The sequence below is a fragment of the Narcine bancroftii genome, chromosome 2, assembly GCF_036971445.1.
Source record: "Narcine bancroftii isolate sNarBan1 chromosome 2, sNarBan1.hap1, whole genome shotgun sequence".
Taxonomy (NCBI): domain Eukaryota; kingdom Metazoa; phylum Chordata; class Chondrichthyes; order Torpediniformes; family Narcinidae; genus Narcine; species Narcine bancroftii.
Window position 1 is genome coordinate 106,171,906 of NC_091470.1, and position 288,358 is coordinate 106,460,263.

Here is a 288,358-nt window from a genome sequence, read left to right on the forward strand (position 1 = left end):
AAAAAAACTTTTATAGAGGACTGAATGCACGAGAATTTAGTGTCATGTATATCTATAAGTACAACATTCAGATTCATTGTAATTCCTGTTTGCTACAATTACGTAGGAATGTAAAATACACTATCAGATTGATCAGACTACAAATATGACATCACATACAACCCTGAGATTCTTTTCCTGCGGGTGAGGAAATTCTTAGTGTAAAATAAACTGCGTAATGTATGCATGTAAACAAATAAAAAAATGTAAATAACGTAACAGTAAAGGTTCCATTATTGTCATGTAGATATTACATTTCATGGAACAAACTCTATGGGCCTAGTAGCCTGTTTCTGTTCCTTTATCTTATGATTTAGACTGTAACATACACAAAATTCTTTAACTTTGTCTACTGTAAGGAAAATCTTTTTGTCCCACGCCCCTCACAGGAATGAGGCCCCAGTGAGGAACAAACTTGTGACCCCTGGTGCTCTAACCACTGAGCTATCAGAGCCTCTGGCTGAGCAATACAGAGAGAGGGGGAGAGAGAGAGAGAAAGAAAATAATCAATAAAGTGCAAAAGTAAGAGTTAATGGGTCCCTGATTGAGTTTGTTGTTGAGGAGTCTGATGGTGGAGGGGGGTAGCAATAAGTATTGAGTAAATTACCATGTGACAAAAAAAATATATAATAAGTATAAATTGATGGATAAATAAGCATAGTTTGTGATGTTACAAGAATGCAGACAGCTCTTGGTGTTTATGGTTCGGGGTTGGATAGTTTGGGGAAGTTCAAAATCCTAATAGTTGTTGGAAAGAAACTGTTCTTGAACTCAGAGATTCAGGACTTCAGGCTTCTATACCTTCTGCCTGAAGGGAGCAGTAAGAAGAGGTTGTGATCAGGGTGATGGCATCAAGTTCAAGTTTATTATCATCTGACTGTACATATACAACCTGATGAAACAATAACTGTCTATCGACATTAGCAGAAAATAAATCAAAAGTGAATCACGTAAGCGTGGAATTTTAATATTCTTAACCATTCGGCACAACTTCCAATTCATTGGTCTGTGTAGAATATAAAATGACAGAGGTTATCTTTTGCTTTTATTGATGGTTGTGTTGCAATTTAAGAGATAATGGTTAAATGACTCAGACTATTGTAAATAGCAAGCTTATTTTAACCAGAGTTTCTTTTAATAATAGATAAAAATTAATACTGCTAGTTACATGAGTGACTGTTCACTGAAAAATTACAGACTATTGCTAAAAGTGGAATCTGCAGAAATAAATAAACTGCTGGAAGAACTCAGCAGTTCAAGCAGCATTTGTAGCGGCAAAAGGGGTAAGCTGATGTTTTGCCTCAAGACCCTATAACAGGAGTAGGTGGGAAGAGGAATAGTGGACATCCTATCCTGGATTCACAATACCTACTCATTAATCAGGAAGTAGCAGCATTGCCTACACTTTCTATGGAGAGTGAGGAAGACAAGGCAACCGGCCCCCATCTGGGCAACATTTTACAGGAGCATAATTGAGGGTGTCCTTTCTGGCTGGATCGTGGTGTGGGACGGCAGCGGCAAGGCATCAGCCGTAAGTATCGCTTCAGTGTACTGGGCTGAAGGTCATTTTCCCAAGTTGTAAGCTCTCTTCAAAGGTAGGATCTATTTGAAACAATTTAATGTTGCCTGATGTTACATTTGGCGCATTACAGTTCTCTAGAATGAGCAGGCACACCCATTTCTGCGGCTAATTAACTTGTTTCAGCTCTGTGTTTGAGGATATCGGTGTGGTGCATTTATTGTACGGGCCGACCCACCCCCTGAACCAGTGGCTCCTCCCTCCCGGAAATCTCTATAAAAGCTGTCACGCCCAAACTCCTCTCTCAGTACCTGCCTTGGAACCGGGCCAGCAACATGTGAGATCTCTTAAGGTGATTAAAGCCTATTAATCACAACTCTCTGTCTAATGTGGTTGATGGATAGCATTACAATTGGGTCATGTCGTTTGATACAGGTCAACACCTCCCACTTGCTTTTTTTGTATTTTTAGACGTACAGCCCATCTGGCCCATGAGGCCATGCCTCCAAAATACATCAATTAACCCCCAAATGTTTTAGAAGGGTTGAGTGGAAACATATACACTCCTTTCTCACCATCACATTCTGTGGATAAAGGTGAATTTAAAAAGCCTTCAAGGCAATTGGTTTCTCTAACAACTCAGAGAGGTAGAGTATTATAATTGTCCTATGCTAGAAGGATCATTTCCCACTTACCTTTGTGATCTTGCGAGATCGACTGACTAAAGTGTGTCAGTGAGTGGTAGCATCTTGAGGGAGCTGAAGAGATGGGATGAAGAGATTGTTGAATGAGGAAAAATCTCTCTTCCTTTCTGTCCTAAATGTTTTACCCTGAATTTTGATTCTGTACCATCTCCCTCTCCCTGACAAATCAGGGGAAAGAAGATTGTTCACAGTGTTGTTAGGGAAGGACTTTGTAGAGTCCTAGAGCCATGGAGAGATGCAGTATGGGTGGTGGTATGAGGTATTACACCACTGTAATAACTATGTACTGGTCTAGACCGCCCCTTTCTTCCCTCTGACAACTCCCAGGAGATTTCCTACTAAAAGTCCTGACCCAGGACCTTGACCCCAGATCACTTCCTGCTCAGATCCAGGCCAGATACTCTTTGAGCCCCAGCTAACATCTAAGCTAATAAAAGCCATTTGACTCCGATCTACCGCCTCGTGGAGTCACTTGATTTCCCATCAGTATGAAAACAGGCACTTTGGCATACATCAATCACCTTGTCTGCATCTAGCTCATAAAACCCCACCAGAATTCTAGAGGTCTGAACAAAATCCCATTCTCCAAACACAGAAAACAGTGAACCCACGGAATGCTGCACCAAGGAAAGCAGCAGAGGCCAACCGTTGAACATATTTCAGGCAAAGATAAATAGGTCATAAGTCATTAAGAAGATCTATTAAATTTAGGTTGGAACAAAAATATGGAGCAGAAGATCAGTCGAGCTGGTGGAATAGATTCAGAGGACTGAATGAATGCAGTTCACTTTGTCAAAAGATGTAATGGTGTAGTTACTGGAAATCTGGGGGAAAAAAAAACAGGAAATCTGACAACATTAAGCAAATTAGGCAGACTCTGAAAGAGGCAGTTTTAATCCTGCCCTGTGTGTTTACAATGTCCCTACGAATCATTAAGGTCGAGGAACACAGTTCCTTCCAAACTATCCAATGAAGATTTATATTGCCTTGTGTAGATATTTCATCAGGAAAGAAGATCAGCCTCTGCACGATTTTAACATGCTATAGGCCTTTTGGCTCACGATGTTGTGCTGACCACAGCAATCTAATTTTTTCCCTACCTCACACCCATAACCGTCTATCTTTCTTACATTTGTGTGCTATCTTTGAGTCTTGTGATGCCCCTATTGTACCAAGCAATGCATTCCAGGCACCCACTACTCTCTGAGTAAAAAAACGTACCTCTGACGTCTTCCCTAAATTCTCCTCCACTCACCTTAAATCAATGTCCTCTGGTATTTGTTAATATTTATTATTCCTTTGGCGGTATGAATGTGGGATGTTTCTGGTATTAAAATATATTTATCACAACACACTGAAAATGTTGGCTTGGGTTTTTATAAAGAGCAATTTTCTAGCTGATTTATCTTCTACTGCAACTTTATTCATCCCAGGGGTCCATTCCACAGAAGCTTGGGAGTCTTGAGCTGACATTGGTAAGCACTTTCTCAGCTGGAACACTGCACCCCTGGGTAGTTTTTTAAAAATTTAGGCATACAGCTTTGTTACAGGCTGAATGCCTTATGTGTCCGTGCTGTCCAATTTACACCCTATTAACCTACACTCTGGTATGTTTTTGAAGGGTGGGAGGAAACCAGAGCCCCTGGAGAAAACTAATGCAGATATGGTGAGAACGTACGAACTCCTTACAGACAGCGTGGGATTTTAACCCAGGTCCACTCCCAATTGCTGGCGCTGTAAAGGCGTTGTGCCAACCGTGATGTGTTCTCCACCCACCCAAATCATTATCCAGCTTTCCCAATTCAGTTTCTTTAGCACACAGAGTGGCATCGGAGAGTCTGGGCGCAGACTGGGAGACCACTTCGCTGAACACCTTCGCTTTATCCATTGGCCAACCATTTCAAATCTGTGCGCGACCCCCGTGCTGACATGTCTGTCCACGACACCGTTCTGTCAAACCAAGACCACCTATAAATTGGGAGAGCAACACTTAATTTTCCATTTGGGCACTCTCCAAGGGGAAGGCATTTACATCAACTTCTCCAGTTTCTGCTAGACCACTCCCAGTTCTCCCTTGATTCCCATTCCCTCTGTCTTCTTTCCTCCAGCCCTCCACCCCTTCCCTCTCCATGCACAGAGCCATCCCCCCCTCCCCCTTTTTGTTGGTGTCCCCTCCCTCCCTTATCCATCTATTACCTCCTGCCTTTTGGCTAGAGTTCCACCCCACCATTTTGTTCAGGTACCTGCCAGCATTTTGTTCACACCTTGATAAAGGGCTCAACCCCAAATCGTTAGGTTAAGTATCTTTACCTTTGCTATTTAAAGTACCCTGTACCCTGTTGGACCTGCTAAGTTTCTCCAGCATGGTGTTTTTAATTTATATCAGGGAACTGCTCTGACAAGTCAGCCCGGCTGCACTGAAGGAGGCTTACATTTTGAAAACCTGCATGATCAGTCGCATAGTGCACAAGGCACAAAATAAACACTCCCTGCATTCCACCTTCCTTTCAATGCCCACTTAGATGTCTATTTATCTGTACAACAGATTTTGGAAGTCGAGCCGCGGATATGACTGATGGGTTTTATTCTCGAGTGCGAGCAACGTAAATTAAGCAAGAGACCAGTCCAAACAATAGTGAGCATTCCTCAGAATGGTTTTAAATCAATATCTTTGATTGGGGCAGGTTAACTGCTCTGATAGAATAAGAATGAGGTCAGTGTTTGGGAAGATTAAAGTCGAGGCCATATTCTACTGCATATTTGCAAGCAACTTGATAAAGCAGCATGTTAGATTAGTTAGGTTCTCGTCATTTCTTCTATTTTCTACTTTATCTTTGAATTAATTGTGTTTCACAATACAATTTTTTTTTCTTATTATCTTGTTACAGCTGCATCATTGTTATGCATCAATTGCTTTTTTGTACATATGTTTATATAAAAACCTAATAAAAATATTGAAAGAGGTTCTCGTCACTAACAGAAGTGTGAGGGAGTGGAGAGGGGGCCCTTGGCTTTAACAACAATCTTTAATTAATGGATTGACAAGCAGAGTTGATGCAGCTAACCATGCAGGCCCAAGTTCAATTGTTGTCCAAGGGTCAGCTCAGTGAATATGTCACATGAAGAGTTTGTGGAAGTTTTAATAGAGCCAAGGTTTGCTGCCAGGGCAGTTATCACATTCTCTCGCTGGCAGGAAGCAGCTGTTTGCTGATGAATGAATAGCACCTCATTCTCCTTGGTTAACCCTATCCTGTACCAAACATTTCAGCGTGCTGTGTTGGAGGACTGTTCTCCCTCACCAGTGAGATGTGGGATGCACCCTCATCAGTGGGAGTTGGCACGCTCCCTCCCGAGTGGGATGCTCCATCATTAGTGGGATGCTCTGTCACCAGTGGGAGGTGGCATGCTCCCTTGCCACTGGGACGCTCCCTCAACAGTGCTGTGTCATTGGCATAGCGCACGATACTACTCCGCGTCGATTAAATACATTTTAAAAAATTTCCTTCCAAATGGCAATGTGTCAATATTCTGAATTGATCCAAGTTAGTATGGCTTGGTTGGCGTAGCAGTTAACGCGAAGCCTTTACAGCACCAGCGATCAGGACCGGACCGGGGTTCGAATACTGTGTTGTCTGTCAGGAGTTTGCAAGTCTGTGTGGGTTTTCTCCAGAGGCTCTGGTTTCCTCCCACTGTTCAAAATGTACAGGGTGTAATTGGGTGTAATTGGATGGCATGGACTTGTGGGCCAAAATGGCCCATTATCGTGCTGAAAAGTGTTGTGCTAACCGTGATGTGTTCTCCATCCACCCAAGTCATTATCCAGCCTTCCCAATTCAGTTTCTTCAGCACACAGAGTGGGATCGGAGAGATTGGGTGCAGACTTGGGGACCAATTCGCTGAACACATTTTTAAAAAAGTTAAACTTTCCTTGTATATCCACAGGACTTCTTTACTGCCTCGGGTGCTCCCTTTGAGGCTGGTTGCAGATTGGGAGATCGCTTTGTTGAGCACCTTCACTCCATCCGCAACAACGGTGACCTCCTAGTAGCCAACCATTTCAATTCTGAGTCACACTCCCACACTCACATGTCTGTCTGTCCATGGCCGTATGTAGTATCCCACCCTGACCGCCCGCAGATTGGAGGAACAACATCTTCTTTTCCATCTGGGCAGTCTCCAGCCAGATGGCATTAACATTGACTTCTATGCTTTCTCATAATGTGATCGCCTTCTTTCCCCTCCACCTTTCCAGTCTTCCCAGTTCTTCCCTCCCTTTCACCTCCACCCACCCAGCCATTCTGCCTACTCCTGATCGCTGCTGTCCCCTCCCTTCCTTCTCCGCCTATCATCTCCTTCTCCCCCACCCTTTGTTCGGACACCTGTCAGCATTTTATCATACCTTGATGAAGGGCTCAAGCCTGAATCGTCAGTTCTGTATCTTTACCTTTCCCTCATAAAGACCCTGTTTGACCTGCTGAGCTTCTCCAGCATTTTGTGTTTTTATTTCAACCCTCATGTCTGCAAATTTTCGTGATTTACTCTTGTCAGCTTCATTATGAGTTTAAATTGCTTAATTCAATAAAAGTTAATTTAATGTTTATCCAACTTCCTACGTGAGACAGCAACTCTGAAATTATCTTTGCGTTCAGAATGAAGTTGTCTATCATAATCCCCAATTTTATTTCAGGAAGCAAACCTTGTCCAGTGTAATTCATCTATTGCACAAAAGATCAGTTCCATGTATTTCCATTTTTCATTGCTTTATGATCTTGTAGAAAATTACAGCACAGAAACCGGCCTCTTTGGCCCTTCTACTCTGGGCTGAACCATTTTTTTTGCCTAATCCCACTGTCTTGCATCCAGTTCATCGCCCTCCATACCTCTCCCATCCATGTACCTGGTCAAATTCCTCTTATGGCAAAATTGAGCCAGCATTCACCACTTCGGCTGGAAGCTCATTCCACACTCCCACCATTCTCTGTGTGAACAAGTTCCCCCTTGTGTTCCCCCTAAACCTTTCCCCTTTCACGCCTTACCCATGCCATCAGGTTTGTATCTCACCTGCTCTCAGTGGAAAAAAGCCTTTTCCTCACATAATTTTAAATACCTCTATCAGATCTCCCCTCATTCTTCTACGCTCCAGGGAATCAAGTCCTAACCTATTTAACTTTCCCTTTAACTCAGTTCCTGGAGTCCGGGCAACATCCTAGTAAATCTTCTCTCCACTCTTACTATCTTATTGATATTTTTACTTCAGTTAGGTGATCAAAACTGAGCACATTTGGCCTCACCAATGTTTTATACAACTTAAACATAACATCTCATCTCCTGTACTCAATATTTTGATTTATGAAGGCCAATATGCCAAAAGCTCTCTTTACAACCCTATCCACCTGTGTCACCACTTTCACGGAATTATGTATCTGTATTCCCAGAGCCCTCTTCTGCCACACTTCTCAGTGCCCTAACACGTGCCTTTGAATCATGTGAATGGATGGGTGAAATCTCGGAGAGGATGATGGGGGGGGTGTGGGGGGGGGATGGACAGTGCGGTCATATGTAGTAAAGGCACTGGTCCCTCTCCTGAATTTTCCCTCCTTCCCATGGCAGCCTCGCTATAGTCACCATGGAGAATGTACCTCTGGGGTCTGTCACACCTCCCAAGATCCTTGGTGGTAATGACACAATAGCTGCAAAGTCTCTTTGGGAATTTGACATCAGCTGTAATGACTTTTTGTTTGAAAGGTACATTTTCAACAATATATTGATTCGTTTGCAGACTAAGGGATATGTAGCACATAACTCACGAAAAATGGATGAAATACAATTTCAATAGCTTTTTCAGTCATTTGTTATGGAGCTGCTTCAGTGGAAGTATAATTACCATATATGCCAGTGTATAAAATGACTCTGTAAGACTCTTGCATGTCTAGTTTTATGTTTGTGTGCTTTGCACCGAGGTCTGGAGAACTCTGTTTCTTCGGGTTGTACAATCAGGTGGCAGGAAACTTGGCTTAAGGTGATCTCCAGAATTTCCAATTACAATGGAGGTTTTGAGTTATACTCACTGTTTAAAACTATCCCACATCTGGCAACTTACCACTGACCATTGGAGTGATGCCGTCACAATATTTTAAAAGCAAATTACCCAGTAAAAGTTTACATTTTACCAGTATATTTAAAGAATAATCCACTATATGCACTGTTAACCGGCCGTTTAACGTCTGTACAGAGCTGATGGTAGACGGACTGGGCGGGTCAACCCCGTAGGGTATGCTGAGACTTTGCTCTCAAGATTCAGATTTTATACTTGGCGTGTAAGATAACTGTTGGTTTTGGGGTAATATTTTTAAGTTTCAAGTCTTGTCTTATACATCAGCATATATGGTAACTACATTGAGCAAAAATATTGACTGGATTTCAAATGTCTCAGGGGTAATGAATGAATGCATTGTTGACCTGCTGCATAACCATCCCTTTGTCCTTGAACCCTTGATGATGGTGAGCAATGATTGTCATTTGTATGTGAATGGAAATTCTTGCTTGTTGCAGCTCCACAGATATTTTAAATACACTAACAAGTAATGCATGCAAATTAAATTACCTCAGAAGACAAAGACAACACACAGCGAAAGGATAGCTAAATATCGCAAGGCCCAAAAGTACTGGAGAACTCAACATTAATGTAGCAGTCAGATCAATGCTGTTACAGCGCCAGCAAACTGGTTTCAAATCAAGGAGTTTGTACATTCTCTCCGTGTCTGCATAGGTCTCCTCCGGGTGCTCAGGTTTCCATCCACGACTCAAATAAAAAAGAATGCACAGGGGTTGTGGGTTAATTGGGTGTAATTGGGCAGTATGGGTTCATGGGCCGGAATGGCCTGTTACATTGTTGTATGTATGTTTAAATTGTAATGTAGCATTCATAGAAAGTAAAATATCAAAAGATGTCATCACATTTTGTTTACCTGTGATAAATATTCACAGTTGAAGTTCATGAACAAGTGGGATGTTACAGGCTCAGGCCTGGTCAGTACTTGGAGGGGAGACCACTGAGGTACTGTGAAGGGGGCTGGACAAAGTGGCGACTTTCTGTCTGCCATATGGTAGACAAAAGTTAAAGAACCATGTATGTTACATTCTAAACGTAGAATTATGTGACACTAATGGAACCTTTGCAATAGTGCAGACAGAGCCTTGGTTCAGGGAGCAGTGTTCTCATATGGGCAGGTACAGGAAGTTCAGGAGCCTGGTATCTGTCGGTAAAGAAAACTGCACTTGAACCAAGAGGCACCAGACTTTTTCCCGAAGGTAGCAGCAAGAAAAGGATGCGACCAGGGTGATGGAGATACTTTGTGACATTGGCTGCCTTCTTAAGGCAGTGCCTGGTGTGGACATTTTTGATGGACAGGAGGTCAGTGACCATGATGGGCTTGACTAGGGTTTGCCACTCTCGGCAGCCTTCTGCATTCCTGAGCTCTTGTGTTTTCAATTCTTTTTGACCAGATCAAACCAGGATTGTGATACACCTCTGATCGCAGGAACCATCAGCAGGTCTGATTGGCAGAGAACCTCCCTTCTTCCTGCTCATCAAGTCAAAGGAGGAGGTAGCTGAACTTGTAACAAGGCAGAACAACAATTGACATTGCAGAGAGTCCTAGGTATTAGCAAGGGCATGATCATCCATAGAAAGCAGGAGTAGGCCATTTGGCCCCTCACTTGGGTCTGCTGTTCAATTGGATCACATCCGATACCCTCATGATCACCCTCTGCTCCCGGTCCCCCCTCTGCCACCTGGTCCCCTCCACTCACCACCAGCCCCCTCCACCCAGCTCTCCACTGTCCCCTGGTCCCATTGAGTCATTGACTCAGTAATCGCTGGTAAGCCTCTGCTGCCCTTAGTGCTGTACCAGTCAGCTTGATGTGATAGAACGATAGCCGCTGTCCCGAGTGCAGGGTCCCGCATGACAGCCCATTCTCCTGGCTTCATAATAAGTATAATAAGTGAATAAATTGTTGTAGCCGAACTGTTAGCGCCAAGGAACAATTTTAATCAAGGCTTAATATTTATTACATTTCATGAAAATTATAATAAATTACATGCCATGTTCATTGTCAAATGCGAGAGCCGGCGCCAAAATGAGGGCACCAAAATGTCCAACGGGCTACAGAAGTCTTGTTTTTTTTCCACCAAAATACCCGATTCCAGCTTCTCGGAGAGTAGAGAATCCGGGGAATTCTCTGCTCAAGGAAAGAGTGGAGGCTGCAGCGTTAAATGTATTTAAGCTACAGTTGGATAGATTTTTACATTTTTAGGGGATCTAAGGGTGATGGGGAAGAGGGTGAGGGGGGTGGGGTGGGGTGGGGGTGCATGTGGAGCTGAATCCAGCTCTGATCTTTTTGAATGGTGAAGTAAACTTGATGGGCCAGGTGGCCGACTTCTGCTTCAAATGTTCCTGGACCCACCCCGCTTGTTTTTATGCTTGACATCTCCCTGCCTTAGACTGGAAAAAGGGTCGCCAACCTGTACTGTTGACTGACCCACTGAGTCCCTTTAGATTCTTCTCATTTACTCAAGGTTCCATTCTGGCTTATTGATCAAAAGCATCACGTAATAATGAATTTAATTAGTTTTTAATGAATGTGCATTAATTTAGTGTTGCTGGGTTGAAATGAAATAAGAAGTAAGAGCACGATGTCGCATAATAAGTTTTATCTCAGTCTGTGCCAATTTATCTCAACTGTTCTCCATCACACAGGATATTCCTGCATTTTTCATTTTTGGTTGTCTTTGTTTCCATTTCCATTGTCTAATATAGTGTTATTCATCTGTTCTAGAAAGTTTGGAGATCTTGGGGATTATCTGATGGCAGATGCAAAGAAAGTAATATTAATGGCCATGATAAGCAATGGAGTTTGATGTCAGGTACAGAATTTGTAGTGACCGATGTGTAACACTCAGAACCAAGGGCCTGGTGCAAAATTAAAGACCACAATTTAATGTTAGGAACAGGATTATTACCGATGTAGACAAGCAAAAGTAAGTTTGAATCAGGCAGTTATCTATGGATGGAAACGGATGGTTGATGCTTTGAATCGAGATCCTTCTTCAAGTCTGAATGTGAAGGGGGGAGATAGCCAGTGGAGAGGGGATTGGGTATCAGGATCCAGTAGGCAACAGATGGATGGAGGAGGGGTAGATGGGGGAAGGGGAGAGGGGTGGAGCTGGGAGATGGAGGCAGGTGAACAGTGGTAGACAGGAAAATGGAGGGAGACAAAAGGGGGCAGATACTGTCGGGGGTGGGGGGAAGAGGGTAACAAGAGGAAACTGAGTGGCTACCAGTGCTGGAATCCAACAAGTGAGGAAAGTGACAATGGGAATCATTAAGGGTGAGATGAAGGGCAGATAGAACAAATGAGGAAGTAGTTGGATGGAACTTGGTGGGGGGGGGGATATGAAAATGGGTGATGGAAGGCTGCAGAAAGATGTTAGGGGAAAGGGGACGGTAGTGGGGGGATGGGAGGTGGTGGGAAACAGAAAGGAAGAAAGGGAGAGGGAGGGAGGAAGGAATGGAGAGGGAGGAAGGAGGGAGGGGAAGAAGGGAGGGGGGTTGGAGAAAGAGTGGAAGGAAGGAATACATAGTGGATGTAAATTTCAGATCACCTTTGATACACTATTAATGACTTGCATCAGGTCACCTGGGACAACGGCCTGTGTCACCCCCCTCCCCTCCCCCAGGTCTGCGCATTTGCCACATTCATTGGCCATTTTGCAGGACGGTCCATGTCTCTGTGTGTGGGCCACTACAAGCTGACCATTTCTCTTGACGGATGCTGGCTGATCCTCTTCCAGCAGTTCCTTGTTCACGCAAGACCCCAACTTCTTCAGTTTGACCAGAGTTTAATGGTGAAGAAAGAGGATTGTATTTAAACAAATATGGAAGGGAGCCCAAGCTACAGACAGAGCAGCCAGTGCTCACAGGAAGTACAGCTGGCCTGTTATTAATTACTCCGCTCTGAGCTGGGACTACAGATTGTGTGTGCTTCCGATTATCCTTAAGTTCAGCAGTCTTTCTCACACAAACTATCCTCCACATCATAAAGGGCTCAAGCATCCTGCCAGCAAAGCTATCCCTGGGAGTTCAGCTAGTTTAAAACTTTTAGTATATTAAATTAAATGACAATCATCTGGCAAGAGCCAAATAAAGAAGTGTTCAAAGGTACAAAGCCGTAACATCAGGGCACAGGCAGTGTGGTCTTTCCTGGCATGCCTTATCTGCCTCCCAGAATCCAATGCGGAGCTGAGCATGTGAACAGGTCACTATCCTTCAGTGCACAAAACTCCGGAAGGCTTGCAAATGACTTGCCACTTGGAAGCATTTCAACTGAACGTCTGAACTATCAGGACACTGTCCAGACCCCTTTCATCAAGAACACATGCTGCTTACTGACTTTGCAATGAACTTCTCCTGCTTCTTAAAATACTCACTGAAGACAACTGCATAAATTAATCACATAAACAAATATGATGCTTATTTTCTTGGTCCATGTTCCTTCCCTCTTTTTAAAAAAAAAATTCAGGTTCCTTTGGTGTTCCTCCATTTTTCAGTATGCTATGGACTTCTTTTGCAGCTTTATCTCATTAACGAATTCTTCAAAGATGCTTCTGCATCAGGAAATGAGGAACATAGCAATCAAAAGATTTATCGCCAATTTGCATTTAGAAAGGGCTAAAGGGGTAGTAAGAGGTTTTACTGAGGCAGTTTCAATAAAAATGGAGAGCAAAAAAATATTGGAAGAGATGACCAATCGAATGGCCAGAATGTAGAGGGTGGTGACACAGTAGGATTCAGCTCGAATGCTGACCTCAGGTGCTATGGGTACAGTGCGTGAATGTTCCCTCTTTGGCTGTGTGGATTTCTCTGTCAGAGAATCAAACACCAGGGAAAAAGGACCTTTGGCCCATCTTGACCATGCAATCCAAAATGTCCCACCCACACTAATCCCATCTACCTGCCTTTGGGTCACTTGTTTAAAGTAAGAGCCACATACGATAAACTTCAGATGTTTGAGAGCCACAAGACATATAAAAATATTACATACATGTTTATACACTTACATGCATAGTTGGTTACAAAAAAATTATATAAACATTAAAAAATACATACATGTAATAATATTTATTAATGGATGCAGTTCTTAAACTGCTCATTTGTATTAGTTTCAATAATCAAAATGTACACAACATAATAGTTGAATTTTATGGACTAATTTTTAGAGTAAGACTTAGGGTGTCGATTATTAAACACAGACAACTTTTGACCATTCAAGTAATTTTCAATCATTCAAAGTGTAATGAGCACGGATGGGTGACCAATAAGAACAAGATGATAAGTCTGCATTCAAGATGATGGGAGCACCAATGGGTGGACGGGTGGCCAGGGCCGAGGCAAGAGTCTGCGGTTGGGGTGTTGTGAGCTTTGGTGTGTGGGCAGCTGGGGGATCAGGAGCTCGCATGGGCAGATGGCCGGGGTATCAGGAGATCTGGAGCGTGGGCGGCCAGGGCCAAGGCAAGAATCCGAGGTTGGGGCATTGAAAGATCAGATGTGTGTACAGCCGGGGCATTGAGAACTTCACAGGGTGGGCAGCGGGGGTGACAGGAGCTTGGATGGGCGGGCAGCTGGAATGTCAGGAGCTGTGGAGGATGAGCAGCTAGGGCCAAGTTGAGAGTCTGTGGCTGGAGCATTGGGAAATCATAGGTGGGCAGCCGTGGGATCAGGAACTCCAGAGGGTGGGCGGCGGGATCTCAGATGGGTGGGTGGCCAGGGCATCGGGAGCTCTGATGGGCGGGTGGTCAGGGTGTTGGGAGCTCAGATGGGAGAGTGGCCTGGATCACCCTTACACTCTGTGCCACATTCACATGATTGGAAGCCACACTCACTAACACTACACAACCAAAATACTTCAATGAGTTGCACATTCACGTCAATGCATGTGGCTCGCGAACCATAGTTTGGCCACCCCTGTTCTTAAGCCATCCAATCCATGGTTCTTAAACATTGCAATAGCAACTGCCTTAAACACCTCCGGTAGCGCGTTCCATACATTCACCAAACTTGCTAATCATTCCACCTAGGCTTTTATCTAAATCATTGATATCGATGACAGACAGCAATGGGCCCAGCACCTAGCCCTGTGGCACACCACTAGTCACAGCCCATCCCATCTCCCAAAGATATGCTTGTTTTTGAATGATCAGTACAAAAGCTGCCCACCCACCAGAGTTCCCTATGCCCCAACCATAGACCCTCCCCCGGCCGCCCACCCATCCGAGTTCCTGACACCTTGAACAACGCAGGTACGTATAATGGTCAAAAGTACGACATGTGTAAAATTTGACCCTCCTCCCCCCAAATTTGAGCTGATATATTGATCCAAAAAATTTGTTGATTAGCGTATTTATGGTACTCCTTTGGTATAGGTTAATGGGAAAAAGAACAAGGGGAGAGTTGAACATATGAGAGAGAGTAAGATGTCAGAGAAAAGGCAGGAGATATTGGGACTAATTGGATTCCTTCCTGGGGGTCTGGGATAGAACCAATGGGCCGAATGGTTTCCTTCAGTTGGAAGAAGGGGAACATTTTTCAGAGGAACATATTACTTAAAATTCTTGCTGGAAAACCCATCCACGTAAGTTTACTGTATGAATGAACTGGTGAAGTATGATGCGTCTGCTTGTTCATTGGCCACATGAAGAGAGTGTGAGAGGTCTGACGGTGTTTGCTTAGCTGTTGATGTGGTTTTAAACTAGTCGAATCGCACGATCCTGTTCAGGAAAACCTCCACGTGCTTCCCTGCACAGGAACACAAGCATTCCACAACCTAAAGTTTCCCTTGGGATGTTGTTTGGTCATGTGACCGGATAAGGTCTGTTTAAAGTGGCCAAGATCCAAATACTGCATTTTGTCAGTGAAGATTTCCACTGTGATGCAGTACACGTTCATTACAAATCCGGGGTTTGCAGTGAGTGCAGTGCTAAGGACAGTACATTGAAGTATAGAATCTTGCAAGCTGTTAAGTTCAAAGTTCAAAGTCATTATTTAATGTCATTCAATGCATTAAAATGCCACATGAAACTTATCTGGAATTTATTCAAGTAAAAATGCAATTCCAAGCTGCAGAAAGATATACCAATGTAATTTTTCTTCAACAAACAGTATGGTACAGGCCTTTTCAGCCCAAGAGCCCATGCCGCCCAATTACTCCCAATTCACCTGCAAACCCCGGTACATTTTGAACAATGGGAGGAAACCAGAGCACCCGGAGGAAACTCATGCAGACAAAGGGAGAACGCACAAATTCCTTACAGGCAGCGCGGCATTCAAACCCTGGTCCCGATCACTGATAAAATTGTGCTCACCGTTCTGCAACTATGTCACCTCCAAATGATGTGAAACACAAAAGTCTGCAGATGCTGTGATTGTAGCAAAAACACAGAAATGCTAGAGGAACTCAGCAGGTCTTGCAGCATCCATAGGAGGTAAAGATATATAACTGACATTTCAGGCCTGAGCCTGTGACCTGCTGAGTTCTTGCAGCATTTTTGTGTTTTGACTACAAACACAGTGCCTACAGACTTTTGTGTTGCACTCCATTTAGTTGCTCCACTGCAAACTCTCTTTAAAAGGCATTTTCAGGGGGCCAAAATGCCCCAATGTAAAGCCACATATTATACCCCTATGCGGCTGTCGGGAGGCCACCTGAAAGAGCAGGAGGCACCTCTGAGGAGCACTTTCTAACCCTCCTCCGAGAGGGATAATTGCTGGAGCACTGAAGTCCCCCTAAGCACCTGAATGCAGCCGCCTGGAAGTGGCTACTAAGGGGATGACAATCAGCTGGTGAGTGCCTGACAGCCCCCCTTCCCCCCCCCGGCGTGGGACGTCAGGGCAGGGGGCGAGGGATGTTAGCGCTGGAGTGGATGGCGCGTGATGTCAGCGCTGATGTCCCGAAGGGACAGGAGCCAGAGTGCGCTCCAAGGTCTGAATCTGCTTCTGCAGGCGCATTCTTGGTGGAGAATGCACCTGAAAACGGCTTTTGAGGGACTGAAGAAGGTCTCCTTCGAAGGAGAGTTCTGTGAAGAATCTCCCTCACTGTTCCTCCTCTGCATTCCCTGCTTCTCTCGAGCTCTATGACCATATACTCACCCAGCCTTGCTCCCACAGACACATGTCTTTCCTGGCTCAGGCCCTCCGATGGATGTTGTGAGACCAGCTGAGCTTCTCCAGCATTTTTGTGTACTTATCAGGAGAAATAATTTGGTAAAATAAATATTTGTAACTGAGAGGAGTGTGGTAAGGTATCGGGTGGTATGGTTGGTTTAGTGGTTAGCACAACACCTTTTTGATACAGAGGGCAGTGGAATGAATTGCCAGGGGTGATAGTAGAGGCAGGGACAATGTTTACTGAACATTTGGATTCAGATTCAGATTTATTGACAAGTAAACACTGAGATTCTTTTTCCTGCGGGCGAGACAAAATTACTATTTAATGGCAATGCAAAACTGATTCAATGTACAAATTTGAACAAATAAAGAAATGTAAATAAACTGATTGTGCAATACAGTGAATACAGCCAAAGTAAGCCTCCTCAAGTCCCTGTTTGTTGTTGGAGGGGTAGCAGCTGTTCCTTAACCAGCTGGTGCAAGTCTTGTCGTACCTTTATCTCTTTCCTGAGGGTAGCAGCGAGAATAGAGCGTCATGGACAGGAATCGTTTGAGAGATATGGGTCAAGTACAAGCAAATGGGGCAAGCTCAGGGAGACAACTTGGCTGACGTGGTCAAGTTGGGCCAAAGGGCCTGCTTCTGTGGTATAACTGAATTTAAGAATAGATGTAACAGATTCAGGAGAAGGCAGCCACAAAGGAGTAAATAGGCAGTCTCAGCTACCTGAATGATGAGCAAACAACTAGGTTCCCAATCTCTACTCCTACCTCCCCCAATTTTCTTACTTTAATTCACATAAATATCCCTCACCCAAAGGGGCTTTGATCACCATTTCTCTCTCTATCCAACCATCCTTGAAGGACCTTGGTTATGGACTATCACATTGTCATATGAATCTATAATTCAAATACGTGTAGTGTGCAAAAGCACAGTGAAGATCCATAACTGTAGTTAATGACAATGGGTTTATTGTCATGCACATGAGGACAAGGTGTAGTGAGGTGCTACTGCAGAGTGAGAAAAGAACGAGTCCCAAATGGATGTAAATCAAGACTGATTTATTGATCTCCCCAGCCCTGCTTCCCGCCACTGGGCCCGAATTTCCCGCCGCTGCGGGAGGATGTGACGTCACCGGCGAGCTGGCCTTTGATTGGCAGTGGTTCCTGCCGTGCAGGTTCCTGGCCGGTGAAGGCCATTAGTGTGTGCGGGCTTTCTGCGCTCACCATGTTGGTCCGCCATTTTGCCAGGTAGCGGGCCGCTACAAAGGTATATATGAACCAGAATTCTTAATTCCTGCCCAAAAAGTACCTTTGTGAAAAAAATTATGCACTAAATTACCCCGGCACAGAAAGAAATAATAAATTATAATGGATAGATCAATTATAAATATTCACAGTTACAGTTAATGCTCAAAAAAAAGTAGTGTTTAAATAGTGCTGATATGTCTTTTTGTGGTGCTGGAGTAGTTTATGGTTCTGGTAGTACAATTTAAGATTCTTTTACAATCAAGTAATAAAACTGAAAAGTAATATTACACAAAATTTACTTAGGCCAACCATAAGGCAGATACGGATTTGCCATCTGCAGAAATTGACCAGTGCCCCTTTCAGTCAAAGTGATGCAAAAGCAAATGGATTCACTTCCAGTGCTCCCTCAGCCTCTGCAGCTACACAGACTTCAGTCAACCCATAAGCAACCTGAGCTCCAGATCCAAACCTCACATCCTGGTTCCGATACCAGGTACCCCATCAGCCAGCCTCCAGCAGTCCCCATCCTGGTGCGAGCCCCTCGAACTCAGTCGCCAGCAGCCCGCAGCCTGCATGGGTTCGTCGCCTTGTATCACCAACAGCTCGCGGCCTGTATGTTCTTCAGCCTCAGAACTCCTCGCTGGTCCACCGCCATGGCCACCCGTCCCGTCGGGTCATCTCCTCTAGGGAAGTTCAAGAGCTGTTGGAAAGAAATTGTTCTTGAACTTAGAGGTGTTGATCTTCAGGGTTCTGTATATTCAGCTCGAAGGTAGTAGTGAAAATAGATTTGTGACCATGGTGGTGGGGATCCTTGAGGCAGTGTCTCACGTAGATATCTTCGACCCTCATCACATGAAGTTATACAGTACAAGTTTTAGGCCAATACGTGGTAAATAACTGACTCATTCTCACTGAGAAAAGGAGAGGAATGATAACTAGCTGTCACCCAGTGAAAGTTACTCACATATTTCACTTGCTAAAATAGTCCGACTGTGAAATTATAACCACTTAGATAATTATTTCTAATTAGCTTTAACAATGCAATTCAGTTTCCAGGAGCATCTCTTCCACCCACCACCATCATTCTGCCTCTATGTAACAGCTCCGTATAATTTGTAACTCAGCGACAGCCTTTTCTGTGAATGAAGGGTTGTTAAATTCTAGAACTTAATAGCGTTTATGCACTAGGGTGTTGGCAATGAATGCAATCTTCGTTGGCCATGGATTGAGACAAGATGAGTGAGTCAAATCAACACAGCAGCTTGGATTAGTTTTATGGTTACCTCTTCAGCTTGTTCTCATTGTCCATCCCTCCTTGAAATGGTTTCTTGATTGATTGTAGGAACAGTTCTCTATCATACTGGCAACAAATATATAAATTGCTTCCAACTCAACAGAATCCACCTGCAAGAATAATGATTCTTGGTATAAAAGGTCTACTGATGTGTGGTGGAAAGTCTGGCTGCATCATGGCCTGGTATGGGGACTCCAATATCCTCGAGAATAAAGCCCTGCAAAGGACAGTGGACATAGCCCAGGACATCACAGGCAAAACCCTCCCCACCACCTAGAACATCTACAGGGAACGCTACTGTCGGAGAGCAGCGGCAATCATCAAGCATCCCCACCACCCAGCACACGCTCTGTTCTCGCTGCTGCCATCAGGAGAGAGGTATGGGTGTCACAAGATTTGCACAAGGTTCAGGAACAGCTGCTACCCTTCCACCATCAGACACCTCAATGATAAACTCAATCAAAAACATTTAAGAACTCCAACTTTTGCACTTTATTGATTGTTTTCTCTCAGTTTATTTACATGTTTATATGTGTAAGTTGAGTACAGTTGTCTTTTACGACCAATAAGTGGTGATTCTGCCTCACCTGCAGGAAGAAGAATCTCAGGACTTTATGTGATGTCTTGTATGTATTATGACAATAAATCTGAAATCTGAAGGCCAGCAAGTTTGAACAATAAAGATGAGCTTCCATATAAATTGTGCAGTAACTTGAATGGAAAATCTCCAGGAGCAGTGGAGAAATAGCGTTCTCGTCGTCAAATCATTAACATCATTTCCTTGGAGTTTTTGTAGATTGTCAAAATTATGAAAACAATTGAGAAAACCTCTGGGGAAGTTCAACTTTAATATGATTGCGAGAGCCTATCTGTATTGACTTTTCCAAATGAAATGTAGTTCTACCCGCAAGGAATCAGATTAAGATATATGATTAGTCATTGCAAAAAGTATTGTTTTCACATATAAGGGAGATGAGTCCTTCTCCATGTGGTCTATCTCACGCAAAATCATCCTCAAGAGATCAGCCGCAATCTTGCATCTCTTTGCACTGGTTTCTGCTCTTTCCTCATCAATAAAAGAGCCTCGGATGTGAAATTTGACCAGGGGGTTTCATTTCCCTTTGCATCATATCCCTCCTCTTCCAACATCTCTTTCTGTTCTGCCTCCTCTAGTTAAAAGTTCAAAGTTACATTTATTATCAGTATACAAACATGATATCACAAACAACCCTGTGATTCTTTTTCTGCAGGCCAGGCTTAGCAAATTTATGTAACTGCAAAATGTGAACATCAGGAACTGTCAACTGTAAACACACTGCAAATGCTGTATATTCATATGAGCATAACTGTTCTTAAATTAGTCTCTATATGAGTATCATTAACCCCTATTGTTCAAGAGACTAAGAGTTGAGGGGTAGTAACTATTCCTGAACCCTGGATGTACAAACACTGAGGTACCTACACCGCTTTCCTGATGGCAGCAGCGAGAACAGAGCATGCTCTGGGTGGTCCGGACCCTTCATAATTGATGCTGTTCTCCAATGGCAATGTTTCATATAAATATGTTCAATGGCTGGGGGAGTTTTGCTTCTGATGTTTTGGATGGAGTCCACTACCTTTCACAGAATTTTCCACTCAAAAATATTGGTCCCTCCATACCAGGCATAATGCAGCTAGTTAGCGCACTTTCCACCATACATCTGCAGTGGTGGATTAACTACCACCCAGGCCCCAAGGCTGAGCTTTAATAAGGCTCCCCCTGACCTTGCCCCCTGCTCCACACTTAATTGATTAGAATAAAGTGATGTTGTTATGTTAAATAACACATTAAGGGTCTCCAAAGTGGTTGATATTGACCCCTGGGGGTCGATGGGACTTTCCAAGGGGGTGAAAAATGCCAGGGGGTTGAAAGGGGTTTGATAAATACCAGGGGGTTGATTTAACTTTTGGGGTCAAAATAATTGTAGAGTCCAAGGTCCTTGCTCCTGCCCAAGAGCCCAAGGTCCCCACTCCTCCTGGGAGCCCGACATCCCCGCTCCTGCTAGGCCCCCTGGCCTTCCAAGCCCCTAGGCTTAAGCCTACTCAACTAATGGTTAATCTGCCATTGCATGTCTGTAGAAGTTTGCCAAGGTTTTTGATGACATGTCGAATCTCCGCAGACTTCGGAGGAAGTAGTGGGCCTGTTATTCTTCCTTCACAATAAAATTTATATGATAGGTCTCTCGGACACTGCTGCTTGAAATGTTTCCTTGATGCCTGCTGTGAAGACTCTGCTGTCCCCATGTTGGCGTCATTGGTCACCTCCGAACCCAGGAAGAGGCCTGAATGAAGCTCGCCCTCAATCTCCACGGGCTGTCTGTGAAGAAAGCCCCTGCCTTTTGCAAAAACATAGCGTTGCCAGCGTTGACTTTTCCTAGACTGTCATCTTTGAAGTTTTTTAAGGCTCTATGCTTGTGGTTTCTTCATTTTTTGCATCAACGTGATTGCCGATTCCAAACATACTACTGCTGTCAAAATGTCCTGCTGTACACATGTGCAATATGCCCCATTTAATAATTTGAAAACAAACTTCGTCGTAAGCTCTGTTCAACATCCAAAGTATGTCTTTCTCTCATACTGAGGCAGACAATGCAAAGTGTTTGCAAACGGTTTCATTCCACCCAATGTTAGGTGCAAATTCTCCCATTCCAACAGTGCTGGAAATACTTTAAAAAAAAATTTATTGGACAAAATTTAAAATACAAATATAACATAAAATATGATGATAATACAAATTTTTCTCCCTATATATCCCCCTCCCATTCCCTCCCTCCCAACCTCCCCCTCTAATCTACCCCCCAAAAAATACAATAATAAAATGGAGCTAAAGTCCATACTTATCAGTAATTTAATGCCAAGAGTGGTGCCATTCCCATCTAACAAACATCATACTTCCAAACCTACATATTCCAAATAGATTCCACGTTTTAATAAAGAAATAATAATTATTATGCAGATTATAAGTGATCTTCTCCAAAGGTATACAAATTCCCAATTCAGTCTGCCACTTTTGAATATTTAATTCAATATCATTCTTCTACGTAATCGCTATACATTTCCTAGCAGCTACTAAAGTTAACCGAATAAAAGTCATTTGAAACTTGTCTAATTTTAAAGCCAAAGTCAACGTTGTGGAGTATCCTAATAAAAATAAAGACGGATCAAGAGTTGGCTCTTCCAAAAACTCCATAATTCTATACCAAAAAGGCTTTACCTTTTCACAAAGCCAAAATGAGGGCAAAATTGTACCTATTTCTTTTCCACATCTTAAACATAAATCAGAAGTGCGAAAACCATAGCTCTTTAACTTCTCAGGAGTTAAATACAGTTGATGTAAAAAACTGGAATGAACTAAAGAATATTTCACATTGATTAGACTTGTCATACTATCCACACACATAATCCTCCACTCCTCCTGAGATACTGGAATTGATAAATCATTTCCCCATTTAATTTTTGTTTTATACAAAAGGAAAACATTACCTTCTCAGTGGCCATTTCAAATGGGAGGTAAATATTAACCTTTCCATTGATGTCAAATCCTATCAATAAAGTAAAAGAAATTTATATTTCTGAACCCAAATCCTCTTAACCCCTTTCTTATTCCTCTTAAAGTAACTTGAAGAGGGGACATTTTTACATTAAAGGTATAAATATAAATATTTCTGCAGTTTAGTATTTTAATTTTGTTGTTCTTTGGAGATACAGCATGGTATCAGGCCCTTCTGACCCACGAGCCCATGCCACCCAAATACACCCATGTGTCCAATTAACCTACCAAGCCTGTACATTTTTTGTACCTTGGAGGAAGCTGGTGCGCCCAGAGGAAACCCACTCAGGACACAGGAAGAACATACAAACTTCATTCAGACTGCGGCGGATTCGAAATCGGGTCACTGGCACTGTGCCATCCATTTTGTCACTGTCCGTAACTCATTATTGGAACTGGGAGAGTGCTTGTGCCTACACTCTGAGATTGTAGAGTCATGCAATGAAGAACATGCCCTTCAGCCCACCTTGACCAGGTTATCCTTCTGGGCGAGTCCCATTGGCCTTTATTTGATCCATCGGTCTGTAGCCTTCCCCTATATACAACTGTCCAAATGTCTATCGGGCATTGTCATTGCACCTACTCCTACAGCCTCCTCTGGCAGCTCATTCTAGACACAGACCACCCACTAACTGAAATAAATTGCCCCTCATGTCCATTGTAAATCTCCCCTCACCTTAAACCTATCATCTATCCTGAGTAAAGGCCAGCAAGCATTCACTTCATCCATGCCCTTCATGATTTTCGAAACCTCTATAAGATCTCCCCTCAACCTCCTTTGCTCTAAGACACAGCCTATCCAACCTTTCCCTCCAGCTCAGCCTCTCCCTGCAGAGCTGGCAACATTCTGGTGAATCTCCTCTGCACCCTTTCCAATTTATTGTTGTCCTTCCTATAGCTTGGATGCCCTGAATGCTACACAGTGGTATAAGTGTGGACTCATCTGTGTACAGATGAACTAAGCAAGCAGCAGAGCCAACCAGGTCAAAATCCATTCTAACAACTGACTATTGAGGACTGAAATGCACCAAAGCTTTCTCAGTTTGACACCATTCCTCCAGCAATAACAACAAACGAAGGGTGTGTACCATGAAAGTCAGCTGATGCTGCGATTGTATTAAAAGCACAAAAATGCTCGAGGAACTCAGCAGGTCACGCAGCATCCAAAGGAGGTAAAGATAAATAAACCAATGTTTCGAGGCTGGCCCCTTCTTCGAGGTTCAAATGAAGGGTCTAGCCTGGAAAGGTTGGTTATCCTTTACTCCCTATGGATGCTGAGTCACCTGCTGAGTTTCTCCACTATGCTTGTTGCATTGCACTTGCTCACAGTGTCTGCTGACACTGGTGTTTACCTTCAGCAGGAGATGAGCAGACTCCTTTGGGAAACTGGGCAAGCAGTTGTTTCCTGGTGTGGAAAATGAGCAGAATCCCCATAGTGTGACATCAATAGGAGATAAGACTTAACAAGAGTGCTTGGAAAAAAATTTAAATGAACATTTAATGTAAACAATAGGAAGATGTCCTCTCGACTATTATAAACTTCCTTCTTCTGCATATTATTTTTAATTACAGTAAAATGTCTCAGTAATGAACAAAAATTCTTCTTCTTCATCTAAAGTTGCATAAAACTTATAATAGAACATAGAATAGGTTAGACATCAGCCCACATGTCTGCGTTGAACAGGATGTCCAAATTAAACTAAAACTGCAATTTGCACCTGACACATTCTTTCATCACGTATTAATTTTGAAATCTCTAAAACGTTACTATTAAACTGATTGTTTCAATTAAAGTAAATTGATTATATGTTTCATCCTTGCCTTTAAATCCTTTCAGCAATTCAAATGTTTTTCCAGTACTTGTGTAACCTCCTTTAGGTTAACCAGCAGTGATTCTCAACCTTTTTCTTTCCATTCACATATTGTTTTAAGTATTCCCTGTGCCATCCATCGGTGCTCTGTGATTAGTAAGGGATTACTTAAGGTGGGATGTGGGTGGAAAGAAAAAGTTTGAAAACCTCTGTTTTAATCGTACCTCATTGACTCGTTATGAGCAAGTTTTCATAACTCCAAAGGAAATGGTCCAATGACAATTTTTATCCAGTAAAATATTTCAGTAACAATTGGGTCTTGAGCAGTGATTCTCAACCTTTCCTTCCCACTCACATCCCACCTTAAGCAATCCCTTACTCATCACAGAGCACCGATGACCTAGTGATTACTTAAAGTGGGATGTGAGTGGAAAGATAAAGGCTGAGAACCACTGGGTTGACGTGAATCCTCAAGGGTAATGTGAACCATCCTTAACATAGAGTATTACAGCACAGTGCAGGCTGACTAAATTTACTCAACAATCTAAACCTTCCCCACCTCACACATAATTATCTATTTTTCTTGCATCCATGTGCCAGTCTTTTAAATGTCCCTGCTGTCCCAGCTTCCATCTTCATCCTTGGCAATGCATTCCAAGCACCCACTTCTCCACGCAAAAAAAAACCTATCACTGACTTCTCCCCTAAACTTTCCACCCACTCACCTTGTGCAGATGTCCTCTGGTATTTGTTACTGCTGCCCTGGAAGAAAGGTACTAGCTGTCCACCCTATTGATGCCTCTCATAACCTTGTAGACCTCTATTAAGTCACCTCTCATCCTTCTTTGCTCCAGAAAAAAGCGCCTAGTTATAAGAGTTGCCTTATAAGATACATTTTCCAATCAACATCCTCAAAGTTCAGATTCATTGACAGAATACATACAAGACATCACATACAACCCTGAATACATTTTCCCATGGGCCAGGCAGAATTTCCACTTATTAGTAGAGAAAAGAATGTACTCAAGAGAAATAAAAACAAAGACAGAAATGAAAACAAACCGAATGGGCAATGCAGAAGAAAACAAATATTTAGTCACAAATAATGAGCAAAGTGTGAGTCCTTAAATGAGTCCCTGGTTGAGTTTGTCGTTGAGGAGTCTGATGGTGGAGGGGGAGCAGCTGTTCCTGAACCTGGTGGGGCGAGTCTTGTGACACCTATACCTTTTTTCTGATGGCAGCAGCAAGAACAGAGCGTGTTCTGGGTGGTGTGTATCCTTGATGATTGCTGCTGCTCTCCGATAGCAGCAATCCATAAACATTTTCTTGATGGTGGGGCTGTGCCCACCACCTTTTACAGGACTTAGAAGTATTGCCCCCCCCCCCCCCATACCAGCCCATGAAGTAGCCAATTCGGCACCAGGATTAATGTGTCAATCTCTTTAAGATGAACATGTGACCACCTTAAAGTTAACATAAAACCTTCTCAAGAATAACTCTAATATCCTAATCCAATGTTCTTGTGTTTGATACTCTATGACCTTAGCCAACAAAATTTTGTTCCTCTCTTGCCCCCCAAAATAGGTGTTGTGCCCTCCATATGGTCACGGCCATCTCAGGCTGTCAGAGCCGCACCACCCCCCCCCCCTGCATCACTAACGCCTAGGTTGACACATGGTAGTGAGTCTTCACCCGCCCCCGTCCACTTCACTAGCATGAGTCAAGCATCAATAGCATCTAGTGACGGTTGACGCAATAGAAAAAAGTGCCCTTGTATCTCACGTCGGAGGGGCAGATGGTGTTACAGGTAGGTCATTCCCCACAGTCGACAGGTAGGTCCCAGCCAGCAACCACACTCGCTGAACCAGCCCCCTTCTAAGACGCTAATGCCCCCCTCTAACATATGTTCTGGCGCCGACTCCGAGCTCTGCTTTGAAAGTTTTGGATAACTTGGCACCCACTTTCTCGTGATGGGTGGATATTACTGATTTAATGGCTTAATCTACACTTCAATTTTCCTTCCTTGGTGTGGGATAAATGGCACATCATGAAATTTTAGAGAAATGGAATTTTGTGCTGGTCCACTCTTTGAGGAGGAAAACGGTCATTTTGTTTTCTAAGATGATTCTATATGAGAGGAACAACAGCGGCCCTTGATTTATGAAAACAATCCATTCCTGGAAAATATTAAATGAAGTGAAATCTAGTGAATGGCAGGGGCAGCGGATAATGTATGGCGGGCATTTTAGTGATGCTTTCCTGTGGGAGGTGACTCATTATCCCAATAGATAGATTTGTAAATTGAAGACACATGTCCCAAAGAATCAATGCTGTTGTAGTAGCAATCCACAAAATAATTATTTGTAAATTGTAAATGGTACAATTCTGAACATCATTTACCAACATGCTGTCAACTGCTACAAGCAATCAACAGAGCTCACTATTATTTCCTGCTGCAAACAATCAGTAGAGCTGACTGTATTATTTTGTGTGGTAGAAGCAATTTTTAAAAAAATTCTATGAAAACCATGGATAAAATGTAATGAAGCAACATTGGTTGATAGGTAATCTTATAGAGTTTTTCAAGGAGGATTCCAGGAAAGTTGTTGAAGGAAAGGCAATGGAAACTGCCAACATGGACCTTTGTAAGGTCCTGAATGGGAGATTGGTCAAGAAGCTTCAGTTACTTAGCATACAGGATGAGTTAGTACATTAAATTAGATATTGGCTGAATGTGAGAAGCCAGAAAGAGGTCAGAGAAGATTGCCTCTCTAACATTAGTTGTGTGCCTCTGGGATCAATGCTGGGTCCATTGCTGTTTATCATCTATGTCAATGATCTGGATGATAATATGGTAATTTGGATCAGCTTATTGGCAGATGACACAAAGATTGGGGGTCTAGTGGACAGATAAGAAGGCTTTCTAGACCAGCTGGAAAGTGACAGATGGAATTTATTGCAGACAAGTGTGAGGTGCTGCATTTTCATAAACCAGGGTAGGACTTACAAAGTAAATGGTAGGGCACTGAGTAGTGTAGTAGAACTGAAGGATCTGAGAATGCAAATATACAATTCCTTGAAAGAGGCATCACAGGTAGAGAAGGATTTAAAGAGATCCTTTGGCACATTGGCCTTTATAAATCAAAGTATTGAATACAGGAGTTGAGACGTCATGTTAAAAATTGCATAAACATTGGTGAGACCACATTTGGAGTATTATGTGCAGTTTTGGTCACCTATCTTTGGCTTGGCTTCGCGGACGAAGATTTATGGAGGGGGTAAAAAGTCCACGCCAGCTGCAGGCTCGTCTGTGGCTGACAAGTCCGATGCGGGACAGGCAGACACGGTTGCAGCGGCTGCAGGGGAAAATTGGTTGGTTGGGGTTGGGTGTTGGGTTTTTCCTCCTTTGCCTTTTGTCAGTGAGGTGGGCTCTGCGGTCTTCTTCAAAGGAGGTTGCTGCCCGCCAAACTGTGAGGTGCCAAGATGCACGGTTTGAGGCGTTATCAGCCCACTGGCGGTGGTCAATGTGGCAGGCACCAAGAGATTATGTGCAGTTTTGGTCACCTACCCCCAGGAAAAATGTCAGTAAGATTTAAAAAGTGCAGAGAAAATTTACAAGTATGTTGACAGGACTTGAGGAGCAGTTATAGGAAAGCTTGAATAGGTTAGGACTTTATTTCCTGTAGCGTTGGAGAATGAGGGGAATTTTACAGAGTATGCAACATTATGAGGGGTATAGATAGAGTAAATGCAAACAGGCTTTTCCAACTGAGATTGCGTGAGACAAGGACCAGAGAATGTGGGTTAAGGGTGAAAAGAGGAATGTTTAAGGGGGATATTAGAGGTAACCTCTTCATTTAGTGAGTGGTGAATACATGGAATGAGCCACCCACCAAATTGGTGGAATTAAACAAGAAAATCTGCAGACACTGTGATTGTACTTTACACAAAAATGTTGTGAGAAACTCAGCAGGTCATGCAGCGTTCTTTATGTTGCAAAGGTAAAGGCACGTAATCAATATTTCAGCCTTGAGCCCTTCATCAATCTATGAGTAAAAAGCATGCAGGTGCCTTAATAAAATGGTAGTGGATCTTTGGCTTGGCTTCGCGGACGAAGATTTATGGAGGGGGTAAAAGACCACGTCAGCTGCAGGCTTGTTTGTGGCTGACAAGTCCGATGCGGGACAGGCAGACACGGTTGCAGCGGCTGCAGGGGAAAAATGGTTGGTTGGGGTTGGGTGTTGGGTTTTTCCTCCTTTGCCTTTTGTCAGTGAGGTGGGCTCTGCGGTCTTCTTCAAAGGAGGTTGCTGCCCGCCAAATTGTGAGGCGCCAAGATGCATGGTTTGAGGCGATATCAGCCCACTGGCGGTGGTCAATGTGGCAGGCACCAAGAGATTTCTTTAGGCAGTCCTTGTACCTTTTCTTTGGTGCACCTCTGTCATGGTGGCCAGTGGAGAGCTCGCCATATAACACGATCTTGGGAAGGCGATGGTCCTCCATTCTGGAGACGTGACCCACCCACCGCAGCTGGATCTTCAGCAGCGTGGACTCGATGCTGTCGACCTCTGCCATCTCGAGTACTTCGACGTTAGGGATGAAAGCGCTCCAATGGATGTTGAGGATGGAGCGGAGACAACGCTGGTGGAAGCGTTCTAGGAGCCGTAGGTGATGCCGGTAGAGGACCCATGATTCGGAGCCGAACAGGAGTGTGGGTATGACAACGGCTCTGCATACGCTTATCTTTGTGAGGTTTTTCAATTGGTTGTTTTTCCAGACTCTTGTGGATCCAGTGGATGCAGCTTTGATTTTGACATTGAAGAGAAGGGTGAATGGGTACATGGATAGGAAGAGGGCTATGGTCTGGGTCTAGGTAGAATAAATAGTTTGGCATAATCAAGACAGGCCCAAGACCCTGCTCTGTGCTGTAGTGTTCTGTGGTTCTACTGGTCAAATAGTATCAGCACCAACTAATCACAAGTCATGAAATAAAATTGAGTGTTAAGTTGCATGAAGAGTCAGTAAGATAGGTGACTGATAAGTTGGTCCAGTTTTGCATAGGAATTAAAAAAGGAGTGAGGGTAGAGAGGAAATTATAGATCTGTAAATAGTAAACAGCAGGTCACAATTCCAGCAAAGGGATCAAGAATGCATGAAGGTGTAGTTCTGAGGTATTCAGAGATCTTGGAACTCATTAGGACTGGAGGAAAATCCAGTAATATGCATATCGGGATGTGAATGTCAAGATTAGTTGAGGTGATGACATTCATTGAAATGATGTTTGAAATGAGCTCGTTTACAGTTGACACGAGGTGAAAGGTGGAAGCTGCCATGATGATGCAGACAGAGTGGAGGCTGGTAGCAGCAAAGGACCACATGAGGGTTTTAGCTGACGCGGCCACAGAGGTAGAAACATATACCAGAAGGAATTGCCGACAGACAGGCCATGATCTTGGAAGCTCAGCTCTAGTTCCGATAGGTCACATCAGGTGACCATCAATTGTGATGGTGCCTGTGAAAAGGGAATGGAGATTCAAATAGATTTCTGTAAAAGAAGACAAGAAAATAGAACATAGATCATTACAGCACAATACAAGTCCTTCAGCCCATGATGGAAACCTGCTCCACAACAATCTAATCCTTCTCGACCTCAGATCCGTAACCCTCTATTTTTCTTACATCCATGTATCCATCTTAAGGGTCTTCTGAATGTCTGCATGGTTTCAGCATCCATCAACAACCCCAGCCATGCATTCCCCTCTCAGAGTGAAAAACGTACATCTGACATCTCCCTAAAACTTTCCTCCACTCACTTCAAACAGATGCCCTCTAGTGTTTGCTAATGACACCCCGGGGAAAAAAAGGTGCTGGTTGTCCACTTTTATCTAAACCTGTCATAATCCTGTATACCTCATCTTGGTAACTGCAAGCCACTCAGTCCATCTACCCTTCCCACGTTCAACATGATCATGGCTTATTCTCCTCTATGCCAGTTCTCTATAACCCCCAATTCCAAAATGGATTCAAACATTTATCTATCTTCTCCTTAAATATATCTACCAGTGTGGGTGCTGCACAATTGCTCATCAAAAGGTGTAAGGCGCTCTTTCCGTTCGACAGCCTACAGGTCACCCTTGGGCAAGGTGTCATATCCGTTTAGCCTCTCAATCAGGGTCATGTGAAGCCATGGATTGCAGATGGTGGATGGTTTTTTACAAGAAGACTTTACAAATTGGAATTTATAGTTGTAAAACTAAAAGCTTTGGGCAGATGAATCTGCTGATCAATGGCCAGGGTGACCCGTCCATTTAGTGGTGCAAATGAAGAAGGCAACAGGTAACCACTTCAGTATTTTTCCCTTGTAGAGTCATGAACTCAACATTGACTACGGTCTCAGCTCAAAGATAGAACCTGCACCAAAGAAGAACAGGGGAGGCAACAACTACAATTTGAAGGGTCAGAGATCGTGACAGATGAAGAGACGTGATCGTCAAAGCCGACGTCAGGCACCTTTATGATGAAATATATCCAATGATCAGCTTACACCACCTTCAAGAGCAAAGAATTCAAGATATTCACTACCTTCTGAGGGAATAACTTTCAACGGACTTCAGTTTTTAAATGACCACCTCTTTATTTAGTAGTTCTGTCTTCTTCCTTGTGACTCTCTCCAGTAGACACATCTCAACTGCAGCTTTAAACTTCAGATTGTTTCATTGCTAAAAAATTTCTGCTTGTCCAAGATCAGATGACAAGGAATAGTCTCTCTACTTTCTCCAGTATGTTTGATAGCACACCATATCTCTGCCTTGTGGATGGCAATAACTTTACTGAAAAGAATGAATAACATCTTGGCAAAGCCTCAGTCAGTACAGGCCTTCTCTCAAATGGAATATTATTTTAGTGGTGTTAAGCAAGGATATCTGCATATGCTGGGATCAAGCACAATACACAAATGTGCTCGAGAAACTCAGCAGATCACACATCATCTGCAGGAAGTAAATGGCTAACAACTATTTTGGCTCATATTGTTGATTGCTCTTTACTTCCTTTGGATACTGAGTTTCTCTGGCCCATATGTGTATTCCATTTTAATGGAATTAGCTGCTGAGTTTTTTAAATTATTAACATTATACACCTTTATTCTCTGAAAAGCAATTTGCTTTAATCTGTTATTAGCAATAAATTACAAATTACTTGTCCAAAATAAATCAAATTAATTCACATGATTACAGATTAAAATTGGGAAAAAGTTGTCTTAATGCAATGATATCACTTCCAAATACATGTGGACAAGCAATTAAAAGTATAGGTTCTCTCGACACACAACAGGTCCAGAATTCCAACTGATTGAGTAACCACTGCTTCTAGATTTCCACCACCTTTGGAGTGGTTAAAAAGTGTTTTTTGATGTCTGTGACCTCCCTCTAATTTGAAGATTTTGCTCTTTTATAATGAATTCTTCAACTGAATAAAGAGTTCCCAAAATCCGCACTTTTTATCCTTAAATGTGCAGAGTATTTTTTTTCATATTTATTTTGATATACATTGCCAAGAAGGCAACTTGCTCTTTTATTTGCTCAACAAACTTACCATCTAACCATCAAAATGTATTTATTATAGCTGAATACATCCTCCATATGCGTGTGTGCTTTGCACTGAGGACCAGAGAACACTGTTTCATCAGATTGTACAGATGACAATGAACTTTTTTCTGAATACTTTATTTTAATTTTGTGGATAAACGTATCAAGAATTAACCATTACCTAAATACATACATTGAAATGAAAAAAAGTCAATGATACAGGTTGTCCCTATTTCCAAATGGCCCCATGCCCCCTGCCCCCTACCCCCCAAACAAAACCCCGATATAGAAAAACAGAAGGAAAGAAAAAGAAAATAGATGAGATTTAAAAAAAAACAGGGAGGCAGAAAAAGAGGAAAGAAAGAGGAAGTGTTAGGATCCGGGATCCACTTCAGATAATCTAATTCCTTTACTTGCCTAGATCTCATATAGGGGAAAGAACCAGGACTTAGAACTCAGGAACAGAATAAGTATCCCTAAATATTCAACCCTGCATTCTTCAAGTATGCCTGCCATACATGCAAAAACATGTTGTACTTCTTCCTTAGATTTAATTTTTCCAGGGCAACACAACTATGCATTTCCACATACCATCAGAAGGGAATCAGACTTTCTGCCCATCACAATGGAATTTCAAGAAATTCTAATTGGTGCTTGGACAGCCTTATTTTGGGTCTTACTTCCACAGTATTTCCAAGGAGAAACAATTCTGGACTTTGTGGTAATTGTCTCCCAATAATCTGGTCTAATAAAATCCTTAAATTTTCCCAAAATTGTTTCACTTTAGAGCATGACCAGGTGGAATGTAAAAAGGTCCCTGTTTCTTCACTGCATCTAAAACATATATTTGATATATTAGAATTTAATTGATGTAATTTCTGTGAGGTAAGATATAGCTGATGCAAAAAATTAAATTGCATTAATTGCATCGGTCATGCTGTCCTGACATAAATCGGACCAGTTTTTAATCACCAAGTCTGATTCTCATTTCTGTTTTGATTTATATAACTCCCGCTTGGGAGTTCCTGACTGAAATAAAGAAATACATCGCAGATATAAACTTCCTGGTGTTCCCCTTTCAAATCAGAATCTCTATTTCACTGCACTCTGGTAACATCATGGCTGGTCCTAATTCATCTCTGGAAAAAAAGGTCTTAATTGAAAATAGCAGAAGATTGTGATGTTTAGAAAATTGTATCTATTTTTTAAACTGTTCAAATGACACAAGTTGCCCTTGCACATATCAATCTTCTCTATACCTGATCCCTTTCCAGGACCATATATGTAGAATATTATTATCCATTGTTAAAGGAATTAATCTATTTTGAGTCAAGGGCATTTTTGAAGATTTTTTCCTTTTGTTCCAATTATTCAATTTCTACCAAATATTCAAAATATGTTTTGTTAGAGGTGCTTCTTTTCTATCAGAAATAGAGTTGATATCCCATTTATATATAAGATCTTCTCTTACTCTCTCTCTGACTTTGTCCAGTTCAATTTCCAGCCATGAAAGGAAGTGACAAATTTCATCTGGGCAGCCCAATAGTAATATTTAAAATTTGGGAGTTGAACACCACCCCTCCACCCCATATGGTATTTCCAAATTAATTTTTCCATGGAGACTCTGGTTAACTGACCTTTCCAAAGAAACTTTCTCACTAATTCATTCAAATTTTTGAAAAATATCTTTTGTGGCAATGGTATTGGAAGAGTCTTGAAGACGTACTCTACATATGGGAATATATTAATTTTAACACAATCAACTCTTCCAATCAAAGTTATCGAAGAGTAGATGACAATAAACGACTTGATTTGACATACCTAACCTTTTAAACCACAGGATCATTTTGGTGAAACTTTGCAGCCACTTCTCTGAACCAATTACCATTGATGACATGTTATGTTCAAAACCTGAGTGCAACACAACAGACAGAATCAGATCAACTCATTACCTTTGCCTTCCAATGACTCTCGCAGGAAATCTCAACGTTTCATCAGCCAGATTTTATGGGATCTTATTCCGCCTCCTAATCAGACTGAGAAATGTGTCTGGAAGCATTTTATCTGGTGATCAGTGAGAAAGATGTGGACTTGTGGAAATTACTACTCTGCAAAAGTCCCTGATAGACGCAAAGTGACTTTATATGATCCCAGATGGGTTTATATTACAAAATTAGAATAACAAAAAGCAAGCGATTTTGTTCTGGATGATAGCATTTCACATGTGGCTGGTGCAGTGAAAAAACACTAGATTCATAGATGTGCAACATCCATAAGAACAAAAGAAGTAGCAGCAGGAGTAGGCCATCAGGCCTGTCAAACCTGCTCTGCCATTCAATGAGATCACGGCTGATCTGATGATAGGCTCATCTACACCTACATGCCTTTTTCCAATATCCCTTAATTCCCTTACTATGTAAAAATCTATCCAACTTTGTCTTACATATATTTACTGAGGTCGCCTCCACTGCTTCAATAGGCAGTGAATTACACAGATTCACCACTCTCTGGGAAAAGCAATTCCTCCTCATCTCCGTCCTAAGTCTACTTCCCCAAATTTTGAGGCTATGTCCATTAGTTCTGGTCTCACCCATCAATGGAAATAACTTACCTACCTCCACCTTATCCACCTTTCCAACCCCCACGCAAATGTGACACATTCCATCCACAGGATCCCAAGAAGAGTTAAGCAAGAATGTCTGCAGATGCTGGGATCAAGTTCAATGCACAAATGTACTGGAGAAAAGGGCAACCAACAATGAAACGTTCATTATCTTTTACTTCACACGGATGTTGCATGACCTCTAGTTTCTCCAGCACGTTTGTGTATTGCATCCCAAGATGATTACCACTAGGATACAACTCTAAGCTGAAAACACAGCTGTGGAATACAGCTAAACGGTGAAGAAAATTACATCTGGAATCATTTCATTGTCATGTGTTCAGAGAGAAAATGCTCGTCTATCAGAACTTAAATAATTTATTCCAAATGGTTATACAATGTTTTCTAAAAATACATTTTAGCTAGTGATCTGACAGGGTAGAGTGATACATTCCAAAGTTAAATAAAAAGCCCTCTGAATTATAACAGGTGTAATTATCCCAGTTTAAAATGCTGAACATAATGTTATTATGTTCTGATACAGCAATTTTCCAATTAAAAATGTGTGGAGATTATTTTCAGAAGTCATCTGCCTTTAATCAGTGGTGCTTTAAAGGGGAACAATGCGTAGAACAAGTCAGTGTTTACTGTATATGGTCAGTGTTTACTGTATATGGTCAGTGTTTACTGTATATGTCAGTGTTTACTGTATATGGTCCAGACTTAAAATAAAAGGCAGACATTGGTCAAAGTGTTGTTTTAATGAGAAAAGTTGATTTAACGTTTGGTCGTGGAATCACAGAGTAGGGAAACCAACCTCCAGTTGGTTTGTAGCGGTTAGCGCAATGCCACTCCAGCGCCATAAACCCGGGTTCAAATCCAGCGTTGTTTGCAAGGAGCTTGTATATTCTCCTTGTGACCCACGTGGGTTTTTTCCAGGTGCTCCAGTTCCCTCCTGCATTCCAAAGATATTATGAGTTTGGTAGGTTAATTGGTCACATGGATCTATTCCAGTGGCACGAGCTTATGGGCTGGAAAGACCTGTTACTGCGCTGTATCTTTAAATATAATAAAAATTGAAGCTGCTACAAAAAGGGAATAAAGATCGGAACTGGAGGAACTCCTGGAGGGGTTTGGAGAAGATAAAATGGTCGAAAACCCAATGGACAGAGCTGCACGAGAAGCAATAAATGAGAAACAGAGGACATTGAACAATTGCAGACGGGGACAAGCACTTCAGCCCATGCTATCTGTGCTGGACAAAATGCTCAAATTGCAAGATTATGGAATTGTGAACCATGCAGTGAAATTGTCCTCTCAGCATCCATCTACCAAATAGATTACATTCCAAACTTCTGCACCAAAATGACACCAAGCTGGACCTACTCAACTTTGGATGTCAGCCACTTCATCTCAGGGTCAAACTGGAGAATCAGCTCTGTACCATCTTCAATACATATTTAAATTATGGAGATCAAGATTTCCTGCAGAGCTCTTGGTGCAGTTTGCACAGTTGAATAAAATCTCCCTTATCTTTATATTCATTACCCCTTTCACTAAAGGCAGTTTTTCACTAAAGCTAATTTTTTTGGACATGTATACTCGAAACCATTGTTCCTGCTAAACTGCGCGCGTGTTTGTGCACGCACACACATTTTGCAACCAGCGCACAAAGGAAATTAACGTCTGCACAAAAAGTTAGTTACCTAAAATAATGTAGAAATTAATAGTTATACTCATTGAAAATAATATCTTAGCTAATGGTTTCTGTTAACTAGTCAGTTGATTAAACAAGTAGTTAATCATACTTGTATTATATTAAAACATGCCAATACAGTTTTATTATCCATGAGGAATAGGCTGTGCCAAAATTATCTTGAAACAATTGCAAGTTTACATTTGCACAAACATTCAGTACACACATACTTTTGTCACAGGAAAAGAATTTGCACAACATAAGCTTTTTGTGCACACTGACTACTATATTAGCCTGGCACAGACGAGATGGGCCAAAGGGTCTATTTCGGTCCTGTAGTGTTCTATGGTTCTAGATAATGATTTCCCTTTATCCATCCTCTCAAAGAAGTAGCAAATCTGTCTGCCTCCTGAACGTGGGAAAAATACACCAACTTTCTTGTCAAGTTGCTTGTATAGATAATTAAAAGAATAAGACTTTGTTACATTAAACCACTGTTCACAATAATTTCCATTGGATATTTATTCATTCTAATGCAAAGAGATACTTTGCTCCATGAAAAAAAATTCTGAGAGTGGGTGGAAGAGATGTTCTGCTGAAATCTAATATGAATAGTTATTTTTGCACTGGTTTAACTTCCCTGGCTACTTGAATTATGGAATGATTTTAAATCAAATGCTAATTGTCAGTTCGTGTTTTGTAAAGAGTTGTGAAGTGCATGCACCATCATTCTGAGATGGAAGTAAATCACATCAAAGATATTATTTGTTCTTTCCATATCTCCACAATTCCAATACTACCTCCAAGTCTATTGATGACTCCACAGTTGTTGGCTGAATTACAAACAGCAATGAGGAAGCATATTGGAGGGAGGTAGATCAGCTTGTTGAATGATGTAACGAAAACAACCTTGCACTCAGTGTCAGCAAGACCAAGGGGAAGTCAGGGGTACATGACCCAGTCCTCATTGAGGGCTCAGTAGTGGAGAGGGTCAAGAACTTCATATTCCTGGGTGTCAACATCTCCAAGGATCTGTCCAGGAGCCTCCTCATTGATACAATCACAAAGAAGGCTCGCAAGCTGCTATAGTTTGTGAGGTGTCTGAGGAGATTCAGTATGTCATTGAAGACTCTCGTAAAGTTCTACAAATGTACAGTGGAGAGCATTCTGGCTGGTTGCATGAGTGCCTGGAATGGAGGCACCAGCTTTCAGGACAAGAATATACTCCAGACGGTTGTTAACTCGACCTGCAACATCACTGGCACCAGACTTCACTCCATCGAGGACAACTACATGAGGCAGTGTCTTAAAAAAGCAGCCTCGATCATCAAGGCCCACCTCCCTGGCCACGCCCTCTTCACTCTGCTACCATCGGAAAAAATGTACAGGAACCTAAAGATGAGCACTCAACAGCACAAAGACAGCGTCATCCCTGCTACCATCAGATTCCTGAATAATCACTGATCCAAAGACACTTTTCGTGCAGTATTATTTTATAATGTTGCAAGATGGTTATAATATGAATATTTACACTGTGATGCTGCCATATAACACCAAATTTCATGACTTGTTAATGACAATAAGTTCTGATTCTTATCTCAAACGTGCATTGGGTTCTAAGCTTGTGGCACCCCAATTGTCAGACCATTGCTAAAAATATTCACAGCAGCCACAGTTTTTTAGGCATTGAGGATAAGGAGCTGATGTCAATTATAATCACTTTACGTCAGAATGAATTTTCCCTTCATAATTTGTTGGAGCAGTATTTTAGATAATAGTTCAAAATACATGGTCACTCAACCATCTGAAGCTTGTATATTTGTCAGAAAACAAATTTCAATGGATGAAAACATGTTCAATAAACATGCAACAATGAAATGGTTCCCAATGTAAGTGTCTGTTACCATGAAAACAACACATTTCTAGATTGCAAAGGTCCTTGCATCACTGAATATCTAACACAGAAGTTGACTTTTTTTTGTGGGCATTGTTCTTTTTTTTAGAAAAATGAGAATAGCAATCTTTGCACTCTCGAGAGTGCTAGGCTGATACAAAATTTTCATGAGACCTGATATTGAAACTTTGATGGCTTTTGGTCAAGAACCGTTTTGTTGAAATTCCTTGAAGTAGATAGTCCAATAACGTAGAGAAAGGCAACATGGTCAATGATGGATGAATGATGTACAATTACTCATTCAGAAACTGTGAATGAATCACAATGTTGACTGACTATTAATCACCAGGTTGGAGGTATTCAAGTCAGGAGACCTGGTCCTTTACAAAACATCCAAGAACAATCTTTAGAAGGTGATCAGGCAAACCAAGAGGCAATCCTGCACCAAGCTTGAGCCCAAGAGAATATCACGGACACTTGGGAGACTATGGCAGGGCATGCATACCACTGCAGAGTACAAATCAAATTCAGAATGGTTAGCATGCAAGAAAGCAACACTCTCCAACGAGCTTAATATGTTGTGCTTGATTCGAGCAGCGAGCCAGCTGGGAAGTGACACCCACAACAACTACTTCGGGCGCTGTTCCTGCTGTTGATGTAAGGACGACATTCTGAGAGGCTCAGACAGTCGCGGCACGTGTTCTGAGAGCCTGCACAGATCAACTCTCGGAGCATTTACAAACCTCTTTAAATTCTCCCTGCTACAGGTCATAGTTCCAAGTTGCTTCAAGAAGTCCGCCATCATACCAGTACCCAAGAACAGCACAATAACGAGTCTAAATGACTATCAACTGGCGGCTTTGACATCCTCCGTAACAAAGTACTTTGAGAGGCTGGTCAATGCTCACATTAACTCCAGCCAACCAGTCAGCTTCAACCCACTTCAATTTGAATATCATCCAAACTGATCCACAGTTGGCATCTCCTCATCTCTCCACTTGGACAGAGAACACCAGGATGCCAAGACACGCATGTTCATAGATAACTGCCCTGCCTTCAATATCACAGTGCCCTGCAAACACAATCCCAAACAGGGATCTAGGCCTCAGAGCCCCCTCTGTATCTGGATCCTTGACTTCAAACAGATAGACCACAGTGAAGATATTTCCTTGATCACACTCAGCACTGGCACTCCTCAAGAATGTACTCGGCTCCCTACAACCCTCCCTCTGCACCGACCACTGTACAGCTAAACACCATTCCCACTCCATTGTCAAATTTGTTGACAACATCATCAGATAACGATGAGAGAGAATACAGAAAAGAAGATGAAAGTTTAGTTGCCTAGTGCCAGCATCAATAAGAAGAAAGAGATGATCATCTACTTCAGGAGAGGGGTCAGAGTAAACACCTGTGTCCATGTTAATGGCCCTTAAAGTTCTTAGGACAAAATATCTCCAAAGACCTGAGATTAACACGACAGGCAACCAAGTGCATCAACTTTCTCAGAAGTCTAAAAAAGTTCTGCATGACGTTCTTGTCCTTCCACAACTTCTACAGATGCTGTCGAAAGAAGACTTGCTGGATGCAGAGTGTGGGACAGGAGGTGCTCTGCTCAAGATTGGGAAAAGCTGCAGGTGAAGAAAGGCAAACCTCCCTCCCCTCCGTGGATTCCACCTACATTTGCCACTGCCAAGGAAAGGGAGGCAACATACTGAAGGATCCATCGCACGATGGGCACATTCTTTTCTCCTGTCTCCCATCAGGGAACCTCCCATTAGGGAAAGGGCTTAAGAGTGTGAAAGTATGTACCAGTAGGCTTAAAGACCATTTCTTCCCACAGTCATCAGGTTCCTGAATGAACTTCACCACCTTGCTCTCATGGTGCAAACTAATACCTCTTTTAGTAATGGTGTTCTTGATCTTCCACTTTATATGGTTAAGAGCGAACTTATTAAGTTTCGTGCGGAAGAATCTCTCATAACGTGACAAATAAACTTAAAATTCTAAACTTAATTATGTTTGAGCAAGCAGATTCTGATCTTGTAATAACAGCACCATAAAGCAGGCTTGCTAAGGGAATCAATGGAGGAAGATGCCACTCAACAGGAGATGAAAAGATTAATAAACGTACAAATGCCTTTTGCAGAAGCTGGCAATGAGTGTCGGTAATACCCTGCTGTCCCTGAATGAAATCAAATGAGCAACATCTCTCCATGCATTCCCCGGAGTAATTCTGAGACCTACTTGAAAGTTGTGCAAAGTTACAAAAATTCTGAGGGTATATGAAATATTCACTGATGGAAACAATTACATCCAAACCAGATGATAAAGAATGTGGCGCACTATAGAAATATATATATGGGTTAATTTAATACCTGAACAGAGAACAAAGTGATGGTGAGATCCCACTTGGTGGAGATATTCTCCATGTTAGTGCTACTCTCACCTCCAGTGGATCTTAGTCTCTCAAGGGATTTGAGTATCGTTTACACTGACAGTCTGCAGTGCAATGGTGCGTGAAAGAGAGTGAATCTCCTGGAGCAAACAAGGTGTAGATACAAAATGGAAGGCATGATTGAGGAGCATAGATGTCCAGAGAGGGTATAAGGGTATGGATTGGGGGTGGGGGTGGGGGGTATGTTCAGTTTGGCAGATATTGGAAGGGCATTGAGTTTGAATGCCAGCACTGCAAAACTATGAAGGCAACCATGTTAAATGTTTTCCTCATTATTCTAGCCACGTGTGTTATCATTTAAAGTGAGCTATTTATTTGCATACCAACATCCCTGACTGCATTTAGAACCATAGAAACACAGAACACAACAGCACAGAATCAGGCTCTTTGGTTCATTTTGTCTGTGCCAAACTATTGTTCTACATCCCATTGTCCTGCACCCGGACCACAGCCCTTCATGACCCTCCCATCCACGTGTCTATCTAAACTTTTCTTAATGTCAAAATAGAGTCTGCATTCACCACTTCAGCTGGAAGATCGTTCCACACTCTCGCCCCTCTCTGTGTGTAGAAGCTTCTTCTAATAATCCCCTTAAACATTCCTCTTTTTACCTTTAACCCACATTCTCTGGTCCTTGTCTCACCCAACCACAGTGGAAAAAACATGCTTGCATTTACTTTATCTATCCTCTCATAATTGTGTATACCACTATCAAAACTCACCTCATTCTCTAACACTCCAGGGCTGTGAGTCGGAGGAGGTGGTGATTGGAGTTCAGACGACCATCTGGAGGAGGAGGCGCTTGAAGAGAGTGATGGGCAGGTAAGCTGTTAAATTCCAGGGCTTACTGGGTCTTGGGCCTACTTGGTTCGGGCTGTGAGTCGGAGGAGTTTGGGTGACTATCTGGAGGAGGAGGAGATTGGAGAGAGTGAGGGGGTTAATTGGTCAAGGGACCAATAAGAGGAGGGTAAGTATAGGGGAGTGGCCCAGTGAGTGAGTGGCACAGTGAAGGAGTGGGTCCTTGAGGCTTTGGCACAGTGTAGGAGTGGGTCCTTGAGGCTTTGGCTCGTGAGGCTTAGGCGAGCAGAGGCTGAGGACGAGCAGTTAATTTAATAAATGTCTGTTTATTTTTTTTACTTTGCAAGGTCTGAGGAGAAGAAGGAAGGATGAGAGTGAGGGCAATTTTCTGCTCTCAGTGTCACATGTGGGAAATCATGGAGTCTTTACGTCTCTCAGACATCCACGTGTGCACAAAGTGTGCTGAGCTGCAGCATCTAAGGGACTGAGTCAGGGAACTTGAGCTGCAGCTTGATGACGTCTCTCTGGTTAAGGAGAGTGAGGCCATCACGGACAAGGAGTGTCGCCTGAAGGACCGGGTCAAGGAACTTGAGCTGCAGTTCGATGACCTCACTCTGGTTAGGGAGAATGAGGCAATCGTAGACAAGAGATACAGGCAGGTGGTCGCACAGGGGCCACGGGAAGAGGGTCAGTGGGTTACCGTTAGGAGAAGGAAAGGGAGGGGTCAGGTACATGTGCAAGCATCCGAGTCTGTAATCTTCAGAAATCGGTACTCTACCTTGAGTACTGAGGAGGGGGATAGTCAGCCTATGGTGGGCAGGGATGTGGTGTCAACCTCTGGGACCCAGAAAGGTAGGGATAAAAGGAAAAGGGTGATAGTTATAGGGGATTCAATGGTTAGGAGGACAGACAGAGGAGGGGATACAAAAAACTGGATAGTTGTTTGCCTCCCTGATGCCAGGGTCCAGGATGTGACTATGCGCATTCAGAACATCCTAAAAGGGGAGGGTGAGGAGGCCGAGGTTGTAGTACATGTTGGTACAAATGATGTTGGAAGGAGGGAGGAAGTGGTCCTGCAAAATGAGTATAGGGAGATGGGTAGCGAGCTTAAAAGGATTACCATTAAGGAGGTCATCTTTGGATTGCTTCCTGTGCCACGTGACAGTGAGGGCAGAAATAGAATTAGGTGGAGGTTAAATGCGTGGCTAAAGGGATGGAGTAAGAGACAGGGTTTCAAGTTCTTGGACCACTGGGACCTTTTTTGGGGAAGATGGGACCTATAATGATGGGTAACATCTTAATCCCAGAGGGACCAGTCTCCTGGTGGGGGCATTTGCTAGGGCTGTCAGGGGGGTGGGTTTAAACTAGTATGGTTGGGGACAGGGTTTCAAGTTAGGCAGGACAGTAGGGTGAGGGATAGTAGGCTAAGGAAAGAAACAAGTTTGAATAATTTGAGGGAGGAAAAGCAGGAAGTAGTAAAAAGATGTTGTAGTGAAAATTGTGAGAATGGAAGAGAGGAGGATATGCAGAAGGTAGGATGTAGGAGATCCCCGAGTTGTATTTATTTTAATGCGAGGAGCGTAGTAAGGAAGTTGGATGAGCTGAAGGTGTGGATTGACATGTGGCATTATGATGTTGTGGCCATTAGCGAGACGTGGTTGAAGGAAGGTTGTGACTGGCTGTTGAATGTTTCAGGATTTCACTGCTTTAGATGTGACAGAGTAGGTGGATTAAGAGGGGGAGGTGTGGCATTACTTGTCAGGAAGGATATTACAGCAGGGCTGAGGCAAGGTAGACTGGAGGGCTCGTTGAGGGAGGCAGTGTGGGTAGAGCTGAAAAATAATAAGGGTGAGGTTACTATTATGGGGGTATATTATAGGCCTCCAAATGGGGAAAGGGAACTAGAAGAGCAAATGTGCAAGGAAATAGATGAGGTGTGCAGGAGAAATAGGGTGGTGTTGGTTGAGGATTTCAATTTTCCATAGATTGGGAAACGCAGTCAGTAAAAGAGCAGGATGGATTAGTATTTATGCATTGTGTTCAGGATTGCTTTCTGCAGCAATATGTTGAGGCGGCAACTAGAGGGGGAGCGGTGTTAGATCTTGTTTGGGAATGCGATGGGGCAGGTGACAGAGGTAAGCGTTGGAGAGAACTTTGGATCCAGTGATCATGTGTCCATTAGCTTTAGTTTAATGATGGAAAGGGATAGGTTGGGTCCGAGGATGAAGGTCTTCGAGTGGGGGAAGGCCAGATTTTGTGAAATGAGAAGGGAGTTGCAGAGAATTGTGTGGGCTAATATTTTTGCCGGAAAGAATGTAGAGGAAATTTGGGGGGCATTTAGGGGTGAGATTTTGAGAGTACAGGATCTTTATGTTCCAGTCAGGCTGAAGAGGAAGACTAAAGACTAAAGATTCGAGGGAGCTGTGGTTTTCTGGTTCAGGACAAGAGGGAGGCCTATACCAAATATAAAAAAACAAGGGATTGAGGAGATGTATGGTCATTACTTAGATTGCAGGAAGAACCTTAAGAGGGAAATTAGAAAGGCAAAAAGAAGGTATGAGGAATCCACAGCTAATAAGGTGAGTCCTAAGGGTTTTTACAGAAATGTGAACAGTAAAAGGAGGGTTAAGGACAGAATAGGTTCACTGGATGATGGGTCCGGTGAACTATGTTAGGAACTGTAGGAGATGGGAGAAATATTGAACAATTTTTTTCTCGTCTGTATCCACGAGGGAAAGGGACATTGGGCTATATGAGATGAGAGGGGCAAAGGGCTTAGTTATGGAAAGGATAGGGATTAGTAAAGCGAGTTTTGGAGCTTCCAGGGTCAATTAAGGTAGATAAGTCTCCTGGTCCTGATGGGATTTTCCCCAGGACTTTAAGGGAGGTCAGGGAACAAATAGCAGGGGCACTGACAGTGAGCTTTCAAAGATCACTGGAGGAGGGGGTGGTACCACAGGATTGGAGGGTTGCAAATGTTGTTCCATTGTTCAAAAAAGGCAGTAGGTGTAGGCCAAGTAATTATTGACCAGTAAGTTTGACTTCGGTGGTGGGGAAGGTTATGGAGGGTATTCTTCGAAATAGTATACATGCATATCTGAATGGGCAGGGATTGATTAGGGGCACCCAGTATGGGTTTGTAAAAGGAGTCATGTTTGACAAACCTTGTTGAGTTTCTTGAGGAAGTGACAAAAAAGGTGGATGAAGGTAGAGCAGTGGATGTGATCTATTTGAATTTTAGTAAGGCTTTTGATAAGGTTCCGTATGGAAGGTTAATAAGGAAGGTTCAGTCACTAGGAATTAGTAGAGAGATTGTGACATGGGTTCAGAAGTGGCTGGGAGATAGACAGCAGAGAGTCATGGTGGACAACTGTATGTCAGATTGGAAGGCTGTAACAAGCAGGGTGCCTCAGGGATCAGTGCTGGATCCCTTGTTGTTTATCATTTATATTAATGATTTAGAGGAGGGTGTGGTTAACAGGGTAAGCAAATATGTGGATGATACAAAAATAGGGGGAGTGGTGGATAGTGAGGTAGATTTTCTTGGATTACAGAAGGATTTAGTTTGTTTGGAAGAGTGGGCTGAAAGATGGCAGATGGAATTCAATGTAGACAAATGTGAGGTGTTGCATTTCGGTAAAAATAACCAGAATAGGACATATACAGTTAAGGGAGGGCATTGAGGCACGCAGAGGAGCAAAGGTGCGGACTCGAAAGGCTGACATGGCCTGTTTCCGCTCCGTAAGTGGTTATAAAGTCCTAAACTGTTTTACCTTTCCCTGTTATTCAGTTCTTCAAGACCTGGCAACATTCTTGCATTTACTCTTTGATGCTTGCTGCCATTTATTCCATACATCCTTTCAGAATTTGACTTGCCAAAGTGCATTAGCTCATGTTTATCTGAACCCCTCTCCCAGCTTGACGTGTCTATTCATAGTTTCATGTACTGTCTGTTGGGCACTACTAGTTGCCCCAATAATCACAGAGACAAAGACTGTTGGGAACGATAGGCTTTATTACACACAAGACTTACTGGCCTGGGTCCAAGCTAGGGAAGGAAGAGGTGACTCGACCTTTATAGCCTGGGTCACAGGGGAGGAGTCCAGGGAAGAGTCTTGGAGAGAATGTCATCAGGAGGGCGGGCCAGCCCATGCCTGTAGTGGCCAGTACATACAATACCATATCATTACACTATCAAACCAGTAACTTGAAGGAGCAACAATTAATTTTCCATCTGGGCACTCTCCAGCCAGTATCATTAACACCAACTTCTTCATTTTCTGCCAGACAACTTCCTGTTGTCCCTCCCTTCCCATTCACTCTGTCCCCTTTTCTCCACCTCCTTCCCTCTGTCCCCTTTTCTCCACCTCCTTCCCTCTGTCCCCTTTCCTCCAACTCCCCACCTCCTTCCCTCTCCATTCAGAGCTACCCCCCCTCCCCATGTTTGCTGATATGCCCTCCCTCCCATATCTGTTACCTCCTGCTGCTGGGACTGTGCTCCTCCATGCACCATTTTTTTCGGACACCTGCTGACATTCTTTCATACCTTAATGAAGGGCTGAAGCCCAAAACATTGGTTATTTATCTTTATCTTTGTTTTTAAAAGTACACTGTCGACCTGTTGAGTTTTTCCAGCATTGTGTTTTTTCTTCAATTACAGTGAATGCAGACTTTTGTGTTTTACTCACATTTTTCTGGATTGTTTAGGGTTGTGTGACCTGGGTGGACATTTCTCCAACTTGCAATGGAATCAACTCTCACCAATCTTCATTTCATCCATGTTACTTTCAGAAGAGGCATAGAGTCACACAGCGTGGACACAGGCCCTTCAGCCCACATGCCCATGCTGACCAAAATGCCTCACCCACACAAGGTCCACAGAGGCAAGTTCAATTGTAGCAATTCAATTCAGTGCTTTAAAAAATCCACAGTCAGTGATGGTGATGACCAAAGTTCTGGATTGTTACGAGAGCCTGACCTGTTCAATAACAGCTTCCTCAAAGCACAGTCTCTAGATCAAGTTACATCTGACTCCACAAATAGGGTTTGTAATGATGGAGTGCTAGTGGTGTTCCTGAGAGAGTTAGAGACAAGTTGGTTGCACCTCAGGGATTCAAGATGGATGCCTCCACATGATTATGAGTTCTATAGCTACTAATGTATAGTTGTTTTAAAATAACCCAAGTTTCTTTATTACAATAAAAGAAACTTCTCCTGGTATCATGTGATGTTTCTTTTGTTGTAATGAAGACATTTGGGTTCTTTTAAAACATCTATATTTTATTAGCTACAAAATTCATGATCGTGCTGGCATCCATCTCGAATCCAACGACTGGCAACAAACTAGTCTTCAACTCCCTCTAGGAGGATCACTAGGACTATCTTGAGTTCAAGGCAATTAGCAAAAGGCATTAAATGCAGGCCCTTTGTATGCAATTCCTCCATCATGCAAAAGAGTACAAATTTAAAAAACTTTGAACTTCAGGACAATAAACCACCTAATTATAAACAAAAAAGTTTGAGTTGGGGAATTTGTTAATGTAACAGCTTCCTGTTCATGATAATCCCAATAAGGTTCAATAATTTAATGTCATACTGCATGAATTTTTTGGCCCACTGGGACAGAAAGAGCAATTGCTGTGCAATTCAGGGTGTTTCGGAGCCAGGAGCAGCACCAGCACAGAGAAAGTTGCACCAAATCTGACAAGTAGTGTCCTCCACAATGTTTGGGACAAAGACGTTCCACAGTTTTAAATTTGTAATCAAGCAATTCACATGTGATTAACGTGCCCATTCCAGATTTTTGTCAAGGTTATTTTTGCACATTTTGTTTTGACCATGTCGAGAACCATACTTTTTACCCATCCCCCTGCCACTTCTCCCTCCCCACTGGTACCTACACCTAGGAACGCAGGAGAAGCTCTAATTGTGCCCACACCTCCTCCCTCACCAACATTTGGTGCCACAAGAAGTCCTTCCATGTGAAGCAGCCCCTCCCGTGAATCTTCAGGGGTTATCTACTACATCCCGTGCTCCCATTGTGGTCTCCTCTACATTGAAGAGACTGGGCGCAGACTGGGAGGTCCCCTTGTTGAGCACCCCAGCTCTGTCCACTGCAATAGCGTCGATCTCTCATTTCCCACCATTTCAGTTCCCCACCCCATTCCCTTGCCTGTCCATGGTCTCGTGCACTGCCAGACGGAAACTACCTGCAAATTTGTTCATCAGGACTGGGCACCCTCCAACTAGATGGCATTAATATTGACTAGTCTAGGTTTCCCCTCCCCCTCCCACTTCTTCCTAGTTCTGTCCCTTTCTCTCTTCCCCCCCCCCCCCCCCCCCATCCCTCACACAGAATCAATTCTCACCTCTTCCCTTATCATATCCAATTAACACATTTTGTTGGACTGGACCCCTCACCAAGCTCGCCAATTTCCTTTTTTTTTTCTCATTCTACTTAAGTTTTGCTTATTCCTTGCAGAGGGCTCAGGCCCGAAACTTTGGCAATATATCTTTGTTCCTATGGTCACAGAGACCAGCTTAGTTCCTTCAGAATTTTCAGTGTCTTTTAAAAGACCAATTGAGGTGTAAAGCCCAAGAGTCATTGCAACTAATTAGCACGTTTAAAATCACTTAATCAATAGATGCTCTGGGTTGAAAGGTAATTAGAATGTCACTGGATCAATAACCAATGACCGAACACATTTTGCATATTACAGAAGGCCCAATTAGTTTAACATAATAGACATTCAAGTTATAAAAATACACGGGCAAATACTCATTCATAAGACCGGAGGCAGTGCCATCAATCAATCAGATATTTTAAATGGTTTTGGGATTTTGGTGGACAGTCCGTCTGGACAAGGGATGGACCGTTTCCACTTGGCACAGTGGACTTTGAGGCAATTATGTGACCCGTAGTAAGGACAGGAAGTACCTGATGAAATGAATGGGCAGATATTTCGAGGGCTTCTTTCTAGGCCTGACACACATCCTTGAGGTTTAAGTACTGTTCTGTGTGCTACTTCTCAACTTGGGAGTGTCAAACAAACATGTGAATGAGAGGCAGGACCAACTGAGCAGTCACTCACACTGCTAATCTGTCTCTAACCTCACCCCACAGTAATCTTTCACTGCTTGCTTCTCAACCATCCATCTACCTGTACCTTATGCACTCTGATTCCACCGCCCTTTAAGGAGGAGTTCCAAAGGCTCAGAAAACCCATCATCTCGGTCTTAAGTGGATGACCCTTTATTTTTAATGTCATTTTTCTGAGTACCCTTGTCCACTTTTCTGGTTGATCTTGAATCTACCCTATCTATGCCTCTCATAATTTAACAAACTTCTATAAGGTCACTCTCAGCCCTCTACATTCCAATGAGAATAAACCCAGCCTGTCTCCAAATCCCTTATTTGACATTAAAGAAAAAAAATGGATTAGTAATTAAAAATGGAGGTGCATGGAGGTCTATGATCTGGGTGCAGGTGAATGGGATAAGGCAGAATAAATTTAGCATGGACTAAACTGGCAAAATGGACTGTTTGTGTTGTATGGCTCTAACGTTCCAAGCTACTCTTTTGCACGCTCTCTTGTGATCACATCTTTCCTAAGACCAAAAAACATAGGAGCAGAAATAGGCTATTCAGGCCATTTAATCCTGAGCTGATCCCTTTCCTCACTCAGCCCTCTGCCTGGCCTAGTGCTCATACTTCGATGCCCTGGCTAATCAAGAACCTTTCAATCTCAGCCTTAAATATGCCCAATGACCTGGCCTCCACAACCGCCTGTGGCAACACATTCCACAGACTTACCACCCCCTGGCTGAAGAAGTTCCTGCACATCTCAGTTTTAAGTGGATGCTCTTCAATCCTGAAGTTGTGCCTTCTTGCCCTAGACTTTCAAACCACAGGAAACAACCTTTTGACATCTATTCTGTCTATGCCTTTCAAATTCATGCAGAGTGGCAACTGGAAATGTAGACAAAAGCTTTAATTACAATCACCCCGCTTTTCAAGAGTTTACTTTATACCACTTTGCTTTTACCAAAGACTTGCGTTAGTACCCGCTTTTGCTAACCAAAAAAATTCCAAAGAGAATTTTCGCTTTTACAGAAAAAGAGCATTCAGCATTTGTTTTGCAGGAGCTGTCAGAAGCAGCAAGCACCTCGAGCAGCGAGTGGCGGCACCAAGCTCTTTCCCCGGGAACTACACTCAGCATCAGCCACTATAAGCCTTGAACACTGTGTAAGCACCTGCGCTTTATCTTCATTTATTTTGTGTCCCAAGGTATCAGAAAAACCTAAGAGAGCTCATAGGGGTGTTGCAATTAGCATAAATCTGACACAATTAAACATTTTGATCATGGTGAATCAAATAAAGACATTGCTCATGCGCTGAACTTTATTATTTCATAGGTTAGTTTTTGGGTCGGGGAACGCTCAAACATTTTTCACACAAAAATGAATGGTTATCACTTCTTTATGCCATTTCAGCTTACGAAACATTTCATAGGAACGTTCTACTTTCCGATAGCGGGGGAAACCTGTATTGTATTCAGTTTTGGTCACCATGTTGTCAAGTTGGAGATGATTCAGAGAGTTATGAAGATATTGTCAGGACCTGAGGGGTAGTGAGCTAGGTTGTGCAGGATAGGGCCTTAAGCCTTGGAGCACAGGAGAATGAGGGATGATCCCAAAGAGGTGTGCAAAATCATCACGGTCTGAGTGGAAAGCCCTGCAAAAGGTAGTGGGCACAGCCCAGAACATCATAGCAACACCCACTGCAGCCCCCCACCCCCCCCCCCCCCACAAGAACATCTACAGGGAACTCTGCCGTCAGAGAGCAGCAACAATCATCCACACCATCCAGCACACACTCTGTTCTCGCTGCTGCCATCTGGAAAGAGGTACGGGTGCCACAAGACTCACACCACCAGGTTCAGGAACAGCTGCCTCTCCCTCCACCATCAAACTCAACACCAAACTCAATCATGGACTCATTTAAGGACTCACACTTTGCTCATTACTAATTACTACTTTCTTTCATTTGTATACTTTCCTTTCTTATCAGTTTAATTACTGATCATTAGAATCTTTGCTTGATTTACAGGGTAAAGCTTCTCAGGGTTGCGTATTTGATGCCATGTGTGTACTCTGACAATAAATATGGATTTTGAACTTTTAGCCAGAGCAGGGGAATCAGTAACCAGAGGAGGCAGAGATTTAGCAGGAACTCGGTGGGTAACTTTTTAAAAAAGAGGGTGGTGGATGTATGGAACGTGGTGTCGGAAGAAGTGGTTGAGGAAGATACCATTGGGATGTTTAAGAAACATTTGGATGGATGGATAGGATGGATTTAGAAGGATGTGGGCCAAATACAGGTGGGACATTTTGGTCAGTGTGGGCAAGTTGGGCTGAAGAGCCCATTGCCATGCTGTGTGGCTCAATGACGATGCAGCACTACTGTATGTATGGATAAATGTATCAAGTCTGCCTTTCGTGTCATGCTCAGTCTGGAAGGTAGTGTATACATGCCCCAATATACTGCAGTCAGTTTTACCCACAATCGGCAGCATTTGCCGACTCCAGTGCAGGCATGCCACATTTCTAAAATGCCTATGTTGCTACGCTGAACCCTTCACGTGGAGCACAGTACCCCCAGACTAACATTTTGTTGGTACATCTAAAGCACACATGTCAAAATTTGGCCCGCGATATAATTATATTTGGCCCGCAAGATCATATCAAAAATGTATTAGAGGTGGCCCGCTGGCTGCCGCGCCAGTATAGCGCATGCACAGTAACCGCTGTGTCCCAGGGTGAGACAGAGAAAAATCCTGGTCCTTGAAAAGTAGTGGTGGGTGGTTTTATAAACACGCTGTCGTGTCCCCCCGCCCACCCCCCCACCACAGCGCGACCTGGCCAGTGTCAGGGGAAGCCAAGGCCGCTTCCCAGCGCCCGGAACCCCAGTGGCACAGCGATTTTTGGAGCTGCAGATGGAGTCGGGACGCCAGAGGGAAGATTGGGGCTCCCGCCGGGAGATGGGGGCGCCGGCCGCCGTGCACCTTCCCACCGGACCAGCGGCGGGTGCCTGGAGTACATGTAGAGAGCAAGGCTGGTCGGGCAGGTAGGGTGGAACCCCCCGCCAATCTCGGGAGTGGCGTGGACTGGATCGGGATTAGCTGCGCTCACCTGCTCCTCCACCGCTGACCGGGATCCCAGCACAGTCCTGAGCACGGAGACTGCCCTGGAAAGGTCCTGGGACACTGGCACGGAAAGAAAAGGGGGTCCGGGAGAAACTCAGCAGGTCAAGGGGGGTCCAGGAGAAACTCAGCAGGTCAAGGGGGGTCCGGGAGAAACTCAGCAGGTCAAGGGGGGTCCGGGAGAAACTCAGCAGGTCAAGGGGGGTCCGGGAGAAACTCAGCAGGTCAAGGGAGGTCCGGGAGAAACTCAGCAGGTCAAGGGGGGTCCAGGAGAAATTCAGCAGGTCAAGGGAGTCCGGGAGAAACTCAGCAGGTCAAGGGAGTCCGGGAGAAACTCAGCAGGTCAAGGGGAGTCCGGGAGAAACTCAGCAGGTCAAGGGGGATCCGGGAGAAACTCAGCAGGTCAAAGGGGGATCCGGGAGAAACTCAGCAGGTCAAGGGAGGTCCGGGAGAAACTCAGCAGGTCAAGGGGGGTCCGGCAGAAACTCGGGGGGGGCCTGACCTCGCCAGGTCCGTTGCCCACTCCCCCTCCCTGCCGCAGGCCGACCCACAACTCACAGTGACGGGGCCGCTGATCCGCCGAGATGCCGCCCTGCAGCGAGAGCCGATGCCCCCGCACTGTCGTTGTCCAACCCGATCGCCCGCAAACCCCACCCTCTCACACACAGGCCTGAGTAAGTATTATAAACTTTAATCTCAGGATAAAACGATCTTCCAATAGTTTCATGTCACAGTGATAAATATATTCCTGGTTAAAAATGGTCCTGCACCTGGATACAAGCTCATTAGGCATAAAACTTGATATCTGTACCAATGGAAAAAGGGCATAGCAAATAACCCTGCTAGAGTTCATGCCCACAATCAGTCACCCATTTGATTGTTTCAGGAATCATGTTATTCTCCCACATTCTCAATAGCCCTCAGATTTTACTATTCGACAGCACACTAGCAACATTTGACAAATCCTCTATAGAGAAATATTATTTATTGAATATTTTATTTCTCATTTGTTAATGCTTCTGGAAAGAGTTTATCCAAAACTATTATTAAACATTTATTTTAATAAGAAAAAGTTTAACATTACATATGTTGAAAGAAGAGAAAACATGCAGATGTTGTTGAAAATTTTCAATAAATATTTAGTTCGGCCCTCGACTTAGTCCAAGTTTTTAATTTTGGCCCTCTGTGAATTTGAGTTTGACACCCTTGATCTAAAGGATTGTGAGAGCAGCAGGCCTTCAGTCCTGAATCCCAAACACAGGACAACTGCGCATAATTTAGTGCTGCCAGTTATGAAGAACAATTCAAAAAACAAAACAAAAAAACATTCAAAAATATTAGCAATCATCATTTAGAGTTTATTTCTTAAGTGATCGAGGGTTCCTTGCTTTATCATAGCCTACAGTGGTAGTCGACTGAGCAAATTTCTCCTGCCACTTACACTTGAGAAATGTCATTCAAGCCATCCATCGCTAGCTTTGACCTGTGAGGTTTGTCTGTCGATCAGCTTGTCAAACTTCTCGGCTTGAGCTTTGAGAATAGGACTGGAAATTGGAAGGCCTTCTGAGCGAGCTTGATGAACCACTTGCCCAGGAGCCATCGAGACTGATATCTTTGGCTGTCTTCAGGCATTTGGCTTTTAGTCCTGCTTCTTTTTCCAACTTTACAAAGCAAGCATGCAACGTTTCTTCTTTGAGATTTCTTGCCATGAAGTGTCAATTCCAGTGTCCCAAGGTCTTGTGCAACCGGAGTTTGACTTTTAGTCTTGATCACATTAAGTGCGTGAAGCTTATCTTCCACAAAAAAAGATTTTTTTTTATATAGCAGTTTGTTCCATTTTGATCTAACTCACTGAAAAACTTTTCAGTTCTGGAAAGAAAGAAAGTTCTAATGACTCATCCCCTTGCATCTGAATTCGCATTAAATCGGAAAGGATAAAATCTGGGTTTCACCATCTTTGCTATATAAAGTACACAGTTTGACCTGCTGAGTTTCCTCCAGCCTTTTGTTTTCATTTTCAGTCATGGTGTCTCAAGTCCTCCTATGCTTGTTCCAAAGGGGAAAACAATGATGTACCCTCAAGAGCCTCCACAGCACCCAGTAACTCTGCTCCCCGAATCAGACGCTAGAATAACCTTTAAGAGTGTGGCCTCTCAGGAAGCGTGCAGCCCACACGGTATAACTGGCCTCTGACCACTTGGCTAGAGACTTTGTGGACATTTTCAACCTCTCGCTGCTGTGGTCTGAGGTACCCATCTGCTTCAAACAGGCATCCATTGAATAAGTACCCAAGAAGAGAATTGCTTCGAGGACGATCAGCCGATGGCACTGACGTCTAGCATGATGAAGTGCTTTGATAGGTTGGATATGGAGCTAAATAATTCCTGTCCCCAGGGCCTGGACCCACTTCAAATCACCCGTCGTCACATCAGGTCAACTTCAGATGCCATCTCCCTGGCCTTTCAATCTGCATTAGATCACCTGGGTACTGAGGTAAGGATGTTGTTCATTGACTACAACTCACCATTTAACACCAGCAAAACTCACAATCAAACTTGGGGTCCTGAGACTCCATTCATCCCTTTTCCAATTGGATCCTCGATTTCTTCATCGTCAGTCCCCAATCAGTGTGGATTGGTGACATCACCTTCTCATTGGCCATCAATACCAGGGAACCCCAAGGCTGCGTACTTAGCCATCTCCACCTGCCCTCCCCCACCCTATTCCTATTGCACTCACTTATGCTCCAATGCAATTCATACATTGGCTAAAATAAAAAAGATTTTCTTTCTGAAAAAATTGGGGATTATGATAGACAACTTTAAGCTAAACATAAATATAATTTCAGATTTGTTGTATAGGAAGTTGGAGAAATATTAACTTTTATTAAATTAATCATTAAGCGCATACTCGCCACATATGTAACAGAATGTATCGCAGCTGTTCAGATGTTGACGAGACATATTTGCTGCATTGAATCTTCCTGAAGACAATAAATCCTATTGTTAAGTCCTCTCACTATTGCCTGAAGAACATGTGCATCAACATATGTTTAATCGATATCAATATAATGCACAGCATCTGCTTTCTCACCTGTCTGCATCTATCCTGAGTAAGCCTGCCCAGGTCTAAGACAATATTTGCAGAGCACCTGCACTGAGTTCATGCCCAGGCAATGCTTGGTCTGACCAAAACAGCTTGCTCTGTGAGGAAGATACGAGTAGTCTTAAATATGACAGGAAATCACAAACAGCTCACATCTTGCATGATAAGAAATTTAAGGCTTCCTTGCAGGCTGGGAGATTGCTTCACTGAACACTTCTGCTCTATCTGCATCAATGATAGGAATCACCTAATCATATCAATTCTGCACCTCACTCCCATGCTGACATGTCTGTACATGGCTTCATATACTAGCCAAACCAAGGCCACCCATAAACTGGAGAAACAACACTTAATATCCCATCTGGGCACTCTCCCAACAGATGGCATTAACATAGACTTTTCCGGTTTCTTCTAGACCACTCCCCGTTCTCCCACTTTCCCATCCTTCTGACTTCTTTCCTCCAGCTCTCCACCCCTTTCCTTACCATTCACAGAGCCTTCCCCCTCCCCCTTTACCGGTGTGCCTTCCCTTATCCACCCATCACTTCCTGCCTGTAGACCTGTGTTCCTTCCCTGTCTCTCCCCCCCCCCCCCACCATTTTATTCAGGTGCCTGCCCACATTTTTTTCATACCTTGAAGGGCTCACACACCCAAAACATTGGCTATGTAATTTTATCTTTGCTACATAAATTACACTGTTTGACCTGCTGAGTATCTGCAACATTGTATTTTTACTTCAGCCAGGATGTCTGCAGACTTTCATGTTTTAATACCATCATCATGGACTGCTCTGATACCCCAAAAGGACAGTCTGCACTATTGCTGTCACTTTTACACAGTAGAGTAACTTTGAATATGCATTATCTATAATCTCTTTTTCATTCAAGAAACATGCTATTGTAGTTATTTTGTTTTAGAAAGCACCTCTCTGGCTTCTGCAAATGAAATTTGTTGTTTTGAGGCAGCATCACAGTCCAAAAATTCATATAAACCACCTTACCACAATAAATAAATATAGGCCATGAAAAGTAGAAGCAAGGGAGTATCTCACGGTTGGCATTACCGCGCCAGTGCTCGGGACAAGGGTTTGAATCCTGTACTGCCTGTAAGGAGTTGGAATGCTCTTCACAGGGGCTCCAGTTTCCTCCCACCATTAGAAATGTACTGCACGTTGAAGGTTAACTGAGTGAAATTGGATGGCATGAGCTCGTGAGCCGAAATAGCCTGTTACCATGCTGCAAGTCTAAAAAAGTAAGAATTTTGGTACATATGTGCATTGTATAATGTGCATGATATCAATTTGTTATTTAGCCTCCACACCTCTCTGGGCAAAAAATTCCAAATTCTCCACACTATGTATTGTTATCTACATCAAGTATTTCATTAAGAATCTATCATGGCCCTGAGAAGCAAATATTTATTCTGCTACAAGTCATGTCAAGCTCCACTTTACAACAGAGCTCTCATAGAATGTTATAGTACAAGGCATTCAACCCTTCTGGTCTGTCCCAACCAATAAAACTAGCTTGTCTCACTGACCTGCTCTCATTCCTTAGCCCTCGAGACCACTCCTATCCATTTATTTATCCAATTTATTTTTTACTTTGATTTAAAAAGGCTAAGATGCCAAAAGATTTCTTTACAGTCCCGTCCACATGCGACACCACCTTCAGGGAACACTGTATATCAATTCCCAGATCTCTTTGCTCCTCCGCACTCATCAATGGCCTACCATTTACTGTGTAAATTCTACCCTGATTCGTTCTTCCAAACTACAACATCTCACAGTGATCTGCATTAAACTCCATCAGCCATTTACTGGCCCAATTTCCCAGCTGGTCCAGATCCCTCTGCAAGTTTTGAAAATCTTCCTCACAGTCCATGATGCCTCCAATCTTTGCGTCATCAGCAAACTTGCTGATGCAATTCACTATCATCTAGATCATTTATATAGATAACAATAATGGTCCAAACAGATCCTTGAGGCACACCACTTGACGCAGACCTCCAATCCGAGAAGCAACCATCCACCATCACTGTTTTCTTCCACCAAGCCAATTTCAAATTCAGTTCGAAAACCCTATGCAAAGTTAGTGTCCTAACCTTTAGAATTAACCTCTCATTTGGACCTTGTCAAAGGCCTTAATAAAGTCCATATAGACAACTTCCACAGCCTTTCCCTCATCAACCTTCCTGGTAACTTCAAGAAACTCTACAAGATTTGTTAAACATGACCTACCATGCACAAATCCTTGCTGACTGTCCTTAATCAGCTGATGAAAAGCCCAAATAACTATATCCCATTTCTCAGAAATCCTTCAACTAATTTACATACCACACATTCACAGGCTCATAACTGCCTGGCTTACTCTTGGAGCCCTTCTTAAACAGCGGGACAACACGAGTCACCCTCCAATCCTCTGTGACCAAGGACATTTTGAATATATCCACCAGGGGGAATATCATATCTGGTCCAGAGGATTTGTCTACCTTTATTCATTGCAAGGCAGCAGGCACCTTCTCCTTTAACTCCATGTTTTCCATGACAGTTCTATTTGCTTCCTTTCCATCCTTATTCACTATGCCAGTTTCCTGTGTAAATACCGATGCGCAAAGAAAAAAAGTTGTTTAAGAACTCCCCCATTTCATGAGACTCCGCATATAGTTGACCATTGATTTTCTAGGGCTCCAATTTTATCACTTTTACTTTTAAAATACTTGTAGAAAACCTTTGGATTTTCCTTCACATTATCTGCCAAAGCACCTTCATGGTTTCTTTTTGTCTTCATAATTTACTTCTTAAGCATTCTCTTACATTTTCTATATTCTGCAAGTAGCTCATTTCTTCCTTGTTGCCTTCACCGCATATAAAGCACCCTCCTTTTCTTAACCAGCCCTCCAATATCCCTTGAAAACCAAGGTTCCCTATAAAGTGCAGAACATTTATTGTGCACATTAGGTAACATTACAATGAACTTCTGTTTCATTGAATGGGTTTGATAAAACATTGGAAGTATTGTGCCTGGTGTAAAATGTTTGCTTGCAGTGCGGTGTTTTCAGATTCAGATAGTTATGGTGAAAAAGTTTCATTACCAAACTATTTGGGTGGCTGTTGGGGTTTGGAAGAGGGAGAAGGGCCTTTGGGGATGATGGGTGCCACAATATGGAGGCTCCTGATACGTGCTTCTAAATAGATGAACGAGTGATAAAGTTGGACTAGTCAACCCAAGAGTTCATTCTGCTCACACAGCATTCCAGATGGATGTGCAGTGGCATGGTTGCAGTAGAAACTGGGAATCCAAAGATTAGTCTGAAATTGGTCCTTTGGTCTCCTTCACACCAAATGGACAAGCTTCCATAACTTGCAGTCTTTTGTCAAATCAGCTGAACCTGTGGTGATGGCAAAACTGATCCGACTCGATGCTCCCACTGATGTTGTTCGATCCTGGATTCCTCCCACTGATGTGGAGTTCCTCTGGCAGACTGTGTCACTCCAGTTACATGCACCTCCAGTCTCTCATGCGTCTCCCACTCTTTCAAGTGATACATTCTATAGATAATAATGAAATGCACAACAACTGATGCCACAGCTGAAAAAAATCTGTAAATAGAACAGATTTCTGTCAGATTGATCCCAGAGACTATGGAACTCAGTCCTACAGGAACATCGAACATTATGGCATAGTACAGGCCCTTCAGCGCATAATTTATTTAGTTGTTCAGTGCTGCAGCTTTTCCATGCTAACACGAGAAGTATTCAGAAATTAAACCATTGACCTAAATCCTGAAAACAAGTTACTAGTAGTTCCTTTGCTGTGAAGTGCAGATACGAATGAAATCCTGGAGTGAAGAATTATTCTATTACAGAACTGACTGTTATAACTGTTGTCCAACCTGAAGGATGTGGAGGCTTTGGAAAGGGTACAGAAGAGGATCACCAATATGCTGCCTGGTTTAGAGGCCATGAGCTAAAAGGAGAGGCTCAGAAGTGGTGTCAGTACAAATCTAATCGGGGGGGGGGGGGGGGCAGGGGGGTGGAGAAAGGGGCCACAAACTGTCATTCCAGAACTCATTCTATGATGTAAATGCTTGATAAGTTTGCCGTCAGTAACCAATATGCCAACTCAGTTCCTATTTAAAAACATGCTGCAAATTCTTTCACACATTGCACAAAATATAGCCTCCGTGCAAGCCACATCTTTCTCACACACACTGCACTGTGCGTGTCATTAAATCATATGAAATAGACTATATACTACACGCTTACCGAATCAATTTAGACAGACCCCAAAAAAAATCATTCAACATTTTGCATAATCATGAAATTAATTAATAAAACAAAGTTGGGTGTCAAAGGCTTGGCTTGTGGGTGGGTGGGGGGCCATGGCTGCGAATGTCCCCTCCATGACACCCTGGAGAGGCTGGAGAAACTGAGGTTATTTTCTCTCGAGTGTTGGAGGCTGAAAGGCAAAACTGGTAGAGGGACATTGATAAGCTGGACAGAATCTTTGTTCTCAGATAATAATTGTCAAACATTCGAGGACATGTTTAAAGTGAAAGAGGGGAAGTTTAAAGGAGATGTATGGGGAAGGATTATTCAGAGTGCTGGGTGTCTGAATTAGGCTGGCAGGAGTAGGGGTGGACGCAGACACAATTGAAAGAGTACAGAGAAGATTTATTAGATGTTCAGCAACCAAGTTTCAGGAAAAGGTTAAACAGGTTAGTACTTTATTCCCTGGAGAGTAGAAGAATGAGGGGAGATTTGATAGCAGCATTACAAATTACGAGAATAGACAGAATAAATGCAAGATGGCTTTTCTCACTGAGGGAATGTGACATACAAATCAGAGAACTTGGGTTAAGGGTGAAAGTGAAATGTTTTGGGGGAACGTTAGGGGAAACTTATTTACATAGAGAGCAGTGGGAGGGTTGAACAAGCTGCCAGCTGAAGGGTGAAAGCAGGCTTAATTTTAATATTTAAGAAAAATCCAGACATTGCGTGGATGGGAAGGAATGTGGAGGACAAGGTGCAGGTCACTGAGACTAAGCAGAACAATGGTATAGACCAGAAGGGCCTGTTTCTGTGCTGTATTGTTCTATGGTTCTAACAATAGGGTTTATGAGGTTTCGAGATAGACATAATATACAAGGAACAGATGGAAAGGGTTCATGTACCAAGAAGCAGAGTTTTAGTTTACTTTGGTCATTATGTTCAGCACTGACATCAAAGGCCTATTCTGTACTGTCCTGTGTTCTAATAAACAGCTGGATTCTTAATGTGGGATTCGGATTGCTTCAGTATTTGTTCTGCCTGCAGCAGCTTTTGTTGTAGATACACAGTCATACTGTATGTAAACAATCCGACTCCTTCCTGCCAAGTATGATGGTGATCTATGCCGGTCCCATTTGCTGCATTTGGCCTATACATCTCTAAACCATTCCTATCCACAAATCCATCCACAGTAACCCTACCCAACACTTCCTCTGACAACTTGTTGCACATGCCCAATACCCTGTGTGGAACACATGTCCCTCAGGACCCTTTAAAATTTGTTCCCACTCATCTTAAGATACTGTTCTCTAGATTTAGATTCCCTCATGCTGGGAATCTACCCCCTTTATAATTTTATAAATTTTCATAGGGTCTGCCCTCCTTCACTCCAGGAAAAACAGCTCCAAGCCTGTCTAGTAACTCAAAGTCAACAGTTCAAGCCACATTCCTAGGATTCTTTTCTGAATATTTTGAGCCTAAAGAGATATGAAAATAACTGCACCTAATACTCCAAGGGCAATCTCACCAAAGCCTTGTCCAATTGTCATATTAAGTCAAGTCATCAAAGTTTATTGTCATCTGATTGCACAAGTACAACCCAATGAAACTGGTCCTCTGTGCAAAACATGCAGACACACAACTAGACATTACACATATGCAACCAATACACATGCAGGACAAGCATTCATATATCCAAATAACTAAATATTGTTTCATGAATATCGGATGGGTAGCGTGAGTAGTTGTTTTGGTGGTTCACCATTCTCACTGCCCGTGGGAAGAAACTATTCCTCAGCCTGGTGGTGCTGGCTCTGATCCTCCTGTGTCTCTTCCTCGACGGGAGCAGCTGAAAGGATGCTGTGTGTGGGGTACTCAATGATCTTGCATGCCCTCTTTAGACAACGATCATGTTAGATCACATCAATCCTCTCTGCCACTCTTTATGGTTCAGCAGATTGACCTCAGATCCATCCATTTCTCTGCAATATCCGTACACACTGTGACAGTCGGCCAGGACACTCTCCCCCATCCTCCGGAGGAAGGTCAACATTATGGGGGCCAGTAGCCTTGCCCACTTCAAGTCTTCTCAGCAGGAGCCAAAATTGGCTTCTTAAACCTGAACAATGGCCCCACTCAATGAAGGCAATTGTGCCAGTTGCCTTCTTCACTGTCCTGCCCACCTGTGGCACCTTTTTCAGAGAACTATGTCAAAATTGGGTGTAATTGGGTCTGCTACCATGCTGTATGTCTTTAAAGAAAAAAAAAAGCAATATTATATCTTTACTCAAACCTTGTGATATTTTTACTAACAGTAGGAAGCCCAAGAATTGGCAGGGACCAGCAAAATGACTCCTGAAGATATTTCCACCTTCAATGACATCTGCTGCAATTTGAGCTAAAATGTTGGCATGAACATGTGGGCTGAACCTCATTCCACATCGCAGCTCATTGGATGGCAACATAATACACAACATACAACCTTACTGGAAAATCTCAGGTCACATGACACCCATTAGAAGAAAAAGATAACTAACATTTCGGGCCTGGGCACTTCTTAAGCAAAAACAGGCAGGTGCCTGAATAAAAAAGGCAGGGGGTGGGGTGGGGAGGAGAGGTGAAGAGAAGGGAGCAGGCGCACAGGCACAGAGGTCAACAGGCAGAGGTATAAAACTCCAGATGATTTTCTTCACCTTCAGTTGAAGATATCACATCCCAAGACTAGTTGGCACAGGCCATTACAAGAATTAATGATAGTGAACTGGTGTAATATCTCAATTTGGAGATGACAACTACAGCTTTCTCTTAACAAATGACATTGAAGAAAAGGAAACACTGAAAAGCATGGGGAGAGGTGTGGAGAAATTAAGAAACAAAAGTGATAGCTGGTATTCATAATTTTATAAATGAGGGAGCAAGTACAAGTACCTTAAAATCTTATTCCAGCAGTGGAAGGACACAGAAACAGAGGGATTAAGGACTATGCACTTGACTATATTAGTCTTCATTCCAAACCTTTGAAAAGTCACATATTTAACAGGCTCCCATCAGAGAAACTTTGCTGCAACAGTTACATGCACGAGACATTATTATAACAGGACAGGTTCATTGTAGTCTTGGCTGAAGATGGGAAAGAGCCAGCAATCAAGCATCAGCTCTTGAGTTACTTTTTTTGCAGTAATGATGTGGTTCATGAACATGACAGTTAAATGAATTAATTTTCTATGTGCCAGTGTCAAGCAAATAAAAAACTGTCAAAAAAATTTGATACAAGTTAAACAAATTGTTGCAGTGGTAAAGTTTATCTTTGTTGTAGGTAACTTCTCTTTAAACACATAACAATGTTGCATTTTATTCACACTTAATCTATTGTGTCATTTCTAATCTTCATTTACTTTAGATGTTCTCTGGAAAATGGTTGAGCTGTTAAAAGAATAAAAATCATTCCTCATGCTTCAGATTCTAAAAGACATTCGTGATAAAAACAATTCTGACAGGAAGAGCCACAAAGCCCGGAGGTAACAGCAAGATTAAGTTTGCTGAATGAGGCCAGAGATGGAGCAATAATTTGGAAAAAAGGTGTTGTGGGTAGATTTCTTGAAAAGGGGAGGGGATGACTGCATCCTTAATGGGAAATGGACAATACTCAGGGCAGGAAAGCAATTTACAACATTAACTATCATAGTAATCAGGTTCTTGGAGGATTGGGTGCCCAAAAAAGGTGAAAGGCTAACTTGTAGTTAGTGTGCACAGATGAACCTCAAGGATGAGTGCACTGCTCTACTTACTATACACCCATGACTGTGGCCAGGTACAATTTCAATGCTATCCACAAATTTGCCGATGACATCACGATTGTCTGCAGAATCACAAATGGCAAAGAGGAAGTGTAGAGGAGGGAGATAGATCAGTTCGCTGAATGGTGTCACACCAACAACCTTACACTCTAAGCAAAACCAAGATGATGACTGTGGACTTCAGGAGGAAGTTAGGAGAACACAACTCGGTCCTCTTCGAGGGCTCAGTAGAGGAGTGGGTCAAGAACTGCAAATCCCTGGGTATCAACATCTCAGAGGATCTGTCCTGGAGCCTCCATATCAATGCAATCATAAAAAAGGAAATACAGTAATGTCACCAAAGACTCTCGTAAACTTCTACAGGTGTACTGTGGAGAGCATTCTGGCTGGTTGGATCACTGCCTGGTATGGAGGTGCCAACTCTCAGGACGAGAATAAACTCTAGGGTTGTTAGCTCAGCCTACGACATCACGGGCACCAGACTTCACTCCATCAAGGACCTCCAACAGGCAGTTTCTCATCCTCAAGTACCCCACCATCACTCAGGGTATGTCCTCTTCACTCTGCTACCATCGAAAAAGGTACAGGAGACTGAAGACAAGCACTCAGTGGCACAAGGACAGCTTCTTCCCCTCCACCATCAGATTCCTGAATGATCAATGAACAAAGGACACTGCCTGACTGACTTTTTCTTGTACTATTTCTTAAATTTATTTTTTAACCTGTATATATAAATGTTTGAGCTGTGATGCTGCCACACACAAAAAAAAACAAATTTAATTACATGCTCATGACAATAAATTCTGATTTTAAATTTGGATGATGGACAGAGGAAGATCAAGAAGATGGCCTCATCACATCCCTGCTCTTATATCCTGTTCCTCTAGATACCAACGCCAACATTGCATTTGCCTTCATCGCCACCTGGAGGTTAACCTTTCTTGGCATCCTGCATGAGGACTCAAGAGTCAGTCCCTTTGCACCTCTGAATTTTCTCCCCATTGAAATAAGATTGCCCTTTTATTCTTCCTACCAAAGTGTATGACCATACATTTTTCAACAATGTATTTCATTTTCTACTTCTTTGCCCATTCTGCTCATCCATCTCTTTCTGCAACCTCTCCATTTCCTCATCACTACCTGTCCCTCATTCATCTACAAACTGAGCCGCAAAGCCATTTATTCCACAATCCTAATTACAAACAGCAGTAGCCCCCCCACCAGCCCCTGTGGAACACTACTGGCAACCAGTAGCCAACCAGAAGATGATCCATTTACTTCCCCATGGTTTCCTGCCAATCAGCCAGTGCTCCTCCCAGACTAGTATCTTTCCTGTAATTCCATGGGCTCTCATTCAAAGATACAACATCCATTGCATTTCTTTTGTTTAACCTGCATGTGGTTTATATACTAAAAAAAACAAGATTTTGTGTTTTTTTTTCTGGGCCATGCTGATTTTGGCCCATCTTGTCATGCGCCTCCACACACTGTAACCTCATCCTTGAAAATCGACTCCAACAACTTCCCAACCACTGACGTTAGGCTAACGGGTCTAATTTCCCTTCCGTCATCTCCCTCCCTTTTTAAATAGCAGAGTGACCATTGCAATTTTCCAGTCCTCTAGAACCTATTGATTTGTGGAAGATCATTACTGATGCCTCCACAATCTCTTTAGCTACTCTCTTAGAGAAGGAGGATGCATTTCCATCGAATCCAGGACACTTATCTACCATTAGACCATTTGTATAATGACCGATGCAAAATATTCAGTTCCTCTGCCACCACATCGGCTCCCATTACAATTTCTCCAGCTTCATTTTCTTCATGACTCTCAGCTCTCTTTTACACTTAATATACATAAAAGCTTTTAGAATCCTTTTTGATGTAATTTGCTAGCTTCCTTTCAAAGTTAATCTTTGCCTTCCCAATGACCTTTTGTAGGCTATTAAAAGCTTCCCAGTCTGTCTCTTCCCACAACCTTGTAGGCTCTCTCTTTAGCTTTTACTTTGGCTTTGACTTCTCTTGTCAGCCACACTTGCGTCACTTTTTCCATTCCAATATTAAAAAAATATATACCTGTCCTGCACCTTCCTTGTTTCTCGCAGAAATTCCAGCCATTGCTGCTTTGCCGTCCTCCCTGCTCGTGTGTCTTTCCAATCAACTTTAGCCAATTCCTCTCTCATACCTCTGTAGTTCCCTTTATTCTATTGGTACATACGGACACATTTGAATTCGTTTCTCTCTCTCACAAACTGCTGGGAGAATTCCATCATATCATGATCACATTCCTTCCCTACAGCTCCCTGATGAACTCTGGTTCATTATACAATACCCAATCCAGAATTGCCATTTCCTTGGTTGGCTCAGGCACAACCTGTTCCAAGAAACATTCGACAAATTCTCTCCTGGGATCCAGCACCATGTTTCCCAATCAACCTGCATATTGAAATTCCCCAAGACTATTGTAATTTTGCATTTCTTCTCTATCTTCCTCTGTAGCTTGCATACCATATCCCGAATATTGTTCGGAGGCCTATACACAACTCCCACCAGGATCTTTTTACCCTTATTAGTTTCTCAATTCTACCCATTCTATATCTTCTGATCCAATGCTCCACCCTCCAGATTTAATTCCATTATGAACCAGGAGAATCACCTCAGACCCCCTCTGCTAACCTTCCAATACACCATATAACCACAGGTATTTTGTCCCCTGCTGTGGTCTTCTTTCAGCTATGACCCAGTGATGACCACAATGTCATACCTGCCAGTTTCCAGCTGTGCTACTATATGACCAAACTTGTTTCTTATACTGTGGGCGTTTAAATACAGTACCTTCAGTGCTGTATTCATCAACCTTTTCAATTTTGTTTTCAAAGTACATTAAGTTAAATCCTTTATCTTACACAATTTTGCCCTATTGACTGGCTACCCTTCCTCACAATCCTGCTACAGTGTGTCAATTTGTGCATCTTCTATCCTACTCACCACCCTCTCATTCTGGTTCCTATCCCCCCTACCAAACTAGTTTAAACCATCCCAAAAGCTCCAGAAACCATCCGCCAGGATATTAATCCTCCTCCCATCTGGAGCAATCCATCCTTTTTGTACAGGTCACACCTTCCCAGAACAGATCCCAATGATCCAGAAACCTTAACCCCTGCCTCTGCACCAACTCTTCAGCCAAGGATTTATCTGCCATGACTTCCTATTCCTGCCCTCATCAGTGTGTGGCACAGGCAGCAATCAAGAGGTTACCATCCTGCTTTTTAGCTTGCTTCCCAACTCCCTATATTCCCTCATCAGAACCAGAGCCATTTTCCTATCGGTCATTGGTACCAATGTGCACTACAACACTGGGCTGTTTACCCTCCTGTTGGAGAATGTGGTAGGTTCTATCAGAGACATCCCTGACCTTGGATCCCGAGAGGCAACACACCGAGAAGTCTCGATCTTGTCCCGTCTTTTCCCATAACTATCTATACTTTCCAAGTTCTAATATTTCCAAATTTCAAAAACATGGCACCTTGAACCAAATATAAGCAATGATATTCTGAATCACTATTAATCCAATAAACTAATCTTTGTAGTTGCAGCTTTTAACTTTAATTCATTGATAAAACAGATAAAAATTTTGCACAACTTTGCATTGAGATTTTCATAATGATAAATAAACAAAGGACATACCGTATAATGGTAGAACGATATTCAACTTTAAACATATACAAAATTAAGACAAGATGAATTACGACAAATTCAAGGAAAAGTATCTCATGCTCACATCCCGTTAATAATTCTTTAGTTCTCGGTCCATTCAGATATTATGACATGACGCCATAGTTCACTATGGTAACGCTACAAAATAAATTTTCTTAAAGGGATAGGCACAAAATTAACTACGAATCAAGAACAAAAAGTTTTAACCTTCATACTATCAAATCTCCAATAGCTCTCCTTTTCCCTTCCCTTCTGAGCTGAAGAGCCACACTCGGTCCCAGTGGCTTGACCTCTACGACTTGTTCCTGGTGAATCATTCCCCACAATAGTATACTTACTGTGGAGATGAATGATCACAGGGGTGCTCTGTGCTGATTGCCTACTTCCCTTTCCTCTAACAGTCCCCCAGTTACCTGTCTCTGGCCTTGTAGCTTCTTATCACCCCCTCTGCCTCCTGAATTATCCAGTTCATCTAGCTCCCAGCTAGATGCACTTCTTACAAGTGTAGTCATAAGGGGGACCCTTGTCCTGTCCCAGATTTCCCGCATGCTGTAAATGGAGTATACCACTGGCCCGGCATTCCCATTATCTACTCTGGGCTATTACAAAATAAAATCTTACCTGAGCTTAACTGTAGGACATCCAAAGCCCTCTGACTCACAACTCACGTACTGGCCCCTCCATTTGTACTTGCTTTGCTTTCATTTGTTTCTGCAAATCGATCACTATTTGATTGGTCTGCTGAAGTGTGAGCTCCAGTAAAGTTCCTTTTTAAACACTTGTCCCCGCGGGGGTGTGTCGCGGGGGTGTGTCGCGGGGGTGTGTCGGTCCCCTGTGATTCAATTGGTCTGCTAAAGCTTGGCGTCAAATAAATCAGCGTTGCTCAATTTTCAGCATAAGATTCAGTGAAGATGATGAAAAGCAGACAATGGACCCGTGCGGCATTCTGTAAAAGCCAATGCCCTTGGAAGGTGAATAATGGAAGTCAGTAGGAGAGCACAAAAACAGAAGGTTGCAGAGCATCTTAAATGACACCAACAGCATCATAATGAACCTCATGCCGAATCTGCAGCCATGTTACAGATTGCATTTTAAATACATTTAAAAGAAAGGGATGTCAGCATTATCAGTGCAAAAATATTCAAATGTAATCGGTAAGTTAATTAGGTTCTTCAGCCAGCAATAGCTGATTGCATCCTCCAGATGTCATAGTAAATGATCACTGCATCCTACATTTGCACTTGAGATGTTCAAGGACTTTCATCAACAGGTCCCCCAGACTGCATGGGAAGACTGATTACAATAAATTAAATTACTATTTGCAATTGCATTCAAGTATTTTACTAAATTCAAATAATTCCCAAGGAAGTTGGCAGGTACCACAAGACGCAGGAGCAGAATTAGGCCATTTCACACAGTACAGGAGCAGAAGACCAATCAGCCGAATGAGTCTGCGCCACCATTCTAATTATGAACTGATCCATCCTCCCACTCAGCCCTATAACCCTTGATGCCCTGATTAATCAAATACCTGTTAACCTCCACTCTTTGGCCCATCAAGTCTGCTCTATTTAAATCATGACTGATGCATTTTTCTTCTCAACCACATTCTCCTGCCTTCTCCCCATAACCTTCAATATACTTACAAATCAAGAAGCTTTCAACTTTCGCTTTAAATATAGCCAATGAATTGGTCTCTACAGCCGTCCATTCCAACACACTCCACAGATTCGCCACCCTCATCTCTGTTCCTTTTATTCATGGTAACAGGCCCTTTTGGCCCACAAGCCCGTGCCGCCTAATTACACCCAATTGACCTACAACCCTCGGTAAGTTTTTCTGAACAGTGGGAGGAAACCAGAGCACCCAGAGGAAACCCACGTCGAGAGGTGGTAAAGGTACAAACTCATTAGACAGTGAGGGATTCAAACCTGGTCCTGATCACTGGCACTGCAACAGTGCTATGCTTAACTGTTACCCTAACCGTACCACCCTATTTAAACGTAGATATACAGCACGCTAACAGGCCCTTTCAAGCCAGGACCTGTGCTTCCCAATGAACCTACAACCTATGTTTTGAAGGGTGGGAGGTAAACCACTCAGAGATAAGAATGTACAAACTCCTAACAGTGCCGGATTTGAACCCTGGTTGCTGGCACTTTAAAAGCTTTGCACTAACCACTAGGTTAACCATGCTAATTCATCTGGTTGTGTATGTACAGTCAGATGATAATGAACTTGAACTTTTCAATCATATCCCCAAGTATCCTTTCCAACCATTTCTCTTCCATGAGGCCTAGTAGCCTACAACCTCCTAGATAATTTCTTCCTTCTTGAACAAAGGTACTTAACTCTACAGTCCTCTGAGATCTCTCCCGTTACTAGCGATGTTGCAAAAATCTTGTTAAGGCCCCAGCAATAATAGGGGATATATCCCATGTTACAAGGGACATCCACCTTAATCCTTCTCAAAAGACCAACATCAGTCCTTGATTGCAAAATACCCTAACACGAGTATTCTCCATATTATGCTCTCCACGTCTATGTACTTCTCCTTGGTCAATACCATTGCAAAGTAGTCATTACCTTGCCTACTTTCACCAAGCACAAAATTCCCTCCTTTGTCCTTAGGTGGTCCTATGCGCTCCCTAATCATCCTCTTGCTTTGAATGCAAGTATTGTATAATGCCCTTGGATTTATTTTAATGCTTTGGACTCCATGTCTCAGTTTACCAGGAGTACCAACAAGTCCAGGACTGGTTTTACATCCAAGTATTGTACATGATGAAAGGTTAAAAATGGATGAAGTCCAAAGGGTTAATCCTGTTCACCAAGGGTCCTTTTTGCCTTCTTAATGAGCTCTTTTCTGTAATCTTTATAAGGCTCCAGGGCCTTATCTGATTGTAGTTTCTGGAACTTTACAGATGCCTCATGAAGTTCATGACTTCCCCCAACATTCTCTTACCCTGCCATCCTTACCCTTCCTTCACACAAGAACATGCTGGTCCTGGACTCTAAATATAGTAAAACTCCTGGTATCCAGCACCTATGGAGATTGGTAGATAAGTGAATTTTCCAGTTGTTTGAGACTTACACTGACAATGCCCAACAAAAAACACCTGCATTAAGAATAAACAGTTTAAAAGACAAAAATACTATACTGTACTTGCACTGAACAAACTTCATTTGCAAGAATATAAACCTTAAAGCATATTACTTTATTTTCAATCACATTTTTCAAAAACATTTAATCATTGCTGCATCTGCAGCTTCTTCCCCCTCCCCAGTCACCCAAAACATGAACAATAACATTGTAGATAATTAATCCCCCCCCCCCTCCTCCAGATATACAGATAAAGACTTCAACTGGGGCAAGTTTTACTAAGCAGCGATAAGGAGTCACCCCAACAGTGAGCAGCATCAACCAGCTCTTCATCCTGGACAATGCCATTTTATTCAAACACAACTTTATTCAAACAGCTGCTAAGAGCAAAGTACAACCAAGGCACTCCTCTGTCTAAATATTTATTCCCATCTTCACCAAAGGTTCATTTGCAACTTCAGAGGACATTTACAATTTTAAACACATTTTTTTTTAAAAAAAACCTATTATTTTATTCTTGTTTATTTTAATATATTTTTAGTTCCTTGATTTTTTTTTTGCTGGTTGTTTAATTCTGGTTAACAGGGGTTTTACTGTAGTTCTTGAACAACTCCCACACATCAGTTGTGGACTTGCCCAATTAACTCTCCCAGCTCCTGTCTCATACATTTATCTCCACATTCAGAAAAGGAGGGGAATTCAGGGTTATTTTATCATTTAAAAAGTATCAAGATTCCATAAACTCTATACCTAATGGCAAGGTGGCAATAGATTGAAGGGAAAGCTCAACTCTTTTTGATTAATATACATAGTTTTTGGCCAAAAGTAATAATATAGTAAGATTGATGCTAACTATTTGCTAGTCTGAGCTGCAGAAGCTATTTAAAAGATTGTGGTACAAGGGAAAAACTGCAAAAGTATTTACTCTGAACAAGATCCTTTTTTTCCCTGTATCATTATATAGGATTTAAGCTATATTGCAGTTTTTCATCCACATGACACTGCAGAGAAGACACTAGCAATATCAAAAAATTAGATTCTGTAATGAAGTGCATTCTCAAGCAAACAAATTACAAATTCTGTGTTAAGCAAACAAAAGTAATAAATTGGACAATGGGAGCATTTCCAAAACTATGAATTTTAGTTCATCAATTGAATATTTTAAATAAAAGATTTCCCTCCATTAATAATTGTCATGAAGTTATAAACATAATAGGAAACAATCCTTACATTCAAAGAACTATGTGAAAAGGGGAAGCACTTATCAAACCAACTAAGATATTAGGATATAAAGTTAGTAAAACAGAAGGGAAAGGATTCCTCAGTGTGGGGTCAATGGTCATGGAATCAATAGCATAGGAAAGGCTGGAAGCCAAATGAAAGATATACAGCCCAGCACAGATATTAAGTGTTCCTTGTATATTAATGGGACGTGGGTAGCTATAGCAACACAGCATTTAAAACCTGCAAACTGAATGTGAACAGTTTAACTGAAACTACCAGGATTTAGGCACGTCAGTAAATGCATGTCAGTGCCTTTACTTCCTCAGGAGTTTGCAGAGGTTTGTTATGACACCAGAAATCCTGGCAAATTTCTACAGATGTGAGGTGGAAAGTGTGCTGAGTGGCTGCATCACAGTCTGGTATGGGGACACCAATAACCCTGAGCATAAAGCCTTCCAAAAGGTAGTGGACACAGCCCAGGATATCACAGGCAAAACCCTCCCACCATCGAGAACATCGACAGAGAACACTGCTCGGTTCTCAAGGCTATCATCAGGAAAGGGGTATAGGTGCCACAAATCCCACACCACTAGGTTCAGGAACAGCTGCTACCTTCCACCATTAGACTCAACAATAAACTCAATGAGGGACTTATTTAACAACTCTTACTTTTGTACTTCATTGATTTTTTAAAATTTCTGTATTCCAGTTTGTTTACATGGGTACTGTTATTTTTGCATTACCAATAAGTGGCAATTCTGTCTCGCCTGCAGAAAAAGAATCTCAGGGTTTTATGTGATGTCATGTATCCACTCTGACAATCAATCTGAAATTTGAATGATGGCAACATATTCCCAAGTCAGGGTTGGTCTGAAAAAGGAAGGGAATTTACACAGGATAGGATTTTCATGAACATGGAATTTTACTTTTCTTGGTTGAGAAAGCTTCCATTTTTGTTGTTGCCAAAAAAAAGCCTTGTTGAATTCTTGGTATGCATTTTAGATTATAGAAGTTAAAGAGGCTTAATGTTCAACATGGTCAACACAGGGCAAGGAAGTTTGTTTTGGACTAAATGGTGTCAATTTTAAAAAAAATAAAGTCAGCTATTGACATCCTACACCCGGAAAAGACTGTACCCTGTGAAACACAGAAGTCTGCAGATACCCTCAGTTCAACATGTTAAGGGAGGGCACAAGGTGGAACATGCAGACTTGAAGCTCATGTTTATTTCAATGCCAAGACAGTTCACAAGCTCCAGAATAAATATTAAGAACTCCAAGGTAAACTTTGTCTTTCATTATGCAGTCATTTATGTTGTGTCCAAATTTATCATTCAGATAAACAATTACCAGAACATTTCTGGACATGGGCTCAGGGGTATCTACTTCTGTGAATACTACTAAGGCAGGATGTATTGCATAATTTGTTTTTAGGGTAGCTAATTTGACTTTGCAGTGACAGTTTGGTCACCTATTCTATGGTGATCAGGTTTACTGACATTAAAATTGCTATTTCAACAGGATTAGTTTCTGATAATAGGTGGTGAGAAGAATGGAGACAGGTTTCAGGTGATGCTGACAGGTTAAGTGACTTGGAAAGATGGCAGATGGAGTGCAATAATAATAAAGTGAGGTCATCCACTTCAGTAGACAAATATACTTCTGTTAAAGAAAAATGGACAGATCGATGTTTGAATGGTCCTGATGTCCTCATGCACACAAAAATCATTTAACATTAAACAGACACAGCAAACAATTAGGAAAACAAAGCACACACCGGCCTTTATTGCACAAGTGATTGAGTACAAGAATAGAGAAATTTTGCTCCAATTAAGGTCCTGGCAAGACTAGATAAACTATTGCATACAGGCATGGTTTCCCATTAAAAAACCAATAGTATAATAGTAATGGAGAAAATGTTCTAATAGTTGATTGCTGGTACATGGGCTTGTCCAAATCTGAAATTAAGCTGATAAAACTTATTCTTAAATTTTAGAATGACAAATGTCACCCAAATATTTAAAATTTATCTAGGGATTGATAGGGTGCAAGTGGAGTTTGTTTTCCTTTACTAATGTTACTGGAAGCAGACAACGGTCTCAAAATAAAGGGATCAGTCATTAGGGACTGAGATGAGAAGAAGCATCTTCATCTAGGTCAGCCATTCATAATGGGGGCCATAGCACATTTGTGTGTGTGTAGGGGGGAGAAAAAATGGGGGACATGGACTGAAATCTTCAATTTAAAAGTATGGAAAAAAAAAAATGAATGTGCCTGCTTCACAGGGAAGGGAGCCCCCATAAACTAAGCAGTCCCTAGGGGCCTAGCTACAAAAGTAATTAAACATAGGATATGAATCCAATGTAGTTATTGAAACTAGTTGTAAAACTACAGTAGGACCTGCCAAACATATTTTGCTTTTGACTGTTACAACTCTGATCAGTTAAAAGATCTTTTGCCAATTTCCTACATCTGATCCACCCTTTTAAAATATTAAAATTGCACAAGACAAAAACAGAACACTGCATTCAGAAAAAACAGTAAATTTGATTATCCTGAGAAAAAAATTGGAGTACTAATTAATCTCCTGGTAGACATATAAAAGCTGCACTGATTGACCTACTGCAAAACTAATGATCAACTTCATTTCCTTCAGACCACTTCATTGGAGCTCCTGTGATTGTATTTTTCCAGATAACATTTGAATGCTGATTATAAAAATTATTTCAATGGACCAGACTCTTCAGAGATCAATTAGCTCAAAGGCGATGTAGGATATACTTTGCTGCTAGGGCAACCACTGGAGATCCAGTCGGTATCCCAGGAAAAGGACCAGAAGATCCAGCGATGTCAATGTGGGAATAGCGAAGGGGTTTTTCAGAATCTATTCCATGCTGAAACAAAAAATCTATTCAGTACAAATGGTTTTGCAGTAGACATAATAGCAAAGAATCTCCAGAACTTTGGAATACCACAAAATAAAAAAATTGCAGATGCAAAAAAATTTAAACAGAATAGCATCCTACCCAAGAAATGAACTTTCCTATCAACTAATTTTTGAAAATCATCTCAGTCAGATTATCCCTCAAACCGACAGAGAATCACAATCTACAGGACCATTAAGCTGTCAGACCTGTGAGATAGCCATAATGGTTCAGCTTTCATTTGTTTCAATTAGTAATTGAAGCTTAGAACAAGGTGGCAATATTCCAATGAAATCCATGTTGGATGTATGCATGTTTTTCATCTTAGACCCAAACCTCTGTCCCCTTTCCACTGATACCTTTCAGATATCTATTCAGCTTTGTTTAGAATGCTATAATTGAATGTACCTTCATTACCACCTTGGCAGTCCAATACAGATGTCAGCTACACACTATATTTAAAATCTTCGTGTCTTATTTGATTCTTTTACCAGTTTATTTGACATCTCCTAGCCCTTGAGCACTCTGTTAATGGAAACAGTATCTACTTTATCCATGCCCTTCATAAACTTTGCTACCCCTCCATCATATCAGATTGCAATCTTCTCCAAAGAAGATACCCAGCCTCTCCAATTAGACACAATTTAAAGCCTCTTATCTCTAGAATTATTTTGCTAAATAGCTCTCCACATCCTCAACGTGCCTAAAAATCACTGCACACCCAAAAGGTTCTGCTCAAAGGCCCATCAAAACCTCACTGTTCCTGCAGTCTTGTCTCTATTCATAAAGCCCAGAATCCCACATTTTTTTCCTTTTAAAATAAACGAGTGTGCTACTTCCAGTGAATTATGAATACATATTCACATTTCCCCCCCGCTCCAAAATCCCACCTACATCTGTTTTTGAACTTCCAATTGACTTTTCAGATTTTTCTAGCACTTCACATCACTACAATTCATTTGCTACCTTTCATCCCTTTCTATCAGCCTTTATTAAACCCTTTATGAAGTTTCTCATGGCTTCATAGCTCTCTAAATTTTGTGCCCAGTACAACTAAGGCCACATAATTAAAAAAAAAGCAACAGTCCTTGGTGAATATCACATACTTTCCCTGCAGTCTGAAGAACAACGGAGCCCTATTATTTCATGTGAGGCAGCCAATTTTCTACCAATGCTCCTAAAGGATTTATTGCCGAATGCATGGCAACAATTTAAAGATGGATGAAATCAGTTAGCATTCAATAAACTGGCTGCATTTCTACAACATGCATTTAGAATAGCAAGATAGAATCCTTGTAGATACACCACCTTATCTAGGCCAGAACCCATAATGAGGAAAGCTGCAGGAGACTGATGTCCACGGGATGTGCTACTGGATGGCAGGTTGTTACACTGCAGCACATCTTCATACTCAGATTTTCCTTTATGGAAATCATAATCATCACGTCGAATGGTGGAGATTTCAAAAGGGTCACCAACTTCCTCACCAGCTAACAGGAAAACACAATGGTAGAATGTTTACTTCATTTGAAAGGTAATCACATTGGAACACTTATGGTATATTTTATATATACATAAATATATATAAATATTAAAAAAATATATAAAAAATATATAAATAAATATAAATACACACACACACACATATATTTATATATTAATAAAATTAGTCAGGGTCACACCACAAAGAATAGACCCCTCAATCCAATAAGCCCACACCAACCATTTATACCCATCCTAAGCAAATCCTGTTTTATTCTCCCACATTCCCAACAACAGCACCAGATTCTACCATTTATCTACACACTGGGGAAATTTAGTGACCAATTAAACTCCGTATCTTTTGAGAGATGCAATTAAAAAAAAAACTGAACAGCTGCTGAAAACCCACAGTACAAGTAAATTTTGTCCTGATAGCAGTGCCGGTCAGAATCGAGTGTCACTGGAGGCGAGACAGTATTTCTCCTTGCTGCACCACTATGTCACCAACTTCAACAAATACATATTCCTCACCCTACCCCAGGAACATGATTCCAGGGCAATTACCTCCATCTTGAAAACAAATGCCACCCCAGGAAGCAAGAAATCTTTCCTCTTTCTTGGGTTATTTCAAACTAAAATAGATCAAAATATATACAAATGCCCAACCAGTACTTACAATTTGTCCTATCCAGTGGAACCAGTACAACACTATTAGCAAGATAGATTTCTACCACATTATGCATCTTGTGCACGAGGTAATGCAAATTTGCTATAACTAGCATGGAGGTGGAGAAACAAATTGTTCTTACCCACTTGTAGCTCCTGCGCAATTCTGGCCCAGTGTGCAGGTCCATTATCCATTATTATCTGCACCAAGAGAAGAGCAGTTTAATGCATGCAAGGAAAACACTCAAAATAACTAGGGTTGCGTTCCCCACATTTGAGGAAGCTGAATGTCAAGCAGCCAGCAAATAAAGACAGCAGATACTGCTAGCACCTTCCTGAATGGTAAATGGCTTCCCATGGTCAGTTACAATACCCTCTTAGTATTTGAGCTAGAGGATTTAGTGGACAATATTTTCTTTTGAACTTCAAGACTACATGGATCAAGTCCAAGTGCAGTCAATTTATAAAAGATGAAAACTGTAGTGATTTGTTCAGGTTTTCAAGGAATTTACAAATGTTTATAGTTTTATATTGTGCAGCTTCATGTCATCACAAAATAATGCTCAGCTGAATCAATGTATTCAATTTGTACACAGCAAATCCCATAAGAATAGAGTTAATCGGCATTTCAACTCTTTCTGCAGCACTTATTAGGGATAAAATATAGTCAGTATAGCAATGATAGATTAGGTATTCCAAGGAGGCATCAGACAGGCTGAGAGCTTGAAGTCTCAATAAAAACTCAATTTTTAGCACTCCATTCAGTACAGGAGTGCCTGATTCGATTATTCTCAAGACTTAGGAGTAATACATTTGCCAGCCTTTGACTGGTCCGAAACAATGAAAAGAGTTGAAAATTTTCCAACCTGAAATAAAACAATTGACAATTCCTACTGTGGTCATTTTCTAGAATGGATTAAGACCCAAAATGAGCAAATATCTGGTATATTGACAGACCTTTCACATCATAAAAGCAATAGACTGAACTCACAGAATAGTTGCAACCCACAGCTCGAATAGCATGACCAGTCAGTGTGGCAATCGTGAACAATTCAAAGTGGTTAGGTTCATAATCTTCAAGAGCCTATGAAATAGAAATATTAATATTTTTTAAAAAATGAACAGACACTTCACTATTCAGCCTTTCAGATATGCCAAATGAAAGCAAGACAAGATTCATGGAGAGAAATAGGGTTAGATATCTTTTATCAATTACCCTAATTTCAAACTGAAGGAAAATAATGGTAAATAAGATCAGAATCAGAATTTATTGTCATGAACAGGCCACAAAATTCATCGTTTTGCTGCAATATCACAGTGCAAAGATTTATATAAACCACCTTACAAAATAGATAAAAAGTAGTGCATGAAAAAGTCAAGCAAGTTCATTATTCATTTAGGAATCTGATGGCACAGAGGAAAAGGCTGTCCTTGTACTGCTGAGTGCTCAAATTCAGGCACCTGGACCTTTTTCCTGATGGTAGCAGAGCCAAGAAAACATGGGGGGGGGGAGTCTTTGAAGATGGAAGCTGCTTTCTTAAGACATTGTTAAACAATGGCCCTCATTCTATTATCTACCCACAAGAAGAAATCTTGATATCCAACCTGTCAAGAACCTTTCAGACTTTTAATGAATGTACAAACTTATCATACTCCTATTGAAACTGAGCTCTATGTATTTCATCTTACCTTACATATAGATAGCAAACATTCTTGCAAAGAAAGAAAAAAATTCTGGGGGATTGATTTTTTGTTAGCGCCGTGGACAGACCTCCTTACAGGATTTGGACCATTCGTAGGTATTTTTGACTGTGGGAAAGGCACGCACCTTTTCCTTCATGTAGCACAGCAGATCCACCATTGCCATCCGTCCCTCAGCATCTGTATTTCCAACGCGAATTCTTCTCTTTGCACGAGACGTAATAATCTCATCAGCCACATAACAATCTAGGGAAAAACAAGTTCAGATTGTAAAATTAAGTCTTCTATTTGAAGAATTTAACAGGAGCAGCTGCCTCAGAAAATACAAGAATCACCAACAATATTTTAGCAATTTTATAGAGCTATAGAAGAAAATTTTATATTCCTGACTCAGATTCAACTGTTGCTTAGTGTGAATTCCATCTAAACAATACCATCTGTGCCAAGTCACACAGAGTAGTGGGTATGCACAACTCCTAGGTTTGTTCACATACTTCCAGGTTCACATTACCTGAGCCAACACTGTTCCTGACCATTGCCATTGCACCGATTACTTTGATTCCTCTGGGCTTCAGGACAGAAAGTACCTGCATTTGGAGACAATTCAAATCAGTAAAACACGGAAAACTTCAGACCCAGGTGATCGGAATAGTGCAATATAAATAGCTTTGGAAGAAAGTAAATTGCCCCAGGAATTGAACTTCTGCTTAATCAACACTGTGCTTACCAATGAGTCGAAACTGGAGACAAAATACTTGCTCAACTAAATTCACATTTAAACTAGACTATTTGAGGTGGAATGCACAGTGTAAAAAATCTTCTGGAAGTAAAGCATGAAAGTCTGGTTGAAGTGAAAACACAATGCTGGAAAACTCACAAGGTCAAACAGTGTACTTTATGTAGCAAAGATAGCCACATAACCAATGTTTTGAACTTGAGCCCTTAATGAGGCAGCACTGTGTCTTTGCTCCCTGCTCTCCCCAGGTCTGTACAAGCTCTGGCAGCATCACTTTTTCTCCTCTCCAAATGTCTTAATGCACAATTCATAGACTCAATTGAAAGAACAGCTTATGGAATTGTTTGCAAGGCAAATTGAATACAAAAGCAGGGAGATTAAGCCTCAGTTGTGGAGAGTTTTGATGAGACCAGATTTGGAGTACAGCATGCAGGAGTTAAGGGGGTTATGAAGCAGATATACATACACATACACACGGTACCTGATGATGGAATGGACAGATGGCCCGTTTCTGTGACTACATTATAGGATAACAAGGACAACCAAATTACAAACTTGTGAAAACTAAATTATTCACGTGCTTGGCACTACAATTAATGTCTGAACCCTATAGCAGAACCATAAAATATGTAATTAATATCTTCAAAGTTTTGCTTTGAACATTCTAGTTTCCTTTAAAGGATGATTAGTGTGCTTTACAACAATACTCAAAATAAACTTGGGAGGCAGTACCAAGCTGCATCAGCTTGGATCTCTCTGCCATTCATTGTTCACACTAGTGGGAACAGGTGAGTTATGGACCAGTTCAATAATCAACTGGAGAAGATGGCTTGTACCTTGAAGAACCCAGCAATAGCAGCAGCTCCACATTTGTCTCTGTGCATTCCTGCCATAATACCTCCAGCTTTGATGTCTGCGCCACCAGTATCATACGTTACTCCCTGGAAGGCAAAAAAATGTTTACAGCAATTATACAACTGGTCAATCCAAATACAACAAAGCTTGTAAAACATTCTGGAAAAAATACAATAAATTTGCCTCATTTTTTGACAATGACAGTTCAGCCAATTTTTCTTAATCCAAAAGACATTGATGATGAATTAGCCATTCAGCCCATCAATAATGGCTGATGCATTTCTCCCTCAAACCTATTGTTCCCATAAGTTTTGTCACCTGCATTAATCAAGAATCCATCAACTTCTGTTTTAAGTGTACCCAATGTCTCAGCCTCCACAGCAGTTTGTAACAATAAATTCTATAGATTCACCAACCTCTAGCTTTTTTAAAATTTTTTTTATTTTTCACACCATAAACCACATTGACCAAGATACATACATTTTCCTTTTCAAATATATAGTGTCATTTTCTCTCCCCCCTCCCTCCTCCCATCCCACCCTCCCTACCTCCCCCCCCATTCATTTAAAGTACAAAATCTAAGATACATTAAACCAGTCAAACAATGTGGTCATTCAATAAAAATAAACAAGAAATTCCACTGAGTCAATTCGTTTCATTTCCTTCTCCTTTCGTTAATTGAGATGGTAAATGTCCACGGTAGGTTTTCTCTATTGTGTTTCATGTATGGCTCCCATATTTGTTCAAATATTTCAATATTATTTCTTAAACTACATGTTATTTTTTCTAACAGAATACATTTATTCATTTCTATATATCATTGTTGTATTCTCAAATTATCTTCCAATTTCCAGGTTGACATAATACATTTTTTTGCTACGGCTAGAGCTATCTTAACAAATCTTTTTTCGTGCACCATCCAAATCAAGTCAAAATTCTTTGTTTTTTATGTTACTTAGGAGGAAAATCTCTGGGTTTTTTGGTATATTGTTTTCTGTAATTTTATTTAACATCTGGTTTAGATCTTCCCAAAATTTTTCTACTTTCTCACATGTCCAGATTGCATGTTCCCATTTCTTTTTTACAACGAAAACATCTGTCAAATACTGTTGGGTCCCATTTATTTAACTTTTGAGGTGTAACGTATAGCCTATGTATCCAGTTATATTGTATCATATGTAACCTCGTATTTATTGTATTTCTCATTGTTCCAGAGCATAACTTCTCCCATGTTTCCTTTTTTATCTTTATATTTAAATCTTGTTCCCATTTTTGTTTAGTTTTACCATTTGTTTCCTCATTCTCCTTTTCTTGCAGTTTAATATACATATTTGTTATAAATCTTTTGATTATCATTATATCTGTAATCACGTATTCAAAGTTACTTCCCTCTGGTAACCTCAGACTGCTTCCTAATTTGTCCTTCAAGTAGGATCTCAATTAGTAATATGCCAACAATTTCCTAAAAAAACAATTTTCTATTCTTTTGATCCTTTTTTTTCTCCCATTCTCTAAAGGAAAGGTTATCTATTGTAAAAGGGAGTAACTGATTTTGCGTCATTATTAGTTTTTGTAATTGGTAATTTGTTTTATTCCTTTCTACATGAATCTTCTTCCAAATATTGAGCAGATGATGTAATACTGGAGAATTCCTACGTTGTACCAATTTTCCATCCCATTTATACAATATGTGTTCAGGTATCTTTTCCCCTATTTTATCTAGTTCTAATCTAGTCCAATCTGACTTTTCCCTTGTTTGGTAAAAATCTGATAGTTATCTTAATTGTGTGGCTCTATAATAATTTTTAAAGTTTGGCAGTTGTAAGCCTCCTTGTTTATACCATTCTGTTAATTTATCTAGCGCTATCCTCGGTTTCCCCCCTTTCCATAAGAATTTCCTTATTATTTTCTTTAACTCCTTGAAGAATTTCTCTGTCAAGTGTATTGGCAATGCCTGAAATAGGTATAATATCCTTGGGAAAATGTTCATTTTAATACAGTTTATCCTTCCTATTAGTGTTAATGGTAAATCTTTCCAATGCTCTAAATCGCCCTGTAATTTTTTCATTAGTGGATAATAATTGAGTTTATATAGATGGCCGAGATTTTTATTTATTTGTATACCTAGGTATCTTATTGCTTGCATTTGCCATCTGAACGGTGATTCCTTCTTAAATTTTGAGAAATCCGCATTATTCATTGGCATTGCTTCACTTTTATTTACGTTAATCTTGAAACCCGACACTTCTCCATATTCCTTCAATTTCTTATATAATTCTTTTATTGATAGTTTTGGTTCTGTTAAGTATACTATAACGTCATCCGCAAATAAACTGATTTTATATTCCTTGTCTTTTATTTTTATCCCTTTTATATTATTTTCTGTTCTTATCAATTCTGCCAGTGGTTCTATAGCTAACGCGAACAATAAGGGTGATAGTGGGCATCCCTGCCTTGTTGATCTGCTTAAGTTAAATTGCTTTGATATATATCCATTTACTGTCACGTTCGCCAATGGCCCCTTGTATAATGCTTTAATCCAATTAATATACTTCTCTGGTAAACTGAATTTTTGCAATACTTTGAATAAATAATTCCATTCTACTCTGTCAAAGGCCTTCTCTGCGTCTAAAGCAACTGCTACTGTTGGCGCTTTACTCCCTGCTATTGCATGAATTAAGTTAATAAATTTACAAATATTGTCTGTTGTGTGTCTTTTTTTAATAAATCCAGTTTGGTCTAGATTTACCATTTTAGGTACATAATCTGCTAATCTGTTTGCTAATGGTTTAGCTATTATCTTATAATCTGTATTAAGTAATGATATTGGTCTATATGACGCTGGTGCGAGTGGATCTTTCCCTTGCTTTGGTATTACTGTAATTATTGCTCTTTTACATGAATCTGGTAAGCTTTGTGTTTTGTCAATCTGGTTGATTACTTCCAGGAGGGGAGGAGTTAATAAATCTTTAAATGTTTTATAGAATTCTATTTGGAATCCATCCTCTCCTGGCGTTTTATTATTTGGTAGTTTTTTTATTATCTCTTGTATTTCTACTGTTTCAAATGGTTCTGTTAATTTATTTTGTTCCTCTATTTGTAATTTTGGTAGTTCAATTTTAGTTAAAAATTCATCTATTTTGCCTTCTTTCCCTTCGTTTTCAGTTTGGTATAATTGTTCATCGAATTCTCTAAAGTTTTCATTGATCTCCGTTGGATTATATGTGATTTGTTTGTCTTTTTTCCTTGATGCCAATACCATTTTCTTAGCTTGTTCTGTCTTAAGCTGCCATGCTAGAATTTTGTGCGTTTTTTCCCCTAGTTCATAATATTTCTGTTTCGTCTTCATTATGTTCTTCTCCACCTTATATGTTTGTAGTGTTTCATTTTTTATTTTTTTATCTGCCAATTCTCTTCTTTTAGTTGTATCTTCCTTCATTGCTAATTCTTTTTCTATATTTACTATTTCCCTTTCCAACTGCTCTGTTTCCTGATTATAGTCCTTCTTCATCTTGGTTACATAACTTATTATTTGCCCTCTAATGAATGCTTTCATTGCATCCCATAGTATAAACTTATCTTTCACTGATTCCATATTTATTTCAAAGTACATTTTAATATGTCTTTCAATTAATTCTCTAAAATTCTGCCTTTTAAGTAGCATGGAGTTTAATCTCCATCTATACATTCTTGGAGGGATGTCCTCTAACTCTATTGTCAATATCAAGGGTGAATGGTCCGATAATATTCTAGCTTTATATTCTGTTTTTCTTACTCTATCTTGCGTACGAGCTGATAACAGAAATAAGTCTATTCTTGAGTATGTTTTATGTCTACCCGAATAATATGAATATTCCTTTTCCTTTGGGTGTTGTTTCCTCCATATATCCAAAAGTTGCATTTCTTGCATCGATTTAATTATAAATTTGGTTACTTTGTTCTTTCTGTTAATTTTTTTCCCAGTTTTGTCCATATTTGAATCCAAATTAAGGTTGAAATCCCCTCCTATTAATATGTTCCCTTGCGTATCTGCTATCTTCAAAAAAATATCTTGCATAAACTTTTGATCTTCTTCGTTAGGTTAATATACATTGAGTAGATTCCAAAACTTCGAATATATCTGACATTTTATCATTACATATCTCCCTGCTGGATCTATTATTTCCTCTTCTATTTTAATTGGTACATTTTTACTGATTAATATAGCTACTCCTCTTGCTTTTGAATTATATGACGCTGCTGTTACATGTGCTACCCAATCTCTCTTTAATTTCTTGTGCTCCAATTCAGTTAAATGTGTTTCTTGCACAAATGCTATATCAATTTTTTTCTTTTTTCAGTAAATTTAGCATTCTTCCTTTTGATTTGGTTATGTATTCCGTTAATATTTAAAGTCATATAGTTCAACGTAGCCATTTCATACTTTGTTTATCTTCCCTTTCCATTTCTCCATCATCACCTTTCCTTCTTATTCATTTCTGCTTTCTTGTTTTGAACACTTTATAAGACATTTCTAAAACATCAAACATTTTCCTTATTCTCCTATTTAAAACTTCTTTAACCCCATTCTCCCCTCCCCCTCCTGAGTTGCCCTTTATCCCTTTCGGGCAACCACATCTCCCCTCTCCATTCGGATTTGTGAATTCACTCGCAAACGTCAACTGATTTTGCAGTGACCGTAACTCCTCCCCACCCAGCCCCCCCCGGAAAAGATTTCAATTTTCATATATAACAAAGGTCACTCTTTTAATTCCCTCCTTATTCCCTCTATTCCCTTTCATTCCCTTACTAATTCTTATCTATACTCTATATATTTTCCTCTAAATACAGATACATTCATGTATACACATATATACATACACACACACACACATATATATATATATATATATATACACATATACACACACATATATACACATACACACACACATATACACACACACACACACACATACACACATATACACACACACACACACATATACACACACACACATATACACATATACACACACACACATATACACATATACACACACACATATACACATATACACACACACATATACACATATACACACACACATACACACACACATACACACACACATATATACACACATATATACACACATATATACACACACACATATATATACACACACACACATATATATATACACACACACACACATATATATATACACACACATATACACACACACACACATATATGTATACACCCATATACACACATACATATAGTTCGTGGTCATTTTTACTCTCATTACATGTCTTCATCTCTCTGCTTGTTTTGTAGTTGTTCTGCAAATTTTCGTGCTTCCTCTGGATCCGAGAATAGTCTGTTTTGTTGCCCTGGAATAACTATTTTAAGTATCGCTGGGTACTTTAACATAAATTTATATCCTTTTTTCCATAAGATCGTTTTTGCTGTATTGAACTCCTTCCTCTTCTTCAGGAGTTCAAAACTTATGTCTGGATAGAAAAAATGTTTTTGACCTTTGTATTCCAGTGGCTTTTTGTCTTCTCTTATTTTCTTCATTGCTTTCTCCAATATATTTTCTCTTGTTGTATATCTTAAGAATTTTACTAAAATGGATCTTGGTTTTTGGTGCGGTTGTGGTTTTGGGGCTAATGTTCTATGTGCCCTCTCTATTTCCATTTCTTCCTGTAATTCTGGTCTTCCTAGGACCCTGGGGATCCAATCTTTTATAAATTCTCTCATATTCTTGCCTTCTTTATCTTCCTTAAGGCCCACTATCTTTATATTATTTCTTCTATTATAGTTTTCTATTATATCTATCTTCTGAGCTAACAGCTCATGTGCCTCTAACTTTTTTATTAGATTCTTATAATTTCTCTTTTAAGTCCTCTACTTCCATTTCTACGATTATTTCTCGTTCTTCCACATTATCCACTCTTTTTCCTATCTCTGATATGACCATTTCTATTTTATTCATTTTTCTTCTGCACTCTTAATTTTTCTTTTTATCTCATTAAATTCTTGTAATTGCCATTCTTTCACTGATTCCATATATTCTTTAAAAGATATATCCATTGTCTTGCCTTTCTCTTCTTCTTCCATTTCTTTCTGTTCTTCTTCTTCTTCCTCTGGGTTGACCATCTGTTGTTTCCTTGTTTTCTTTTTACCCTCTTCTTTCTTGTTGTCGTTATTTTCTCTGTTCTGCACCTGTTGCTGTGTTGCAGGTGTCTCTCTCAGCTGTGGAGATCGACTCCGCAGGTGTTCCCCCCTCCCGTCAGTGTGTTTTTTTTTCATGCGCGGTTGCGCACTTTTACTCAGCTCTGCGAGCCATTTTTGTAGTCCCGAGCTCGGGACTTCCACTGACCTGAGGGAGCGGGCCTCTCTCTCCGCGGCGGGCCTCCTCGGACAGGTAAGGCCTTCACCTTCTTCTGAAGTTCTTTCTTCTTCTCTTCTTCCCGTTGTTTTCGACTTTTCTCTCTTCGCTGCCATTTTCTTCTCACCTTTATTTTTACTTTGTTTTAATTTTTACGATTGTACCTTTGTGTTTTGTGCGTTTTTTTTTTGTTTTAAACTTTTCCGGAGAGGGCTGGAATTCCCTGACCGGCCACTACTCCATCACATGACTCCTCCTCCCAACCTCTGGCTGAAGAAATCCCTTCTTAAGTATGTTCTAAAGGGATGTCCTTTTATTCCGTGGCTGTGCCCTCTGGCCCTGACGTTCCCTCTACTAGAAACACACTCTCCATGTTTTCTGCCTCCAGTCCTTTCAATTTTTGGCAGGTTTCAATGAGATCATCCTTCCAAACTCTTGCGAGTGCAGATAATCAAATGATCCTTTTAAATTCACCCTCTCAACCCTGGGATAATTCTTCTAGACATCCGAATCCTCTCCAATATCCACATGTATTTCCTTTGACATGGTCCCTAAACTGCTCGCAATACTTCAATGTGGTCTGACCGACACCTTATAAAGCCTCAACATTATATCCTTGTTTTTATATTCTAGTTCTCTCAAAATGAATGCTAATATTGCATTTGCCTTCCTGACTACCGACTCAATCTGCAATAACCTTTAAAGAATTTTCTTCACTCAGATTCCAATCCCTTTGAACTTCTGCTTTCTGAATCCTCTCCGTTTAAAATATAGTCTCTGGCTTTATTCTTTCAACCAAAGTATATGACCATACACTTGCTGACACTATATGTCATCTACCACTTCTATGCCTATATAAAATCCTGCAGGATGCCAGCTACACTACACAATCTAAAGGTCTATTTGATATACTGATCACTTAAAATTCTTACATTAATGTAAATTTTAGCGTGGCTTACTTCAAAAATTTCCCTCTTCAGCCCAATCCATATAAACATCTTTAGGAAATGTTTCTTCAAAGAAAATAGGTTCATCTCATTCTTCACAATTTAGAACTGCTTAATATGGCTTCTAATACTTCCAAGGTAATATTTCAGACTGGAGGCCTCTGACTAGTGTTGTGACTCAGGGTACAGTGGTCCATTAATGTATGTCATCCAGATCAATGATTTAGATGAAAATATGCATGATATGACCAAGTTTGTGCCTGGTATCATAGAGTGTATTTTAGACAAATTGTAGACAATTGCCAAAGATTGGAGAAGGATCTTGATCGGTTGGGCAGAGGAATGTTTGATGGTTAATTCAGAGAAATGTGAGGTCTTGCAATTTGGGAAGTCTAATATGGGTAGGACCTACACAGTGAATGGTATGGATCTGGGGAGTGCAGCAGAGCAGAGGGATCTCGAAGCACAGGTGTATAATACCTTGAAAATAGGGTAGAGTGCGTGGTCAAAAAAAGGCTTTCATCACATTGGTGTTTGTTGGTCAAAGTACTGAGTATGCAATTTTGGAGGTCATATTGCAGTTGTGCAAGAGTGAGGGCCCTCGTGGAGTATTGTTCATTTGGGCAACGTGCCATTGGAAAATGATGTCAAGATGGAGGGTGCAGAGAAGATTTAAGAGGATGTTGCCAGGACTCATGGGCCTGAGCTATATGGAGAGGCTAAGCAGGATAGGGCTTTATTCCTTGGAGTGCAAGAGGATGAGGGATAAGAGATCATGATTATAGATCAGATGAACTCAGCCTTTTGCCCAGAGTCAGGGAATCGGTAACTGGGGGAAGGCATGTGTGTTAAAGAGATTTAACAGGAAAAGGAAATTTAAAAAACACTAAGGTGGGTGTACGGAACAATCTGCTGAAGGGTCTTGTTCCATATTATTATTGCAATGTATAAACAATTGGATGGATACATGGATAGGATAGGTTTAGATGGACATTTAGATGAAAGATTTAAAGGGATATGGACCAGTGTGCAAGTGGAACTTCAGTTGAAGGAACATTTTGGTCAGGATGGGCAAATTGGGCTAAAGGGCCTGTTTCCACATTGTACTACTCCAAGATTCTATAATTTAGAGATTTTAATTTAAAAGTAAATCAAAACTATCAGATGAAGTTCAAATTTAAAAAATCAGAAATACTAGGCAGATCAAGCAACATCTGTGGAAAGGAAAACAGTTAACCTTTCAAGTCAAAGGCCCTTCACAGATCTATTAAAAATCAATAGATATTTACAATTTCAGAGGGCTGAGATACAAGATTAATTGCAAAGATAAAGGATTATCACAACTACATTACCAGCAGCAAAGAGTCAATCTTGAGCTACTGCACAGTTTCATACCTTGCCTACAAGCAGGAGTGTTTTCTCTGTGGCACCTTCTCCAGTATATTCCAGCTCAATAACCCGTGCCTGATGACGTTTTACATCTGCAGGGATTTTGAGAGGGCAAAAGAAAACCACACATTTTTAAAAAGCATTTAGGTCGTTAAAAGACAACATATCACTAATTTGAGAATGTCAATCAAAAATAGATTGCTCAAAAATTCAATGTATGAGAATTGGCATTTTTATCATCTTGTGTTCATCAAACTGCCTCTAAAATGGTGCCCATTTCAACCACATCTACAGGCAATGCTTTCCAGGTTCCATATGTAAAATGTTTACCTCATTATTCTTCATACCTGTGGCTTCCAGTCCTCAACCCATTGTTGAGGACATCTATGCAAAGCACTGCCTCGATAAGGAAATCAACAACATACAAAACCCCCATCTCCCTGGACAATAGAACTTAGGATTGCACAACCTTTTGACCCACATGTCTGTGCCCAATACAATGTTCAAAAGCATCTTGCACCAATAGATACCCTTCCATGCCCTTCATATTCATCGACAGAAGCCACTCAAACACTGTGATTGTATGTGCTTCCACCAATTCTGGCAGCCCATTGCAGGCATCTACCACTCCCTGGAACAATGTTTGCCCAGCACATCTCCCTTAAACTTCCTCCCCCTCACCTTAAACACATGTCCTCTTGTGTTTGACACTATAATGCTTTTGTCCTGGGCAAAAAAAACAACTATCAATTGTACCAATGGCAATCAAGATTTTATACAGTTCCATCACAACCTCTTCCTGCTGCTGCCTTTGGGAAGAAGATACAATGGAGGTGAAAAACAGCAGTCCTGCTGGAGTTGCTGTAACAGCAACCCTGCCGCTGGTGCTGGTCCAGAGGAAATGATGAGTGGAGAGAGACAGCAGTCCCACGTGGGGTCCAATTGCACAATCCGAATGCTGTCAGCTCCTTACAGACTTTAAACAGCCTGTTAAAGGAGCTGATGGTGGTTTATTTATTTTAAATCCTGCAACTACAGGGTCTGGGCCAAAGATGGCAGTGCCCACATTCAGCAGCGGCCTCAAGGGCTTGCAGACTCCAGGGAAGCAGAGGACTGGCACAGGGGTCCAGAAAATGGGGAGACCACCTCCCAATTTGAGAAGTGGAGGAGACAACCTAAAGGACGGTAACCACAACAGTGGACCAGCAAGAGGCTCTGAGGCTGAAGGAGCCACAGGTGCTGGGCTATTGGTGACTTGAGGTGAGGAACTCATGCAGACTGCGGGTTGCTGGCTGTGTACTGCTCAAGAGTGGCAGGTATCAGAACCGAGATGCAAAAAAAGGTTCTGAGGGCATTGAGGGCCTCCAGATCATATCAGAGGTTTGGATCTGAAACTCAGGTTGTTGATGGTTTGAAGTAAGGCTATATGGCTGCAGAGGCTGTGGGAATGCTGGAGGTGAATCAGACAGTCAGTAAGCCTTTTCACATTGCTGAATCTAGGCCTGGCTCCAAGATTACACCCCACTTAGGTCTCGGAAACCAGTTGATGTTTGACTGGCCCTGCCTGGTCTGACCTTTTAACACCGCACAATTCCCAGGTAGATAACCAGGTAAAATGCCCGAATAACCCACTTGAACACAGCAGTGTGAAAAGGAGAGGACTCTCTTTTGCTTTTCTTTCTCCAATTGCAAGGGGAACCAGCATTTCTGCTGTTGACGAATCTTTGTCTTACAGTAGACTAAAGGAAATTTCATGTATTACATTTTCCATATTGTTCCATGACAATAAAAGAATCTTGAATACTAAAGTCTGAAGTCCAGCACCGAGTTCAAGGACAGTCTTTTCCCAATAGATCAGGTTCTTGAACCTACCCTCACTCCTCTAATCATCTGAACAGCATCCTATTGCTTCTCCTCATTCTTGCCAAAAAGCAGCACCTGGTTTCCCTTCACCAAACCTCAGCTGCCATGAAGGTGTCCATTTATTATTCACTTTGCAGTTTACATCAATGCCAAGTATTGTGCCACCAGCAAATTTGGAAATGGCACCTTCCATTTCCAAATCTACCTCATTATTATAGATGAAAAGCAATTCCCTTGGATAACACCACTTGGGTCTGCAAAAAAAAACTTCCACGAGGACTGTCTGTTTAGCCTGTTACTTATCTAATATCCTTGTTATCAATAACCCTTATGCCAATAAGCCCATTACACATCAATTTCAAAAGCTTTCTAGAGGTCCATTATACAACATCAGAACCATTAATCTCATTATCCCTGTTGCTTCAAAATTAATAAAACGTGATTTTACTCTTGACAAATCTGTGCTGCTTTGTCTTAATCCATTAGATAGACTGCAGATAGATTATGGTGTACACTTCTGATCACCACAGTGCTGGAGAGTGTGCGGAGGAGCTCCACCAGGGTGTTGGATGGGTTGAAGCATTTTAGTAATTTTAACTGAGGAGATTGCAGAGGCTAGGCCCATTTTCCATGGAGCACAGGGGGCTAAGGGGGATAATTGAAATGTACAAAATTATGAGTATTGGCAGGGAAGACTGCAGGAAACCTTTCCACAAAACAGGTGAGTAAAACTAAATACCAACAATTTAGGAAAAAAGGGAAAGATATTTAGAGGGGACCCAAGGGGTATATTTTTCCACTCAGAGTGGCAGAAATGTGGATTACTGGTACTGCCAGTGAACGTGAAGGAAGCAGAATTGTTGAAAATATTTACATAGAGTCTATATGAGCACTGGAATTACCTAGGCAGAGAAGACTATGGGCCAAATGTTGAACGATAGCATTAATATGGATGAGTGCCCACTGTTTAGCATGAGCCCCATGGCCTGTTTCTATGCTCTGTGACCATCTTAGTCTTCACAACTACTTTTGAAGCAACCTCTTCCTTGCCTAAAAGATGCAAAGTACTCAATTAGTACCTTAAGTTTGCCCTCTGCATCCACATGCAAGTTCTTATTTTTGCCTTTAATTGACCCACTCCACTTTTTACTGTTTATGTATCTATACAACACTTTTGGAATCTCATGGTAAAAACCATTTGTTTTGCACTCTTCTGTATTTGGGTTTTCACTTCCCATTTTTTTTTTTTACTTCGAAAGAAAAGGATAACTATCAACTTCTATTTCTACATTTCAGACTTCAGAATCACATGATCAGAATGAAAAACAAATATCAGGATTTGCCCACCCGACAGGACTAAATGTATTTTTTTCTCATCGCCTTCACAATTCTAGAGCATGATACAGATGTAACAGGTTAAAAAGGAAATGAAAATTTTATTTGTAATTTTGAGAAAGACATCACAACTTCATAGACGTAGCGCTATGTAAAAACAATGCAAAAACTGAATTAATTGAAAAGATATTTCCAGTTACATTCTATTCTAGTATATAGAGCATTCTTTTTAAAAAAAATTTCTTCAAAATCCAAAACACTGACTCACCTTTGGCACAACGATTGACTGCTGCCAAGCAAGGGAATCTCTCCTGTAGAACTGATAAATCACTAGTCACTGAAACCTGGCAATAAAGATCAATGATATACTGCTTTAATACTTAAAATTAAAAGCCAAAAAGACATAAATGTGTTTATTTATTTATATTTTCTATTACTCTTTCGTAGCTAGCAAGTTAACTTACAGTAGGATTACTTGACTTTACAGCATTCAAATGCCAGGTCACAATCCAGATAGAAATACAAACATGCCTTTCAGCCCATCTAGTCCATGCTGAAAGATTTGTTCCACCTAGTCCCAGCAACTGGAAACATACCCCACCAACCCCTGTACCTATCCAATCTTCTCTTAATGTCAAAATCTGGTCTCTTAGGATCCTCACTACTAATGCCAAGCTCACCAGCCCACAATTTCCTGGATTATTCTTAGATTTTTAAAAAAATATATAAATGGAACAACATTAGTTATTCTCCAATTCTCCAACACCTCACCCCAGCTAAGGACACTCTTACTCCTGAATAAATTCGCTGAAAAAAAAAATCAATTTAAAATATTGGCCCCGCATCTCTTCTGGCTCCATACGTAAAAGATTACTGTAATCTTCAAGAGGACACATTGGCCATGCTATCCTTTTGCTCTTATTATACCTACAGTCAAAGGAATCACACAAGGCTGTAAACTGCTGGAGATTGACTGAAGGGGCATCAGAATCATGGTGCCGAGAGCACTGAAGGCTTCCTGATCATGATGAAGGTTTGGATCTGCTGATGGTTTGGACTGAAGCCTGTGCAGCTGCAGAAGCTGTGAACGCTGGCGGCAAATCCATGGACACTCGGGGACGTGGCGGGGGGGGGGGGGGGAAGAGAGAGAGAAATACCATCTTGCTTCTTTCTTGGACTGTAAGGGGTGCCAGGTAATTTCTGCTGATGAAAAAACTTTGCAGGCTTTGACAAACTAAAGTCAATTTTGTGTAATATTAATCCTGTTTTATGACATGACAAAGGAATCTTGAATGTGTAGATTGTCCTCGTCACCTTGCCTACCAGAGCAACCTCCTGCTTTCTTTCGCCACTCCCGATTTCCTTCTCTTTTTCAATATTTTCATTGAAATTCCAATCGAAAAATCCAGATTTAATAAAAATACACATCTGATTTCCTTCTCAAGATATTCTGACAATATTGAATTCGCGCCCTTAATTCTCACACATGTCCCATCTGCATTCCAATACTCGAACCCACCGCATATGTGCCAAAGACTCATACATGCACACAGGAATCAAGTTGGTGCGCCAGCCTAAGAACCCCCGGGATGCCGATTAACAAAGTAAATACGTATACTTTGGCTCTTACATGCCTTGTACCCCTGTTATAGTTTGTCAAATACAACAAACAGCTTAAATTTTGTATTTTTTCTTCAAAAAAAATTTGGTCATATGTGCACATGGATGCAAGTCACATAGGTTGCAAGTTGGGGAGTACCTGTACAAGAAACCAGAAAAAATATTTTCTTTTGTTTCAGAACATGTATATTATATTGAAGTGAACACTTACAGAGACAACAGAATTTGAAAAAACACTCTGAACATAGTCAGCCACATTTGGAGCAGCCATTCGCTCTGGGTCAGATCCACCAATATCTCTGCATATGGATCTGAAAAGAGATCATCAACTCAAAAGTGACCAAGCATTGGATGCAGTCAACTCATTAATTTATGGACTTGCGGTTTCATGACTTCATTGGCCTTGTTTTTAAAATGGATTCCTTCAACATGACATCAGATGTGAACAAGTTACTTGAAGGGATTATAAGGAACAGAGCCTATCTTCATTTGGAAAGGTAAGAACTGGTTAGTCATGGCTTTGTGCATGGGAAATGATCTCTCACAAGCTTAAGTTTTAGGAGATGAGACCAAAAGGACAGTAGACATTGTCTCAAGTCCATGAAGACAAAGTGCCATATGGCTGGCTGGTCCGGGAGGTCAGACTGCATGGGATCCAGATTTAGCTGGTCAATTGGAAACAGAATTAGCTTGATAGTAGAATCAGAGAGTGGTAACGGAGGGTCGTTACTCTGATTGGAGATCTATGATAGTGGAGTGTCGCAGGGCTCAGTGCTGGGTCTCTTGCTGTTTGTCATTAATACCAATTACTTGGATGACATCACATTTAGCATGGTTAGCAAGTCTGCAAATGACTCAACATTGGTGGTTAGTGGACCCTGAAGGTGGTCATCGGAGACTACAACAAAATCAAGATGAAATGGGAAAGAAACAGCAAATGGAATTTAACTTAGGCAAGTGCGAAATGTTGCACTTCAGTGAGTTCAATCAGGACAGCACTGGCACATTGAATGGTGTGGCCCTAAGGAGAATTGTAGAACAAAGTTGGGGGTATAGGTACATTGTTTCTTTGTGATTATAAAAAAAAGTGAGGAGTATTAAGAAGTTAGCTAGTCATAACCTTACCCTTTCCCCCCCTCTTCCAACCATAGTAAGTGAATTTAAAACTTAAAGGCATAGATTTGAGGTGGGAGAGAAAAGATTTAAAAGGGATCTGAAGGGCACTTGTGTCACACAGAGGGAAGTGTGGAATGAGTTGCCAGAAGAAATAGTGTAGGCATAGACAATTGTAAAGTTTAAAAGGCATTTTGAAAAGTCTGTTGAAAGGAAAGGTTCAGAGGGATATGGGCTGACCAAGGCAGATGGGACGAGCTTGGTTGGCATAGACAAGTTGGACCAAAAGGCCCATTTCTATGTAGACTCTGTAGGACTACAAGATGGATTTCTCTCTGGACAACAGAAATAAATCAGAGAATCAATTCAACTGAAAATGATAGTGTTATTGAAATGTGTGCTGCTTGGAACACACAAGGTCTTGCTTCCTAATTAAGACAGTGATTGATTAATTTATAATCTATTTGCTAGTTAGGTTATGACAGTTGTTCCATTGTTGTATAATGTGTATGATCCTTCAAGCCATTCTTACCTGCCTTGCTCCAGTACTGATGAGAGTTGCACAAGTTTCTCCCCTTCCTCCTTACTGGAGGCCCACAGACCCAGACAATTGACTTTAGTAGCCTTTTCTTTGTGCGCTTCATAGATTTCTAATGGCTGCAACATTAAACACAGCAAGAGATTTAGTTAACATCATTAAAATAGTCAGTGAAAGGGAATCCTTTTCTGATTTCAAAACAGAACCTGCCAAGTTTTGGCTTCACAAATTTTTTTTTAAACTTTATTCATTCAAAAAACAAATAGTATATGACATATACAACAATTAACCATGATCGTTATTTTTTGTATATATAGGAAAAAAAAACCTGAAACTTATCTAATCCCAAGCCTTTCAGAGGTTGCAAACTACCCAATAAAAATACTGTTTGATCTAAAACTATTTTAATCTTATACAGATATTCTAAAAACAATTGAATTTTCTTCCAAAAAGATTGTATATGTATACATGACCAAATAGCATGAAAAAAAGTTCCAACTGTATCACCACATCTAAAACACAAATCTGATTCATTAAAACCATATTTTTTTAAATTTTTCAGGTGTTAAGTGTAATTGATGTAAAAAAGTTTGACATATCTACTATTGTTAGTAAATACCAATAATATCTTTATATGAAAACTCAAATCAACGTATATAGGCCCTCCTACAGGAAAAAAAAAAATCACAAATTAAAAACTAACTAAAATTTAAAAAAACCCCCCCCCCCAAAAAAAAACTACCAAAAGGAAGTAATCCCTAAATAAAAATTGGGTGTGGGTCACCCACCAATGGCTGATGACTAGTAAAGAACTTAGTGCAAATCTCTCCCTCCCCAGCCAAACAATGAATAACATCAAAACATCATAACAACAAAAAAAATAAGAGTAAGAAAAAAAAAATTCTTTTCATCCAAGAGATTCCAATTTCGAAGATCCCATTTCAGAAGAAGTTGGACTCTTTCCATTCCCGTTTTTCCCATTTCTGCCATTTCTTCCATTTCCAGACAACCAGATTTTTCTTTAGGAGACAATGGTGGACTACGTCTTTGTCCTCTTATATCTGGCAATGAATTAGCAAAAATAATTTCTTCACGATCATTCTCAAAAAAAAGAAATTGATAGTCTCCATAAAACACCTTCAACATTGCCGGGTAGTGAAAAATAGACTTGTAACCATTACGCCACAAAACTTCTTTAACTGGATTAAATTGACGTCGACGTTGAATGACCTCTCGATTCAAATCAGGATTAAATGGAGTTTGTCGTTGTCTCACATTTTGCACTGCTAGTCGAAGTACTGCTTCTCTGTCCAAATAATTGTTAGCGGTCTCGGTGGTTGACCAGGGCGTTCTTCTTAGAGCTCTGTGGGCTCCTTCCAGTACCAAGCCTGCAGAAAAAAATTCTTGCCCTAATACTTGTGGGATCCAGTCTTTAAAAAAACGAAGAGGATCTTGTCCTTCTATTCTTTTCTTTGGCTCGGCTTCGCGGACGAAGATTTATGGAGGGGGTTAAATGTCCACGTCAGCTGCAGGCTCGTTGGTGGCTGACAAGTCCGATGCGGGACAGGCAGACACGGTTGCAGGGGAAAATTGGTTGGTTGGGGTTGGGTGTTGGGTTTTTCCTCCTTTGCCTTTTGTCAGTGAGGTGGGCTCTGCGGTCTTCTTCAAAGGAGGTTGCTGCCCGCCAAACTGTGAGGTGCCAAGATGCACGGTTTGAGGCGATATCAGCCCACTGGCGGTGGTCAATGTGGCAGGCACCAAGAGATTTCTTTAGGCAGTCCTTTTACCTTTTCTTTGGTGCACCTCTGTCACGGTGGCCAGTGGAGAGCTCGCCATATAACACGATCTTGGGAAGGCGATGGTCCTCCATTCTGGAGACGTGACCCACCCAGTGCAGCTGGATCTTCAGCAGCGTGGACTCGATGCTGTCGAATTCTGCCATCTCGAGTACTTCGACGTTAGGGATGAAAGCACTCCAATGAATGTTGAGGATGGAGCGGAGACAACGCTGGTGGAAGCGTTCTAGGAGCGATTTTCACATTATTCCTTCTGCTTTGAATCTCCAAATAGCCTATTTTCCTCTCTAACTCCTTCTTGCGTTCTCCCAATTCTATAACTGATTTTTCAACCTTCAACACTTTTTCTATGTTAGAAGCCACTTGTTGTTTACAGTCCAAAAAAGCAGTCTGAAATTTTTAAAAATTCTTCATAAGATGCATCCACACGTGCTTTAACTATATTCAATTCTGAACTTATCATTTGAACCATCTCATTCATTAGAGGTTGAATGACTGCATTTAGTTGCTTACACTGTGGATCAGAAAAGCTCAGCCCTGGTTTCTCTGACGTAGTGGCAGAACCAGATAACTGCAGCTCCTGCTGCAACTCAACAGAAGGCATTTTAAAAGTTTTAGTGCGGGTCTGGACTCCCAGTGACGGCACCCTGACTTCCTCAGGGGGTCGCTGCTGGTCTCCCCCTGCATCTCGTTTTTTCACAAAATCAGGAAGGAAAGTGATATCTTCAGGCTGAAATGCTTCCTGATGCATTTCCAACAATGGAGTCGTCTTCCTGCGAGCTCCCTCCATTGAAATCGAAAGGCTTTCCAAATTGGGATCCACTTCTTGGGAACACGCACCTTCTTCCAGAGAATGGGTAATTCCAGTGCCATCCTTCACTTGGTGAGTAGTAGACATTTTTTTTTCAGCTTCCACAGGCAGTCTTTGTGGTTTAGATACTGAAGAGATTAAACCTGAAGCTGTATCAAGTCGTCTAGGTCCCAAATCTTCAACACTTGAAAATGTAACTTCTTCTGCACTTGAGGTTTAATCTTTTTACCATTAATGGCCATAATAGTTCCTTAATACTTTAAACTAAAATTTAAAAAGTTTAAACTTGAAAATAAAGGGTTAAAAAAAATGGGAACTTAAAAGTCTGGCCAGAGTGGTCGAGATTACACGTCTAGACTCTACACCATCTTGCCACGCCCCCCACAAATTATTAAAAAATTATTCCACTTACAACATACAAAGCATGTAGAGCTCCAAGCGCAGTCACCAAAGGAGCATCTTTGAACAATCCTTCTGGTGGACAAACCAAGATGGGGTTCTTTATGCCAGCTTTCAGAGCACTGAGGGAAACAAATTCAAGTGCTTAATGCAACAGTTTTCCTACCCTGGAATCATCAAGCAGGAACTAACATCTTTCTTATTTCATAGTACATGTATGGCAGGAGTAAATGCAATACACAATTTATTCTACAATATGCCAAAAAATTTTCAACAGAAGTCCAAAGTAAGTAAGAAGCTGAAATGACCTCGTATGCAAGTGTCCTTTAAACAGCAAATGCACCAACCCCCAATTGGAAAGTAATGCAGATTTCACCAATCTTATGTAAAGTTTTTCACTGGAGTTCATTGATTTCAAATAACTACAAACCCAATTTATCATAGGCACGGAGAAATAAAGAACATGGATCAAAGCTGGAGCTAAACAAGAAAGTCTCCAGAAACTGGGGTCAAGGGCAATGGATCAAAGCTAACTGTTCACACATCAGTTCACCTACCGCTTGATGCCATGGACAGCTGCATCACTAAATCTCCTCACATCGTCGTAATCTCTGTTGAGAGGTCCAGTTGGTGAAAAGATCTATAAAAGTTTGGATAGTTTACCATTACCACATTGGAGGGAGCTCATGGCCTAAATTTTATTCAGTAATATAAAAATTATAGAACGATTCACTGAAAGGCAGCACCCATTATACAAATGAATCAAATCTGCCTTTCACTCTTTATCTCTTTTCAATTTCATATCCTCGCTGGTGGCATTGACCTTCCTTTTTCAACATTTTTATTAATTTCATCATGTAAATATTACATAGGTACATGATAATTGAGTAGTAACAAATCAATAATAAAAATGGTGTTGCATTGCCCTTTCAAATCCCATGATATTTTTTCCTTTGAGACTGCATCAAAAACCATTTGAAAAATACAAATGCACACAATTAACAGCCAGCATTCAGGAAAGAGGTGTGGGTGCTACAGGGCTTGCACCACCAGGTTTAAGAATAGATTCTATCCCTCCACCATCAGAGTCCTCAATGACAAACTCAGACATTTGGAGACTCTTACTTGTGGAGTATTTATTTTCTTTTGTTCTCTCTGTATTGCAGACAGTTTGTTTACATTCATAGAAACATAGAAAATAGGTGCAGGACTAGGCCATTTGGCCCTTCAAGCCTATACTGCCATTCAATATGATCATGACTGATCAGTAGGTGGTTCCTGCCTTCTCCCCATACCCCCTGATTTCCTTAACCTCAAGGGCCAAATCTAACCTATTCTTAAATATTGACAAGCCTCAACTACTTCCTGTGGCAAAGAGTGGTAATTCTGCTGCCCACAGGAAAAAGGAATCTCAAGATTCCAGAGGTCACTTGCCTGAGGATGCACTACACAAAAAAAACCTGTGCAGATGCACAGATAAGTGGAGGGCTGCTACCCAAGCACACAAAAAGCTGCAGAGCACCGTAAACAGTTCAGATCAACACTCAAACCAAGCTCACCATACCTCCTGGTGTCTTGGGAAAACTGCCAGCATGTTAAAGAACCCATCCCACCTTACCCTAGACATTCTTTCTACCCTCCCACCAGGCAGAAGATGCACGTGCTTGAAAACACAAACCTCCAGATTTAATTGTACTTTTCTCTACAGCCTTCACTATTGTAACATTACTCCCTGCACTGTTTTATTATTTGATATTACTGCCATATGAATTGCCCTTCTTGAACAGCATGCAAAATAAAACTTTCAGCTGCATCTTGGTATATATGACAATAAAACAATTCATTAAATTATACTTTCTCCAGGAGGCAATAAATTTTTGCCTCAAATTGCCTCCTAAAATTTCCAACTGACCTTTGGCTGGCTGCACCCGATTCCCAACCAGATGTGAAACAATTTGATCCACCAGTTCCCCAGCAGCACCTCCACCTCCAAGGAGGACTGGATCAAGCCCTTTACAATAACTACCCATACTTCCTTCTGTAACCCAAGATGCAGCTCCTCCAGGTCAAACAACTTTTCTGCCTTGAATGCTGCTAAAGTATTGTTTAGTACCTGCTTGTAGAAGTTTAATACATAGAAATTGGTTGCCACATTTCCTCTGTTAATGCATTAAGTAAAATCCAAGGGTCCACAGCAATTTAGGATCATTCAAGGCCATAAAAGATCTTACCATGCATTTCCTTTTCACTTTTTAAAAATCAAATTCATCATCTGCATTTCCTCTCTTTGTATAAAGATGAGCTCAAGTTTTACATTTCCTGATATTACCTCCAATATTCTTAAGCAATGACCAATATTTTATTTTTTTCTGCAATGGCTTGGTTCTCTGCTAAACAGTATCATTTTCAAAAGCTTCCATTTTCTTCTCCATATCCTCATTCATCAAGAAAACTCGAGGTTTGATTTGCTTTCTACCATTCACCCAAGAATATGTTTAGTATATACCCAAATCATCTCAGTATTTTGACTACGAGTATACCTGAACCAGTCCTCCATGCACAACATCAGACTTAACCCTCTTTTTAGCAACAACTTCAACGTCAGCTTTTTCTTTGAACTTTTCCACAACCGAACACATTGTGATCAAAAACTGTACTGTCATTTAAATCCATTTCTGAAAATGTTGTTTTCAAAATTTACTGGAAACCTGGTAAACAGAATATTTTAGGAGTTACTCCCCACCTTTGCTTTCCTTTTTTAAATATGTTTCTAGTCACGTAGACTTTTCAAGATGTCATTATAATACTAGTGCTGTTCTCATTGAAGTTCCACATCACTTATGATCACAGCAACAATAATGAATGGAATTTATCCTCACATGAAGCATGGAAACATATTGGCACAAGCTGGTGATTAGCCTTCTTCAGGGATGAAAATTATGATCTTTTGGTGGAAGCTTTCATCCACAAACTTTGGTCAATGTTGCAACCAGTCACTTTTTATTTCGGATAGAATCCAGTAAAAACAATATTTGCACCTATCTACGCCTGTGAACGGGAAACCCACACTTCCGCAATGTTAATTGACTCACCACTCTAGCTCCTGGAAGAAGAGGAGCATGTATCAATACCACTTCCTGTTCCATTGAAGCATCAATCTGAAAGGCAGAATTTGGTCACAAACTTAACAAGCCATTGACAAAAAGAAACAACAGCAGCAGCTTGAATGTGTCTGAGTTTAATGGATAAATATTGGGAGAAATTTGGTAAAATTAGAGTAGGTTACAGACACATATTTTAAAACAGATCTTATTTGAAATACTGAAGAACTCATTCAGTAACATTGCAGGATGTATGGTGAATGTTATGTACATTTCACAAGTAAGTGCTAATTGAAATGACGTCATGAAATGAATAGCCATTGTTTTGGGAAGAAACTGGCTGCTTGCAAGTACCTATAGGGTTCTCACAGAAAGGTCACTCCTGGGTTTTATTTACCCAAGTCAACAGATGGAGCAGAAGGACAACTCCTGTTGTTTGCTGAAGATGGTGGGAGTTTTTGCAAGTGAGAGAGTCATGGGTTTCCGAGCGAGAGAGCGAGAGAGCGAGAGAGCGAGAGAGCGAGAGAGCGAGAGAGCGAGAGAGCGAGAGAGCGAGAGAGCGAGAGAGCGAGAGAGCGAGAGAGCGAGAGAGCGAGAGAGCGAGAGAGCGAGAGAGCGAGAGAGCGAGAGAGCGAGAGAGCGAGAGAGCGAGAGAGCGAGAGAGCGAGAGAGCGAGAGAGCGAGAGAGCGAGAGAGCGAGAGAGCGAGAGAGCGAGAGAGCGAGAGAGCGAGAGAGCGAGAGAGCGAGAGAGCGAGAGAGCGAGAGAGCGAGAGAGCGAGAGAGCGAGAGAGCGAGAGAGCGAGAGAGCGAGAGAGCGAGAGAGCGAGAGAGCGAGAGAGCGAGAGAGCGAGAGAGCGAGAGAGCGAGAGAGCGAGAGAGCGAGAGAGCGAGAGAGCGAGAGAGCGAGAGAGCGAGAGAGCGAGAGAGCGAGAGAGCGAGAGAGCGAGAGAGCGAGAGAGCGAGAGAGCGAGAGAGCGAGAGAGCGAGAGAGCGAGAGAGCGAGAGAGCGAGAGAGCGAGAGAGCGAGACCAATCTCAACAAGATCTCCCAGCCAGTGTGTGTGTGTGACACTGAAAGCAGCTGAACAGTGTAAGCCAGGAAGAGCTGGTTGGAAACAGAAAGTTCCAGAGCAGTGGATGGCTGGAAGTGCTATCTGTCTGATGTTTCTCTTGGAATAAGTAGAACAGAAAGGAACTCTGTGATAGCCTGAAAGAAAGAGGTTACCATCTGAAGACCATCAGTTAGACCATCAATGAGACATTGAGATGACTAATGGTGGTACCTCACTTGTGGAATTCCAGGAACAAATCTCTCTCTGCAAACCCTACAAGAACCTTCCTTAGCAGTAAACATTTACCTTTCGAGCACCAAAGCCTGGTGAACTTTATACATATTAAATTCTGTGCACAGTATAAGAATTGCTTGCATCCAGAGAACTTGGAAGGAGAAGTGAGATTGAACTGTAAACCAAATGCTGTTGCAGTTGTACTTTTCCAGGCAAGTATTCCATTGGACTCCTAGTTTCTCCCTTTAAATGATGCACAGGATATAGAGAGCATCACTGTGGTATGTGGTTAGTCTAGTTGAGTTTCTGGCTCATGGTGATCACCAGGATGTTGAGGTAATCCCAGTGAATGGTTAGGATGGGAGGTCAGGTTCTTTTGAAAGATGGTCATTGACTAGAATTGTGGCAAAAATATCATTTGACACTCCATCAATCCACGTCTGCATGTTGTCTAAGTCTTGCTTCATGCAGGCATGGAAAGCTCATTTCCTAAGGAACTGCAGAGGGGAATGAACATCAGCAAACACCCCCACTTCTTACATCTCTGACTCCAAGAGGCAAGCATTCAGGTAGCTCTTGTCAATGGCAAATAGCAAATTCCAGGTAATAATCCACTGTTTTTATTACATGACAATAAATCATCAGTCTGTACAAAATCCAGTGCAGGTCAAGCAGAAATTTATGCCAGCTAAAATACTTAAAGATAAATCATCTACTTCATCTAACTCCAAAGATTTAAATCTTCTATCTGAAACTTTAACGCTGTACTCGACTCAGCCAGCAACCACAACCATCATATCTGCTTCCATCTCTGTGACATTCAGTTGATCTAAAGCAATCTTATTGAAACAAACAAGTCTGGTTTCTATATATTGCAAGAACCATAGGACATCTGGAGAAACACGTAAATGAAGTAGGAATATGGATTAAATATGATCTTAGAGGTTATGAACAACTAGATTTCTCACATGCTATTTGATGTGCATGATTTTCCTGCTTAGCTCCTCCAATCAGTTTCCTGTTTATCATTTACTCCATGTTGTAATGTGTATTATTCTTTTCACCAACAGAGAGTCATGGCATCAGAGTAATTTACAGCATGGAAACTGGCTCTTTGACCCAACTTGTTCATGTCAGCCAAGGTGTCTACCCAAGATAGCTTCAACTGCTAGCATTTGGGTCATTTCCCTCTCAACCTTTCATATCCATGTACTTATCTAAATGTATTTTGAACATTGCAATTGCACCTCTTTTACAGATTTCTCCAAACCACCCGACAATGATGTATAAAGTAATCACATCATTCCTATGAATGGGTAACCACAATACTCTGTGTGGTATCATCAACGTGTCAAGACATCCCAATTCCTGTGCTCAATGAAGACAATTATGCCAAATACGTCTTTACACACCCTGCTATTTGTGTCACCACTTTATAGAAACAATATACTTATAACCCCAAGCCTCAGGTCTCCCATTTATTCTGCACCATGGTTTGACTTGCCAGAATAAATCACCCAATGCTTATTCAAGTTAAATTCAATCTACCCTTCCGACTCATTCTTCCCTGAAAATCTAGATCCTGTTGCAAGCATTTTTCCTCACTGTCCACAATACCTCTTATTCTGGTGTCACCCACAAGCTTACTAATTACATTAACCACTGACATCCAAATCATTAATGTGAGAAACAGTACAGCCAGCAAGATCCCTGTGGGCTTCCAATAAGAAAAACAACCCTCCACTGCCACCTTCTGACTGCATTCCAAATCTGAATGCAAATCCAGACACTTCATCAAATCATGAAAGCTTATGGCCAAAACATTGACAATTCTTTTTCTCCCTCTGATATTGCTCAACACACCAAGTCACTCCAACAGATTGTTTATTCTCTCCCTAGTTCCGTTGTTAGTCTGGCAAAACTTCATTTTTAATGGATTTGAAACTGAACATGATGACCCCAAACCTCCAGCTCAAAATCTTAAGTAATCTATATTCTTTCAATCTTTTGCTTCTTACTTCAAAGTCACCTGCCATTGGCAGTATTCAGTAGGTTTTTTGAAGGCTCAAAATGTACAGCCAAAATGATTTTCCATACTACACAAAAAAAATAGGCATTTAGATTTGGATTGACATGAAGTTTGGTCTGAGCTTGTTCATGAAGTTCAACACCAAAAGCAATGAATACATTAAGTCTGGCACAAATGAAAATTTCTTGTAATCTTTCTCCTGCAGTTTCTATTCTGTAGCAAGAACTTCACACACAAATTGCATCGTTGCACAAGGTCCAAATGTAAAGCCAAAAGTCCATTACAGAAGGTCTACCACTAGATTTTTACAAAAAATAGGAACAACATTTGGATACTTTTATTTATTTCCAGTCATGGAAACATAGAAGATAGGAGCAGGAGTAGGTCATTCGACCCTTCGAGCCTGCTCCGCCATTCAACGAGATCATGGCTGATCTTAAATTTCAGTACCCCGTCCCCGCCTTCTCTCCGTAACCTTTAATACCCTTATACTGAAGAAATTGATCTAATTCCCTCTTAAATAGATTTAATGAACCTGCCTCTACTGCCCTCTGTGGCAATGAATTCCACAGATTCACCACCCTCTGGGTCAAGAAATTCCTCCTCATCTCGGTCCTAAATGGTTTGCCCATTATCCTCAAACCATGGCCCTGGGTTCTGGATTTTCCCATCCTTGGAAACATCCCACCTGCATCCATTCTGTCCAGTCCTGCCAGAATTTTGTAGGTCTCTATCTTCTAAACTCCAGCGAGTCCAATCCCAATTTGCGCAATCTTTCCTCATAAGTCATTCCTGCCATTAACCAGCTCAGTGCCTTGTTATAAAAGCCAAAGTACAGATTGAAAATGATTTAAGGCATTTATTAGGCATACTTACAGATTTGTAATTGTTAAGTGGACCCTTCAGACATTGTAAATCCCCAGACAGCTTGTCAATGGTATTAGTTACAAGGACAACACCATCAAACTTCAGCCTGTCATAGAAAAAATATCTAAGGTCATGGGCAAGAAGTACATTAGCATAAATAATGATTTTACCTTGAAAACCTGCTTGACATTTCACAAACTATCTCTGCCTAGCATGCTATGAGGCTAGCATTAGTCAACTACTCTAATGAGTACCCATAGGTTAGAAGGGCAAACAAAGCCTACCAAACAATTTTTATAAAAAAACAATTCAACATTTTAGTTTAAAGGGTAAACACAGCCGTGCTCTACAATCGACCTCATCAATGAACCATAGTCTCTGCCTTACTTTTAAAGCACTATTATTTTAATTTTTTTATAGTAATGTCATAAGATGGTTATAATATGTACTACGATTCTGTCACAAAACACTGAATTTCATGACTTGTTCATGACGATAGATTCTGAAATCAAACCTATTTCTCCTATGACTGAATCATAGAATATTTATCCACCCCTTTCCTAACACTGGTGGAGACATTGCCGCGACTGGTCAAGTCACAGCAACTCGGGAGACCAAAAAATGGCTTGCGCTCTCACCAAGGCGACGCCTGCGACATCTCCAGACAAGGCGACAATCAATTCGCCCGGCAGTCGTGGAGACATCGTCCCAGTCACGGACAAAATTAGTCTCCGCAACTGATGAGAGACGTCACGGAGACCTGATGGAGACTGGAAAAAGTCTCAAAAAAAAAAAAAAAAAACACGTTTGAATATCCCACGACTCCCCGGAGACCCAGCTAGTCTCCAGGAGACATCTCCACAACTAGCAGAGACTCGAGTCGCCACCTTGTCTCCAGGCCAATGAGATAGGCCCTTTATTAACTGACTGTCTTGCGATAAATTAGGAGTTTCTCAAGTCAGCTTTGGTAATATCAGTCATCCTGCTCTTAGCAAAATGTAATTGGATAGTTCCACAATAAACCTCCAGCTCTGTCGGACAGCTTAATTAAAAGAGTCCAACAAATACCATCCATTTGACCAATACAAACTTTACAGATCACATTGCAGTGAATATGCAACACCACACTGCAGTAAATATGGAACACCACACAACGCTAAGAGCCTTTATAATAATTAATCTTTACAACAAATCTGCAGAAAGGCTAAAGATGCAATGTCTGTGCTTTCATAGAACATCTATATTTGGTCTTTTTAACAAAAATTCTGAAATATTTCAACCACAACTACAACAGCAGGTACAATTTGCAAAAATCTTTCACTCTTTGCAACAACAGACTCCATTTCAGCATCTTACTTCAGCATTGCTTCCCCTCTTAGGGAACATTTATAACCAACATTCAAAGAGTTGAAAGATTAACAAATCTACTGCAACAATTAAAAATAAACTACTTCACCAATTTGCAGGGAAAGCTCGGGCAAATAGACATTTTCCTTTTGCAGGAAGGTAGTAAATGCTAATTAAATAATTTAATAATTGTCACAACGCATGACGGCTACAGACTATTTGAACAAGTTCCAAATATAATTTAATCAAAAGTGCAACACTATTATACTCACGGGTGGCCTTGCAATTGAGTCGTGAAAATAATTTCTGGAACTCTGCAAGATATAATTTTAAATATTAGTATTGATTTCAAGGATCACACTATGTTTAACTGACCAATAAAATTTTCCAAGTTTCATCCTTCCAAATTCAGATAAATTATGTTTTTTAAAAAACATAACACAAAGGATAAACTGTGTAAGATAACAAAGGGACAGTCTTCCTACTATTCCCTTAATATTGTGGTAACAGAAGCATGCTCATTTGAAATCAAGGTATTACACCCAGGGCTGGTGCTAGAAATTGTGGGGCTCAATTAGAAAATTGATAGCAGGGCCTCTACTCTACAAAAGTCAAAACTGATGTTTTATATTTCGTGTAGTATGTCAGTCTTAGCCAAAAAGCATTAAATGTTTGATATACTAAATATTGAAAGACAATATGAAGGTTTTAATTTTTTAATACAAGACAAATACAGACATACTGTTTATCCACAGGTCTATTAGAAACAGATTTTTCTGGCTCTTTTATTTGCAAAACCTTTCAAAATAATTTCAAAGTCGAAAGTTTTAGTAATGTCATATAGATAGCATCGCCAAATTGTTTAGTCTCTCGTGAAATTGTTGACCACAAGCATGTTTTAATCAGTTTTAGTTTTGATAAACTTCTTTCGCCCGATGGGACTGTTACGGGCATTAAGTAAATCCTCATAGCAATAAAAACATTAAGAAATGCTGTGAATCAAGGAAATGCTGTGAATCAATTGTTTACCACCAGGTATTCAAACAGAGCTTGAGGTAAAACGACACTGAAGGGAAGAAAAGTTTTCAGAGCTTCAAGTTCTTCGGCCAACAGATAACCATCCACATCTTTACTTGTTTCAGTAACTACCCCTCCATCAGGGCTCTGTTTTAGTGTCAGTTAAAGCTGTTTCAAGGTCTGCTGTGTGTTTCCTTATTTCTGCCTTTTGTTATCTCAAAGTTTTTTAAAAATCCAAATAATTTTACACAACTTAAGCTTCTTAAATCTAGACTCTAAAGATTGAATAGCTTTGTCTAGCACCAAGCTGAAGCACTGAACTCTGCATGCATCTTTTGGATCATCTAAAGCTTGACCTTTTGCCTCACATGAAAATATTCTCTTCCTTCTACGTAGTTTTTTTTGTTGAAATTGTCTAAACTTCAATCGTAATTTAACAGCTTCAGCCAATTCATTTGCGCCTATTAGGACATCATTAAAACCACCCTCTCTATAAATTTGATAATAGTTTTTCAAATGACTCCATGCCTTCATCAGTGTCCTTTGTTTCACCTTGTAGTTCCTTGCTTACATAGTTAACTTTTAAAAGTACTTCACGCCAAAATAACAAATAAATAAAAAATTTGTAGTCTTTTAGCTGGGTTGCTAAGGATTCAGCTTCCGCTTTTACTTTGGCTCATCTGTTATCTCTGATATTTCCACAAGTGCATCATATACTTCTCCAACCTGATAATGAATAGCTTTAACGCCATCAATCCGACACTTCCACCTAGTGTTGCTCAAGGGTTCCACTGATAACCCGGGTACAAGTTTGTTAAAACTGCCCACCTCTTAGTTGATGCTGAGAACAATATGTAGATCCATTGCAAGATCCCAAAAAATGTTATAGCATCTGGACAACTCTTGGCTACATCTCCGAGTAAAAGGTTATAATTGTGACATGCACAGGGTGCAAAGAAAGCTCTTGAATTATCCTTCAACAGTCGTGCTTGTACTCCAGATGTCTGACCTTTGACATAGCCTTGGCCTCAAATATCTTTCACCTCTAAATTCCTTCCATGTGTTTAATAATGTTTTATATAAATCTTCTCCTGTGCTACTTTCAACCTGCATAAACTTTGAAATGTTCATAAACACCTGAAGGAGCCAAGTTATCATCAGACACATACCTGATCATACGAGACATTAGCTCTCGGTGACTTATATCAGGTGTGCAGTCTAAAATTATGGCGTAGTACTTAGCTGCTTTTACGCGTTTCAGTATCTCATTCAAAACAGCTGTAGCCATAATGTCTAGTAGTTCATTCTGAGTATCTTTTCCTAAATAGTGATTATGAATTTTGTGGGTTTTGACTTTTCGCAAATGTTCTTCAAGAACAGAGTCAAACTTACCAAACACCTCAAAAAGTCATAAAAGTTTCCATTGTGTACACTCTCATTACCAACTTTTTCCTCTGTTCCTCTAAATCACACATGTCAAACTCTGACCGGCGGGCCAAATTTGGCCTGCGATATAATTATATTTGGCCCGCAAGATCATATCAAAAATGTATTAGAAGTGGCCCGCTGGCCGCCGCGCCAGTATAGCGCATGCACAGTAACCGCTGTGTCCCAGGGTGAGAGAGAGAAAAAAATCCTGGTCCTTGAAAAGTAGTGGTGGGTGGTTTTATAAACACGCTGTCGTGTCCCCCCGCCCATCCCCCCCACCCCCCACCACCGCAGTGCAGCCTGGCCGGTGTCAGGGGAAGCCAAGGTCGCTTCCCAGTGCCGGAACCCCAGTGGCACAGCGTTTCTTGGAGCTGCAGATGGAATCGGGACGCTGGAGGGAAGATTGGAGCTCCCCGCCGGGCGATGGGGGTGCCGGCCGCCCTGCGCCTTCCCACCGGACCAGCGGCAGGTGCCTGGAGTACACGTGGAGAGTGAGGCTGGTCGGGCAGGTAGGGTGGAACCCCCCTGCCAATCTCGGGAGTGGCGTGGGTTGGATCGGGATTAGCCGCGCTCACCTGCTCCTCCACTGCTGACCTGGATCCCAGCGCGGTCCTGAGCACGGAGACTGCCCTGGAAAGGTCCTGGGACACCGGCACGGAAAGAAAAGGGGGATCCGGGGGAAAACTCAGCAGGTCAAAGGGGGATCCGGGGGGAAAACTCAGCAGGTCAAAGGGGGATCCGGGGGGAAAACTCAGCAGGTCAAAGGGGGATCCGGGGGGAAAACTCAGCAGGTCAAAGGGGGATCCGGGGGGAAAACTCAGCAGGTCAAAGGGGGATCCGGGGGGAAAACTCAGCAGGTCAAAGGGGGATCCGGGGGGAAAACTCAGCAGGTCAAAGGGGGATCCGGGGGGAAAACTCAGCAGGTCAAAGGGGGATCCGGGGGGAAAACTCAGCAGGTCAAAGGGGGATCCGGGGGGAAAACTCAGCAGGTCAAAGGGGGATCCGGGGGGAAAACTCAGCAGGTCAAAGGGGGATCCGGGGGGAAAACTCAGCAGGTCAAAGGGGGATCCGGGGGGAAAACTCAGCAGGTCAAAGGGGGATCCGGGGGGAAAACTCAGCAGGTCAAAGGGGGATCCGGGGGGAAAACTCAGCAGGTCAAAGGGGGATCCGGGGGGAAAACTCAGCAGGTCAAAGGGGGATCCGGGGGGAAAACTCAGCAGGTCAAAGGGGGATCCGGGGGGAAAACTCAGCAGGTCAAAGGGGGATCCGGGGGGAAAACTCAGCAGGTCAAAGGGGGATCCGGGGGGAAAACTCAGCAGGTCAAAGGGGGATCCGGGGGGAAAACTCAGCAGGTCAAAGGGGGATCCGGGGGGAAAACTCAGCAGGTCAAAGGGGGATCCGGGGGGAAAACTCAGCAGGTCAAAGGGGGATCCGGGGGGAAAACTCAGCAGGTCAAAGGGGGATCCGGGGGGAAAACTCAGCAGGTCAAAGGGGGATCCGGGGGGAAAACTCAGCAGGTCAAAGGGGGATCCGGGGGGAAAACTCAGCAGGTCAAAGGGGGATCCGGGGGGAAAACTCAGCAGGTCAAAGGGGGATCCGGGGGGAAAACTCAGCAGGTCAAAGGGGGATCCGGGGGGAAAACTCAGCAGGTCAAAGGGGGATCCGGGGGGAAAACTCAGCAGGTCAAAGGGGGATCCGGGGGAAAACTCAGCAGGTCAAAGGGGGATCCGGGGGGAAAACTCAGCAGGTCAAAGGGGGATCCGGGGGGAAAACTCAGCAGGTCAAAGGGGGATCCGGGGGGAAAACTCAGCAGGTCAAAGGGGGATCCGGGGGGAAAACTCAGCAGGTCAAAGGGGGATCCGGGGGGAAAACTCAGCAGGTCAAAGGGGGATCCGGGGGGAAAACTCAGCAGGTCAAAGGGGGATCCGGGGGGAAAACTCAGCAGGTCAAAGGGGGATCCGGGGGGAAAACTCAGCAGGTCAAAGGGGGATCCGGGGGGAAAACTCAGCAGGTCAAAGGGGGATCCGGGGGGAAAACTCAGCAGGTCAAAGGGGGATCCGGGGGGAAAACTCAGCAGGTCAAAGGGGGATCCGGGGGGAAAACTCAGCAGGTCAAAGGGGGATCCGGGGGGAAAACTCAGCAGGTCAAAGGGGGATCCGGGGGGAAAACTCAGCAGGTCAAAGGGGGATCCGGGGGGAAAACTCAGCAGGTCAAAGGGGGATCCGGGGGGAAAACTCAGCAGGTCAAAGGGGGATCCGGGGGGAAAACTCAGCAGGTCAAAGGGGGATCCGGGGGGAAAACTCAGCAGGTCAAAGGGGGATCCGGGGGGAAAACTCAGCAGGTCAAAGGGGGATCCGGGGGGAAAACTCAGCAGGTCAAAGGGGGATCCGGGGGGAAAACTCAGCAGGTCAAAGGGGGATCCGGGGGGAAAACTCAGCAGGTCAAAGGGGGATCCGGGGGGAAAACTCAGCAGGTCAAAGGGGGATCCGGGGGGAAAACTCAGCAGGTCAAAGGGGGATCCGGGGGGAAAACTCAGCAGGTCAAAGGGGGATCCGGGGGGAAAACTCAGCAGGTCAAAGGGGGATCCGGGGGGAAAACTCAGCAGGTCAAAGGGGGATCCGGGGGGAAAACTCAGCAGGTCAAAGGGGGATCCGGGGGGAAAACTCAGCAGGTCAAAGGGGGATCCGGGGGGAAAACTCAGCAGGTCAAAGGGGGATCCGGGGGGAAAACTCAGCAGGTCAAAGGGGGATCCGGGGGGAAAACTCAGCAGGTCAAAGGGGGATCCGGGGGGAAAACTCAGCAGGTCAAAGGGGGATCCGGGGGGAAAACTCAGCAGGTCAAAGGGGGATCCGGGGGGAAAACTCAGCAGGTCAAAGGGGGATCCGGGGGGAAAACTCAGCAGGTCAAAGGGGGATCCGGGGGGAAAACTCAGCAGGTCAAAGGGGGATCCGGGGGGAAAACTCAGCAGGTCAAAGGGGGATCCGGGGGGAAAACTCAGCAGGTCAAAGGGGGATCCGGGGGGAAAACTCAGCAGGTCAAAGGGGGATCCGGGGGGAAAACTCAGCAGGTCAAAGGGGGATCCGGGGGGAAAACTCAGCAGGTCAAAGGGGGATCCGGGGGGAAAACTCAGCAGGTCAAAGGGGGATCCGGGGGGAAAACTCAGCAGGTCAAAGGGGGATCCGGGGGGAAAACTCAGCAGGTCAAAGGGGGATCCGGGGGGAAAACTCAGCAGGTCAAAGGGGGATCCGGGGGGAAAACTCAGCAGGTCAAAGGGGGATCCGGGGGGAAAACTCAGCAGGTCAAAGGGGGATCCGGGGGGAAAACTCAGCAGGTCAAAGGGGGATCCGGGGGGAAAACTCAGCAGGTCAAAGGGGGATCCGGGGGGAAAACTCAGCAGGTCAAAGGGGGATCCGGGGGGAAAACTCAGCAGGTCAAAGGGGGATCCGGGGGGAAAACTCAGCAGGTCAAAGGGGGATCCGGGGGGAAAACTCAGCAGGTCAAAGGGGGATCCGGGGGGAAAACTCAGCAGGTCAAAGGGGGATCCGGGGGGAAAACTCAGCAGGTCAAAGGGGGATCCGGGGGGAAAACTCAGCAGGTCAAAGGGGGATCCGGGGGGAAAACTCAGCAGGTCAAAGGGGGATCCGGGGGGAAAACTCAGCAGGTCAAAGGGGGATCCGGGGGGAAAACTCAGCAGGTCAAAGGGGGATCCGGGGGGAAAACTCAGCAGGTCAAAGGGGGATCCGGGGGGAAAACTCAGCAGGTCAAAGGGGGATCCGGGGGGAAAACTCAGCAGGTCAAAGGGGGATCCGGGGGGAAAACTCAGCAGGTCAAAGGGGGATCCGGGGGGAAAACTCAGCAGGTCAAAGGGGGATCCGGGGGGGAAAACTCAGCAGGTCAAAGGGGGATCCGGGGGGAAAACTCAGCAGGTCAAAGGGGGATCCGGGGGGAAAACTCAGCAGGTCAAAGGGGGATCCGGGGGAAAACTCAGCAGGTCAAAGGGGGATCCGGGGGGAAAACTCAGCAGGTCAAAGGGGGATCCGGGGGGAAAAACTCAGCAGGTCAAAGGGGGATCCGGGGGGAAAACTCAGCAGGTCAAAGGGGGATCCGGGGGGAAAACTCAGCAGGTCAAAGGGGGATCCGGGGGGAAAACTCAGCAGGTCAAAGGGGGATCCGGGGGGAAAACTCAGCAGGTCAAAGGGGGATCCGGGGGGAAAACTCAGCAGGTCGAAGGGGGATCCGGGGAGAAAACTCGGCAGGTCGAAGGGGGACCCGGGGGCAAACTCGGCAGGTCGAAGGGGGACCCGGGGGCAAACTCGGCAGGTCGAAGGGGGACCCGGGGGCAAACTCGGCAGGTCGAAGGGGGACCCGGGGGAAACTCGGCAGGTCGAGGGGGACCCGGGGGAAACTCGGCAGGTCGAGGGGGGACCCGGGGGAAACTCGGCAGGTCGAGGGGGGACCCGGGGGAAACTCGGCAGGTCGAGGGGGGACCCGGGGGAAACTCGGCAGGTCGAGGGGGGACCCGGGGGAAACTCGGCAGGTCGAGGGGGGACCCGGGGGAAACTCGGCAGGTCGAGGGGGGACCCGGGGGGGGGAAACTCGGCAGGTCGAGGGGGGACCCGGGGGAAACTCGGCAGGTCGAGGGGGGACCCGGGGGAAACTCGGCAGGTCGAGGGGGGACCCGGGGGAAACTCGGCAGGTCGAGGGGGGACCCGGGGGAAACTCGGCAGGTCGAGGGGGGACCCGGGGGAAACTCGGCAGGTCGAGGGGGGACCCGGGGGAAACTCGGCAGGTCGAGGGGGGGACCCGGGGGAAACTCGGCAGGTCGAGGGGGGACCGGGAGAAACTCGGCAGGTCGAGGGGGGTCCGGGAGAAACTCGGCAGGTCGAGGGGGGTCCGGGAGAAACTCGGCAGGTCGAGGGGGGTCCGGGAGAAACTCGGCAGGTCGAGGGGGGGGTCCGGGAGAAACTCGGCAGGTCGAGGGGGGTCCGGGAGAAACTCGGCAGGTCGAGGGGGGTCCGGGAGAAACTCGGCAGGTCGAGGGGGGTCCGGGAGAAACTCGGCAGGTCGAGGGGGGTCCGGGAGAAACTCGGCAGGTCGAGGGGGGTCCGGGAGAAACTCGGCAGGTCGAGGGGGTCCGGGAGAAACTCGGCAGGTCGAGGGGGGTCCGGGAGAAACTCGGCAGGTCGAGGGGGGTCCGGGAGAAACTCGGCAGGTCGAGGGGGGTCCGGGGAGAAACTCGGCAGGTCGAGGGGGGTCCGGGAGAAACTCGGCAGGTCGAGGGGGGTCCGGGAGAAACTCGGCAGGTCGAGGGGGGTCCGGGAGAAACTCGGCAGGTCGAGGGGGGTCCGGGAGAAACTCGGCAGGTCGAGGGGGGTCCGGGAGAAACTCGGCAGGTCGAGGGGGGTCCGGGAGAAACTCGGCAGGTCGAGGGGGGGTCCGGGAGAAACTCGGCAGGTCGAGGGGGGTCCGGGAGAAACTCGGCAGGTCGAGGGGGGGTCCGGGAGAAACTCGGCAGGTCGAGGGGGGTCCGGGAGAAACTCGGCAGGTCGAGGGGGGTCCGGGAGAAACTCGGCAGGTCGAGGGGGGGTCCGGGAGAAACTCGGCAGGTCGAGGGGGGTCCGGGAGAAACTCGGCAGGTCGAGGGGGGTCCGGGAGAAACTCGGCAGGTCGAGGGGGGTCCGGGAGAAACTCGGCAGGTCGAGGGGGGTCCGGGAGAAACTCGGCAGGTCGAGGGGGGGTCCGGGAGAAACTCGGCAGGTCGAGGGGGGTCCGGGAGAAACTCGGCAGGTCGAGGGGGTCCGGGAGAAACTCGGCAGGTCGAGGGGGGTCCGGGAGAAACTCGGCAGGTCGAGGGGGGTCCGGGAGAAACTCGGCAGGTCGAGGGGGGTCCGGGAGAAACTCGGCAGGTCGAGGGGGGTCCGGGAGAAACTCGGCAGGTCGAGGGGGGTCCGGGAGAAACTCGGCAGGTCGAGGGGGTCCGGGAGAAACTCGGCAGGTCGAGGGGGGTCCGGGAGAAACTCGGCAGGTCGAGGGGGGTCCGGGAGAAACTCGGCAGGTCGAGGGGGGTCCGGGAGAAACTCGGCAGGTCGAGGGGGGTCCGGGAGAAACTCGGCAGGTCGAGGGGGGTCCGGGAGAAACTCGGCAGGTCGAGGGGGGGTCCGGGAGAAACTCGGCAGGTCGAGGGGGGTCCGGGAGAAACTCGGCAGGTCGAGGGGGGGTCCGGGAGAAACTCGGCAGGTCGAGGGGGGTCCGGGAGAAACTCGGCAGGTCGAGGGGGGTCCGGGAGAAACTCGGCAGGTCGAGGGGGGTCCGGGAGAAACTCGGCAGGTCGAGGGGGGTCCGGGAGAAACTCGGCAGGTCGAGGGGGGGTCCGGGAGAAACTCGGCAGGTCGAGGGGGGTCCGGGAGAAACTCGGCAGGTCGAGGGGGGTCCGGGAGAAACTCGGCAGGTCGAGGGGGGTCCGGGAGAAACTCGGCAGGTCGAGGGGGGTCCGGGAGAAACTCGGCAGGTCGAGGGGGGGGTCCGGGAGAAACTCGGCAGGTCGAGGGGGGTCCGGGAGAAACTCGGCAGGTCGAGGGGGGTCCGGGAGAAACTCGGCAGGTCGAGGGGGGTCCGGGAGAAACTCGGCAGGTCGAGGGGGGTCCGGGAGAAACTCGGCAGGTCGAGGGGGGTCCGGGAGAAACTCGGCAGGTCGAGGGGGGTCCGGGAGAAACTCGGCAGGTCGAGGGGGGTCCGGGAGAAACTCGGCAGGTCGAGGGGGTCCGGGAGAAACTCGGCAGGTCGAGGGGGGTCCGGGAGAAACTCGGCAGGTCGAGGGGGGTCCGGGAGAAACTCGGCAGGTCGAGGGGGGTCCGGGAGAAACTCGGCAGGTCGAGGGGGGTCCGGGAGAAACTCGGCAGGTCGAGGGGGGTCCGGGAGAAACTCGGCAGGTCGAGGGGGGTCCGGGAGAAACTCGGCAGGTCGAGGGGGGTCCGGGAGAAACTCGGCAGGTCGAGGGGGGTCCGGGAGAAACTCGGCAGGTCGAGGGGGGTCCGGGAGAAACTCGGCAGGTCGAGGGGGGTCCGGGAGAAACTCGGCAGGTCGAGGGGGGTCCGGGAGAAACTCGGCAGGTCGAGGGGGGTCCGGGAGAAACTCGGCAGGTCGAGGGGGGTCCGGGAGAAACTCGGCAGGTCGAGGGGGGTCCGGGAGAAACTCGGCAGGTCGAGGGGGGTCCGGGAGAAACTCGGCAGGTCGAGGGGGGTCCGGGAGAAACTCGGCAGGTCGAGGGGGGTCCGGGAGAAACTCGGCAGGTCGAGGGGGGTCCGGGAGAAACTCGGCAGGTCGAGGGGGGTCCGGGAGAAACTCGGCAGGTCGAGGGGGGTCCGGGAGAAACTCGGCAGGTCAAGGGGGGTCCGGGAGAAACTCGGCAGGTCAAGGGGGGTCCGGGAGAAACTCGGCAGGTTCAAGGGGGGTCCGGGAGAAACTCAGCAGGTCAAGGGGGGTCCGGGAGAAACTCAGCAGGTCAAGGGGGGTCCGGGAGAAACTCAGCAGGTCAAGGGGGTCCGGGAGAAACTCAGCAGGTCAAGGGGGGGTCCGGGAGAAACTCAGCAGGTCAAGGGGGGTCCGGGAGAAACTCAGCAGGTCAAGGGGGGTCCGGGAGAAACTCAGCAGGTCAAGGGGGGTCCGGGAGAAACTCAGCAGGTCAAGGGGGGTCCGGGAGAAACTCAGCAGGTCAAGGGGGGTCCGGGAGAAACTCAGCAGGTCAAGGGGGGTCCGGGAGAAACTCAGCAGGTCAAGGGGGGTCCGGGAGAAACTCAGCAGGTCAAGGGGGGTCCGGGAGAAACTCAGCAGGTCAAGGGGGGTCCGGGAGAAACTCAGCAGGTCAAGGGGGGTCCGGGAGAAACTCAGCAGGTCAAGGGGGGTCCGGGAGAAACTCAGCAGGTCAAGGGGGGTCCGGGAGAAACTCAGCAGGTCAAGGGGGGTCCGGGAGAAACTCAGCAGGTCAAGGGGGGTCCGGGAGAAACTCAGCAGGTCAAGGGGGGTCCGGGAGAAACTCAGCAGGTCAAGGGGGGTCCGGGAGAAACTCAGCAGGTCAAGGGGGGTCCGGGAGAAACTCAGCAGGTCAAGGGGGGTCCGGGAGAAACTCAGCAGGTCAAGGGGGGTCCGGGAGAAACTCAGCAGGTCAAGGGGGGTCCGGGAGAAACTCAGCAGGTCAAGGGGGGTCCGGGAGAAACTCAGCAGGTCAAGGGGGGTCCGGGAGAAACTCAGCAGGTCAAGGGGGGTCCGGGAGAAACTCAGCAGGTCAAGGGGGGTCCGGGAGAAACTCAGCAGGTCAAGGGGGGTCCGGGAGAAACTCAGCAGGTCAAGGGGGGTCCGGGAGAAACTCAGCAGGTCAAGGGGGGTCCGGGAGAAACTCAGCAGGTCAAGGGGGGTCCGGGAGAAACTCAGCAGGTCAAGGGGGGTCCGGGAGAAACTCAGCAGGTCAAGGGGGGTCCGGGAGAAACTCAGCAGGTCAAGGGGGGTCCGGGAGAAACTCAGCAGGTCAAGGGGGGTCCGGGAGAAACTCAGCAGGTCAAGGGGGGTCCGGGAGAAACTCAGCAGGTCAAGGGGGGTCCGGGAGAAACTCAGCAGGTCAAGGGGGGTCCGGGAGAAACTCAGCAGGTCAAGGGGGGTCCGGGAGAAACTCAGCAGGTCAAGGGGGGTCCGGGAGAAACTCAGCAGGTCAAGGGGGGTCCGGGAGAAACTCAGCAGGTCAAGGGGGGTCCGGGAGAAACTCAGCAGGTCAAGGGGGGTCCGGGAGAAACTCAGCAGGTCAAGGGGGGTCCGGGAGAAACTCAGCAGGTCAAGGGGGGTCCGGGAGAAACTCAGCAGGTCAAGGGGGGTCCGGGAGAAACTCAGCAGGTCAAGGGGGGTCCGGGAGAAACTCAGCAGGTCAAGGGGGGTCCGGGAGAAACTCAGAAGGTCAAGGGGGGTCCGGGAGAAACTCAGCAGGTCAAGGGGGGTCCGGGAGAAACTCAGCAGGTCAAGGGGGGTCCGGGAGAAAATCAGCAGGTCAAGGGGGGTCCGGGAGAAACTCAGCAGGTCAAGGGGGGTCCGGGAGAAACTCAGCATCTCAAGGGGGGTCCGGGAGAAACTCAGCAGGTCAAGGGGGGTCCGGGAGAAACTCAGCAGGTCAAGGGGGGTCCGGGAGAAACTCAGCAGGTCAAGGGGGGTCCGGGAGAAACTCAGCAGGTCAAGGGGGGTCCGGCAGAAACTCAGCAGGTCAAGGGGGGTCCGGCAGAAACTCAGCAGGTCAAGGGGGGTCCGGCAGAAACTCAGCAGGTCAAGGGGGGTCCGGCAGAAACTCAGGGGGGGCCTGACCTCACCAGGACCGTTGCCCACTCCCCCTCCCTGCCGCAGGCCGACCCGCGACTCACGGTGACGGGGCCGCTGATCCGCAGAGATGTCGCCCTGCAGCGAGAGCCGATGCCCCCGCACTGTCCTTGTCCAACCCGATCGCCTGCAAACCCACCCTCCCGCACACAGGCCTGAGTAAGGATTATGAACTTCAATCTCAGGATAAAACGATCTTCCAATAGTTTCATGTCACTGTGATAAATATATTCCTGGTTAAAAATGGTCCTGCACCTGGATACAAGCTCATTAGGCATAAAACTTGAAAAGTGTGTAAATCAAAGGATATCTGTACCAATGGAAAAAGGGCATGGCAAATAACCCTGCTAGAGTTCATGCCCACAATCAGTCACCCATTTGATTGTTTCAGGAATCATGTTATTCTCCCACATTCTCAATAGCCCTCAGATTTTACTATTCGACAGCACACTAGCAACATTTGACAAGTCGTCTAAAGAGAAATATTATTTGTTGAATATTTTATTTCTCATTTGTTAATGCTTCTGGAAAGAGTTTATCCAAAACTATTATTAAACATTTATTTTAATAAGAAAAAGTTTAACATTACATATGTTGAAAGAAGAGAAAACATGCAGATGTTGTTGAAAATTTTCAATAAATATTTAGTTCGGCCCTCGACTTAGTCCAAGTTTTTGATTTTGGCCCTCCGTGAATTTGAGTTTGACACCCCTGCTCTAGATGCTAGATTTCTCTCAGCAAGAAACTGTGCTATTCCTACTAGCCTTTTGAATACTTGCTGCCAGTGCTTTGCATGTTCATTGATGATTATTTCAAGTTCTTTGTCACTTGTCTGTCCACTACAAAGTCTTTGGTGTAACTCCTAGAAACTCCATGTGGCTTCCAAATGGTTTTAAGAAATTTCATGCTCACACAACCTTGTATGAAGATTAGACCAGTTGTTGAATCCACTTGTTGATAATGCACTGGTTGTGTTCTTACTACAAAGTTTACAATAAAAGCAATAAATTCTATCAGCAGACAGAGTATATCATCCAAAGTCTTTCAACACACTCGCCATTTGGAAGTTTCCTCTTACAGTGAAACTTTGAAAAACACAATCCCTTTTCATCTGGTGGAAAGTGGTTCACTGGAATAGGAGGACCTTTCATTGTTAAGTAATCTCTTACATTTTGATTTATATATGCTGGCCAGTTGGCTGGGTCATCATAAATGTTAATTACAACTGTACTCATGGATGATCCATCATTGCGTGATGTTTGGGCTTGGTCTTTTTCGAATACAAGTGGACTTTCCGCATTGACACTGTCTCGGGGTGTAGTGAGATCATCTTCAATTTGATTCACAGCTGTGTCATCCTTTTCTAACTTGTTATCAATTTCATCATTGTATTCATCAACTGTAATTGGACTCAAGGCTGTATTGTCATTTTCTGAATTGTTTTTGTTTTCTTCATCCTCGATACATGGGCACTTCAAAGATGGAGTGACAACGAATTTTGTGATAGCACCTCTATGTTTTTCATTTTCAGCTACCTTAGCGTTGGTCAGTGCTCATTTCTGGTTGCCGCTTAAATACTTACGCCCTTTATCTCTATCTCTGCTTGTGCTTGCCATGTAAAATGACATACAATTTTAAGCTGCTAATTCTCTGGGGTATATTTTTAAGGTAAAAAAGGTAAAAGAAGAATATTTTTAAATGTTTAGACTTAAAATTACACAAAAAACCTGACGTTAGCAATTTGTTATAAAATTGGACTCAACATCCCTGATAACATGTCTACGTTGTTCCAACAGTGGAACAATGTTGTCATCGTCATTGGTACAACGCAAGAAACCAACGTCAATCCCACGTCATTTTGCTCATTAGCTTTACGTTGTTACAACATCAGCTGCTGCCTTGAAACCACGCAGCCAATTCTCAACTTGAGAACGTCATTGAACAGCAAAACAAGCGACCAGTTATGGATTGACGGCAATTTCGAATCAGGTAAGAATTGCCTTTTTTTTTTTAAGTAATTGTTAGGTTAGTTAGTTAAGGTTACATTCCAGAACAGGGGGATGCACTTTAAATTTGCCATTTTTTTAAGCTGTATTTCTAGTCAAATGTCTAGCGCTAGTTTGTCGCTAGAAAATTGGAGGAAAAACTGATGAATGTAATGGATGAAATTCGCCCCCGAAGAAAACAATTTCAGCATGGTCAAGCTAAACTGCACCTGTTCCAAATCACCAAAAACATGAAATAGGCTATATTAAGGCCAGGCAGTGCAATAGCATAGTTATTAACAGTAGCCTAGTACTATTTTGATATTAAATCAAACCACTACAAAATTATGAAACAATGACAGAGGCAGCCTTGCTCAGAATATCTGGATCTTGTAAAGATGAATAACTCCGAGATGAACAGTACATGCCCCGATAGCTTAATAACCTTGTAAACCAGCTTGTCAAAGATGTAGGCTCCACAGTAACCTAGCCTAGTAAAGATCAACTTAAACTAACCTAACTTTGGAGTTATTCATGTTTACAAGACCTGAATATCCAAACAAATTCCATCTATGATTGCTAACATAGTCAGAAATTCTACGCTTAGGCCTAGGCTATTTACGTTCAGGCTAACTGCTTAAGCCTAGGCTATAGGCTAGCCCCTCGGCTAGCATGACGCTATCTCAATCTCGTATTAAAGTGCAAGTTCTCTTACTGATTAGCCTGTTTTGATCTTGATAATAATAAGAGATGCTTCATCAGCTCCAGAATACATCTATCTTACTGGGTCAAATGAATACGAAACATGAAATTTTTGGCTAGGGAGACAAAGTAGGCCTATAGCTAGTACTTTAATCAAAGACATATTTCCTAAAAATATTTCACTGAGATAATACGATCAATCAAGGGCAATAACTTCACGAGTTCACTGACAAATCCCTCAGTTTATAAGGCCTATAGTATTATTATATTCTTACCAGTTTAAACGAAGTCCATCACAGTGTTCTCTGCTCAAGGCCTGGGCTCAAACATGTACACGGGGCCCAATTTGATCAAATTGGCTTAAAATCAGCCCTGATTACACCAAATTAGATTCGACTTTTCACTCTCAACTTGTCTGTTTAAACAACAGTATTTTGAACTATTCAATGCCACAATACTATGCTGGTGGCCATAAGTTTACATAAAGAGGAAATCCTTCATATCTGCTGACACAGGAAGCAGCAGTAGTAGGCTATTTTGCACCTTGCACCTGCTCTGCCATTCAACCAAATCAGGAAAGATCTTGTACCACAGCATTTTTACCTCCACTTCACTTTAGGTTAAAACATATTCATGATAGATTTTTACGTAGCAACTGCCTTAATCATCCTCTTAAATGGAGAATTCCAAGGTTCATCATCCTTTGGTTTGAGAAGTTTCTTCTATACAGAATGGTCAACTCCTATTTTTAGACTTTGGCATTAATCACCTAGCCAAGGAAAATATACAAGCAAACTGGATAATTTTATACCTTTCAATATATTTAAAATAAAATGTATACAATTATGGCTGATCATCTGTCTTAACCATCTTCCTGCAGTATTATTATGTCCAAGAACCCTGAATATAATGAATATATTCAATGTCTTCAAGCAACAACATCCCTTGCAGTTTCCTACCTCCCAAACATCAAGAATTTACAGGATACAAATTGTCCCCATCAATCCTAAATACTTGATCTCCATCCCAAATCCAGTTCTAAATTCTCCAGTCCAAAGAATGATTTTCAAATCCATTGGAAGATTTGCACTTTTCCAAATTAAAAGTTCTAAACCCCAGCATCACACACTCTCCCTCTTAGTGTGGAAAACATCAGATGAAGTTGAGCTGCACTAGCATTTAAGATGTATATTCTTCTTTGGGATAAGATGGAAAGATTCAAGATGTGATGTAAAGTCCTATACAAGTAGGACAATTATTTTTTAATTACTTTAGAAACACCATACCAATTACTTTCCCATTTCCACATTACCTTTGTTTCTCATGTAATTAAGCCTCTTCAAAGTTGTTATAATGTCTCATAATTTGAACAATTTACTTTATGGAATTTAGTGATCAGATGTTAAAAATTACAATTTTATGGTAACTTACTGATATTATTGCAAACTTCCATTTTACTCAAATGGGATTGTCACTGTAAGGGAATGGAAGAGACAGGAGAGACTGAATGATCATAGTTAACATTAAACACAAGCACACAAGTCACAGCCCAGCAATAATTCAATACATTGGAAGAACTGAGGGAAGGCTCGTCAAAGTCTGTTGCAGAATTCGATACATTTGCAAAGACCCTGATTTTGCAAGGGAGAACCATTCTGACGGCTGATGAGAACAGTCTTTTAAAGCAGCTCATGGCCAGCCATTCTGTGGAATTCAGAGTAAACCATGCTGTGTGAATGACTGGGCCTTTTCGGTGGATTGACCTGTTCCAGGATGGTCTTTTTGGGAAACAAAGTGTTTCATTTTGATTGTGACTAACAGCGGTCACTTGGAGAGACTGCTTCATTTTAAGTGTGTCTAGCAGTGAAGTTACTTGGAGATACCAGTGCCAGGACCTTGAACACTTCGTGAAGGCCGCCCAGTTTGAGTCTTGCCTACAAAAGGACCAGGAGTGTTGCGACTACAGCTTGTGTGGTTGGACATTTCTTCAAATGTAACGCAAGAAGAATTCGTAAGTCTGTAGCAGTCACAACTCCAGTCTTCCCATCGTTAATTCTGGGCATCAAATTTCAAAGGCCTACTGAATTTAAAAGACTGAACTTTGAAGTGACTTACTAAATTTTGGCCTGGACTGTAATGGTTTGGGTACATATCACAGACATACACATACACTAGACACCCACACATAGTTGGGGATAGATTTAGTGTTAACGATCATTTATAAGACTATAGTTTAAGAGTTAGAAATAAAATTGGTGTCTGATTCATTGCCTATTGCTGTTCATTACGCATGGTTCATAACACCATCTTCAGATTTGTCATTCATCTGCTAGTTTTTCCTCATTTAACACAACTATGAAGCATCTGCATTCATCTTTTCCAACCAAGTTTTCCATTTATGAAAGTAATTTGAAGTAACATGATTAAATGGGCAGCTGAACGATCAAAGGAACTGTTTACACTTACCATCCGAGACTCTCATGTTCATGAAACAATATTTATTTGAATAGATGGAACAGTTCTCCTGCACATGTATTGTCTGTCTGTATGTGTGTTATATCTGTTTGTACGTCAGTGTGTTTTGCACTGATAACCAGAGAACGCTGTTTCGTTAGGTTGTACTTGTACAATCAGATGACAATATACTTGACTAAACTGTGCAGATACAAAAGATATTAATGTAAACAAGCACATTGCTTTTTTACAGTTAAGTCATTAAATTGTAAAATGTGTCATCCAATTGACTGAACTCAACTTTTCTGTGGAGGCGATATCAACTTATCCAAGCTCACAAAAGGATACAATTAAATCATCAAGCCAAGTGACAAAATTAATTGCACCATTCCTAGTCATCAGAAGACTGTAATTAAATCTTAGACACAACTTAATAGTCTTAAGGTAATAGCTTTAAACCCTGACATCAGCAAAATACAAGACCTCAAAGCATTGGAATCAAAAGCACAGTGCAGTGTGTTGTGGTAAACGTTATCTCATTATCCAATTAAGGATTGCTGTTTAAGGCAGAACCCAAAAGGCATGACTTACAAGTAGATGGGGGCTATTCTACTGATTAGAACATTGCTTCATAATTTTGAATGAATCATGAAAAAATCTATTTTCACTCCAACATGAAAGAAAGACTCAGGCCCAATTCTTTTTTCGGAAATGTTAACAATCAGCATTTCTTTGACGAATACAACATGCCAAGGACTAATTACACTTTAATTTGGTTATCAGTACTCAACATGGAAACTACCAAAGTCCAAGAAACAAACAAAATTTATAACAGCAATAAGTTGCAAAATGTTTAATAAAAACAAAGGACTTGTGGAAATAGATTACAGTACTTAAATTAATCCTCAACTAAATCTTACAAACTATGACATTCAGTAATCCTGACACCGCAGGGTTTAACATGTATTTTGCACAAGATTTCCGAGGAAGACAGCACAATTGCCCTAAAGTGCTTTGACCCAGGCAGGTGAAAAAAAGCTGCAATGAAGACAGAGCAGGCAGATGTACTTTCTACATAGAATAGCACAACACCAAAGGATCTGCAGCACACGTCCATGCCAACAATATTACCAATTTCAACTACCCCCATGGGCTCGATCCTTCCGTTTCCTGTCTGTTCACATACCTGACTACAAACTCCAAGTGTATCGCTATCATATCTGCTTCCAACACTTTTCCTGGCAGCACGTGCAAAAAAGTGTCATAAATCTCCTTTAAAAGTTCTCCTCTCACCTTAAAGCAATTCCCTCCAGTATTTGATATTTCTATTCTGGGGGGGAAAAAAATACAATCTACCAGATTTATGCCTCTTGTAATCTTGTGTACTTCTATTAGGTCACACCTCAGTCTCTGACACTGCAGAAGAAACAATTGAGGTTTGTGCAACCTTTTCATTACAGTTCAAACTATCAAATGCAGGCAACATCCTTATTGACCGCAGGAGAGATCAGTGGCACTGGAACCTGAAGCAAAACAATCTGCTGTAAGAAATCAAACTTTTCCACTGCTTGGACTCCATGGTCAACAGAGCCATCTCCTCCATTTCTCAGAGAGATGGTCTCAACCTAGCTCTCCTTTCCCCCACCTCCAACACCCATCCAAATAGAACAGGGATAAAGTTCCTCTCATCCTCACCTTTCATATCAGCCTTCACATTCAGTCATTTCTGCCAGCTGTAACTGAACCCTACTACCAGACACATCCAGCCCTCCCCACCCCTGTATCCCTTCTGCACGGATGACTCCCTTATCTGCTCAATTCTTCCCACCCACCTCTCCATGACTCCTGTTAATTTCCCTGCAACCACAGCAGATATAACACTTGCTCTTACACCTCTTCCTTCACCACTATTCAGGAACAAACAGTCCTTCCACGCAAGTCAAAGATTTACAATCAGCTCCTCCAATCTCATCTATGGTATTCAGTGCTTTCGATGTGACTTCCTCTACAATGGTTAGATCAAATGCTGACTGGGGGACAGCTTCACAGAGCATCCATAGTCTACCTGCAATGGCCATCCTGAGCTCCCGATAATAAGCCATTTCAACTCCGCTGCCCACACCAATCTATACACCCTAGCTAGGTCTTCTCCAACGTAACAAGAGGAATAACTCCTCATATTCTGCCTGGGCTCAATTATATGAACTTTGAATTTTTCCAACAAATGCAAAATCACGTGAAGCAATGTAGTTCAAGTTTTGAATTTTATCACCTAAAAATAAATGACTGTTAGCATTTTAATTGGGCAGATTTCAGTGAAAATAATTACAATTGATGGACAGAGCAATATCTCGAGCCATGATATGTAGAATTCTTCTATGGCCCAGACATCACCAGTTTTATAGCCACATGAGCATATCTGTTCAAGGCATCCTGAATGTAAAAAGCCCAACTAATAGTGAACTCAAAACCATGATATTTATAGCACGAAAAATAGGCCTAAATTATACAAACAGCTGAACTACTGGTACAGGTTCTTTTGAGCCAAGAGAAGAGTCACTTCTAACCAAATTATAAACTGCCAGGATACAATTGGACTATGCTTCATTATCCATTTACAGCAAAAGGAAAGAGTGCCACAACCTTTGGTCTAAACACTGCACAAGGATAGGGCATAGCCATGCTAGGTTCAGTACTCTACCAAGTTAAAAACACAAATTTTGCATTCTGCCCTTCCTGGATGGCAATCAGTAAAAATCTTTGTTTTTCCAACCTTCAGTAGTGCCCTTAATTATTTGTTCAATTACATGATTCCAAAGAACAACCAATGTTTTGGGCCTGAGCACTTTGTCAAAGTTCCTGTCAAAGGGCTCAAGCCCGAAGTGTTGGTTATACTTTACTTCCTTTGGATTAGGAGTTTCTCCAGCACTTTTGTGTATTACACTATAATCTCACCACTGATACTTGTTTAACTCCTTTGTTCTTTCACCCTTTTTCATATTTCTTCTGGAGACCATTTGATCCAGAGCCAACATTTGTTTTCAGATCAATCGCATTACTTCACTTCTTTCCCTGCAATCTATTCTCCCATTCTTGCTCATCAACTCCTCACTAGTCCCCTAAAAACCATCTACATGATGGGTGATTTAGCCAACTTGCAAACCAACACACCTTTGGGATATGGGGAGAGACTGTCACTAGAGCATGTCGTGAGATGATTGTCAGGTTCCAACCCCAGCTAGAGCTGCAAAGGTAGCAGAGGATCGCATGCTGGATGCAGAGGCTACTGGGGTAGTAAGTAAGGACAAAGGGAATCCTGTTGCATCTGGGGCTGTAGGGGAGATTAAGTTAAACTATTGTGTCAAAACTGAAATGCTATAATGGGAGAAAACCCCCCCCCCCAAGCTTTTCATGGTTTTTGATTCACTATTTAATCACTTTCATGCATATTATCTGCTCCTTTTATGAACCCCAACATAAGTATTTGAAAAATTATGCTTCTGTATATTTTGCAGACTGAATTCTGGTGGGTTTGGTTGAAATTTCATCCACGATGTCCTTCTCAAATCATGGCTTCAACTCAACCATCACCAGCATATCCTCCATCTCCTGCACATCTGCCCTGTTCCCTACAGCCCCAGATGCAACAGGATTCCCTTTGTCCTTACTTACTACCCCACTAGCCTCTGCATCCAACATGCGATCCTCTGCTATTTGTGCCACCAACAACGTGATCACACTACCAGACGCATCTTCCTCTCTCCTCCCATCTTCAGCAAGGGCCACTTTCTCCATGACTCCCTAGTTCACTCATCCCTTCCCTCCAATCACCCCCTTAGTACCTACACGTGACTGCAAGAAATGCTACACTTGTGTCTACACCTTCTCCTTCAACACTATCCTTGGCCCCAATTAGCCATTCCAAACTTCACTTGTGAATCTGCAGGGGTCATCTACTACATCTAGCTTTTCATCACATGGTGGCCTCCTCAATATTACTTAATTGAGCACCTTCACTCTGTTTGTTGTTGTTCCTTATCTCATGCCTCCTTACTTCCAGCTCCTTACCCCATCTCCCTTTCTCATTCCCTAGTCCACCGTCTCCTTTCCTCCAGCTCTGCCCTCTCCCAATTAATTCTCAGCTTTTTTCTCCTGCCCTCCTATTCATTTCCCTTACTTGATGGCCTCAATCCCTGCCTTTTCTTCCCTCAGCCTTTTTATTCAGGCACCTGCTTGCTTTTGACAAAGGACTCAGGCCCCAAAACATGGCCTCCTATGGACTCTGGGTGACCTGGTGAGTTTCACCAGCACCATTTACAGCATGGTCCATGCTGTATGACTTAATTTAGGCAAAGCCACCGCCAGATAGTTCACCCCAATTGCAGTAGCACACTTATTCATGAAGGCCTTCGGGAAATCAACCAACTGATTGATCCAAACGCCAGCATACAAACTAAACTGGCCTAAGAGCATGGGTCCAACAGATCAGGGGAAAGGGGAACCAGACCCAGTCAGTGACCTTTCTCTCCCACACCAGTAAAGTGGAGCCTAGCTTCGTGACTCAACCATCCACGAGTATCAGCCGGACAAGACCCCCCCCCCCCCCCCCCCCCCCTTCCCCTTCCCCCCTTCCCCTCCTTCCCCCCCCCTTCCCCTCCTTCCCCCTCCTTCCCCCCCCTTCCCCTCCCTTCCCCTCCTTCCCCCTCCTTCCCCCCCCTTCAGCCCGCTTACCTCCCCTCGACACGGACATCCACCATTTTCCCACTCCCGGGCAGCCCGACCTCTGCGCTTGGATTGGCCCGCTTCTTATTTATCGGCTTCATCGACGGTCCCGCCCACACTACATTATCATTGGCTAGACGCCAGCTCTAGGGTGATTGACGGCATGTGCTCGCCCTGATTTGCGGCCGAGGTGGACGGCGGCACCGTGATTGGCCAGCGTTTCGACCCTCTGCTGTCAATCTCAGTTCCCCCGGGGTTGGCGTTGAACAGGGGCGGCTGAAATCAGGGAGGTAAGGCGTGTTATTCAGGTTGAATTGTGTCACCACAATTAGAAACGGTGTCATATGTTTCTAATGGTGTGGAATGGAGAATATAAAGCAGATCGTTATACCAGGGGCCTCTGTGGAGGACGTTTCACACGAAGCAGCAACATCTGGCAGGACTCCTCGCTCATAATTGTTTGTGTCCCCCTATTGACCAATGTTCTGTTAACATTGGTTCCAAATACATTTTAATACATGGAGGCAGGTGTAGAAACTCGCAATTGTGCGTTGAGCTTAAAGCCCAATTAAACCACACTGGACAATTTTTTCCCCCAAAAGGTTTGCTTTCTATAAATCAGTGGTTTTCAAACTTTTTCTTTCTACTCACATAATCCCTATGCAATTGGTACTCTTTGTGATGCGCTGCTGCAGCAGGAAGCAGACACAAAACTCGAAAAAGACTGTACAACAGGTTTTATCAGTTAAAATTCTCTGCTACTGGTGACTCCTGAGTGACTGGCTCGAGAGGGGCCTGCTCAGGATTATATCCTGTTGATTGACAGCCGACTGGGTGGGTGTTAGGTCTATTCAGGTCGGCTGATTGACAGCTGGCCAGGTGTGGTCTGTCCTCTGGTGATCTACCTGCAGGTTCAGAGATTGCTCCCTGCAGTAGGATAGTGGTGTATCACTATACTCTGATTAGTAATTAATCCAAAAAATATTGAGTTCATAAATGAGTCCCTGATTGAGTTTGTGGTTGAGGAGTCTGATGGTGGAGGGGTAGCAGCTGTTCCTGAACCTGGTGGTGCAAGTCTTGTGGCACCTACACCTCTTTACTGATGGTAGCAGCCAGGACAGAGCGTGTGTTATGTAGTGTGGATGGTTGAATTGAGAGGAAAAGGGCAATGAGCAGTGTGAAGGACCTTTCAGTAAAGCTAACGACCTTTCAGTCTTGCCTCTGGGTTCAGGAACAATGGGCAAGCGTGGGGCAGCTGGGCAAGAAGTTCAGTGTGGACCCTTCCTATAGTGTACAACTCTGAGATGGAAGTTAATGCCTACATCTGTTGTTCCATACATAAAAAAATGAGGAGCCCAAATGGAAAATGACCCAATTTTGAATCCTTGTGCCAGTTATTGAGGAGAGTTATAAATGCATTATGCTTTGAAGGAAATGATGTGACAGGATAAATATTGATAGAGGTAGTGTAGGGATGTAGTTGGAAGTAAAATATCAGCTGTGATTTTATTGAATAGAGTTGCTGGTAACTTAACTTTTATGTTTTTATATGAAGGCATTGGAGAGAATGTAGACTAGATTCAACAGGAGATACTGGTATGAGTAGAGAAAAGACAGATTGTTCTCCTTCAACTACAGAGAGCTAGATTGTTAAATATCTTTCATGGAGTAAATGAGGAGAAATATTCCTGCTGCAACAAGATCAATAACTAAAGATGAAAGATAAAAGATACTGTAAATACTGGATAACCAATGATAAAATGATTAATCTGTTGAATTTGAAGTTTTCAATGTTTGTGCAGGGTATAATGAAGTATTATCCAATAAAATACCCAAATTATTTTAGCTGTCTAGCAATACATGTTCTGTATATGATCGAGACTGTCATTCACACTGAACATTATGGGTATTAAGAAAGTGAGGGGAAAGGAGTTACTAACCCTGTACAATTAATACATCACAACATGGTACAGTTGCTGTGGAGAAATGGATCGGAGGTCAATCCACAGGGCTATAAGGGTAGCAGAGTGGATCACTGGAGTCTCCTTCCCTCTCCATCAATGTGATCTACTGGGATTGTTGTCTGAAGAGGGCATGCAAAAATTATTGAGGACTCCTTCCACCCTGCATACAACATCTTTCAGCTGCTCCTGTTGGAAAAGAGATCCAGGAGTATCAGAGCCAGCACCACCCTGGCTGAGGAACAGCTTTTCCCCACAGGCAGTAAGAAGGCGGAACAACCAAAGAAACTGCTCACACTAACCATCCAAGACTCTCATTTATGAAACAATATTTATTTATTTGTATATATGGATATTTGTCCTGCATGTGTATTGTTTGTCTCAATGTGCGTTATGTCTAGTTGTGTGTCTGCATGTTTTGCACTGTTGACCAGAGAATGCTGTTTTATCAGGTTGTACTCATGCAGTAAACTTAACTTGACATGTGGACAATTACTTGGCATGATGCATTGAGGCCTCTTAGATGGGGACAAACAATCCTAGATAATATTTGCATTATCCCCTTTTGGAGGCAACTGCAGATATTTTAAATCATCATACAATTTTTCTCTTTTGGGAAATTAATGGCATTGAGTGTGAAAATCTTGCAGGTGATCTTTGGACATCCAAACGTTGTTCAATTGGCGACCACATGAGGGCAGATGTGGACCATCAGTGCAGAGTTTAAAAGGCTCACAGGAGATCTGGTAAATGATTTATCCTTGTTGAAGATAAATAGCATTAAATCATAACTTCCTGAAAGAAGCTGAAATTCCATACAAAACTGATTATTATGCAGAATAAATGCAGGGAATTATTTTGACCAACTGATTTTCTTACTCCACAGACAGGGCCTGTTTTAAGCCTATTTGACCAATTTGATTAAATTAGGCACCGCACACGTGCTTGAGCCCAGGCCTTGAGCAGAGAAGACTGTGATGGACTTCATTTAAACTGGTAAGAAAATAATAATACTATAGGCCTTATAAACTGAGGGATTTGTCAGTGAACTCGTGAAGTTATTGCCCTTAATTGATCGTATTATCTCAGTGAAATATTTTTAGGAAATATGTCTTTGATTAAACTACTGGCTATAGGCCTCCTTTGTCTCCCTAGCCAAAAATTTCATGTTTCGTATTCATTTGACCCAGTAAGATCGATGTATTCCGGAGCTGATGAAGCATCTCTTATTATTATCAAGATCAAAACAGGCTACAGGCTAATCAATAAGAGAACTTGTACTTTAATATGAAATTGAGATAGCGTTATGCTAGTCTAGGGCCTAGCCTATAGCCTGGCTTAAGCAGTTAGCCTGAACATAAATAGCCTAGGCCTAAGTGTAGAATTTCTGACTATGTTAGCAATCATAGATGGAATTTGTTTGGATATTCAGGTCTTGTAAAATGAATAACTCTGAAGTTAGGTTAGTTTAAGTTGATCTTTACTAGGCTAGGTCACTATGGGGGTTATAGCGTACATCTTTACAAGCTGGTTTACAAGGTTATTCAGCTATCGGGGCATGTACTGTACATTTTGGGGTTATTCATCTTTACAAGATCCAGATATTCTGAGCAAGGCTGCCTCTGTCATTGTTTCGTAATTTTGCAGTGGTTTGATTTAATATCAAAATAGTACTAGGCTACTGTTACTAACTATGCTGTTGCACACCCTGGGCTTAAAATAGCCTATTTCATGTTTTTGGTGATTTGGAACAGGTGCAGTTTAGCTTGACCATGCTGAAATTGTTTTCTTCTTTATAAAAACTGCCCTCCTCTTAGTTGATGCTGAGAACAATATGTAGATCTATTGCAAGATCCCAAAAAATATTATAGCATCTGGACAACTCTTCGCTACATCTCCGAGTAAAAGGTTATAATTGTGATATGCACAGGGTACAAAGAAAGCTCTTGAATTGTCCTTCAACAGTCGTGCTTGTACTCCAGATGTGTGACCTTTCATGTTGCTACCATTGTCATAGCCTTGGCCTCAAATATCTTTCACTTCTAAATTTAATTCCTTCAGTGTGTTTAATAATGTTTTATATAAATCTTCTCCTGTGCTACTTTCAACCTGCATAAACTTTGAAATGTTCATAAACACCTGAAGGAGCCAAGTTATCATCAGACACATACCTGATCGTTCGAGACATTTGCTCTTGGAGACTCATATCAGGTGTGCAGTCTAAAATTATGGCGTAGTACTTAGCTGCTTTTACGCGTTTCAGTATCTCATTCAAAACAGCTGTAGCCATAATGTCTAGTAGTTCATTCTGAGTATCTTTTCCTAAATAGTGATTATGAATTTTGTGGGTTTTGACTTTTCGCAAATGTTCTTCAAGAACAGGGTCAAACTTTCCAAACAGCTCAACAAGTCCTAAAAAGTTTCCATTGTGTACACTCTCATTACCAACTTTTTCCTCTGTTCCTCTAAATCACACATGTCAAACTCTGACCCACGGGATATAATTATATTTGGCCCGCAAGATCATTTCAAAAATGTATGAGAGGTGGCCCGCCGGCCGCGGCGGCAGTATAGCGCATGCACAGCTAATACTATAAATCCCAGAATGCATTGGCGTCAGCCCACTAATCGCCCCCACCTCCTCTGTTTACGTTGCAGGGTCTCACCGTGGACTCTGGTTTTGGGGCCTGGTAGGTGTTAGGGGAAGCCAAGGCCACTTCCCAGCGCCCGGAACCGGAGGCCTCGGGCCTGACCTCGCCAGGACCGTTGCCTACTCACCCTCCCTGCCGCAGGCCGACCCGCGACTCACGCAGAGATCCGCAGAGATGCCTCCCTGCAGCGAGAGCTGATGCCCCCGCACTGTCGTTGTTCAACCCGATCGCCTGCAATCCCCGCCCTCCCGCACACAGGCCTGAGTAAGGAATTTGAACTTTAATCTCAGGATAAAACGATCTTCCAATAGTTTCATGTCACTGTGATAAATATATTCCTGGTTAAAAATGGTCCTGCACCTGGATACAAGCTCATTAGGCATACAACTTGAAAAGTGTGTAAATCAAAGGATATCTGTACCAATGGAAAAAGGGCATGGCAAATAACCCTGCTAGACTTCATGCCCACAATCAGTCACCCATTTGATTGTTTCAGGAATCATGTTATTCTCCCACATTCTCAATAGCCCTCAGATTTTACTATTCGACAGCACACTAGCAACATTTGACAAATCCTCTATAGAGAAATATTATTTATTGAATATTTTATTTCTCATTTGTTAATGCTTCTGGAAAGAGTTTATCCAAAACTATTATTAAACATTTATTTTAATAAGAAAAAGTTTAACATTACATATGTTGAAAGAAGAGAAAACATGCAGATGTTGTTGAAAATTTTCAATAAATATTTAGTTCGGCCCTCGACTTAGTCCAAGTTTTTGATTTTGGCCTCCGTGAATTTGAGTTTGACACCCCTGCTCTAAATGCTAGATTTCTCTCAGCAAGAAACTGTGCTATTCCTACTAGCCTTTTGAATACTTGCTGCCAGTGCTTTGCATGTTCATTGATGATTATTTCAAGTTCTTTGTCACTTGTCTGTCCACTACAAAGTCTTTGGTGTAACTCCCAGAAACTCCATGTGGCTTCCAAATGGTTTTAAGAAATTTCATGCTCACACAACCTTGTATGAAGATTAGACCAGTTATTGAATCCACTTGTTGATAATGCACTGGTTGTGTTCTTACTACAAAGTTTACAATAAAAGCAATAAATTCTATCAGCAGACAGAGTATATCATCCAAAGTCTTTCAACACACTCGCCATTTGGAAGTTTCCTCTTACAGTGAAACTTTGAAAAACACAATCCCTTTTCATTTGGTGGAAAGTTATCATTAGATATGGGGATAGTGCCGGAGGATTGGCGCATTGCGCATGTGGTTCCGTTATTTAAAAAGGGTTTAAGGAGGAAGCCTGGCAACTATCGGCCTGTAAGTTTGACGTCTGTGGTAGGTAAATTAATGGAGAAAATTCTTAGAGATAGTACTTATAAACATCTGGATAGACAGGGTCTGATCAGGAGCACTCAACATGGATTTGTGGGAGGAAGGTCATGTTTGACCAATCTGATTGAATTTTTTGAAGAGGTGACTAGGAATGTGGATGAGGGTAGCGCAGTGGATGTTGTCTATATGGACTTCAGTAAGGCCCTCGATAAGGTACCACATGGAAGGTTAGTTAGGAAGGTGCAGTCTTTAGGTATAAATTTTGAGATAGTCAAATGGATTAAACATTGGCTGAAAGGGAGAGGCCAGAGAGTGGTAGTGGATAATTGTCTGTCAGGTTGGAAGCCGGTGACCAGTGGTGTGCCTCAAGGATCTGTATTGGGCCCATTGTTGTTCGTTATATACATTAATGATCTAGATGATGGGGTGGTGAATTGGATTAGTAAATATGCAGACGATACTAAGATAGGTGGAATAGTGGATAATGAAGAAGGTTTTCAAGGATTGTAGAGGGAGTTGGGCTGCTTAGAAAAGTGGGCTGAAAAATGGCAGATGGAATTTAATGCTGATAAGTGTGAGGAGCTTCATTTTGGTAAGAAGAATCAGAATAGGACATACGTAGTAAATGGGAGAGGATTGATGAATATAGAAGAGCAGAAAGATTTAGGAGTAACGGTACATCGTTCCCTGAAGGTAGAAACTCACGTGAATAGGGTGGTGAAGAAGGCTTTTAGTATGCTGGCCTTTATCAATCATTGCATGGAATATAGGAGTTGGGAGGTGATGTTGAGATTGTATAAGATGTTGGTGTGGCCTAATTTGGAGTTCTGTGTGCAGTTCTGGTCGCCTAATTATAGGAAGGATATAAACAGAGTGGAGAGAGTGCAGAGAAGGTTTACCAGAATGTTACCTGGGTTTAAGCATCTAGAGTATCGGGAGAGATTGGACAGATTAGGTCTTTATTCTTTGGAGCGTAGAAGGTTGAGAGGGGATTTGATAGAAGTATTTAAGATTATGAAAGGGATAGACAGAGTGGATGTGGATAGACTATTTCCGTTAAGAGGAGGAAAGATTAAAACAAGAGGACATGAGTTAAGAATTAAGGGGCAGAGGTTTAGAGGTAACATGAGGGGGAACTTCTTTACTCAGAGAGTGGTAGCCGTGTGGAATGAGCTTCCGGGAGAAATAGTGGCAGCGGAGTCAATTGTATTATTTAAGAAAAGGTTGGACACGTATATGGATGAGAAGAAGATGGAGGGTTATGGGCATTGTGCAGGGAGGTGGGACTAGAAAGGGGTGTTTGGTTCGGTACGGACTAGAAGGGCCTAATGGCCTGTTTCCGTGCTGTAATTGTTATGTTATGTTATGTTATAGAATAGGAGGACCTTTCATTGTTAAGTAATCTCTTACATTTTTATTTATATATGCTGGCCAGTTGGCTGGGTCATCATAAATGTTAATTACAACTGTACTCATGGATGATCCATCATTGCGTGATGTTTGGGCTTGGTCTTTTTCGACTATAAGTGGACTTTCCGCTTTGACACTGTCTTGGGGTGTAGTGAGATCATCTTCAATTTGATTCACAGCTGTGTCATCCTTTTCTAACTTGTTATCAATTTCATCATTGTATTCATCAACTGTAATTGGACTCAAGGCTGTATTGTCATTTTCTGAATTGTTTTTGTTTTCTTCATCCTCAATACATGGGCGCTTCAAAGATGGAGTGACAAGGAATTTTGTGATAGCACCTCTATATTTTTCATTATCAGCTACCTTAGCGTTGGTCAGTGCTCATTTCTGGTTGCCGCTTAAATACTTACGCCCTTTGTCTCTATCTCTGCTTGTGCTTGCCATGTAAAATGACATACAATTTTAAGCTGCTAATTCTCTGGGGTATATTTTTAAGGTAAAAAAGGTAAAAGAAGAATATTTTTAAATGTTTAGACTTAAAATTACACAAAAAACCTGACGTTAGCAATTTGTTATAAAATTGGACTCAACATCCCTGATAACATGTCTACGTTATTCCAACAGTGGAACAATGTTGTCATCGTCATTGGTACAACGCAAGAAACCAACGTCAATCCCACGTCATTTTGCTCATTAGCTTTACGTTGTTACAACATCAGCTGCTGTCTTGGAACCACGCAGCCAATTCTCAACTTGAGAACGTCATTGAACAGCAAAACAAGCGACCAGTTATGGATTGACGGCAATTTCGAATCAGGTAAGAATTGCCTTTTTTTAGTAATTGTTATGTTAGTTAGTTAAGGTTACATTCCAGAACAGGGGGACGCACTTTAAATTTGCCACTTTTTTAAGCTGTATTTCTAGTCAAATGTCTAGCGCTACTTTGTCGCTAGAAAATTGGAGGAAAAACTGATGAATGTAATGGATGAAATTCGCCCCCGAAGAAAACAATTTCAGCATGGTCAAGCTAAACTGCACCTGTTCCAAATCACCAAAAACATGAAATAGGCTATATTAAGGCCAGGCAGTGCAATAGCATAGTTAGTAACAGTAGCCTAGTACTATTTTGATATTAAATCAAACCACTACAAAATTAAGAAACAATGACAGAGGCAGCCTTGCTCAGAATATCTGGATCTTGTAAAGATGAATAACTCCGAGATGAACAGTACATGCCCCGATAGCTTAATAACCTTGTAAACCAGCTTGTCAAAGATGTAGGCTCCACAGTAACCTAGCCTAGTAAAGATCAACTTAAACTAACCTAACTTTGGAGTTATTCATGTTTACAAGACCTGAATATCCAAACAAATTCCATCTATGATTGCTAACATAGTCAGAAATTCTACGCTTAGGCCTAGGCTATTTACGTTCAGGCTAACTGCTTAAGCCTAGGCTATAGGCTAGCCCCTCGGCTAGCATGACGCTATCTCAATCTCGTATTAAAGTGCAAGTTCTCTTACTGATTAGCCTGTTTTGATCTTGATAATAATAAGAGATGCTTCATCAGCTCCAGAATACATCTATCTTACTGGGTCAAATGAATACAAAATATGAAATTTTTGACTAGGGAGACAAAGGAGGCCTGTAGCCAGTAGTTTAATCAAAGACATAATTCCTAACAATATTTCACTGAGATAATATGATCAATTAAGGGCAATAATTTCACGAGTTCACTGACAAATCCCTCAGTTTATAAGGCCTATAGTGTTATTGTTTTCTTACCAGTTTAAACGAAGCCCGTCAAGCCCGCTCAAGGCTTGGGTTCAAACACTTGCGGGGCCGAATTTGATCATATTGGTCAAATAGGCTTAAAACCTGCCCTGGGTGGTAGACCAATGAGGGATTCTGTGGCTGAAGAACACACACAGGTAGTGGGCTATTGGGGACTTGGGCGTAAAGAACACACACAGGCTTCCAGCTGCTGGAGACTGGCTCATGAGAAGCAAGTATTGAAAATGGAAATTGAGAAGGTGGTGAAGGGCACCCAAAGGGATGAGGCACAGAAGGCATCCTCATCGTGTCGGAGGTTTTGATCTGAGGTCGGGTTGTTGAAGGTTTGAACTGAACTGGAGAGTTGTGTGGACACAGAGGCTGCGAGAGTGTTGGGGGTGGACCTACAGACTCTCTTTTGCAGACAGTATTTCTGTCTGTACAGGGCTTGGGCAATGCTAGTGGTGAATGTTTGTCTGCCTTCTGGCAGACGTAATATTATATTTCTGTTTTATTACATGACAATGACAATTACATGTCTCTGATCTGATTAAATCTGAAATATGTCGCCACTTATCTGGTGCCCGTGGGAGTGGCAGATCAACTGGCTATTATTTAATTATAAATATATATATATATATATATATATATATATATATATATATGTTTAAAAAACAAATAATATATGATAAATGCAGCAATTAAACATAAACATGAACTTTTTTTATATAGAAAAAAAAAGAAAAGAACCCCCCCCTTCAGCCAACTCTCCTAAGGAGAGCCATAAAGAAAGAAAAAAGAAAGAATATTAAAGAAAAAGTTAAGGTACATTTTAAAATCTAATCAATATAAATTGAAATGTAAATATACAACCATTTATTAATAAAAAAATACAATTATAATGTGAAATATATGTAATTTTTTCCATTATTAAACAATATTTCATCTCATTATGCGCTCAATTAATATCAATCATATTTGTATCTTTCCACGTACTAGCAATATATTTTTTCGCTACTGATAAAGCTAAATATACAAAAGCAAGCTGAAACTTATCTAATCCCAAACCTTTCGGAGGTTGCAAACTACCCAATAAAAATACTGTTGGATCTAAAACTATTTTAATCTTACACAGATATTCTAAAAAAGATTGAATTTTCTTCCAAAAAGATTGTATATGTATACATGACCAAACAGCATGAAAAAAAGTTCCAACCGTATCACCACATCGAAAACACAAATCTGATTCATGAAAACCATATTTTTTAAATTTTTCCGGTGTCAAATATAATGGATGTAAAAATTTTTAATTAATTATTGCATAAAATGCATTTATCAATCTAGTTACACTATCATAACTCATCGTCTTCAGAAAAAATAAAACCAATATCTGCTTCCCATTTACATTTAGGTCTATCCCAACCCCTTTTATCCATACCATCCTGTAATATTTGATACGTAGATGAAATATAAACCTTCTCTGGTACCTTCATAAGAAAAGTCTCAAATTTAGTCATTTTAGGTAAAATCATCTCTCTACCAAACATACATTTTACCAAAGATCGAATTTGATAATAAATAAATAGAGTTCTTATCAATACCAAACCCTTCCCTCATCTGATTAAAAGATAAAAACTTACCCTCTGTAAAACAATTCCCAAATTTTTCATACCTCTAAATCTCCAATGCAATAAACTTTGATTATATATTGAAAAAGAAATAAGTTGATTATTATACAATGGAGTCAAAGCTAATAATTTACCCTCGAGCCTGTCATTTTATTGTTCTTTATCCATAACTTCATTAAATGTTTTAGTATCGGCACATTATATTGTTGTAACATATTTATATTCCATCTAAACAAAAATTGATGTATTTCAAATTCAGAAATACTTGACATCTCAATTTTAGCCCAACTAGGAGGCCGTACCAAATCCATCAATGAACTAATAAATTTAAGTTGGGCTGCTTCATAATAATTTTGAAAATGTGGTAAGTGTAGTCCCCCTAACTCATATTTCCAAGTTAATTTATTCAAAGCTACTCTCGAAAATTTATCCCTCCATAAAAACTCCCTAACCATTTTATTCAAATCTCAAAAAAAAAATTTTATCAAGTAAATACGGAATAGATTGAAACAAATATTGTATATGTGGAAAGATATTCATCTTAATTGTATTTATCCAACCCATTAAATTAATAGGTAAATCTTGCCATTTAATCAAATCAGTTTTAATTTTTTTCATTAACAGAGCAGAGCATAATTTAATTTATATAAAGATTGATAATCAACGTTCAAAATTATACCCAGATATTTAATTCGATCAATCCACTTCAAATTAATAATATTCTTATAAACTGAATAATCTCCTTCACTTACTGGTAATATTTCACTTTTTTCCCAATTAACTTTATATCCAGAAAGACATCCATATTGTATTAAACGTTCCTTCATGTGCAAAAGTGACTGAGTTGGGTTTATTAAATACACCAATACATCATCAGCAAATAAATTAATTTTATACTCCTCATCTAAAACTTTCATACCTTGTATCTGTGTATTTTGTCTTATCAGCTGTGCTAAAGGTTCAATCACTAACGCAAACAAAGCTGGTGATAAAGGACAACCTTGACGAGTTGATCGAGTTAACTTAAAGGATTCCGAAATGAAACCATTTGTCAATACTCTAGCTATTGGTTTACTATATAGAGCCATAATCCAACCAATAAAAAGACCAAACTTAAATTTCTCCAAAACTTTAAACAAAAAATTCCATTCAACTCTATCAAATGCTTTTTCTGCATCTAAGGATATCACCATCGGATGATCTGAGGATTGTCAAAATCTATTATCAAACTAATCATGTGCAAATTGTTATCTGAAGCATATCTATTCTTTATAAAACCTGTTTGATCAATATGAAACAACTTGGGTAAAAATTTAGCCAATCTATTCTCTAATTTAGCCATTATTTTATAATCTACATTTAACAATGAAATTGGTCTATATGAAGATACTTTCAAAGGATCTCAATCTTTTGTAGGAATTACTGTAATTAAAGCACTAGAAAAAGGCTCAGGTAATTCATAATGTTCTCCAACTTGACGCAATACATCGCCAAACACTGTAGATAAATCATCATTAAAAATTTTATAAAATTCAACTGAAAATCCATCATCACCAGGCGATTTACCGTTCGGCATTTCCAGCATAGCCATTTTAATTTCCGAATAAGTAAATGGTTCTTCTAACTCCTGTATATCTGCATCCTCTAATATCGGTAAATTCAACTGTGATAAAAAAAATCAATCGATCCAGTGTCTTGTTTTCCTTCAGATGTATATAACTTTTTATAAAATGAATAAAATTCATCATTAATCTCACGAAGTTTATAAGTAATAAGAGAATTCTGTCTAACAGCATTAATAGTCCTCAAAATCTGTTCTTTCTTTAATTGCCATGCCTTATAATAAATGAACGTGAAGCGTAAAGATGGTATGGATATTAATAAATTGCCATACCTTATGTGCTTTCTCTCCCCATTCGTAATACTGTTGTTTAGTCCTATTAATCACACATTCTAATTGATAAGATTTCAAAGTATTATATTCCAATTTCTATTTTCTGATCTTCTGTACCATCTTTCTGAAATTCCTTTTCTAACTCAGCAATCCGTTTCTCTAATTCAAGACACTGATTTAATCGATCCTTTTTCATTTTAGGAGTATAACTAATTTTTGTCATCTCAAATAAGCTTTCATAGCATCCCATAATACAAACTTACTTCGAACAGAATTAGAATTTTCTTTAAAAAAATTGATTTGTTATTTCACAAAATCAATAAATTCCATATTTTTTAACAACATTGCATTAAACCTCCAACAATAAGCCATTTGAATTTTCTCAGAAGTTGCATATGTAAAATATAACAAAGAGTGATCTGAAATCACTTTACTTTTATATTCCACTTGTTGTATTTTCCCTTGTAAATGTGCAGATACTAAAAATAAGTCAATCCTCAAAAACGATTCATGTCTAGATGAATAAAAAAGAGAAATCTTTCTCTGTCGGATTAAGACGTCTCCAAATATCTACTAAATTAAAATCTTTCATCAATGCTTGGACCTGCATTGCCATCTTGGATTTCTTAACTTTCTTCGGAGATTTATCTAATAAAGTTTCCAAAACACAATTAAAATTACCACCAACTAAAATATTATCATTAGCCTGACCCAAACATAAAAATGCATCTTAAATAAATATTTCACCATCTGCATTTGGGGCATAAATATTAAGTAAAGTCCAAAATGCACTAAAAATCTTACAATTCAATTTAAGAATACATCCTGCCTTTTCCTCCATTGATTGTAATTCAAATGATAAATTTTTATGTATCAAAATTGCTACACCTTTAGGTCTAGAATTAAATGAAGAGGAATATACATGCCCAACCCAGTCCCTCTTTAATTTCATACTTTCCTTCACATTCAAATGTGTTTCTTGTAAAAAAGCAATATTAATTTTCATTTTCTTAATATGCACCAAGACTCGCTTATGCTTAATCGGACTGTTTAATCCTCAAACATTAAAAGTAGCAAACCTCAACTTTGACATATCTACTATTATTACTAAATACCAATAGAAAAACTCAAATCAATATATATAGGCCCTCCAATAAAAAAATCACAAATTAATACCTAACTAAAATGAAAATTAAAAAATAATGAAAAAAATCCCCCCCCCCCAAAAAAAACCATGAAAAGGTAGTAATCCCTAAACAAAAATTGGGTGTGGGTCACCCACCAGTGGCTGATGACTAGTAAAGAACTTAGTGCAAATCTCTCCCTCCCTAGCCAAACAATCAATAACATCAAAATATCATAACAACAAAAAAAATAAGAGTAAGAAAAAGAAAATTCTTCTTTTCATCCAAGAGATTCCAATCTCAAAGATCCCATTTCAGAAGAAGTTGGACTCTTTCCATTCCTGTTTTTCCCTTTTCTGCCATTTCTTCCGTTTCCAGAACAACCAGATTTTTCTTCAGGAGACAATGGTGGACTACGTCTTTGTCCTCTTATATCTGGCAATGAATTAGCAAAAATCATTTCTTCACGATCATCTCAAAAAACCGAAATTGATAGTCTCCATAAAACACCTTCAACATTGCCGGGTAGTGAAAAATAGACTTATAACCTTTACGCCACAAAACTTCTTTGATTGGATTAAATCGACGTCGACGTTGAATAACCTCTTGACTCAAATCAGGATTTTAAAAAAATTGCTATTCTGAATCAATAATGGAGTTTGTTGTTGTCTCGCTTTTTGCACTGCTAGTCGAAGTATTGCTTCTCTGTCCAAATAAATCAAACATCAAATTATTAGCGGTCTCGGTGGTTGACCAGCTGAAGGTGTTCTTCTTAAAGCTCTATGGGCTCTTTCCAGTACCAGTCCCCCAGAGAAAAATTCTTGCCCTAATATTTGCGGGATCCAGTCTTTAAAAAAACGAAGAGGATCCTGTCCTTCTATACCTTCTGGCAAACCAACAATTTTCACATTATTCCTTTTCTGCTTTGATTCTCCAAGTAATCTATTTTTCTTTCTAGCTCCTTCTCACGTTCTCCTAGTTCTATGACTGATTTTTCCACATTCAACACCTTTTCTGTGTTAGAAGTCACTTGTTGTTTACAGTGCAAAAAGGAAGTCTGAAATTTTTAAAATTCTTCACAAGATGCATCCACATGTGCTTTAACCATATTTAATTCTGAACTTATACCAGCATTCATTTGAACCATCTCATTCATTAAAGATGTCAACATAGGTTGAATAACTGCATTTAATTGCATGCATTGTGAATCCATAAATCTCAACTCTGCTCTCTCTGACATGGTGGCAGAACAAGGTAACTGCAGCTCCTGCTGCAATTCAACAGAAGGCATTTAAAAAGATTTACTGCATGTCTGGACTCCCAGCGACGGCACTCCGACTTCCTCAGGGAGTCGCCGCTGGACTCCCCCCTTATCTCGTTGTTTTTCCATCAATTCACGAAGATAAGCAATTTCTTCAGATTGAAATGCTACCTGATGCATTTCCAACAATGGAGTCGTCTTCCTGCGCGCTCCCTCTGTTGAAATCGAAAGGCTTTCCAAATTGGGATCCACTTCTTGGGAACACGCACCTTCTTCCAGAGAATGGGTAATTCCAGCGCCATCCTTCACTTGGTGAGTAGTAGACATTTTTTGTTCAGCTCCCACAGGCAGTCTTTGAGGTTTAGACACTGAAGAGATTAAACCTGAAGCTGTATCAAGTCGTCTAGGCCCCAAATCTTCAGCACTTCGAAAATGTAACTTCTTCTGCACTTGAGGTTTAATATTTTTACCATTAGTAGCCATAATAATTCCTTAATACTTTCAACTAAAATTTAAAAAATTTAAACTTTAAAACAAAGAGTTAAAAAACAGGTACTTAAGTCTGGCTAGAGAGGTTGAGATTACACGTCTAGACTCTACTTCATCTTGCCATGCCCCCCCTATTATTTAATATATAAATTCCACTCTGATCCAAGAAAAAATTTTGATTTCATGAATTGATTCCCTTATGCAATATGTACACTATCCCATATTATTCTGTACTGTGAGTTTCATAGTTGCTGTCGCCTTAAAATGTTGTTGCTGCTTGTTTCCAGAGATCAATAACTAAGTATTACATTGTTGCAAAAGCAAGTATGGTCCTAGGAACAATAAATATATGAATGATATTCTTGTTGAGATGGGCCTATCGGTTTCAGAAGACATACTCCTGTTGTTTTATGGGATATTTACCATTAAGATACTCATAGAAGTGCTGAAATTCCAGGGCCACTGGAGGATATATTCAAAATGTCCTTAGTCACAGAGGAGGTGCCAGAGGATTGGACAGTAGCTCATGTTGTCCCGCTGTTTAAGAAGGGCTCCAAAAGCAAATCAGGCAATTTTATGCCAGTGAGACCAATGACAGTAGTATGTAAATTATTTAAAGGATTTCTGAGAGATTGGATATATAGTTATTTGGTCCATCATCAGCTGATTAAGGACAGTCAGCCTGGATTTGTGCATGGTATGTCATGTTTGACAAATCTTGTAGAGTCTTTTGAGGATGTTACCAGGAAGGTTGATGAGGGAAAGGCTGTGGATGTTGTTTATATGGATTTTAGTAAAGCTTTGACAAGGTCCAAATGAGAGGTTAGTTCTAAAGGGTAGGACATTAGTTATGCATAGAGAGGTTGCAAACTGGATTTGAAATTGGTTTGGTGGAAGAAAACAGAGAGGGGTGGTGGATGGTTGCTTCTCAGACTGGAGGTCTGTGTCGAGTGGAGTGCCTCAGGGATCTGTGTTGGAACCATTGTTTGTTATATATATAAATGACAGATGATAACGTGGTGAACTGGATCAGCAAGTTTGCTGATGACACTAATATAGGAGGTGCCGTGGACTGTGAGGTAGATTTTCAAAGCTTGCAGAGGGATCTGGACCAGCTGGGAAATTGGGCCAGTAAATGGCTGATGGAATTAATGCAGATAAGTGTGAGGTGTTGCACTTTGGAAGAGCAAATCAGGGTAGGACGCACACAGTAAATGGTAGGCCATTGAGGAGTGCAGAGGAGCAAAGAGATCCGGGAATACATATACATTGTTCCCTGAAGGTGGTGTCGCATGTGAACATGAAAGCTTTTGGCATCTTAGCCTTTATAAATTAAAGTATTGAGTACAGAACTTGAGATGTTATGCTGAAGTTATTGAAGTCTTTGGTGAGGCCACACTTAGAATATTGTGTACAGTTATAATTGCCCAGCATCAGGAAAGATATCAATAAGACTGAAAGAGAACAGAGAAGATTTACTAAGGTGTTGCCCATTCTTCATGAGTTGAGTTACTGGGAAAGATTAAACAGGTTAGGACTATCCTCCTTGGAACAAAGAAGAATAAGGGGAGATTTGATAGAGGTTTATAAGATTATGAGGGGTATAGACAGAGTAGATGTGAGTAGGATGTTTCCACTTGGATTGAGGGAGGTAAATATGAGAGGTCATAGCTTTAGGCTGAAAGGGGAGAGGTATAAGGGGTTTATTAGGGGCAAGTTTTTCACTCAGTGGTGAAAGTAGATTAAATCTTGAGTTTTAAAAATAAATCAGATAAATATGTGATGGGAGTGATCCAGAGGGCTAGAGGAAGAGAGTAAGTCATTGGGACTAGCTAATTTTATTGGTCAGCACAGACTAGAAGGGTTGAATGGCCTGTTTGTCTGTGCTGCAACATTCTATAATTCTAGGGACAGTAAATAAACATGCAATTCCTGTTTTGGGGCACTGAAGTGCTCATGGTTTATTCCTTAGACTTTGAGCAAAAACTGTGGATTTAAACGCAACATGTGGATAATGTGATCATTAAATGGGGGCTAAACCTTCCTACATCAGTAGAGCCATTGAGTATAAAAGTTGACAAGACATGTTGCAGCTGCAACTAACTGATGTATTGCAAGCATTTCTAGTTCACTCATTGGAACACGGATGTGCAGGCTGTGGAGAAGGCACATGAGAGGTTTAACAGTTATCTGTAAGGTGATGCTAGGCAAACATTTATTAAGCATCAGAGGTGAATTAATAGAAGTTGGAAGATTGTGAAAAGCATCTCATTTGGAGGATGCTATCTTTTAACGCATGCCATTCCTTCAGCACTGCACTGTAAAATCCTACATTGGCATTTTGAATTAAACATCAGGAGTAGTACTTGGCCCCTTATTTTCTGATTCAGAGTCCAGCATGCAATGTGAACATCAGTATTTCAGAGGAGAACATAAATAAAAGATAGGCATACCTCTTACCACAATGCCAGGTGTTTCCTGCCAGCTTAACTGCAAAACAAAATTTGCTGAGACTTTTAAAGTGCTCTCCATAATGTGTGGGAGAAAGACAGAGGTGCTGTTTCAGGGAGGTGGCCACCTACGATGGTCATGTAAACATGAGCTCAGTGACTATCTATATTAGCAAGTGTATTGAGGATGTCATTGAGATCAAATGGTTCACAACCAGAGCTAACCTGAAATCATAGTTCTGTCCCTTCTCAGAGCTCATGATGCTGCCTTCAGGACAGGATGTAGGATGGTACCAAAGTGAGAGTTTGCATAGAAGACCCACAGACAGCTGTGCGACATCTGTGACATGAGGCAAGAGATAATAAATCAACCTTGCATATTATGTAGAATGATGGCCCCCTTTTGGACAGACTTAGTAACTTCTATGCTCGGTTTGATGAGAAGAACAGAATGATACCAAGAAAGCTCTGCATCACCTGATGAATGGGCCCCTTGCCTAGCTGCAGCTGAGGTAAGGAGAACCCTATCCAAGGAGAACTCACACAAGGTGGCAGGACCAGACAAATACCTGGTTGGGTACTGAAGGACTGCACAGTCCAATTAATGAAGATCTTCTTGGGCATCTTTAACATCTCACTGCAGCAGTCCTTCATTCCTACAGGGTTCAAGACAGTCACCATCATCCTGGTACCCAAAAGGGTGACAAGAACAGGCCTCAATGACTTCTGCCCTGTGACGCTAACCTCTACCATTATAAAATGTTTTGAGCATCTGGCAATTGAATACAACAAAGCACACCTCACAGAAACGCTGGACCCAATTCAATTATCTTAAGAGTAGAAATCATTCCACAGGAGGTGCTATAGCCTTGTTACTTCACTCTGTCCTCTGCTACAAGGTCTCAATGTGGACAAGGCAAAGGAGATGATTGTGGACTTGAGAAGACTAGAAAAGACTACCCTCCACTGCACATCAACAATTTTGTAGTAGAGAGAGTGGAGAGCACCAAATTCTTTGGAGTTTACTTAAATAGTAACCTATCATGGACACTCTAACATTTCCTCATTTGTCAGGAAGGTGCAGTTCTTGAGGAGATTGAAGCACGCAGAGCTACTGGCCACCATTATGTCAACCTACTATAGGAGCATCCTGGCCAGCTGCATCACAGTGTGGTATGGTTACTGCAGAAAAATGAATCAGAGGTCAATCCAAAGGACTGTAAGAGTGGCAGAGAGGATCACCAGAGCCTCCCTCCCCCCCTCCTCCATCACGCTCTCATCGATAAAAGAGTATCAGAGCCAGCACCACCAGGCTGAGGAACAGTTTCTTCCCACAGGCAGTGAGAACGCTGATTGACCCAAGGAGCTGCTCGCACTGACCATGTGAGACCCTCATATGTTCAAAGCAATATTTATTTTCAATGAAATACTTGTTCTGCTTATGTCTTATTGTTTGTCTTTATGTGTGTTTATGCTTGGTTGTGTGTCTGAATGTTTTGCACTGAGGACCAGAGAACGCTGTTTCGTCGACTTGTACTTGTACACTCAGATGACAATCAACTTGACATGACTTGACAAACATTATTCCATTTATATTTAACTTCTTGATTCTGTCTTCTATTTCTAAATGTAACCACTGTACAAAGTTGAACATTTTCGTGCTTTCCCAAGGTGATTAGATTTATTGATTTCACCACTGAAGCTGTAAAATTAACTTTTGTTTCCTTATAAATATAAAGTGAGTCCTCAACTGATAATGATTACCTCACTCTTTGTAATTCTGACATTGAATTTTAATTCTTACATGAAATTAATAGAAAAATTCCATTTCAGCTTCAATTTATAATTGATGCAGTGGAAGTTGTGAATAGGGGAGGTGTGGCTTTACCTGAAATTTGTGTTGATAATTGCTGTGGGGAAGGCATCCAGTGATTTAATAGAGACTAATATCAACTGCTGTAGTTTGGAGTAAATTAAGAGGTTGCAGTTCTGAAATGTGGAAAGAATCTCACTGGAAAAAGAGAAGGCGAAGAGTAGTGACGCAGTTCTGCTGATTAAACTGTAAAATGTGTTTTATATCTGGAAGAGTTATCATTGATTATGACTTAGAAACAGCCTGAGACTTTTCCCAGAAATGTTTTGCAACTTATTGAATTCCCTTCTTGAAACATCATGACTTTTCCTTTCTTTCCAAATACCTTTGAGCTTCAGAACATGCCACATTCATTGACTTTTAATTTCCTCCTTCCTTGAGAAGCTATACTATTTGAAGGATATCAACATAATCTGCTGATCATTATCATTTCTCTTTCTGACGTGTTCTGTGATGCTACCTTGAATTCACAACTTTCAGGTTGTAAGCACACTTCCCATATTCAGAGAATTGTTCACATATTCATTCTATTGTGTATACAATCTGTTCTTCATTGAACATTCCTTACCTTCTGTTCACTGCTCCCTTTACCCTTTCCTTTACCTCAGAACTAGCTTGGAGGCCCTCACAGTGACAGCAAGTCAAAAGTCAAAGCAACAACGCTTCTTACAAGTCAAATACTCCCTGGCCTGCTGTGTGTTTCCACCATTCCAGTAGTACCTCGTATTGATTTGTTCTCTTTTTAAATTGGAATGATTTTCAGTTCAATTCCAACATCTCCCTTTTAATTTATTTTAAAAGCCCTAATTTATTGAAGAAAGTCATGGTCAAGGGAAAGAATTGTAAGTTATAGACTTAACCAGGCATGGGGAAATGGTGAAGATTCAGTCAGGAGGCCTATTCACCATGCTGTAGGTGAGGTATCACAGAAGGAAGTAATATTAGCAACATGGTGTAGGCCACTTGCCATGTCCAGAACACAAGGATGAAGGAATAGGAAATATAGATGGCATGAAAAAAGGAGTGGCAGCTGTCTGTGCCATGCACATTCAACCACTGCACTTTTTCAATCACAATGGAGACTCTTTGCATCCTGGCAGCCAGATATAGTTCCCAGCAATGCACAAAATTTTGAAACATTTGCTCAGTTATAGAGTGTCATGTACTCAGACAGCGGAAACAGGCCCATCAGCCCAACAACTATGCAGATCAATATGTCCCACCAGCTTGCATTTGGCAATATCCCTATCCATATCAGATGTATGACATTACACGAGAATTTTTCTGCTTGCTCAAAACAAGGAGGAAGAATGAGCAAAGTGAATCGAAGCAGGTGAAAAATTCCAACCCAGGATGACAATGAGAGAGTGAGCCAGAGAAATCTGAACAAGAAAATCTGCACGTTTTGGGGTCAAGTGCAGGAAAACTCAACGGGTCATGTAGCAACCCATCACCGATCTTGATCCAGGCTGGAATTGTTAGTTACAGTTTTGGTTCCTATGGATACTGTGTGACCTGCTGAGTTTCTCCAGCACATTTGTGTATTGAACCAGAGAGAACGCATTGAAGTAAATGCATTCCACAAGTTAGGAATAGTATTAGCAGTAAAAAAAGGAGGGAAGGAGAAATTCCACCATAGAGAGAAAAATATGCAGTATATATTATCAGAAATGGAAAGGATAATTGGTGCTCAAAAAATTAGAAACTTTACAAAAGTATTTGTATTTATCCTGAGAGTGTAACTACTTTTATTCACCATGCCTTCTGGTAAAGCCAGAAAGTTAATGGGTGTGAGTTCGAGATATTCAGATGGAGAAATGAAGAGGAGAGTTTTTTTTAATTGTTCTTTAAATGCCTTGAATCTGTGACATTGGCAACCAAAGGCAATGTATTAAATCGTCGTTCATCACTGTGAGATGTTGAAAAGAAGTTGTTGCGTCAGGAGATGGGCATCTTGAGCTATTGGTAGGGCGGTGAGAAATAAAGGGAAATGGGTTCACACAAAGCATTAAGAAGACTTGGAATGCATTATTTACAATTGACCGAATTGTCTTCTCTGACTCTAATCAGACTCACCCGGGTTATTTGCATCACAGGAGAAGGCGAGGGGAAAAAAAAAGATGGGCCAGATAACAACAGAATGGGCAGGTTGTTTCCTGTTGGTTCATTCAAGCAGACTGCAATCCACGCCTCATTTCAACCAAATGTTATTGGTTGTTTGAGGTAAGATATTAGATAGAGGAGAGGCAGTTGTCAAAGAATTAAGCCTCAGATCAACTGTAATGCCAGAAGTCTCGAAGAGACTGCTTCAGCGACCACTGTTCGAGGGGTCACTGTAACTGACCACCAGGAGAATGTCCCTCTTGATATTAATGAGATTGCTCATCTGGAACTGTGAGTTTATCAATATTGAAAGATCCGGTTTATATTTGCTATACTGATCATAATTAAAATTTAGCTTCGTATACTTTTATTGCTATATTATTGAACGTTGAGGAGCATAGAGAAGCAAACATTCTTTGTCTCTGAATGTTTTTGTTGTAATGAATGTAGATGATTAGACCGGTAAATAAATATATCCTCCAGCGGTGATTTGGCCACCCATTCTTCTGGGGCTTTGAGTTGTCTTTTATATTCACAGTTGTCCTGTGAATCCGAATGAATCAGAACGTTATGCTAATTCAAATTTCCTGACCCCGGGGACTGGCCATTGAAATATATCGCTTATTATGCAGTCCGAGTAATTACTTTTGTACGTTTGTAATCCGCGTGTTCCTTTCTGCCGGCAACAATATAAGTATTTGGATTACTTGACATTGACGAAGAGCATGACAATTTCTTGTCAATATTTCTGGTGAGCGTGAAATGCCCCCAAGCAACTTTAAACCACCTTCCCGAAATTCCGTTGTTTCCAATCACCTGAATTCCAACCCCGCGGCTCTTGTGAGGTGATATTCTAAAAAAGATAGTATTAACCTTAGTTTCTCAGATGTTGAGGGCAGTCATGGCTGGGAAAACGTACATTCAGAGGCTGGAGTGTGGAAGCTCAGCGTGTGAGAACAGAGCCGAACCTGCAGCTGCGGCTGACTGACTCGGTGAACACATTCCTGACGCCAAGCCAAAGAAGAACTGTTAGAAAGGCTTTACATTTAGACATGTTGCACGTAACAGACCATTTCGGCCCACGAGTCCGGACTGTCCAAAACACCCCATTAACCGACACCCCTGTACGTTTTGAATGGTGGAAGGAGACCGGAGCACCCGGAGAAAACCTATGCAGACACGGCGAGAACGAAATAACTCCTTTCCGACAGCGCGGGATTCCAACCCCGGTCCCGATCTCTTGTGCTGTAAAGGCGTTGCGCTAACCGCCACGGTACCAGGGGGATGGGGTTGTATATGGAGCAAATAAATTGGGCGGCACGGATTCGTGGGCTGAAATGGCTTGTTAGCGTGTTGCATGTTTCAATCTAATTTAAATTTCATCAAAAGTGGCCCTGGGAGAGAACTAACACTGAACACTACATTATTCTCAGGAGGATGGTGACACTGCTATTAGGTTTCCTCAAACGTGTGACATTTTCGCTCTTTAATGTGCCCGGAGAAAAGCGACAAACGTGACTCATTTCTTTCTTTCACCAGTCTTGACGAAGGGTCCCGACCCGAAACGTTGACTTACTGCTTCTACTGTTTTCTTCCAGCGTTTCTGTACTTTCATTTTATTTATTCCAGCATCTTTTCGTCAGTCACTGATGTTTTGAGCTTTGCTCCAAAAGGACTTTCCACGTGCTGCATCGCGGCGAAACCTTTGGTATAAATTTGTCCACAATGAGTCGTTGAATTATTGGTTTACTTTCATAAACTTCACCTGGAATGCAAAACTTCGGGTGAAGATATCTGCGGAATTCTCCTCAGGACAATGATATCTGAGGACGGGGAAACAGAGTGAATGTTAAAGAGCATTTGTGTGTAAATAAAAAGAGAGAAAAAAGATAAATTCGTCTCCCTTTCTCCAAATGCTGCTTTATCTGTCCGTCTTTAGATATTTTTTGAAGATTTCTATATAACACAGTATAAGGCACTTTAGCCAGTGTTGAGCTGTCCTGTAAATCTACTCTAACAATAGAATTTCCCTACTGCATAATCCTTCATTTTTCCATGGATAAATCTCATCGCCTCGTTAAAGATCCAATTCTACGTCCACCCCACCGTTGTCGAAAGCTCATTCAATGCACCCTCCTCTTACATCCCGCCTGCACTTATTCCTGTGGCCCAACCTGTTGGCCATTTCAGCCCTGCGACTACGTCTCTGGGAATCCACACGATCATCTTATCAATTGGTATCTAAAAAAGGCATAAATCAGACCTTGTTTCTTAATTTCAGTCGACCGTAAAACCGTGTTTTCATAACTATTTAATGAAAACGGCTTTGCAAATTTGGAAACAGTAACATAAACATTTCTCCGTGAACCATTTACAGAAATAAGGCCCAGACTCACACTTTCATGCAAACTGCAATTACATTTTACACTTACCATCATTTGAGTTAAATGTAGATCTAGTTTGTGCAATTTCCCATTATACAGTATCATGCGGCTCCTTAAATGACGGGTTTGTGATATTTTTCAATGAAAACATTGGTTACTACACCCTAGTGCAGGGGAATTAGGTGGAGAGTCATGGAGCTAAAGCGCGTGGAAAGAGGACCCGGCGAATCCGCTCCGAGCAGCAGTCGTGGGATTCACGATTAATCCCAATATCATTCAGGTCAACGATTCCACGACACATTCGCCCAGGAAGGATCATCTTCATCAGGGGTGTCAAACTCAAATTCACGGAGGGCCAAAATTAAAAACTTGGACTAAGTGGAGGGCTGAACTAAATATTTATTGAAAAATTTCAACAACATCTGCATGTTTTCTCTTCTTTCAACATATGTAATGTTAAACTTTTTCTTATTAAAATAAATGTTTAATAATAGTTTTGGATAAACTCTTTCCAGAAACATTAACAAATGAGAAATAAAATATTCAATAAATAATATTTCTCTATAGAGGATTTGTCAAATGTTGCTAGTGTGCTGTCGAATAGTAAAATCTGAGGGCTATTGAGAATGTGGGAGAATAACATGATTCCTGAAACAATCAAATGGGTGACTGATTGTGGGCATGAACTTTAGGAGGGTTATTTGCCATGCCCTTTTTCCATTGGTACAGATACCCTTTGATTTACACACTTTTCAAATTTTATGCCTAATGAGCTTGTATCCAGGTGCAGGACCATTTTTTAACCAGGAATATATTTATCACTGTGACATGAAACTATTGGAAGATCGTTTTATCCTGAGATTAAAATTCATAATCCTTACTCAGGCCTGTGTGCGGGAGGGCGGGGTTTGCGGGCCATCGGGTTGGACAACGACAGTGCGGGGGCATCGGCTCTCGCTGCAGGGCGGCATCTCGGCGGATCAGCGGCACCGTCACCGTGAGTCGCGGGTCGGCCTGCGGCAGGGAGGGGGAGTGGGCAACGGTCCTGGTGAGGTCAGGCCCCCCCTGAGTTTCTGCCGGACCCCCCTTGACCTGCTGAGTTTCTGCCGGACCCCCCTTGACCTGCTGAGTTTCTCCCGGACCCCCTTGACCTGCTGAGTTTCTCCCGGACCTCCCTTGACCTGCTGAGTTTCTCCCGGATCCCCCTTTGACCTGCTGAGTTTCTGCCGGACCCCCCTTGACCTCCTGAGTTTCTCCCGGACCCCCCTTGACCTGCTGAGTTTCTCCCGGACCCCCCTTGACCTGCTGAGTTTCTCCCGGACCTCCCTTGACCTGCTGAGTTTCTCCCGGATCCCCCTTTGACCTGCTGAGTTTCTGCCGGACCCCCCTTGACCTGCTGAGTTTCTCCCGGACCCCCCTTGACCTGCTGAGTTTCTCCCGGACCTCCCTTGACCTGCTGAGTTTCTCCCGGATCCCCCTTTGACCTGCTGAGTTTCTCCCGGACCCCCCTGACCTGCTGAGTTTCTCCCGGACCCCCCTGACCTGCTGAGTTTCTCCCGGACCTCCCTTGACCTGCTGAGTTTCTCCCGGACCTCCCTTGACCTGCTGAGTTTCTCCCGGACCCCCCTTAACCTGCTGAGTTTCTCCCGGACCCCCTTTTCTTTCCGTGCCGGTGTCCCAAGACTTTTCCAGGGCAGTCTCCGCGCTCAGGACCGCGCTGGGATCCGGGTCAGCGGTGGAGGAGCAGGTGAGCGCGGCTAATCCCGATCCAGCCCACGCCACTCCCGAGATTGGCGGGGGGTTCCACCCTACCTGCCCGACCAGCCTCGCTCTCCACGTGTACTCCGGGCACCCGCCGCTGGTCCGGTGGGAAGGCGCAGGGCGGCCCGCGTGGAGCCCCAATCTTCCCTCCCGCGTCCCGACTCCATCTGCAGCTCCAAGAAACGCGGTGCCACTGGGGTTCCGGGCGCTGGGAAGCGGCCTTGGCTTCCCCTGACACGGCCTGCGGTGGGGGTTGGGGGTGGGGGGGTGGGCGGGGGACACGACAGTGTGTTTATAAAACCACCCACCACTACTTTTCAAGGATCAGGATTTTTCTCTCTCTCTCTCACCCTGAGACACAGCGGTTATTGTGCATGCGCTATACTGGCGCGGCGGCCAGCGGGCCATCTCTAATACATTTTTGATATGATCTTGTGGGCCAAATATAATTGTATCGCGGGCCAAATTTGGCCCGCGGGCCAGAGTTTGACATGTGTGATCTACATTGACCAATTAACGTGCCATCACGCTCGTCCTGAGGATGTGAAACGAAACCAGCAGCAACTGACCACAGGATTACACTTAGGTGTCTGGCCCTGTGAGGTTGATGCTCTCCGAGACGAGGAAACCTCCAAAGAACCTTGGTTCTATTACATGTTATGTCCCGGGAAAGCTTTCGGGGAAAAAAATGTAATAATATTCAACCAATACTGGAGAAATTTAGCTGGTCACGCAGCAAGTGAAAGATAACCACTGTGTCGGGCCTGAACCCTCAGTTAAATTGTTGGGACCCTGGTCCAATGCTAACGTCCGGCGCTGTCTGCGCAAACTTCGAACGTTCTCCCTCTGTTCCCGTGGGGTTTCTCCGGGCACCGTGGATTCGTACCACTTCGCGTGGGGCGGCTCGAATAGGAGGTGGTGAGCACAACGCTGTTATATCGGGACCTGGGTTCGAATTCCGCTCTGTTTGCAAGGAGTTTGTACGTTCTCGCAGGGTCTGCGTGGATTTTTCCCAGGGGCTCTGGTTTTCTCCCACCGTTCGAAAGGTGCCAGGGGCTGTGGGTTAATTGGGTGTAATTGGACAGAATGGGCTCGCGGGCCAAAAGAGCCTGTATGTGTAAAAATGTTCAATAACTTTCTGGTCCGTAAATTAATTTACTTCCATAAATCACTAATATCTGGAATTACGGAAGAGATCAAAGGAGAGTTGATGGACATGCGTGAGGAATAGTTGGTTGAAGGAAAATAACGAGAAGCAAAACAAAACTAATGGAAATTCTCTCCAGTCTGGGTGTGGACCTAAAGGGGCTGATTGGCCTAATTTTAATCGTTATAAGCAAGACTTTCGGATAATATAAAGTTGAAATATCACAGTGGTGCTTTAACCTGCCCGAAATATTTGCAGAATCGTTGGGATCGCCTGATAAAAATAATTCTCCAATGCTGAGATGGGATTGACCTGTAAATATCATTTTGGAGGGAGATAGGTCTCTAAAATAATGAATGTGTCTGCAGTCAGTCTGTCATTTTATTATTTTGGAAAGCAACAGATGAATGAACTCTGAAGATTAGGTCAGGAGCCACAGTCTGTCTGAATGCAGTTTGCTGTTCTAAGAGGGTCATGTGGTTTTGCAAGCAGAAAGAGTCAAACAGGCTTTTCTCTGTCATTTCCTTGTTCACTTCCTCTGAACTATTGTAATCGGCAGACATGATAGGTGTCAAAAGGTGAACAATGTTCATCTATTATGACAAAGACATAAAATAAATAGTTTTTTCTCTCTCAATCGAATGAAAGCAAATTACAAATGAAAATACCTAAGCAGTCTGAAAAAGGACTCGGGTGTGCGAGAAAATGATGCCCTAGTGATGCCGGATGAACCAGGGCAGAAATAAACATGGAATTTCATGTGAAGACACAGCACGGTAACATGCCCTTCCGGCTCACGGGCCCACTCCACCCAAATGCACCCATTTAACAAAAGTCTTGAATACTATCCAAGGATTCTCCAGAAACAAATTTGAAAACACAACGTAACGTCACAGTTTCGTCATTGAGATAATCCGAAGTCGAAAAGTAATCAGGAGTTCATTATGTCGACGATACTGTTGAGCAAAGAAGTGTTCTTTGGAAAAAGTGACAAAGACGTTTCAGTGCAGGGCGGTGGACATTATATATATGGACTTTGACAAAGTCCTGCGTGGGAGTTTAATCTGGTAGGCTAAATCACGTGGGACAAGACGAGCTGGCCCTTTGGATTCAAGATTGGCTTAGTGGAAGAGCACTGAGCATCTCAGTTGGGATTGGCGTTTGGCTATGGTTCTGATGGGAGGGCCGTGACTAGAGGAGTTAGGCAGGCCTCGGTGTTGTGTCCGCCAACAAATGTGTCCATATGACTCAGCTGCACAAAGTGTTGGTGAGACTTGAGAATTCTGGCCGTTTATTTGCAGGAAGGACATCAATAATTTGGAAGTGGTGCATAGGATATTCGCCAGGAAGTTGGCGGGGCAAGAGACAGAGAGTGAGAGTTTCGATACGCTGTGTCTCTGTTCCACTGACAGAGGTGGCTGAGAGTGACATTGTAGATGTTTATATATTCACAAGGAGCACGAATAAAGTAAATGCTCACAGTTTTCCCCCCTTCGGAGATGAATCTAGAACTGGGGGCATAGGTTTGATGTGACCAGCGAGAGATTTAAAGGGGTCTCAAGGGGCAATTCTTTGCACACGGACAATGGTCCTTATCTGGAACGAGATGTCCGAAGATACTTTAGAATCGGGCAAAGTTTTCACGTGCAAAAAAAATTTGAACTAATATATAATTTCCAATTTGGACATGTTGAGCCGAACGAGCTATTCCGTGCTGTACGTCTCCATTACATAATCTTGCTCATCATCTCGGAGATTTCAACAGCAGGAAGCAGACGGAGTAAAATGTACGCGTGTGGCATATGGAACTTGGCTCGTGCAATTTATAATTAAAATCAGAATCGCAGCTCGAAACAGAGCGCCATAAACATGAACAGTGGAGGAGGTACAAAGGGGTTATTCTGCCTGGATGGCATCAGGCACTTTGCATTGGAATAAATAGATAGAAATTACACCAATTTTCCAGATAAATGGGGAAAGGCAAGTGAAGATACCCTCTTCTGGTCGGCCACTGGCTGAAAAGCCACAAATAAGGCAAATTGTCCCATTGCGGTGGCAGTAGCAGATTCATTATTGGCCGTACTACAGAAAACTAATCAGTCGTAACTTCCAACTCAGGGGGAAATATCCTACACTGATGTCAGCAGAGCTGAAAACCATTTTCGTCCATAATGAAGACATGATGCGATTTATTAGTTGCCCAGGCTTGATTAATTACATTACCAAAGAAAAACAGGTGTGAATCTAAACAAGGCGTGAGTCTGTAACAGATTCTCCGGTGACGTGTTCCTATAACTTGCTCCCAGTTTATTTGAGTGGGACTGTCACTTTAAGAGAAGAAATCAAGCTGCAAGCCCTGCAAACTTTGGCGATTGACTGTGGGTTGACAGGCTGGGGGTCAGTGTGTACTCAAATTTGCTACTTATGAAGAGAAAGGAAGTGTGCCAGTGGGACAGATTATGTATATTTTATATTATTAGTTTCAGCTCAATTGCAGGGTAGATTTATGCAAGCCGAGTATAAAAATAGAATTTTGTCTGACCATTGTTGTTGGCCTCTTGTTTAGGTGTTGAGAAAGTAGTAAATACTTAACGTTGGAGATTTAACTAGATGTTATTAAAAAGACCTGAGTTTTTTAAATATATAAGGGGAAAATTACTTTTTATTTACAAATGAACCGGGATTCAGTACAAAGTAAATTTGTTTTATGGGATGCTTAAAAAGCTTATTTGAGAGGCCAGATTATTAGTTATACAGCTAGAGTTAAAAACAATATTCGATTGAATGTCAAAATTTGGAATAATAAATTGGAAAGTTAGAAAAAGAATTTCAGAAGAATTCTGCTGAAGATAATAAGATTCATTTATCTAAATTAAAATTAAGATATAATATGTTGCAATCATGCAAATATGAAAAATAATTCAAAGATTGAAACAGCGATATTATGAGTTTGGTGAAAGGGCACATAAGGTTTTAGTTTGTCAATTAAAAATGGAACAAGCATCAAGAACAATTAATGCAATTAGGAAAAATTCAAAGATTACTTATAAACCTCATGAAATTAATGAGGAATTTTTTAGGCTTTACAACGAATTGTATACATCTGAAAGTAAACAAAATTCTGAGCAAATTAATTTGTTTTTGGCTAATTTAAATTTGCCATAATTGACTGGGAAGGATATTAATGATTTAGATTGTTCTTTTACGGAATTGGAATTAAAGGAAGGATTGCAATTAATGCCAAGAGGAAAGATGGGTTTACAGTAGAATTTTATAAAGAATTTAATGATTTTAATTTCTGGTTTATATGGAAGTTTTGAAGCAGGCAAATGTTTTCGAGGGTGTCGATTACTGTTATTCCAAGGAAAGATAAAGATCCATTAAAAGTGTCCTCTTATTGTCTGATTTCATTACTAAATGTAGATTATAAAATTGTTGTGAAAGTATTGGCTAATTATGTGCCAAAACTAGTACATGTTAATCAAGCTGATTTTATAAACGGCCGATACTCATAATAATATCACTAAATTGATTTCTATAATTAATGGTGCTAGAAATCAAACTAATCAACCAATGAAAGTAGCATAAGATGTAGAAAAGGCTTTTGATAGGGTAGAGTGGAAATTTTTATTTAAAGTTTTAGAAAAAATTAAATTTGGATCAGTTTTTACTACTTGGGTTAAAGTTTTATATACGAATCCTACAGCACAAAGTATGACAAATGGTTTTACATTATCTCGATCAACTAGGCAAGGTTGTCCTCTTTCACCAGCATTGTTTGCAATGGTAATAAAACCTTTAGCTCAAGCTGTTAGGCAAAATTTGGATATTAAAGATATTACAGTAAGTGAACAAGAATATAAGATTAATTTGTTTGCTGATGATGTTTTAATATATTTAACATATCCTAAAGAATCTTTGAGTTCGTTGCAAAATTTATTGCATATTTAATATGGTAAATTGTCAGGTTATATGGTTTATTGGGAGAAGAGTGAAATACTATGGATATTAAATGAAGATTATTTAGATTGTAGATAGATTATTAAATTTAAATGGTCTGACAAGATTAAATATTTAGGAGTTATAGTTAATAAAGATGATCATGATTTTTATATTTTAAACAAGATTAAAAATGATTTACAGAAATGGAAAGATCTGCCATTAACTTTAATTGGGAGAGTAAATTGCATAAAAATGAATATTTATCCTCGTATATCATATTGTTTTTCAATCTATTCCATGTGGGAGTCCAAAGAAATTGTTTAAAGAATTAAATAAAGCAATTCGAATATTTTTATAGAAGGGTAAATTATCTAGGTCTCTATGCATAAATTAACATGGTGGTATGAATGGGGAGGACTTAAGTTACCAAATTTTCAAAATTATTATGAGGCAGTTCTGTTGAAATTTATTAACAGGTTGTTTTATATTCAACAATCACCGGTTTGGGCTAAAGTTGAGTTGGATCAAATTCATGAAAAAGAAATGAGACAATTTATTTATAAATGGAATCCTTTGTTGATACAAAAATATAATTTACCAGTACAAAAACATATATTGGATATTTGTTATAAGCAGGATCAGGATAGTTTCTAAAGGAAACATTTTGATTAAATCTCCGTTGTACCAGAATAAATTATTCCCATTTTCTTGAAATAATCCTTATTTGAAAAATTGGCAATGGAAAGGAATTAGTATTATACAGGATTGTTTTGAAGCTTGAAAACTTTCTATATTTCATAGATTACAAGCAAAATTTTGTATTTCTACAAATTCTATTTTAGCCTATTATAAAGTTCGAGATTTTTTTTGTAAGGAATTAATTTTACTAAGTCTGTCCAAGTTTGAGATTATAATGGTCGGTAAGGATAGAAAATGATTTATATCGGGCATATATAGATTGTTGCAAGAAAAGATGGATAAAGTTGGGAAAGATAAAATAACCATATAACCATATAACCACTTACAGCACAGAACAGGCCAGTTCGGCCCTACTAGTCCTTGCCATAATAAATTACCACCCTCCTAGTCCCACTGACAAGCACCCGGTCCATACCCCTCCAGTCCTCTCCTCTCCATGTAACTATCCAGTCTATCCTTAAATGTACCAATGATCCCGCCTCAACTACGTCTGCCAGAAGTTCATTCCACATCCCTACCACCCTTTGCGTAAAGAAATTTCCCCTCATGTTCCCCTTATAATTTCCCCCTTCAATCTTAAACCATGGCCTCTAGTTTGAATCTCCCCCATTCTTCATTGAAAAAAGCCTATCCACATTTACTGTCTGTCCCTTTTAAAATCTTAAACACCTCTATCAAGACCCCCCTCAATGTTCTATGCTCCAGAGAAAAAAGCCCTAGTCTGCACAACCTTTGCCTGTAACTCAAACCTTGAAATCCTGTCAACATTCTTGTGAACCTTCTCTGTACTCTCTCTATTTTGTTTATATCTTTCCTATAATTTGGTGACCAAAACTGTACACAGTACTCCAAATTTGGCCTCACCAATGCCTTGTACAATTTTATCATAACCTTCCTACTCTTGAATTCAATACACCGATTTATGAAGGCCAACATTCCAAATGCCTTCTTCACCTCACCATCTACCTGAATATCAGCCTTGAGGGAACTATTTACCATCACTCCTAAATCCCTTTGTTGCTATGCACATCTGAATAGCCTACCATTAATGCATATGACCTATTTAGATTTGCCTTTCCAAAATGTAACACCTCACACTTATCTGTATTAAATTCCATCAGTCATTTCTCAGCCCACACTTCCAGCCTTCCTAACTCACCTTTTAATCTACGGTAATCTTCCTCACTGTCCACAACACCACCAATCTTTGTATCATCCGCAAACTTGCTTATCCAATTCTCCACCCCTACTTCCAGATCGTTAATATATATAACAAACAATAGTGGACCCAGGACCGATCCCTGAGGAACTCCACTAGTCACTGGCCTCCAATTGGACAAACAATTTTCTACCACGACAAAATGAAAGAGAAAGATTTAGATATTGAATTGTCTTGGGAGGAATGGTCAAATATGTGTATGGACAATGTTACAAAATTAATTAACGTGAGATATTGTATGGTTAATTATAATTTTATTCATAAATTATATTTGACTCCTGAAAAACTAAAGAAATATGGATTTAGACCAAAAGATTTGTGTTTTAGATGTGGAGAGAAGACAGGTACCTTTGTACATTGTGTATGGACATGTAAGAAAGTTAAATTATTTTTGGGAAAAGGTTATTAAATTTCTGAGAGATTTATTTACAATTGACTTGCAAATGGATTCAATGATGTGTCTATTCAGATATATAAACGGTGTTACTTTGGGATTGGTTGATGAGCCACAGTTGGCATTTTTGTGTTAGGGTTAGTGGTTGCAAGAAAATGTACAGCGATAACTTGGAAAAATGATGTGGAATTGAATATACAAAGGTGGCATAATGAAGTGCAATCATGTTTATATTTGGAAAAAAATAACATAATTTCCAAAATAATTATTACTTTTTTATCAAAATGTGGAGTTTATATTTGGATTGTATGAGCATTGATTTTAAGTAGAATTAAGTAATGAGTTGGCACATTGATTAATTAATATCAGATGTATATTTTTAAGGCTCCAAGGCGAGAGGGAGGGAGTTAGAATGAAGCAGTTAGTAGAGGGAGGGAGGGGGAGTGGGTCAATTTTATTATTATCACAATCAATATTATTGTATTTTTAATGTTTTATTATATCTCTATTTGTATTTGGTATTTTCCTTCGATTGTAACACTTTGTAAAATTCTTAAATAAAATTTAAAGAAAAACAACTTACATTTCTGAACCATTTATCTTGGTGAATTTCTATTGCTGCTGGGTTTTGGGGTCCTCTGGGCTCATGACCGCCATAAACACAGGTGCAGATACCATGTGACCAATATAATTAAAGAAACAGTATACTGTTTAATCAAGGGCCATTTTAAGGAAGAAACACAGGAGGAACAGCTCTTTGCTGAAGTGGTTTCCTGTGGCTAAAGAAAAGGTCATCTTAAAATCCCATGTCCAAAGGGGTCTTGCTTAATCCCATCGTAGCCAAAGGGGGCGTGTTGAATCCTATTGTGGCAAAGGAAAAGTCACTTCTGAAAGGAATTGTTGAATCCCCACCGTCCACAGTGGCTGAAAGAAAATGTCACTGGAACTGACCCGTATTTGGTGTCGGGAAGCAGAAGAAATATTGCATTTGGATCGAGACCATTGTGAAGATCACTTTGGACTCACCCACGAAATGGTCACTTCGTTTCCCCTACGTCAGGAAAAGGGAAATTTGACCACCACTCGTCTAAAAGGACATTTTGGTTGCAAGCACCAGGATATGGAATTTGTGAGTTTACAACTGTCTGTCACCCCGTCTCTCCCACCTACTTCGTGACAACCTCTTTACATCAATTTAAAGCCTGCTTGTCAACAATGGATTCCTGAGACTGAACTTTGAATTAACGTTCCAGACCACACACGCACACACACACACACACACACACACACACACACGTATATTCGTGCACAGTTTGGGGTTAAGTTTAGATACGTTTAGATAGGTTAGATAAGGTGTAATATTATTGATAATTAAAATTAAAAATGTTAAATATAACAGTCTTCTGCTCCTGTCTGAGTACATAATATTTCCAAACACACCCCACATTTGCTGTCATCCTTTTCCCCTGAAGTTTCATTAATTTGTAGTCTGCCTCCCCATGAAGCCCTCACTCCCCCATTCAAACCCCACAGGTCGCCCCAAGCCAAATCTAATTCTGAATTTCTCATTTCAGACCACCTCCTGAATTGTTTGGCTGATCGGTCAGGTAATGAAATTTAAATTTCACTGTGTTTAGAGTGGGGCTGTTGAGACTGGTTGTGAGTGAAGACTTGCTACAGAGTGGTGTCCGCTACCTTCACGCGGGTGCTAATCATTCAGCTTCCTGTACGATGCCGTACAGTGAACTAACCCCGTCGAACTTATTCCGGTGTTCAAACGAACTCGAACTCTTCAGCCCATCTTTGTCGCGCTGAAGGCTCATTCTAACGTTCCCAGATTGGGTTCACAGCACGGCAATGGAAACTGGCGACAACCGGCCTCCGCTCACCGTTGTGTGTAAACGGGCAGGTTCTTCTCGTCCTTGGAGCTTCCTTGTTCCCTGGAATAGCCGGGGAACTCTCTGTACTGGTGACGATTACCAGACTGGATGTATTCGCTACTTTCGCCAGTTTATTCAGGGTATAACACAGACCGGTCCTTCATTGAAGATGTGTGGACGTTGAATGGGTGAGTGGTGGTGAGCTGGCACCGCGGTGCGTCGAGACGCGGGCGAGCCTGGTGCTGAGGTTTCTGTTTTGTTTCAGAGAGTGAAGGGTTGCGGCTGGTGAATGGAGGCAGTCCGTGTGCTGGGAGAGTGGAGGTTTACTACCGAGGAGTCTGGGGAACTGTGGACGATCTTGGCTGGGACCTCAATGATGCGGCTGTGGTGTGTCGGGAGACGAACTGCGGAGCAGCGCTGCAAGCCCTGGGTTTTTCTCACTTTGGATCGGGAACCGGACCCATTGTGACGTGGAATGTAAACTGTAACGGGAATGAGACCGCTCTGCGGGACTGTACATCGGGACCATGGAATTTATATTTTTCTGCAAAAGACAACGATGCCGGCGTTATCTGTTCAGGTAATGATTCGCATTTTCTCACATCGGGTTGGAATCGTTCCGGGACGCCCGCGTGTAAAACCATCCGATTGACCGCGACTGATGTGAAATTATATCTAGCTTCTGACGGGATTATTTTTGTCACATTGCAATCTAAAAGTGTGTTACAGAACTCGAACTCGTGTTAATCGGCCATAACCGGTGGGAATAATATTCTGCACAGTTCAAGTACTGAGAAAACAACAAACAGATAGCTGGAAGATTCGAACAGCTTCTGCAAGGTGCAGGTTCGGGTCGGAAAGTTGACAATAACATTGCCCCTCCCTCTCACTGCATCCAGAAGATGCTGTTCGATCCGATGGATACCTCCACCAGTATTTACAGCGACTCGTGTCACTAATATGAAAAAAAAATCCACTTGAATTTCCACTGTTGGGTGGGGTTTCCTGAGAAATTTCCAGGATTTACGTAATGATGCTAAGAATCAAGGATATTTATGCATGTCAGGGTGATGTCACTTTGAGGGGTTCATTCTGCGAGAAAAAGACTTTTTAGCACCTGACAGAGTAGGTGCAATGCCATTAATGCAGGCTGCATAGTACAGGAAAATGTAGCGCGCATGGAGTAAACGACGGCATAGGACAAATGCAAATTGAAATTTATCCAACCCTAATCCCTTTAAAAGGAATCATATAACCCATTAAAAAATAGATGGATCTTGTGGTAACTTAATGTCATATAATTTTTCCAAAGTTAACCTAATTTATTGCCCAAATGGTTGTACATGAATACAAGACCAAACAGCATGTAAAAAAGAACCAGTGCATAATCCACATGTAAAACAAGAGTCCGAATTACTAAAACCATATTTTTTCAATTTCTCTGGAGTTAAATACATCTGATGTACGATTACGATTAACCATTCCATACCACACATTCATCAATTTAGTAACATTATCATGACATGTATCTGCCCGATAGTCTTCGGGAAAAACAAAGGCTAAATCATTTTCCAATTTAAGCTTAGACTTCTGCCATTCTGGTTTATCCATATTGTCTTGTAATACTTGGTACATAACAGAAGTATAACCCTATTTGGGTATAGAAGAAATCAAAGACTCTAATTCCGTCAATACAGGTAAAATCATCTCTCTACCATACATATCTTTCACCAAAGCTTTAGGTTGATAATAAACAAACAAAGAATTTTCAGGAATATCAAAACGTTCGTTCAATTGATTGAAAGAAAAGAAACTGTCTTTCTACAAAACAATCCTGTAACATCTTTATACCCTTAGAGTCCCAACTCTTTAAATGATTATTAAACATTGAAAAAGGAATAAACTGATTGTTATATAATGGGGTTAAAATTGACAATTTACCTTTTGATCCTAAAATCTTATTTTTTTTGTCCATACCTTTAATAGATGTTTTAATATCGGCATATTATATTCCCACAACAAATTTACATTCCATCAAAATATAAATTGGTACACATCAACTTCAGAAATACAAGCCATCTCAACTTTAGCCCAACCCAGGGGTTGATTCAAATCCATCAGTCTACTAATAAATTTCAACTGGGCTGCTTCATAATAATTTTGAAAATGGGGTAATTGAAGCCCACCTAATGCATACTTCCAAGTGAGTTTATATTATGCTACTTGCGGTAATTTGCCTTTCCGTAAAAATTCTTTCATAGATTTATTTAAATCCTGAAAAATCCCTTTGAAAGAGAACACGGTATTGATTGAAATAAATATTGAATTTGAGGAAAAATATTCATCTTAATACAATTAATTCGGTCAATTCAAGTTAACAGATCTTTCCACTTAATTAAATCTGCTTTAATCTTTGTAATAAAGGGACATAATTTAACTTGTATAAAGATTGATAATCAGCATTGACAATTATTCCTAAATATTTAATTTTATCAGACCATTTTTATTTAATAATATTTTTATATTCTGAATAATCTTTTCCAACTGGCAAAATTTCATTCTTATCTCAATTAATCTTGTATCCATATTGTAATAAACATTCCCACAAATGCGGCAATGATTCTGTCTTTCCAAAGACACTTCAAACAGGTCTCTATCTTTTTTCAGAATTATAGTAATTAAAGCACTAGAACAAGATTCTGGCAACTCATGCTCTTCAGTTACTTGTTGTAATAATATTTTATAAAATTCCACAGAAAGTCCATTGTCCCCTGGTGACTTCCCATTTTGCATCTCCAACATAGCTTCCTTAATCTCAAATTCTGTAAATGGAGCTTTCAATTCCATAACATCCTCCTCTTCCAATGCTGGTAATTTAGATAAATAAGATTCAGTAGAACCTCTATCCTGTTTCCCCTCAGAAGTATAAAATTTTTGGTAAAATTAATAAAATTGGTCATAAATTTCCTAATGTTTATAGGTAACTGTTGAATTCTTTATATCTGCATTAATAGTCCGTGAAACCTGTTCCATCTTTAACTGCCATGTTAGTTCCCTATGTGCCCTCTCACCCAATTCATAATAAAATTGCTTAGATCAATTAATTAAATGCTCAAATTGATAAGTTTGCAATATATTATAACATAATTTCAAATTAGCCAAAGCCACATTTTTTTTTAATCTTCTGTCACATCTTTCTGAAATTCCTTCTCCAATTCAGCAATTTGCTTCTCCAGTTCCAAACTCTCTAACATATACGGTTTCTTAACTTTAGTAGAATAACTAATAATCTGCCCTCTTAAATAAGCTTTTAATGCATCCCATAATACAAAATAACTATCTGCAGAATTAGTATTCTCAGTCAAAAACAAAGTAATCTATTCCTTAACAAAAGTAACAAATTCTGATTTTTTTCAACAACATTGTATTAAATCTCCATCTATAATATGAACGTACCACTTCTGAACTTACGCAAGAGAAAAATAATAAAGAATGTTTCGATATAACTCTACTTTATATTCCACCTGTAATACTCTTCCTTGTAAATGTGCCGATACTAAAAAAAAATCTATTCTGGAAAATGAATCATTTCAGGACGAATAAAAAAGGAAATCCTTCTCTGTCTGATTGACCCTTCTCCAAATATCCACCAAATTAAATTTTTCTTCAAGGCCCAAATTTGTGTCACCATCTTTGATTTCTTTATACTTTTTGGAGATCTATCCAATAAAGGATCCAAAACCCAATTAAAATCTACCCCAACTATGATATTTTTATTAGCTTGATTTAACAACAGAAAAATCATCAGAAATAAAATGCTCATCATCCACATTAGGTGCGTAAACATTCAGCAAAAACTTTACAATTCATCCTTAAGACCCGTCCAACATTTCCTTCCATATTTCGTAATTCAAAAGGCAAATTCTTATGAATTAAAATTGCTACACCTCTTGCCTTAGAATTAAATGAAGAAGAAAACACATGTCCAACCCAATCTCTCTTCAATTTCAAACGTTCCTTTTCAGTCAAGTGAGTTTCTTGTAAAAAGGCAATGTCAAATTTCATTTTTTTAATATAATTCAAAATTCGCTTTTGCTTAATCAGATTATTTAACCCCTGAACATTAGTAGTGGGAAATTTCAAATTAGACATCCTCACAAATTAACAATATAATCTCTCACTACAAAATATCACTCCCCTTATAATAACTTAAATCACTATCCCTCCTCCAGATATTTAAAGAGAATGTAAAAAAGAGGAATATTAATTATCCAAAAAAACTACCCAAAGGTAGTAATGCCCGAAAAAAATGTGTGTGGTAAACCCCACTAGTGGCGGATGACTATCAAGGATTTCAGTGCTATCCATCCCCCAGTCAGAAATACATTATTCTCACCAACACAATAAAATACTGTAAATATATTCAACCCAGTGACTCCATTCCCAATGACTGTTCCGGATCTTCAATGTCAATAAGACTTGTGTTAAAACTTCTTTCTTTCTATTCTTCCCATTTTCCCCATTCTTCCCATTTTCCCCATTCTTCCCATTCCCATTCCCATTTCCATTTCCATTTGCCTTCTTTTTAGGTGACGGCGGCGAAGATCGGTAGTGAATTAGCAAAAATTAATGCATCATGGTCATTTTCAAAAAAATTAGATTGAAAATTGCCATCTTAATCTTCTTAAATGTTATCAGAGACTAGTTGTTAATGAAATTTGCAGCTAAGAGGCGACCGCTCAGTTCACGCGGGTGACAATCAAACAGCTTCCTGAACGGCGTGGTGCACTGTGCTGACACTGTGTTGATGTTGTCCGGTGACCAAATGAATTTGCACTCTTCACCCCACCTTTGTTGTGTTGAAGACCCAGTCCGACGCTTTCTCCTTTGATACCCAGTTTCTGAAATGTGTTCACACCACTGCCACGTGTTTGGGTCCACAACATTGCTATGGGGACTGGCTCAACCAGCCTCACACCCGACTAGCCCATTAGCCGCTATCCGTAGTGTGTAAAAGGGAATGTTTTCTCGTCCCGGGAGCTGCCTTGTTCCCTGGAACCAGCGGGTAACTTCCTGAGAACGGGGACGTTTACTCTACTGAATGTATTCGCCACCTTCGACACTTTATTCGGGATATACCACAGATTGGCCCTTCAGGTGCAGATGTGTATATGTTGAATAGTTGAGAGATGGTGAGCTGGGAGGGCCGTGCGTCGAGCAATGGCTGAGCCCGGTGGTGATATCTCTGTTTTGTTTCAGAAAGCGTCGTGTTGAGGCTGGTGAATTGGAGCAGTCCGTGCACCGGGAGAGTCGAGGTTTACCACCAGGGAGTCTGGGGAACTGTGGATGATAAGGGCTGGGACCTGGACGAAGCGGCTGTGGTGTGTCGGGAGATCGGCTGCGGAACCGCATTGCAAGCCCCGGGCGATTCTTATTTTGGATCGGGAACTGGACCCATGGTGACATGGAGTGTAAACTGCACCGGGAACGAGACATCTCTGAGGAACTGCACATTGGAATCATTGAATTTATATAAATATTCACAAAACCATAATGCCGGCGTTATCTGCTCAGGTAATGATCCGTCTTTTCTCACCTTGGCTTGGAATGGTTCTGGGATGTCCGGGTGTAAAAACATTTGACTGACTGCTACTGATGTGAAATTATATCCAATTTCTGATGGAATTATTTCTATCATATTGGGATCACAATGTGTGTTGCAGAACTCACACTTGTGTTAATTAATGGGTCATAACCAGTGGTAATAATATTCAGCGCAGTGCAAGGACTGAGCAAAAAAAAAACAATAAGATGCTGGAAGATATCAGGGGATCGAGCAGCTTCTATCCTGATGCAGGCCAGGCTCTGAAAGTTGACAATAACCCCCCTCTCTCCCCGCATCCAGAAGATGCTGCTCGATCCGATGGGTCCGTTCAGCAGTTTGTGGTTTGTTTCAGATTCGAGCATCTCCAGTCTCTCGTCTCACCACCATGAAACAAAATCCTCTTGAATCTCCACTGTTGGGTGGAATTTACTGCGAGATTTCCAGGATTTATTCAGAATGATGATAAACTAACAAGGACATATCTGCATGTCAGGGATGCATATCTGCATGTCACTTTGAGGGCCGTCGGCCGATACCTTTGATTTAACCGGCTTGCGGTTCGTTCTACGAGAAAAGGACTGTTTTTGGTACAGAGTAGATACAATGTTAATAGTGCAGGCTGCCCTGTGCAGTCAAATTTAGCGGGCATGGAGTGAATGACGGAAGAGGACAGTGGAAGGAATAGAGGGAGGGTTGGAAACGAATCGTTGAAATTAGATACATCATCGTTGGATAACTCAGTGTTCTTGAATGTTATCAGAAAACTCTTGTAACTAAGATTAGTGGTTGAAAGGTGACTGCTACCTTCACGCGGGTGACAATCATTCAGCTTCCAGAACGGCGCTGTGCAGTGTACTGACCCCATTGACGTTGTTCTGGAATCCAAATGAACTCGCACTGTTCATCCCACCTTTGTCGCACTGAAGGCAACCTGACACTTTCTCCTTTGATGCCCATTTTCCAGAATGGGTTCACACCACCACCAAGTGTTGGTTTCACTATTCTGCAATCGGTCTGGCTACAAGCGGCCTCAAACAAACTAGCCCATTAGTTGATCTCCATTGTGTGTAAACGGACAGGTTCTTCTCGTCCTGGGAGCCTCCTTGTTCTGTGGAATCACCAAGTGACTTCCCGGGAAGTGTGACGCATACAAGACTGCATGTGTTTTCCACTTTCTCCGGTTTATTCGGGATATACCGCAGATTGGCTCTTCCGTTGAAAATGTCTATGTGTTAACTGGGTGCGCGGATGGAGTCGCGGAGGAGACCGGTGCTGACGTTTCTGTTTTGTTTCAGAGAGGGTCGTGTTGAGGCTGGCGAATGGGGGCAGCCCGTGCGCCGGGAGAGTGGAGGTTTATCATCAGGGTATCTGGGGAACTGTGGGCGCTTTCGGCTGGGACCTGGACGATGCGGCTGTGGTGTGTCGGGAGACGGGCTGCGGAACAGCACTGCGAACCTTTGTCTATTTTCACTTTCGACCGGGGACCGGACCCATGGTGACATGGAGTGTAATCTGCACCGGGAAAGAGACCGCTCTACGGGACTGTACATCGGTACCATGGGATTTACATAGATTTTCACACGGCTACGATGCCGGCGTTATCTGCTCAGGTAATGATCCGCCTTTTCTCACCTCGGGTCTGGGTGTAAAAATATCCGATTGCCCGTGACTAATGTGAAATTACTTGTAGTGTCTACCTGTGTTATTTTTGTCATTTTGGGATCATAATTTGTGTTATCGAACTCGAATTTGTGTTAATTCATTGGCCTTAACCGGTGGCAATAATATTCAGCACAGTACAAGTTCTGTGCAAAATGCAAACAAACTGCTGGAAGACATCATGGGATCTCGCAGCTTCTGTTCTGATGCAGAGCTTGGCTCGGACAGTTGACAATTCTCCCCTCACCCCACCTCCGCATCCAGAAGATGCTGCTCGATCCGATCCGTTCCTCCCGTAGTTTGTGATTTGCTACAAATTCCAGCATCTGCTCTCTCTCGTGTCACCATTATGAAAAAAAAATCCTCTGAATCTCCAATGTTGGGCGCGGTTTACTGAGAGATTTCAAGGATTTACGCAGAATGATGATTTAAAAAAGGCCATATCTACATGTCAGGTGATGTCACTTTGAGGAACATTGGCTGGTGCTTTTGAGCTAACCGGTTTGTAGTTCATTCTCTGAGAAAAGGAGTTTTGTTTTAAAAAGCTCCTGACAGAGTAGGTGCAAAGCCATAGTGCAGGCTGCACAGTGCAGTGAAATTTAGCGGCCATGAGCGAAGGCCGGTATAGGACAATGGAAGGAATAGATGGAGCGTTGGAGATGAATCGTTGAAATGAGTTATTTTGTCTTTAGAGATGTCATGTTAAGAGACTATATGGTATTGAAATGTGCAGCTGAGAAGTGATCGCTAACATCACGCTGGTGACAATCAAACAGCTTCCTCAGAGGTGCGGTGCAGGACACTGACCCCGTTGACGATATTTCAGTGTCCGAATGAATTCGCACTCTTCATCCTGCATTTGTCACACTGAAGACCCATCCGGCGCTTTCTCCTTCGATGCCCAATTCCTCGAATGGGTTCACACCACCGCCATCACGTGTTATGTCCATGACACTGCGATGTGGACTGGCAACAACTGGCCGCAGAACTAACCCGCTTATCAGCCGCTCTCAGTAGTGAGTAAGCTGGAACGTTCTCGTTCTGGTAGCCGCTTTATTCTCTGGAACCACCGAGTGATTTCCCGGGAATTGGGACGTTTACCAGACTGATGTTATTCACCACCTTCGCCACTTCCTTCGGAATATACCACAGAGTGGCCCTTCCGTTGAAGAAGTATGGCGTGGAAGGCATGAGCGGCAGTGAACTGGGTGCGCGGGGCGCCGAGAGGCGGGTCGAGCCGCGGGCAAGCCCGCTGCTGACATTTCTGTTTTGTTTCAGAGAGCGTCACGTTGAGGCTGGTGAATGGGAGTAGTCAGTGCGCAGGGAGAGTGGAGGTTTACCACCAGGGTTACTGGGGAACTGTGTCTGCTTACGGCTGGGACCTGGACAATGCGGCTGTGGTGTGTCGGCAAATGGGCTGCGGAGCCGCGCTGCGAGCCCCGGGTTATTCTTACTTTGGATCGGGGACCGAACACGTCGTGACGTGGAGTGTTAACTGCACCGGGAAAGAGACCGCTCTGCGGGACTGCACATCGGAACCATCGAATTTATATAAATTTTCGCACGATTACCATGCTGGAGTTATCTGCTCAGGTAATAATCCGCTTTTTCTTACTTCGGCTTGGAATCATTCCGGGATGCCCTATACAAACCTTCCGACTGACCACAACTGATGTGAATTAAATCCAGTTTATTTCTGAACATTTTATTTAAATTTCAAAATTTAGAAAATGACAGTCATAGATTTCAAATCAGTTAAACAGGACAATGAATCCCACCAACAAATCCCCTCCCCTCAAATAATATACCACAAAAAACATAAGTAGGAAAAAAGATACAAATAAGAATCCAGAAAAGTTAAGAAAAAAAGAAAAACAAACCTGGTTGGCAAAATATCATCACACAACTTTGCCTTCTCAATATCATCTTTTATTTGTTCCAAGGAGTTCGCAAAGTGTCATAAGTTTTGGAGAAATCTCTGGATAAATGAATACCTAGGGTATGTAAGTATGCGCGCCAATTATTTTTGAAGTATAATTTTATTCCTTTAAATATTTGTAATTTTCTCAAAGGGTATACAGCAACGTATTTCTACAAACCATCTTTCCATTCCTAAATTGAAATCTGATTTCCACGTCATTACTATAAATTTTCTTGGACTGCTAATGCAATTTTCACAAGTTCCTTTTAGAAAAAAAGCAATTTAAATGTTGCTCTTATCACCCGAATATTATCTATTAAGATAAGCATTAGGTCTTCTCAGCATTGGGTCTTGTGGAGATTTAACTCCCGTAAGACGTTTTAGAAATTTTCCTAATTCCATTTAAAATGTTCTCAATTTTGAACATGACCACGTAGCATGCAAAAAGGTACTTATCTCTTGACTACACCTAAAAATTGTATCTTATGAATTTGATTTAATCTACTTAATGTTTGTGGAGTATGATACAATTAATGTAAAAAATTATATTGAAACAATCTATATCTAACATTCATTGTGTTTGTCATGCTGTCATAACATAATTATTGCCATTTCCCCCCCCCCCATATGTATTTAAATTTGTTTCCCAACTCTGTCTAGATCAATGAATTCCCTGTTTAAAAGCTCCCTTTTGCAATGATATATACACAAGAGTCAGAAATATCTGAATAGATCTATTGCAATTACATCCAGTTTCTGACGGGATTATTTCTGACATTTTGGGATCACAATTTATGTCATAGAACTCACACTCGTGTACATTAATTGGGCATAACCTGTGGCAATAAAATTCTGCACAGTGCAATTATTGAACAAGCAATAAACAAACTGTTGGAAGCTATCAGGGGATCGAGCAGATTTTGTCCTGATGCAGAGTTCGGCTCGGAAAGTTGATAATTCATCTCCAGCCTCCCGCAACCACCCTCCCCCCACTCGCATCCAGAAGTTGCTGTTCGATCTGATAGATCCCTCGAGCATCTGCAGTCTCTCGTGTCACCAATATAAAAAAGGAATCCTCTTGGATCTCCACTGTTGGGTAGCATTTACTGGGCAATTTCCAGAATTTACGCAGTTATGATAAAGTTACACAGACATATCTGCATGTCAGGGTCATGTCACATTGAGGGCCATCGGCCAGTACCTTTGATCTAACCGGCTCGTGGTTCGTTCTGCGAGAAAAGGACTGCTTTTAGCAGCCGACAGGGTAGGTGCAATTTCATTAGTGCAGGCTGCACAGTGCAGTGAACTTTAGCAACCATGGAGTGAACGACGGTAGAGGACAGTGAAAGGAATAGATGGAGTGTTGGAAATTAATGGTTGAAATGAGCTACTTTGTCGTCAGAGATCTCAATCTTTTTGAAGGTTAGCAGAGACTAGTTGTTACTGAGACCGCTACCTTCATGCAGGTGACAATCAACCATCTTCTTCTATTGCTCAGTGCAATGTACTGACGCCGATGACGTTATTCCGGTGTTCAAACGAACTCACACTCTTGCCCATCTTTCCGCGAAGATGTGTGGACATTGAGTGGGTGAGCGGTGTGCCGAGAGGCGGAAGGAACCGCGGGCGAGACGTTCCTGCTGACGTTTCTGTTTTGTTTCAGAGAGGACCGTGTTGAGGCTGGTGAATGGGGGAAGTCCGTGCGCTGGGAGAGGGGAGGTTTACCACCGGGGTTTCTGGGGAACTGTTGGTGATTATGGCTGGGATCTGAACGATGCCGCGGTGGTGTGTCGGGAGACGGGCTGCGGAGCAGCGCTGCGAGCCCTGCGGTATTCTCACTTTGGACCGGGGACCGGACACATCGTGGCATGGAATGTTAACTGCACCGGGAATGAGACCGCTCTGCGGGACTGCCCATCGATACCATGGCAATTATATAGATATTCACACGACAATGATGCCAGCGTTATATGCTCAGGTAATGATCCGTTCTTTCTCACCTCCGATTGGAATAGTTCGGGGACGCCTGGGTGTGAAAACATCCGATTGACTGCGACTGATGTGAAATTATTTCCAGTGCCTAACTGTTAGTTTTGTCATGTTGGATCACAATTTGTGTCACAAAACTCACACTCCTGTTAATTAATCTGCCTTAACTTGTGTCAATTAATATTCTGTACAATGCAAGTACCGATCAAAATATAAACAAGATGCTGAAGCTACCAAAGGATCGAGCAGCTTCTATCCTGATACAGGGTCCAGCTCGGAAAGTTGACAAATCCCCCCACCAAGCCCCGCTCCTCCCATCACCCCGCAACCAGACGATGCTGTTCGATATGAGGGATTTTTCCAGTAGTTTGTAGTTTGCTCCATATTCCAGCATCTCCAGTGTCTTGTGTCACCCATATGGATAAAATCCTCTTTCTGGGTGGGTTTTGCTGAGAGAATTCTGGGATTCACGCAGAGTGATTATAAAGTGATAAGGATAATTTGTGCATATCAGGATGATATCCTTAGGGCCATCAGCTGGTGATTTTGATATAATTGGCGTGCGGATCTTTCTGCGAGAAAAGGACTGTTTTAGCACCCGACTGTATAGCGTAGTACAATCAAGTTTATCGGTGATGGAGCGAACGCCTGTACAGGACAAGTGGGAAGGAGAAGATGGAGCGTTGGAAATGAATCGTTGAAAGAAATTACTTTATCGTTGGATAATTCACTGTTCGTGTATGTTATCAGAGAACAGTTGTTACTAAAATCAGTAGCTGAGTGATGAACACACCTTCACGCGGCACTGACCGCGTTGACAAAGTTCTGGAGTTCGAATTAATTCGCACTGTGCACTCCACTTTTCTCGTGCTGAAGGGCCAATCCGACGGGTTCTCGTTTGATGGCCAGTTCCTGGAATTGGTCCACTACCCGGCGATGGGGACTGGATACAACTGACTTCAGAACAAACCAGGCCATCAGCCGCTCTTCGTAGCGTGTAAACAAGAACGTTCTTCTCGTTCTGGGAGCCTCCTTATTCCTTGGAATCACCGTGTGACTTCCCGGGAATTAGGACGTTTCCCAGACTGCATGTCTTCGCCACTTTATTTGGGATATACCACAGACTGGCTCTTCCGTTGAAAATGTGTGGGCGTTGAATGGGTGAGCGGCTGTTAGCTGCGAGCGCGATGCGCCGAGACGCGGGCGACCCCGGTGCTGACTTTTCTGTTTTGTTTCAGAGAGGGTCGAGTTGAGGCTGGTGAATGGAAGCAGCCCGTGCACCGGGAGAGTGGAGGTTTACCACCAGGGTGTCTGGGGTACTGTGTATGATGAGGGCTGGGACCTGGACGACGCCGCGGTGGTCTGTCGGCAGATTTCCTGCGGAGCAGCGCTGCGAGCCCTGGGCTATTCTCATTTTGGACCGGGGACCGGACCCATCGTGACACGGAGTGTAAACTGCACTGGGAATGAGACTGCTCTGCAGGATTGTACATCGGATCCATGGAATTTATATAAATATTCGCACAACCACGATGCTGGCGTTATCTGTTCAGGTAATGATCCGCCTTTTCTATCCTTGACTTGGGATCGTTCTGGGATGATGTGGAATTATATCCAATTTCTGTCTGTGTTATTTGTGTCATTTTGGGATCATAATTCTTGTAACAGAACTTGTACACCTGTTAATTAATCGGTCAAAATCGGTGGCAATAATATTTTTGTACCGTGCAAGTACTGTGTAAAAAAAGGTACAGACTGCTGAAAGATATTAGGGGATCAAGCAGTTCCGTCCCTATGCAGGGACCGGGTCGGAAAGTTGACAATACCACCTCACTCCCCCCCCCCCTCCAAACACGACCTCCCCGTGTCCAGCAGATGCTGCTCAATCTGAAGGGCTTCATCAGGAGTTTGTGGTTTGCTCCAGATTCCAGCGTCTGCAGTCTTTCGTGTCGCCAAGATGAAAAAAAACCTCTTGAATCTCCAAATGGGTGGGTGAGATTTCCAGGATTTACGCAGAGTGATACAAGGTAACAAGGACATATCTGCATGTCAGGGTGATGTGACCTTGAGGGGCATTGGCTGGTGCTTTTGATCTAAACGGAATGCGGTTCTTTTTGCGAGAAAAGGATTGTGTTTTAGCACTCGACGGAATAGATGCAATGCTACCATGCAGTCTGCACAGAGTAGTCAAATTTAGCGGCCATGGAGCGAAAAACGAAATAGGACCGTGGAAGGAATCGATGGAGCGTTGGAAATGAATCTTTGAAATGAGCTACTTTGTCGTAGAAGATTTCACTCTTCAGGGACTAGATGTCACTGATATTTTCAGCGGAGAGTCGACCGCTAACTTCAGGAGGGTGACAATGAAACACTGTTCTGAAGGGTGGGGTGACTCAGTGTGCTGACTCCCTTAAACTTTTTCCAGTGTCCAAACGAACTCGCACGGTTCACCCCACCTTTGTAGCGCTGAAGATTTAGTCCGACGGTTTGTCCTTTGATGCGCACTTCCTAGGATGGGTTCACATCACCACCACTACCCCGCGATGGGAACTCCTCAGATCTGTCAAGCCCATTCGAGCATCCCGTAGTGTGTAAATGGGCGTGTTCTCTCGTACCGAGATGCGCCGTGTTCTCTGGAACCACCGAGTGACTTCCCGGAATTTAGGACGTTGAACAGACTGCATGTATTCGCCACCTTCCCCACTTTATTCGGGATATATCACAAATTAGCATGTAGCACATCCGCTGAAGATATGAGGATGCTGAATAGGTGAACGGCGGTGAGCTGGGAGCGCGGTTACGCCAAGAGGGGGAAGGAGCCGCGGCCGAACCTGGTGCTGACGTTTCTGTTTTGTTTCAGAGAGCGTCACGTTGAGGCTGGTGAATGGGGGAAGTCCGTGCGCCGGGAGAGTGGAGGTTTCCCACCAGGGTGTCTGGGGAACTCTTGCTCATAATGGCTGGGGCCTGGACGATGCGGCTGTGGTGTGTCGGGAGATGGGCTGTGGAACAGCGCTGCTATCCCTGTCGTATTCTTTCTTTGGACCGGGGACCGGACACATCGTGGCATGGAATGTTAACTGCACCGGGAATGAGACCGCTCTGCGGGACTGCCCATCGATACCATGGAAATTATATAGATATTCACACGACAATGATGCCAGCGTTATATGCTCAGGTAATGATCCCTTCTTTCTCACCTCCGATTGGAATAGTTCGGGGACGCCCGGGTGTGAAAACATCCGATTGACCGCGACTATATGAAATTACATCCAGTGTCTAACTGTGTTATTTTTGTCATGTTGGGATCACAATTTGTGTTACAGAACTCACACTCCTGTTAATTAATCTGCCTTAACTTGTGTCAATTAATATTCTGTAAAATGCAAGTACTGATCAAAATGCAAACAAGCTGCTGGAAGCTCTCAGAGGATCGAACACTTTCTGTCCTGATGCAGGGTCCGGCTCGGACAATTGACAATTCCCGCCTCTCTCCCCGCATCCAGAAGATGCTGCATGATCCGATGAGTTCCTCTCGTAGTTTGTGGTTAGTTCCAAATTCGAGCATCTGCACTCTCGTGTCACTATTATGAAAAAAAATTATCTTGTATCTCCACTGTTGGGTGAGTTTTACTGATAGATTTCCAGGATTTACGCAGAGTGATGATAGGATATCTGCATGTCAGGATGATGTCTCTGTGGAGCATTGGGCGGTGCATTGATCTGAATGTCTTGCTGTTCATTATGCGAGAAAGGGACTGTTTTTAGCTCCCAACAGTGCACCCTGCCCATAACCCTCCAATACCCTCACATCCATGCACCTATCCAACTTTCTCTTAAATGATAAAATTGACCTTGCTGCAGCCACCTCTTCCAGAAGGTCATTCCACTCAGCCACCATTCTCTGAGTGAAGTCCCCTCTCATGGAACTTTTAATCTTTTGCCTCCAATCCTTAACTCATGACACCTCATTCCAATCTCACCTACCTTCAAGGGGAAGAGCCTATTCACATCTACTCTATCAATCCCCCTCTTAATTTTAAATACCTCTATCAAATCTCCATTCAACATTCTCTGCTCCAATGAATAAAGACCCAGTCTAATCAATCTTTCTTTGTATTCTCCATACTGCAATCCAGACAACATTTTAGTAAATCTTCTCTACCTTACGGATATTCTTCCTACAATTTTTGGGATCTGAACTGCACACAGTATTCCAAATTTGTCCCCACCAATGCCTTGAATAGTCTCAATATCACTTCCCAACTTCTATATTCTATGCTTTGATTTATAAAAGTCAGAATACCAAAAACCTTCTTCACCCCTCTATCCACATGATATTCCACTTTCAAACAACGATGAACCGTAATTCCAAGATCACTCTGTTCCTCTGCATTCCTCAATGCCCTCACCGTCACTGCATATGTCCTGGTTTGATTATTCTTCCCAAAATGAATCACTTTACATTTATTGGTATTAAACTCCATCTGCCATCTTTCAGCCCACTCTTCTAAGCATTTCAAATCCTTCTGAAGTCGCTAAAAACTATCTTCACTATCCACAACATCCCCTATTTTTGTATCGTCCGCATATTTACTAACCATATTTACCACTCCATCATCCAAATCATTAATGTAAATGATAAACAACAATGGATCCAACACCATCCCTGAGGCACAAAGCTCGCCACCAGCCTCTATCCTGACAGAAATGTATCCATCATGACTCTCTGGCATCTACCTTCTAGCCACCGTTAAACCCATCTAACTATCTCAATATTAATACCTAGCGCCTGAACCTTCCATGTGGAACGTTATCAAAGGGTAGAGCGTTGGAAATGAATCGCTGAAATGAGCTTCTTTGTCGTCAGACGTCCAAGTATACTCTTGCATTTTATTAGAGATTAGTTGTTACTGAGATTTATAGCTGAGAGGTGATCGCTACCTACACGCGAGTGACAAAAAAACAGCTCCCTGTATGGCGCGGAGCACTGCACCTGCCTCGTTGATACTGTTACGGTGTCCAAATGAACTCGCACTGTTCACCCCGCCTTTGTCTGGCTGTCGACTTCGTCGACCGCTTCTCCTTTGATGTCCAGTTCCTAGAATGGGTTCTCACTACCACCACGGTTTCGTCTACTACACGGCGATCGGGACTGGCTGCAGCCGGCGCCCGTCCTGATTAAAGCATCTACTTAGCGTGTACACGGGTAGGTTCTTCTCGTTCTGGGAACCGCTTTGTTCCCTGGAACCACTGGATGACCTACTGGGAATTGTGACGTTTATCACTTAATTCGGGGTATACCACAGACTGGCCCTTCCGTTACAGATGTGTGGACAGGAATGAGTGAGCGGTTATGACCTGGGACCTTGGTGCGCCAGGAGGCGGAATGATCCGCGGGCAAGCCCACTTCTGATGTTTCTGTTTTGTTTCAGAGAGCGTCGTGTGGAGGATGGTGAATGGAGGCAGTTCGTGCGCCGGGAGAGTTGAGGTTCACCTCCGGGGTTTCTGGTTTTCGGTGGTTTCTTTCGACTGGGACCTGGAGGATGCGTCTGTGGTGTGCAGTGAGGTGGGCTGCGGTGCCGCGTTGCAAGCCCCAGGCAATTCACACTTTGGACCGGGGACCGGACGCACCATGAAGTGGGATGTTGAGTGCATTGGCAATGAGACTGTTCTGCGTGACTGTAAATCGTCATCATGGAATATCAATGCAGCTGGAGTCTTCCCTGAAGCCGGTGTTATCTGCTCAGGTAATGATTCGGCTTTTTTCCCCACGGCTTGGAATCGTTCCGGGATGCCCGAATTTAAAAACGCATGATTTTCTTTTCAAACTTTATTTAAAAGATAATACAAACATAACATACAATCTAATAAAGGTCAAAAATTAATTTTACAGAAATATATAAAAAAAACAACAACCTAACAAAACAAAAAAAGAAACACCCACCCCATCAGCCAGCTCTCTTAAGGAGAGCCAAAAATATGAATTATAGTAAAAAATTATGTATTAACAACAATTCAGAGTTTATCTAAATGCATATATTCCAAATATGGAAACAATTTATCAACAAAGAAAGAATAATTATCATGTAGATTATAAGTAATTTTTCCATAACAATACAAGCTTTCATTCATTATGCCAGCAAACTATATTAATCTCTGTAATATCTTTTCAGGTACTAGCTACACATTTATGCGCTACTGATAACACTAAATGTACAAAAGCAATTTGAGTTTTATCCAGCCCCATTCCTCTCAGAGAAGCCATATCACCCAACAAAAAATCGTTGGATCTAATGGTAATTTAAAGTTATATAATTTTTCTAAAACTATCTTAATTCCTTGCCAAAATGGTTGAACTTTAACACAAGACCAAACAGAATGTATAAAAGTTCCATTACATAAACCAGATCTAAAACAAGAATCAAAATTACTAAACCCATATTTTTTTTCAATTTCACCGGGGTCAAATATAGTTGATGTAGAAAATTATAATTAACCATTCCATATTTTACATTAGTCAATTTAATTACATTATCCTGACACATATCTGCCCATTCATCTTCAGGGAAAGTAAATGCTAAGTCACTTTCCCATTTAAGTTTAGATTTTTCCCAATCGGTTTATCCATATTATCCTGTAACAAATGGTACATAATCAAAATATAACCCTTCCTTGGTACAGAGGAAATCAAAGATTCAAATCTCGTTGAAGTAGGTAAATTCATCTCTCTCCCATAATTATCTTTTACCAAGGCTCTGAGTTGATAATACACAAACAAAGAATTTACAGATATACCAAATCTTTCCCTTAATTGATTAAAAGAAAGAAATTGTCCCTCTTCAAAACAGTCCTGTATAGTCTTTATACCCTTTTAATCCCAACTCTTTAAATAATTATTAAACATTGAAAAAGGAATAAGCTGGCTATTATACAATGGAGTAAAGATTGATAATTTACCTTTTTATTCCAAAACCATATTTATTTAAATCCAAATCTTTAAGAAATGTTTCAATACTGGTATATTATGTTCCTGTAACAAATTCGAATTCCAATGAAATATAAATTGATGTACCTCAGCCTCAGAAATACATGCCATTTCCACCCTGGCCCAGCTAGGAGGATAATCTAAATCCATCAATCTACTAATAAATTTCAACTGGTCTGCTTCATAATAATTTTGAAAATGTGCTAACTGAAATCCACCCAACGTGTATTTCCATGTAAGTTTATGCAGTGCCACTCAAGCTAATTTACCCTTGCATAAAAACTCGTGCACTGCCTTATTCAAATCCTGAAAAAAGCCCTTTGAAAGTAGACAAGGTAATGACTGAAATAAATGTTGAATTCATCGGAAAATATTCATTTCAATACAATTGACCTGTCCAATCAAAGTTAATGGAAGATCTTTCCATTTAATCAAATCCACTTTAATTCCTTTTAATACAGGCACATAATTTAACTGATACAATGACTGATAGTTAGCATGTACAAGCACACCCAAATTTATACTTTTATTTGTCCACTTTAATTTTGTAATAATTTTAAATGCAGAATAATCTCCTATTCCAACTGGTAAATTTCACTCTTATCCTAATTAACTTTATATCCAGATAATTCTCCAAATTTAGACAAACATTCTTGTAACTGCATCAACGGCCGTTTCAGTTCTTTCAAATATATCAAAACATCATCTGCAAATAAATTACTTATATTCTTCATTCATAACGTTCATAGCTCTAATTTCATCGTTTTGCCTAATAGTCTGTGCCAATGGTTCAATAGTCAATGCAAATAAGGATCGTGACAATGGGCAGCCCTGCCATGTTGACCGAGTCAACTTAAATGGTAAAGAAACCTGACCATTTGACACCACACTGGCAATCAGATTTTTATATAAAGCTTTAACCCAACCAATAAAAAAGGGCCGAATTTAAACTTTTCTAACACCTTAAATAAAAAATCCCATTCAAACCTATCAAAAGTCTCTTCTGCATCTAGTTAGGTTTATTTCAGTATGCATTGACCAAAGTTATTAAATGAAGAAATTATCTGAGGCATTTCTATTTTTAATAAAACCTGTTTGATCAGTATGTATGAAGTTAGGTAAATACTTAGCAAGTCTGTTAGCTAATATTTTCGTTATAATTTTATAATCTACATTTAATAGGGAAATAGACCCATATGAAGACACTTTCAGTGGATCTCTATCTTTTTTTTGGGATAACAGTTATTAAAGCACTTGAACAAGATTCAGGTATTGTCTGATCCACAATAACGTGTTTTAACACATCTCCAAATCATCATAAATTTAAAAAAAAAATGCCACAGAAAATCCATCAACCCCTGGAGACTTTCCGTTCGGCATTTCCTGTATAGCTTCCTTAATTTCAAAATCTGTAAATGGAGATTCCAATTCCTGAACATCTTTCTCATACCCGTAATGTTAATTTAGATAAATAAGATTCAATATAATCATTATCCTGCTTCCCCTCAGAAGTATATAATTTTTGATAAAATCAATAAAACTATTTATTAATTTTCTGAGGCTTATAGGTAATCAATGAATTCTGTTTAACAGCATTACTAGTCTGAAATGCCTGTTCAGTTTTCAGTTGCAATGCAAGTATCTTATGAGCTTTCTCTCCCAACTCATAATAATGTTGTTTAGATTGGTTAATTAAGCGCTCAAACAGACAGGTTTGTAATGTATTATAACGTAATTTCAACATCGCTTAAGCAGCTCTTTTTTTCTTCTCACATCCTTCTGAAAATTTTTCTCTAACTCAGCAATCTGTTTTTCCAACCTTAAACGTTCTGCCGTATATTGTTTCTTAACTTTCATAGAATAACTAATGATGCGCCCTCTCAAATAAGATTACAAAGCGTCCCATAATACAAAATGACTATCCACAGAATCAACATTCTCAGTCAAAAATTAAGAGATATGTTCTTTTTTAAAACTTTATTTATTTGTTCAAAATACAGATAAGTAACATATATAACAATAAACTAAACATGAACAATATATTTTATATATATAAAAAAAAAGAATCTCCCTTTTCAGCCTACTCTCCTCAGGAGAGCCATAAAAAAAGAAAAAAAATAATAAGCATACATGTTAAGATCTAATCAATGTAAATCAAAATGTAAATATTCTGAATATAACAATCACTTATTAATAAAAAACTATAGTTATCATGCGAAACATGTAAATTTTCCATTATTAAACAATATTTCATCTCATTATGCCATCTATTAACATCAATCATATTTGTATCTTTTTTGTATCATATTTGTACATTTTTATACATTGTATCATATTTGTACATATTTGTACATTGTATCATATTTGTACATTTTTTGCTACAGATAATGCTAAATATACAAAAGATAATGCTAAATATACAAAAGATAAATATACAATGCTAAATATACAAAAGATAATGCTAAATAGACTCGCCAAGGCAAATAGCGCCTTTGGAAGACTACACAAGAGTCTGGAAAAACAACCAACTGAAAAACCTCACAAAGATAAGCGTATACAGAGCCGTTGTCATACCCACACTCCTGTTCGGCTCCGAATCATGGGTCCTCTACTGGCATCACCTACGGCTCCTAGAACGCTTCCACCAGCATTGTCTCCGCTCCATCCTCAACATCCATTGGAGCGCTTTCATCCCTAACGTCGAAGTACTCGAGATGGCAGAGGTCGACAGCATCGAGTCCACGCTGCTGAAGATCAAGCTGCGCTGGGTGGGTCACGTCTCCAGAATGGAGGACCATCGCCTTCCCAAGATCGTGTTATATGGCGAGCTCTCCACTGGCCACCGTGACAGAGGTGCACCAAAGAAAAGGTACAAGGACTGCCTAAAGAAATCTCTTGGTGCCTGCCACATTGACCACCGCCAGTGGGCTGATATCGCCTCAAACCGTGCATCTTGGCACCTCACAGTTTGGCGGGCAGCAACCTCCTTTGAAGAAGACCGCAGAGCCCACCTCACTGACAAAAGGCAAAGGAGGAAAAACCCAACACCCAACCCCAACCAACCAATTTTCCCCTGCAGCCGCTGCAACCGTGTCTGCCTGTCCCGCATCGGACTTGTCAGCCACAAATGAGCCTGCAGCTGACGTGGACTTTTACCCCCCTCCATAAATCTTCGTCCGCGAAGCCAAGCCAAAGAAAATGCTAAATATACAAAAGCAAGTTAAATTTTATCTAATCCCAGACCTTTCAAGTTGCAAAGTACCCAATAAAAATACTGTCGGATCTAAAGGTATCTTAATCTTATACAGGTATTCCAGAAACAATTGCACTTTCTTCCAAAAAAGATTGTATATATATTTATACACATGACTAAACCATGTGAAAAAAGTTCCAACAGCATTACCACATCTAAAACATAAATCTGATTCATGAAAACCATATTTTGTTTAGCTTTTCAGGTGTTAAGTACAATTGATGTAAAGAGTTATAATTAATATTTGCATAACGTGCATTTATCAGTCTAGTTACACTATCATAACAAATATGTGACCAATCATCCTCAGAAAAAATAAAACCAATATCTGTTTTCCATTTACTTTTAGATTTATCCCAACCCTTTTTATACATACCATCCTGTAATATTAGATACATAACTGAAATATATCCCTTCTCTGGTACCTTCATAAGAAAAGTCTCAAATTTAGTCATTTCAGGTAAAATCATATCTCTTCCAAACACATGCTTTACCAAAGATCGAATTTAATAATAAAGAAACAAAGAATTCTTATCAATACCATAACTATCCCTCATCTGATCAAAAGATAAAAATTTACCGTGTTTAAAACAATCTCCCAAATTTTCCATACCTTTTAATCTCCAGTGTAATAAACTCCGATTATGTATTGAAAAAGGCATAAGTTGATTGTTATACAACAGAGTCAATATCAACAATTCACCACTAGAACCTATCAATTTCTTTTTCTTCTTCCATAATTTCAATAAATGTTTTAATATAGGCACATTATATTGCTGTAACAAATTTAAATTCCTTCTAAAGAAAAATTGATGTATTTCAAATTCATAAATATTTGCCATCTCAATTTTGGCCCAACAAGGGCGCCATTACAAATCCATCAATGAACTAATAAATTTAAGTTGGGCTGCTTCATAATAATTTTGAAAATGTTGTAAATGTAGTCCCCCCCAGGTCATATTTCCAAGTTAATTTATTCAAGGCTACTCTTGAAAATTTACCTCCATAAAATCTCCCTAACCATTTTATTCAAATCTTGAAAAAATAAATTATCAAGTAAATATGGAATAGATTGAAATAAATATTGTATATGTGGAAAAATATTCATCTTAATTGTATTTATTCTATCCAATAAATTAATAGGCAAATCTTTCTATTTAATCAAATCAGTTTTAATTTTTTTTATTAACGGAACATAATTTAATTTATATAAAGATTGATAATTAACATCAAAAATTATACCCAAATACTTAATTAGATCCTTCCATTTCAAATTAAGAATATTTTTATAAGCTGAATAATCTCCTTCACTCAGCGGTAATATTTCACTTTTTTCCCAATTAACTTTATATCCAGAAAGACGTCCATATTGCATCAAACACTCCTTCAAATACAAAAGTGGTTGAGCTGGATTTGTTAAATACACCAATACATCATCGGGAAATAAATTAATTTTATATTCCTCATCTAAAACTTTCATACCCTGTATCTGTGTATTTTTTCTTATCAACTGTGCCAAAGGTTCGATCACTAACACAAACAAAGCTGGTGATAAAGGACAACCTTGACGAGTAGATCGGGTCAGTTTAAACGGTTCTGAAATTAAACCATTTGTCAATACTCTAGCTACCGGTTTACTATATAAAGCCTTGATCCAACCAATTAAGAAAGGACCAAACTTAAATTTCTCCAAAACTTTGAACAAAAAATTCCACTCAACTCTATCAAATGCTTTTTCGGCATCTAAAGATATCAAAATTGGATGGTCTGAAGATCGTCGAAATCTATTAATCAAACTAATCACACATAAAATATTATCCAAGGCATATCTATTCTTTATAAAACCTGTTTGATCCATATGAATCAGCTTAGGTAAAAACGTAACCAATCTAGTCGCTAAAATTTTAGCTATAATTTTATAATCTACATTAAAACGAAATCGGTTGATATGAAGATACTTTCAAAGGATCTCTTATCTTTCTTTGGAATTACTGTAATTAGAGCACGAGAACAAGACACAGGCAATTCATAATGTTCTCCAACCTGACGTAGTACATCTCCAAACACTGTAGAAAAATCATCGTAAAAAAATTGATAAAATTCAACTGAAAATCCATCATCACCAGGCGATTTAGCGTTCGGCATTTCCTTCATAGACATTTTAATTTCTGAGTCAGTAAATGGTGATTCGAACTCCTATATATCTACATCCTCTAACGTTGGTAAGTTCAACTGTGATTAAAAAAAATATATCAATCGATCTGTTTTCTTGTTTTCCATCAGATGTATATAACTTATAAAATGAACAAAATTCATCATTAATCTCACAAGGTATATACATAATAAACAAATTCCTTATAACAGCATTAATAGTTCTTGAAACCTGTTCCTTCTTTAATTACCATGCCAATACCTTATGTGCTTACTCTCCCCATTCATAATATTTTTGTTTAGTCCTGTTAATCATACACTCAAATTGATAAGATTGCAAAGTATTATATTCCAGTTTCAACCTAGACAATTCTATTTTCTGATCTTCTGTAGCCTCTCTTTGAAACTCCTTTTCCAACTCACTAATCCGTTTCTCTAACTCAAGACTCTGGTTTAATCGATTCTATTTTTTTAGAAGTATAACTAATTATTTGTCCCCTCAAATAAGCTTTCATAGCATCCCATACTACAAATTTACTATGAACAGAATTAGAATTTTCTTTCAAAAAGAAATTAATTTGTTCTCTCAAAAATCAATAAATTCTGTATTTTTAACAACATTATATTAAACCTCCAACAATAAGCCACTTGAGTTTTCTCAGAAGTTATATATGTAAAGTATAACAAAGAATGATCCAAAATCCAAAACATTCCACTTGTTGTAAATGTGCCGATACTAAAAAAAAAATCAATCCTTGAAAATGATTCATGTCTAGCTGAATAAAAGGTAAAATCCTTCTCTGTCGGAGATATGTTCATTAATTAAAGTAACAAACTCTGTTTTTTTCAGTAACATTGCATTAAACCTCCATCTGTACAACAAACATACTACTTCCGAAACTTCTCAAGAAAAAAAATAATAATGAATGGTCTGATATAACTACTTTTATATTCAACTTGCAATACTCTACCCTGTAGGTGTGCTGATACAAAATAAAAATCTATTTTATTAAACGAATCATGTCATGAAGAATAAAAGAAAAATCTTCCTCTGTTGGATTAATCTTTCTCCAAATATCTACCAAATTTAAATCTTTCACCCGCGCACCAATTTGTTTTGCCATCTTTGATTTCCTTATACTTTTTCAGATTCCTATCCAATAAAGGGTGCAAAACACAATTAAAATCTCCCCAACTAAAATATTTTTGTTAGCCCGAGTTAACAATAAAAAGCTTCTGAAATAAACCGCTCATCATCTATAGTAGGTGCATAGAGATTAAACATTGTCCACGATTCAGCAAAAACTTTACAATTCACTCGTAAAACTCTCCCAACATTTCTCTCTGACGATTCCAGTTCAAACACTGTAGAAAAATCATTTTAATGAATAAAAATCGATACCCTCTTGCTTAGAATTAAAAGAAGAAGAAAAAACACGTCCAACCCTGTCTCTTTTCAATTTCAGATGTTCTCTTTTAGTCAAATGTGTCTCTTGTTAAAAGGCAATATTAATTTTCATTTTTTAAATTTAAGCCAATACCCACTTTCCTTAATTGGATTATTTAATCCCTGAACATTAAAAGTTGCAAAATTAAAAGTAGACACTTTTCCTATCTACTAATATATTTACAGACTATAAAATAACGCCCCCTTATAAATAAATTTAAAAAACCCTTTAATAAACAGAAATAAGAGAGAGAAAGGAGAGAAAAAGTATTTTCCCCCCTCAAAAAATAAAATTAACCCAAAAATAAATAAAAAAAACACTCAAAGGTTGTAACACCCTAAAATTCTGGGTGTGTTAAACCCACTTGTGACAGATGACTATCAAAGCTGTCGGTGTCATCCATACTCCCAGCCAGATGCATACTCATTATTTAAGTAAGCACAATCAAATGTAATAGATACATTCAGCCCAATGATTCCAAACCCAGTGATTGTTCAAGGTCTTCAATGTCAAGAAGACTTCATGTCAGCTCTTCTTTCTTACCCTTCTTCCCATACCCATTCCCATTCCCAACTCTATTTACCCTCCTCTTAGGAGATGATGATGAAGACCGACCATTCCTTCACAATTCTGGGAATGAATTAGCAAAAACCAAACCATCATGAACATTCTCAAAAATTGGGATTGAAAATTTCCATAAAAAACTTTCAAAATCACAGGATAATGAAAGGCAAACTTATAACCCTTACGTCACAGTACATCTTTAGCCAAATTAAATTCCCGTCATCTAAAATCCTCCTGGCTCAAATCACTATAAAAATACTCTGTTATTTTGAGCCATCAATGAGATTGATTTTGCCATGCTTTCTGTACCACCATTCATAAGATCATCTCTCTATCTTGATTTTTCAAACAATGAACCAGAACTGCTCTCGGTGTTTGTCCTGGAATCCTTTCTTCCTCAATGCTCTATGAGCTCGATCCAATTCCAAACCTTCAGGGACAAACTCCTTGCCCAATACTTCAGGAACCCATTGCTTAAATTTTTTTATTGGATCAGAACCTTCAATATCCTCTGAAAGACCAACTATTCTTCTGATTTTCCAATGAATAAATCTTCTTAAATAAATCCCTTTTTTGAAACCCCCATCGACAAAAGAATCCTCCACCTTTTTTATTTTTACCTTATTATGCTCCATCCTGATTTTGACATTCAAAGAAAGCTGTTTCAATTTAAAAAAGAATAATCTCGTGCAGTATCAACAGATTTCATACATCTGTTAATATCATTTTTAACTACAGTCATTTCTTGTTTCATAGTAGTCATTTCATTACACAAAAGTATTCATTTTTGTTAACACCTCCGTAAATCCTTCAGCCATTTGAGTTGACATTTGTTTTGACATATTCTCCATTTGACAAGAAATCCTTTCCAAAACAGTGAACACTGAGTCCAGTCAAGGTTCCATAACCATCTTTTGAGGCCTACCTTCTCTAAATTCAGACTCCTCCTCCTGAGTAGATTCCAGCAAGGTAAGTTCCTCTTCCTCCTCAGGCAGAACAGGTCCTTTACCTGTGCAGCTGCAGGTTTGGATACCCGACGGCAGCACACTGACCCCATCGGGCCACCACCATTCGGTCTCCCCCACAGCCCACACCTTTTCCAAAGGTTCACGCACCCGGGAGAGACCCCACGTGCCAGAACTGCTGAATGTGCAGGTTCATCTTCCGATGCCTCACTGTGCATCCCCGGGCCACCAAGGAATATTGTGGGCTCACGGGATCCTCTGTCGGTCGGGCCGCCCGCGTGCACGGCATCACGTGCACGCGGGTTGGCAATGGCCGAGCTTACCAATGTGCCAGCGCCATCTTGCGACTGCAGGATCAGTGCTGGCATCAAACTCAAATGGGCAGGAGTTCTCTGTGTTTGGAGGCTCCCAATGATGACTCCATGGATTCAACTATGCAGGTAGGCCTCAATTCTTCTAAACTTTTATAAGGTAGTTTTTTCTGAAGTTGAGCTTTAGATTTCTTCACATTAGTAGCCATGTTAAATCACTCTTAAACAGAAAACTGTAAATATTATTTTTAACCTCTTTTGTAATTTTTAGAATCCGGTACTTAAGAATCTTGCTGTGGAATGGTGGAATTACACGTCTTTATGCTGCGCCATCTTGCCATGCCCTCTAAAAGCGCATGACTGACCGCCACTGATAGGAAATTATATCCAATTTCTGACAATTATTTCTGTCATATTGGGAATCACACATTGTGTTACTGAATTCACACGCGGGTTAATTAATCGGCAATAAGAGGTGGCAATAATATTCTGCGGAGTGCAAGCACTGAGGAAAATGCAAACTACTGGAAGATATCAGGGGATCAGGCTGCTTCTGTCCTGATACAGGGTTCAGCTCTCCTCTCTCCCGGCATCCAGCAGTTTGTGGTTTGCTCTAGATTCCAGTGCCTGCAGTCTCTTGTTTCACCGAGATGAAAAAAATCCTCATATATCTCAACTGTTGAGTTACCTTGATTTCAGTGATGGTTCTGATAAATTAACTAGGACATATGTGCATGCCTGGGTGAAGCCATTTTGTGGGGCATCGTTTTTATTTTAAATCTAAATGCCTTGCGGTTCGTTTTGCGAGGAAAATAAAGGCCTGTGTTCTCAGCATTCGATGGAGTAGGTGCAATGCCATCAGTGCAGGGTGCATAGAGCAGTCAAATTTAGCGGCCTTGGAGTGAACGATGGTATAGGTCCGTGTAAATAACAGATGGAGCATTGGAAATAAATCGTTGAAATAAGCTATTTTGTGGTTCGAGATCTCAATCTTCTTGAATGTTACCAGAGCTGTCCAATGTAAGGAAATTGGTGAGTTGATGCAAAGATGTTATGGAGCCATTATGTTCAATTTCAAATCGTGTTCATGTTTATTATCATATATTTATCAGATAAGAACCACGTATATTGACATCTGTGCATACACAAAGAAAAAGATCAAGTAAAACTTTATCAGGAGGAATCTTCTTGGCCGCAGCCAAGCATTGCCAATGAAGAGATCTTAATTCAACCCTTCCCACATTAGCAAATGCAAGCTGCCAGAACTCCATTCATATTGAGTTTAATAGTACATAGTGTTTAGCTGTGCGTGCTTCAGGTCACAAGGGAACTCGATGTCCCCTCTTCGCATTACAATAAACAAACAATCTGTGGAATTTGTAGATATGGATTATACACTAAATTAATTTTCTCATCTGTATTCAATGGAATAAAGAAGCTTGGAAAGACAGGGCTAATTAGAGTTAGTCATCAGGAATTCGTGTGGGTTGCATGTCTGGCTAATTTCAATTATTTCTTTTTAAAGATAAACACACTTAAAGTGACGTTCAACCTGAACTTTGACGGAAAATTCAGTTGATTGTGCTGTTGCATGCCTGCAGTCTAAAATACCTACTGATTCTGATGATAATTGTCTGTAGCTCCGCTTGCAATTCTTTTACAACGTGGGTTTGCACTGGTGAAGATGCAAAAGAGATCAATAATTGTTATGAGCCACGAGGACACCAAAACCCAGAAACAATGCATATTCACCAAGACAAATTGGTACTTAAACAAAAGTTGCTTTTAATGACCTTTAAACATAAAAACAGAATCACACTTTAACTTATCACTATTGACTTAACTAACCTAACTTAACCCCCTTCTAATTTTCAGCACATGTGTATGTAATGTGTGTGTAAGTTCAGAAAGGTTTTTTTGATTCACAGTCCAATCTCACTTTTCATTCCTCCAAGTTCACTGGTTGCAAGCAATTCTTATACTGTGCACAGAATTTAACATTTATAAAGTTCACCAGGCTTTGGTGCTTGAAAGGTAAATGGTTAATGCTCAGGATGGTTCTTGTCAGTTTTCAGAGAGAGTTTTTCCTGTTCCAGAACATCCACAACTAAGGTATTTCCATCAGTCATCTCAGTGTCTTGCTGACGAAACCTGCCTCTTCAGCGTTCTCCAGATGATAACCTCTTTCTTTCAGGTCACCACAGAGTTCCTTGCTGTTTCCCCTATTCCAAAGACTGCCAATCCACTCTTCTTGCATGAACCACAAGGGTTTCGACTAGGCTGAACTAAGCACTCACAAAGCATCTTTCAGAATTGGGTTTTCCTCAAGTTTTCCAGCTTGTCCTGTTCCAATTCCAGTGGCTGCTGCTGACTGTAAAACTGTAGAACTGATCTCTCTCTCACTGAGAGAAAACCTGTTTGACTATCTCTCTGCTTGCCAAACCACATGATCCGCCTAGAACAGTAAGTTCCACTCCAGACAAAATGCAGCTCTGACAAGTTCTGTCATCTGTTGCCCTTTTGTAAACAACAAAACATTACTGACGTTTCTTAGGCACTCTCCAAAGCTTCTGGAGCCGATATGTCCTGCACTATCTGAGGTCTAGTATTATAAATAAGATCTGTTTCAGTGTTTGTATGTGACCTACACTTGAAAACATTGCCTCAATTTATATCCCAAAAACATATCTATATTCTGTCACATATTCTGTTGGCTTGAGTGGACTTCATTTTTGAGGAGGTATAGGCTGAATCGAACTTCTTTCTCCTGAAGGCTAAGCGTGATCTGATTGGGGGATATCCAGTTATGAGAGGCGTTGGTAGGCTTGATGTTCAGCGTCTATACCATGCAAAGAATATCGAAATCAGTGGTTCTCAACATTTTCTTTCCACTCACATATCGCTTTAAGTATTCCCTATGCCATAAGTGCTCTGTGATTAGTAAGGGATTGCTTAAGGTGGTATGCGGGTGCAAAGAAAAAAAATTGAAAATCACTGTTTTAATCATCCGTAATTGACTCATTATGTGCACGGTTTCATAATCCACAGGAAATGGGCCAATGGCAATTTTTATCAAGCAAAATATTTCCATAACAATTGGGTCTATAACAGTGATTCTCAACCTTCCCTTCCAACTTACACACCACCTTAAGCAATCCCTTACTAATCACAGAGCCCTGATGGCACAGGGATTACTTAAGGTTGTATGTGAGTGGAAAGAAAAAGGTTGTGAACTATTGATCTAAATCAAGCTGATAAATATTTATGGTGAAAGTAATCGACGTTAAAGGGGATCTCTGGGGAAGGACTCAGACAGAGAAGGAATGATATCTGGAGGAGTAGAAGCTGGCGGGACATACAATCACCGCTTGTGTGTCACTTAGCAAAGAATTTTAATAAGCAAATGCATGGAAAGGTATGAACCTAATGTAGTATACGCTTAACATCGAAGAGCGGCGCTGCGTGATATCACCCGGCATTATTCCTTGGTGTTAATTGAGCAGTGAAAAGTTTTCCATACATTTTGAAAACATGCCTTTATCCATCCGTACATATAGGAAACACAACTTCCTCAGACTGTAGAAACTCAGCAGGTCACGTAGCATCTCCGTTTCTCCTGCACTTATGTGTATTTCACAACAATCAAACAGTATGCATATTTTCTTGTTTAACGTCCTTAAACCTATTCACTCGCCTTGTAGTCCAAAATATGAGTTAACAGACATTGTCAAGAAGGAAGAGAGATGATCAATCTGAAAAACAAAACAAAACTGAGAATTATTCTTATCAGGATGTTATCAGAGATCGTGTGTTTGTGTGGAACTGGACTGCAACGGAGGCTCATTCATAAAATTTGAATCTCTGTACCGAGAGCATGAAAAGGCTTCGTAAGGTCCATTATTCAGCGACAGTAAGAGCGTTAATTACAGAGAGTATGACAATTATTTGATTAGACCTTAATGAATGAGGAAAATAGATGATGCTTTCTGCTCAGCTTTTGATGAAAATGAATGAAGTAGGAAATGTGACAGAGGTTATTGGAATTTGACTCCAATATTATTTTATTGGGACTTTGCTGTATATTTATTTGGAATAAAATCTAGCCTTGAAACTGGAGCGGGCCAACATTGTCGTGTGATGTCAAAATAATTCCACCTGAAACTGAATATGATGGAGGAAGTAGATGAGAAATCTCATTAGTTGGAGTGGTGACTGGAACCCCACTGATTTCAGCCCAGCTACGTGCTGATCTCCACAGGAGATGACTGTGCTTCTTATCTTTCTCAGAACACAGAATACCAAGATTGGTATCCGGAGATGACACCTGCTCGGGAAGACTGGATGTCATGTTTGGTGATAAGTGGTACACCATGTGTAACAATCACTGGGATATACGTGATGCCAATGTGGTGTGCCGTCAACTTCAATGTGGAATCGCCGTGTCTGTGCGGAGCGGAGCTGATCTTGGAGAGAGAATTAAGCCTATCCGGAGCGATATCTTTGAATGTAAAGGCGACGAGTCAACCTTATGGGCATGTCCATTTTCTTCAGGAACTCGTCAATGTAACCATAAAACTGGGGTCGATGTGATCTGTTCTGGTGAGTAGCCAGTTTCTGAACAATACAAATATTTTACTTCAATTGTCCATGGAACTCAGGAATCGGTTATGGATATTTCCCTGTTATGAAGTGCTCATAAAATTCGTTAGCACAAATCATTGATATAGTATATAACGTTGATATCACATTGGACAGCATTTATATATTTAATAATTTAATCATTTTATTTTGGACAACATTGTTCGTTGAATTCAATGTGAAGATCAGAAGGAGGAAATGGGCATAAAGCGGATTCCAATCGATTAAACAGCAACCTACCACAAAATCAAAGATATGCTTCTTGCAAAGACATCACCAGGGTAAAGCAATACGAGGGGGCCAGGAACAGATTTCCTTCTGCTTTGAACCTGCTTTCTCTTTGAGGAAGGATATTTCTCTGCCAAATGGGCAACCCCACAGATGACCAAATAAATATATTTTTTAAAAACTTTATTTATTCATTCAAAAAACAAATAATACATAACACATATAACAATTAAACATGAAAGTTATTTTTTATATATAGAAAAAAAAAGAAAAAAAAAAGAAAATTATCCCCCCCCCCCCTTCAGCCAACTCTCCTAAGGAGAGCCATAAAGAAAAAAGAAAAAAATATTAAGGAAAAATTAAACATACATATTAAGATCTAATCAACATAAATTGAAATGTAAATATTCTGAGTATAAAAACCACTTATTAATAAAAAAACTATAGTTATCACGTGAAACATATGTAATCTTTTCCATTATTAAACAATATTTCATCTTGTTATGGCATCTATTAATATCAATCATATCTTTCCACATATTAGCAATACATTTTTTCGCTACAGATAAAGCTAAATATACAAAAGCAAGTTGAAAATTATCTAATCCCAAACCTTTCAAAGGTTGCAAACTACCCAGTAAAAATACTGTCGGATCTAAAGGTATTTTAATCTTATACAGATATTCTAAAAACAATTGAATTTTCTTCCAAAAAGATTGTATATATATATACATGACCAAACAGCATGAAAATATGTTCCAATAGAATTACCACATCTAAAACGGACAAATAAATAATTGAGAAGTATAAAAGTACTCCCGATTATCCCGAGAAGAGGTGAAATAGAGCACACTGAAAATGAATGTGATAAAAAAAATTAAGTTGCAAGAACACTTCATAAAAATAAAGGTGCAGTACTACCTTACCAGTGAATCTCAACCTTTACTTTCCACTCACACACCACTTTAAGTAATCCCTATGCTATCGGTGCTCTGATTAGTAAGGAATTGCTTCAAGAGGGATGTAGGTGAAAAGAAAACCACTTTTAATCGTAGGTAATTCACTCGTTATGTGCACAGTTTCATAACTCCAAAGGGCCAATGGCAATTTTTATCAAGCAAAAACAATTGGATTTGGAGCCAACCTTTCCTTCCCACTTGGATGCAACATGAAGCAATCGCTTATTAATCACAGAACACCAATGGCATAATGATTACTTAAAGTGGTATGAGAGTGGAAAGATAAAGGTTGAGAACCACTGCCTTAAGCTTTCATACTTTTGATGAGAAGGAGAATTCTGGAAAATGAAGTAATGCAGTCAAATAAGGAAATTGTGAAAAAGATGAAGGATAACTGCAGGTGAGTTCGACGAAATAACATCATGAACCCGTTGGACTCTGTGCCCCTGTTACCAGGGACTACCAAAAAGCGCAGATCCTCCGTGTGTCGGCTTTCAAGGATTGCCAACAAATGCAGACACACCGTGTCCCCGTTTCCTGGGACTGCTTTTATACCCAACCACCATTTGGTTCATACTGGTGTTCGTACTGCAGTTTACCCATGGACCCAGCCCGGAGAAAATGTTATGAAAAGTTAAAATGGCCGGAGTCCGAAGGATTAAATATCACAGCAAGAAAAATCAAGATTGATCGCCTTTTGAAAAGACATTTAAAAGCGTCGTGTTAAAAAGCGAAAAATAAAGTAATATTTTATTAATTTTCTACGCATTCCTATTTTAAGAGCATTTCAATGTGTGTATTTGTTAATCAGAGACTCATGGACCGCGACTGGTGGGTGGAAAGAACAGATGCTCTGGAATTGTTGAAGTGCCACACGCTGGCCAGTGGTGGACCCTTTGTGACGCCCACTTCAGCTTAGCGGATGCCAGCGTGATCTGTTATCAGCTACATTGCGGTGCAGTAATTGGAACTCCCGGAGGTGCTCAATTTGGCGAGGGGTCCAGTCCTATATGGAAGAAGAGCTACCGTTGCCGGGGGAATGAGTCCCGAATAGCCGACTGTCCATTTTCACTCTCGGACGAGGTTAGATGTTCATTTGGAAACATTTCAGGTGTCGTCTGCTCAGGTGAGTCGCCATAGTTTGTTGATCTGAAATAAGTGGACTGTTTCCAGGTCGAAGAAAACTTCAGCTACTTGTTAAAGAAACTCATTGATACTGCTGTTTTGAGACGTGTTTTTATTCCATATTACAAAGGGAGGTGAAACTGCGTAATTTTTTTGTCGAAGGTAAATAATTGCCTGGAATTCTGATTTGCAGGCAAAATGTGATTTTTGGGATGTGGTAGAGCAATGACGATTGGGACAACAGGACTTTAGTTGAAAGCTGCACATTGTTATTATCGTCAGAGGCAAGGAATTGACGAATCAAATCAGAAATTTTGGCACGAAGTACGCTCACGGGATATGTCAACTGAATTTTCGGAAATTTAACGAGTGAGAGAGAGGGAGAGAGGAACAGAGATAGATAGATAGATATAGATAGATAGATAGATAGATAGATAGAAAGAGCAAAGTTTATTGTTGATGTGGAATCGTCATGAAGTGTTGCACGAGAGTTGAACAAATATGAAGGCAGCGTTCGAAAAGATCCTCGCCTTTAAAATATATTTCTCGTCAATTGACAGTCTGCGCCTTGTTGCTGAATCGAGTTTCCAATATTATGCACAGAAAGTGCTTGTCATTGGTTTGAATTGAGCCAGAGCAAGATGACGGATTCAGCAGGTAGGCGAAACTGACGTGAGGCCAATTGGTGCAGAAACCAACCATCAGCTCGTCAGACAAAAGTTTAGAATAGATGTAAGAGTTTTGGCTTAATATTAAGCGGTTCACTCAACATACTTCGTTTTGCAGATGAAAGTTGGTCTCTCAGACTGACCAACGGAGGGAGCCGCTGCGACGGCCGAGTGGAGGTCTACCACAATGGCAGGTGGGGGAGAGTTCAGGATCACGTCTGGAGCATCAATGATTCCAACGTGGTCTGCACAGAGCTGGGTTGCGGCTCTGCTATATCAGCCTACAACTCCTCAATGTACGGAGAGAGTGACGGGCCGGTGTGGGTGAATGAAGTCTAGTGTGAAGGAATCGAATCGCAGCTCCGCAATTGCAGCACATTCACTTTGAATCGGTTTTTCAACGATAGTAGCGGCGTTGGGGTCCGGTGTTCAGGTGAGCAAATAATATCACCTGGGAGATGGCAAGCTGCCGGGAAGTTTGTTGTCGAGTTAGGAACATCGGAACCACAATAATAATAAAGTCGGGTGCCTTGCCGTTGCGGTACATTCGCTAAATTGCATAAAAGTACACAATTCCAGTTTTGGTTTGGCCACAACCCTCTGAAGATTCCACCAGCCCTGGGGACAATTACAGTGGCCAACTATTTTGTCCTATCGTCACATTCAATAAAATCAGGGATCGCAAATAATGAGTCATAAACGGGATAGTTGCTGTGCTTTAAAAAAATCTTCAGGAACTGGATGAAAGGTCGAGGAATTATCGGGAAAATGTCAAAGTTGGATATCTGCAGACACCGCAAGTTTTTTTTTACTACTAGGGTCGGTTAAAATGTCGGAGGAAGCGAATCCATGTCAAAACCGGTATACCTGGGAAGTTCGAATGCAGATTTCATGATGGTATATTTTAACATAATGTTTTGAAATTCAATGATTTCAATTTGACAATAAATTTAACATGAAAATAAATGTCAAATCCTGCTCTGTTGAGCATTTTATAATAGTCCAATTTTGTTCCGGAGCTCTTGGCTACCTGCATGAAGTGGGGATAGACGAATAAAAAGAACAAATATACAAAAAAGTACTATATTTAAAATTTAGACCTGCAAAAGGGCCGAGGAACCCTCTGTAGGGTCAACGGCCATCTTACAAACATGTACCATCTCTTGCATTGAAGCTTGTACAGGACGTTCTCTACAATAGAACTTCTCCCAGACATGGTGGACCTTGACAAGCCACTGGATCTTGGAGGGGATGTTGAGGGGGTGGGGGTGGGGGAGACTGGACCTGCGAAATCCCCTACCCACTTAAAATTCATTCACACACACACTATTCCTTTCTGAAGAGTGGGGAAACCTTGCAGTGCCAGTCATGGATCGGCCTGGTACTCCAGGATGCACATATCAAACCCTACAAACGGACCGAAAGGAATCATCATCATCCTATGAGGTGGAAAGACAGAATAAGAATAAAGATAAGAACATAAGAAATAGGAGCAGGAGTAGGCCAAGTGAGCCGTCTCATCTGCTATGCCATTCAATTAGATGATGGCTGATCTGCAGATGTCTTTTTTCACATATCCCTTAATGTCCTTACTATGTAAAATGTATCTATCATTGTCTTAATTATATTTAGTAAGGCAGCATCCACTGCTTCAATGAACATTGAATTCCACTGATTTACCACTATCTGTGAAAAGAGGTTCCTCATCATCTCCATTTGAAATCTACTACACTGAAATTTAAGGCTATGCCCCCTAGTTACAGTCTGCCTAACCAATGGAAATAAAACGTACATACCTCAATGTTAAATATGCCTTTCATAATTTTATGTTTTTATGTGATTCCCTTGTCATTCTTCTAATTTTCAGCGACTACGTCCCAAACGACACAATCTCTGCTCATAGACCAACCCCTCCTCTCTGGAATCAATCCAGTGAAGCTACTTTGTACTACCGCCAATACCAGTACATCCTTCCTCAAATAAGGAGACCAGAACCGTACGGAATGCTCCATAAGTGGTCACGTCAGTACCTTGCACTGTTTCAGCCTAGTCTCCCTGCTCCTAAATACAATCCCTATGATCTGCCGAGTATTTCCAGTACTTTTGTATATTGCACAAAATCCCAGCATCCGCCCATACCTTGTTTTACTCTGTGATGTGATCAATATGTAATGAAGTGTTTGATCTCCTGTTTTGTTGTTCAATAGATCACTTCCAAGTTCGACTGTCTGACGGTGGAGATATATGTGCTGGACGACTGGAGATTTATTACAATGGTACTTGGGGCACAGTCTGCGATGACTCCTGGGATGCGGTTGACGCGAATGTGGTCTGCGGGCAGCTAGGTTGCGGAACTGCTTTGGAGAAGAAACGTCCCCCTTACTGCAAACGAGGCTCTGGGCCAATCTGGTTGGATGAAGTGAGATGTTTGGGGAACGAATTTTACCTCTGGGAATGCCTGTCGGCGAGGTGGGGAGAGCACGACTGCACGCACAAAGAGGATGTAACAATCACATGCTCTGGTGAGGGCGCATTCAATCATTTCTCTTTCTGCTGCATCACAATTATAACGATTTGAAATCTAATTCCTCTTCTGCCATTGCACCTGTCTGAGATAGCAATGACTATTACAATGTGGCGACCCTCTTAGCAGCGAGCAAACTGGCTCCCAAAATGACAGGCGTGCTGTGGAAAATACGGGAAATTAAACTACCTCCAACACAGGTATTTATCTGGGATGATTACATCACTGATGACATCATTTCCTGTCCATGCGACAAAGCAGTGATGAATATGCCCAGCATGCAAGGCTGGATGTGTCAGTCTTGCTTTAGACGCAACCGCGGAAACATCAACTCAACAATGTGTACGATTCCATAACGTGTACACCAATGCCTATAGTAGTTCAGTATTCAAAACTTTGCGACATTAATGATTCTGATAGTCCAAATGATATTTGGACCCCAACATGGAAAATATTTCTTCCACGCGATCCGTGGCTCTGAAACTGCCAATGTTCTCGACTTCACAACCGTGTGCATTGTTTCACCAAGAAGAAGACAAATTCCATTTGAGGGAGATAACATCGGATTCGACGAAGTACTACTATGTAGTAAGCACCCTGGATCAAGAGACGCATGTCGAGTTTCCAATTTTCTACAGCAGCCTCTGGAGGAGGGCAAGTATATGGCGGTGAAGAATCCACTCATCTTATCCTCTCATAACGCGAGTGAGCGGCCCGTTTACTTCACTTAGTTGACTTGGGAGACAGGGTCACTTTTGCTCTCATGAATGAAATGCTGGCACTAGCGGAAAGGCATAGGCCCTGTCTTAAATTCGAACAGACCTTCTTGCAGCAGTTGCTAGTATATAACCACATGCTGCTGGCCAATGAGGATTTCAGTACCTACAGAGAATCGCCGCCCGTACTGACATTCTATGGCGGGTGAAGCAAGAAAGAATGACATCTGTAGGACAGGTCACCAGATCCCACCTGCAGCAGCTGGACCTTGGAACTCCAACATTAGACTGGCAGCAGAGTTGATCAAATCCGTTGTCAGACCACGAGATGGACAGGAGACAACAAGACGATATTAGCACCCAATTCGACAAACAATAACAGGAAGACCTTCATCTAAATTTCAGCCACTATAGATTCTGTTCGCCATTTTCCACTATTTATGCAGAAGATCCAACGAAGCACAGAAGTCTGCAGATGCTCAGATGTAGTAAAAATGCAAATATGCTGGTTGACTCACCAGGTCAAGCAGCGTCCATAGGAAGCAGAGCTATACTGTATACCCAATCTTTCGGGATTGAGCTCTTCTTCAACGTATGAGCAAAAAGCAGGCAACTATCCGAATAAAAGGTTGCGGGTGACGGTTAGAAATGACAGGGGGGTTAGAAAGGCCATTCAATTCAATTATGCTTGAAGCACGATCATTCTTTTAAAAGCTGATTTTCCCCTTTCCCCTATTTGATTTCGAGGTGCTTTACGAATGGTTGCCAATTAATGACCAAACAGTGCAAGAGCATATTTTGGAAAGAGCCTGATTCACCTTTCGGGTCCGAGCCACCTCCGGAAAGGTGGGAGGGGTTTGGAAGATGAATATTTCGGATAACTTTACACTAAACTCAGAGTTGGCGTAACTTTGCTGTTCAGATCACTTTTCCGTGTTTGTGTAACGTGTTGCTGAGGTCGATTCTAGCAGATGAAATTAACTGACATGATAAAAGACAGATATGGTAACCTGTAATTGGAACAAAATGTTATAGAATCCGGAATGGAGTGCCGTGTCCAGATGGAAGATATGTTGTTATTCCGCAAGGTTCCATCCAACACGGGACATCACAGATGGAAAAACGAATGGAAGTGGGAGAGTTATTTGAAATGGACGATGATCTCAGGACCACTTCTGCAGATTGAATGAAGGTACTCTGTAAAAGTATAATAAAAGTAAGAGTGCACAATTGTGTGGCACTGAATGCAAGTTAATTTTTGGAAGAGGTTCAAGTGCATCCTTCGTTCACCTGGAAGGACTATTTGAGTCCCCGGAGAATGTGAGAAAGCAATGATGTCGCATCTTTCGCAGTTGCAGCAGAATCTGCGATCAGATGGAACTGGTTGGTGCAGAGCAGCGGAACGACTCATGAAAGAGATAAACCTTTGGAAATACAGAACATAGGATCCGACTTTCTGAATGGAGATTCCCTGACCACAGCCACCACCGCATCACGGTCAAAATCAGAGAAATCATGCGGATTCCCGACACTCATCCCCACACTGTCCACATTCAGCCTAATCCCGTTACCGTCTTTTCAGCATTTTACTGTTCCGCCCACTGTTCCTGATGTGATTTCGCGATTTTATGTTGGTATTTCTTGTTTTTATTCAAGTCCAAACAGATCTTTCCTCGTAGCGGTAAAATGTACACAACCTCTTCCGTTGACAGAGCACAAAGAAATGCGCCTGAAGAACGGACGGCATCGATGTGAAGGAAGAGTGGAAGTGCTGTAGAATGGGACGTGGGGAACAGTTTGCCTCGACCGAATGAACTCGAAGGCTGTAGATGTGATCTGCAAACAACTAAAATGTGGACCCGGCAAATCACTTGAAGTTGATGCGGCGAAATATGGAGAAGGCTCTGGGCAAATATGGCTCGATGAGCTGGACTGTACATCGCACGAGTCGACCCTTTGGCAATGTCAATCATCCCCTTGGGGACACCACGACTGTCAGCACAAGGAGGATGCAGCCGTTGCTTGTGAAGGTAACATTAGGGTGGAATGAAACGCGGCTGACATTTTAAACAGAAGAGATGTACAAATCCGTCACCATCTTCCTCTTGTCAACAGAAGCCCAAGTGCTGGAGGAATCCGACTGGGGAAAGTTCTGCCTTAAAGAATCAGAATCGGAAATTGCAGGTAATTCAGTGCATGTAAAGTTGTGTGAAATGTATTCGCCTATTTGTCAATTTAAATTAATTTAATGATTTATTTTCTGTTCCTCTCAGATCTGTCCTTACGGCTGGTTGGCGGTAGCAACAGTTGCTCCGGGAGGTTGGAGATACTGTGGAATAATCGTTCGGGCACTGTGTGTGACGACTCCTGGGATCTAGCCGATGCAGATGTAGTCTGCAGACAGTTGCGCTGTGGCCCTGCTCGTTGGACCCCAGGAGCGGCGACCATTGACAACGGCCACGGTGACATCTTGTTGGATGAAGTGAAATGTACAGGAAGTGAATCCCTTCTCTCCAGCTGCCCCTCCTCACAACTCGGCCAACACGACTGTGACCATAAGGAAGACGTCATTGTCTTTTGCTCTGGTTGGTGTTTTGGCACAATTTCCACCTTCTCTTCAATCCAATCTTCATGTCGTAATGTCGTTTTCTCATTCTTATCTAAATGAACTCTTGAAATGTCGATTCATTAATATCCACAGATCCAATTTTGGCGGCTACTGGCTCTACCAATTCAGGTATTTATTACGAATATATAGTTGGTGACATCCATGTGGAACACGGAGCTGGGATCTGAGCTCTCCTGCGCAATGCCGCATAGCACCACAATTGGATCGTTTGTGTCCAGAACCACTGTATAGTGGTGATAGGGGGAAACCTACTAGTGATGCTGATGCCCTATTTTCTTCCATTAAAGCAAATCCCAGGCCAAGAACTTCGTAAATATAATTGTATTTTGGCCCTAGAATTGATAATTGGGAGCACCAAACCTGGTTACAGACCATCCCTCTTGTTGTGTTGATGGACATTTTCAAAATTTCAAAACCGTCAGTCCCAAAACTAAGGGCTTGAACTGGCATTAAAAAAAAACATATTAATTCAGGCATGTTTATTGTGGTGGCACTAGTTATCATGCGTCCTGGACACAATGTCAACCATCGTCCGTGATGCTGCAAAATAATGATGCTTGTTTGATAAACAGTTTCAGAATTGGCTTCGGCTTACTCATGCATCTGGATTAATGCAGAGAAAAGCTATTTTGAAAATGGTAAAACAAGAAATTCTGCGGATTCTGGGGTCGAATGCAATACACAAAGTTGCTGGGGAAACCCAAGCAAGTTACACCCGAAATATTGGTTAGCTATTACATCCTTTGAATGCTGCGTGACCTGCTGTGTTTCTCAGCACGTTTGTTCATAGACAGCATGCTTTAGATCAAGACATTCAATCAGTGCCTAACGATCGTAATGTTCCGCCGCAAACATGTACAGTCGCGTCAATTTTGAATCCTGTAAATCTGCGGTCTATTTCTTGTAAATCTTCTGGTTAGGTTTTAACAATTCCTCCATCATGGTTGCTGTCTGCATCACCCTTGGGGTCCTCCTAATCGCCGAGATTATTGCGCTGATGACAATAGTGCAGAGAAGGTCGGAGAGACGAGGTGAGCTTCAAAGTTTACGCTGCATTCTGATACCCTATAGTTCATAACTTATTCAAACTACTGTTTGCGGCACTTCCCTCAAGTTTACCTTCGTTACAGTGAATAGACGTCTCCCTCTCTTGAACAGTTGAGGTGATGCGTGGCAGAGGCTCACCCTTTGCCGTTTACCAAGCAACCTATGAAGAGATTGAGAATTTCAGACATCGACAGGATTCAGGTGTATATTTGCATTTGGCATCCACTCTTCAAGTGACAAATTCACCTCGTTCTTCTATAGTCCACGGGCTAGAACCACAGAACAATACAGCACAGAAAACAGGACATTCAGCCCTTCCAGCCTGTACTTAAACGTCATACCACTAACCATTCCATAACCCTCTAGACCTCTCCCATCCACGTATCTATTCAATTTATTTTTTAAACTTAAGAGTGAGTACGACTTTAGCACATCAGATGGCTGCTCATTCCACACTCGCATCACGCTCTGAGTGAAATGGTTCTCCCTAATGTTCCCTCTGAAGCCATGTCCTCTTGTATGTATCTTTCCTAATCTAAGTGGAAAGAGCCTACTCGCATTTACACTGTTTATATCTCTCGTAATTTTTAAAATCTTTATCAAATCTCCCCTCACTCTTCTCCACACCAAGGTATAAAGTCCTAACCTGTTTAATCTTTCCCTGTAAATCAACTCCTGAAGACCCAGCAACATCCTATTAAATATTTTCTGCACTCTTTCAAGCTTACTTATATTCTTCTTGTAGGTTGGTGATGAGAACTGCACACAATAATTCAGATTTGGCCCAACTAATGTCTTTGCAACCTTACCATAACATCCCAACTCTTGTACTCAATACTCTGATTTATGAAGAGCAAGCTGCCAGGAGTTTTTTTGACAGCCCTGTCTACCTGTGTCGTCATTTGGAGGGAATTATATATCTGAATTCCCAGATCCCTTTTTTAATCCGCACTCCTTGTACCCTATCATTAACTATACATGCCCTACATTGCTTTGTTTTTCCAAATGCAACATCTCACGCTTGTTTGTGTTAAATTCCCTCTGCAATCTTCTGGTCCATTTTCACAGTTGATCCATATCACTCTTTAAGCTTTGAACAACTTCCTTGCTGTCCACAGCGCCTCCAATCTTAGTGTCATCAGCAAACCTGCTGGTCCATTTTCTCATATTATCATCAGATCATTGGTATAGGCAACAAAGAACAACCGTCCCAGTACTGATCCCTGAGGCACACCACTATTAACAGGCCTCCGGTCTGAAAAATCATTCACTACCACTCTCTGTCTTCTCCCATTCACACAATTTTGAATCCAGTTTACAATTTCTCCATGGACACCTAGTGTCTGAACCTTCTGAACCAGCCTCCAATGTGTGAGGTAAAGTCTATGTAGGCAACATCCATTCCTCTATCTATGTTCTAGGCAACTACCTTGAAAAACTTTATAAGGTTTGTTAAACATTGCCTACCATGCAAAAGTCATGCTAATTATCCTTAATCAGCCCTTCGTTGTCCAAGTACTTCTATATTCAATTTCTCAGAAGACCGTCCAATAATTTACCTACTACTGACATTAAGCTCACCAGCCTGGTTTAATCTGGAGCCATTTTTTAAACAACAGGGCAACATAATCTACCCTCCAATCCTTTGCCACCTGACCCATGCTAAGTACATTTTAAATCTTTCTACCAGGACCCCTTCAATTTCTACACTAGTCTCACTCAAGGTCCAAGGAAATAGCATGTCAGGCCTGGGGATTTATCTACCTTTATTTTCTGTAAGGCAGCCAATACCTCCTCCTCTTTAATCTCTATATGTTCCATGCCACTACTGCTGGTTTCCCTGAATTCCTTATTCACTTTGCTAATTTCCTCAGTAAATACTGATGCAAAAAAAAAACAGTTTAAGATCTCCCCCATCTCATGTGGCTTCACACATAGTTGACCACTCCAAACCTCTCGGGGATCAAGTTTGTCCCTTACTATCCTTATACTCTCAACGTACTTGTAGAAACTCTTCGGGGTTACCTTCATATCATCTTCCAAAGCAACCTCATGTCTTCTTTTTTGCCTTCCTAATTTCCTTCTTAAACATTTTCTTACATTTTCTATACTCTTCTAGTACCTTATTTGCTCCTTGTGGCCTATACCTGCTACACACCTCTGTTTTTGAATATTTTATTTTTGATTTGCAAAGACTCATATAAATCTAAATAAACAATACATTTTTCCAAGAATAATCTATATCATACAAAGTCTATTTTATCCCCTACCCCTCTCCATTCCCTCCCATATCTAAAAACAACAAAAAATAATTAAATAATTACAAAGAGTAGAATATCATTAAAGTCAAAAGCCTTTAAGGCAACTGAAGAAGAACCCAAAGAAATCTAAAATAAAAGGAGAAAGAACAAGATGCAAGAGCTGTCTCCTGCACTATGACCCACTTCACTGATTTCAAGCATTCCACTACTCGCGGGGTTGTTGTCTTTATTTTATCTAAAAATGGTGTAATTGCATATGCATACAAATGTGATGCAGTTAGGGCTGCTACACACTAACGAATGTGCCATATTTCTTCCACAAATTGTGCGTGGTTTTCTCCAGGCGAATACAGCTCTTCATTTCCGTATTCCATTGTGTAATATTTAGTTGGGTGTCAGACTTCCCCGTGACTGCTATTCACATCCTGGCTATTAAAAAGGCGGCCATCACAAACTGAATTTGTGAGCTGGACAGTTTAAAACTCCTGTCCATAATGTTTCCCAGAAGGTACATTTGTGAATTCTCCTCTCTCTTCGTCTTAACCTGATCGCCAATATCTCTTGAAAACCAACGTTCTCTATGCCTGTTAACTTTTTATTTAATCCTGACAAGAACATGCAATCTCGGCACTCTCAAAATTTGCCTTTGAAGGCCTTCCACTTACTGAACATAATTGTTCATACCTGCCATAAAATAATTTTATCCCAATCCACTCTTCCTCGATCTCTTCTCATTTCCACAAATTTGGCCCTTCTCCAATTTAGAATCTTAACTTGAGGACCAGACCTATCCTTGTCGCAAATTAACTTGAAACTGGACCCAAAATATTTGCCTACACAAACTTATGTAACCTGACCTGTTTGTACCATCTCTCCTTGGTAACTCTATATATTGATTTAGAAAACTTTCCTGAACACATTTGACAAGTTCCACGCCATCCAGACATTTTACAGTATGGGGCCCCCAGCCAATGTATGGAAAATTAAAATCTCTTACTATTACAACTTTCAAGAAATACCTTTTGAAACCAAAGACTGTCGTAGCTGAAAACAATAGACAATAGGTGCTGGAGTAGGCCGTTCTGCGCATCGAGCCAGCACCGCCATTCATTTAGAACATTGATGATCTTCCACTATCAGTACCCTGTCCCTGCCTTCTCCCCATAAACTTTAATTCCCCGTCCACAAGAACCATATCTAACTCCTTCATGAACGTATCCAGAGAACCTGCTTTTACTACCCTCTGCGGCAAATCATTCCACAGAGGTCCGCTGGCGTTTTAAGAGAGAAAATATTTCACAGCCGAAAATTAATACGAACCCAGAATTGACGAATGAGTTCCCTGGTGGTGCCCGCTTCACAATTCACTCTCATTTTGCATCACCACTCTCTATTATCCCCATCCCATTTATTCACTTTTCCGCCTACTTCCCTTATTCCCTGAATCTTTAAACTGTCTTGACCACGAATTATTCATCCACTGATAGGAGAACTGAGAACTGCGGTGTTAACTCTGCTTTCTCATTACAAAGACAACCTGCACCGTTGACATTTCCACCAAGTTCCCGTATTATTTGCGTTGAAAATATCGAGTAGATGCGAAAATGACATCAGGAATAATCTTCCATAATTGTCTGAGGACACCATTGGCATTAACAATCGAATTGGCGCAGTTTATATTCACAATGGGTACGGCTGGCAGAGCGACCAGGGTTCAAATCCGTCGTTGTTTGAAGGGGTTTATACGATTTTCCCTAATTTTGTCGGCGTTTCCACCCTTGAAAACATTAGGTGTTTGTAGGTTGATAAGGTCTAATGGGTCTGAACAGATTTAAATGGACTGACAAACTTTCTACCTTAATATAAAATCACCCAGTTCATGAGCAAGCCGGCTTGTTGCATTGAATTGCATTCCGCAATGGTGTGGTGTGATATAACGTTGACGATGACGTCATTGTTATAATGAATCATTTGTGAATTCTGCCTGAATGTCCAATATAGTCTCGACAATAACTGTGAATTTCATTGACTTCTAGACGCCGATTACAGTGATTTCATCAATCAAATTGAATATTACACGAGCGACCCTTCAGATGGCGCTTTGCTGGAAACAGAATATCCTCAAGAAAACAGTTCTCGTGTTGATGGTTTGTCACCTTTCTTGGGGCTTTCCAATCTATCTTATATGATTTAATTAGCTTGTGATCAGAATCTATCCAGATTTTCCGTCGTGAAGTAACAACGAATATCACTCTTTTAAATTGGTTTGTACTATGAGCCCTGTGAACATGTTTGAACGTGAAATAATCCTCTCGAGTGCAGCCAATGTGTAAGGTACCGAAACAATGGCCATTAATTGTTTGACCTGAGTGGTTTGCAGGCATCGAAAAATGAAATAAGCGCGCAGTCTAAGTGTACTGTCGTTCATGTCCAGGTCGAATATCAAAAGGTTTCTTCCCTCAAAGGTATCACGTGAGAAACAATATATTGCGTTCTGCGAACGAAAGCTCGCAATTTAACAATTATTTACAGAAACGTAACTCTGACTTTCCACGGATAATCTTCGCTTCCTCCAAGCGATGCAACCTGTCGACTCCGACCGTGCTGGGAGCTGATTCCCAAGACTGTCATTTCCGGATGGACGGCAGTTTTGACGATCCCCTCATGCAGACAGTTGTCCTCGGTCAGACTGTGTGAGGACAGTCGCCGATAGACGTTCTTTAAATAGTTGCCTTTGAAACCAGAATGTTGTAGTATAAGTTATAGGTAATGGACAATAGAATGGATACTGCTTTTAGGAAGGAAGGAATCATAAGGCAGGTGCTGAAAATCGTTATTAAGTGAGTTATTTGATGTTTCTAGTTGATGAGAATAAATTTTCAAAATATACATCGAGAAGGAAAAAGGGATAAAATGGGGCTCGGGTCAGCAGACTTAATGAATGTTTGCAAAACCTTCTGATAAATATGTTAAAAATCAAAATGATAGCCAGATCCTCTTCGGGACCAAATGGAAGTGTGTTTGGTGAGGCAAGTGTGGTGTCTTGAATGACAACTTCGCGTCAGTATACACCATGTTCCGTGATCGGGAAATGGAAGTTCAATGAAGGAGTACGTTCCTGATCTGCAACATGTGTGTATCAGGAAATCGGGAGTTTTAGAGGCACTGACGTACAATCAGCTGGTAGCGTCCACGGGGGCTGGTGAAATCTGTCACATGGTGTGAATGGGGGGGGGGGGGGCTTTGACGGGCTGTCATTGTTATCAGATGGATGCAGGAGGCTGAGGAGTGTCTTTAAAGTGAATCATAACTTTATGGAGCAAATGAATATATTGGATAATCGCCCTTACTTTCTAAAGGCGGGAATTCAATTAAGACGACAACACTTTAAGGCCACTGATCCTATTTAAGGACGCCTATGTGGAAGATTTTCCACACAGAGTGTTGATGGCCTGTGGAATAACGTGCTCAGGGAGGTGGAAGAGGCAGGAACAATGAAAGCGATGTAGATGGTTGACTGGAATGGACAAGAATTCAAGAGTATGGTGAAATGATTCGCACTGATAGACATGATGGTCGGTATAGATGAATTGGACCAAACAAACTATTTTCGTGCTGCACAGTTCACATTGTGCTCACATTTCAGGGATAATGATTTTCAAGAAAAAAAAAGATCAGGGATGAAATGAAAGTTATTGGCAATTAAAAAAGAAATATTTACACTATCTTTACCTTTCTTTCACTGTCTTTTTTTGGTCCCATTTAATTACTCTGATATATTCGGAGACTTTATACCATGGTTTCGCAATTAATGATAAAATGTCTTGCAAGTGAATGTGCACAATACAGCAAGGAGGCACGCCATGCAAGTCTATCCTTTCCCAGGTTGAATGTTTTGTCCTTCCATTATTTTGCAGGTCAATAGAACATTAGGTTACAGATACACTTTTCTAACGCCAGTCATGGAGAAAAGGCCAACGTTTCATTGGATCCAACATCAGTTTCATCTTTCCATCAAGAGGAACATATAGTTCTTCAAGGTGTTAACGTCACTCGCCATATTATGGAAACCACAGCTACTAAATTGATTTGATTTACCACAACTTGACATTTATGGAACTTGCTGTATGTTTGCATTGCTCGGTTTATTCCTGAACTTGACGAACGATTAAAATCGAATTGTATGGATGAATAATTTATGAGAATTTATCCTTTCTGAAAACTTTTGATATCCCTCTGTAGATGCTTAAGACCCCTGCTGGGACCGTTGATAACTGTTGATTAAAGGGCGCCTTTCTTTCCAGCAATGTAATAAGTATTCGTGATGTTCAGTAACCGTTGAACAGTCACATTGTAAATATAAAAATCGAGGAACCGTCATTTACGTATCAGATAGAATTGTGTACGCTCACATTTTGCCCAAAATGTATTCAAATCCAAGATACACGAAAACAGCAACCATTGTTATTACGCGTAGTCTCAATGCGTGAATAATATATACTAGGACTAGAACTTTAATGAGCACAGCTATCCTTCTGAATGTTTAAAAAGAAGCAAAAACTAACTTTTCCATTCAGTAATAAAAATATAAAGTGTAAAATATGCCAGCTGGTGCAATGTGTTAAAACGATTACCTGATTAGTACCTGTCATTAAAAACTTCAAATAAAATGTAAATCCTAATTTCCAATAATGTCCCACTGAGCACGTTAATGTCTTCAGTAAACTCTGACCTCAATGAAACTCCTGGCCTGCCTTGTGATTTCTGTTCGTCAAAGTAAACTCCACTTACTTCACAAATTAACTTGTGGACCAGCACTGATGTTGCCACTACGATATGATAAGTTGCTGACGTTCATAACAGAAAAGAATTTATGATGAAAAACAGAACAAGTGTGATTCTGAGGAAGATGTCTCGTATATTTGTCATTCCAATTAATAAAGAGATTCAATTTAATTAATTGTGCCACTTAATGAAGTGCATTTAGTTTCGGGAACAAATATGTGCATACACGTAACTCTTAAACCTTATCTCCAAATCCACAAAAAAATTTATATAATCAAAGACCACATAGAACCTTCTGAAAGAAAACACAGCACCACATTCCCAAAGATAAATAGGTTTGAAGAATTAAAACTGATTTTACCACAATACCATATTGAGAAAGAATAAAGTAGTTTGAAAACTATTTCCCAAATTCTCTGTGAAATTCTCAGTTGTGCCTAATGATATTAGAAGAGCTTCTCCACGCTCAGTTACCTCCATCAAATATCTATGCCAATCTTCATTTTTTTTCCTTCTTCTTTGCATTTATTGGTGTTCATCTCAAATGTAATTTTACTGTTGGAACAAAGGACCAATAAACCGTTTATATATGTAAAATATTTGACCGTACGTTTCCATTAATAGTCTGCTTTGCAAATACAAAAGCGAATGGATACTACGATTCTGTTTCCATCGATATTTTTGAAAATAGCTCTTCATACTGGAAAGGAAAACATGAATTATTAGCATGGATTATCAACAGAATTAAATGCCCACGGTTACTCAGGAAAGGGAATAAATCAGGGAATGATAGGAGTCAAGAAAGGAGACTGTTATGCAAAGTGAATTCATTTTCAAATGTTGCAATGTCAATAACATATAAATTAAGAGGCTTTCTGCAATTTGCAACCAACGATAGCTTTTAAATATACTGTCGTCTTTGCGACATCTCTTTGGAAATATCGCTGAATCAAATTCAATGTAGAAAATTAAGGCTTATGAGCTGGAATTTGGCATGGAAAGAGGCTCTATGTCCCAACGAATATGCACAATCTGCAACTCCCAAACAAGAAATTCATCCTATTGTTATTTTTCCAACATTCACACTGATTCTGCACATATTCGGGAACTGAACCACATTTACACTGGTCAGTTAACCCACCATAACGCTCGTCTTTGGGATGTGGGGAGAAAGGTGGCATCTTGAGCCAAAACAAGGAGAGCATTAAGAAAGTTACTCTACTTTTGGCCAATTAAAAAAAAAATCTGCATCCTTTGTTCAATTATTTGGTGAAGAAAGTGAATTATTTAGCTCTAATAACTGTGTGAAAGGGTGTCTCGGGTGGATGTAAACACTCCCACTCAGTGTTTCTTTTGTCGTTTTGGTAGACTCAAGAAATATTTTAATCACTACCCTAGAGCTTCTTTGGGAAAATTGATGCTAATTAGCGTGATATGCCAACAGCTTGTCTTACCCGCGGTGAATCCCCGTACTTCATTGTTTGGCAAGTTTAGGGCAGATATGAACTTTCATCATAGAACGCAAGAGGGCGCTGTGAATGAGGTGCCTGAGAACAAGTTGATTTTGCTGAAGATAAGTAAACGATTACACTAAGTATAAACTGCAAAAACGTATGATCGTGCAAATAAATGATCAGGAAAATCCATAACATCTTATTGGCATTCTTGATCAATGACGCAGGGGCCTCGAGTTATCATGCCAAGTCATCGTGAAAATGTATTCATTGCTCATGGTTAGTCACTATTTTCCAGTCACATTTGAAGTCACTTGGAAAACGAGAGGCAGATGAAGTGTTTTCACTGCCTATGGAGCGTTTCCGTGGGTTGAAGATGCTTATCAAGTTCAAAGTCACTGATAAGTGCATTAACTCATAGAGCACAGAAATGATCACTATGACACATGTCGTGTTCCACCATCAAGTACCAATCTATACTGGTTCCGATCACTAGTACCTGCTTTGATGTTAATGTCCTCTATCAGCTTCGACAGAATATTGGGAATAATTGAAAGGTGCGTCACTTCATGAGCATATCGTAAAGAGAGTTTTTGTTGATTGGCCTTAATAAATTAAAGTATTGAGTACAGGTGTTGCTATGTTATATTGAAGTTAAATAATACATGTTTCAGACAAGATTTGGAATATTGTGGGCAATTTTTGTCACACAGGAAAGACATCAATGATTTTACAAGTTTATTTTCGAGATTTGGAGAGCAGAGTTTGAAGGAAAGATGAATAGGTTAAGACATTTGACCCTGGAGCTTTGGAGAATGAGTGAAGTTTGACAGGGTATGTTAAGCTATGCAGGTATCGATAGGGTAATTGCCAACAGGCTTTATTCATTGAGGATGGATCAGACAAATAAAAGAGCACAGAGGTTAACTGTGAAGGTGGTGAGAGAGAGGAACGAGCCTCCAGCGGAAGGTGGTGGATGTGGGTACCATTCATACTGAACATTACGGGAATTTAAAAAAGTGACTGGAAAGCAGTGATTAACCATGAGCAATTAATACATTTTCATAATGACTTGGCATGATAACTCGAGGCCTCTCAGTTGGGTGTAAACAAACCCACAGAACATTCCTTTCCCCCGCTTGGAGATCTAAAAATCATTACCCAATTTGGGACTTTTGGGAAACTAGTGACATTTAGTTGAGTTTAATATTCTATAATCCAGGTACCATATAATTGTTGACGAATATAGGACCCATGTTGGCCGACAGTGCCCAATTCACGACTTAAATTGTGCAGATGCTGTGGTTGTAGTGCAATGCCCCAAAGTGCTGCAGAAGCTAAGCAGGCCACACATAATTTATAGCAGTGGTTTTTAAACAGCATCCCCCTCTTCCCTCAACACATGCCATAGATGTTCTCTGATGAGTAAGCGATTACCTAAGGTAGTATGTGAGTCGAGACAAAAGGTTTGAAAACTACTGTTGTAAATATCCCGAATGGACTGGTTATGAACTCGGTTTCATAACTCCAAAGGAAATGGGGGGTAACAATTTTTCTCAAGCAAAATATTTCAGTAACAATTGGGTCTAGAGCAATGATTTTCAACTTTCCCTTCCAACACATACCACTTTAAGCAATCCCTTACTCCAACACAGAGCACCTCTGGCATAAGAGTTGCTTAAGGTGGAATGTAAATTTAGGGGGCAGTTTGAAAACCACTTGATCTATAGGAAATAAAGGTAACAAAATATTCGGACCGGAACTCTTCATTAAGGTAGGAAAAATAAAGCAGGTAGGTGCCTGAATTAAGATTACTGGAGAGTGGAGAATAGGAGGGAAGAAGCGGCAGGGAAGATGCACCATGAGGTTAGGAGAGATAGATGGAGTGGGTATCTCTGATTTGAGAGTGAAGTTGTGCGGAGCTGGAGGAAAGGAGACAGAGGACGAGAGAGAGAGAGAGATAGAGAGAGATATGGAGAGAGAGAGAAAGAGAGAGAGAGAGAGAGTCAGAGAGAGAGAGAGAGAGAGAGAGAGATCGAGAGAGAGACAGAGCGAGCGAGAGAGAGAGAGCGAGAGAGAGAGAGGGAGAGAGAGAGAGAGAGAGAGAGAGAGAGAGAGGGGAGATGGATCTAATGGAACATGGAAAAGTAAATATTAAAGGAATCTGATCGAAACAATCTCCTCATTGCGCCCAGTCGCTGTGATGAGGAAGAGTCCACAACCGTGGCACCGGATGCAGTTGGTGTCCCCGACCGACTCACCAGTGAAGTGTTATTTCACCCGGTTGGAAGGTTGTTGGTGTTGGTGACTGGCGTGTGGTAGGTGAGGAGCGGAGGAATCCCGTCCTTGTTGCATGGAAAAGGAGAGGGGGTCAGGGTAGATGTGAGGTATCGAGAATGATTTATTATTGTTGAAGATACATCGCATTAAATAATAACTTACTTGATTTAGATACAATTTTGAGAAAAACGGTATGCCCAATAAATGCAGATGAGGGATTTCCTTTGACTGACCGATTTCCTTATTCTGCAGAAAGCAACGAGCGTTTTCCTAATGGAGTGTTGTAATCTGTTCATGTGATCCCATTCAATCTGGAAAGTGGCTCCACTTTGTGCCTTCTCTGTTGTTTTTTACAGTCTATTGGCCAGTAGATTAAGTCGCAAACTTGGCTGGTCAAATTTCCCGCCAGGCCACACAAAGAGTGAGATGGTGCCTATATATATTCAGCAAACCCCACTCCAATAATAAAGCCTGACATGAACGCCAAAAGGACATTAAATTGGGACAAATGTGAATATCTGAACTGGAAAGAACCAATGGTCAGATAGCAAAATAAATTCAAAGTCACCAACAAAGGAATTTATTGAATAAGGGACTGTCTTAACCCAGAAACAATCCCTTTGCCCCTACACGTCAATGTCGACCATCAAGAACATGTCTTTAATTATCCCATTTACCAGCACTTGGTGCATTCCCGACCGTTCATTGGTAATTCCATCCTATATAAAGTGTTGTGGTGATGCAACCTTCTCCGTTCCCTCTGTCCAGGTCATTCCTTTCATGTTGCAATCTATTCCAGGTGATTCATATTGTCACGGTTCACTGACAGTTCTTAGGCACCTCTGCGACGGAGGAAAGGCCTGTTATGACAGAGGCTCTATGTCCCAATGAATATGCACAATCTGCAACACCCAAACAAGAAATTCATCCTATTGTTATTTTTCCAAAATTCACATCGATTCAGCACATATTCTGCAACTGAACCACACTTACAACGGTCAGTTAAGCCACCATAATGCTCGTCTTTGGGATGTGGGGAGAAAGCTGGCACCTAGAGCCAAAACACCTAGAGCAAAGAAAGTTACTCTACTTTTGACCAATTAAAAAACAAATCAGCATCTTTTGTTCAGTTATTTGGTGAAGAAAGTCAATTAATTAGCTCTAATAAGTGTGTGAAAGGATGTCTCGGGTGGATGTAAACACTCAGTATTTCTTTTATCGTTTTGGTAGCCTCAAGAAATATTTTAATCACTACCTAATTAGCTTCTTTGGGAAAACTGATGCTAATTAGCATTATATGCCAACAGCTGGTCTCACCCGCATGGAATCACGTACTTCATTGTTTGGCAAGTTTAGGACAGATGTGAACTTTAATCATGGAACGCAAGAGGGCGCTGTGAATGAGGTGTCTGAGAACAAGTTGACTTTGTTGAAGATAAGTAAACGATTACGCTAAGTAGAAACTGCAAAAATGTATGATCTTCATCAGGAAAATCCAGAACATCTTATTGGCATCCTTGATCAATGACGCAGGAGCCTCGAGTTATCATGCCAAGTCATCGTGAAAATGTATTAATTGCTCATGGTTAGTCACTATTTTCCAGTCACCTTTGAAGACACTTGGAAAGCGAGAGGCAGATGAATTCTTTTCACTGTCTATGGAGCGTTTCCGTGGGTTGAAGATGCTTATCAAGTTCAAAGTCACTGATAGAGCACAGAAGTGATCCCTGTGACACATGTCGTGTTCCACCATCAAGTGCCAATCTATACTGGTTCCCATCACCAGTACCTGCTCTGATGTTAATGTCCTCTATCAGCTTCGACAGAATATTGTGAATCATTGAAAGGTGCGTCACTTCATGAGCAGATCGTAAAGAGAGTTTTTGTTGATTGACCTTAATAAATTAAAGTATTGAGTACAGGTGTTGCTATGTTATATTGAAGTTATATAATACATTTTCAGACAAGATTTGGAATTTTGTAGGCAAATTTGGTCATACAGGAAAGACATCAATGAATTTACAAATTTGTTTTCGGGATTTGGAGAGCCGAGTTAGAAGGAAAGATGAATAGGTTAAGACATTACACCCTGGAGCTTTGGAGAATGAGTGAGTTTTGGCAGGGTATGTTAAGCTATGCAAGTATCGATAGGGTAATTGCCAACAGGCTTTATTCATTGAGGATGGATCAGACAAATAAAAGAGCACATAGGTTAACGGTGAGAGATGAGGGGAACTTCTTCACCCTGAAGGTGGTGAGAGAGAGGAACGAGCCTCCAGCGGAAGGTGGTGGATGTGGGTGCCATTCATACTGAACATTACGGGAATTAGAAAAGTGACTGGAAAGCAGTGATTAACCATGTGCAATGAATACATTTTCACAACAACTTGGCATGATAACTCAAGGCCTCACAGTTGGGTGTAAACAAACCCACACAACATTCCTTTTCCCCATTTGGTGATTTAAAAATCATTACCTAATTTGGGACTTTAGGGAAACTAGTGACATTTAGTTGAGTTTAATCTTCGATAATCCAGTTACAATATAATTGTTGATGAAAACAGGACACACGTCCGCCGACAGTGCCCAATTCATGACTTAAACGGGAAATTGTGCAGATGCTTGTAGTGCAATGCCCAAAGTGCTGCAGAAGCTGAACAGGCCACAAATAATTTATAGCAGTGGATTTTAAACAGCATCCCCCTCCTCCCTTAACTCATGCCATCGGTGCTCTCTGATGAGTTAGGGATTACCTAAGGTGGTATGTGAGTCGAGAGAAAAGGTTTGAAAAAGACTGTTGTAATCATCCCTAATGGACTGGTTATGAGCACGGTTTCATAACTCCAAAGGAAATGGAGTTGAGACAAAAGGTTTGAAAGGAAATTTGTAAATTTTCTAGAGCAAACTATTTCAGTAACAATTGGGTCTAGGGCAATGATTTTCAACCTTCCCTTCCCACACATACCACTTTGAGCAATCCCTTACTCATCAAAGAGCACCTATGGCATAAGATTTGCTTAAGGTGGAATGTAAGTTTAGGGGTCAGTTTGAAAACCACTTATCTATAGGAAATATAGGTAATAAAAGTTTCGGACCCGAACTCTTCATTAAGGTAGGAGAAATAAAGCAGGTAGGTGTCTGAATTGAGATGATGGGAGAGTGGAGAAGAGAAGGGAAGAAGCGGCAGTTGAGATGTACCGTGAGGTTAGGAAAGATAGATGGAGTGGGTATCTCTGATTCGAGAGTGAAGTTGTGCGGAGCTGGAGGAAAGGAGGCAGAGGGCTACAGAGAGAGAGAGAGAGAGAGAGAGAGAGAGAGAGAGAGAGAGTGTGTGTGTGTGTGTGTGTGTGTGTGTGTGTGTGTGTGTGTGTGAGTGAGAGAGAGAGAGAGAGGGAGAGAGAGGAGGGAGAGAGGGAGGGAGGGAGGGCGAGAGCGAGAGAGAGAGAGAGGAGGGAGAGAGGGAGGGAGGGCGAGAGAGAGAGAGAGAGGGAGAGAGAGAGAGAGAGAGAGAGGGAGAGAGAGAGAGAGAGAGAGAGACGGGAGAGGGACCTAATGGAACATGGAAAAGTAAATATTAAAGCAATCTGCTCGAAACAATCTCCTAATTGCGCCCAGTCTCTGTGATGAGGAAGAGTCCACAACGGAGGCACCAGATGCAGTTGGTGTTCCCTACCGACTCACTAGTGAAGTGTTATTTCACCCAATTGAAAGGTCTGTTTGTGGGCCGGAATGTTGGTGACGGATGAAGTGTGGACGCAAGTGTGCCATTTCCTCCGGGTATATGGGTAGGTACTTTGGTGTTTGCGATGAGTGAACGAATAAATCCAGGAGGGAGAGATCCGTGCGTGAGACGGAGAGGGGAAGAGAGGTCTGGAGAAAGGATCTAGTTGTAGCTGTCGGAGACTGGCGTGTGGGAGGTGAGGAATCCCGTCCTGGTTGCGTGGAAAGGGAGAGGGGGCCAAGGCAGATGTGAGGTTTCGAGAATTATTTATTATTTTTGATATATCGCATTAAGTAATAACTTACTTGATTTGTAGTTGAAAAAACTACATTTAGATACAATTTTGAGAAAAAGTTATGCCTAATAAATCCAGACGAGGGAACTCCTTTGACCGACCGATTGCCTTATTCCGCAGAAAGCAACAAGCGTTTTCCCAGTGGAGTGTTGTTATCTATTCATGTGATCCCATTCAATCTGGAAAGTGGCTCCACTTTGTGCCTTCTCTGTTCCTTTTTACAGTCTATTGGCCAGTAGATTAAGTCACAAACTTGGCTTGTCAAATCCCCCCCCCCACAGGCCACACAAAGAGTGAGATGGTGTCTATATATATTCATCACCCCTCCCCACCCAATAATAAAGTCTGATATGAACTCCAAAAGGACATTAAATAGGGACAAATGTGAACATCTGACCTGGAAACAACCAATGGGCAAATAGTGAAATAAATTCAAAGTCACCAACAAAGGAATTTATTGAATAAGGGACTGTCTCAACTCAGAAACAATCCCTATGCCCCCACACGTCAATGTCGACCATCAAGGACATGTCTCTAATTATCCCATTTACCAGCACTTGGCGCATTGCCGACCGTTCATTGGTAATTCACCCACTCCATCCGATATAAAGTGTTGTGGTGATGCAACCTTCCCCGTTCCCTCTGTACAGGCCATTCCTTTCATGTTGCAATCTATTTCAGGTGATTAATATTGTCACGGTTCACTGACAGTTCTTCGGCACCTCTGCGACGGAGAAAAAGCCTGTTATGACCCGTAACAAAGTAGAAACATATTGTTCCTGCCCAGCTCCTCTGCTCGAAGGATGAAAAAACCATTTTGCGCCCACTCTCCTCCTCACTGAAATAATCCTACCCATCTTACCTTCAGGCGTTTTTTATCTGCATGCTCTCCATTGTCATTACATTCTTTCTGTGGTTTGATGCCCAGAACTGTACGCATAATCACAGCTGCGACCTAACTAAAGATGAGTTGAATACCTCCTGAGGTATTGGTGTTTCAGTTGTTCACAGATTTCTTCAGGAAGTAACTTTGAAGGTATATAGCAGGGAATGTTTTTGTGAGGGAGTCTACAAACTATTGCAGCATTTACATGAGGCTGCAGAATTTAAAACATTCACAAGAGGCTGACATTGTAAAATGTTCACAATATCCTGTATGTCGAAGGCTCAGCAGATTTAATTTACAAGATAAATGTGTCATTTTGAAGACCAGTATTTGCTGTCCATATCTAACTGTCCTTAAATTGGTACTCTTCCCGTCTAGCTTCAGTCTCATGGTGCAGGAATGCTCAGTGGCTTGTAATATCGGGACTTACACAAAAATGTGGCTCAGTGCATCTGTTTGTCTGTTTACTTTGACAATTGGAGGAGAAAGCACAATACACTGCATCATTTTGGACTGTTTGCAGAATGTAGGAAAGTACATGGCAACTTCTGAACAAGACCAGGAAATTAAATCCTTGATCCTTAAATCCATGCTTACACCCAGATTAGGTCACATGTATCTCTGACAGTCCTATCCTCAGCTTTCGACCCTCATCCATAGAATCTGAATGGGATCACAATAAAGAAATCAACAGCCTCATTTGATCATTGCCATGTGGAAGCAGCAAACCAAGGTTAAAATATGCAAACAAAAAACACTGTGCCATGTGGAAGCAGAAAACTGAGGTTAAAAAAATGCAGATTAAAAACACTGTGCCATGTGGAAGCAGCAAACGGAGGTTAAAAATGCAGATTAAAACACTGTGCCATGTGGAAGCAGCAAACTGAGGTTAAAATTAAAAACACTGCAGATTTTATGCAGATTAATGAGAATATTGATGAAATTTATAGAAAGACAACGAACATGTGCATTTACACCGCTGTTCACCTTGCACCTTCTCTTCCATCCATCCTAACATAGATATTCCATTTTGTTGTTCTAATGACTATCGCTACACATGGCACTGCAATTGGTATAACTTATATGTCTCTACACGTATGTTACATGTCAGTTAGAGAATTTCTGGATTTACTGCTTGATCTCACATAGTATGTAGCCATGGGGAAAAATGCATTGGGTGTCAAGCCTTAATCTGGCGGAGAGTTCAACTGCCCTTTACTCGATTGGTACTCAGCCATTTGCAGTTATTGTGCTATGAAGATTTAGTTCACGGATATGGCATCCTGTGTTTTAGTTTCCATTCATTGTAACAGTTTAATAGACAAAGAAATAAAAAGTTTTTCATTCTAAATGCTTTAGTCTAATTACACTCCTCTTTTCCCTCACCTCAGTCGACTGGGATGCTCTTCAATATCTCAAAGCCATGAATATTTAACCTTTGGGTGCACAATATATTTGGCAGTCTGTTACCTGTTACACCACCAGTACTATGCCAAAAAATCAATGCTGCAATCTCTTCGTCCTTTTGTGTTGCCGTCATCTATACATCAAAGGGTTTCTTGAACACCATCTAAGAAACATTTTCTTTTTTTTTTACCTCGCAGCCTGATGAAGTAATGCTTCATTTAATTTTATTTTCAGCAACCCCGCTGGTGAATGGGAAAATGCAACATCTTTTAAAAAGTTGTTTCGGCACCACGGCCGCTGATGTGCATCCGGGAAGAGCAGGAAATGGGAACATAGCCCTCCACCGCAGGGTCCTACCGCCCAAACGGATTGACATGGCTTCTTACGGGCTGGTAAAGGAGCCGACGGTGTTTTATTGAAAATCGCGCCATCTCGATATGTGGGCCCAAGATGAGTGCCCCTGGGGGCGAAGAACCCACACTGGCTGCAGGCTGCTGGCGACGTGGTCAAAATATTCACAGCAACCTGCGGGCAGCTGGAGACTGGCTGATGAGAACCGAGTCTTGGAAGCAGGAGTCGAAAGGCCACTGTGGGCAAGAAGGCGTCCCGAAATCTTCCTCGCGATGTCGGAGATTTGGAAAACGGACCGTCTGAAGGAAACCAGAGTGTGGGGAGGCTGCAGAGGAGACGGGAGCATGGGGCGCGGATCCGAGGACACTAAGGGACTCTGGGTGGACTTTGATTTGCTTCTGTTTTCTGTCTGTACGGGCGCCGAGCAATGCTAATTGCGAATCTTTGCCTGCCTTTTGTCAGATGAAGAGCACTTTGGAGTAATATTACAATGCCCTCCATAATGTTTGGGACAAAGACACTCTACGCTTTTATTATCCCCTTTGATCCACAGTTTTAAAATTTCTAATCAAACAATTCACATGATTATGTGCACATTTCATGTTATATTAATGGTTATTTGTATACATTTTGGTTTGAACATATAGAAAATACAGCACCTTTTATACAGAGACCCCTTATTTCAGGGCACCATAACATTTGGGACATTTGGATTGACGGGTGTTTGATACTCAGGTTTGCTTAATTGCATCATTGATGCAGTAATAGGAGAGCTAGGCATGTTTCTAAACTTCTGATAACCTTTGGAGTCTGTAGTTGCCATTTTTGAACCTGCGGATCAGTTTGTGCCAATGAAAGTCAATGAGCCTGAAAATCAAGAACAAAACAGTACGAGACATCGCCAAAATCTTAGGATGAGCAGAATTTTCAACTGTTTGGAACATCATTAAGAGGAAAGAGCATAGTGGTTAGGTCAGCAGTCACAGCCTGACTGGTAGGCCAATGAATACTGATGATGACAGAAGCATTCTTATCGTAGGATAACTCCCCAAACGCCTGTCCAACACATTGGAAATACTCTTCAGGAAGTGGGTATGGATATGTCAATAGCTATTTTCGCCAGAAATACAAAGGCAACATTGCAATATCGAAACCATTAATTGGCCACAGAAATTGGATGCCCACATTACAATTGGTTAAGTATTTAAACGACCGTGCAGAATTCTGGAAACAGTTCTTGTGGGCAGATAAGTCCAGTATTAACCACTATCAGAGTGATGGCACGAGCAAAGTGTGGAAGCATGACGGAACAGCCAAGATCCAAAGCACGCAGCCTCATCTGTGAAACTTGGCGGTGAGGGTGTGTATTGGGAGGGGTTGTGGTTGTCATATGAAAGGACTGCCCCTACCTAGCAATCAATCAAGGTTTTGTTCCGCCCATGTTGCTGGCACCATGTAAGTTACCTGGACTAGACTCTCCAGTCTGTCTGTACTTGGGCTTGGGACATTAGCTATTTATAATTGTATTAACTCTTCCTGGTACTGAGCCATTAACCCTGATAACGACCTGGGCTTGTCCCTCCAGCACTATAAAGTTGCCACGTGTTCTTTGTTCTCTCCTTTTGTCAGTTTGGGATCACCCTGCTTCATCCCAAACATAGAAATGTGGAAGGGCACTGGAGAAACCTGGTAACGTGTGCACTGTTAAAAGGGTTGGAAGCATATGATTAGTGTTCCTTGTAGCATGGAGCTGTGTCTGTACTGCGTCAAGGTGTGGTGCCTCATCAGAGTGATTTTGTTCCTTGATCATTATATGTACCAATTCATTGTGTGTGTGCGTGGTTATTTTGTTCCCAAGTTATTTCCCCCACGTTCATTATTAATTGTCCGCTATTTCGTTCCCACTGCTGCTTTAAACTGTATGAGTTTTTGTGACCTGTTTCCTCACTCACAACAAGGTGTCATGGCCTGGGCAGATATGGCTGCCACAGGTACCGACGCACTTATCTTCATTGATGGTGCAACTGCTGATTGTAGTAGCAAAATTAATTCTGAGGTTGGCACAAATGCCTCCAAACCCATTGGACGGTGTTTCATCCAACAACAAGACAATGATCCCAAACATGCTGCTGAAGCCACAAAGGTGATTTTCAAAACTAAAAACTGGAAACCTCTTGAATGGCCAAGTCAGCCACCGATGTAAACATAATGAGCATGTCTTCCTCATGCTGAAGAGAAACCGTGAGTGGAAAAGCCCCAGAATCAAGCGGTAGCTGAAGACCTGGCAGAACATCAGTGGAGAAGATAACCAGCATCTGGTGATGTCTCTGAATCACAGACTACAAGCTGTCATTGGGGCAATTTGCTTTGTCACAAATGTTGTGATGCAAGGAAATGAGGAGACTACACATAAAAAAGTGCTGTCATTTATAAATAGTCAAACCAAAATCTATACAAAATACCCTTTAATAAAATCAGGAATGTGCACTTTACTCACATGTGAATTGTTTGATTACAATTTTTAAAATGTGGAGCATTGGTCAATTGAAATAAAATATTGTCTTTGTCCCTATCATTATGGAGGGCACTGTGCATTTCTGTTGTATTACATGATAATAAATAGTCCCTGTTCTGATTACATCTGAATTTTGACTCACCTAATTATTGCTGTGTGAGTGACATATCAACTGGCCATTGTACTAAGCTATATTCCTCTCTGATCAGAGCAAAATTTAGATTTCATATATATGCACTCAATCCCACATTTTGCTGTTCTATTCGATTCAAAGTTACTTTCACTACAAAATATTTGTTGCTGTTTGTTGGCAGACATTAATAACTAAACAGACGAAAAAGCAGGACCAGTTCTAGACACAAAAATTATCCTGTTTTTAAGTACATGTGCAACCTCGTCTGTTAAGCAAGGACAATCGGTTTAAGAAAGCATCCTCCTTTTGTTCTGTAAGAGATTTACCATTAATGCACTCGTGAGGATAGTACATGAACACTAATGCTTCCTCTATTTGGTCTGCAATACTTCATATTTTATTCCTTAGACTTTGAGTGGCAAGTGTGGTTTTAAAGTCAACACGTGTGGCTAAAGTGGTCGTAAAACGGGACCCAAACCTTCCTGCATCAGCGGAGCCATTGAGTATAAAAGTTGTAACAAAATGTGGTTCACCCACTTAGCGAGTATTGCAAGCATTTCTAGTTCACTCATTGTAACGATGATATGCAGATTGCGAGGTTCAGCAGGAAGTTATCTATATTATACATTATTAGCTGTGAGGAGATATTGGAAATACATTTTTGATTCTTTCTGGTGTATTAGAGACAAAGAAATCGAAGTAACTAAGACTGTGAAAAGCCACTTATTTAAAGGATACTGTCGTTTAGCTCATACCATTCCTTCAGCAATACACTGGAGAATCCTACAGTGGGATTTTGGATTAAATGTCAGGAGTAGAACTTGGACCTCAAACCTTCTGATTCAGAGACCCGCATGCGAAGAGAACATATATCTGCATATCGCTGTTTCAGGGGAGAACATAAATAAAAGAGAAGTACATCTCATACCACAATGTCAGGTGTTTCCTGCCAGCTCAACTGCAAAACAAATTTTGCTGAGACTTTTAAAGTGCACTCCATAATGTTTGGGAGAAAGACACAATTTTGTTTGTTTGTTTTCCCCTCTGTTCCCCAGTTCTAAAATTTTAATCAAACAATTCACAAGTGATTAAAGTGCACATTCCTGATTTTATTTGTATACATTTTGCTTTGACGATGTCGAAATTACAGCACTTTTTACACATAGACTCCTCATTTCAGGGCACGATAACATTTGGAACATAGCAATATTATGTATGCCTATGTTGTCATATTTAATACCTTGATTCACATCTGCACTGTTTGAAGTCTGTGATCCAGAGACATCACCAGGTGCACTGTGTCTACTCTGTTGATGCTCTGCCGGCCCTCTACTGTAGCTATCTTCAGGGGGCTTGAGTGGAGGTATTTTGTCTTCAGCATCGGGAAGGCATACTCAATTGTGTTTAGATTAGTGACTGACCTTGCCATGTAAGAATATCCTGTTCTTGGCTTTGAAAAACTCCCCTCTTGCTTTAGCAATATGTTTGGGATCATTGCGTTGTTGTAGAACCGTTCAATGAGTTTGGAGGCATTTGCTGAATCCTGAGCAGATAAGAAGCTTGAAACACCTCAGAATTGATTTTGCTATTGCAATCAGAAGTTACATCATCAATGAAGGTAAGTGAGCCAGTATTTGTGGAAGCCATACATGTCCAGTCCATAACACCCCTTCAGTATTTTTCACAGATGAGGTGATTTGGTTTGGATCTTGGGCAGTTCCCTTATGTCTACTCAGTTTCCATTTGCCATCACCCTGAAACGGTTACTCCTCCGTCCAGAAGACCTTTATACAGAATTCTACTGGCTCATTTATATTCCTTTTGTCAAGATGTAATCTGGCCATCCTGTTTCTGTAACTAATTAGTGACTGGTATCTTGCAGTTTAGCCTCTGTATTTCTGTTCATGACACCTTCTGTGGACAGTAGTCATTTATACATGCCTCCCGAAGTGTGCTTCTGATCTGTTGGACTGGTGTTAGGAAATATTTCATTATTTCTATGAGAATTCTTCTATCATCAGCAGTGGAGGTATTCCTTGTCCACCCTATCCCTTTTTCATAACTAAGTGGCCAAGACACTCTTTCTTTTTAATGATGTTCTAACAGATGTCTTGGGTATTCTTAATCCCTGGACGATGTTCCTTGCTGTTTTATAATTATTTTCAGTCTCATTGTGGCTTATTTGACTATTATTTGCATAACTCTGGTCCTCATATTGAAAATCGGAACTACAAACTCCAAAGGTGATCGCAAGTTTAGAAGCAAGCCTGGCTCTCTTATACCTGGACCAATGAAGCAACTAAAAATATCTGAGTACCTACAAACCCTTGTGAAGCCAAATGTCCCAAACATTAACTATGTCAATGGGGAACTATGACTAAAAAGTGCTACAAATTTCTAGATGGTCAAACATAATATATTCTAATAACCTTTCATAAAATCTGGAATCCACAATAGCGGAAAAATACAGAATGTCCACAACAGTGAGAGCAGAATAAACACATGTATACTGTTACATCTGACAATGGACATATAGTTCAGACTAAATAGGTAAATCCAGCAAGAATATCCTAAATGAAATAGCATCTGAAAGCAGTATCTGTGTCGTCCCACTAACACAGCTTGTGGAACGACGAGGAGTTAATGAAATAAAACACTCCCCATCAAAAGATTTCTTGGTGAATATAAATGAGGTCGTTATGAATAATTATTTAAAAATCAATCTCTGAGTCAGGCTCGAGGACAGATTCACTAATGTCTGTATGGCTACAACATGCGTACCATATTATAAACCTTAACTGTTCTATCTCAATCTTCTATAAAGTGTAATTCAGAAAATGCAAATGATGAATCACGTGTATCATTCCATTTACATTTAAAAATATCTTCATGACTGTGTTCTCTTTCTAAATTTATCCACCGTGCAAGGATTGAACATTATCCTGCCTTCCCAAGGTCATTAGATTTATTGAATTCACCACTGACGCTATAAATCGAAGTTTGATTCGTTACATGCTAAACTAATTACAATGTGCTATCTCCTCGTAATGCTGACATTGAATTATAGTTTTAATTTTTTAATGAAATTAATACAACAATTCTGTTTCCATTAAAGTATCGTTGATGCAGTAGAAGTTGAGATTTGAAGAGGTCTTTTGTGTCTATAATTCTTCGGGGAAAAGCACCCAGAGATCTGATTGACGCTACTAGCGCAGTGGGGAGTAAACAAAACCTTTGCTATTCAGAAAGTTGGAATAGAAGCACTGGAAAGAGGAAGGTAAAAAGTGGGGCTGATTGAACTGAAGAAACAGATATTAAATTTGGAAGAGTTACCGTTGACTATGGCTTAGAAACTGGCTGAGATATTTCACAGCATTATCGGTACCTACTTACTTTTCTTTCTCAAATCTTCATGTCTTCTTTTCTTTCCAAATATTGTTCAGCTATAGAATATACCTTTTCCATTCTCATGCCATTCCCTGAAAGGCTGTCCTGTTTCCAGAAAATCAAAATAATCTGGGAATAATTCTTATTTAATTATCGACGGCTGATCACATGATTTGTGATTCAACAGTGAATTCATAACTTTCAGGTTCTAAACACTGCTCCCATATTCAGAGAATGGTCCGTCTATTCATTCTATAGTGTACACATGAATATTCCTTAACTTCTGCCTCTGCTCCCATTACCCTTTAATTTACCTCAGCTCTAGCTCGTATCCATTCACTGTGATGATTATCTGGCGGAAGTGGAAAATCAAAGGCAAGGCCTTGACATTTTTCACTCATCAAGCAGTTCCTGGCCTGCTGTATGTTTCTACCCTTGCAGATATACATCATGGTAATTTGTTCTCTTTGTTCATTGGGGTGACTTTCAATTAAGTTCAAGACATATCCCTTTGAAATTATTTTAAACAATTATCCTCTTCGAGCGTGGAGTTGCCACAATGACATGGCAGTGTAAGGCGTGAATTTACTTGCAGAAAATGATGAAATAATTGCATTTTCCAAGCATGGGGAAATAGGGCAGGTACAGTCGGGTAGCCCGTTAATCAAGGTGGAGAGGAAAGTAAAAAGAAAGAGAAAGGAAGTGTGTGCAATGTGCGGTGAACAGAACGCAAAGATGGAGAAAGAGGATATAGTGACGACCTGAAAAATGGAGCAGAAACTTTATGTGCAATGCATGTTCAAACATTGAACTTATTCATACACACTGGAGATATTCTGTATCCTGACAGTTGGATACAGGTCCCAGTAATGCAAGAAATGTTGCAAAATTTTCTCACAGTCAAAGAGAGTCAGTCTGTGAAAACAGGCCCAACTTGAGTATTCCTACCAAAATGTACCTCCGGACCGCGCTTGACCAGTACCCCGATCCATATCGTATGTATGAATCTGACACAAGAATTTCACAACTTACTCAAAAGGAGGAAGAAGGATGAAGAAGAAATGAATTTGAGCACATGGAAAATTCTACCCCGGGATGATAGCGAGGAGGAGAGCCTGAAAGAATTAAAGAAAAATAATATATGCAGAACCTGGAATCAAGTGCAAGACCCAAATGTGCAGTAGAATTTCAGCTGGTCACACAGCATCTGAGGCGCTCCTTTATTGATCCAGGGAGAATGTCCATGAAGTAAATTCATTGCACTGGTTAGGGATAGCAATACCGGTAAAAGAAAAAGTTGGGGGGGGGGGGGTGGGGGTGAGAAAGTGAAATACCTGGAAATAATATTTTTTTAGCAGAAATGTGAAGGTTTACTTGGGCTGGAGTTTATCCGTCCACCTCGAAAGAATGAGCAACGTGACTAAAGTAGTTGTGTTTATACTGGGACTTTATATCTATTTTTATTCACCGCGCTGTATGGTAAAGTCAGTCGGTAATTGATATTTCATTGAGATATTCAGATGGATAAGCATGGACCAGAGACCTTTGCTGTTTTGTCTTTAAACCCCTTGAATCTGTAACAAAGAGCGTCGTTCAGCCCTGTCAGATGTTGGAAGAGGCTGCTGAGATTAGGGAGATAGGGATTCTGATTTATTAAGTGCGGTAGATAAGGGCGGGATGTAAAACGGGGAAATGGGGGTCGCAGAAAGACCTTGAATGCACTTTTTGCAATAGAGTACGCTTCGTTGACTGTGTGCTCATTGGATGCAAGTTTTCAGTCATGTCTCTGCTCAGACTCTCTCTCTCTCTCTCTCTCTCTCTCTCTCTCTCTCTCGGCATTTGTTTCTCAGGAGAAGCGGAACCAAAAAGATGACCTGTTATTACCATGAATGGTAATAAAGCAAGGTGGTTTCCCATTGGTTCATTCATGCAGACTGCAGTTCACGCCTTATTTTAGTCGAAGGATATTGGTTATTGGTTGTAGTATAACATGAAATAGAGGTAAGGCAGTTATCAAATAATTCTCGGTGAAATGTAATATCAGAAATCTTGGAGAAACTGCTTCAGGGATCATGTTCTAGCCGTCACTGTAACTGAGCACCGGAAGAATGCTGCGCCCTTTCTTGATACTGATGAGATTGATCATCTGGAACTGTGAGTTTATTATGAATATTGATGGAATCCGGTTTTTATTGGCAACGTTTTCATAATTAACAATGCGCTTCGCTTAAATTGATTGGTAACTTATAGGACATCGAGGAACAGAGGAAGCAACATTTCCTTTTGTCTCTGAATGTTTTCATTGTAGTGAAATATCTTTTCCACGGTAAATATGTCCTTGAGCGGTGAATCTTTCACCCATCTAATTGGTGATTTGCCTTATCTTTTATATTAAGAGCACAAGAACAGAAAGAATCAGAAAGTTAAGCCAATTTAATTCCTGACCCCGAGAATAGACAGTGAAATGATTTGCCTCCTTTCCAGGCCATGAAAACTCTTACTGATTTGCTTGTTATTATACGCTTGTTCATTTCGGCCGGCGACTTTAGAAATATTTGGATTTCTTGACATTGATGGTGATATTATAAATTCCCATCAATATTTCTGGCAAGGGTGGAATTCCGCAGAGGTGACGTCATTTCAAATCGCCACCACATGATCCCCGCGGCTCTTGTGAGATCATCTTCGAATAAGATGGTTCATATGAGGTAGAGGGAGAATCATTGTTGGGTCACAGTGAATTTCGAGGCCGGAGTGTGTAAACTCAGCGTGTGAGAAGAGAGCCGAACCTGAAGCTGCAGCTGACTGAATCGGCGAACACATTCCTCACACTAATGGTTATCGGTCAGATCTCTTTCTTCCCACCATGAGATGCAGGGAATGACGAAGTTCAACTAATGTATTTACAATCATATTATTGGGAAGGGTTTACATTTTGCATTATTAAATGTGACCCTGATTGAGAATCAACACATCATTCACATTATTTCGACATTAATCTTAAACGCACATTTGGGAGGATGGTGGCACTGACATTTCTAAAGAGTGGAGGAGTTTAACTTGTTATCGGTTTTCCTCAAACGAATGATATTGTACTTCAATTTAAATGTCCAGTTTGCCCTTTAATGCGCTCGGAGAAAAGCGACAAATGTTTGGTTTTAATCTTCCCGAGTTAATGCAGAAAATAACCTTAACTGTTAACTGGAGCTTTGCTCCAAATGTCTTTCCACGAATTGCATTCAGGTGAAAGGGTTTTGGTGACAAATGGTGACTGGATTCTTCTGTCTTTCAAAAACTGAAGCACAAATCGTTGGATAGACATTTGAGTGTCATCCCCTTCAGGAGAGCGGGATCTGATGTCAGAGAAACAGAGAATATTAAACAAAATGGGCAGCATAACAGACCGAAAGATAACTCAAGGTTACTTTCCGTCATGTGATAACATCGTGCAATGTTACATGCAATTTGCTTAGCTCTACTTCGTAAAGTCAGAGAACGAGAGGCAAAGGTGAGTTTCCACAGAGACTCCGAGTGTCCGTGGAGCTTTCTACAGCGTTCTTGCAGCTACACAGAGTCCAGTCCAAACCATCCGCAGCCGGAGCTCCAGCTCAGAACTTCCGACACTGTCAGAAAACATCCAGCGCCCTCTCCACCCTCTCGCATCCTGGATCTATTACCAGGTGCCCCTTCATCCAGACTCGAGCCGGTCTTCAACAGTCCGCAGCCTGATGTGAATCCTTCGACCGAAGTCACCAGCAGTCCCCATCCTGCACAGATTCTTGGCCCTGAATCATCAACAGATGATTCTTCAAACTCTGAGCTTCTCACTGTTCCGCCGCCCTGGTCACTGTTCTGTGGGTTTTCACCTCTGCTTCAGCTTCCGTAACGGAGAGGAGCTGGGGCGTGGGGGAGGGTGGGGGGTGGTGAGGAGGGGGGTTGTCTCCCGTTTTCTGGTGTGCGCTTCGCTGGAGTCTGCAACCCCTCGGGGCTACTGCCGATCACAGGCGCCGTTATCTTGGGCCAGACATCGCCGGCGCCAGATTTTCAAATAAACCCACCGTCGTCTGCAGCGGACTAGTCAGACTGGGAGGTTGGACCCAAGGGGAACGCTGTATCTCCGCTCCACGCTCTCCATGGCTCCGTACCGGCGGCAGTGCGGCCGTAATAGCAGCTCTGGCAGAGCCATCAATTCTTTCGAGCGTCTCTTCCTTTAATAGCTGCCTTGTCTGTTGTGTTTTTCGTTGTTGTTTTTCTCTTTTTTGAAGATTTCTTTCACAGAACAGAATGTTACAGCACAGAACAAACATTTCAGCTCTTTACTCCAGCAACTGCCGGGAGATTCTCTACTGCATCACCCTCCATTTTTTCTCAGTTCACGGCCCCATCTAATAGTCTAAACTATTTCATTTCACGTCCCTCCCTCAACCCTTGCGGATAGAGCATTCAATGCACTTCCCAGATTCTACGTGACGAAACTCACCTCGTCCATGCCACTTGTAATTATCCCAAGGAACAAAAAGCTGCGTCCCCTATTATTGGCCATTTCAGCCCTGGGACTGTGTTTCTGGCCATCCACACGGCAAATATCTCTCACCATCCTTTCACGTGGGAGCCTAAATTTAGACAGACATGAACCCTTGCTTCTAGATCTCCGTCCCCTTCCATGACAGGAATATTGAGTGCGCTTCTCGGTCGGTGGCTTACTTTCTCAAATTGGAGAGTTCATGTTTAATTTTGTGTTCATCACCATCAACACCAAATTCTCGCTGTCTAAAAGGGAAGGTTTAGGGCATTTCCTGCTCCATGATCGTTTGTCTGAACGCGATTTGTCGTTTCCCAACTTTTACCCTAACATGACTTAACAGGAATGTGATCACTGTTTTCCCATTTACACTATACTTTGTGTTTACCAATAATGTCCATTCTCAGCAGTTCTCCGCCTTGTATTTTTCTTTCATTCCGATCGCAAAGATTTTGCTGTTAAGATGACGTGTCATTTCGATGCCTAAAGTCCCTAACTCTCTTTGTGTCCTTTAATATATCTTGCTATAGATGCTAAAAACGGATAGATCGTAGAAACGCGTTTTCTTAGCTAATTAATGAAAATCGCTTTGGAGATGCGAAAACTGTAACACAAAGATTTCTCTATGAACCATGTAGGAAAATGAGTCCTAGAGTAACACTCAAGCAAACTGAAATTTTAAAAGTTTACATCATTTGTATTGAAAGTTGACATTGTTTGGTCAATGTTTCATTATATCATGATGTTCCTTAACTGACGGATTTACTCCATGATATTTCTAAATATCTAAAACCGACTGCAGGGAAATGCCGTGGTGCGTGGTGGAGCTAAGGCGCACGGAAAGAGGTCCGAGGTCTCACCGAATCCGCTAGGAGCAGCAGTCACGCATATTCACGATTAATATCAATAACATTCGGGTCAACTGTTTCTACCAGAGGAAGGACAATTTACATTGCCCAATTCATCTCTCTTCATGCTCATCCTTGTTGCGTAAGGGGGATCCAGCGCTGTCAAAGGGAGCACGTGCAACCTCCAGACATCAATTGACCACAGCATTACAACTGGGTCAGGCTGCAGCTCTCCGTAACGAACAGACCTCTTACATTTAAATTCTTTTCAATTTTATTAATGTTGATCCGGGAAAGCGTTGTCACGTGAAATGTAATACGCAACACTGCTGGAGAAACCCAACAGGTTATGCAGCATCCATGGCCAGCGACGGCTAACCACATTGTCGGACCTGAGCCCTCAGTCATGTTGTCGCGATCCTGATCCAATGTTAACCTCCGGCGCTGTGTACTGTGCGCGATCGTCCGAGGTTCTCCCGCTGTTCTCGCAGGTGTCTCCGGGTACCGTGGCTTCCACCCACAGGCAATAGGTTGCGAGTCGGTAGGCTAATTGGTTGCCATCAATGACTGTTTATTGGAAGCGCGAAAAAGAACAAAGGAGAGTTGATGGGCATACGTGGGGAGTGTTTGGATGAAGGGATATAACGAGCGGCTAAATAAAACAAACGTGATTACTCTTGCTTCTGTCTGGACGCAAACGGCTGGTCGGTCTAATTTTAATCGTTACAAGTAAATAAATAGAATCTTATAATGTTAAAAAATCAAAGAGATGGAATAATATTGATTAAATTTGCTTGAAATATTTAAAGAATCGTGAGGCACACCTGACAAAATATATTCTCCAATGTGGGGATGGGCCTGACATGTACATATCATTCTGGAGTGAGATATGTCTCTAAAATAAAGTGTCTGAATTTTAGCAGTCAGTCACTCATTGTTCAGTCGATCTGAGCCAATATATTCAGTATATATGTTAGAATGGAAAAAGTGAACAAAGGCTTTGATGTTGTAAAATAAAACCAGTATTTCCCACATGACCAAAAGAAAATGACATGTCAAGAGTAAGCGCTTATTACCTGAGCAAAGTCAGAAAGAGCGCTCAAGCCTGCGTGCAAATTGTGCCTATCTGTTTCCAGATAATTTGGGACAGAAAAAAAGATGTTGGAATATTAATTTTGAGATAACAACCCGATAACAGGCCCTTCCAATCCAAGAGCCCGAGCTGCACAAATACATCTATTTTATCAAATCCTTGTAATATTATTCACGAAGTTTCTGCAAGCAAATCTGAAAATACAACATAACCTCAGTTTCCACATTGCAATAACCGGACATAGAAAAATAATCATTCTGTAGATGATAATGTTGAGGAAAGAAGATATATTTGGAAAAGGTGGCGAAGACGTTTAAGCGCTGTGCAGTGGATGTTGTATATTGTGGCTTTGACAAAATCCTTTGTGGCAGCTTCGTCTGGAATGCTAGATCTCGGGAACAGAGGAGTTGTCTGGTTGGAATCAAGATTGGTTTTGGAGGAATGGGACAGTCTTGCTTGGTGTTTGGGTGTAAATTGGAGGAGTGCTTGGTGTTTGGGTATAAATTGGAGGAGTGCGAATGGAGAAGTCAGGCAGGCATGGGTGCAGTGTCCGTCCAAAGTCGAGTCGACATAATCTAGTTGTACAAGATGTGAGTGAGAGAAGAATTCTGGTTGTTTATTTGCAGGAAGGACAAGAAATCCTTCGTGCAAGGAGATTCATGAAGAAGTTGCATGAACAAGAGGGCAAAAGACAGAGTAATAGGTTAGATGCGCTGTGCCTTTGTTCCCACGAGCAAAGGAGGCTTGGAGGCGACCTGACATTTACGAGGAGCATTTGTAAAGTGAATGCTCTCAGTCCTTTTATCACTGAAGAGACGAATCTACAACTGGAGGGCAGGGGTTCAGGCTGAGGTTTAAAGGGAACCTGAGGGGCAACTCTGCACTCGGACGACCGTCCCTGTCTGGAACGGCGCTTAATGAGACTGGAGAATCCGCATTTTGTTTACGTGCAAAAGACATTTGGACAGGAACATGCACGGTAACGGCTTATGAATTGCCAGCAAAAGGCACCAAACACGATTGCCAACTTGATCCGCCTGAATGTGTTGAGCCGAGCGAGTTATTCCGTGCTGAACATCTCCGTGAAATTAACTTGCACATCAACCCTTAGATTTCAACAACAGGAAGCAGAACCCTTAAAATTATCGTGTGCCATACGGAACTTGGCTTGTTCTATTTCTAATTAAAATGAGAATCGCAGCTCGTGAGAGAATGAGAGCCAGAAACATCAAAAGTGAAGGAGGGAAAGAGGGGTTCTTCTCCATCAGGCAATTTCCACTAGAATAAATAGAAAGGCATTACAACAACTTTCCAGATAAACGGGCAAAGGCGAATGTCGATGTCCTCAACTGATCGATCACAAATCTAGCTGATATCTCGTCGGGCCGAAATCCCACTAATGCAGCAAATTGTCCCATGACGGTGGCAGCAGCAGATTCATTACCAGCCGCACTGTAGAAAACTAATCCACTCACGGGAGAAATACCTTCCTGGTGTCAGCAGATCTGAAATCTATTTTCGTTTTATATTAAGGGAGGATGTGAATTATTAGTTACCGAGGGTTGATTATAGTTACATAAACAAAGAAAAAACAGGTGCGAATCTGAAACCATTTTCTGCAAAATGGTTCCAAAGAGACTCTTCATTTGCCGTCGGTTCTATTTCCGTTCAGTTTCATTAAATTGTTGACTGCCGCCCTATGAAGCCCCCACTCCCACCTCCTAAACCCACAGGTCGCTCCAATTTAAATCTGAATTTCTCATTGCAGATCGCCTCAGGAATTGTTTGGGAGACCGGTCAGGTAATGTCTTTTAATCTTTACTGTGTTTAGTTTAGGGCTGTTGAGACTGGTTCTTACTGGGGATTTGTAGCTGAGACCTTCACATGGGTGACATTCTTAAACGGCTCGGTGCACTGCCCGGACCCTATTGCCCCGCTGACCAAATGAACTCGCACAGTTCACCCCACCTTGGTCCTTTTGAATACTCGGCAGACGCTTTGATGCCCAATTCCCATAATCAGATCACGCAACCACCACTACAGGTCGATCGGATCTGGCTACAACCGAAACGTTTCCATCGTGTGCAAACGGGCGCGCTCTTTTTGTCCTGGGGGCCGGAACAACCGGTTCTCAGGACGTTCACCAGACTGCCTGTTCTCGACACTTTAGGCAGTTTTTTCGGGCTATACCACAGACTGGCACTGCCGTGGAAGATGTGAGAACGTTGAGTGTGTGAGCGGGTGTGAGCTGGGAGCGCGGGGCGCCGAGAGGGGGGATGAGCCGCGGGCGAGCCGGGTCCTAACGTTTCTGTTTTGTTTCAGAGAGCGACGTGTTGAGGCTGGTGAATGGGGGAAGTCCGTGCGCCGGGAGAGTGGAGGTTTCCCACCAGGGTGTCTGGGGAACTGTGGATGATGACGGCTGGGACATGAACGATGCGGCTGTGGTGTGTCGGCAGACGGGCTGCGGGTCGGCGCTGCAAGCCCTGGGCGATGCTCACTTTGGACCGGGCACCGGACCAGTCGTGACGTATTATGTTCGGTGCACCGGGAGAGAGACCGCTCTGCAGAAATGTCCATCAGAACAATGGGGTTTATATGGATTACCACACTTCCTCGATGCCGGCGTTATCTGCTCAGGTAAAGATCCGCCTTTACTCACTTCTGTCCCACCGCTTGAATATTTCCGGGACAGCGGGGAAAAACCACCGACTGATCGCGACTGATGTGAATTTACACCCAGTCTCTGACGGGAATTATTAGTGTTATATTGGGATCACAATGTGTGTTAGAGAACTCGCACCCGTTTTAATTCGTCGCCGTGAACCGGTAAATAATCGGCGCCATGTTCGTACGGACCAAAACACAAACAAACACCCACCCCACCCTCCCCTCCAACCCCCCCATTTCCTCCTCTCCCTTCCCCCACCCCCAACCCAACCCCAACCCTCCCACCGTCCGCCTGAATCCTTGACAGTTGGAGTTAGTTCTGTAATTTGTGGTGTTTTTCAGATTCCAGCATCTGCTGTCTCGCGGGTCCCCAAAATGAACAGAAATCCCCACCCCCCCATCTCCACTTCCCGTGGGTTTTTACTGAGTATTTTCTCTGATTTATACAGAGAGATGACACAGTAACAAGAACAGATCTGCATGTCAGGGTCACGTGACGGAGGGCCTCCGCTGGTCCCTTTAATCTAGTCCGTTTGCGGTCCTTCCTGTGAGAGGTCGGACTGTGCACCGGCTGCTTCACACACAGAAACACCTCAGGACACGTGGAGGTTTCAGATCAACGGTTTATTTGAATTTCGCGCGCGCCCCTTTAAGGCCAACGGGAGTTCGGCCCCACTTGGCGGTGACGTCATCACGTTCCTCGGGGCGCGAGCAAGGGCATCATCCACCAGGTAATCAGTAAGCCCCGACAGCGCCATCTGCCTGGAGTTCCCCGCCTGCGCGGTATTACAAGCGGAGAGGGTTCGCCGCAGGAGACTTTCGCCGCCACACAACCCCCTCTCCCAGAACCGGCTTATGCTGCTTGTGCGTCAGACCTCTCCCTTTGGGTTGAACCCTCCTCTCTGGTTGTTCCAGATACACGTGAGCTAGTTTTAGTCTATCTATTGCAAATAATTCCGCCCTCCTTGCAATGTCCAAAGTAAAAGTCTTTCCTGAACGCTGCAGGACTTTAAACGACCCTCATGCGGGCGCTTCAGGGCGGACGAATGTGGTCCACGCTGGAAGAAGATGAAATCCGATGAGGCCAGCTCTTTGGGGATGTTCGTCGGGTGTCTGCTGTGGTGGCTTGGTAGAGGGGGTGCCAGCGAGTCGACTCTGTCCATAAAGAGGGTTGGGTGGGTCAAAGATGATGTGTGCTGGATAGAAATTATTTCTCGAATCCATTGAGCCCTATTATGGCAGTGATCCCAGTAAAGTCATGAATCGATGGAAGATCGACCCCAGTGAACTTATCGACCATTGTGTTGAACCTTGTATTATGACACAATGGATAAATGAAAAATATGCTTATAAAAGGGATTAGAAGTTGGTTAGCTGTTTGGTTGCATGCAGTTCACAGACAAAACAAAGTCTTGGAAAGTTCCAAGGGCAGGTGGAAACAGATGTTTCTTCACTTTACCAATATGTTCAAGCACATCCCGGAAACAGAATAATTTCCAGAGAGTTGAGTCCATGTGTATTTTGAAAAGCCTGGAAACTGCAACATTTGCAAACTGAAACAAAAGGACGGTGCCTGGAACCTCAGGGAGGGAAGGGGCAGAGAACGAGAGAGGGGGCTGTTAGCAGAGGGGATTATAAAATGCTGCACAGAAGATTAGCCTGCTGAAAGACTCCTGAGCAGGGTTCTCATATGATAGTCTGAGTTTACTCTCTGTGGAAACCAGGAGTGGTGGCTAGACTTCCCGGTGTGGCAAAGAGGAGGAGAACTCTGTAAGAAGAACCCAGAAAGAAGACGTTTGTTCTGGTAGACACTCCTATTTGGGGTATCTACGAGCAACAACAATCTCTCTGTAACCCACCACAGCCTTTCTGCCTGGTAATTCTAAGTAAAGCACTGACGTTTCCCTGAATGTAATGACAGTGGACGATTGGCCATCAAAAAGGACTTTCTCAAAAACACATTACACACATTTGTGCTTAATGTAGGTTGGTGGGGGCGGGAGAAGGGATTTTATTATAAGGTAAGTGTTGATCATGTTCTATACTCCGAGAATAAAACTAATTCTGCTGAAGGATCCATTGCTTCGGTGTATTCCTATTGCTGCTGGTATAAGGAGTTCATTAAACTTGTAAAAGTATTGATTTTGTTTTGATGTCTCTGGACAAGATCAGTTTGTGGTAATTTATGACACCAAACAGCAATACAGAAGCCTTCAATGTTCAGATAGACGTGTGTTATGAGCTCAGAGGACCCCAAAACTAAGCACCAATAGAAATCCACCAAGACAAATGGTTATTTGAAGTTACTTTTAATTATCTTTAATCTTACTTATTATTAACCTATCTTAACCTAACTTAACCCCCTTCTAATTCAAATTCTAAGTGCAAATGTATGTCAGGTAAGTTCAAAAAAATGTTTTTTGATTCACCGTCCAATCTCACTTCTGACTCCTCCAAATTCATTGGTATCAGGCAATTCTTATACTGTGCACAGTATTTAACATTTATAAATTTCAACAGGCTTTGGTGCTTGACAGGTAAATGGGTACCACTCAGGAAGGTTCCTGTCACTTTACAGAGAAAGGTATATTTATTTTGCTCATTGGACACCCACAACTGATTTGTTCTGATCATCCACTTCATTATCTTTCCAAAGAAACTTGCTTCATGAGGCTTTTCCAGGTGAGAACTTCTTTCTTTCAGGTCACCTCAGAGTTCCATTTTGTTTCCCTTATTTCAATTAAAATTTTAGGCACCCAGTCCTCACCTCTTGAATGGACCACAACATCTTTGATCTGCTGAGAACAGCCAATTGCACTTTGATTGCGACTCTGGACGTAATCGTTTTGAGTTCATTCATCTGATCTTTTCCAAAACAATAATCCTTTAATCCACAGCATGTCCCATGAAACACCTACTTGTGAAATCCTAATAGGCCTTCATCAATGTTTGTGCAAAAGCACTTGAACTGTCTGGCTCGAGAAAAGCTATGGCATTTTAAGTGAGACCTTTTTTGAAGTGTTTGTATTATGTGACCTACACTGAAAGCCTATCACAATTTATCTCCTTTTAAAACATATGTATATACAATATGAAATATAACATAATCCGTCACACATGTAATGTCATAGCAACGAGGCCCTTGATGAAGTTAAATAGAAAAGGCACTTACAACCTTTGGCTCTTTCCTTATCTCACTGTGGAAAGCTCTTCTCCAGACATTTCAAAGAAGTTGCAAATAACATATGCTCCTCACTGGTTCCTACAAACCACTGCCCCTGCTGCATAACTTTACTCCGACCTTAGATTTCCACCAACGCTCTGGCAGCATTTGATTGAACCCACCCATCTCTCACCCACAATGTTGCCATTAAAAGGCCCATATATTTTCATGTGTTTTGGATCTGTGGATGAATCTTCGAACTGAAACCTTAATACTGGTTCCCTTTCCACATTTGCTGTCGAGATTTCCCAGCACATTCACTGTGCCACTATCTGCAGAATTTGCTTTAAGTTTCAAGTCTTGTCAAATATTCCTTTGAATTTAACCGAATATCATTTGAAGTTGAAAGAATTTAGAATTAAGTGAAACGTGTGTCTGTTTCATGGAACATTAGAAGGCTTTGAAATATTATTTGGAAAATTTGAAGACCGATGTAATTGCAGCTGCTGGGATCCAGATCACGAAGAGAGTGGTGAGAGATAGGTGTGAGGTGCCAGATGAAGTAGTGATTGAGGACTCAATTTCAACATTGAAATAAAAATTGATAGGTGCATGAATGGGATGTGTATGATCAGCTTAGATGAGCCGCAGGGCCTGTGTCAGATTCAATCCATTAATCTATGGTTTTAAAATCAGATGTCCCATCGTACAAACAGCAGTAGCGGAAGTAAAAGTTTTGAGTTTGCTTTCTGCATAGAGAGTTTGCATCAGGACGTCCTGAGCAGGCACGAGTCAGACAGGGACAGGTAGGGGGGAAATTGATTGAGAGAGCTCTTTGACTTGTATATGGCTTCTCAGTCATTGAGATACTACGCACATACTGCACAAGTGGCACCAGCGTTAATGTCGATAGGTGCTGAAGATTAAAAGAATTTTGGGAGAAGTTATTGGGAGGATCCCACTAGGTTATGCCAGGCTTTAAGGGGCCGGAGGACCCGAAGACCCAGCCGCATTAGAAAGGCACCGTCAAATTATACCTTTCATTGCCTTAAACATAAAAACAGGATCGAACCATAACTTATTACTATGAACTTAACTGGACCTAACTTAAAAACCTTCTAATTCTAAACACGTGTAAATTCAGGAAAATTCTGTGATTCATAGTTTAATCTCACTTCTCACTCCTCCGGGTTCACCGGTTTCAGGCAATTCTTGCACAGATATAACATTTACGATTCTTCACCAGGGTTTGGTGTTTGAAATGTAAATGGTTACCGCTTGGTTTTCAGAGAAAATTGTTATTCGTTGGACACTTACAAATTTATTCCTTATGATCAGCCTCTTCAGTGTCTTGCCGAAGTAACATGCCCCATCAGGACTTTCTTAATGATAACTTCTCTCTTTCTGGTCTCCACAGACTTCCTTTCTGTTTCCGGTATCGCAGGGGATTCATTATACAGCCAGCCATCTTCTCTTATACGGAAAACGAGGGGTTTTTAACAGGCCGAAACCATAAAACCACATGGCCTTCCTAAAACTTTGCTGTCTCCTAAAATCTATTCATGAGAGATCTTATCAATTTCCTGAGATGAATCCTTTCATTGGCACTTCCTCTTAAAAATCTCCAGCACAGGAATCCATAGCCTTTGCGAAAAGAGTCAGAACCGAAGTGTCTGGTTTGATCTAAGCTCCTGCATTTTAAATATAATCTGTTTTGAAGTGTTTGCAACCTTTTTATAACCCTACAATTATCTTCCGGAAATATATGTATGTATCCATAATATGATCCGTCACACAAGCGGTCCGACCTCAATTCAAGCTTTCCCACAGTAACAAGTCGGGATTCCTGAGTGCGAGCTGCCAGTCACGATTCTTATTCAGTTTAGTAGGGCAAGGGGTTCACTTGTGATTCCTACAGATCACAAGTAGCCTCGCTGTTCCTTTTTTGCATTAGGTACCCATAGATGAGGCAGGCCCGACCAGATTGTCGAAATTTCAAACGCGATGAAGGATCAAATTAATGATGACTGACTTAACAGACCAATGTGGATGAACATGAAGGCAGTAGATAGAGAGGAGAACATAGTCGGATGGCCCGACGATAGAAAGGGATGATCACTAAACTAGGATTTGAACAGAGCCCTCTCAATCTGCGAAATTAGAAAATAAATAAATCAACAATCAAATGACTGGCAGATTTTCGGGCAATATTGTTATCGAGATGAGTGCTTTACCTTTCCCAGTATTTAGAGGGATTGTCCTATTGAAAGAGAAATAGGGGGCATAGAATTAAGGTTGGGCCAATTTCTATCATCCCCAGACGGACACCTGGAGGGGAAAGACAGCAGGTCACGCAACATCTTTTTCACCATCATTTTTGTGTATTGCACGTCAATCACACCTCCTTCAGACTTTACTTTTTAACTTCCTCAGACATAGTCTTTTTCGAAAGTATTTCCATTACATTTTCGTAAGAAGTGTCAACATTCATATTTATTCAAAGTTTTTCTGCAGGGTCTTTAAATCGATTACTTCACATCAGCTGATCGCTGGAGTTCAATGGATGCTTACTTTGTACAGAAAACACTATTAGGCCCCCTGATATGATAACGTTCCTCCTGTGTTACCTGGAGACAAACCCGAAAACATTCTTGTAGGCAGCCTCTCACTAGATACTCTCTGAGCCACGAATAAACCCATATGTGGTCAGTAGGCCCATTACTGTAGGGGATGGGTGGAATCAAGAGAGATGTCACCCGAAATGTGAGTTGGTGGATAGGAGAAGGAAGAAAGTGAGGTAAGGAATTTGGGAGGAAAATGACTCTGAGGGAACGACTGTTCCCAGCATATTATCGGATAAGGTGTGATTGTATGGGACTGGATTGCAGTGGAGGCCCGTTCAGGAAAATTTAATCTCTGCGGCCAGAGTTTACCCCAACGTAAAGTTCATTCTTTCAGCGTCTGCAGAGGGTTTATAATAGAGGTGATGACTAGAAATCATGGGAAGAATTCGACAACATCATTCGTTCAGACTTCAATGAATTAGGAAGAGAGGGGAGTTATTGTACAGCTCTGATAACCTAATGGAAATGGATGAAGTGGGAGAGGTTTCCCTGTGGCAGAGGGTGTTAGAATGGGATTATGGTATCCATTATTGAAAATTTGATATGTATTGTCTTTTACTATAATCTCTGTTTGGAATAAAGGAGGGGAAACTCTGCGGTGGGGTGTCAAAAATATTCCATCCTCTTAAATTAATGTAATGTAAGAATAAGGTCAAGAAATCTCATCGGTAGCACTTCAGCCTGGAATCCCACTGATTTCAGCACAGCTATGTACTGATCTCGATGGGAATCGTCTGTAAGTCGCCTTTAATATTTTAATACTCATGTCTGAGTTTCATATCTTTCTAAGATCACAGAGCTCCAAGGTTGGTTTCCCTAGATGAACCCTGCTCGGGAAATCTTGAGGTAATGTTTGGTGATATCTGGTATAGCGTGTGTGACCATCACTGGAATTTGGATGATGCCGACGTGGTGTGCCGTCAGCTTCAATGTGGAATCGCTGTATGGAGCGGAGCTGATTTTGGAGAGAGAACTACGCCTAACCGGAGTGATATCTTTGAATGTAAGGGCGATGAATCAACCTTATGGGCATGTCCACATTCTTCAGGAACTCATCAATGCAACTATGAAACTGGAGTCGATATGATCTGTTCTGGTGAGTAGCCAGTACTTGACTTCAAATGTCCGTAGAACACAGGAATCAGATATATATCTATTTCCCTATTATAAAGTGCTCATAAAATTGGCCGGTATTATTCATTGCTAAATAACGTTGATTTCATATTGGAAGGATTTGAGAGATGTTAATCAAGAATATCGACATAAAACGATTTCCAATTGACCAAATAACAATATTGAAGCAAAGATCAAAGTTCAACCTGCTAAGATATGACCAATGTAATGCAATATTAGTGCTTTACGAACAGAAGTATTCTGCTTTATTCTGCTCTTTCATTATTTGCTAGAAAAATGTCTTGATTTTCCCCCCAAAACTAATTAATGCACAGAAATATAAGGAAATTGAGAAGAAGATGGTCGATAACATTTCATTGGGAAATATAGTTGAGTACAAGAAATATATTCTGAACAATCTCAGTGAACACGATCAATTTGGCGACAGAGACTGTCAAACTTAACAGATACACAGGGAAAATCGTCGAATAGAAAGAGAAAAATCAACAAAGACTTTTCTGATTTCTTATCAAATCCTATTTTAAGGGCTATATTCTTGGAACATTCCTTACACAAACAGGGAATCATGGACCTCGACTCGTAGGCGGAAAGAACAGATGTTCAGGCAGGGTGGAAATTCTCCACGGAGACCAGTGGTGGACACTTTGTGAGGCGCACTTCAGTTTAGAAGTTGCGAGTGTGATTTGTGAACAGCTGCAGTGCGGTGCAGTCATTGGAACTCCATCAGGTGACCAATTTGGTGAGGAAACCGGACCAATGTGGAAGGAGGGCTATCGCTGCCAGGGGAACGAGTCCCGAATTGCCGACTGCCCGTTTTCATCCTTGGATAATGTTAAATGTTTACATGGAAACATTTCTGGACTCATCTGCTCAGGTGAGTCGCCATAGTTAGTAGATCTAAAATAATCAGGCTGTTTTCCAGCCGAAGGAACATTCGAGCTACTTCTTTAAAACAATTATTTGTTAGCCCTGTTGCGTTACGTAATTGTGTTTTGCATTACAATGAAAGGTGAAAGGTTGTACTTTGTTGAAGTATGTTGACTGCCTGGAATTCTGATTTGTTATCTGCAGCCAACATGTTAATTCGGGAATTAAGCCATATCCCGAAAGGTATAGGGAAATTGCGATTGGGTCAACTGGATATTGTTTGCACGCTACACAATGTTATTATGAACAGAGGCAAGGCAATGACTATTGCTGCAGGAAGAGTTAGCACTGAAAGGTTGCGACGAAGTGTGCATTGGGGCGATGTGAAAACATGTTCCAACATTTAAATGGCGAGTGGAACAGAATGGGACACGGTTGGTTTCCAAATATCTCTAAGTGTTGCGGGATATTTGAAGAACAAATATGTTTGAAAACTTCGAGAAGATTTTAAAATCAGTTTATCTTCGATTGAGGTTTTTGCCCTTGTTAAAACAATTATCCTAGATCGGGCAGAGAAACTGATCGACATTGCTTTGAATTTGTCACTGAAGAAGTAGGTCCGCCTAAATGACTTGCGGCCCAGTGGTGCAGAAAAAAAATCGGCAGACAAAAGTTTACAATTGATGGGATACTTTGGCTTCACTTTAACCGGTTCACCCATCATATTTCGTTTTGCAGATGAAAGTTGGTCTCTCAGACTGACCAATGGAGGAAGCCGATGCGACGGCCGAGTGGAGGTGTACCACAATGGCAGCTGGGGGAGAGTGCAGGATTACGCCTGGAGCATCAATGATTCCAACGTAGTGTGCAGAGAACTGTGTTGCGGTTCTGCTATATCAGCCTACAACTCCTCAATATACGGAGAGAGTGAACGGCCGGTGTGGGTGAATGAAGTCCAGTGTGAAGGAACCGAATCGCAGCTCCGCAATTGCAACACATTCGCGTTAAATCAATTTTCAAACAATAGCACAGACGTTGGGGTCTTGTGTTCAGGTGAGGAATTAATGCCATTGCTATAAAATGTCACCTGGGAATTGGCAAGCCACTGGGAAGGTTGATGATGATTTAAGAACATCCGAACCACATAATAATAAAATATCGTGTCTTCCCGTTCTGGTACATTCATTAAATTGCCTAAAACGTATACAAAACAAGTTTTGATCTGGACACAACACTCCACAACACCACCACCCCAGGGGACAATTACAGTGGTCAAATAGTTTGTCCTCTGGTCACATTCAATAAAATCAAGGGACCCAAGTACAGAGTCACAATCGAAAAAAAAACCACAACTATTAATATAGTCGGTGAGCTTTATAAAAACATAATGAACAGAGTTTCTAACATGTGTTGAAGACATTTCTATAAAAACTAAACAAAAAATTGTGAATAACAAAATGAAAAATCAAAACAGTGAGATGTGTGGATGGAAGGTGGGGAAATTATGGCGAAATCGTCAACGTTGGATAACTAGACACCGCAACATTTATTTCCTATTCGGGGCTGTTAAAATGATGGATGAAGCAAATCCATCTCGAAGATGGTACACCCGGGAAGTACGAAACAGATTTCCTCATGATTTTTTTTAATGTAGAGGAATGTGTTTAAATGCATTCATTTCAGAATTTATATATTAGGTTAATCAAAGTTTGGATTCCATGACATGGTGATGTGAAACCATCAATTTTCACATGAAAACAAATGTCAAATTGCAAAACCGTTGCTGCATTTACCATTTTAAAGTGAAGTCCAATTTCGAGCCAGCAACTTTGGCCCCCTATATGAAGTGGTGGTCGAGGAAGAAAAAGTACAAATGTTAAAAAAAAATTAATGTGATTATAATTAAAAAAACCGAACTGTTGTAGGGTTCCCCAAAATCCGTCAGGATAGCTTTGTAAATGCTAAACACAATATGATCAAACTCAATGCTGACGAATGGGATGCAATTGGCACATCCCGACCAGACCAAGGCGTCATTGCTGCTTGTCCAATGAAACATCTGTCATTCCTTTTAGAAATGACGGCATGACACATCTCAAGCTTTACTATTTCGGGGAAGGAGATGGGAAAGAGCAGAAATTACGTTTCAAGTACTATTTCATATTTGTCTTTCGCTTTTTTTTTTGCATGTTATATCTCGGTGAGTCACAATTAGAGCAGAAACTTCATTATCCAATCGAAAGAAGTTTGAGCTTGGATAGAAGTGAACACACCGAAACAATGCAGTCGAAAACAGCCCTAAGCATCACTTTACCTGTGTATGTACAAGGGGCATGTATTGCATTTGGTGCTGCCGATTCGGCCCACTCTGCATCCTGGAGAGTGGACCAAGACCGGGAGATCATTTCCTTGAGACCTTGCACTGTCCCGTGCCATTTCAATTCCACACCCGATTAAAATTCTTACGTGTTTACTACGGTCACGTGTGCTGCCAGGTTCAGCCACGAGGAAATTGGAGGAACAGTGCCTTACATTACGTCTCCACAGACTCCGACGACAGGGAATAAATATAGACATTCTACTTATTGGTAACTCCTGTTGCCCATCTCCTAGTTTCCCTTATCGCTCTGACCCCCTTCTCCAGATATCCAGCCCTTCCTTCCATCAGAGAACACATTTTTGCCCTCTGCCCACATCCCAAAACAACTTCCTCCTGCATTCTCTCCCGCGCACCTGTGTATATCTCTCACCCAACCCTGTTACATGCGCCTCTGCTAGAATTTCGTCTTTCCTGCAGAAGTGGAGTGTCTTTTACATTCCATGAATACGGAATGAGAACATATGAATAGGAAGAGGATTAGCCCACCACGGCCGTTGCGCTTGCTTTGCCTTTGAATCAGGTCATGGCTTATCTGCTGATAGACTCATTTCCACCTACATGCCTTTTCGCCATATCTCTTAATTCACCTACTATGTAAAATATATCCATACTTGTCTTAAATATATTTACCGAGGCATCCTCCACTATTTCAATGGCAGCGACTTCCAAAGAATCACCATCCTCGGGGAAAAGAAGTTGCTCATCATCTCCGTCCTAAATCTACTCCTCTGAATGTTGTGGCTGCGTCACCATTTGTACTACTCTGGCCAACCAATTGAACAAAAACGTACATACATCGATGCTAAACATGTCTTTCATAATTTTTATACATTTCTTTATGATCCCCTGTCATTTATCTAAATTCCAGCGAAATCCGTCCCAGACGACTCCATTTCTGCACAAAGGCTAACTCCCCATCTCGGGAATCAACCTAGTGAAACTCATTGCACCTCATCCAATGCCATTACATCCACCCTCAAGTAATGAGACCAGAAGTGTTCAATGCTCCAGATATGGCCTTGACCAATTGCAGCATAACCTCCCTTCTCCTAAATTCAATCGTTATCATCTGCTGTGTATATCCTGCATTGATGTGTACTGCACTTTACCACTGCATCCGCCAATGTCCTGTTTATCTCTGTGATGTGATCAAGACGTAATGAAGCGAATGCCCTTCTGATTTGTTGTTCAACAGACCACTTGCAACTACGGCTGTCTGATGGGAGTGATTTATGCGCAGGACGACTGGAGATTTATTACAGTGGTACTTGGGGCACAGTCTGCGATGACTCCTGGGATATGGTTGACTCTAACGTGGTCTGCAGGCATCTAGGTTGCGGAACTGCTTTGGAGAAGAACTGTCCCCGTTACCGCGGACGAAACTCTGGGCCTGTTTGGTTGGATGAAGTGAGATGTTCGGGGAACGAATCATATCTCTGGGAATGCTTGTCGGCGAGGTGGGGTGAACACGATTGCACGCATAAAGAGGATGTGACAATAACATGTTCAGGTGAGAGTGCATTATCTGTGTCCTTTTCTGCCGCCTCACAGTTATCATAGTTATGTGATGTTTAATTCCTTTCCGTCATTGCACAAACCATGTCTAACCCTTACATTTCCTTTCCTTGGGTCTACGATTTAACGATATTTTCTCAGTGTTCTGATTATGATTAATTCCAGTCCCATTTCTACGAACTGTAACACAGACAGACCTTCATCTCAGTTCAGCCACTGTAGATTCTGGTCGCCATTTAGCACCAATTATGAAGGAAATGCATTGAAATACGAAAGTATGATTGCCATCTAATTCTGTCGAAGCACAAATAACTTGGTTGACTCAGCCTGTCTCACAGTGCCCATAGGAAGCAAAGATTTATAACCAATATTTCGGACATGAGCTAATTTCAATGTATGATCAAAAGGCTGGCCACCACATGAACATTGGTTTGGGGCTGAAGGTTAGAAAGATCACAGGGAAGGGGAGACAGGCCATTCAATTCAATTGACGGTGAAGCATGACCGTGCTTTTTAAAGCTGATATACCCCTTGCTTTTTCCGAGTTAAATTTTGCGGAGTGCATTCAGGATTGCTGTCAATTAAATAACATATAGTGCAATAAATTTTGGAAAGAGGCTGATTTCATGTTTTGCGTCCGAGCCACTTCGGGAAAGTCGCCGACATGTTGTTTGTGATACAGGAAAATCGAAAGTGGGTTTGAAAGAGTGAAATGAATATTTCGGATATTCTGCCAAATGAACTGACATTTGGGTAACGTTGCGGTTCAGATTATTTTTCTGTTTTTGTGTGATATGTTGCTACGTGTGATCCCGACAGGTTACATTAAGGGAGCAAAAAACTGAATCGACACGATAAAAGGTAGATATGATAAATTGGAATTGGAATAAAATTTGATTTACTTAACAAAATTGCGAATGTAATGGAAACTCGAAACGTGTACGACTCCAGATAAAAGATATGGCGTTGTTCCGCAATTTTGCGTTTAAATTTCATACAACAACACGGGGCCTCACAGATTGAAAACTTCGAGATGAAGTGGGAGAGTTATTTGAAGCGGACGATAGGCTCAGGGCCACTCTTGCCGACAGAATGACGTTGCTCCGCCAACACATGATAGAGGGGATAATTGTGTGACATAGAATGCAATTTAATAATTGGAAGAAGTTCCATCCACATTTTACCTGCAGGGACTTTTTGCGTCCCCGGAGAATGTTCGAAATCAATGGTGTCACATCTTCCTCACTTGTACCCCAACAGACGAAGCGGAGCGATTCATGAAGGAGCCAACCCCTTGTAAATGCTGCACAGTGGAACCTTCTTTCTGAACAGCGAATCCCTAAAAGCATGCCTCACTGGAGCTGTTCTCACCACCGCATCGCGGTGAAAGATAGAGCAATCATGCACATTCCCGACATTCAACAAAACACCCTCCTCTTTCAGCCGATTGCGCTCCTGCTTTTATAATATTTTAATGCTCCGCCCGATCTGCCTTTTTCTGCGGCGTTTTAAAGATTTTCTCTTTGTATTTCTCGTTTATCTGTAAGTCAAATTTTTTTTTTTTCAGTTGTCGGTATGAAAACCTTGCTGTCAATTATCCATAACCTCTTCCGTTGACAGAGCACAAAGAAATACGCCTGAAGAACGGACGGCATCGATGTGAAGGAAGAGTGGAAGTGCTGTACAATGGTACGTGGGGAACAGTGTGCTCCGACCGAATGAACGAGAAGGCTGTAGATGTGATCTGCAAACAACTAAAATGTGGACCCGGCAAATCACTTGAAATTGATGCGGCGAAATATGGAGAAGGCTCTGGGCAAATATGGCTCGATGACCTAGACTGTACATCACACGAGTCGACTCTCTGGCAATGTCCATCAGCCCCTTGGGGACAACACAACTGTCAGCACAAGGAGGATGCAGCCGTTGTTTGTGAAGGTAACATTAGGGTGGAATGAAACGCGGCTGACATTTTAAACAGATGAGATTTATAAATCCGTCACCATCTTCCTCTTGTCAACAGAAGCCCAAGTGCCTGAGGGATCCGACAGGGGAAAGTTCTGCCTTAAAGAATCAGAATCGGAAATTGCAGGTGATTCAGTGCATGTAAAGTTGTGTGAAATGTATTCGCCTATTTGTCAATTTAAATTAATTTAATGATTTATTTTCTGTTCCTCTCAGAACTGTCCTTACGGCTGGTTGGCGGTAGCAACAGTTGCTCCGGGAGGTTGGAGATACTGTGGAATAATCGTTCGGGCACTGTGTGTGACGACTCCTGGGATGTAGCCGATGCAGATGTTGTTTGCAGACAGTTGCGCTGCGGCTCTGCTCGTTGGACCCCAGGAGCGGCGACCATTGACAAGGGCCACGGTGACATCTTGTTGGATGAAGTGAAATGCACAGGAAGTGAATCCCTTCTCTCCAGCTGCCCCTTCTCTCAGCTCGGCCAACACGACTGTGACCATAAGGAAGACGTCATTGTCTTTTGTTCTGGTATGTGTCTTGGCACAATTCTAACCTTCCCTTTAATCGCTACCTTCATGTCGTAATTTCGTTTTCACAATCCTCACTGAATGAAGTCTCTGAAAGTGCGATTCTATATTATCCACAGATCCATTTTTGTCGCCGACAGGTTCCAACGATACAGGTATTTACAATGTTATAATATATATTTAAGCCTTGAAGCAAAATTAATAGTTGGTATTTTTAATTAATAATCTGATAATCACTACTTTGTTGTTCGCTGATATGAACATTGATAAGAACAAAGTAATAAGAACAAAGTAATAAGGACATTCAGTATTAAATAATAAAATGGCACTGGAATTTGAAGGGTGCTTTTAGCTTTTTTGCTCGCCCCTTAAACCAGAACATATTACAATTGCTGAAGCCAGGATCTCCGAACTGCGGCCAAATATCTCTCTGGATGAGGAGGTAATCGCCGGTAACCGCAGCGGGAGAGACCTGCTTCAACACTCCCGAGGAACGTTTGAACATCAGCCTTAATTAATGGCGAGTGTCTTGTTTGGGTGGGGCTCTCCGATCAGGGAAAAAAGAACAGACTTTTGCGATCTGAATCAATTCGGACGAGTTCATATCAATCAATTCAGAAAATGGTCTTGTTATTTGGATTATTCAATTCACCAAGCCATCATGAGCAGGTATAATGCCTTGTTAAACCTTTAAAATCGATGAGAAATTATTGACTATTGAGGGGAAGTAAGAATTAATTCACTGATAGGTTATTCGTGGGAAGGGTGGCATGTGCCTGTTGTGTGAAGTGCACTTAACGGCATATTTACAGGTGTTGGACACACACTGGGTGATATCCGTGTGAAATGTGGAGCTGGGATCTCTGCAATCCTTCGCGACACCGCATAGCACTGCAGGGCAGATCGGTTGTCTCATCAACTACATTTCCGTGCAGATTGTTGGGGAACCTATGTTAATGTTGATGCCTCAGTTTCTTCCTTTAAAACAAATTACAGGCACAGATTTACGTGAATATAATCCAATTCCGTTGCTCCATAGATGATTAAGAATTCTTAGGCTGGTGGTAGACTATGGCTCTGGCTGGAGTCGTGGATATTTCAAAAGCTATGTGATATGCTAAAGTCCCAAAAATAGGGATTTCAGTCGCTTTCAGGAACAAATTAATTAAGACATGTTCATCCTGGTGGCACAAGTCATCATGCGTCCTGGACAATGTGCTTTGACCAATCCAAGGTATGTTTATGGACAATGATGCCTGTCTCGAAAACAACCTCAGCATTGATATCGGCTCAGTCATTGATCTGGGGAAATGCGGACCAATGGTATTTGGAAAGTGTATTGAAAGGAATTCTGCAAATGCCTAGTGGAGTGCAGTGGTGAGACATGCTGAATAACTAACCTGGACATACCTGACAAAGGGCCCATGCCCGAAACATTCGTTGCCTATTATTTCCTTAGGATCCTACGTGACCTGCTGAGTTTTTCTATCATTTTTATTTGTTGGAAACATGGCGAAGGATCAAGATGTAAAATTAGTGCTTCACCATCAAAATCATTCAGTAGAAATGTGTAAAAACAGCGTCAATTGCAAATGCATCTGTACACCTATATTCTATTTCATGTCAATGTTCTGGCTAGGAGACAAGACCCCCTCAATCATAGTTGCCGTATGCATCACCCTTGGGGTCCTCCTCCTCGCTGAGCTAATCGCGCTGATGACAATAGTACAGAGAAGGTCGGGGAGACGAGGTGAGTTTTATTGTTCAGTTTGCATTCTCATAGCCAAAAGTTCATAAGTAATTTCAACTGCTGCTTGTGGCGCGTTCCTCAAATATTTATCAGCATTACAGTGAATAAACCTCTCCCTCACTTTAACAGCTGCAGTAATGCGTGGCAGAGGCTCAGCTATTGCCTTTTATGAAACAATTTATGAAGACATTGACAACACGCTGACCGACAAGAATTTCAGTGATCTGCAGGGTACAGGTGTGTAATTGTAGATGATATCCACTCTTCAACTGAGAATAGCGCTCACATTTCTATAGTATACCAACTGTAAGAAAGAAAATATTGAAATCAAAGATTTGGTTCCTGACGTGTTGATCGCGTTAATTTAAATGTCAAAAATTTTGACAATTCGTCACCACCTTAGTAATTGGATTCTTATATAATGCTTTAACACAACCAGTAAAAAGAGGGCCGAAGTTAAATTTCTCCAACACCTTCAATTAAAAAATTCCACTCAACCCGATCAAATGGTTTTTACACACGAAGATCAAGTTGGGATGCTGTCTCGAATATTTAATCAACATTATCAATCTAAGTATATTATCAAATGCAATTCTGTTCTTAATAAAACCTTCTTGATCAACATGCACTAACTGAGGTAAATATTTAGCAAATAAATTTTCCATTACCTTAGTTATTATTTTATAGTCCACATTTAATAAAGAAATTTGTCTATACGAAGCTGCATTCAATGGATCTCTATCTTTCTTAGCAATGACTGTAATTATCGCACTCGAATAAGATTCTGGTAATGACTGTCCATCTGTTATTTGCTGAAGCATATCAATAAATATATGAGACGAATTTTCATAAAACACCTTATAAAATTCTCCTGAAACTCCATCATCTCCCAACGACTTTCCATTTGGTATCTCCTGCATAGCTTTATAAATCTCAAAATCTGTAAACGCAGATTCCAGTTCCTTCACTTCTTCCTCTCCTAAAACTTGTAAATGCAACTTAGATAAAAAGGATTCAATCAAACCATTATCCTGAGTTCCCTCAGAAATCTATAATTTCTGGTAAAATGAATAAAATTGGTCATTAATTTCCTGAGGTTTATAAGTAACCATTGTATTCTTTTCAACAGCATTAATAGTTCGCGACACCTGTTCCGTTTTTAATTGACAGGCTAATACCTGATGAGCCCATTCAACAAACTCATAATAACGTTGCTTAGATCTTTGAATTAGACGCTCATACTGATACATTTGTAAAGTATTATCACATTTCAACTTAGCTAATGCTGCTTTCTTATCTTCTCTCACCTTCTTCTAAAATTCTTTTTCCAACACAGTTATTTATTCTTTAAAAACTAAACTTTCCACCAAATACTGCTGTTTTTAAACTTTTATAGAATACCTAATAATTTGACCTCGTACAAATGTTTCAATGCATCCCATAAGATAAAATAATGACGTACTGAATTAATATTTTCAGTCCAAAACAAAGCAATATTTTCCTTAACAAAAGTAATAAACTCCTGCTTCTTCAATATCATTACACGAAATATCCACCGATAAATGAACAGCTTAGAGTGATCTGATATAATCCTACTCTTCTATTCAGGCTGCACAACTCTAGCTTGAAGATCTGCCAAAATCAAAAACAAATCTATTCTCGAAAATAGATCACGCCTGGATGAATAAAAAGAAAAGGTTTTGTTTTCTGTCGGATTTATCCTCCTCCAAATTTCAACTAAATTCAAATCCTTCATCAAAGATCCCATTTTTGCCACCATCTTTGGTTTCCTTATACTTTTTGGAGATTTATCCAGTCACCCAAAACACAATTAAAATCCCCTCCAATCAGCCTGAGCTAATGGTAGTAAAGCCTCAGACATAAATCACTCATTATCCAAATTTATCTTTGAAGTATTTACATGAATGTTTAGTTCAATTTGGTGCCCTATCTGCGTACAAGGTAAACTTGGATAATAGTGAAATATTCCCAGTTTTGGAATGGAATTATGAAGCATGAAAAGACATTATAAAATTAAGATGGTCTGATAAAATTAAATATTTAGGAGGAATTCTGGATGCGGATTATAAATCTTTATATAAATTAAATTATGTACCGTTATTGAAAAAGATTAAAATGGATGTGAGTAAATGGAAGGATCTTCTATTAACATTAATAGGTCGAGTAAATTGTATTAAAATAAATATTTTCTCTGTATTCAGTATTTACTTCAGTCAATTCGATATTTATTTCCAAAGAGCGTTTTTCAATTTTTGAATATAGTGGTGGGGAAATATTTATGGAAGGACAAATCAGCATGAGTAGCTTTACAGAATTTGACGTGAAAGTATGCATTAGGAGGTCTTCAGTTTCCTCATTTTCAAAATTATTATGAAGTTTGTTAGTAGAATGGTGGATACTAAGGAGTCCCCAAGTTGGGCTAAGGTGGAATTAGCTTTTAGTTTTGAACCTGATGTTCATTAGTTTAAATGTAAATGGAAATGGCCTTTATTGCAGGATTAAAATATGACGGTATTAAAGCTATTGCTAAAGATATAGATTATTAAAAATTCTGTTATAGGAACGAAGGGTAAATTATCAATTCAAACTCCATTCTATCAACATCAGCTCATTTCATTTGCTATTTTGTAAGGCATGGCATGCTTAAGGTATAAAAGTGATTCAGGATTGCTGTGAAGAGGAAGAGTTCCTTTATTTTTATTGATGGAGGGAAACATTTGGAATACGAGTAAATTCCTTGTTTGTGTATTATCAACTTAGAGCTTTGATAAGGAATACATTTGGAAGGAATATGAGATTACCTGAGTCTTCTTGATCCCCAGAAGGGGTCTTGTTTCAGATATGTTTAGGCTGCTACAAGAGAGTGCAGATCAACCAAATTTGTAGAAATCTAGAAATAAATGACAAATGGATTTAACGTATGATATACCCCAGGAAGACTGTGAAGTTATGTGTCATTCAATTATTTAAAATTAAATCACAATTATACCCAGAGTTTTTTCTTTGTTGGGCTACATGTTTTACTTTGACTGGTTGGGGGCTGGATAGGTTTTAGGTAGCTTTTTTTTATCATTTGCCGTTATCAGTGGCATGGAAAAGAATAGCGATTTGTTGTTAAAAATTTAGAGATAAATATAGTTCATTGGCATAATGAAATGAGATCTTGTATTTCTATGTGAAAATGACATATAGTTTGCATGATAATGATTCTACTTTTGTTAAAATGTGGTCGCCGTTTTTGGAATGTATGGGTTTAGAAATATTTTAAAATTTTGTATTCTGTTTACATTTGTAACTATTTGAAGTATGTTTTTTTTACTCCCCTTGCGGGGCTGGATAGGGGGAGAGAGGGAGGGAGGGTTGATGTAAAATTCTTGGCGAAGGTTTTGGCTTGTAGATTGGATAATCCTTTACCATCTGTCATTTTTGAAGATCAGACTGGATTTATATATAAAAAAAACCGTTACTCTTATTTTAATAATTATTGCTTATTTTGAAAAATGATTGCGGACTCTGGAAACAGGACGTCCTCAAGCGATTGAAGAGATATCAAATATTTCACATTCAAGTGATTGAAAGGAACCTGGAATTGACGCATGTTTTCCCGCATGGTGCCCGCCCGCTACCTTGAAAATTCATTCAAAGTTTGATTCATCTCGATCTGTAGCTTTTCATCCAATTAAAAACACTCTTTATTTATTGCCCACACATGTCCTTTTTCCCCGAAATTTTAAATTGCTTTAAGTTTGAATTATACAGCTTGTGGTGGGAGAAGATAAAACTGCGGTTTTAATTCGCCTTCCTCTTCACAAACGCAACCTGAACCGGTGACAATTCGTGCAATTTCCCGTATTCTTTGCGATAGAAATATGACATAATCTCAAGATGACAAGATATATGAGCAGTAATTGGACTATTCGCCCATCGAATCATGCACTAATCCATCCGCCCACAAAGTCCCACTTCCTGGCTTTCTCCGCTTTACCTGAAATACCGACACACCACAATATAGCCTCACGTTCTCATATTTCAAAGTGAATCCAATCACATTTTGATCAATCCATCAAAAGGATCCCTTTATGTTTAGCTCTCCAATCACCTCTGGTTCATTACCCTGCTCTCAATTTCGACAGCCTATCCCCTGGTGGGCTCATTAACAAGCTACTTCAAAAGCCATAACATAGACATTTCACAAACTCTCGCTCTTAACATCTCGCACAGACCTAACTTTCCAATCTGCTTTCATGTTAGAGTTCTCCATCATTATCTTAACCCTGTACATCTGAAATGTCTCTTCTCTTTCCGGTTGTACTTTATAATAGAAATCCGGGCTACTGTTTAAAGGCCTGTATATTACTGCCATTTCGTGCATTTAATCCTTTACGATTCCTTCATTCAATTCAAAGGAATCACCTCTCCTGATACTATGTCCATTCTTTCCAAATATTTATTATTGTTGCTTACCAGCAGAGCCATTGGTCCATTTCCATCTATGTTCATTTCCTTGCAATGCTCAATGGATCCTTGGATGTTCAGCTCCCAATGGCATCCTCCCTCTGATCACGAATTGGTAATGGTCACAACATCGTACCCTCCAGTCTGCATCTATACATCAAGATCATCCACTTGTTTCAAATGCTTCGTGCATTTCAGTACAATGCTTACAGACCAGTGTTTGAATGTCTTGAGTATGTGTCATCCCTCTGGACATTATTTTGTCTCGTCGACTGCCTGTCATCTTTGCTGCTCACTTTCTTCGCTCTTCTGCTGTTTCCCCCATAATCAGCCGAAGCATGCTTGTTCTTACCCCGTGCCCATTTAGTTTAAACTCTGTATAACTGCCCTATTAATCCTGGCCGCCGGGATTTTGGAACCCTTTTGGTACAAGTGTCATCCATTCTTTTCGAATAGGTCATACACTCCCCAAAAGAGATCCAAATTATTCAATAATTTGTAGCCCAGTTGCTTGCACCAATTTCTAAGCCAAAACGTAGGGGCTGACGCCATAAATGGATAGACAAGGCCGGAAAGAACTTCTTCCCGAACACGAAATCACCATCTCAATGATTCAATTTTATTGTATGGTTTTCTGCAATGACGTCTTGTGCCATACGATGATACCGTCATTGTCATAATAAACAATTATGAATACTGCCTCAATATCCAAAATAATCTCTATAATAACTGTAATTGTATTGCCCTCTAGCCTCTGGATCGAACGATTTCATCAATGAAATAGACTATTACACGAGCGATCCTTCAGATGCTGCACTTCTGGAGCCGGAACCTCCTCATGGAAACAATTCCCGTGTTTATGGTCTGACACATTTTGGGGTTTTACTTTATCTAATATTATTTAATCAGTTTGTGATCAAAATCTCTCTGGATATGTCTGTCGCTAAATAACAGGGAATATAACTATTTTAATGTGATTATGTTAAAAAAAGCCAGTGAACGTGTTTGAATTTGAAACATCTCACTCGAGCGCAGCCAACAGTGGAATGGAACGAAGTAATGACCATTATTTGTTTGATCAGACTGCCTTGTCGGCACTGATGTATGAAATGAGCTCAAATTGTTTGCGCCTAGTATTAAAATCCAGGACAAGGATCACGATATTTCATGTGTGGAACTGCGAATCACGCGAGTGGGAATTTCGCTCTGTCTTTCCATCGTTAATTTTTATTTCTACCCAGATATGGGCCCGGCCGATTACAAACGTGATGAGAGCAAAAGCATTGATTCCCAAGACTGTCGGTTGAGGGCGGGCAGTGCTGCGAATGATCCGCTCATGCTCACTGTTGTCCACGGTGATCCCAACACCATTGGTGAGTTATGTCTCCGTTACACCCACATTATATCGTTGTCTTTGAAACAAAGCATTTCAATAAACTATGTTTAAAGCCAAGTTTCATAAAAACAATATATAAGTGCGAAAATGGCGATTCTGATGGTTCAATATGATCCAAGATCCATTTGCACACGAACGTCAATGGACACCATAAATCTGTCTTGCTGCCGGCTCCCTTAAAAAGAACCTTTCGAGGAACTGGTAATGGTTGAGATCCCCTTCTTAGTAAGAATTTGGATTATCCTCGCTCCTTAATTATGTCAAATATCTATTGATAATTATCGCCATAATGCGAAGAAGATCCTGGTGTCCCCCATTCATACCCTTAATGCTCTGCCAATATATACAACTATCATTGCTGATTATGTAACTTCATTACCCAATTTCTGCTTCCTTTCCCTAACCCTCTATGACTTTGGCCCTGGTCACAACATTCAACTTCATTTACAATCTATTTATGAATGGTCTCTCATAGATCCCAATTTTCTGGTTGTCTGCTCTTCAGACATTCGTGATAACCGTCACAATGAGACGTTCACACCACCAGTGCCGACATGAGAGGACGGTCCGGTTCCATAATTCACAGCTTCCCTTGGAGGACGGTAAGCAAAATGCTTCCATTGCTTGTTTCAATTCCCTATAGGCTAGCGCTAAGTGAGTGATTACATATATGTCAGTTCTGGAAGAAACACAAAACAAAGAGCATGTAAAAGGATGGCAAGTTTCACGGAGAAATTAAATCAAGTCCTGTTTTCAGGAAAGGAAGCACAGAAGTTGTCATAAAATGAATAATTTGAAGATTATAATGGATGAGAAGTGGGCATAAGGGAGCCTGGGTCAGCACAATTAATAAATGATTCCAAAAAATTCTGCTAAACATGTGTCAGGCAAATGGATAGCCAGGTCCCCTTCGGGACGAAAGTGGAAGTCTGTGAACTAAGTAGGTGCGGTGTCCTGAATGACAACTTCGCGCCAGTATACACCATGGGGCGCGATCTGCAATGTGTATATCAGGAAAGTGTGTATCAGAGATAATGATTTACAATCAACTGGAAACCTCCACGGGGCCGGATGAAATCTGTAACGTGCGACTTTGGTCGGCTGCCGCTGTTGTGAGTGGGGTTCAGGAGGCTAAGGGGTGACTTTGAAGTTGATCATAAATTTATGGATGTATTAGAAATGTTAGATAATCACACTTAAATTTCAAAGGTTATGGGGTCTAATTAAGTAGACGCCGTTTTTAAGTGAACACCTGACATTTTAAAGTGAAGCCTGAGTGGGAATGTTTTCCACTCAGAGGGTTTATAACTTGTGGAACAAAGTGCTCGGGGAAGTGGAAGAGGCAGGAAAATAAAAGAGATGAAGATGGGTGCCCGGAATGCAAAGGAATTCAAGCAGAATGGGAAAACGATGTGCATTGATTGGTCAGAGTACATGAATTCGTCCGATCAAACTATTTCCATGGTGTACACTCGACATGGTGTTCACATTTAACGATAATGAATTGCAATGTAACATTATTAGGGTGGAAATGCAAGTTTACATTTATTTCAATATCGTGCCTTATTTGTCGCATTTAATTGCTCTAATGTGTTCGGATAGACTACACCATGTTTTCACAATTAAATATAAAGCGAATTGCAGGTGAATGTTGTCAACAAAGTAAGGATGTATGTCAAGCTAAATGTCTTGTTTTGTTTGTATTGAATTTCAGGTAAACACAGCATTAATATCTGGATATATTCTTGTAAAGCCGTTCTAAGGGCTAGAACATGATTTGCAGATTTCCATGCAGATGAACATACAATTCTTCAAATTTACAAATCAACTTATTGTAAACAAATCTAATAATGTTCCATTCTGCACGTTAATGGCTTCAAAAAACTGTCTGACCTTTATCACGCCTATTCTGCCTTATGATTTGAGCTATCATCACTCGTAATCTTATGGAAAATGCAGTTACTAAAATCTCTTCATAGTTTTCCCCATAACTTGAACGTTACGAATTTTAAACCCGTGAACTGGACGAATGATTAAAATCGAATTGTAAGGATTCACAATTTAATCGATTTTTTTAATCCTTTGCACATAATTCATATCCATATTTATATAATTTGGCACCAGATGGGATCAAGGTATTCGTTTTTTGATTATATGAGGCCTTTATTTACAGCCATGCATTAAGTTTGCGTAATGTTCAGTAACTGTTGAATACTGATATTGTAAATGTATTAATAGAGGCAACATCATTTATATTTCATGTAGAAATTTAGATATTGATATGCTCATAGTTTTGCGAAAATGCTTTCAAATCCAAGATATACAAACAGAGCATCCTAATGCATTACTCGTTCTCTCAATGTGTGAGGAATAAATACAGACTGGAATACGACTTTCCTTCTGAACTTTGAAATGGAAGAAAAAAATAATTTTGCACTTCAGGGTAATGAATAGATAGACTGTTAAATACGCCAGCTGGTGCAAGGCTTTAAAATTATGAGTGTCCGTTACTGAAACCTTCAAATAAAAATAAACAAATTAACTAATTGCTAAAAACCGTTTCCAATTATGATCCACTCAGCACATTAACATCTTCAATAAAATGTCTGACCTCAGTTTTATGCCCGTCCTGACATATGATTTGTGTTCGCCATCATAAGCGCCTCTGCAATGTGTAAGAGGAATTGGCATTTAGAAAAGAAATGACGGAAGATCTCTAATTTCAAGGATACCATGTTGAAATAATTTTAAAAATCTGTTAAACTTGTGGACTCAATCTCTGAAATTGCCTCTGCGATATAATAAGATGTTGAAGAACAGAAAATAACGTTGGATAGTCAGCAGAACCGAAATGGTGTCGAGGTTGACATCTCGCTTATTTCACACTCAGATAAAGAAGTTTCAATCCCATTAATTCTGGTCCTTTATAAAATAAAGTCCATTTAGTTCCAGAAAGAAATACATTCATTCACGTAACTTCTAACTCCTTTCTCAAAATATTATTCTATTAAAGACTTCATGCACATTTCGGAAAGGAAATTCAGCGCCATATACTCAATGATCAATGGGTGCGATAACTAAATTACGATTTTAACACACTACCATGTTCAGAACGAATGACATATTTGGAAATCTATTTCCCAAAGATTCTCGGAAATTGTCTGCAGTTGAATGATGTAGGAAGAGTCCATTGACTACGTCTCCACTTGCTGCTTATCCTGCGTCAAATATTTTCAATTTTTCAGTTTTTTCTTCATGTATTGGTGTAAATTTCAAAAGTTGTTGTTTACCAAATGACACATAAAAATTTAAATGATTAAAAGATTCGACCACACGTTTCCGTAATACTCTTCTGTGCAATTGCAAAAGCCAGTGGATACCACAATTCGGTTTCTAACTATATTTTTGAAATTAGTTCTTCAAACCGGAAAGTAAAACATGAATTATTAATGTGGATTTACAACAGAATTAAATACTTGTAGTGAAGCAGGAAATGAATCAAACTACATTTGTTTTCACACTTTTCAATTGTCAACAGCATATGAATTGGGAGCTTTCATCATTTTTCAATAAACGGTCCCATTTCAATTTTGTGGTGCCTGCCTGAAGGTCTCTAAACAAGAGGACGTTAGTCGGATGACACATCATTGGAAATATTGCTGACTCAAAGTCAATGCAGTAAAAGAAGACTTTGGAGGCATATAGAATTAGGCGATCAATCCCAATGAAAATGCACAAACCAGCAACACCCAATTATGGAATTCATTGTTATTTTTTCCATCATTCTCATCGGCATATATTTTTCAACTCAACCACATATAACAGACAATTGACAATGGTCAGTTAAGCCACCAAAACGTTGGTCTTTGGCATGTATGGAGAAAGCTGGGCACCAAGAGCATAAACACGGAAAGTGTGCAAAATCCACTCAGATAATAGGTGAGGGCAAGACTGAAGCCTGGTTTCTTGGAGATGCAAAAAGCTACTCTACTTGTTGACTCAAATTTTTAACAGCGTCCTTTGTTCACTAAAGGAATGAAAGTGATAATTGCCTCATATCAAAGTGCATAACATCTGTGAAAAGGAATCCCGGGTGGGTGCATATACTCCCTCGCAATATCCCCTTCACAGTTTTGGTAGCCACAGGAAATATTTTTAACTTTACCCATTTGGACTTCACAAGAGAAATAGATGCTATTTAAAAAAAAACATTATTTATTCGTTCAAAGATACAGATAATAAGTAACATATATTACACTAAATAAAGCATTAACGTTATATTTGATATATAGTTTAAAAACAGAAAGAAAAAAAGGAAAGAAAACTCCCCCCTTCCTTCAGCCAACTTTCCTAAGAAGAGCCATAAAGGGAAAAAAGAAAAAAACAAAGAAAAGTAAAGCTTACATATTAAAATCTAGTCAATATAAATCAAAATGTAAATATTCTGAATATAACAAGCACCTATTAATAAAAAAAACTATAGTTATCCACGAAACTTATGTAATTTTTGCCATTATTAAACAATATTTCATCTCATTATGCCAAATGTCTCAAATTTAATCATTTCAGGTAAAATCATATCTCTACCAAACACATGTTTTACCAAAGATCAAACTTGATAACAATACACTTACACCTAATCAGACTTTTTAAACCCCGAACATTAAAAGTAGCAAACTTCAACTTTGACATTTCCACTAACATTACTAAAAACCTAATATCAATATATAAAGACTCAGATCAACGTAAATAGGCCCTCAAATAGGAGAAAAAGGAACCACAAATTAAAGTCTAAATAAAATGAAAATAAAAAAAAGATAAAAAGAACCCCCCCCCAAAAAAAATCTATCAAAATGTAGTAATCCCTAAACAAAAGTTGGGTGTGGATCACCCACCAGTGGCTGATGACTAGTATAACATAGAGCAAATTTCTTCCTCCCCAGCCAAACAAAGAATAACAACAAGACATCATAATGACATAAAAATAAAATAAAAATAAAAAAGTTCTTCTATTCATCTAAGAAATTCTAGTCTCGGCGACACCATTTCAAGGAAACGGACTCTTTCCATTCCCATTTCTCCCATTTCTGCCGTTTCTTCCATTTCCAGAACAACCAGATTTTTCTTCAGGAGACAATTGTGGGCTACGTCTTTATCCTCTTACATCTGGCAACGAGTCAGCAAAACTCATTGCTTCACACTCATTCTCAAAATAACCGAGATTGAAAGTCTCCACAAAACACCTTCAACACTGCCGGAAAGCGAAAAGTAGACTTATAACCTTTATGCCATGAAGCTTCTTTAACTGGATTAAATTGATGCCAATGCTGAATAACCTCTTGACTCAAATCAGGATAGAAAAAAATCTCTACTATTCTGAATCATTAACGGAGCTTGTCATTGTCTTGCATTTTGCACTGCTAAACAAAGTATCGTTTCTCTATCCAAATAATTCAAACATCGAATTATCACGGGTCTTGGTGGTTGACCAGGCAGAGGTCTTCTTCTTAAGGCTCTATGAGATCTTTCCAATACCAGACCTCCACAGAAAAAATTCTGCCCCAGTATTTGTGGAATCCATTCGGTAAAAAAAAATGAAGAGGATCTTGTTCTTCCATACCTTCTGGCAAACCAACAATCTTCACATCATTCCTTCTACTTTGATTCTCCAAATAATCTACTTTCCTATCTAACTCCCTCTCACGTTCTCGCAATTCTTTAATGGATTTTTCCTCCTCCAACACTTTTTCTGCGTTAGGAGCCATTTGTTGTTGACATTTCAAAAAAGCAGCCTGAAATTGTTTAAAATCCTCACAAGATGCTTCCACACGTATTTTAACTGTATCCAGTTCCAAACTGAGCCTCTGAGACATTTCATTCAGCATAAGGCTCAGTTGTTTACATTGTAATTCAGAAAAGATCAGCCCTGCTTTCTACTGCGTAGTGGCAGAACTAGGCAACTGCAGCTCCTGCTGCATCTCAACAACAGGCAGTTTAACAGTTTTACTGCGGGTCTGGACTCCCAGGGACGGCACCCCGACTTCCTCATGAGGCCGACACTGTTCTCCCCCCACAACCCGTTGTTGCTTCAAAAACACAAAAAAGACGAAAATATTCAGATTTGGAGTATATCCTGGGGTGTTGCAAGCAACGGAGTCGTCTTCTTGCGTGCCCCCTGCGTTAAAGTCGGCAGGCTGCCAGAAATAGATGCTAATGAGCATGAAGTCCCGCCTGAAATCCACTTTCTGCTCAGTTGTTGGCAACTTAAAAGGAGGTGTTAATTTTTAGAACAAAAGGCAAGAGGGTGCTATGAATTAAGTCTCTGTGAGCGAGTTCTATTTGTTGAAGGCAAATAAACTTGAATAGTAAGCCATCACGTTGTGTTTGAAAGGATCAGAAAATAAGCAAAAATTATTAATTAATGCTAATGAGGGAAGTCAGTCACGATAGTTTCCTCAGTCTACAAAATGCAACAGGAACATTTCAGGAAGAGTGCATTCCTGTTATGTATGTGCGTGATTCAATTCAATCCAAAGCGAGATAGGGGCTTCTGATTTTATTCACATCCTGCCATATTAGTTTATGTGTTGTTATTAATCTTCCTTGCCGCAGTAGATTTAAATACCCGAAAGCTATGTTTAGCTCTACATTCTGGAAGCACATGGGGTGTGATGCTACACAGAGATGGCCAGGGAATCACCGAACATCGTATTAACCTTATGATCAATATTTATACCTTGAAGCAAAACTAAGAGTTTGCATTGTTAATTAATAAGCTGATAATCATTACTTAGGTGTTCGGTGATATGAACATTGATAAGAACAGAGTAATAAGGACCACTGATATTCACTATTAAATAAGAACAAGGCACTGGAATTTGAAGGGTGCTTTTAGCTTTCATTGTTCGCCACTTAAACCAGAAAATAGTGAAATTGCTGAAGCCAGGATCTCCAAATTCCGGCAAAATATCTCTCTGGATGAGGAGTTAATCATCGATCACCGCAGCAGGATAGACGGTCTTCAACGCTCCCAAGTAACGTTTGAACATCAGCCTTAATTCATGGCGCATGTCTTTCGAGGAGCAAAAACTGGGTGGTTCTTTTGGTGGGGATATCTGAATAGGGAGTAAACAGACTTTTGAGATCCGAGCATATCTTGCATTCAAGTCAAATAGTAACTTACAGATTTAGTAGGGTGTAATGTACTCCCGTGCCGTGTTCAGATTAATCAATTCATAAAATGTTCTTGTTTTTTTTTGATTATTCAATTCACTTAGCCTTCATGCATAGGTATAATGCCTTTTTAAATCTGTATAATCGATTAGAAATTATTGACTAATGAGGGGATGCACGATTTAATTCACTGATAGGATATTCTTGGCAAGAAAGGCGTGTGCGTATTGTGTGAAGTTCACTTAGCGGCAAATTTACAGGTGTTTGACACATACTGGATGATGTCCATGCAGGACGTGGAGCTTGGATCTATGCAATTATTCACTACACCGCATAGCACTGCAGGGCGGGTCGCTTGTCTCATCAACCACTGTTCTGTGCTGATTAGTGAGGACCCAAGTTTGATGATGATGCCTCAGATTCTTTCATTTAAACAAATTCCAGACACTGTCTTATGTGAATATAATCCAATCCCGTCGTTCCATTGATCATTGGTTATTCCTTGTTTGATGGTAGACCATGCCTCTGGCTGGTGTCATGGATATTTCGAAAGTTAAGTGAAATCGTACAGTCCCAAATATAGGAATTTCAGTAGCTTTCAGGAACAAGTTAATTCGGAAATGTTTATCCTGGTGTCACAAGTTATCATGCGTTCTGGACAATGTGCTTTGTACATTCCAAGGGATGTTTATCGACAATGATGCGTGCTTGGTAAACAACCTCAGAATTGATATCGGCTCATGGATCTGGCGAAATGTGAACCAATGATATTTGGAAGGTGTATTGAAAGGAATTCTGCGAATGCTTGGTTGGAGTGCAGTGGACAGACGTGTCGAAGAACTCAGCCAGACATATCTGACAATGGGCCCATGTCCCACACGTCGCTAACCTATTACTACATTTAGATCCTACGTGACCTGCTGAATTTTCCCAGAATTGTATTTGTTGGAAACCTGGCGAAGGATCAAGATGCACAATCAATACTTGACCATTAAAATCATTCACTACAAATGTGTAAAAAGAACATCAATTTGAAATCTATCTGTTAATCTATGGTCTATTCTATGTCAATGTTATGGCTAGGAAACAAGGCACCCTCAATCATGGTTGCGTATACATCACCCTTGGGGTCCTCCTCCTCGCTGAGCTAATCGCGCTGATGACAATAGTACAGAGAAGGCCGAGGAGACGAGGTGAATTTCATAGTTCACTCTGCATTCTCATAGCCAATAGTTCTTAAGTAATTCCAATTTTTAGTTATGGCGTGTTCCTGAAAATGTTATCAGCGTAACCGTGAATAAACTTCTCCCTCACCTGAACAGCTGCATTGATGCGCGGCGGAGGCTCACCCGTTTACTTTTATGAAACAATTTATGAAGTCATTGACAACATGCTGCCTGACAATTTCAGTCATCTGCAGAGTTCAGGTATGTATTTGCACTCTTCAGCTGAGAAATATTTGTCTCGCATAGCAATTGTAAGAAATAACATTGAAATCAATGACTGTGCTTGCTGGAAACAGGAGGTCTTCAAGCGTTTGAAGAGAGATTAAATATTGCACATTCAGATGTTTAACAGGAATCCGAAATGTCGCATATTTTCCTGCGTTGTGCCCGCCCGCTTCCTTCACAATTCCTTCTCAGTTTGTATCACCTCGATCTCTTGCTTTTCACCCAATTAAAAACAGCCTTTAATTACTTATCCACACGTGTCCTTGTTCCCCAAATTTTAAACTGCATTAAGGTTGAATTATTCCGCTTCTAGTGGGGAATAATTTCTCTTTTGTTGTCTTCACAAAAACACCCGGAACGTTTCCTGCAAGTTCCCTTATTCTTTATGATGAAAATATGACAAAGTCACAAGATGTCAGATACAGCAGCAGTCATTGGCCCACTCGCCCATCGAATCATGAACGGATCCATCCTCCCACTCAGTCCAACTCTTCGGCATTCTCCGCTTAACCTTTCATTCCTCGAAATCGGGACACGCCATAATCTAGCCTCACATTTTCAAATTTCAAAGTAAATGGAATCATATTTTCAACCAATTGGGTCTCGTGATCATAATTCTGTTAGTTTTAGGGTAGTTTTAAGGAAGAGCAAGGAGAGGCCTAAAGTTGAGGTTCTGGATTGGAAAAGAGCAAATTTCGTAGGAATAAGAAGGGATTTGGGGAGTATTGAGTGAGACAGGATATTTTCAGGTAAGGATGTCAATGAAAAATGGAGGATATTCAAAAAATAAATTTTGAGGGTACAGAGTAGTTATGTCCCAGTCTGCATCAAAGGAAAGGCTGGAAGTCATAGGGAGGCTTGGTTGTCGAGGAATATTGGAAATTTTGTTAGGAGAAAAATGGAGGTGTACAAGAGGTATAAAGAACAGGGAGCTGAGAAGTTGAAGGAGGTCTACAAGGAGTGTAGAAGGAATCTTAAGAAAGAAATTAGAAAGGCCAAAAAAAGGCATGAAGAGGCTTTGGCTGACAGAGTAGAAATAAATCTAAAGGGTTTGTATAAGTACATTAAAAGTAAAAGATTAGTGAGAGATAAAATTGGACCCCTTGTAGATAGCGAGGGTAGGCTGAGTGAGAAGTCTGAGGAAATGGGGGAAATTTTGAATGATTTCTTTGCCTCGGTATTCACTAGGGAAAAAATGTTGAACCAGTTGAAGTAAAGAAAAATAGTGGGGAGGTCATGAAGCATATAAGGATAATCGAGGAGGTAGTGATGGCTGTGTTAAAAAAGATAAAGGTGGATAAATCTCCCGGACTGGACAATATATTCCCTAGGACACTCAAGGAGGCTAGTGGACAGTTAGTGGGGCCATTAACAGAGATATTTAGGATGTCACTGGCCACGGGGGTGGTACCAAAGGATTGGAGGGTGGCGCATGTGGTTCCTCTGTTTAAGAATTGGTCGAAATGCAAACCTGGGAATTATAGGCCTGTAAGTCTGTTGTCTGTGGTAGGCAAGTTGATGGAAAGTGTTCTGAGGGATGCTATTTACAAATTTTTGGAGGTACAAGGATTGATAGGGAGTAATCAGCATGGTTTTGTCAGGGGTAGATCATGCTTGACAAACCTGATTGAGTTCTTCGAGGGGGTTATGAAAAATGTTGATGAAGGGAAAGCTGTGGATGTTGTCTATTTGGACTTTAGTAAAGCTTTTGACAAAGTTCCCCACAGGAGGTTAGGAAAAAAGGTGGAGGCATTAGGTATAAATAAGGAAGTAGTGAAATGGATTCAGCAGTGGTTGGATGGAAGGTGTCAGAGAGTAGTGGTAGAAAATTGTTTGTTCAATTGGAGGCCGGTGACTAGTGGAGTTCCTCAGGGTTCGGTCCTGGGTCCACTATTATTTGTTATATATATTAACCATCTGGATGTAGGGGTAGAGAATTGGATAAGCAAGTTTGCGGATGACACAAAGATTGGTGGTGTTGTGGACAGTGAGATAGATTACCGTAGATTAAAAGGAAGGCTGGAGGTGTGGGCTGAGAAATGACTGATGGAATTTAATACAGATAAATGTGAGGTGCTACATTTTGGAAAAGCAAATTTAAATAGGTCATATACATTGAATGGTAGACAATTGAGGAGTGCAGAGCAACAAAGAGATTTAGGAGTTATGGTAAATGGTACCCTCAAGGCTGATACAGGTAGATGGTGTGGTGAAGAAGGCATTTGGAATGTTGGCCTTCACAAATCGGAGTATTGAATGCAAGAGTAGGGAGATTATGATAAAATTTTACAAGGCATTGGTGAGGCCAAATTTGGAGTACTGTGTACAGTTTTGGTCACCAAATTATAGGAAAGATATAAACAAAATAGAGAGAGTGCAGAGAAGGTTCACGAGAATGTTGACAGGATTTCAGGGTCTGAGTTACAGGGAAAGGTTGTGCAGACTGGGGTTTTTTCTCTGGAGCGTAGAAGATTGAGAGGGGACTTGATAGAGGTGTTTAAGATTTTAAAAGGGAGAGACAGAGTAAATGTCGATAGGCTTTTTCAATTAAGAAAGGGGGAGATTCAAAATAGAGATCATGGTTTAAGATTGAAGGGGGAAAATTATAAGGGGAACATGAGGGGAAATTTCTTTACGCAGAGGGTGGTGGGGATGTGGAATGAGCTTCCAGCAGACGTGGTCGAGGTGGGATCATTGGTTACATTTAAGGAAAGACTGGATCGTTACTTGGATAGGAGGGGACTAGAGGGGTATGGACCAGGTGCTGGTCAGTGGGACTAGGAGGGTGGGGATTTGCTACGGCATGGACTAGTAGGGCTGAACTGGCCTGTTCTGTGCTGTAAGTGGTTATATGGTTATATGGTTATATGGTTGTAGTGCCTCAGAAGGATCCCTTTACATTTATCTCTCTAATCACATCTGGTTCATTACCCAGCTCGCAGCTTCGTCCTATCCCCTGGTGGGCTCATTAACAAGCTCCTTCGAAAAGCCATCGCGTTGGCATTAAACAAGCCCTCGCTCTGAAGATTCCGCAAAGACATAACTTTCCAATCTGATTTCATGTAAGAATTCTCCATGATTATCTTAGCACTGTCCTTCCGACATGCCTCATCTATTTCCGGTTGTTCTTTATATTATTTTGTCTGATCGACTGGCTGTCATCTTTGCTGCACACTCTCTTCGCTCTTCTGCTGATTCCCCCATTATCAGCCCAAGAACATTGGTTCCAACCTCGTGGCAATTTAGTTTGAACTCTCCATAACAACCGGGATACAGGACACCTTTCGGTTCAAGTGCCATCCATTCTTTTTGAATAGGTCATACATTCCCTAAAAGTGATCCACATGGTACAAAAAAAAAAATGTAGCCCTGATGCTTGCATTAGTTTATAAGCCACAACGTACGGGGTTGATACGCTAAACGAATGTACATGACCGGAACGATTTTTGCCCGAAAACAAAATCACCATCTTCGTGATCCCGCTGTCTTGTTGTATGGTTTTCTGCAATGATGTCTTTGTGCCATACCACGATACCGTCATTGTCATAATAAACAATTGTGAATACTGCTTCAATATCCAAAATAATCTCTTCAATAACTGTAATTGCATTGACCTCTAGCCTCTGGATCGGTGGATTTCATCAATCAAATAGAATATTAGACGAGCGACTCTTTGGATGCTGCACGTCTGGAGCCAGAACCAACTCATGGAAACAATTCCCTTGTTTATGGTTTGACACATTTTGGGGTTTTCCACTTTATTATTTAATCAGTTTGTGATCAAAATCTATCCGGATATGTCTGTTGCAGAATAACATCGAATATAACTATTTTATTGAAAATATGTTAAAATAAGCCGGTTAACATGTTTGAATTTGAAACATCTCACTCGATTGAACCTAACTGTGGAAGGGAACCAAGTAATGACCAATATTTGTCTGATCAGACTGCTTTGCCGGCACTGATGTATGAAGTGCGCGCGAAGTATTTGTACGTAGTATTAACATCCAGGACGAGGATCAAAGTATTTCATCGGTAAAACAGCTCATTACGCCAGTAGTTCGTTCTGTCTTTCCATTGTCAATCTTTATTCCCCCCAGATATGGGCCCTTCCGTTTATAACCGCGATGACAGCAAATGCATTGATGCCCAAGATTGCCGTTTCAGGGCGGGCAGTGCTACGAAGGATTCGCTCATTCTCACGGTTGTCCACAGTGATCCCAACACCTTTGGTGAGGTATGTCTGGGTTACACACACATTATATAGTTCTCTTTGAAGGAAAGCATCGAAAAAAAATCTACGTTTAATGACGTTTTATAGAAAGTATTTGGTGATTCTATTTTTCTCATCTTTATCGGGCCATAGTTCAATATAATCCACGTGTCCGCGTTCTCCTCATGGGCTGTCAAACTATAAGTTCCACTTGCACACGGACGGCAGTGGGGACCATAAACCCAGTTGCCGCCGGCTCCCTACACAAGGCCCTTTCGCGGAATTGAGAGTCCATACCGGTGATGGTTCAAATCCCCTTCTAAGCAAAAATTTGGATTATCTCCGCTCTTTAATTATGTCAGGTCTGCACAGATAACCATCATAACCATATAAAGAAGCTTATGGCATCGCCAATTCATCCCCTTAATCCTCTGCCAACAGACACAACTATCATTGCTGATTTTATAACTTCAGTACCAAATTTCTGCCTTCTCTCCCTAACCCTCTATGCGTTTGGCCCTGATGGCAATATGCGACTTCCTTTACAATCTATTTCAGAACGGTCTCTCATAGATCCCAATTTTCTGGTTGTCTGCTTTTCATTTTGTGATAATGTTACAATGAGACGTTCACGCAATCAACGACCACATGAGGGGAAAGTCCGGTTCTATAATTCACATCTTCCCTCCTAGGACGAGAAGCAAAACTCTTTCATTGCTTGAGTTCATTCCCTACGAGCTAGGGCTAAGTGAGTGACTGCGTATATGCCAGTCCTGGAAGAAGTAAAAAGCAAAGAGCATGTAAAAGGAAGAAGCAAGGATGGCAAGCTTCATGGAAAAATTCTCTTTTTCAGGAAAGGAAGATTTCGTAATACAGTCTCAGAAAGTTGTCATCAAATGAATTATCCGAAGATTATAGTGGATGAGAAGACATTTTCTGAACGAACATGGAAAAGCGAGAAGAGGGCATGAGGTCCTGGGTCAGCAGAATTAATAAATTATTTCAAAACTTCTGAAAGCTATGTTTAAGGCTAATGGATAGCCATGTTCTCTTCAGGACAAAAGTGGAAGTCAGTGAGCTGAGTCAGTGTGGTGTCCTGAATAACAATTACGTGGCAGTATACACCATGGAGCGCCATGGGCCAATGGAGGTTCAATGAATCTGTCCGATCGCGATCTGCAATGGGTGCATGAGGAAAGTGTTTTTGAGCATCAACTGGAAGCTTCCACGGGGCCGGATGAAATCTGCCACATGGTGAGAATTGTGGGACTTTAATAGATTGCCACTGTTGTCAGTGGGGCACAGGAGCCTGAGGGATGATTTTAAAGTGGTTCATAAGTTTATGGACCCATTGGATATGTAAGCTAACCAAACTTATTTTGCAAGGGTTATGGTCTAATTAAGAGGCCACCGTTTTATGCCACAGGACATGTTTAAGTGAAGCCTGAGTGGAAATGTTTTTAGCTTGTGTTCGGGGAGGTTGAAGATGCAAGAACAATGAAAGCGTTGAAGATGGGTGCCCGGAATTGGAAAAATGATTTGCATTGATCGATATGAATTCATGAATTCGACCGCTCAAACTATTTCCATGGTGTGCACTCGACATGGTGTCAGTTTTAACAATAATGAATTGCAATTAAACATCATCAGGGAGAAATCGCAAGTTACTGGGAATTGAAAGGAAACGTCCTTTTACATTTAGTTTACTTTTCTTTCAATGTCCTTCCTTATTTGTCCCTTTTAATTGCTCTGAAATATTCAGATAGACTACACCATGGTTTCGTAATTAATTATGAAGTGAATTGCAAGTGAATTTTGTCAACACTTTAAGGAGGTATGTCATGCAAACCTCCATTTTTCCTGTCTTGAATATTTTGTCTTTGAATTATATTTAAGGTAAATCCAGGATTAATATCCGGATACATCTTTCTAAAGCCGTTGTAAGGGCGCTGGAAAATTACTTTCAGTTTTCCATGCAGATGATCATGCAGTTCTTCAAATTTACAAATCAACTTTTTGTAAAAACATTTCCAATCATGCGCCACTCAGCACATTAATGTCTTCAATAAACTGTCTAATCTCAGTGTCACAACTGTCCTGTCTGATGATTTGTGTTATCTTCACTCGCAATATTATGGAAAATACAGTTGGTGAATTTTCTTTCATAGTTTTCCCCTTAAATTGAATGCAACTATCTTTATCCTGGTTGGTTCACACGTGAATTGGACGAATGTTTAAAATCGAATTATGTGGATTCACAATTTATTAGATTTTTAACCCTTTGCATATGTTTTATAACCACATGTATGTTCTTAGGCACCCGATGGGAACAAGTTAATTATTTGTTGATTATGACTTCAACGCTCGTGTCGGCAAAGACTCAGAAACCTGGCCAGGAATCCTGGGCAAGCATGGCGTCGGCAAGTGCAACGACAATGGGCGCCTCCTGTTGGAGCTCTGCGCAGAACAGCGGCTTGTCATTACAAACACCCTTTTTCAGCAGAGGGACAGCCTTAAGACCACCTGGATGCATCCCCGATCCAAACACTGGCACCTCCTGGACTACATCCTGGTGCGAGAAAGTGACAAACGAGATGTGCTCCACACCAGGGTCATGCCTAGCGCGGAATGCCACACTGACCACCGGCTGGTTCGTTGCAAGCTCAACCTTCACTTCAAACCAAAGCCCAGGAACAATAAATCCCCCAGAAAGAGGTTCAATGTTGGAAACCTGCAGTCAGACGAAGCGAGAGGAAACTTCCAGGCAAACCTCAAAGCAAAGCTCGACGATGCAACCCGCCTCACGGACCCGTCCCCTGAAACCCTCTGGGATCAGTTGAAGACTACCATACTGCAATCCACTGAAGAGGTACTGGGCTTCTCCTCCAGGAAAAACAAGGACTGGTTTGACGAAAACAGCCAGGAAATCCAGGAGCTGCTGGCAAAGAAGCGAGCTGCCCACCAGGCTCACCTTACAAAGCCGTCCTGTCCAGAGAAGAAACAAGCCTTCCGTCGCGCATGCAGCCATCTTCAGCGCAAACTCCGGGAGATCCAAAATGAGTGGTGGACTAGCCTCGCCAAACGAACCCAGCTCAGCGCGGACATTGGCGACTTCAGGGGTTTCTACGAGGCTCTAAAGGCTGTGTACGGCCCCTCACCCCAAGTCCAAAGCCCGCTGCGCAGCTCAGATGGCAAAGTCCTCCTCAGCGACAAGATCTCCATCCTCAACCGATGGTCAGAACACTTCCAATCTCTTTTCAGTGCCAACCGCTCAGTCCAAGATTCCGCCCTGCTCCAGCTCCCTCAACAGCCCCTAAGGCTAGAGCTGGATGAGGTTCCCACCCTGGATGAGACATATAAGGCAATCGAACAACTGAAAAGTGGCAAAGCAGCAGGTATGGATGGAATCCCCCCAGAAGTCTGGAAGGCTGGCGGCAAAACTCTGCATGCCAAACTGCATGAGTTTTTCAAGCTTTGTTGGGACCAAGGTAAACTGCCTCAGGATCTTCGTGATGCCACCATCATCACCCTGTACAAAAACAAAGGCGAGAAATCAGACTGCTCAAACTACAGGGGAATCACGTTGCTCTCCATTGCAGGCAAAATCTTCGCTAGGATTCTACTAAATAGAATAATACCTAGTGTCGCCGAGAATATTCTCCCAGAATCACAGTGCGGCTTTCGCGCAAACAGAGGAACTACTGACATGGTCTTTGCCCTCAGACAGCTCCAAGAAAAATGCAGAGAACAAAACAAAGGACTCTACATCACCTTTGTTGACCTCACCAAAGCCTTCGACACCGTGAGCAGGAAAGGGCTTTGGCAAATACTATAGCGCATCGGATGTCCCCCAAAGTTCCTCAACATGATTATCCAACTGCACGAAAACCAACAAGGTCGGGTCAGATACAGCAATGAGCTCTCTGAACCCTTCTCCATTAACAATGGCGTGAAGCAAGGCTGTGTTCTGGCACCAACCCTCTTTTCAAGCTTCTTCAGCATGATGCTGAACCAAGCCATGAAAGACCCCAACAATGAAGACGCTGTTTACATCCGGTACCGCACGGATGGCAGTCTCTTCAATCTGAGGCGCCTGCAAGCTCACACCAAAACACAAGAGAAACTTGTCCGTGAACTACTCTTTGCAGACGATGCCGCTTTAGTTGCCCATTCAGAGCCAGCTCTTCAGCGCTTGACGTCCTGTTTTGCGGAAACTGCCAAAATGTTTGGCCTGGAAGTCAGCCTGAAGAAAACTGAGGTCCTCCATCAGCCAGCTCCCCACCATGATTACCAGCCCCCCCACATCTCCATCGGGCACACAAAACTCAAAACGGTCAACCAGTTTACCTATCTCGGCTGCACCATTTCATCAGATGCAAGGATCGACAATGAGATAGACAACAGACTCGCCAAGGCAAATAGCGCCTTTGGAAGACTACACAAAAGAGTCTGGAAAAACAACCAACTGAAAAACCTCACAAAGATAAGCGTATACAGAGCCGTTGTCATACCCACACTCCTGTTCGGCTCCGAATCATGGGTCCTCTACCGGCACCACCTACGGCTCCTAGAACGCTTCCACCAGCGTTGTCTCCGCTCCATCCTCAACATCCATTGGAGCGCTTACATCCCTAACGTCGAAGTACTCGAGATGGCAGAGGTCGACAGCATCGAGTCCACGCTGCTGAAGATCCAGCTGCGCTGGATGGGTCACGTCTCCAGAATGGAGGACCATCGCCTTCCCAAGATCGTGTTATATGGCGAGCTCTCCACTGGCCACCGTGACAGAGGTGCACCAAAGAAAAGGTACAAGGACTGCCTAAAGAAATCTCTTGGTGCCTGCCACATTGACCACCACCAGTGGGCTGATATCGCCTCAAACCGTGCATCTTGGCGCCTCACAGTTTGGCGGGCAGCAACCTCCTTTGAAGAAGACCGCAGAGCCTACCTCACTGACAAAAGGCAAAGGAGGAAAAACCCAACACCCATCCCCAACCAACCAATTTTCCCCTGCAACCGCTGCAATCGTGTCTGCCTGTCCCGCATCGGACTTGTCAGCCACAAACGAGTCTGCAGCTGACGTGGACTTTTTACCCCCTCCATAAATCTTCGTCCGCGAAGCCAAGCCAAAGATATGACGCCTTTATTTACAGCCGTACATACCGTTGAACGTTGTCATTATACATGCATTAATCTAGCAAACGCCATTTATGTTTCATATAGAATTCTAAGTATTAATAGAGTCATAGTTTGGCCAAGATGCATTCAAATCCAAGATACACCAAAAAGACCGACCATTTGGTCACTGGGTGAGCAATAGAGACAAAATGGAAATTTAATGAGCTCGGCTATCATTCTGAACTTTGAAAAGGAAGCAAATAAAAACATTTCTATTCAGGGTAATGAATCTATAGACTGTACAATACACCAGCAGGTGCAAGGTTTTAAAATGATGAGTGTCTGTTACAGAAACCTTCATATAAAATAAACATATCAACTTATTGTTTTAAAAAAACCCGTTTCCAATAAGGATGCATTCAGCACATTAATGTCTTCAATACACTCTCTGACCTCAGTGTCCTGCCTTACGTAGGTTATATTTAGGTTGCCAACGTAAGCGCCACTGCAACGTGTAAGAGGAATTGTTAATTATCCCAAGTACAGAGAGTCACCCTGTTATTCCAGGGAACAAAGAGGCTCCCGCGTCGAGAAGAGTCTGCCCGTTTACACATAACGGAGAGCGGAGGCCGGTTGCAACCAGTTCCCATTGCCGAGTAATGAACCCAACATTTGGTGCTGTGAGCATATTCTGGGAACGTCGGAATGGGCTTTCAGCGCAGCAAAGATTGGTTGAATGTGCGAATTTTGAACTTAGTTAAAATTGGCATTAATGACTCCCATAGACACCATCTTCTGAAGATTCAACAGCCTTTGCTGAGCTGGGGGGTGGCGGTGGGAGGAATCTATTCGTATCCAGAATGGATTGAAATACATACGATACAAGCTCCGCAATGTTGTTTCTTGTTAAATGAGGACACTCTCTTCCTCGAATCAAATCAGCTGTTCAATAAGTTAATCGCTGATTTGTCAAAGGCACCAACTCTTCTGTGTATATTCACATTGATGCTAAATTTCTTTTCTTTTAAATATTCGTGTACTGCCTCTGGAATAAAACAATAATCTGCCTTCTCCAATACATTGGGGGCATAATCAAATGTCTTTATATTTCACTTTCCGAATTCCTTGAATTCAAATCTTCGCACATTTTCCAACGTTTGTCCGCACTCAGTCAGGATCCCAATACCTTCATAGGGAAATGCCCTCCTCCGCTTTGGTTGCCCGGTGAACTTAGATGCTTCACGCTCTGTCCTATGATTTAGAGCATTAAACAATGGGAGGGGGATGGTTAGCGCAATGTTATTACAGCCCCAGCGACTCGATTTGTGCATGGGTTTCCCCTGGATGCATCGGTTTCATACCACCTTCCAAAACCGTACAGGATTGGGAGGTTAACTGGTATTATTTGGGCGACACAGGCTCGTGGGCCGGAAAGGCCTGTGACCATACTATATGTCCAAATTTAAATATAAAAAAAATGGTTCCGCGTGCGACACTCTATTGATTATACTCTTCGAGCCTGTTAAAGAACAGCTAATGGTGACTTTCTGTCTTATGCACAATGATCTACCTTCTGCCAACGCCAAAGAAACGCGTTCTTTTCTTTGATCGTATTGGTTATGTCACCTTGTGTAATTTATATTTTTGGACATACATCACGGTTGCAGGCCCTTTCCACTCACGGGCTCGTGTCTCCCATTTACACACAATTAATCTACAACCCCAGTAGTTTTTGAACTGTGTGGGGAAACGGGAGCCACCTGTCTTTATTTTTTATTGTTATAAAACATTGACACATATATCATTCAGATATATCAAATATATGGGTATACGTATTATTATAAGTTTCTTTGCAATGCAAAAAAAGCGAGTGGGTTCTATAATTCGTTTCCATTAATGTTGTAAAAGATAGTCCTTCAATTCAGACAGTAACATGAACTAATAAGATAGACTATTAACAGAATTAAACGCTAGTAGTGAAACATGGAAGTAGAAATATTTTAATTCAAACTTAATTGTTTTCATACTTTGCCATTGTCAACTAGATATAAATTGAAAGACGTTCTGCGATTCAGCGCAAAACAAATCATACACAAATGAGTCATGGAGAATGGAAATAGATTGTTGGCTTGTAACCTGCGCCTACAATCAAACATTAATTTACACTGATCTCACACTGATTATTCTCCTAAAGTTCATACCCCCAGATTAGACCACTCACTGACAACTTACAGGGGCCATTTACTAGACTGATAAGTATTTTTCACGTGGGAGGAAACTGGAGAAGTGGGAAGAGACGGGATGGTCTTGAGAACCACTGTAAAAATGACAATTGGTAACTCTTGCGTGCATGGCTCTTTTCAGGCAGTTGGCGATCGGATGCTGTGACATTTGAATTGATAGTGGGTGAATTTCCACTAATTCCATCATTTACAGAGTTTGACGATTAGCTTCAAAGGGTGTTTTAAAAGTTCTATGAATTGTTTCCTAAATTTATTTGGCGTCACGGCATAAATACATGTGTTTGTGCAGCAAGACAGAAGTTGCAACATGAACCCCATTTCCCGAACAAAAAAAGGTAAATTTGCAGACATATAACCTAAATAACGCATTCGTCGGCATATCGAGTACAACATAAATATCGCCCATAATATTATAAAATTCCCCGAGATAACAAATAATAAAGCGGTTGCGTTTTTTCGGTTATCCATCTCTGTCTCCTTGGTGTTTCCTGTGCCTTGATTTCCTAATCTCCTTCGGGCTTTGCTGGCCGATAAAATGTGGTTGATGGTCACTGCATTGAGTAGCAGAATGAGAATAAATGGGAGCCCAGGTGTCAGGACAAAATGAAGGAATTCAATCGCTCCCCATGTCCGTGAACTCAGAATGCCATCTCTTACAACACAAAACCAAGGATCACTTATAAGCCAATACATTCCTGTATACACAAAATACCAAACAGTGTTTTTAAAAAGGGATAGAACAGCAACTGTTGCTAAAATCATGACAGCTGCCTTTTCGGTACAATATTTAACTTTCAGTTTCTGATTACAAACGGCTACCAATCGATCATTGGTGAACATTACCGTGAACCAGACAGAACAATCTGTGACGGCATAAAGTAAAACAGCCTGAATATTGCACAGAGGGATGTAACTGACAAATTGAAGCTGATAAACAATTGGAATATTTCTCAATACTAGGTCGAAGATAATGATGAGTAGATCTGAGTTTGCCATAGCTACCAGGTAGAAAGTGACACATTTGGAAAGACCACACTTTTCCCGTGACAAGATCAAAATAGTCACCAAGTTACCTGTTAAGAGAGAGAGGAGAGAGTGATTAGAGCTCAAGCAGTTAAAGGCAAAACTTCGATGCTGAGTGATTTGCAGCTTTGACTTCGTACCCTAAGTAAAGTCATTGTTCTTCTACATGGCACTACATTTTCTACAGGAGACTGGAATTTAAATGTAACTACGAACAAATAGCATATATCTATAGTTATCTATAGTCACCTCTGGAATAGACTAATCACGACATATTCAGTAATAAATTGACTAATGCAGAACTAGCAACACAAGCAAACCACTTGTCACCAAGGTTTATAAGAGTGGGTCCATGAAAGTGAATTCTAGTCTTATTCAATTCACAAATGACTACCTGTGAAGCAAGTACTTAAACATAATCAAGACCCCCTCATGTTGTGTTCCCCACAGTATTCGTGTTTGAGCATATCTACAAGCCTCTACATTGCCAATGCAGCTTGCATGGTAATCGGTATCTTTGGCATACTTCTAATTCAATAACAATGCAATATACTGCGCTTATTAGAGCGGACCCAGATTTTAAATTGACTGATATTCCAGAACTAAATTCTAACAATTGATTGAAATTTAAACATTATTTGTATATTCATAACTGATAAAAATATCTTAGCAGGAATACCAACAACTGCAAGGAAAGGATAGTAAACGTGCTCTATATCCCAAAGTGTCAACAATATCTGAATGACTATTGGAATTGGATGACTACGGTCTTTTGTGAAACTAGACATCACCATCTTTCTATTGCAACGAGGTTTGCTTCCCTTTCGTAGTTGCCGATCACTTGCGCCAATTATGCATTGAACAAAATCCTCTATATAACGTGTTGAAGTCCCAAGGAATGGGATTAATCACGGTTAATGAAGAAACAAGTAGAATTAACACTTTCACCATATTATCGATATCATAGATCTGTTTTAACTATTTTTGACAATGCCAAGTTTGCTACAGATCCCAAAGTCAGGTCACCAATGTTTGGGGGAAAATAAAATCTTTGACGAAGCACAAATAGTTCTGGAATATTTAATAAATCCATCATAAATTTGCAGCAAGTCAAGAAATATAAACATATGTGGAACCTGAACCACCCAACTGTTTTATATTTCTGCATTTCCTGTAAATAAAATCGAAGTGTAAAACTATTGCCTGAAGATACTTATATTTGCTCAGAATGATGTTCTTAACGCCTAATATAAAAAGTAAGTGTTTGAGGAGCCGAAACCTAGACTGTCAATTGATCACTGAAAGGAACACAACCAGTGCAAATGAACACAAGCAAGGAACAACAGTCGATCAGAATTTGGACACAATCATAGTTCCCTATTTTGTTTGGTGAAAATTATGTATAATTCAGTCGCATCATGAATGGCCCAGTGGTGCACTACATATTTTCATCATTCGAATTCCTCAAACTACCAGAAAACCATGTTAAATCCTGACATTCGTTGACTTCCCGTGAACAGTTTATACCTTCCCTTTGTGTCGTGTGAGATATTCCTTGGGACATGTAAGGTATTTTTTCACGTGTACATTCATTACCGTTTTTCACCAACCATGCAACGTCAATAGGAGAAGTTGTAGTCGTCATTTAATCTTCACAAAACCCATGACCGTCAGACTATGATGGATGAATGATTCTCCACACATCTTATCCTACTTCACTGCAGTAATTTAATCCTGAAAGCTAAAACCTGGTGAAATAGAAGCTTGTAGAACCTTCCCAGCAGTCTTACAGGGAATCAACTCCCTGAACCTGCACCAGTTTGGTCAAACCTATTCTTTTGACGAGCAGATATTTGACCACCAAATAAAAAGATTAAGACTTAAGATTAGTTGGTTATGTTAATTTTGTGATTTGTGATTCTATTTCTTTTCTAAATCTTTTTAAATAAGTCTTTTGTAAATTGATTTATTTATTTTGGTAGTTTGTTTATTTTGTGCGAGAACTAGTGTGTGGTGGGGTAACAAAAGATGTTCTGATTGTTTCTTGCTTTCCCATTGAAATTTTGACATGCAATTGTAAAATATTCCTGCTCAATATCAGTCCCTTGTTTCCCATCTCGCTTCACTCCCTCTCATATTCCTCTGAAATCTGTGCATGCAGTAGGTATGAGTTACAATATGAGATATTGTGAATAAACGTAGATGCCACATAAATTAATAGTGGCTCTAATAATGAGGAGGGTGATCTTTGACCACAGAACTGAATTATACAGCTCATAAATTGGGCAGGAAAATTGGGTAGATGCGAGTTAAGCCCAACAAGTGTGCAGGATACATGATGAAATCTAAAATATATATTATGAACGGCAAGGACATCGAGAGTACTGATGGGGGATAAAAGAATCTTTGGGTGTAAAAGCCCAAACATCCTGAAGATAGTAGCACAGGTAAATAGAGTGGTGACGAAAGCACGGAAAATCGCTTGCATTTATTGGTAAGGACATAGATGAGAAGAAAAGTGAGATGAACTTTATAAAGCATCTCCTGGGCAACATTTAGAATGTGGTTGACACGTACAGTTGGCACACAATGGAAAGAAAGCGATTCCACTGCAGAGAGTGCAAATAAGGTTTACCATCATGGTACCTCGAGATGGAATTTCTTAATTATCAGCAAAGGCTGGATAGGCTTGATCTGTTTCCTTGGAGCATATGAGGAAATGTGGGGACATGATGGAGCTGCACAAAATGATGTTAGACACAGAGGAGCGAGAGAGCAACAAAATGTCCCAATGCCAGAGGTATCACAGACCAGACGGAATAGGATTGAAATAAAGTGGATGAAGTTTGGTAGCGATAGGATGGAGATACGTTTTTCATCTGGAGTGTAATTGCAACCTAGAACACAGTTGGATAAGTGCAGGGGTTCAGGATGCAAGCACTGTTATAGCCTTTAAGAAGCAATTGATGGAGTATATTGACTCAAGACCAATTGCTGGTGATGGAAATTAGTATAGATTGGTACTTCATGGTCAAATTAGCATGTGTCGCACCAAGGCAATGTTCTTGTGCTGCATGAATTAATGTCGCGGTGGACGTATCAGTGAGTTTCAACTTAGATCAACATCTTCAACACATTAAAAACAGCCTTTATTAGGCTTCGATGTTTTTGCAACTATTCTAATTTAGTCTTTCTGCATTATTGATTATAAATGTTAATGGAATATTCTGCATTTCACTGGCCATAAATGTGCAGAATCAAGCCCTGTGTTTTTCCAGAGTTGAGAGCTGACCAAAGCTTTCTAGTCTTTAAAGCTACTGAAAGAAACTAATATGGCAGGTTCTGAACAAGCGTCAGAAAGCCCGATTTCCTGCGGACTATACACAGTCACATGAACAGGGATAGTCTTTGCGTGCTGGGAATGTTCATGATGCTTTCTGTTGAGTGTGAAAATTGGCATGTCAGATAATCTTCATCGGAATTTTTATACAATAATTCTATTTTGCATACTGTAATGGTTTACCACTCAATCAATAAAACATCTTCCAGAAGGATAACTCGTTCTCTGAAATTTCATTCACAGCACCATCTTGCGTTCCATGCTGTATATTCACGCGTGGCCACAACCTGCCAACATTGGAGCAGTGCGTGGATTTCTGACGGATGAGTCCAGCTGTTGAGTTTTCAGGCAAATTACCAACTGTTTCCCCAAAGAACCCAATCTGGTAATGATTAACATATTTCCAGATGCTGCTAAAACAGCAAAGGGATTATTGAGTAAGAGTGCTTATATCCACCCGAGAAGCCTCAATTTTTTCCAGAAAGCAGTTGTGCAGATTTATGAATCTGCCTCACGACATGGCAGATGTTTTATTGCATCATAAAATAACTGAAAAAAGGATGAACATAATAATTTTGTTCAACAATTCGTGTCGCTTCTTCCGTGTCCCAGAGGCCAGATGGACAGTCGTGCCCAAAGAGGAGTGTTATAACAGGTTAACTGACCACTTGAACTTTTCTGTCTTATGTAGTTGTGTGGCTGAATCTGCAGAGAGTCGCTGAGAATGAAGGAAAAATAAAAAAAGGATTAATTTTATAATCAAGTGGTTATTGATCCCGGCATATTCGCTGGGCCGAATGGACTCACCACTTGCCCTATGTCTCATAAACCTATTTCCTTACCCTGAACATAGTTAGCAAGTATCACGGACTAAAATGTCTTCATTTAGAAAGCTGAGAATGGCAATATATTTAATTTTAAAAGTTTATTGCAAATTTTAGAAAATCTATGAATAAATGCAAATAAACAGAGAGAAACTAAAGTTCGGCAGGGCGTTTGTCACAGGATACGGGAAAAGTGGAATCTTATTGGACAGAGTCTTGTTATGCCATTAAACACTGCAGAATATTTTATAGAAAACACTGGTAAATGGTATTCGAACAAACATATCCTTCATGAATATGGTAGTGTTGGCAAGAACAGTTTTTTTAAATTCATCGAAATTATTAGCCTTGAGAATATGGTTGTGAATTTTATTTCTGAACGTTCTTCACGACCTTTAAAGAATTGATATTTTGTGTGGATTTAGATAAAAGAACGAGGAGTTAAAAGCATGAAATGCTTTGCGCAAATATATTTTATAAAGCAGAAATTTCATTGAATTTGCCCTATTCATCTGAGAGTTGAACATACAAAACATCTTCTTCTGAAGTAAACCTGAACTATTTTCCATCCAGATTTCTTTTCTGAATTTCAGGAACTTGTGATAACGCGGAGGCAATCTCAGAGTGCTGGTCCACAGGTTAATTTGAAATCTTCCATTGTTTCAATTCAGTTTCCGTGAAAGAAGAGATGTCCCGTCATTTGATCACATCCTAAAAAACTCTGTTCTTCCTGATGAAAACCTGAAAGCTGTTCTGTCCTGTATAACACTTCCCATTCATTTACACCTGGCATTAGAAGAATTTATATCGACTTTATGTTGAATTTATCTGCAAAAACAGGCAAAGACAACACATTCAGCCGTGGAAAATGTAGACTTGCTTGTCGATCCTGCTGTATTGAGAATATTTTCCCTGCAATTTCCCTTCAAATTTAATGGCAACTCTGGTGTAGTCTGACTGAATATATCACAGAAATTATGCAAATAACCTTCGTCATTCAAAGAAAAGTAAAGGTAATTTCTTTCAATAGCAAATACGTTGGATTTCAACCTGATGATGTTCAATTGAAATTCATTATCTATGAAATATGAAAATAATGTGAATCGTGCAGCATGGAAATAGTGCCTTTGTTTCAATTCACCGATGCCGATGGAAATGCCCATCAATGAAAATAATGTCACCCTTACCCTTCTATTCTTTTCTTATCCATGCAACTACGAAGGGTGCTTTATCGCACTAAATGTGCCTGACTTTCCACCTCACCTGTTAATTTGATCTGCATGAGAACAACCTTCTGCGTGGAAAAACCTTATTCGCCCATCTCTTTTAAACACATTCTGTATAACCTCTTCTAAATTAGTCTTCCCTCCCCTTGGAAAATGAGTGACAGTTTTACATGTCCAGTTGCCTCCTAAATATATGATCCTGTTGAAGGATCAGCCATTTGGAGTCCTGACAACAATGACAGCTCCAGTCAGAGCCCCATCAATCTCACAATGTAATGGATTTCTTCTGGCTAGCTGGAAGCTTCCAACTGATTGCTCCAACACTTCCATTTTCATGCCACACACACGTCCCAGATTACGATCGTACACTTTCATTGACCCTCAAGCTCCCCGGTACCCCTGCTGGTGCAAACCGGAGTGAAGGGCACCACACCAGATACACTTCACATTCAGGACGCCACACCAATTTCCGAAAGGGATCTGGCTAGCCTTTTGCGTGTTGTTGCATTTATCAGAAGATATTGGTATCATTCATTAATTCTGCTGATTTGGGCACGATTAAGCTCCCTTTATGCATTCAGAAAATACCACAATAAGGATTAAAGTGTGGAATACAAAAGTGTGCAGATGTGGTGATTGCAGTAAAAACACAAGAATGCGGTAGGAGCTCAGCATGTCCATGGGAGGTACGAATATATCATTAATATTTTGGGCCTGAGCCCTTCAAAGGATGCGCAAAAAACAGCCTGAATTAAAAAAAGTTAGGAAAGAAAGGTGGAAATTGGCAAGGGAAGGAACAGGCCAACATACAAAAAGGGATGATTGCACATGGATAGGAGGACAAGAGTGGAGACAGTGAGAGGAGTTCAGGGAAGAGCTTGGTGAATGAAGATCCAGAAGAGGAGAGAGTGAGAGTGAGAGAGAGAGAGAGAGAGAGAGAGAGAGAGAGAGAGAGAGAGAGAGAGAGAGAGAGAGAGAGAGGAGAGAGAGAGAGAGAGAGAGAGAGAGAGAGAGAGAGAGAGAGAGAGAGAGAGAGAGAGAGAGAGAGAGAGAGAGAGAGAGAGAGAGAGAGCGAAAGGCATAGAGAGAAGGAGTGAATGAAGGGGTGAAAGAGGATTGAGAACAGGAGAGACTGGGAGGGCTTAGGGAAACCGAAGGTCGATGGTAATGCCATCCATTGGGAGGGTGCCCAGCAAAAAATGTGAGTTGTTGTTACTCAGATTTGTTCGTGGTCTCAGTCGGGCAATTCATGTGACCATGCGCAAACGTTTCAGCATGAATGGGACGGTTATCACTGGGAGATTGCGGTGGACAGAACAAATGTGCTGAACGAAGGGATCTCCAAGACTGCCTCCAGTTTCTTCGATGCAGAAGAGGTCCGTAGGCATCCGGAGCTTATGGTCTCGTCTCACCTACATCGGAGAGTTTGGAGGCAGACTGGGCACCGTGGATTGCAGAGGTTTCTCAATGGCTTCATGTTTAAATTCCAGCTCCATTTCCCATGCTATGTCTGTCTGTGATCTTATGCATTGCTAGACTGAGGTCCGTCGCAAACTGGAGGAATATCAATTCATATTCCGTCTGGGAAACCTTCATCCAGATATCATTAACATGGACTTCCCGCTTTCTGTTAACATTCTCTCTCTCTTTCTCTCTCTCTCTCCCTCTCTCTCTGTCCCCCCTCTCTCTCTCTCTCCCTCTCTCTGTCCCTCTCTCTCTCTTTCTCTCTCTCGTCCCCCTTCTAATACCAAGAAGAGCAGCCACCCAATTATATAATTAATTCAATGATTTTTTTCTCACACTCTCGTCAATTCGCATAGATTTTAATCATTCATCCACACATGATGGACAATTTACCTCCTATAGAGTAGTGGGTGTGGAAAAACGCCATAGTTCCTGGAGCGAATCCAAACCATGATGAAGTTAACGTGGAACCTCCACACGATCCTTCGTCTGCAATTCTCCCTCACTGATCCGGGAAAGATGGAAAACTCCTGACAAAACTTTCACCTTTTATTTTTCTGTTCTTCTCTCATTGCTGTCTTATTTCTATTTTCTCTTTTTCTAATCTAGTTTTCCCTTCTGTTCTTTTATTTTGTGAGGGTTGGGGGAGGGGAAAATTGGTTGTAATCAATATGCAATTGATTGACTCATATGAATCTTTGATGATTACTGTATAATTTCCTTTTGTTTATCATCTTTGACTTTAGAAATTATAAATAAAATATTTTTTTTTTAAAAAGAATGTGGTCAAACCTTTCCCGCTCCTCAGCTCCACCTATATCGCCTTAGTAGTAGACCCCACTGGTCTGTCTTGACTGTGCAGAGCTATGATTTTTTTTTTCCTGACGAACAATGCCACTGTTCCCCTTTCCTCTGTCCCACTCTATCGTGTCTGATTTTGCCTTTGGAAATCTTTTTGATAGCAATATGTAGATGTTTAAGACACGAGAGTTTCTAGTTAATTGTCTGTCGATAAAGTGACGCCTTACTTTAGAGGCATGCAATAAGTATGCTGATAATCAGTAACCATTGAACACTCACATTTTATAGGTAACAACAAAAAAACTCCATTTATGTTTCCGATAGAATTGTGCATTTCATTTGGTCACATTTTGTCCTAAGTATATACAAACCCACGATAAACAATAATAGCAACCCTTTTGATTACTCGGGAGCTCAATGCGAGAACAATAGGTTATGGACGAGAACTTTCCTGAGCACTGATGGTTTTAAAAAGATAATTAAGTAATTCTCGACATTCATGGTAATGAATGTATAATTTGTAGCACATGCCAGCGGATGAAAGGTTTTAAAATACTGATCCCATTCATGTCTGCCATTGTAATCTT

At 41.4% G+C, this 288,358-nt stretch overlaps 4 protein-coding genes and 2 long non-coding RNA genes across 14 annotated transcripts; 5 read left to right on the forward strand and 1 right to left on the reverse strand.

The window, feature by feature from the left end:
• Window positions 1–1,235: 1,235 nt before the first annotated feature.
• On the forward strand, window positions 1,236–62,276 carry LOC138752430 (uncharacterized). Of its 2 annotated transcripts, XR_011350632.1 has the most exons (4): window positions 1,236–1,570; window positions 41,402–41,481; window positions 49,600–49,702; window positions 61,351–62,276. It is a non-coding gene; the product is annotated as an uncharacterized lncRNA (long non-coding RNA). The 2 variants fall into 2 exon arrangements; XR_011350633.1 differs by lacking the exons at window positions 49,600–49,702; window positions 61,351–62,276 and adding an exon at window positions 46,165–46,553 and having other exon boundaries at window positions 1,237–1,570.
• Window positions 62,277–72,631: 10,355 nt separating this feature from the next.
• Window positions 72,632–127,826, reverse strand: LOC138754089 (putative aminopeptidase W07G4.4). 2 transcript variants are annotated; one of them, XM_069917905.1, is made up of 18 exons: window positions 127,729–127,788; window positions 121,975–122,017; window positions 106,333–106,374; window positions 104,723–104,819; window positions 100,523–100,588; window positions 97,988–98,070; window positions 97,444–97,552; window positions 94,419–94,543; window positions 92,985–93,084; window positions 91,422–91,497; window positions 87,962–88,047; window positions 79,221–79,325; window positions 78,160–78,235; window positions 77,776–77,894; window positions 76,939–77,031; window positions 76,091–76,148; window positions 75,108–75,289; window positions 72,632–73,769 (listed from the first exon to the last, which is right to left on the reverse strand). In XM_069917905.1, exons 5-18 carry the CDS (start codon window positions 100,574–100,576, stop codon window positions 73,635–73,637), a joined length of 1,401 nt encoding a protein of 466 aa, XP_069774006.1. In that variant the 5' UTR covers window positions 100,577–100,588; window positions 104,723–104,819; window positions 106,333–106,374; window positions 121,975–122,017; window positions 127,729–127,788; the 3' UTR covers window positions 72,632–73,634. The 2 variants fall into 2 exon arrangements, with proteins under 2 accessions (XP_069774006.1, XP_069774005.1); XM_069917904.1 differs by lacking the exon at window positions 121,975–122,017 and having other exon boundaries at window positions 127,729–127,826.
• A 129-nt stretch (window positions 127,827–127,955) lies between these two features.
• Window positions 127,956–137,725, forward strand: LOC138752431 (uncharacterized). Of its 2 annotated transcripts, XR_011350634.1 has the most exons (5): window positions 127,956–128,009; window positions 130,331–130,426; window positions 130,567–130,676; window positions 135,712–135,904; window positions 137,593–137,725. It is a non-coding gene; the product is annotated as an uncharacterized lncRNA (long non-coding RNA). The 2 variants fall into 2 exon arrangements; XR_011350635.1 differs by lacking the exons at window positions 135,712–135,904; window positions 137,593–137,725 and adding an exon at window positions 132,339–132,589.
• A 12,120-nt stretch (window positions 137,726–149,845) lies between these two features.
• LOC138754094 (scavenger receptor cysteine-rich domain-containing protein DMBT1-like) lies at window positions 149,846–198,004 on the forward strand. Of its 3 annotated transcripts, XR_011351561.1 has the most exons (12): window positions 149,846–149,973; window positions 162,803–162,835; window positions 163,374–163,688; window positions 168,368–168,682; window positions 170,009–170,323; window positions 175,521–175,835; window positions 177,143–177,457; window positions 179,715–180,029; window positions 194,247–194,558; window positions 194,787–194,878; window positions 196,596–196,910; window positions 197,696–198,004. XR_011351561.1 is itself a non-coding variant. In XM_069917915.1 (11 exons), exons 1-11 carry the CDS (start codon window positions 149,934–149,936, stop codon window positions 196,701–196,703), a joined length of 2,475 nt encoding a protein of 824 aa, XP_069774016.1. In that variant the 5' UTR covers window positions 149,846–149,933; the 3' UTR covers window positions 196,704–197,688. The 3 variants fall into 3 exon arrangements, 1 of the variants encoding a protein (XP_069774016.1); XR_011351562.1 differs by lacking the exon at window positions 197,696–198,004 and having other exon boundaries at window positions 194,782–194,878; window positions 196,596–196,672; XM_069917915.1 differs by lacking the exon at window positions 197,696–198,004 and having other exon boundaries at window positions 196,596–197,688.
• Window positions 198,005–200,016: 2,012 nt separating this feature from the next.
• LOC138754095 (scavenger receptor cysteine-rich domain-containing protein DMBT1-like) lies at window positions 200,017–212,114 on the forward strand. The gene is made up of 8 exons (XM_069917917.1): window positions 200,017–200,099; window positions 202,530–202,847; window positions 202,933–203,001; window positions 203,091–203,402; window positions 203,519–203,554; window positions 204,367–204,477; window positions 208,791–208,901; window positions 210,672–212,114. The coding sequence occupies exons 2-8, from the start codon at window positions 202,628–202,630 to the stop codon at window positions 210,677–210,679; spliced, it is 867 nt and encodes a 288-aa protein (XP_069774018.1). The 5' UTR covers window positions 200,017–200,099; window positions 202,530–202,627; the 3' UTR covers window positions 210,680–212,114.
• A 17,828-nt stretch (window positions 212,115–229,942) lies between these two features.
• LOC138754090 (scavenger receptor cysteine-rich type 1 protein M130-like) lies at window positions 229,943–262,224 on the forward strand. 4 transcript variants are annotated; one of them, XM_069917906.1, is made up of 17 exons: window positions 229,943–230,122; window positions 236,200–236,232; window positions 236,754–237,068; window positions 243,676–243,981; window positions 244,579–244,893; window positions 245,625–245,939; window positions 248,462–248,776; window positions 250,402–250,719; window positions 250,805–250,873; window positions 250,963–251,274; window positions 251,393–251,428; window positions 252,913–253,023; window positions 253,153–253,260; window positions 258,251–258,361; window positions 258,741–258,872; window positions 259,371–259,497; window positions 260,610–262,224. In XM_069917906.1, exons 1-16 carry the CDS (start codon window positions 230,077–230,079, stop codon window positions 259,451–259,453), a joined length of 2,925 nt encoding a protein of 974 aa, XP_069774007.1. In that variant the 5' UTR covers window positions 229,943–230,076; the 3' UTR covers window positions 259,454–259,497; window positions 260,610–262,224. The 4 variants fall into 4 exon arrangements, with proteins under 4 accessions (XP_069774007.1, XP_069774008.1, XP_069774010.1 ...); XM_069917907.1 differs by lacking the exon at window positions 244,579–244,893; XM_069917908.1 differs by lacking the exons at window positions 229,943–230,122; window positions 236,200–236,232 and adding an exon at window positions 237,548–237,829 and having other exon boundaries at window positions 236,984–237,068.
• The last annotated feature ends 26,134 nt before the right edge of the window (window positions 262,225–288,358 follow it).

Excerpts from the sequence above, each read along its gene's own strand:
- LOC138754095 (XM_069917917.1), top strand. The coding sequence starts at position 202,628 with ATGAACTCGAAGGCTGTAGATGTGATCTGCAAACAACTAAAATGTGGA. Across the intron at positions 203,002-203,090 it reads ATCAGAATCGGAAATTGCAG|ATCTGTCCTTACGGCTGGTT; the intron begins GTAATTCAGTGC and ends TGTTCCTCTCAG. Across the intron at positions 203,555-204,366 it reads TACTGGCTCTACCAATTCAG|GTTTTAACAATTCCTCCATC; the intron begins GTATTTATTACG and ends TCTTCTGGTTAG.
- LOC138754089 (XM_069917904.1), bottom strand. The coding sequence starts at position 127,820 with ATGAAGCCGATAAATAAGAAGCGGGCCAATCCAAGCGCAGAGGTCGGG. Across the intron at positions 79,326-87,961 it reads CACTCCTGCTTGTAGGCAAG|GGAGTAACGTATGATACTGG; the intron begins GTATGAAACTGT and ends TTTGCCTTCCAG. Across the intron at positions 78,236-79,220 it reads CTATTGCTGGGTTCTTCAAG|GTACTTTCTGTCCTGAAGCC; the intron begins GTACAAGCCATC and ends CTCCAAATGCAG.
- LOC138754090 (XM_069917906.1), top strand. The coding sequence starts at position 230,077 with ATGCTGCGCCCTTTCTTGATACTGATGAGATTGATCATCTGGAACT. Across the intron at positions 230,123-236,199 it reads GAGATTGATCATCTGGAACT|ATCGCCTCAGGAATTGTTTG; the intron begins GTGAGTTTATTA and ends TTCTCATTGCAG. Across the intron at positions 253,261-258,250 it reads CAGTGATCTGCAGGGTACAG|CCTCTGGATCGAACGATTTC; the intron begins GTGTGTAATTGT and ends ATTGCCCTCTAG.
- LOC138754094 (XM_069917915.1), top strand. The coding sequence starts at position 149,934 with ATGTCCCTCTTGATATTAATGAGATTGCTCATCTGGAACT. Across the intron at positions 149,974-162,802 it reads GAGATTGCTCATCTGGAACT|ACCACCTCCTGAATTGTTTG; the intron begins GTGAGTTTATCA and ends TTCTCATTTCAG. Across the intron at positions 170,324-175,520 it reads TGCCGGCGTTATCTGCTCAG|AGAGGGTCGAGTTGAGGCTG; the intron begins GTAATGATCCGC and ends GTTTTGTTTCAG.